The 288,358-nt window shown below is 49.1% G+C and overlaps 1 protein-coding gene and 1 long non-coding RNA gene across 6 annotated transcripts; one reads left to right on the top strand and one right to left on the bottom strand.

Moving 5' to 3' along the window:
- Nucleotides 1-66,267: 66,267 nt before the first annotated feature.
- Pax5 (paired box 5) lies at nucleotides 66,268-252,868 on the bottom strand. Of its 5 annotated transcripts, none has more exons than XM_052717643.1 (11): nucleotides 252,763-252,868; nucleotides 240,146-240,311; nucleotides 234,278-234,475; nucleotides 223,961-224,025; nucleotides 220,830-220,958; nucleotides 186,850-187,025; nucleotides 152,052-152,108; nucleotides 146,262-146,391; nucleotides 110,321-110,422; nucleotides 77,505-77,591; nucleotides 66,268-71,534 (listed from the first exon to the last, which is right to left on the bottom strand). In XM_052717643.1, the coding sequence occupies exons 1-11, from the start codon at nucleotides 252,806-252,808 to the stop codon at nucleotides 71,458-71,460; spliced, it is 1,233 nt and encodes a 410-aa protein (XP_052573603.1). In that variant the 5' UTR covers nucleotides 252,809-252,868; the 3' UTR covers nucleotides 66,268-71,457. The 5 variants fall into 5 exon arrangements, with proteins under 5 accessions (XP_052573603.1, XP_052573604.1, XP_052573605.1 ...); XM_052717644.1 differs by lacking the exon at nucleotides 252,763-252,868 and adding an exon at nucleotides 245,904-250,113; XM_052717645.1 differs by lacking the exon at nucleotides 152,052-152,108.
- Nucleotides 124,401-137,132, top strand: LOC128097266 (uncharacterized). Its single transcript, XR_008213825.1, has 3 exons — nucleotides 124,401-124,688; nucleotides 132,779-132,922; nucleotides 135,492-137,132. It is a non-coding gene; the product is annotated as an uncharacterized LOC128097266 (long non-coding RNA).
- Nucleotides 252,869-288,358: the final 35,490 nt, after the last annotated feature.

Here is a 288,358-nt window from a genome sequence, read left to right as displayed (position 1 = left end):
GTTCCTGTCTATAAAATGGGGCCACATGTGACTTGTTCACCTCACAGTTGGCAGGGAGTTAGATACTGTGCTAATTTCTTTCCTATTATTGTGATAAAACACTATGACCAAGGCAGTGTATAAAAGAGAGAGTTTAATTGGGCTTACAGTTCCAGAGTGCGTGATGGCAGACAGAGTAAGGCAAGGTGGCAGGCAGCTGGAGAAACAGCTGAGAACTCCCATGTTAATCCATGAGTGGGAGAGAGGGAGGGAAGGGAGGGAGGGAGAGAGAGAGAGAATGAGAAAGCACTGGGGTACTCGGAATGGCACAAGTCTTCGCAAACCTCCAAGCCAGCCCTCAGTGACGCACCTCCTCCAGCAAGGCCACACCTCCTAAGCCCTTTCAAACAGTTCTACCAACTGAGGATCGAGTATTCAGGTATATGGGGGCCATTCTCATCCAAACCACCATACGTATTAAGACCATGAAGAGGCAAGAGCTGGGATGCTGGCCGGTGTGATGGCTGACCTGCTCCTGCCGTGGCCTTGAGACTCTCAGCCAGGCCCAGAGACCATGTCCTCTTCCACCAGCCCTTCTTCTTGCCCACACTTCCTTGTTTTCCAAAGTCCCAAGACTGACGCTCTTGAGATGTTGCTCTGGTTGGTTCTTCCACCGGAAAGTTCTTTCCCAACAGGAACTGTGCCACCCCTCACACGGCGGGAGCACGTGGGGACAGTGACTGAGCACTGGAGGGACTCAGCTCAGCAGGTGCAGGCTGCTCCTCTGTCAGTCCTGCACATATGCGGGCACCGAGGCTTACATTAGGCAACTGCCCTCTGAGGGTGAGAGCAGAGGTCCCCGTCTCTGGCCCCGAGTTAGTGAGTTCAATGCCATCTCCCCGTCACTAATTTAATTTGGGTCCCACTCCTGAGGCCTGGTAGTTTGGGAAAAATGTATTTTTATGAATCAGGGTCCTTAACCACTGAGCCATGGCTCCATCCCCATGAATCAGGGTTCTTGAGTTGCAGATAACAAAAATAACATTAGCTGTTTGAAGAAATGAGGGACTTTTGATAGAAAGCCAGCTGTGCATGGAGTCTGAGAAGTGCTTGAGGAGCAGGGCTCAGCTGGATCTCCAGAAATCACTCCTGGAGCCATACTGCAGAACTGGCTACCAGGGGAGTACCCGCCTCTATCGTGAGACACATGCAGGACTCAGAAAGCAGCCAGCCAGATGCACAACAGCAAAGTAGAATGGCCTTGGGTCTGCTCTGCTTCCTGACTAACCAGGGCACCTGCAGGCGCTTCTGGACAAGCTGAAACACAAGGACAGTAGCTTGGACTCACCTGCCAAATAGTCTCCTGAAACCGAAATTATGTCTTGGCTGCCAGGGCATCTTGGAAATGTAGTTTGGTCTTAATTCTATATTACGGTGTCCCACTGCTGTGTCCCAGACAGTGTGTTTGTCCCTTTCCTCTTTGCTGTGGCCCTCACAAGGGGAGATGTAAGGATGGAGAGATCCATGTTGGCTCATGGCTAAGGGGATACAGACCCTTGGAGCGGGGAAGGCACTGTGGCAGTGGGACCCGTTCTCAGTCGTGGTGGCAGGAGCTGCTTGTTCACATCTTAGAGGATCAGGAAGCAGAGAAAGCAGAATGCTGGTGCTCAGTGACTGTTTCCTTCTTCCTTTTTCTTTCATCCATGACTCTAGCCCACAGGATGGTACTGTCCACATTTGGGTAGTTCATATCCACACAGTTAATCCTCTCTGGAAAAGCCTTCACAAAAAATCTAAAAGTGGTCCTCACCAAATGCCCTAGGTGTTTCTTCTCCAGTCAAGTTGACAATCAAAAATGACCCTAACAACCAGAGTGCGGTCTTTCTTTTACCTCTCCGTGGGAAACCCCTGGCAAGATCATGGGACTCAGTCAACCATTTAGTACATAGGAAAGGGATGGGTGTGAGGGCACATGGCCAGAACTTCTCATCCTAGCTGCATACGGAAAAGTCCGGGAGTCTCTTCTCAGCCTCCTGGCTAAGACCTAGTGAAAAGCACAGGTGCACGTCCACCAGCAGCCAGGAGGTGGAGCTGTCCAACCTGGGGTGGGCTTCAGGCTTCAGTCTTCCATTTATTTTTACAGTACTTCAGGGATGCTAACATGTAGCTCAGGCTGAGACACGCTGGACCAGATGTTCTGCCGTGATCTGATTGGTCAGGATGGAATAGTGACGCCCTTGTATTTTAACCAGGGGATGTATTTGGTTTCATCACATCCTTGCAGAATGAAGGCAAGAGTCCCCTCTTTGTGGTGAGGAAATGGAGGCTTGGGAAGCTGGGGAGACCAGGAAGGCAGCGAGGAGCTAGAAGAGCATTCTAGTTCCATTTCTCTTGCTGTGACAAATAGCAACTCAGGGAGAGAGAAAGGCTCATTGGGCTCATAAATCCAGGTTCTGGTTCATCATTTGGGGGAAAAGGAGGCAGGAACTTGAAACATCTAATCACGTCACATCCACAGTAAAGAAATGAGAGAAATAAATGTATTTATGGTAACTTGTATTCTGCCTTTTTTCTACACTTACACAGCCTGGGATCTGGATCGAAGGAATAGTGTTATTGCCCACCTTATCTAGCAGCCCCTCATGGAGGCGCTCTTCCCCAGTGATTCTAGATTGTTCCAAGGTGACAATGACAACGAACAACAGTCTAACAAAGAAGATGATTTTTGTGGCCTTGCCTTGTGAAACCTCATCGCCAACAGTGGGAAATCTTTGTGAGGCCCGTTTTGCTCTTGGAGGAAGCGAGAGTTTGGACTGTCCGTTGGGGGCCAGGCTTCAGGGACTGCCTCCCCCTGGTCCCAGCCAGTCTTTCTGTCCAGCTGCAAGAGCCCCCAGTGCTTTGCTTACTGAGACAGGGTCTTCACCATCTTCCTCCCTCTGCCTCCTTTGTGCTGAGATACAGCTGGAAACACCAGGTCTCTGCTGTTCTTCGAGGCAGGATTCCTCCTGCTCGGGCCCGGTCCAAGAGGCTGAGTGTGAAAAGGAGGGGTTCTGGCTTGGAGTACATTTCCTTCTGGGAGACCATTGGTGCAGAGGCTACTTACGCTCAAAGAACCCTGAACGGGCTGTACATAGGCCACCCTGTGATTGGCTGCCCGTGCCTTCCCAAGAGGATCTGACCTCTTGTCTGTGACCAAGATCCATTCATCACACTGAGCGTCTCCTACATTGAAAGAGATGGGGTTATGGATGGCCCTGGGAGAAAAATGGACCCCAGCTTCTGAGTAAATGGATTTATCTATTCCCAGGCCTCAGGTCGGACCATGCTGGCTGGCAGAAGTCATTTATCTCTTTGAGAGATGATTTTAGAAATACGGTCATGGATGTGTCATTTCTGTACTTCCCAACCGCAGGATGAGAGAGGAAGGATCAGTGTCTCCCTCCCGCCACTGGAAGACAGCAGGAGGCCCCACTGCAACCAAGGCTCTGCCTGACAGCGGGGTCCAGGCATGGATGCTAATTACTACATCCTTTCTGAACCGGAGTCTGGGTGGTTCCTCTTCACTTCCTTTTGATTATCTCAGGGCTATTCTGAGAGAGCCAGGACGAATTAAACAGAGCTGCTGTGCACATTATTACGGCCCCTCTCTGGGTTCAAATGAGTCTCTTGAACATAGGCCTTTTTATTCTGTTTGCCTCTCCTTAAATTGCAGCCCAGCCCTAAAGGCATGGATCGATTGTGCATATCTTTGCCTTGTAGTGAGCCAGCCTCTTTATCACTTCTGTGGTCCTGGAGTTGCGAGTGTAGATGGGCTTGCTGGGACCATGGCTCCTCCCACCAACCTCTCCTGTCCACTCAGGCCAGAGGAAGCTTTGCTCCCAACCCTTCAGTTCTTTTTTTTTTTTTTTTTTTTTTTTTTGGTTTTTCGAGACAGGGTTTCTCTGTGTAGCTTTGCGCCTTTCCTGGAACTCACTTGGTAGCCCAGGCTGGCCTCGAACTCACAGAGATCCGCCTGGCTCTGCCTCCCGAGTGCTGGGATTAAAGGCGTGCGCCACCACAGCCCGGCATCCTTCAGTTCTTAAAGAAGCCACGTACACCTCACATTTGGGACTAGTGGATGTGAGGTGAGTAAGAGGGCAATGGGAGTCTTTATTTCCTTTAAGTCCATGTGAGTGCATGGACCTTGATTTGGGGACAGGAACTGTTATAGTCTTCTTCAAAGAGGGAAGTTGTACCCACGGAGTCACAACAAATGACTTTCAAGCAGAAAAGAGGCGGCCATGCCCAGGGGTTTGTCATTGGCTAGGGGCCCAGAAATTCTGTCCTGATACGCTGATCTTACCCTGGTCTCTGATTCCGGAACTTCACCACAAAGCTGTGACCAACTTCTTTCCAGTCTTTCTGTGATCTTGACTTTGTCAACATTTTAACTCTTTGGTGACTCCTGCTGCATGCCTTGGATATAGGCCTCCTGCAGGCAAGCTCTCTCAAGGGGACGTCCAGCCAGAGGACTCATGGCGGCTAGCCAGGACTGTTGCTCTGTCCTAGGCCCTGGGTGAAGTACTCGCCTGTGTTGCCACTGCTTCTTCACAACAGCTTGGGACATGGTGTCATAAAAATGAAGATATTGAGGCACAGAGGTCATATAGCTTGCTTGTGATCACAAAATTGTAGGTGGTAAAGCCGGAGTGAATCTCAGGAATTCTGGCACCATGGGCTCTTAACCTCTGCCTCAGCGAGCTCACGGCAGGTCTTGGGAGATGGGCAGGGAGCAGTCCAATGACTCCATCCACTGATCTCTCACCTGGCCACATTCCAGCCTCTCTATTCGTGCCACGCCTATAGTGTGGTCCATCCAAGCGCTCTCTACACTTGCCTGCAGACACTGTCCTGAGAGAGCATCCCAATATGCCACTTCTCTAAGTCCCATCACATGACCTAACATCTCCCAAGTGTCTGATTTAGGAGTGTTTCCAACCCATCTGGTCTAGCCCTCCACTACATTTTTTGTGGCTCCCAATTGGCCAAGCAAAAGAACTTACCATGTTCTGCAGATGAAATATTTTCACATCTCCAAGCCTTTAAAAAAATCTTTCATTATGATTATTATCATTATTTTGGGACAGGGTTCTATGTAACAGCTGGTCTCAAACTAACTATGTAGCCAAGTATGGTGGTTTGAATGAAAGTGTCCCTCATAGGCTCTTATGTTTGAATACTAAGTCTCTAGTTAGTGGAACTGTTCAGGAAGGATGAGGAGGTGTGGCCTTGTTGGAGGATGTGTGTCACTGTGGGTAGGCTTTGAGGTTTCAAAAACCCACACCAGGTCCAATCTCTTTCTCTCTTTCTCTGCCTACTGCCTGTGGATCAGGATATAAATCTCTCAGCTCCTGCTCCAGTGCCATGCCTGTCTGCTTCCTGCCATCTTGACCATGGACTAACCCTCCAAAACTATAAGCAAGTTCTCAATTAAATGCTTTCTTTCATAAGACTTGTCTTGGTTTTGGTGCCTCTTCACAGCACTAGAACAGTAACTAAGACATCAAAAAATGACCTTGAACTCCTGATTCTCCTGCCTCTGCCTCCAAGGTACTGGGATTACAGGTGTGCACCACTGCACCCAGGCCCCAGTTCCCAGACCTTACACAAGTTATTCTCTTCCTCCTGTATCTCTTCCCGCCTCCACTGTGGCTTCACAGACCTCATGGATAGTAGGTCCTCACTGGCCAGATGTGTGTATCTGCAAACCAAGTTGAACTTTTTCTCTTTTTGATTCTACAAAAATACTCACCCAATTTAGGAAAATCTGAAAAATCTAGACAATCTCTTAGAAAGAAGAAGAAACCTTGACACCCTGCACAGACTTAATATTTTGGCATATGCATTTTCAAAACATACCCTTTTGTTTTTCTTATTTCAAATGTGGATAGAATTGAGAGGGCTATCTCTTTCCCTGTGACACACCCTCTCTTTAATCAACACAACAGTTTTCCTATGTATAATTGCAGGTTGAAACACTTCTGAATGATGATGTACAAGCTGTCTACACTGTTTGAAAGCTCTTTCTCTCCCTCTCGTCCCTCCCCACGTGATTATTCACAAATGCTTTCCATGGCTAAAGAGTATTGCTTGTGAAGACATACACTAATTTTTTTCTGTTAATTCATCCCCTATTTTGGAATATCTGTAATGACTGTAAGCACATGCATGGCTATTTACTGAGAGTCGGATCCATACACTAATTTTTTTCCGTTAATTCATCCCCTATTTTGGAATATCTGTAATGACTGTAAGCACACGCATGGCTATTTACTGAGAGTAGGCTCCGAGAAGTCGAATTTCAGGGTCAGAGAATAGGGACAGCTACGTTGACTGTCCAATTGATCGTGTTCATTTACATCTGCATAAGCAGCATGAGAGAATGTCCATTTGGTTCATCCTAGCAAGCATTAAGTATTATGCTTGTGAAGGATTACCAGTAACAAAAATAGTGAAGAAAAGAATGGAAAGAGCCTTTTGTGGGAGTAGGATTGTCTCCTTGGGAAGTTGCCATCGTACTGTCCCTGTCCTGTAAACTCAGATGTCACCGTGAGTGTGTGTGTGTGTGTGTGTGTGTGTGTGTGTGTGTGTGTGTGCGTGTCACCGTTCAGGGGTAGGGAGGTCAGCAGAGGGATGACTTCCAGACTTTCCCAGCATGACTTTTTGGCTTCAGTCAGTCCATGAAGTGACCGTGCAACCACGCATGTGACCAGGCTAATGTCTCCTCCCTGGCTGCTTGGATCAATACTATACTCACTGCAGATTAGCTAAATGAGCCAGCACAGCTGGGAATGAGCTTCCAGAGACAATGACTATGGAAAATGCAGTCATATTTTAGCGAACACCACATGCACAAGCCTCTTAAATATCAATATATATATATTTGCTTGCTTGACAAAAATAGATCAGTCAGGAGATTAATTCAAATGATTGGACTGTAAATGGCCCTTGTTGTGCAAACTGTGAGGAATCCTTGACCTTTTCCATGGTTGCTATTGTTCAGATTGCACTGGAAACATCCCAAAGCGGGCAGTGGTTAGCCAGGCTGATGCCTGCCAGTTTGCTGTGGGCAGAAATGTCAGCTGAGGAAAACCATTCATATTTGGGTAGTGTTAGTTCACTTGATCCTTGTCACGATTTGGAAGGCCCAATAAATGTTGACTTAGTAAATGAATTCATCTATCTAACAAACAGCTATCGAGGAGCCCTCATGTGCTTGCCCTAGGCTTTTCCAGTGCACCTTGGACCAGGGAGGGCAAATCTGACTTTCCACAAAGAAGGACACAGATTCACGAAGCATGTGCTGCAAAGAGAAAGATCCCTGGGTCTGGGGAGAGGAACGGTGAGGTGTGGGAAGTCCTTCGTTTCAATGAGTGTCTGGAGAAGGAGTCTCTGAGGAGGTTCTGTTTAAGTTGAGGTTTGGTGCCAGGGCCTGGGGGCGGGGAAAGAAAGTGGCTTGCATCAGCATGAGTAGGAGTGAGAAGACAGATGTGGGTGAGAAACAGACAAATCGTGTGTGGTTTGTGGGAGAAGTGGACATCCAGAGCCCCACAGAATGCGTAAGGAACTTGACTTTTATTCTAAGGGGCAGAGGAAGCCGTAAAAGGTCTTCATACAGGGCAAGGGGTGACCCAATTTGTATTTCAAAAAGATCACTCTAGGGAGAGAGGAAAAACGTCCATTCACCTTCGGGGCTGGTTCAGAAGAACAATGGACGTAAGTAGATGAGCTACAAGGTGGGGGCCTTGGGTAGAGCCCTGCACAGGGCTTTCTGGGATCCGAGGGCTTCAAGCTCTGTTTCTGTAGTTTGTCTGAGTCCATATCTAATCTCAGATATGAAGTGCTTGGTGCTGGCATGATTCTTGGTCCAGTAAAATGGAAAGGTGGAGCATGGAGAAGAAAAGAGACATCTGGGACTCTAGGGTGTTGATAGTGTTATCCCAACTCTGATATGTCAGTTTCATCCTGGAGGACAGCCTGGGCCTTTCCTTGCTGTGGGCAGTCACTGGGGCATGGTGGAGGAGTGTCCCCTCACTCAGTCTCTGGACTGATGGTATCCAGGGTGCAGGGGACAACTCCTCAAGTCAGTCTTTCCTGAAGACTGGAAAGCCGACTGTCAAGGTCTTTGCATACTCAGTGTGCCCACGGTCTTGAGACTGTGCATTGCTATGGCCAGAATATTAAACACCCTCAAAAGGCTTATATGCTAAAATGATCTCAGGGTAGCGCTATCGGGAAGTGCAAGAACCTAGTGAGAGGTCTTTAGGCCACGGAGGGTGTCTCTTCCTTTTCTTCTTTTTGCACTTCCAGCAACTGAGGTGAGTGGGTTTGTTTTACTGCCCACTTCTGCCGAGACATGCTGCCTGGCCACAGACCAATCCCTCATGGATTCAAACCTCCAAAACTGTAAGCCAGAATAAACCTTTCCCTTTATAAGTAGGTGGCCTCAGTTTGTTATAGTAAGGGAAATCCGACTGACATCCTTACCCAGCACTATCCCAACATCAGTCTCCTACTAAATGGTAATCTATGAACAGGTCTTGGTCCCCTGCTTACAACATCCATGTTAAGTGGATCACAACCATCTAGAACTCCAGCTCTGGGGGAGATGACACCCTCTTCTGGCCTACACAGGTGTTCAGACACACCTATGTACGTGATATACACGTACATAGACACAACACACATACATAACAAAAATAATGACAAAACCCCAGGCATAGTGTCTCAGGAACTTGGGTGTGGGGAGCCCAGACAGGTTACCCCAGGGCCTAGTGTCTCAGGAACTTGGGTGTAGGGAGCCCAGACAGGTTACCCCAGGGCCTAGTGTCTCAGGAACTTGGGTGTGGGGAGCCCAGACAGGTTACCCCAGGGCCTGGGTGTGCCGTTCACTGGTTTATGTTTACCTCCTCTCAACTTGCAGCTTCGTGGGGTCCAAGGAAGATCCATTTCGTCTCTACCTGTTCCCAGGCAGCAGGAGTCCCCCCCCCCCCCATGTATAATATGTTTCCTTTACTCATTAAAATGTGTTTATTTATTTGTGTGTGTCATGCCACAACACATGTGTAGAGGTCAGAGGACAACTGGAGGGAGCTGATTCTCCCGCCATGTGAGTTTCAGGGGTCAAGCAGGATGTCTGGCTTAGCAGCAAGTGCCTTTACCTGCAGAGCCATCTCGCTGGCCCCAAGGTCTGGTTCACGGAGAAAAGGAGGGATCGTGTTGGCATTGCTCGATATGAGTTTCTCCTCTCCTTTTGGCTGTTGCTGTTCTGTGAAAGGAGGGAGCTCGGATCCCGTGTGCCAGGTGAGAGGATGGGGCAAAGCTCAGGGCCATGGCAATTCGGGTCTTAGCGAGGAGAAAACCAGCACACAGGAAGCTCTTGGCACTGGGGAGAGGCTTTGCTTCCACTCTGGTTTCTCTTGCCATTTCTCTCCCCGCCCCTTCCTGTCTTCTTCCTCTCTCTGTTCCCACCTTCGCCTTCTCCTAATCTTTCTTTCGACTTTAGCTGGATGTTGGCTTGAAAACAGACTGCCTCCCTGGGGAGTAAGAGAAACTTGAGGGCTTCCGTCAATTGCCCCGAGAGCCGTCCCCTCCTTCAGATTTGTGGCCATAAGGGCTGGAGAGGTAGTGTAGTTGGTAAACTATTTGCTAAGTAAGCATTATGTCCCGAATTCAAGCCCCGGAGTCTGTGAAAAAGGGGGCTATGATGCTCCAAGGAGCAGGAGACAGGAGGCTCCCTGGGTGGACTGCCCAGCCAGCCTGGCCCGCGGGGTGAGCTCCAGGCTAATGAGAGACCCTGTCTCAAAAAAACAAGTGGGAGACTCGTGAGGAATGATACCCAGGGTTGACCTCTGGCTGACATGTGCATGTGAACACATGTACTCACACCGGAGCACAGAAACTCCTGAGAACAACATGGACAGTTGTGTATCATCCCCAGGGACAGGGTCTGCAGAGACGTGCGACGCCTGCCCTGGGCACCTGTGGCAGAACCCCAGGGAGACAGCAGGAAAGCACCCTTTCAGGATCTCGTCTCGCTGGGACGGTGGGTTTGTCCCTTCCCAACTGTTGCTAAGTATGTCAATGAGGATGTGAAAGATCTTCATGGCCACGTGAGCCATAATTCAGACCCAGCCTGAGGAGGCCACAGACAGCCAGGCTAATCCCCACCCTGCTTTTCTTCACAGCTCTAACCTTAGAATGAGGCAAATTTGTGCTTACTTGATGTTTAAAGGAGTTCCAATCCTAGCAAACCTGTTGGAAGATCATTATTTCCTTGGGAGCTCAGGAAACCAAATATTGATCCTTTTTATTAGAAATAATTGTTTTGGTTTAAAGTCTTTCAAATATTGAAAATTCAGATTAAGCCATTTGTGATATTCTGTTAATGAAGGCCATCAGCTAAGAGACGGTCCGTTAGTGTCATTGGTCAGTTATCTTACCGTCTCCCTCTACCATTCCTAGAAGGCCAGCTTCTTTCTATGAGCCCCAGTGTGCTGTGGGATAGGCCTTCTATGTGGGCCTCTCTGCCTTGTAAATGGTGGCAATATGTCACCACGTTCCCATCTTTTGTTGTTATTGTGGTGGTGGTGGGGATCGAACCTAGGACCTCATACATACCAAGCAAGCATCCTTCCCTATATTCCAGATTCTCTTTTCCCCTCAAACTTCTCACGTCCTGTTTGGTCTCTTGTGTGTCCCTTCTGCTGTGTTCCCCTTGGGCTTCCCATCTTCCTTCCGGCTTCCCATCTTCCTTCTGACTTCCTGCCATGTTCTTTGTTATCAACACTAAGACCAGGAAGGATTACAAAACCCTCTCCACCTGGGCTCCCAAGTCCTTCTCCCACAAGCTCCCAGGTGGCAGCATGGGATCCTGGGTTATTAAAGCCCATCACTCACTCTTTATTAGTACCATCTTTCCCCTGAAGCATCACAGCTCCTCCTCTTCTTCACCTCCTCTTCCTCACCTCCTCTTCTTCCTCTTTCTCCTCTTCCTCTTCCTCTTCTTTCTCCTCCCCCTCTTCATCCTGACTACACTTCCTGAAGTCCCTGTGTGCGTGTCCTTTCTTCCCAATATCCACTTTGAGTTTGGGAGGAAGACTTTCCTGTGGATTCTTTAGTCTCTGTTCAGTTCCTGCTACTATTTGAGGAAGTCCTTCTCAATGTCTTGCCTTATAACATCCTAGTTTCTTAACAATACATGGACTCTCTGGATGGTTCCCATGCTCCCTACTAAACCCTTTCTGTCTTTTGGTTCATGAGAACAATCCAGAGAATCCACATGGCATTAAAAACAAAAACAACAAAAACAAAAACAAAAGCCTTCCATATAAAACAAGGCATTTGAAAGGACATCCTTATGTAGGAACATATTCATGGAAGGGATAGAGATGGCAAGGGGATCATGGGCCCAATTAAATGGTTTCCTTTATAAGAGTTGCCGTGGTCATGGTGTCTCTTCACAGTGATAGAAATCCTAACTAAGACAGGACTCAAGTCCTAAATCAAGGTATCTTCAGGGCCATTCTCCCTCTGAACCCTATGAGACCCTTCCATGCCCCTCCTGCTTTCTGGATCTTCCTTGAGATACCTCATCTCTGGAAAAGGTTTTGCCTGTAGTCAGCAGGCCTGGTTTTGAATACTGTTCACTCCATGAGCTGTGTGGTCTTGGGCAAGTTGCTTGACACCTGTGTGCCTCAGTTTCCTCATTTGCTTTATAGGGCTTCTTCGAATATTTGGGGAGCTAATCTCTGTGATGTTCTTAGTGTGGACATAGGAAACATAGACTTTTGTGTTAGTTGTTGTGTGTGTATGTGTGTTGTGTGTGTGCTCATATGGAGGTCAGAGGACCACTTTGTGGAGTCAGTTCTCTCCTATCTCTGTATGAGTTTTGGAGATCGAGGTCAGATGGCCAGGCATGCGGCAAGTGCCTTTACTTGCTGAACCATCTTGCCACCCCAAACAACAGAAATTTATTAGCTCCTAACTTGTGGTAGTTTGAATATAATTAGGCCCCATAAGCTCAGGGAGTGGCACCATTGGGAGGTGTGGCCTTGTTGGAGTAGGTATGGCCTTGTTGGAGGAAGTATGTCACCGTGGGGGTGGGCTTTGAGGGCTTATATATGCTCAAGCCATGCCCAGTGTCTCGGTTCACTTCCTGTTGCCTGAGGATCAAAGATGTAGAACTCTCAGCTCCTTCTCCAGCACCATGTCTGCCTGCACATCACCATGTCCCACCATGATGATAATGGACTGAATCTTCTCTCTGTCTGTTTTCCTCTCATTCTCTCCTTTGTGTGGGCTCCATTCAACAGCAGATCTTTCCCCAGGCTCTGGCAAAGATGGACACTGTAGTAGTTTGGGACTTCCTGTCTATCATCTTAGTTTCTTAATGCCTTTTCTAAGAATTTTGGCCGAAGTCCCTGGTTGTTTTTGGTTGGATCAGCTTGAATCCGGTTCCCACTCTGGATCCAGTCCCTGGGATGTTCACACTGGCTATTTCTGGAGTCAGGGATGAGGCCAGTCTCACTAAATCACACAGGCTGTGAACTAGGCAGAGATGATGGCCCAGCATGAAGGCCAAGGCCTTGCTTTCATAAGTGGTACTGGGCAGTCAAGAGAAAGATGAGCTATAGAGCCCCCAAAGAGCATGGCCAAGAGGTCTGCAGCACTGCCCTCTGTCCCCTCAGGCTGGTGTGGGAAGTGGAGTTGGGTTTATTTAGAGGGGAGAGTCAGAGAGCAAGAGAAAACCAGTGGGGAGGGGACAAGAGGCACACATGAGCTCCATGGGAGGAACCACTTCCGGGGCACAGAGCAGTGGGCAGTGATAGGGGCCTTGGCCATGTGTGGGGTCTTTGGAGTCTCATGGGGGAGTGGGGGGTGAGCAAGAAATGCCTCATGATTTTTTGAAAGTGTCATAAAGGCAGCCCACACCAGTGGGATGTGGGCTAAATCAGTGGCTTTCAAACATTTGCTACTGTGACCCACAGAAACAGATTTGCAATTGAACTAACACACACACACACACACACACACACACACACACACACACACACACTCTTCTGAAACAAAAGTTTCACAAAGCAATTTCTTTCACTGAAAACAATATATTCTGACATTATCCCTTCTCTTCTATTTCATTTTAAAATCACTTTCACTTCAGTAAATTGATTTCCCAGCCCGGAATGTGGACACCTGGGCTGGATGACCTCTGAGGTCCCTGAAGCTCAGTGATTCTGGGACTCTGGCAGGGCATACTTGTGTGATGATATTGGGGGGTGGTGAGAAAACCTGTCTGTATTTGTCTTTCCCCGGGTTGTTCTAGGTTTGGACTGGGCTCTTTCAAGCAGGGGGGTGTCTCCGCAGAGTGTTTTAGGTCAAACTCTGAGGGAACATTGTAGGAGTCCCCCATGCCCAAGTGCTGTAGGGGTCTGAGCTTTGATGGAACCCCGTCCCTGAGATGGGAGGTGACAGGGGGTTGAAATTCCAGTCAGTTGACTTGCCTCTAAGGTCCTGTTGGGATTCTGGGGTCCTCTCTCTTCAGCCCCTCATGCTCACGCCTTACCCTGGACCTCATTTACTCCACTCTGAAGCCATATTCTTCTAGAGATGTGCCTTGTCTCTCCTTCATTTTACCCCCAGTTTCTTCAAACTTCTCAAAGAGCTCAGTAGCTACAACCTAAGGAATAGAGGGGTGTGACAAAATGAATTCTGACAAAGATAATTGCATGACTCCTTTGTAGCTTAGACCTAAACATGGCTGTACACTGTCAGCTTTTATTTCATTCAAAGCCTGAAGTCAGTGCTCTCCTGGAGGTGAGGGGGTGGTGGGGATGCTCATGGAGGGGTAGGGGTGCTGAGGGATGAATGGTGCAGGGGGTGGGGGTGCTGGGAGAGGGATGGTTCGGGGGTCAGAAACAAGGTACAAGCCCCACTGTGGGACCCCTCTGGGACCTGGGCTGCATTGCAGGGCCCTGAGCTTCCCTGGGTTTGGGGACCTAGACTGTCTCTGAGTTCGATAAACAGACACATGAAAGGCTTTGGGGACCATCACGTCGGCAGGGCTGCCAGGCTGGGAGTCACGGCTTTAATGAACACCGAGTTTCTTGATGAAGCAGGCACAGGCTTGCCCACCCCCACCCTCTGGATAAGTTGGGGGAGCCATTGGCAGGAGGGGTCACAGCGACCTTGCAGGATTGTACTGCAGCTGGCTCTCCTCAGAGTTCCCTGCCATCATAGTTGACAGGAGTCTTGGGGCAGCTGCTGCTCTCCAAGTGTGCTCTCACATCCAAATCCGCCGATTCCAAGTGTTTCAGCTGTTGCTCATTGGCCTCCGCACCAAACTCAGGCTCCTGGTCTTTGCTGGATCAGGTGCCAAGTGTCCCCAGGGTTCTGAGTAGGGATGTTCCCATGTGGCTTTTACCTGTGGCTACCTTCTTCAGTGTACCAATTTTCACTGTGCAAACTCTAAGTCATTCATCAACCCCTCACTCGGGTCCTCAGAATCCTTCTCAACACAGGCACCAAGCAGCTTCCACCGGCGAGTGGGGTGAAACATGCGGTAGTTAGCCTTTTACCAACACCTGAAGAAACAGGTTAGAAGAGGAAGGGTTTATTTTGGCTCCTGGTTTTAGAGGGATCAATTCCTCCTGGTAGAGACCTCCACTCTCCATCGGGGTGGTGGAGTATCCAGCGGAGGAAGGCTGCTCCCTTGATGCCACCCAGGAAGTGGCGTGGCAGGAAGCAGCCAGGGATAATATACTTCCAAAGCTCAGTTTCCAGTGATTCATTTCCTCTGGTTCCGCCCCACATCTGAAGTTTCCAGAACCTCTCTAAGCGGTGCCACCATCTAGGGACCAAGCATTTCAATCACGAACCTTTGGGAGGCATATTCAAACCATCACCCTATTTACCACCCTTGATCTCAAAGAGGTGCTTAATCCTATCAGAGTTGGGGCTGCAGAGATGGCTCAGTGGCTAAGAGCACTGGCTGCTTTCGCAAAGCTCGGAGTTCAAATCCCAGTACCCACGTGGCAGCTCACCACCATCTGTAACTCCAGTTCTAGGGGACCCCATTCCTTCTTCTGGTCTCTGTGGACACACATACACTCAGGCACACACATACACAAATAAAATAAACATTTAAAAATTAAAAAAACTGCCGGGCGGTGGTGGCGCACGCCTTTAATCCCAGCACTCGGGAGGCAGAGCCAGGCGGATCTCTGTGAGTTCGAGGCCAGCCTGGGCTACCAAGTGAGTTCCAGGAAAGGCGCAAAGCTACACAGAGAAACCCTGTCTCGAAAAACCAAAAAAAAAAAAAAACTATAGGGATTTAGTTTGCATGCCGGAAGTTAATCTGATGCTTGTCGCAACAGCTTTTCACAGTAATTGGTTGGTGAGGATTACTGTATGTAGTGTTGCACCAGGCTTTCGTTTTTGTTTTTGCTTTGTGTGTGTGTGTGGTGGGGGCACCAACCAGCTCCCAAATCATGACATGAGACTTATTATTAGTGATGAATGCTTGGCCTTAGCTTATGCTCATTCCTGGCTAGCTTTTTATTTTTCTTTAACTTAAATTAACCTGTTTCTCTTTGTCTACATTTTGCCTCGGGGCTTCTTACCTTGCCTTCTGTACTTTCTGCTCTGCTGGCTGGCCCTTGCCCGTCTGGCCCCAGGCATCTCCCTCTCTTTCTCCCTCGTTCTCTCCTCTCTTCTTCTCTTGTTCTCCAGATTCCTCCTCCTACTTATTCTCTCTGCCCACCAGCCCCGCCTATCCCTCTCCTGCCTAGCTATTGGCTGTTCATTTTTTTATTAGACCCATCAGGTGCCTTAGGCAGGAAAGGCGAAGCAAATGCAATGTATCCTTACATAATTGAACAAATGCAGCATAAATAAATGTAACACACCTTTATACAGTTAAAGTAATATTCCATAGCACAAACAAATGTAGCACATCTTTGACTAGTTAAAGTAATATTGCACAACATAGTGTTTTCATTAGAAGAGTATATACACAAGGGTCTGGAAGAGGCTCCCACATCTGGGACGTCATGTTGAACTGCCCCTTGGCTGCTCAACACTGTGAGAAAATACATATAGATGAATGTTTGAACTCCCCACATTACATCCCTAAACACGGAGGTGACAATGCCCATCCATCCCTTCGGTGGTATCAGTCAAATCAGAAAGATGGTCCCAAACCCTGGCTTAAGCACTCTCTGTAGAGACCAGCCACCGAGAGTTAGCTGGGGCTTCGCCTTGCTTCTCTGTCTTGTATACTCCCCAAACCCACACCTCTGTCCTTTACCCACAGGTACCCGGAAAAGCTGGCAAAACAAATGCCGGTTCCCTGTCTGTGTGCCTGGTTCCCTCCCTTGGGGTCATTAAGGCCTCATGCAGTATTTACAAGAATCATCCTCGAGAGTAGAGCGACAAAGACACCATCATTTTCTCACAGCTCTGCTCCAAGACAGAGAGCCTGGCCAGGAGTCATTGTGAGGCAAGATGTAGAGCCCCACCAGGAATTCAGGTTGAAAAGGAGGTGGTGGGTTGGGAGATAGCTCATTGATGGCGTCCTTGGCCTAGCCTGCGCAAGACCCTGAGGTTAATCCCCAACATCTTTAGGCACTAAAAAGGGGAGGGGTCACAAGAGACTCAGGACATTCTTTTTCAAAAGGCACAGGCAGGCCTCACAGGCTGGGAAAGGCCTCAGCCACCTCCATTATTTCTGAGGCTGTTTGCATTTGCTGCTCTGGAGGCTCCTTACGTCCTTTGCTGTAACTCACTGAGTTCCCTGCTTGCTCATCTGCTCAGGCATGGCCCACCAGGGCCTCCACTGTAGGGCACTCTCAAGCTTGTAAGGCCTCTTGCTCCAGTCTGTTCTCAGGGAGAAGCCTATGAGAGATGGGCCCAAGGCCCAGTCAGCTGGGAGCAGGGAAGGGTGACCCCTTTCTAACCTGTTTTTCTAAGAAAAAGTAGGAAGAATGTGATGGGCATCTCCAATAAGAATAGCATCCATCCTCTGAGCTGCCACATGGAGTGTGGTTCCCCCCGAGTCTGTTTTTCAGACTTCAGCTCCCTCAGGAAGCCTGTGTCTGTTCCTGAGATCGTCAGGATGCTGGGTAGTCACACCAGGACAGGAGCAGGAGACTGTCTACCAAGGCTCACACTGCACCTTCCCTCTAGAGCCAATCAGGCCACGTTAAAAGAGCATTTTATGTCTGTGTTGAAAGTGGGCATGATGGGTGACTTCATTCCCTCCTTCCTCCCCGCCAGGCCAAGCCTTTAACAGTGCTCACAGGTGTCCCCAGGTGCCTGTGGTTAAGGTATAGACTCTAAGGACTGACTGCCCCAGCTGAGACTTAGACAATGTTCAGACCTCAGAGCAGGTGGTCCTGTGGAAATCAATAGTAAGTGGTCCTTTACTTTTCAGGTCAGCCCGCAAAGCTACGTAGCAGTAAATCTTTTGTGGCTCCCGATGCCCATTTAATAAAAACCTCTGTTGGAAAGACAATTCTAGAAGGAAGACTTTTCTTAGAGTTAAAAGTGAACTCCCAGCAGCCCTATGTACCCATCCTTTCTCCTGGGGAGTATAAGGCCTGTATTCCAGATCATACCCAGTGGCAGTGTTACAAGGGAAGTAACAGTGTAGCTATGAGCTGGTTAAGGAAACAAAGTTTCACGTCCATAGAGCCCCTTAAGAAAGAGTTTAATTAAAGGTAACTGGGCTAAAGTTGAGAAAGAGCTGTTTATGTGTAAGAGGGTCTCTAAGGAAACAAACTGAGCTAGGAACAGAAATGGGTGGGGAGAAGAGAATAATGGTTTCATTATTCTCCTCTGGGATCAAAGACAATGAAGAAACAGAGGTCCAACAGTTCCAGTTCTTGCCACCAGGGGTCCCCATTGACATAGTGCAGCTTGGTTTCTGTGGTAGCAGAGGCAGTGTTTGTGGTTGCCCTGCAGCCTGTGCAGGTGCTGAAGAACATGAGGGTAACAGATGACTCATCGTTTGGTGCTAAGCACTAACATTAAGTATTTTGAAAACAATAGCTTGATCAAGAAATTATATCACCCCCATTTTTGCAGATGAGGTAGCTGTTAAGTTCAGAGCTGGGAAATGTCTTCAGCAGACAGGTTGTGCTATGCTGCTCCTGTGAAGATCCAGCCCCTGTCTGGGTCCTTCCTAGAATGTGGCCACTCAACTGGGCTATCTCCACTCACCTCTTAGTACAAAGCTTTCGGGAAGTTTTGTGTGAAACAGTATATGCTTTTACCATTTCTTTCCCCAAAGTTGCTCCTTTGCATTTATTTATTGGCTGAGGTGCTCAACCATAGATGATAAGCACACCACACACTGAGGCTGGGACAGCAAAGCCTCAGAGGGGTGACCCTTGGGAACTGATAAATTGGCGGGAGCTGGGAAGGGGGTGGACACACCCACTGCACACTGTGAGTGTCATATGCCTTAAGACAGGGTCATCAACAGAGGTGTGAGGGAAGGCTTGCACTGATAGGAAATTCTCAGTTTAAGTCACCCGGTGTGAGACACTGAGTGGCCACAGCCTGGCATGCCAAGGGGAGGAGAGGCAGCCTGTTAGGCTCTTCCTGCCTCCTCTACACCTTGACCTTCTTTGCATACACATGACCAGCTAGAGCAGCACTTGAGGCACAAATATCCTCCCAGGCCTTGCCCAATGCCAGGCATCTGGATTCCTCAGAAGCCTGCTCTTGAGACCTGTCCAGTAAGGCTTGGAAGCCCAGGTCCCTATAGACCTGCTAGTTAATGAGTTCTGCAAAAACTAGGTCTGTCTGTAATCGAAAAGGGAGTACAAGGCCCGCATAGTCCCTGAATTAATTCAGTCCTGCTTGAAAAGGAGCAAGGAGAGGGTTTCCGCCACTGCCTGCCGGATCCAGATCCGGAGAGAACTGTGAGCATTACTTCCATTTGGGGACCCATTGTTTTCCATCACTTCAGCACAATGTGGAAAGCCCTCTCTCTCCAAGCCTATTTCTCCTGTCTCCTGCTGCCACACCAAGGCAGTTTTAACAATGCCCTCTGCCCTCACAGGTCTCTCCTTTTTAATGCAGCCGGATGGGCAGAGAGTATTTTTTTTTTTTCTTTTTTTTTTTTTTTTGGTTTTTCGAGACAGGGTTTCTCTGTGTAGCTTTGCGCCTGTCCTGGAACTCACTTGGTAGCCCAGGCTGGCCTCGAACTCACAGAGATCCTCCTGGCTCTGCCTCCCAAGTGCTGGGATTAAAGGCATGCGCCACCACCGCCCGGCGGGCAGAGAGTATTTAATGACTGCTCTAGACTCAAAAGTCCCTATTATTTTATTCTCTCCTTACTCTCGTCCATTTTTTTTCCCAGGGTGGGGACAGGCAGGTAGAAAACAAATGAATCATGGACTCAGGAAGACGAGATGTTAACGCAGTGGGGGAAATTGGATGTGGCTGAAGAATTTGTTCAGGTCTCTGTGGGTGTGTCCTTGGGATCTCCCTGGCCACCCCATGCTCCCCACATGTGCCCCCATGCTCTGGGGAAGGGAATCAGGGTATCTGAAGTCTACTGTCTCTTGGGAGCTGTCTGGATATGGAATGAAGGAAAGCAGAGGAAAAGGCAGGGGACTCTCCAAGTGCCAGGCTTCAAGAGGCACGGGCAGTGTCAGCCTCGGGCTGCCTTGGCCCCAGTATTGTGCCCTGGTGTGACTGTACCAGCTCTCCTACCATTCCTTCAGGATTCTCTTCTCTCCTTTCTCCTCGAATGCTATCCCCTCCGAGGAAGTATTCCTTCAGCAGCCTGGAATTAGTCACTTCCAACTGCTCCCTCAGACTCTGTGTATGTCCCCATTAAACGTCATTGGTGTCCGTATGGTTGATTGTCAACTGGAGGAGACTTAGAGTCACATGGGAGACTCACCTCTGAGCATGTCGGCTAGGGTACCTACTAACTGAAGGGAAGGGAGGACCCAAGGCAAAGTGGGCAGCACTTTCTGAGGAGCAGCTGGTACTTAAAAGGGTCTGAGGAGAAGGCAGCATGCGTTCCTTCGATTCTTTCTCAATGAGAGCATCTATCGCTGCTGAGGTCAGACTCCATCTTCTTTGGCCCTCCAACATGGACTCCGACACAGTGACTCTCTGGGGGCACTTCCAGGTTTTCAGGGCTTGGTGGGGACTGCTGAGGTGTCCAGCCTAGCGGGCTAAGTGGCTGCCAGGCTCTTAGCCTCTGCAGCGTGCAGACTGCCATTGCTGGACTACCCAGCCCTCCTGTGTACAGAGTCTCCATTTCACAGATTTCATAAAAATACACACAGACACGTAAGTATACACGTCCATGTGTGTATATAGTCTTTTGGATCTGTTCCTCCAGAGAACCCTGTCTGATATGGCTCCCTTGTGCTTGGAAGGGAGAACAAGCCCATCTCCACTCTTCATGGCAGAGCGCTTCCTGGAAGGAAGAAGCTCGGATATCGCACCCTTGGGAATGAGTCCTGCTCCATCACCTGCTTGCCGTGTGACTGCAGGAATCCCTCGTAACTCTGGCCCCAGTAACTCAGCCTGAACAGGAAAGCAGCAAGACCCACAGGCTGTTGTCAGCAGTATCCGAGAGGCCAGCTCCTTCTCTGGCAACTCTTCAGGTTATGGGAATTCTGCAGTCAGACCCATCTGGCCCGAAATCCTGGATCTACCATTTTCTAACCATCGTTGGCTCTGTCATAACCTCTCTGCCTCAGCTTCTTCATTTTTGAAATGGTGACAGTGTCTCACCCATGCCTGTCCCCCCCTCTATTTCTGTCTCTGTGTCTCTGTGTCTGTGTCTTTGTCTCTCTGTCTCTCTCTGTCTCTCTCTGTCTCTCTGTCTCTCTCTCTCTCCCTTTCTCTCCCTGAGAGAGGGTTTCTCTGTGTAACCATCCTAGCTGTCCCAAAACTGGCTCTGTAGACCAGGCTGGCCTCAAACTCACAGAGATCCACCTGCCTCTGCCTCCTGATTGCTGGGATCAAAGGCGCGTACCACCACGCCAGGCCGTCTTAGTCTCTTATTGAAAGGTAATGTACAATGTAACACTCAAAATGTTAGCCATTGCAGCTGCTGCTGTTATTCTGTGATTTGCAAGTTGGCGGAGGCAGAAACCTAAGCCTGCAAGGTGCCTGGCGCCCGCCCACCGAGTACTGAACATGTTTTTAAAAAACAGAGGAGCCGGGCGGTGGTGGCGCACGCCTTTAATCCCAGCACTCGGGAGGCAGAGGCAGGCGAATCTCTGTGAGTTCGGGGCCAGCCTGGTCTACAGCGCGAGATCCAGGAAAGGCACAAAGCTACACAGAGAAACCCTGTCTCGAAAAAAAACAACAACAACAACAAAAAAAAAAAACAAAAAACAGAGGAGAACGCTGCATAGTAAATTTAGGTAGTGCATGCTGCAAATGTACTGGTGGGTCCTGTTGCCCTTTGTCAATCAAGAATCTTAAGACATTCTGGTGATCAGAGCTTGCAGGGGAGAGTATGATCCTGGGCTGGATCTCCAGGATACCCGTCTCTGTGGCTGTTGCAGCCCCCTCACGCCTTAGCCTTCTAGTTCTTCCAGAGGCGGGGAATTGCAGGTAATAGACACTCATCCACTGACGGCCAGAAATTTAACCCAGAAGGAAAGAAAATCCATGGCTGCCAGCTCACACACAGTCGGCAGCAATTGCTCACGAGTCAAGGTCGATGGCTAGACAGATGGGAAGAACCAAGGAAGGGCTGGCATTTGCTGAGGCTGCTAATTCTTGAGCTCTGGCTTCTGGTGAAGAAAAAAAAAAATTGCTCCCAGTAGAATCTGCGGGTGCCTGTGGAGATCTTGGCCTTCCTTCCCGGCTGAGGGCCTGGGACTTCTCTGAGACATGCCTTGGGAAAACTAGCTAGCCTAAAAAAGTTATTTCCTATCTACATCTGGATTTATGCATGTTCTGTGGCTAGATGGAGTGAAGATATACAGAGCTATATCCACATAGCTAATGTTTATAAAGAACTAATTACATTCTAGTTTACACTGACCAAACCAGGTAATATTCAGACGTGCCCATGCAATAGATACTAGTTCCTTGCTGTGAAATGGAGAAAGTAACAGGCCCATGGGTATTAGTCAGGGTCAGCTAGTCTGTGCTGTGGTAACGAGCACCTCCCAGGTCTCAATGGCCTACAGCACATTGCGTAGGAATCAGCCAAGGGCACTGGTCCATGCTGTTGTCATCGTCAGCCAGGCCCTGACTGACAGGACAACTATTATATGGAACACTGCTGCTCACTGTAACAGAGGGAGGGCGAAAGAGTGGCGGATCGTGTGTGGACTCTTAAAGCTTCCTCTTGGAAGTGACAAGCAGACAGCCTCTCACACTTCCACAGCAAGTCAGCCAGGCCTAGCTCTAAGTGGATAGGTAGATGCCGTCCTCTTAGGGGCCCGGAGGAGAACTGAACATGTTACGTGCACAGGAAAGCAACCACATCACCCGATGTTGGGTTTGGGCCATCCAATGAACTCCTGGACTCTGCCCTTGAGCAGAAGGTGTCCTTGGAGCTCTGTGTGGAGATGTGACAGATACACTATTGCTGCTTCTATTTGCTTTGGGCGAGACAAACAGGGGACACAGAGTGGTGTTGGGACTCATTAAAGGATCTGGATAGGTTCCAGCCCCTGAATAGTGGCCCTGCTGAGAGTCTAGGCTTCCAGGATAGCCATGGGGATCACTTTTTGCCCCTAGAGACAGTCAGTCTGTCGCTGAATGGCACATGCAGAATGTCATTGAGTGCTCACAAAATTGTGACAGTGAATGGCCTCTTGGCTGCTCTCCTCAGGAATGGGGCCTTGGCTATTTCAAAGGACAGATTCTAAAATGAACAAGTGCCACTTTCTATTCACAGAGGAGCCAGTGTGTGTGTGTGTGTGTGTGTGTGTGTGTGTGTGTGTGAGAGAGAGAGAGAGAGAGAGACAGAGACAGAGACAGAGACAGAGAGAGACAGAGACAGAGACAGAGAAAGACAGAGTCAGACAGAGACACAGAGAAACACATTGGGGGAGAGAGAGAGAGAGAGAGAGAGAGAGAGAGAGAGAGAGAGAGAGAGAGTAGCAAGCCCCTTGTGAGCAATGGTGGTACCGTCTTCGGAGGAAGGAATCTCAACTTCCACCTGGCGGACTCAGACAGGCTTCAAGGAGGAAGTGGCATTTGTCCCGGACTGGATTTTCTAGTTGATCTTTCATGGATATGGAGGACACTAAGGACTCTTGTTCAGGATGTTTGGAGGTGCTAAAGGGTGGGCTGTGTTGGGGCAGAAGGGAGACTGGCCTCAGCCCTGATGATGACAGCATCTCCTCCCCTGGAGGCAGAGACTAACGCTGACCCCACAGCCGCAGTGGGAACAGTGAGGACGGAACGCTGACCCCACAGCCACGGTGGGAACAGTGAGGACAGAACGCTGACCCCACAGCCACGGTGGGAACAGTGAGGACGGAATGCTGACCCCACAGCCACGGTGGGAACAGTGAGGACGGAATGCTGGTCTTGACACTCTGCAGGAAGCAGCGACTGTCAGGAGGAGGGGGTGCTGGGGCCTGTCCCTAGTCCTGATTCTACCCTTGTCCCCCACTTTCTACTCTGCAGGACTTAGGGCTCCCTGGCTTTCTGGAAGGCACCAGCAGGAGGCGGGAGGGTGGTGAGGGAGGGTGAGGTATCAGTGCCTCATTCCTTTCCTGGCTTGACAGTGGCTGTCTTTCTCTTAATGTCATTTTCTCCTGATGTCCTTTCAGGCCTCATGATGCTGTGGCTCCCTTCTGATCCTAGTGGACAGTTTGGCCAGCATTTTCTGGTATTCTGTTTCCTCTGTCTCGGTCTCTCCCTCTCTCTTTCTTCCTCTCTCTTGTGTATAAGAGTTCACATGTGTGAGCCATGTGGAAGCCAGAGGGCAGTCTAGGGTATCATTCTCAGAAATGAGGGTCTCCCATTGGCCTGGAGCGAACTGGGTAGTCTAGACTGGTTGTCCAGGTAGCCTCAAGGTTCCTATTGCGTCTGCCTCCCCAACACTAAAAGTACAAGTGTGCGCCACCAGTCCTGTCTTTTAAATATATATGTATAAATAAATAATACATATACTTATTTATTTTATATGTATGTATGTATGTATGTATGTATGTATGTGCCTGACTGTGTGTATATGCATAACATGGACACAGTGCCCTTGGAAGCCAAAAGAGGGCATCAGATTCCCTGGAACTGGAGTTATAAGCTATTGTGAGCTGCCTGGTGTGGGAACTGAACCTGGGTCCTCTGGAAGGTCAGCAAGTGTTCTTAACCACTGAGCCATCTCTCCAGCCCCAACACTCCTAGGTTTTTAAGAGGTTTCTGGGAGTGGATCTCAGGACCTCGTGCTTGTAAAACAAACACTTTACTGACTGAGGTATCTCCCAAGCCTTTGTGGGGTTTTGTTTGTTTTGGCACAAAGTCTGGCTATGTAGGTCAGGCTGGCTTTGAGCTCATAAACCTCCTGCCTCAGCCTTCCTGAGGGCTGGGGTTACAAGTGTACGTAATCATACCAGGCTATTTGCTGATTTTTCTTAATCATGCCACATCTTTGTGAACCTCTCCACCAGATTCCGCCTTCTCTTGATTTTGGGTTAGCCATCAACCTCCTGCCTGCCACTGATGGTCTAGGGACATGATTTTCACAAAGATACTGCTCAGGCAAACAGCAGTCTCAGCAGCCTCCTGGCCTTGTATAAGCATTCCGGGGTAACTGGGGTGGGGTGGGGTGCGGTAGGGCTCTGAGAACAGCCCAGACTCTGACCCTCATGGGGCAGCTGAAGTGAAGACACAGAGAACGCAGCAGTGAAGCATGGCCAGCGCTTGGAGGCTTGGTTTTGTTTTTCAAGACATTTGGTGTCTTCCAGAATCTCTGTGACCATCGTTCTGAGAGCAGCCGAATGTTGTGAGCCACAGTGGGAGAGTCAGGGCTTAGGATTCAAGGAACGGTGAGCACCAGGGGCTTGTTTCACTGCTCCCACCAGCAGGGTATGGGTGCTGCCTCGGTTTCTTGATTAAACTGTGAGTTCTCCAGCACCAGATCCAGTCTCTCCCGTCTCTGTGGGCATAGCCTGGAGAAAGGATGCAGCCAGCTGCTGGTGAGGTCACCTGAGCTGGGTTCACCCAGTTTGACTTGACCTGAGAAGGTCTTTTAGGGCGGGTCCTGATTCCCTGAAACCCCCCCCTCCACATCACAGGGATGTCTGACTTACAAGGATTCTAGAAAACACCATTTTATTCTTTTCCAGACGTACAGCAAGCAATCAAGAACATTCCTCTTGAGTCTGGTGTGATTTCCTCTCCAGTTCACTGCCCCTGAAGCCAAATCCCAAGTCTGCTCTAATGAATACAGAAAACTCACTTGTCATTAGTTGGACAAAAGCTAATGGACTGGAGTCCTGGAGGACAGTGGGTCTCTTGAGCAAATTAAACACTCCCCTTGCAATCTTGAAGTCAATGTTAAATTGTTTATCAAACCTTCCTTCCCAGGTAGCATTACACTGAAGTTTCCCACCTTCTGGCCATTCGGTCAGAAAATTTTATTGAGCTGGAGACAGGAAGGAGGAGGTAATTTCAAAACTGTTTTATTCCGAAGAGGAAAAAAAGGTATATTGCTTAGGGTTTGGAGAAGGGTCCATAAATATACTTCACCTCTGGTGTCACTCTGGCCTTCGCTCATGGGCAGACATTACTAATCAATCATACACCCCTTCCCATTAACTCAAAACAGAAGCCACTTGCAAACCAGGGCCTAAGGAAAGTAGGAATGCCTGACTTGGGCAGTTGAGGTTTGAGCACAGGGCTGAGCATCGGAAAGCCTGGTTCCAGGGCTGTGACCTCCGTGTCCTCATGGAGTCCAGCTGTCCTTTAGCTCAAATGAAGACCCTTCCTTCCTGTACCACCTGGAGGTGCTGTCAACAGCTTGGCTATGGCTACAGTTGTATGTGACCCCCTGAGGTCACATCAGCTTCACAGTCATAGTGCCCTGGTTCCTTTTTCCATCTTCTGTTGCTATAAAATTATACGGAAGGCTCGGTGATTTATAAAGGAAGGAAGTTATCTAGCTAGGTTCATGGCTCTGGAGTCTGGGAAGTCTAGGAGCATGGTGGGAAATTCAGTGGCCTGATAACATGGTGGACAGTGAGGGGTATGCAGAGCAGATAGAGGAAGTGAAAGACGAGGGATGGCCTCACTTGTTAACCACCTGGTCTCGTGGAAACTGATCTGATTTAGCTGTGCAGGGATCAAACAAAAATCATTTGCCCTAACACTGGAAGGAGCATGTGCAAATCTCTGAATGAGGCCTTTGGAAGTAGAGTAACTTCACTTGCAGACACCATATCAATTTCATCCAATTTTTCTGCATTGTCTCTCTACTCAGGAGGAAAAATGAACTCAGCTCCATCAGTCAGCCCAGTCCTGGTGGTTTGGGGGGAAGCACCCTTTCTCAGGGGCTCAGGCTCAGCACCTCCAGAAGCCGAGCCACAGGAAGCTTGCAGAGCGCTGGGCTAGCACATGCATCTCCAATTGTCTTCTTTCTCTGTCACCCCAAAGCTGAGACTCTCCAGAAGCAGCTTCAAGACAGTGCCTCAGCTTCCATTTGAGGAATGTCTAGAGGTGATTGGTGAGGGCATGCTGTGGCTACTTCTCTGGTCATGGATCTATGTCTTGGACTTTTCCACCTGGAAGTAGAGATGGGAGGGAATCCCAGGAGGCAGTCACTATCTCTCCCGACCTTTCTTTTGACCTCTGTTTTATGACACTTACCTGTGTTTGCTCCTGAGCATGAGTCTGGCCAGGGTCAAGTACCAAAATCATCTTTCTTCACACCCAGACATTATTGTGGAATAGTCTCCCATACCTTTCTTGATCTTCTTGGAAGAAGTGAGTGTTAGAACCAGAAAAGGGTAGGAAGTGATCCTGGGCATAGACACCACCCACAAGGCCTTCGCCTGTCTGTTTTCACCCCACCTCCTTCCTCATCCTGTCTTTATTCACAGCAGCCTGCCAGAGGCCCCCCTGGGATCCCACCACTAGCGGTCTGTCACGGTCCAGCCCTTCAGGCACAGCAGACGCTACTGAACACACGAGGGAGGGCAGGTGACCTTTACACGTGGGCCCTGGCCACCAATACCACGTGGTGGTGGGTGGTGAGAACATAACACAGGGTTGTGTCAGAGTGGTGAGCGGGCTAAGATCGGAAAGCCAGCACTTGAAGGGGACAGTGGTCTCTCTCTCTCTCTCTCTCTCTCTCTCTCTCTCTCTCTCTCTCTCTCTCTCTCTCTCCCCTGCATCTGTCCTGACTTATCTCTCCGATAAAAGGAAATTAGAAAGCAGGAAGGAAGATGAGGCCTCGGAGGGAAGCCTGTCTGGAGTTCCTGCTCCTTGGAGAAGACAAGCAGTTCTCAGCCTGCCAGCCTCCCTCATGATGGAACCAGCTCTGAGTGTGTTAAATGTTGACGATTCTCATGGCACAGCCCCTCAGGGACAGATTCTGGCAAAGATGATAGATAGACCTGGGAGTGGGAAAGCAGATGATGTTTGAGAACACAGCGGCGCCCAGGGAGAACCAGGCTGGAGCTCGGAGAACAGAACACGCTGGTTTGTTTTGTTTGTTCCAGAGGATCTTCAAGAGAATGGAGCCAAGGTGCAAAATGTAACACACACAGACACACATGCTGACACACACACAGACACACAGGCACATACACAAAGACACACAAACACAGGCACATACACAGAGACACACACAGACACGTACACTGACACACATATTGACACACACAAACACACACACTGATACACACACATGCACACACCCTGATACACACACACACACACAGGCACATACACAGAGACACACACTGACACACACACAGAGACACACACTGACACACACACAGGCACACATACACACAGAGACAGACACACACAGAGACACAGGCACACACACACACACACACACACACACACACACACACCCCATTTTGTCCTCGGTTGCAGCTCAAGTTGGGGGGGGGCTGGTATTTGTCAAAGTCAGAAGCCCCCCGTCTGGATCAGGCCTTGAAGGAACTCGGGGAACACAGAAAAGACTCTGGTGTGCCCTTGTCCTGGGTGCTTCGGAGTGGGGTGAGGAGGCAGCATGTTCAGACAAGGATGGTGCAGAATGACATGTGAGTGATGGAGAGGGACAGAGGTACGGGAAGTGAAGGGAGGGGACACATGATGCGTGTGTGTGTGTGTGTGTGTGTGTGTGTGTGTGTGTGTGTGTGTGTAAGAAGACTGGAAGAATTAGAGAGATACTTGTGCCTGTGAGGTTTGGGTAATTGAATTTTTGTTTCTTCTTTAAAAAAATCACGATTATTTATTTTGTGTGTGCAAATGTTCACGTGTGCACACAAATGTAGAGGTCAGAGGACAACTTGCAGGAGTTAGTTCTCACCTTCCACCATGTGGTTTCTAGGAATTGAACTCAGGCTGCCAGGCTTGGTGGCAAGCACCTTTACCCACTGAACCATATTGTCAGCTCTGAACGTTCTTATGTCATGGTCTATGCAGAACCAACTGGACAGGAAACAGAAACCTGTTCACAGTCGGTAAGAGAGAGCACCAGCCCTTTCTCCTAAGGCACCAGGGAGACAGGGAGTGTTTTGTTTTGTTTGAAGCACTGGGAATCGAACCCACGGCCTTGTATATACCAGGCAGGTGTGAGTTGAGCTACATTTAGTCTTGTTAAGTTGCCCAGGTTACAAGGTGCCCAGGGTTGGTCTTGAACTCACCGTATTCTCGAGTTCAGGCCTTGAACTTGTGTCATCTTATTTGAGTCTCCTAGGCAACTGGAATAATGCCTACACCCCAGGCCCAGCCACAGGAGAGTTTTAATAGAGTGGAGAACACAGTAAGATTGGAGTTTCAAGGGGAGAGCCCAGACAGGAGGGAGGGCAAAGGGCACAGGGCAACAGAGGGGGAGAGGTCATTCCATGCTCTTCCTCTCGTGGGCACAACTGCCTTTGTGGAACCCAGGAGCACTTCAAGCTGGGAAAAGTGGAGCCCTGGGAGTGTGGTTATCCAATCCGCAGGTTGGGACAGGGAGTGATAGGACAGAGCACCAGGGAGTAGGGAAGAAGGGAGACAACGTGATAAGCAGTACCTGAAGCATAAACTTTAAAATTAGGAAAGCCTGGCTTCAGATTCCATCCACACAACCTTGGCAGTACTTTGACCATTTTTGTACCAGTCAGGATAGTATAGGTTATACTGCAGTAACAAATAGCCCTGAAATCTAATGGGCTGAAATGACAGCTTGCTATGTGTTTTTTTTTGTTGTTTGTTTGTTTTTGTTTTTTCGAGACAGGGTTTCTCTGTGTAACCTTGGCTGTCCTGGAACTCGCTCTATAGACTAGGCTGGCCTGGAACTCACAGAGATCTGCCTGGCTCTGCCTCCTGAGTGCTGGGATTAAAGGCGTGCACCACCACCATCAGGCCGCTATGTGTTCTTTATTTAGGGTTTGCTGGTGCTGATTTTCATAGGTAACTTGGGGATCGGTTTGTGGAAGCTTCTGTTTCTTACTGCTTCTCTGGTGGCCAGGGCAATGCAGGAAGGACAGGGTGACACTTCCTGGTTCTTAAAGTGACCCACTTCATTTCTGCCCCAGTTTTATTGCTGAGACTAATTCAGTCACCCTTTCTCTCCAGGGCACGGAGAAGCGAGAGCTGAAGTAACTGAGCAATCCAACCGAGACCCAAGTCTCAACTGCTTTATCTGTACAGTGGGAATAAAGTTGCCAAGCTCAGATGGGCACCCTGAGTCTGATGAGATAATGTGTGCAGCAGCCTCCGTGGAATATAGTCACACTCAAACAACCACAGCCCCAAACCAAAAACGGCGTGGGCAACCAGAGGAGAAAAGAGAGGCACTCGTTGCTTTGGGGGTTTCCTAGATGCCATGGTTGACTGGCCAAGGAAAAGCTACTGTGTGTGCCTGGAACAGCTGTAGTGGGAGCTGCAGCTCTGCGTGCGACCCAGGAGCAGTCCCCGGTGCTCCTGAAACGCCTGCCATCCAAAAGCTTTGGGGTCCTCTGAGACTCTTCGGGATGAGCCGGGGGTGTTCTCGGAGGCGGCGGCGGGCCTCCTTGCCAGGAGTGTGCATTTCAAATAGCACAACAACGTTCCCACTGCCGCCACAGCCCCACGGAAATAGCATTTTTATTCCAAGAATCAGTTCCCATTCATCACCGTGAAGCGCAATACCTGGGGGGAAATGGGAACTGAGACTCGGCGCGTCTCCAAAGAAGGGAGGTGTCTGCGCGGGCCGAGTAATTAGAGCAATGCTCTGCACACATGCCTAATCTTTATTTAAGACATTTCACTTAGGTACACATCCAAGTTATTCAAAAGTCAGTTCGGTTTGAGACATGTCTGTCGTCAGTTTCTCGCCCCCATTCTAGAAGAGTTACAAAAGCACCCCGAACCATCGTGTGAAGTGTTTTACCGATACTCACCACAGGCTAAGCAACTTCACCCAGGCTTTTCTGTGAGATGGCTCTTTCACGTTTCAGAACAGTACTTTACTGTGCCTTGTATCTGAGGAACAGGAAGAAGGTTTGAGCAGTTTTTTTTTTTTTTTTTTTTTTTTTTTTTTCCGAGACAGGGTTTCTCTGTGTAGCTTTGCGCCTGTAGCCCAGGCTGGCCTCGAACTCACAGAGATCCGCCTGCCTCTGCCTCCCGAGTGCTGGGATTAAAGGCGTGCGCCACCACCGCCCGGCCTTGAGCAGTTTTTAAGGGGAGAGTGAAGAGACGGAATATCTAGTCAGGCAGGCCAATGAAAATAGCAGCAGCTCACAAGAGTGGAAGTGATCTCGTAGGCGCTTGGGTGTCCTGGCTCATCAATGCTCTCAAGGACCAGGAAGGGTGGTGCCCACTTTCTCATTCGTGGAACTGGTGTGAAGAGATTGTGTGACTCCCTCATAACCATAGCCAAGAGTGAGGTGGGACCAGAATTATAGCCCCAAATGTTATTCATTAGGTCCTTAGCTTTGAACCATTGTTCATCTCAGTGTCTTGTGGGGGACCTGCCCCCACTTTACCCTGGGTACTCTTGAAGAAAGAGGGGTAAGAAAATATCAGATAGAAAGAGAGACCTAGCTGACGAGAAGAAAGACAGAAACACAGGATAGCTTCGGGAGGGCCTGGATCAATATCCACCAGCCCAGAACTTTATTCAAAAGGGCTTTTCATAACAATGCCAAAAGACCTCCTCCTTGCTAGATACAGCCAAGTGCAGACCCTTCCAAACACCTGGTAACCACGCCCGTGGTCAAATCGTCCCCTTATGAGCCCTTGAGCAATTTGGGCCTCCACAGTGTCTTAAAATACTGGAGGGACTGTCATGGGAGAGCACCAACCGGACATCTTTTCTCCATTTTTTTTTAAGATCAACAAAAGTAGATGAAAGGTGTCAACCACAAAGACAGATTGAATCCACCTAAGAGAGAACCGCACAACCAATGCTGCCCTAAGGTCCGGGTTTCTTGTAGAGAGTGAGCTTACCATGCCCAGAAATCTTCAAGAATGGGCTGAGTGACCACAGCAACAGGAGATTCCTTTCTGGCTTGCCCTGACTCGGGTGGTCTCTGCTATTCCCTGTCCCGTCTCTCCTTCTCTCCTTCCCTTCCTCCTTCCCTCTCTTCCTCCCTCCCTCCCTCCTCCTTCCTTTTCTCTTTTCTGAGAGTGTCTCAATGTACCGTTATGGCTGACCTGGAACTTGCTCTGTAGACCAGGCTGGCTTTGAACTCACCGAGATCCACCCGCCTCTGCCTCCTGAGTGCTGGGATTAAAGGCGTGTGCCACCACCGCCCAGTTCTGCTATCCTTTAACAGGAGAATTTTCCAAGCACAACACAGGTCCAGATACCTGATAGCGGCAAATTTGTGTTGTTTACACTTCTTTCTTTCTTTCTTTCTTTTGCGTGTGCATCATCCACGCGTGTGTGGAAGTCCGAGGACAACATGTGAGAGTGGTTCTCTCCTTTCATCCTGTGGGTTCTGGGGATCAAACTCAGGTCATCAGGTTTGGTGAGAGACCCCTTTACCTGCTGAGGCATCTCAGTGGCCTTGGAAACACGTCTTTACACTAATATATCCTTCCCCTACTGATAACTGGGAGAGGATAGCAGCACTACACTGCAGCTCAGGCCTAAATGAGAGCTCAGTGGCATCACTGAATTAAACTCCTCGCCAAGCTGGTCCGACACATAATAATGATGCAAATAAAGGGTTTACCTGGACGATCGACTAACCTTAGCTCACTTCATTGATTCTAAGCAGTGTAATTTTCATTAGCCAAGCCTGCCGCTCTGTTATTTTCCCACCAGCTCCGTGAATTTCCCGAACTTTTACAGGGATGTTGAATGGGACATTCCCCGGTGTTAGGTTTCCCCCGGTGTTAGGCAGAGTTTTGTCCTCCTGGGGCAGCCTCAGGAGGAGGGAACCAGTCATCTCAGGTTGGACCCAGGTAGGATCCAGGAACCTTGGTGGTGAGCTGGAACCACAGGAGAGGGAGGCCCAGCAGGAACACACACCAGATGTGTCCCAGTTGTGGGAACAGACAGCAATGCAGGACAAAACCAGGGAATGGTAGCATGCTTCTCCAAAGCTCTCAGACCAAGAGGCAAGGAACTGGGGGCTACGGATACAGCGGTCCATTGGTAGAGTGTGCACCTAGGAAGCGCAAAGCCCTGCCTTTTATCCCCAGTACTGCATAAGCCAGGTGTGATGCTGCATGCCTGTAATCCTGGAATGCTGTAACCAGCACTCCAGAGGCAAGGACATCCTCTGCTAACAGTGAGTTCAAGGCCAGCCTGGAATATATAAGACCATGCCCACCCCATCCCCTGTCAAAAAACCAAAACAAAAAGATGTTACAAAAGCAGGGTAAGCAGGAAGGGTGCTTTAGAAGATTCTGGGCTTTTGTCTGCTCTTATGGGGGGCATTTCTAGGTAGGTGGTCCTGATTCTTGATGCAGGAATCTAAAACTGGTAGTAATAAACAACAGAAAACCAAACCAAACCACCAAAACCCAAAAAAGCCAGCACTGGAGACCCAGGGCCTTCTAGCAGGAGGTTCAAGGGTGGCTCACAAGGTTCCTCCCCTCCAGCCTGTCCACCTGAGAGGCCCCGGGGCTGAGGGCCTGATGATATGGAGCCTTCTCAACTCCTCACTTCGATGTGGTGCCGTGTTTCACCCTGGGTGGGAGACCTGGTGTAGAAAGCTCCCAAGGAGTACCTGGTTCTGCAGCACAGTGGGGGTACCTCTCAAACCTCATCGCCCCCCTAAAGGGCTGGCAGAGAGGTTAAACTGACCTACAGTCTCTCTTTCGCTTGAGAACTAAGGATTTCTATAAACTGAAAGTTTTGATTTACAATTCCAAGAGCAGTTTGGTGCAGGAGAGAACAATTCTTTAGAATTGTTTTAAGTTCTTTAGACCTGGAAGCTCCTAAAAGAAATGATGAATGCCCTCGAGGGAAGGGAGAGCCAGGAAGGTCTTCCCCGGCCTCAGCAGGAATCAATGGCCCTGTCCCTTGAACACTTGGTATATCTCCCACAGCCTTTCCGGCCTATGTCTGAGTAGCTGCTCCTTGTGTCTTATGTCCCACAACCAGGTCCCAGCCCCCTGAGGTCAGTGACTGTGCACTTAGCTCTTGGGAAGGACTTGCGGTGTGCCTGCTGGTTAGTTGGACAGAGGAAACAAACCTTGGTGCTAAAGATGGAAGTGTCCCCATCATCTTGGTGGGATGGACCACCAGGATCCACGCTGCTTCAAAACTGCAGAAAGGTCCAGGCATGGTGGCACACATGGCTCCCAGAAACTCCTGGGAGACTGAAGCGGGAGGGTCATGAGTTCAAATCCAGTGTGGGAAAATAACAATTCAAGGATGGTCTGAGTTGCATAGTGAGACCCTCTCTCAAAAATAAGATAAATTTAAAACTCATTTTAAAGGAATTTTTACATAAAAGCTCTGGGGCTTTGGGTTTCTTTGGATATAGAATACATTATAGAGTTAGAAGTGGTTCAGTCGGTCCATGGAATGACCCCTGGATGCTTCATTGCTATGGCCTGGTTGCTATGGGCACTAAATACAGGCCCAGGGTGCTGGCATGGGCTTCTCCAAAAGCTTTCTTGGCACTTCTTAGTGCAAGGGACTCTGGAACTGGGACCCAAGGGCATGATGCTCTAATGACCACAATCATTAAAAACAACCTTTGTTGGTGTATGTGTGCATGTGGCAGTCAGAGGCTGGTGTTGAGTGTCTTCCTCTATCGTTCTCCATCTCATTTTTTGAGACAGGGTCTCTCTTTAAACCCGGAGCTCACTAACTGGACTAGACCGTCTGTCCAGGGAGCTCTGGCAATCTTCCCCTCTCTGCCTGCCCCGAACTGGGGCTACAGGTAGCTCTACTGTCCTTGCTAGAATAGTTATTACCGGAGATCGCACACTTGGGCGGAGTCTGTGCTAAGGCCCTTCCCCAGGAAGTGTTGTCACAGGAGAACTACATCACTGCTGCTTCCCAGCTGAGGTAACTGAGGCCGGAGGACACACAGCTGAGGCTGCTTTCCTCAGGGATCCTCCTCATTCCTGCAGCCTCGCTGGCTGCATGCTGCTTCCTAGGCTAACCTCACACAAGCTGCTCAGCACCTGTGGTGTTGAATAAGAAAGGCCCGCATAGGCCGGGCGGTGGTGGCGCACGCCTTTAATCCCAGCACTCGGGAGGCAGAGCCAGGCGGATCTCTGTGAGTTCGAGGCCAGCCTGGACTACCAAGCGAGTTCCAGGAAAGGCGCAAAGCTACACAGAGAAACCCTGTCTCGAAAAACCAAAAAAAAAAAAAAAAAAAAAAAAAAAAAAAAGAAAGGCCCGCATAGGCTCACATAGTTGAACGTTCAGTCACCAGGGAGTGGCAAGGTTTAGAAGGATTAGGAGGTGTGACCTTGTTGGAGGAAGCATTTCGCTAGGGACGGGCTTGGAGTTTTCAAAAGCCCACTCCAGGCCCAGTGTTCTCTCTCTCTCTCTCTCTCTCTCTCTCTCTCTCTCTCTCTCTCTCTCTCTCTCTCCCCCTCCCCCGCTGTAGATCAGAATGTAGCTCTCAGCTCCTTCTCCAGCACCATGTCTGCCTGCATGCCACCATGCTCCCCATCATGATGATAATAGACTGACCCTCTGAAGCTGTAAGCCAGCCCCCCAATTAAACGTTTTCTTCTATAAGCTGCCTCGGTCATGGTGTCTTTCTTTAGCAATAGAACACCAAGACACCACCCAACATGCCATCACCAGGGCCTCAAACTCAACCATGTGCCTAGGCTACTCAACAGCTTGGTAAACTGCAAGTTACTGGGTCCCACTCTAGAATTTCTGATCCTGTAGAGTTGGGGCCGAGGAATTTGCACTTGGGACATGTTCCCAGGTACCACTGAAACACATGGCTCAGTGGCCAGACAGTGAAGACTCATTCCTAACATATCACTGTTTCCTTCAAGACACCAATCTGAGTCTGTAACTATGGGATTGATTTGTTTATTTCATTGGTTGTTACCACATCCACCAGACTGGAAGCTTGGGGGACAGGACATGGCAAGGACAACATCTGTTCACCTCTGGATCTCTGGTTCCAGCACAGTTCTTGGCATGTGACAGAGGCTCAGTTACATTTCTTGACTGAATGGGTAGTGAGGGGCTGAGACAAAGCCCCAGCCTGTCTGCTGAGTGGATGCCATAAGTGCCACTGGGTGCTGTGTCCTTCTGACTTTGCCCCTCCAGCTGCACTGGCCTGCTGTCACCAGACAACTGAACACCAAACTCCTGTGTCCTGGGTGACTGTTCTGACAGTTCAGCTCTGGATTCTGGTAGCTCCAGAAGCCCAGAGAGGCCAGTCAGGAGGAGGTATCTCAAGTGCCCGGTGTCCGGCTTCTGACAGAGCCAATGTGTGGGCAGTCAGGAGCGTAGAATAAGCCCATCTGGGCATCATTGGCCCATCTGGTCCTGCTGGGGCTCCATCCCATTTATGTATGTATGTATGTATGTATGTATATATGTATGTATGTATGTGTGTATATATGTATTTCTGTCTGTCTGTCTGTCTTTCTCTTTCTTTGTGTGGGGGGAGACAAGTTGTGTGAGTCAGCTTTTTCCTTCCACCATGTAGGTTCCGGGGATTGAACTCGGGTGGCCAGGCTTGGTAGCAAAGGCCTTTGCCAGCTGAACCTTCTCACCAAACCCTACTCGGCCTCGAAGGACCTAACCCAGGAAGCCACAGGTCCTCAGGTCTGACCATGGGGAACAGCTGACGGTCTGGAGATCATGGCTGCACGCCGAGGTACACATCCCGTAGATCTTTTCCTCTTGTAGAGGGAGAAGAATGTGGGAGGCAAGGGCTGAACTAAGCCAAGAAAAGTGGACAGCACACCCCTCCGTGTGGCCAAACAGAATGCTCACTGGTTAAGATAAGCCATACAGGCTTTGGGGTTGTTTGGGGTCTATCTTGAATAACTTACCTTGGGAGATTTCTATTAGAAATCACTCCACAGCCGGGTGGTGGCACACGCCTTTAATCCCAGCACTCCGGCAGCAGAGCTGTTGCTAGAGTTTTCCTGCCTGGCCCACAGTCAGGGCAAATCTCTCTCACCTGCCAGTCCCACAGCCGTCAGACCTGACCAAGTAAACACAGAGACTTATATCGGTTACAAACTGTATGGCCGTGGCAGGCTTCTTGCTAACTGTTCTTATAGCTTAAATTAATCCATTTCCATTAATCTATACCTTGCCACATGGCTCGTGGCTTACCGGTATCTTCACATGCTGTTTCTCATCTTGGTGGCTGGCAGTGTCTCTCTGACTCAGCCTTCCACTTCCCAGCTTTATTCTCCTCCTTGTCCCGCCTACACTTCCTGCCTAGCCAATGGCCAATCAGTGTTTTATTTATTGACTAATTAGCAACACATTTGCCATACAGAACATCCCACAGCACTTCCCCCATTTTTTTTTTTCCAAAAGGAAGGTTTTAACCTTAACAAAGTAAAATTACATACAATTTGGGAATTTGGGCGTAGCTTCTCTTACTACTTCCTGCTGGAGGGGGGCGCTGTATCTTATGGGGATACAAAGAAAATTTTAGGATCATGGAAAAGTCTATGAGGGTGTATCGTCTGAGCCAGTTGCCTTGAAACCATTCTGGATGTTGGATCATCTGGGCCATGGTGTCATCGGAGACCTTTCAGGGGGTCTTGGCTGGTCAAACCTGATGTATCTTACTCTGGAACAAATCCATAGCCTCTTGCTTTCTGTGGAAACAAAAGAGACTCTTTTCCAAAGCAACATATCCTTACATCCAAATTTTGAAGTCAAAGTATCTTTAAAATATACATTTTGGGGCCGGGCGGTGGTGGCGCACGCCTTTAATCCCAGCACTCGGGAGGCAGAGCCAGGCGGATCTCTGTGAGTTCGAGGCCAGCCTGGACTACCAAGTGAGTTCCAGGAAAGGCGCAAAGCTACACAGAGAAACCCTGTCTCGAAAAACCAAAAAAAAAAAAAAAAAAAAAAAATATACATTTTGGCATAACTCAACAGCTTTTACAATCAAATATTTTTCTGCAGTTAAAAGTCCCAAAGACAACACAATGCAGATTCTCTGTGTAATATCCATTTTTACGTGGCTTATTTTTTATACTACCTTTACTGTCTCTTTAAAGACTTTATTTTTTAAAACTATATATTTGTTTCTATAACTCTATATATCATCTTTTTTGTCTCTTTCAAGCCTACGTATCTTTTATACACATTGTAAACTATTACATCTGAATCTGTCTTATTGTGAATCTATTGCCTTAAACTGCAGCAGCTGTGGCTGCTGGATCCACCCACCTCAGCTTCCCAACATGGCCATGGTTTACCGCCAGCTCTGGGAGCTATCGGGGGTCTATGCTTTTAGCCAAGCAGTGTGTAGCCCAGAAACCTCCCCTTTTGCTCTGCACCAGCAAAGGCTAAATCCACCATGCAGCTCAAAGTGCCACTTGCAAAGGCCTCATTCCCGCCATACTGCAGGTTGAGCATGCACGCACGCTAGGAACCCACCAGTAGCTCAAACCAGCAGCTGCTGCTCATTTGAGAGAGACAATTAGGAACTGTTTTTAGCTCCGTTTTAGAATCTTTTCTCAGGTTTTAGGTGGAAACTCTTGCCACCACGTTGGACGCCATTTGTAGTTAGAGTTTTCCTGCCTGGCCCACAGTCAGGGCAAATCTCTCTCACCTGCCAGTCCCACAGCCGTCAGACCCGACCAAGTAAACACAGAGACTTATATCGGTTACAAACTGTATGGCCGTGGCAGGCTTCTTGCTAACTGTTCTTATAGCTTAAATTAATCCATTTCCATTAATCTATACCTTGCCACATGGCTCGTGGCTTACCGGTATCTTCACATGCTGTTTCTCATCTTGGTGGCTGGCAGTGTCTCTCTGACTCAGCCTTCCACTTCCCAGCTTTATTCTCCTCCTTGTCCCTCCTACACTTCCTGCCTAGCCAATGGCCAATCAGTGTTTTATTTATTGACTAATTAGCAACACATTTGCCATACAGAACATCCCACAGCACAGAGCCAGGCGGATCTTTGTGAGTTCAAGACCAGCTTGGTCTACAGAGTGAGCTCCAGGACAGGCACCAAAATTACACAGAGAAATCCTTGTCTTGAAAAACCAAAAAAAAAAAAAAAAAGAAAGAAAGAAAGAAATCACTCCATAACTAATAATGTGGTCTCTGTCACTTAACTGGAAGTCCCTCCTGGACCTGCACAGTGAAGCGTTAAGAAAATGAAATATCTCTCTCTCTCCTTCTTTTTTTTTTTTTTTTTTTTTTTCATACAGCAAACTTTGATTTCTTGAGAACGTTTCTCCAGCTGACGAGTTATAAGCCATGTCTGAGAGGCCCACTGGGAACTTTCAAAACTTGAGCGGCACTTTCTAATCACTGACGATCATTAGCATTTTAGTGGATAGATTTTTGATAAGAAAAATTTTTGCTCTGTGGGAAGAAAAAAAATATCTTGACAGCTGATAATGCAAACAGAGCAGCAATTTTAATTAGGGCCCCAGCTTTCCTTGGGGTGGCAAACATCATACACGATCCAGATGTTTTTAGTCTTGTAGGACGAGAGCTTAAGGTGGTGTCAAAGTCATTGGTCCTGGGTACTATGCCACCAAGTGGATCTCCACACCAAACAAGATGGAGCACCACTTCCTGAGCACTTACTATGAACCTGGGGTCCTGCTCCCTCTCCTGAACTGCTCAGTTCTGTCTTGAGAGATAGCTAGCTGCCATTATATTTTCATTCCCATTTTACCGAAGAGAAACCAAAGCCCAGGATGGTTCTCTAACCCAAGGTTTCCCACTGTTACTGGAGGCATGAGCCGAAGTCTGGGTGCTCTAGCTCTCCAGCCTTACCCACTGTGCCATACTGCCTCCCAGTTGCCATTTAAATGGGAATAGGCTGACTGGGCAGGAGAGAGCATTAAGATCTCCCGCTGCCTGGACTCTGTGACTGTGTAACAAGTCATGTGACCTCTCCTGGCTTCAGTCTCTTTGTCTGTGGGGTAGGGACACTAGCAGGCACATCTTCCTCACTGGGCTCTTGGAGGTCTCTGAGGAAGGAGTGGCTGCATTCGGGCAGACATTTTTCCCTCTCTTGGATCCAGACTCCGCTAATCCACACATGGGGCCACGTGGAGGGGCCTTGCCCTGGGAATGTCAGGAGTGTGTAATCAATTCTGGGGTTTTCTTGCTTTTAAGGGCTCAGCAGTTTCCATTTCTTCTGCATGCCATGGGGCTGAGTTCCCATACTCTCTGTCAGAGAGCCCTGTCGTGTGCAGAACACTCCCAGTCACTGTGAGGATGGTATGAGTGAGTGCCCAGTGCTGTGAGAGCACGCTCTGACACCCAAGGGTGTCGGACACCATCGCTTGACACCACTGTTCCCCTTTACATAGTGACAGGTCCATGGTTTGATTCAGAGCGTCTCGGGGTGTGGCTGCCCAGCTTCCCCGCAGCTGGGGGTTGACCCTGAGGCATAATCTGCGTATAGTAGAGGGCTCACACTGTGAGTATGCGTGTTTTCCATCAGTGCCATGGATGCAGGTTAAGGCTGAACTTTTTTACATAGAAATTCTCTGAGTTCTAATGCAAGTGAGCTCTCCCATTCCAGAACAAGTGGCATCGTAGATTGTGTAGCGGGTCTTTCTTGTTGGACTTTCTTGGACCGACCCCCAAATAATGACATGGAGACTTATTAATTATGAAAGCTTGGCCTTTAGCTTAGGTTTGTCCCACTAGCTCTTATAACTTAAATTAACCTGTCTCTATTAATCTACATTCTGCCGCGTGGCTTTTTACCTCTTCTCCATTCTGCATGTCTGACGCCCTCCATGTCTCACTGGCGGCTCTCACACACCTAGATTCTTCCCAAGTTCCTCTCTTTCCTTGGAAAGTTCCTGCCTAATCTCTCCTGCCTAGCTATTGGCCATTCAGCTTTTTATTAAACCAATCGGGTGCCTTAGGCAGGTGAGGTGATGTGGCGACACATCTTTAGACAGTTTGCTCAAATACCCCGCAACAAGATTGCACACGTTCTGTGTCTGACCTCCTTTTGTCGCGATGCTTTGAGATTCGTCCTCAGTGCGCGTCACTGTGGCCCGTTCCTCTATATTGCTCAGCGACATTCCATTGGATGACTAGCCTACAGCTTACTCCTTCTGCAGGGAGACATCTCAATTGTTTTCTGCTTTTAATTATTATGGGTAAAGTTCTATGACAATTGCTTTTACCAGCCTTCATGAACATATTTTAATTTTTCTTGGACACATACCTAGAAATGAAGTTGCTGGGAAGACATATGCTTAGCTTTTCAAGAAGCTGTGAAACAGTTTTCAAAAGTGGTTGCGCCATTGACATCACAAACGGCAAAGCACACAAACCCCAGGTGCCTTCCTCCTCCCCAGAATCTGCTGCGGTTGGTGTTTGTCGGTTCAGCCTTCCTCATGAGAAGGAATGATGGCTCACTGCGGTTTTGATTTGCATTTTTCTGACAAGTGACACTTTGGATGTGTCTTAGCCAGTTGTATAGATCTTCGTAAAGTATCTGCTCAATACCTTTACCTTTTTCTTTAGAAATTATGTTTGCTGTTATTTGGTGCTAGAGAATGAACCCAGGGTACTGCACATCCTAAGCAGGCCCTCTACCCTGCGCTACATTCCAAGCCTAATTCTGCATTGTTTAGGACTTCCATTGGATGATTATGCTATGACCATTTCCTCTCCTTTTATGGTTTACATACTTTTTCTTGATGGTGCTTTATTTTTTTATTTGCTTATTTTATTATTAGTGTGCCTGTGTGCAAGTGTATGCATGCTATAGCATGGACCTGGAGGTCAGAGGATAATGTTCTCTTTCCACTGTGGGCTCCAGGAATTGATCTCAGGTCATCAAGCTTATGCAGCAAGTGCTTTTACCCGCTGTGGTGGTTTGAATGAGATGGTCTGCATAGGCTCATATGTTTGAATGCTTGGTCCTCAGTTAGTGGAACTGTTTGGGAAGATTAGGAGGTGTGGCCTTATTGGAGGAGGTGTGGCCTTGTCAGAGGAGGTGTGTCACTGGGAGTGGACTTTGAGGTTTCAAAAGCTCAGGTCCAGTCTCCCTCCCTCTCTCTCTGCCTGCAGATCAGGATGGAAGCCATCAGCTACCTGTCCAGCACTGTGCCTGCTGCCCCACACTCTCTCCCATGATAATGGGCTCACCCTCTGAAATGGTAAGCAAGCCCTCAATTAATGCTTTCTTTTATAAGAATTGCCTTGGTCATGGTGTCCCTTCATAGCAAAAGAGTATTGACTAATTACACCTGCTGACCCATCTCTCTAGCCCTTGATGATACTTTTTGATAAGAGAAGCTTCTATTTTTATAATTCATTCTCTTTTTCCACTTTTATAATTTATTTTATATGTCCTAAGAAATGTTTGCTTACCTAGAGGTCATAAACAAATTCTACATTTTCTTTTAATAATTTTGTTTTTTACATCCACGTTCCATCTAGTGTTTGTATATGGGGTGAGATGGAGTCTAGAATCTTTGTTCCTCATAGAGATAACCATTGTTCCAGACCGCTGTCAAAGACATTTTCCTTTCTCTACTAACTGACTAGGCTTCCTTGACAAAAACCAAGTGACAATATACATATGGCCCTATGTCTGGACCCACTGTTCTGTTCCACTGATACAGCTGTCTCTCTTTTCATCAAAACCACACTGTTTAGGTTGTTGTAGCTTAACGTGAAGTTTGGTAGTGTAATTCTTCTCATTTCTAATTGATTTTCAAAATACTTTTGGCTATTAATGGTCCTTTGCTTGAGACAGGGCCTTATTATGTATCCCTGGCTAGCCTGGAACTCACTAGGTAGATCAGGCTGGCCTTAAACTCACAGAGCTCTGCCTTCCTCTGCCTTTCTCGTGCTGGGATTAAAGGTGAGTGCCATCACATCTGGCTTTCAAATCAAATTTAAGGATCTTTATGACTTGGATTACTTTGGATCTTTAGATCAGTTTTAGGACAGTTGATTGTAGGAGCCTAGCTCCCACCTTTTCAAGGGTTCTTATGAGGAGGAGAGAGGGATAAGAGAATATTAGATAGAAAGATAATGAAGAGGAGAAGACAGAAACACAGGATAGCTTTGGGAGGACCTGGGTCAATACCCAACGGCCTTTTCCGTTTATTCAAAAGGGCCTTTTATAACAATGTCAAGGGCGGGGCAAAAGACACCCCTCCCCCCGCTAGATCAAAGCACACCACAAGCCAAGTGCAGACCCTTTCCAACACCTGGTAAACCCCTGCTGGGTAAAGCAAGCTCAGGTTCTCTGGCCCTGTGTAAGTTCTCACTAGGAAACCTCTGTGGGTTTCCACAGTTGATATCATAAAGCTATTGAGTCTTCTGTCACATGGATTTTACATTTTAATTTATTCCATTTCATTTGGTCATTTAAAAAGCATATTTCTTCCAGACATTGTTTCATAATTTCAGTGTAGAAGATTCATGCCATTTTTATTACATCCACACACAAGTGTTTTGTGTTTCTGAATGCTGTTACAAATGGCATTTATTCTAACATCTTTTTTAAATGGTTCATATGTAGAATGCAATTGACTTTCTGTGACTCGATATATAGTGAGAGTCTAAATGCACGCTCTCCTTCCAGTGGTTTGTTTCATTGTGTTGTAGGTACATAGGTTCTCCTGTGCACATAGTCGTGGCAGCTACAAGGAGACACAACTCTTGCTGTTTTTCTTCAATCTGTACACCTTTATTGTTTTCCTTGTTCTATTTCATTATCTAGGCTTTCCTCTTTAATATGTCTTTATTTTGCTAAAAAAGCAATCGTTGCAAAGCTCTTAGTTTTTCTTGTCTTTTCTTTCTCCTTCCTTCCTTCCTTCCTTCCTTCCTTCCTTCCTTCCTTCCTTCCCTCCCTCCCTTCCTTGCCTTCCTAAAAATGTACAATCAGTTGTAAAACATCTTTCTATTCACAGAATTGGCATTTTTCTAGACTTAAGGGAAAAAACTTCAATTTTTTAGTGTGAGTTGCCAGGTATTTGTAATCCTCTACTCCCTTTGGCAGAGTTGTTACCCTTCTTGGGTGCTGTATGGCTATTCCAAAATCATCTCTGATATGACATATAGCACATCTGTACCAGAGCATTGAACATATGAGATGGAAGCTATTCCATCTGCCTGGGTCTCTGAGCACCTACAATTAGCAAAGCCCATGCAGCTGATCTACAGTGTACACATGACTTGAGATAGAAATAAAGTTTTGTTGTTTGAAGCACTTAAACCTGGTATTATTTGTTACAGCAGCATTACCTAGCCTAACCTCACTCATACAATTTGCATGACGTTTCCAAAGACAGGTGGCCAAGGAAAGTGATAAGTAGAAATGGTGTATGACAACACATTGTTTTCTTCTTTGAGTGGGACAAGGGAAACGTACCCCCAGAGAAACCAGCAGGGAACCAGGGCCCAGACTGTCTAATAAAAGCCTTGTATGTAAACAAGAACCTAGACATGGTAGACATGAGAAAAAGATGCTTCCATTCCAGCAAGCCAGAGTCTATCAGCATGTGCTCTGCATAATTGAGAGCATGGCGTCTCCTTTTCTCCACTACCTCCCTGCCTGCAAATGGAAAAGACAAAAAGAACCTGTCCTCAAAAATTGTCCGGAGAAATTGTGCTGATTACAAAATCCTCTGAAAATGTAAAGTCTGATCTAAGTGGTGATTTTCTCCATTGCTCTGCCAATTGTAATAAATAAATATTGTTTTTAAAGCCGGCTCCTGGCTTGCTTTCCCGTGGTCATTCCATCAAACACTCCACCATGCCTGGGGTTACTGTCCATTCTGGATTTGCATGTGTGTGTGGGGGGCCTGTGTAATGCTGTTTACTGAGGAGTTGAGGACGCCCATCTTGTAGTAATAAAATTTGAGAACGATGTCATAGCCCATTGGAGAGGTGATGGGTCAGAACATCTCAGGAAAAATGTACATGCACTCTCTAAGTGCAGAGGGGCTTGTTCAGCATTCCTGCAGTCCTAGTGTGCAAGAACTCAGTTCTTGGCCTACCTTGAGTTGGTGCTCAAGCTTCCTGGTGCCTGAGATAGTCATCAATAGAATCCAGGGATGCTTGAAGACTGTGCACTTGCTGTAGTAAAATCATGTTCTCTGGCTACTCACAGGGTCTGTGAGACAAGGAGAGGCATAAAGTCTCTGGTCCTAGCAGGTGTTCAGTTGGTAAAGGGCAGGAGAGGTAGTCAGTCATCCAGCCTTGTTCACTTACTGTATACCTGTCTGGTCACTGCTTCTACCGGTACCAAGTCTGCCAACACTGACTGGTATGTCAGACAGCATTCTAGCTACACTTTGTAGCCCCAGAAGGCGGCTCAGCCAGGAAGCCACACAAGTATGAGGACCTGAGTTCAATCCCCAGCATCCACATCAAATCCAGGCATGGTGGCATGTTGGTGTAAACCCAGCACTAGAGAGTCCGAGACAAGAGGCTATCTGGGCTTGCTTATTAGCCAGTTTAGCTAAATCATTGAGCTCCAGGTTCAGTGAGAGATCTTGTTAACAAAAACAAACAAACAAACAAACAAACCAAAACAAAATGTGAAGAACAATTGGGGAAGACATTCACCATCCTCCTCTGGCCCCCATACACATGCATATGTGGGGTGTGTGTGTGTGTATGTGTGTATGCGCACACATACACACACAAATCTCAGCCCTTAGGGAGCACATGTTCTGGTCAAATGATATAAACATCAATCAAATATTCATGATAATAAATATTTGATTATAAAATGCAATAACCCCACTGAAGAGTGATTTAAAATTCTGAGAGGACAAGGTAAGAAAATGAAGGGAACAGATTGTATTGGGGAAGCAGGTAAGGGGAACCTCTGGGGGCAACTGGCCACTGAGTGCCTAAAGGATGAACCCAGGGTTGCTGGTGTTTGCTCAGTTAGGGGGGAGAACAAAGCCAGGTAGAAGAAGCCACGCACTTAGCGTAAAGCAGCTGTGATGGGCCACCAGAGTCCGGCAGCTGCTTTCAGGGGTGGCCCCGCAGAGTTGTTTTGTTTCTAGGGGACTGAGGAAGGCTGACCACAAGAATAGTACTTGGACTGGGCCTACAAAGAACTTTCTGGGTGTTTGAGAAGGAGGATGGGGGATGGCACTAGTGGAATCCAGAGGCAGGAAGGAGGGGATGAAGTCTCTGTGACAGGTTGTGGCTCTTCTTGACTGCTAAGCTCAGGTGCTACGCTTCCTCTATGGTAGTGTGGAGTCACTGAAGGCTTTGAGACAGGAGTGTGGTGTAACTGGAGTCCTTGGCGGAGACATCTCCCTTCATCCTTTCTGGAGACAGCCTTTTACAAAATCCCAAGGAAGCTGGGGAGATAGCTGAGTCAGTAAAGTGTCACTGCACCATTGTGGGGTCCTGAGTTTGGGTTCCAGTACACACATGAAGAGCCTGGCCTGGTAGTGCACATCTGTAATCCCAACACTGAAGCAGAGCAAACAGGTTCCTGGGGCTTGTGTGCCAGCCAGCCTAGCCAAATCGCAAGCAGCAGGTTCAGGGAGAGACCTTGCACACAGGAACAGGTACACACAATTCCGGTCAAGTCCTCAAAGCCTTTAGCCACCTTTGAGCTCAGAGAAGGGATACCGTGGTCAACTTTCTTTTGTCCTGATGCCTTAAGGAGATGTCACAAGAGAGGCAGTTGGAGACACAGAGTCCTGCAGCTGAGCCTTCTTCCCTAGTGACAAGACAATGTGTATCTGAGCTTGATACCCAATGTGGCTCAGAGCAGGGCACAGAGTGCCAACTGTGGTACAAAACAGAATGACACAAGGAAGGGGCCTTGTGTTAGTTTCATGCCTCTTTTCAGATGCAAGGGAAAGGATTTTGACACATTCTGTAAGAATGGACAGCTATAGCTGGGCCAAAGGAATGGGAACCTCTAGGAGATGCCCCCTGAATTCAGGCCTGGCTGAATCAAGTCCTCAGGATTGTTCCTCCCCAGTTACTTGGGTTCCCTCATTTTGTATACTGGCCTCATTATCTCCCATCTCGGTGGCACTTCCTCAATGGAGGTTGTGGCATACACCTTTAATCCCAGCACTCACGAGGCAGAGGCAGAGGCAGAGGCAGAGGCAGGTGGATCTCTTGAGTTTGAGGTAAGCTGAGTCTACAGAGAAAATTCCAGGATAGCCTGGGCTATACAGAGAAACCCTGTCTCAAAAAGAAAGAAAGAAAGAAAGAAAGAAAGAAAGAAAGAAAGAAAGAAAGAAAGAAAGAAAGGAAGGAAGGAAGGAAGGAAGGAAGGAAGGAAGGAAGGAAGAAAGAAAAGGAAGGAAGGAAGGAAGGAAGGAAAAAGAAAGAAAAGCTGTTGACAGCCCTACCCTTCCATTCAGTAGAAAGAAGGGATGTCTGTAGCATTTGGTCAAGCCTGTGCCAAGACTGACTGTCAGCCCAGCAAATTAGCAAACTGAGAGCAGAGCTCCAGTGGAGGTAAACCAGAGCTGATAAAAACTACTCCCCCCTCCCCATGGGCTGTTTTGTTCTCCGTGGTCCAGAGTTTACCCATCTTCACTTTTGAGAGGCTTTTCCTCTGCTAGTGGCTCTCATGGGCCGTGGCTTGTTCCTGCAGTACGAGCTTCCTTTTGGTTAAGGTACTTTGCAGGGGAGACCCACTGTACCCACAAACACTGATGACCCCACTGAAGAATCTGAAGCATATGACTTCTGCATTGGTGGGGAATGAACTAATAGCCAGTGTTTCCAAAGCTCCTAGTCCTGGGCCTGCTACCAAGAGCCCACGAAGAGGACCCTTACTACTGTGGTTGAAAAAAAAGCAGATCCAGGGACCCTGGACCTGAGGGCTCTAAGAAGCCCTGGATGAAGTGTCTCCTCCCCAGCCTCCTTCCCATCCCTGAGAACACTGACTCCTCCAGAGGGCTGTGAGCTGCCATGTGGGTGATGGGAATGGATCCTGGGTCCTCTGGAAGAGCAACCAGTGTTCTTAACCACTGAGTCATCTCTCCAGCCCCCTCAATACATATTCTGATGAAGCATTTCTTCTAGGCTAGGGCCACAGAGAAGGACTAGCCTTCTAATTACTTGGCTCTGAATGAAAGACTTAAGGATTTCTGAAAGGAGGAGGGATGGACCAGAACACAGTAAACTTGAGTTGCAGGAAACGTGTAAGATTATGTTACAAGTGCTAGTTGACTATCCTTATGGCTTACAAAGTGTGATGTATTGCCAAGCGTTGTGGCACATGCTTGTATCCCCAGCACTTGAGAGGCCAGAGAGGAGAGGGGAGAGCTCTCAGTTAGCCTGGGCTTCATAGAAAGATCTTGTCTTAAAAACCAAGACTGAAAATAAACAAAAAAATGTAATGTGTATTTTAAAAAGGGAAGGGCCAGGAGCAAGGCTTCAGCCTTCCTTTAGCCTTGGCTTAGGAAGGGACTTGGTGCCCACTCTCTGTCCTGGAGGTGGTCCACTGCCCGCCAGAGACTGGCAGAAAGGAAGGCTTGGTCTGTCTGGCGTTTGCCTCTGTCTTCCTCCTCTGGAAAATGGGACCAAGTGCCTGGCAGTGGTGTCGTGGGGGTGGGGCGGCTCCAGTCAGGGGGCTAGGCTGATGATGAGTGTAAGGCAGCCGTGGAGGGAGCCGCTGGAAACTGGTAATTAATAAATGAAATGCCCTGGGACCGCCGCCCAGCCGCCTCACATGACATGTCTGTCGCAGGCTCGGCAAACCATTAAATGACCATTTTCTGACAGAACGACTTCCCCGCTGCCGTGAGCGGCAGTGACTTGCCAGGGGACTATTCTCTCTTCCCTGATCCGCTCCTCGGCCCGCCCGCCCCCCTCACCCCATCCCAGGCGCCAGCCGTCCTCTTTGCTGGGCTAAGGGTACCATGTGCCTCTCCTGTGCTGCTGTGTCTCTGGGTGTCTCTGCCTGTCTCTCTCCCACTCTGGGTGCCTGTGTATCTCAGTGGGTGCTGGTTCCTGCCCTCTTGGTGTCTCTGCTCTCTCTCTCTCTCTCTCTCTCTCTCTCTCTCTCTCTCTCTCTCTCTCTCCTTCTTCTTCTTCCCTCCCACTCTGCCATGTCGTCCTCAGCTCTCTGCCTTCCCGCTCCCAAGCTGTTGCCTCTCCCTGCTCCCTGGCCCAATGTACCTCTCTCTCCCTACTCCCCCTATCCGCTCTGACTCCCCCCCCCTTCCCCCAGCCTCCCTGTGTGTCTGCTTTGGCCTCCCCCATCCCACTTCCCCCCTCCCTGGCTGCCTGACGGCTCTAGTTCATTTCTGCCTGTTTAATTGGGCCCCGGATGAGTTTGGTCGACAGGGCCATTCATCATGTGGCCGCGGCTGGCGGCGGAGCCCGGGGGAGCTGGGCTGACAGCTCCGCCAGGCTGGGATGCGGCCTGCGTCGGGAAGTTCACATATTTGGGCATTAGTGCAGCTATTAGTTTAACAAGCTTCGTTTATCCTTGTCACTACCACTTCAGCTTCCCATGTAATCATTTGAAATGTAGATTACAGCCAGACAAATGGGACAGCACAAGACGCGTGGGGTGGAGGGAGTGACACGCGGCTCGTTAGGGCCGCCTTCCTGGCCCCATCCCTCCTCAAGCAAGGCTTTGATTAGCTTAATATTCACATGATTTCAGTGGGAAGCTCCAGTCACCTGTGCCGAGCCAGGGGCTGGGCAGAGGTACCCAGGGTGCATCCAGGTGAAGGGCCAGGCTCTCCTGGGTTACAAGACAATCCAGGCTGGCTATGACACATGAGGGGCTCAGAGCCTGCCCCTCTAGCCCCTCTCCATGAATTTTCCTTCCCAGATGAGGTGGTTTCCAGGCAGACCATGGCTTTTCCCTTCCACCCTGATCTTAGCAACCTTAACTGCTTTTTGCTTGCACGACCTGAGTAAGGCCTGAGTCTCTCCGGACCTCATGTCCCCATGTAGAAAATGTGGGGCTCGATGTACTGCCAGGATCCATCTCACTCTAGCGCCTGTGATGGAGCCACTTTGTTTCTTGCCCGTTTCTGTGCTTCACACTGTAGACCGGGGCTCTTATGCAGATGTAAACCAGGTTGTGTCCAAGAGCCCATGGGTTCTGAAAGTCCTGTAGGGCCTGGGGGCGGGGCAGAGGCCGGAGGAGGCACTATCCACCCTGTGGTGCTTTCTCAATGCCTTTCCTTTGTTTATACATTTTCTTGTCCTCCGACTCCTGCAGCTGTCAAACACCCCAGGTCTTCCTTGCCTTTGGAGTTTTGTGTATGTCACTTCCTCTGGCAAGAACACGCTGTCCCCTTGTCCTGTCCCCAACTCCCTTTCTCAGACATTTTTCATCCTTTGAGTTCCTCCAGGAAACCTTGCTCTCTGGCCTTCATGCACCTCTCCTCTTATGTGGTCTTCAGAGTCTGAGCCACCCCATAATAGTCTAACACACAGGACTAACCTGCTGCTGTAAACTCTCTGAGGGCAGGGCCTGCCTACTCTGATCCCTGGTTCCTGGAAGCTGCCTGGGCAGTATCCATTGAAGACTGGCACCAGCACATGCAGCGATGTGCCCATGTGCCTGAAAAGCCTTGAGAAGTTGCCGTGCACCCATGGTCCCCACTTAACAAATGTGCTATGTTGGGGCTCCCTCCTCCCGGCTCCCAGAAGAAATGGCTGCCCCTTAAACAGTTTAGCTGTGAGGCAGAGGTGGTAAGACGACTCAGGATGCAAGAGAGACAGGGCAGCAGAGGGGGAGCTGCAAACTGCAGAAAGCAGCCATTGGGGTGAGGCCAGGAAGGAGCAGGGGACAAACTCGGACTTGCCACTCCTCTCTCCCTCCAATGTCCCACTGATGCCTGCCCCTAATTGGCTACCTCCATCCATTGGAAGCCAGAGGCTTAGGGAGTCAGGGTGATTTAGTCCAGAGACCAACCTTAGATACAGGTCAGGACAGAGCAAGAAGATGGGGACCAGTGTGGATGAGAGCAATGGAATGTGTCCAGCACAGCATCTCTGTGAGATGCCTCAGGCAGGCCACTCTGGGCCACAGCCTACCCAGAAGGGCCCCAGAAAAAGATGTCTCAGAGCCTAGTGGAGGGTCCTCTGGACACTTCCATTTTCATCCCCTAGCTGCCATTGCCTCACCTAGCACAGCTGACCCAGAGCACTCCTAAGCTCCAGCCTCGTTCTCGGCTCTCCCTCTGTGAGGAGCTTGTCTTGCTTTCTTCCTGACACCTTCTGAATAATGACACCAGACCCTGAAAGCAACGAGTCGTGAATCAAAGTGGCTTCTTGCTATCATAAAAGAGATGTTCTAAACCCCAAACATAAAGATCGTTTTATCTTTATTAATAGTTTAATGCATCTGAGAAAGCTATTTGACATTTTTTACACCTCCAACTCTTTCCTTCATGCATTGCTGGTCAGATTACACCAGGGTTCAGCCACTTAAATCCACTTAATAACTGACTGAATTCTACACTGAATTTACATTGAGCTACAAGCTGATTCTAGGATACAGACGAATTTTCTAGAGGGAGAAAAAAGCTCAACACCCTGACTCCTAAGTTGTAAATCTGCTCTAATAATGAAAAAGGAATTAGTCAAAGGATTGGGACTGATGTCATGTTTAACGGCTCTTCCTGATGAAGGCTCTACAGCATGCAGTGAAGGAATGTTCCTCCATTAATAATGGGGAGTGAGACTTTTCCTCACCTATGTAATTAAAGCAGCACACTTGCAAACACAGATGTGAGATTAATTGAAAACACATGGAATCTGCATGGAGAACAATCTGACCCTTCCCAACTGCTGGCAAGCCCAACACACATCAGTGCATGACATTGTGAGGAGAAAGCGTTGTTATTAATGATATCTGAATTGGAACAGCATCTAATTGGCTAATTTTTTATTGTACGTACATTCTCACACCACTACCACATCACAAATACAGATGCAAATGCACAGTGCCATACCTAACATATACATGTACACACACTGTAGCCCAGCACACCGCACACAAACATAACCCCACACCCCCCACACACATTAAACACATCCGCACAGAGCTGCGTTGTACCAAGTACTCTCAAGACTTAGGGAAGGAAGCAGGGAAACATGTTCTCTGCCTCTTCCCAACTTCCCAGGAAGGAAAAAATATTGTAACTGTCAGAAATGTGATAGGACTGTCAAAGACATATGGAAAAAAACCCAAACACACTATGTAAGTTGTGGAAATAAATCCTAATTCCATTTGTCCTGTGACAGTGTATAAACCACACATTTTTCATCAAGATAGGAAATTAAAACCTCCACCAGGTTCCGAATCACTGGGGAAGTTGGACAGAAACCCTAGCGTCCCGGCAGAAGGAGGAACATCTGTCGGCTGGGCTAGGACCTAAGGATGCTTCAGTACCACGGACAGCGGACTTTCGCCTGCAGGGTTTCCAAATTTCTCTGTGATTCTGGCTGCTCATATAGGCAAGGGTCACGACTGTCTAAAAATAGCAAGGCACACTTCTCACCTTAAAAGTTCTTTAATTAGGGACTGGAGAAGTGACTCAGTGGCTAAGAGCTCTTGCTACTTTTCCAGAGAACCCAAGTTTAGTTCCCAGCACCCACAACTGCCTGTAACTCCAGCTCCAGGGGATCTGGTACCCTTTTCTGGCCTCCTCAGGCACCTGCACACATGTGGTATACACATGAACAGACACATATACATAAATAAAAATAAAGTAAAATTACTCAAAACTTCTTTAATTAAGCATAGGTTTGATTCAGGGGAAGTCTTTGAACAGTCTTAGTGTTCACATGTCTCCTGAACAGCATCTTCCAAACCCACAACTAACTCTTTCCCCCCACTGAAGCTCACCTGATTCATTTCAAACCTCCATGTAGCCTAGGAATTTTTCCAATACCCAACTTAACTCCTTTGTTACCAGAAAATTCCCAATAGCTGTTAATATTAACTAACATCAGCCAATCTCAGGCTCTAGAGAATTTGAGAATGCTACTCTAGTCCATTCAAATAAGTGTCTGTTTAACTATACATTTGTTTTTTCTTCTCCTAAGTCAGTTTTCTAGTCATGAGGGAGGGTCCCAGTATTTCTTGAGAACTTCAGTGTTGTTAGTGTTCTGTAGAATGTTCTTAAAGCTGCCCTCCAAAGACTAAACGATAATACCTTTGGTTCATTCTCATCTACACACCATTCTTCCTCAAGGATACCACAAGTTAGACAGGTGTCTCTGCAGAACAGACTTTCCTGTTGTGGTGGTTTGAAAGAAAATATCCCCCATAGACCCTGGCATTTGGAGACTAGGTCCCCACTTGGTGGCGCTGTTTGGGGAGGCTTAGCAAGTGTAGCCTTGCTAGAGAAAAAGGTTTCAAAACCTCACACTGTGTAGCCCTAGTTTGCTCTCTTTGCTTCCTGCTTGCTGTTCGGGATGCGCGCTCTTCGCTGTTCCTTCCGCCAGGTCTGCTGCCTGCGCCATGCTTCCCTGACGTAATGGACTCCTATTTTGCTGGACCCATAAGCCCCAACAAACCCTTTCTTCTATGAATTTTTTGGGTCACAGTGTTTTATCAAAGCAATAGAAAAGTAACTGATACACCTGCTCTCAAAGTTTGCCCCTCATGGACCCCTAAATCACTATTTTTAATAGCTCCCCTTGGAACTGAGTGGCAGTCCCTGGCAGCTTGGTACTTCTGTAGCTGGGGAGCTATTTCCAAAGATGCATGCCTCATTGTGGCCAGGCAACTGCAATTTCATTCTGGGGGTGTGTTAGTTATTGGCTCATTGCTGCAGTCAAAAGCCTGGCAGAACAACGTACGGGAGGAGGGGGTGTTCTGGCTCACAGTTTGAAAGTACAGTCTTCCATGGTGGGGGAGTCAAGGTGGCAGGGGTGTGAGGCAGCCGGCCACGTTGTCTCTGTGGTCAAGAAGGAGAAAGAAATGGACACTCATTCGTGCTCAGCTGGCTTTTCCTTCAGTTTAGACCCCAGTTCATAGAACAGTGCCACCCACGATCAGGTCTTTCCACCTCAGTGAACTCAGTCTAGAAACTCTTTTCTGCGTAGTCTTGGTGTCTGTTCTGGATCTTGCTCTGTAGACCAGGCTGGCCTTGAACTCACAGAGATCCACCTGCCTCTGCCTCCCGAGTGCTGGGATTAAAGGCATGCACCACCACCGCCCAGCTAGAAACTCTTTCACACAGGTTTGTCTCCGAGGTGACTCTAGATCTGGTCAAGATGACAACATTACCATCACATGTGGGGAGCAGTATTCACTGAGATCCAGCTCACTAGCTCAGCAGCACAACACTTGGGGCTGCAGAGGGCCTCTGAACTACCAAGATCACCACAGGGGAGTCCAGATACAAGTGACCCTCACATCTCTGACTCACCCTTGTGTCTGAGTGATTCTTGATCACTTGACTGTGGCCAATATGGAACCATAGCCCCTCCCCAGACCAAGGCTCAATCTAAGTCCCCATTGTGCAGAAGAGACATCGAATCCCAGAGGAGGACCTTCTAATCTGGATGGGAGAGGAATCGGGCAAGAAGATGACAGTTCCCTGGGGTCTGGTCTCCTCTGGATCTTTGTGGGTTTCTGAAGAGGCCCAAGTCCTCTGACATTTCTGCACAAGACTACCCTGTCCCCCATCACTTTCCAATTCAACTCCACTGGAGGAATATGTCTCTAAACTGAACCAATGGGGTAGGCAAAGGGATCGTGAGGGTACAATAGCTCTGTTCCATCAGCTCCTCTCAGTAATATGAATAGAATGCACAGATGAACAAATGTCTCAGGACAGAGGTCTCAGTCCTGGCATTCCTTGCAACGAGATGCCACCACCTGATTCAGCTCCAGCCAGTTGGGTGTAGGCAGATGTGCCAGGCAGTGGTTTTCTAGAACCTTGCTGAAGGGACAGCCCCTTCTTTGTCTCTTCTGTTCTGGAGGCTGGAATCCCGATGCTCTGTCTTGGGCCAAGTGGCTGAGGAGATGCAGCCTTGGGAGGGCCAAGGTTGACTGAGTCTGCTCCCTGTGGGGCTCCTTGGCCAAGCTGCCATATCAGCCATGGATCACTGACCTCCAGGCTCCATCTGTGAGAGCAGATGATCTGTCCTGTTTAAGCCACTGTTATTCTGAATTTGTCAGTCATTCATAGCGGAATAGCTAACTATTACCAGCAGTAGAATAAATATTTAACAAGGATTTGAAAAAAAAGTCTGCTCTTTTAGCTTTGCCAAGAAAAACATTGCACTTCTTCACAACGAAACACTCCTAAGAAACTAGACTGTGGCCAAAAGTAGTTTTAAATAAAGTGATTCCCTCTCTACACGTGCTCGTCAGGGAGACTAGACAGAGGCTGTGATCAGAGGCAAGAGACCTGAGAGCCTGTGGTTGGGAGGAAGTGAGAGCCACTTGCCTGCTTTTTAACTTCCTTTTGGAATTATTTTAGTTAAAACGGTTTTCTTACATTTATTTAATTATCTAATTGATTGATTGACGTGTGTGTGTGCGTGTGTGTGTGTGTGTGTGTGTGTGTGTGTTTGCACATATGCCGTGCCATACATGTGGAGGTCAAAGGACAGCTTGCAGGAGTTGGTTCTCTCCTTCCACTGTGTGAGTTCCAGAGATGGAAGTCAGGTCGTCGGGTTTGGCAGCAAGTCCACTTACCCACTGAGCTGTATTGCTGGCCCCTATATTAATTTGTGTTTATGTCTCTGTGCCTGTGTGTGGATGTGTACACGTGCTTGTGAGTGCCTATGGGGGGAAAACCCTCTAGAGCTGGAGTCATGGGCAGTTGTGAATCACCTGACGTGGGTTCTAAGAGCTGAATGCCAGTCTTCTGGAAGAGCAGCAAGCACTCTTAACCACTGAGCCATTGCTCCAGCCCCTTGAATTTGTTTTTCTATCTACCCATCCATCTATCCACTATCTATTCATCTATCCATTATCTATCTATCTATCTATCTATCTATCTATCTATCTATCTATCTATCTATCATCTATCTATCTATCTATCTATCCATATCTATCTTTTATCTATCTATCTATCTTTTATCTATCTATCTATCTATCTATCTATCTATCTATCTATCTATCTATCCATCCATCCATTCATCTGTCTTTCTATTACTGTGTGCATAGTGTATATGTGTGGACATTAATGCCATGGCACATGCATGGGGGTCAAAGGACAACTTTGTGGAGCTGATTCTTTCCTTCCACCCTTATATGGGCACCAGGGATGCAACTCAGGTTGCCAGGCTTCTGTGGCAATCACCTTTGCCAGCTGAAGAATACCATCGGTCAGTATTTTTTTTTCTAAATGTTATCATGTTTATGTACTTACTGTGTGTTTGTGTGTGCATAGTTCAGAGACAGTCTGAGGGAGGTTGTCCTCTCCTTCCACCAAGTGGTCCTGGGAACTGAACTTAAGCCATCAGACTTGGTGACAAGAGTCTTTACCCACAGCGCCATTTGCTGGCCTTTTAAAAAGCATGAAGAGAGGAACAAATGGAAGCTCACTTCATGCCTTCGAAGGCCCTGCCCAGGTGCACCGGATGGGTCGTTCAGTGTTGCCAAGTGGCCATCCAGCTCCCGCTCGGTGCTCGGTGACCAGGCATCCCCCTTCTTCCCAGATGAGAAAAGGACAGTAGGTTTCACCTGGGGAAACACAAAAAGCCCTTACAGGGCTGAGTGAGCATGCTTAGCAGGGCTGGCCATTCTTGCTGTGTGGTGACAGTACCGACTCCCAGAGGACACCCGTCCCACGCAGTCCTGCATTCCCCAGTGCCTTGTAGACACCGTTTCTGAACTCCTGAACCTCCATCTATGCCCCTCCCTGCCCCCCAGAAGGGGTGTTCTCCCGAGTCAGGGACCAGGCATACTTCACCTCTGTGCCCTTGTACCCTGCAGAGAGCCTGCCATGAAGTGGAGATCAAGGAATCCGTGCTGGCTGAGGAACAAGGAAAATTGGCAATGTATTTCAAGTACAGATCCAGTCAGGTGTGGTGGCACATGCCTGCCAACCTAGCACTTGGGAGACTCCATATGGTCTGAAATCAATCAATCAATCAATCAGTCAATCAATCAATAAACAATAACAACAAAATGGAAAAACCACAAAGAAACAGTGACAGCCGCAGTAACAAATGCAGAGCGTGGCAGCCTTCCGCCGCCCAGTGGATTCATGGTTTTACTGGCATTTTGGTTTGGCCTAGGTTGAACTGCGCCTGCCGGAGGCGTAAGAATATGAGAAGGGCCCAAGAACCCTGCCTCTGGGGAAGAGTGAGTGGAACACCCTTGGCACCCCCCCCCCCAGGCCTTTGCTGCCTCCTGCATAGCTGGCTGGGGTGCTAAGACCAACGGAGTGCTCAGTTGGGGTGCAGAGGCTCAGTAACTTCCTTTTTGGGGGCCACACCACTTGGCTTCAAGTCTTGGCCACACTGGCTACCACCTGCATAATGGTGAAATCTCTTTCCAAGCTCATCCGCGAGGCTGGTAATTACACTCACCATGTTATTGTGTGGGTTAAATGAGACGATACGTGTGTGGAATCAATTTGTTTAAGAGATGTCACTCTGAGCTGTAAACACGAAATGAGATAAAGTTCCACTCTTCACTGGGTAAAGCTGTTCTTTCCCATTTCTGGTAGAGTGGCGGGATTTTTATCATCCTGGGTCAGATTCTAGAACTTTCTGATTATTTCCAGTTACTAGAACAATTTCATTTTGACGTCAGCTCTGCTCTTTTGGAAACTTCTGTCTCAAACATGGTGTTCTTTCCCTCTCCAGGGCAGGCTGGGCCTTTCTGTGGCCTGAAGAGACTCCGCGTTCCTCTTCCATTGCTGCAAACCACGGATGGTGACTTCAGATAACCATCATTATCTCATGGTTACTGTGGGACAGGAGTTTGGTTGTTCCTTAGCTGGATCCTCTCCTTGGGGCTGCCAAGGCTGAGCTCAAGGTTCCTGAGAGGCTGCTACTGCTTTTACAGCTCAGGGCCTGCTCCATCCCTGAGCTGCTGATAGAGCCCGGTTCAACTCAGGACAGTGAATCAAGTTCCGACAGCTCTAGAACTGATGTTCCTGGCTCCTGGAGGCTGCTGCCCATTCCCTGGAGCATAACTCTGCCCGGAGCATGGCAGATATCTGCCTCCCTGGTCCTAAACCCTCTTGTAAAGAGATGGCCTGTTGAAGTCAGGCCCACCCAGGATACTCTCTTTCAATTAGGGTCAGTGCATTAGGGACCCGAATTACACCTGCATCATCTGCCTATTGTGGTCCTGTGGTGATAAATCCTATGTTCCTCCCCTCCCCACTCCTGTGCCCAGTTCGTGGATGTTGACTCTCAGACAGCTCAGCGGCAGCCCGATGGGCTGGCTCTGTTTCTCCCCAAGCCCCTTAATAAAGACTTCCCACCCAAAACAGCCTGCAGCGTCTAAATGCCCCTTTGCCAAGAGAGGCTCTTTGGGGTCCCAGCAGGGCAATATAACTGTAGCTATCACCAGTGGCATTCCATTGCCCACAAGGCACTGGCATGTAGTTGGTATATCCTTTCTCTCGCTCCAGTAAGCAGAAGGGCGGGGCCAGAATCGTGGCTGATGGAGAAGATGCTCAAACAGGAAGTGGAAATTCTAGTCTCCTCTTCTCGAAGTTACCTTGCAAGGGGTTCTCTCAGCTGTTGCTGCTCGGCTTGAGGAGGAATCAGCAATCCTCCTCAACGGGAGGGAGTGTCTGGCCTCTCTGATGAACCTGAGCGTTCCCCTTGCTGTCCGCTTCCTTCTGTCTCAAACCTCTTGCATTTGTGGTCAATGGTTGTGGTCACGGATGGTGAATGGAGGCTGTTACTGAGCATCAAGTCTAGCCTCTGCAGTATATCAGTACGGTAAAAAGTGACATGAATGTTTGGCTTCAATTATGGGCCTTGGTTATGTAATTCTGGAGCAACAGGAAAAAGTCCTCTAAGTATTAGTGCCCAGTAAACAGTTAGTACTCAGTAAATGCTAACAGGAGTTCTTGTTCACGGCTTAACCCAGAGCTCTGTTTAGAAGGTGGGCAGCTGAGCAGAGTGGGTCTGGAGCAGGTTTGCAGAGGATGTACCGTGAAACGCCTTCCATCCTCCCAGGACAGAAGCTTGGTGTCAGGTAGGGTTCAAGCTGAGGGCAGGGCAGAGGTGAGGCCTGGAGCTGGGGAGGGCGTGTTCAGGCCATTCTGAGTGAAGAAGCCACGGTAGCAATTCTCAGCACTCATGGGTGTTGCTGGTCCTGCCCCAAACCTGTCTCCTGTCTTCATCACACAGCTAGGCCGCACCCGTCCCCCTTGCAACGGTGTGTGGCCATAGGGCTAGGCCGCACCCGTCCCCCTTGCAACGGTGTGTGGCCGTAGGGCTAGGTGGTGGCTAGAAGTCTGTGAAGGTAGACCCTTTCAGCCCTGCTGATGGAGATGGCAGGCTCTTTCCTTCTTCAAAGGTCTAATGCTCTCAAATAAGGCAAACTTGAAAATGGCAAAGCCAAGAGAGAAAAGGAGCCTGGGTCCTTGGGTCACCTTGTGGAAGGCTGTCCACCTTCTGGGAACGCCAGTTATGTGGGCCCCAAACAGATTTCTAGCGGGTTACCATTGCAGTTGTGGGCTCTGCTTATTTTATTATATAGGCTGGCGTCGCCTTAACCAATCCACAAGCTTACCAGTGAGGGGGAAAATGAGCGGGCATCTATGGAGTCCATGGTTTAAGAATTTCTCCAAGTTTTCAACTTGGCTGCCATGCTCTGTAAAATACACACAATGTTTTGATTCCACTTCACAGAAGGGCTTTCTTTATAAATGCTCTTTGGGGGCCTTCCCTATTAAAAGAGGCCCGCTTGTAGAAACCGCTGCTTAGCATTTTTGGAACTTGTTATCCTATTCAGCAGAGTGCGAGTCAGGAGGGCTCTGCACTCGGACAATTACTGCTCTTGATTAACACCAAGAACTGATGAGTTGGCCTTTCCAGCATGCTAAGCAAACTCAGCCAAGCAGAAAATATCACTGAAGGGGAAACAACAGGAAGTGATTCTCTTGGTTACATTAGCGCCGTTGCGATATTTACACATGTTTGTGGATGAGGGGGGAAGCTCCGCTGCCGCCGCCTCCGCGTGCCCTTCCCCATGACACCACTGATCTGGAAAAGCCACACCTCCCTCCCAACCTGAGCTGTCCATGTCCTCTAAGACTACGGCAGCCTCTTGGAAGAGTCCCACACCCAGGGGTGTTCAGGCTAAGCCCGGGGTCTCTGCTTTGCCCCTTTCAACCCCCACTTTCAGGCAACTGAGGGACCAGCGTCAGGCCTAGACATGGAGGGACGGCTTTGGTCTCACACTCTCAGACAGCTCAGCGGCGGCCCGGTGGGGTCTGTTGCTCTGTCCCGTCTCCAGTATTGACGGAGGCCCTGTTCTTTTAAAAACCGTGTGAGTTGGCTCACCTGTAATGCCTGGGAGGCTGAGGCAGGAGGATCATCCTGAGTTTGAGTTCAAGGTCAGCCTGGGCTAGAGTGAAATCCCATTTGAAACCATAAAGCAAAGCAATAAATATTCCTGTAAATTTGAGTTATGCTTTTAATCACAGGCTGAGCTTGTACTGATAAGTAGTAGTACATGTATGTCCTTTTGTGAATGAGTCATGTGTGTCTTCGACCACTTTTTCTGTGGAGGAGGGGACTGTCTTCACATTTTACATGCAAAACTTTTGTATATTAAGAGCACTGTGTCTTTTCGCATTTCTTAGATTTATTTTACCGAGCTATTTGCCTTTGCATTTTGTTAAAAATTTTTTTTTAATCACACATAAAATTTTATCTCTATTATATAATATACATTATCCAAATACATCACTCTTTTCTTTGGAGACTTTGTATCTCTTTTTGAGCTACAAAGTCATGTTGCATGCAGTACCTATAACCCTGCTAGTTTCATGGAAAATTGTAAAGTAACTCCTTACTTAGTCCAGCAGAAACTAGATTAAATGTGGGGTGCTAGGAAAGATCTTTCTGGGGACCATACTGGAGAGCTAAGAAATGGAAGTGGGCGGTGAGGCAAAAGTCTCCAGCACAGACAGGACACAGCGTGCTGGCTAGAGACAGTAAGACATGCCAAGGGCGGCTGGTGTATGAAGAGCCAGCCTAGCTGGACTGGGACCTGCGAGTCTCTGTAATCTTGGGTGGAGTTGTGGACAGATCCCCAAATTCACACGCCAAAGTCCTACCCAACAGTACAGCAGAAGGTAGCGGTTCTGAGACAGGGTCTTCGAGAAGTGTCTAAGGGGAAGTGGTCATTAGGGTGGGCTCTAATCCGGGCAGGCTGGTGCCCTTCTGACAGGATGCGTGGAAGGAAGACAGAGGGGTGTCTCCGTCTCCACCAGCAGGATGGTGAGGGGCCTCAGAGGGCTCCAGTCCTGTGCACACTGGAGCCTCCAGAACGGAAAGGAAACAAGTCAGGAAGCCAGCCTGTGTGGGGTGCTGAGTTCCTCAGCCTTGAAAACAAACACCAGGAGGTGCTTTATTTACTAAATGCCCTCAGAGTTGGCCTGAAGCAGGGCTTGAATGCCTCCTATCATCAGATCCTGGGGAGACCAAGCCAAGAACAGCTTGTTAATTTAAAAAATTATTTAAAGATCGTGTATAAGGCGTACTCCCTGAAGAAAAAGAATCAGCACGTAACAATAAGCAAACCAAAACCAAACACGATCACTTGGGGTGTCAATATCTCTAGCAGTCTAAAACCACAATGGCTGTGTCTGCTGTGAGGAGGCTTCCGGGTGCCAACCACCCCACTTCCTGGACTTGGCAGGTGGAGTACCTCGCCTGAAGTCAGCTGGGGCAAGTAGGCCTGGAGGTCCCCCTCCCCCATAGCCATGTGCTGGGTATGCTCACTTCTCCCGCTCTCTGCAGCCGGCTGAGGGGGGGCTTCAGCCCCCGTCTACACTTGCTACCTTCTTTTACTCTTTGGGCAGTTCTAGCTGCTAGGAAATGACGTGGGCCCAGGTAACCGTCTCTTTTGGTCCCTATTCAGGTTAGCACTCAGTCTGACATACAGAGTCTCGGAGGGCAGGACCACAGGGTTCAGGGGTGAGCAGTCTGGGGTCTGCACCCAACACACCTTAGCCTGGGAGGCCTCTCCTTCCCGCCTCTCTTAAAATCCCTGTTGGAATCCTGTGCTTTGTTCCTGGCTCAACTCAAAAGGCACCTCTTCCGGGAAGCCTTTCCCTGGCGAACTCTCTCAAAACTGAACGGAAATTCCCTTCTGAGGATACACTTGCCTGTCTGCCCAAGTGTAGATGACTCTGGTCATGTGGTGACCAGAATTAAAGCATACACATCACCTGCGCCAGACGGGTTTCTTCTGTCACTTCCCACCTCATTCTTTGGAGACTCTCAGGGCTCTGGGGAACAGGAGCTCAGGCTACCCTGGCTGGCTAAGCAAGCCCCTGGTTCTGCTCCTTCTCTTCCCCTAGCACCAGAGTTACCGGCACACACCGTCATGCCTGGCTTTCACGTCAGTTCTGGAGGACCTGAACTCAGGTTCTCATGTTTGTGCAGAACGCGCTTTGGCCACGGACCCATCCCCCAGCCCACATTTTGACTTCTTTACACCAGAGAAGACATCTTGGTGAATGTCACATTCATCATCTAGAAAACCTTTTCACACACTGCACAACCCTTACCCCTCACAACACTGAGGTAAGTGTGACAAGGAGCACACACACCCATTGTACAGGAGAAGGAATGAGAACGACTGTAAGCTAAGAGAGTGCTTGTACCAACAAAATGGCCCCCTGCCAAACCCCTTAAGAGACTGTGCCTTGTCTCATGGAGGCTTCCTTCCCCACTCTGGCCATCCCTGTGTGCAGCACCTACCAGGGCCTGGCTTGGAGGGAGTCTGGGGAATGAACAGACCTGAGGCTTCACCTTGCGCTTCAGACCTCAGGCCTCCCTTCTCTCCCTCGTGGTTGTTCCAGGTAGAGAAAGATGCAGGCTGGCACTTCGGCTCTCAGATTTATTACTCTTCTTTTGCTGTGACAAACCCCCGAACGGAAAGAACTTACCCATGAAAAAGTTTTATTTTGGCTCACCATTTCAGAGGGGTCAGGACATATTTGTTTGGCCCCATGTGCTCGGGCCAGACATTATGGTGGTGGGAGCATGGGGCAGAACAGGCAAGTCCTCATGGTGGTCCAGGATGTGCAGAGAAAGTCGGGAGGGAAATGGCCAGTCATAATATCCTGCCAAAGACCCACCCGTTTCCTCCAGCTGGGCTCCGCCTCCCAAATTCGCATCACCGGGGACCAAACTTTCAAAACACCAACTTGTGGGAAACATTTCCAATTCAATTATAGTCACCCTCCTCTCCTGGGGGCTCTGTCCCTCACCTTCATTGAGCTCTCACGTGGGGCTGCACCTGCCCTGGCTATCACAGACACCACTGCCCTGCTTCTGAGACAGACAGCAGGAGCAAGGCTTCTGTCCCCACAGACACAGAAGCATGAGCCTTCGTGGCTCCCTCCCTGTGTTATCTACCCCAAACACAAGCGCTTCTCTCTCAAGTTGGTGCTCTAAGTCAGAGGCTTAGGAGGAAGAAGAGCTGGGCTCTTCCATGCTCACCCGCCTTCTCCCTCCCTGAGGAAACATCTTCGGCGTCACCATCCATTGCAAAAATGAATGGAGGCCATGCAGCCGGCTTTATTAAATATGAATGAGTCGCAGTCCACAGCCCCCACATGGTCACTCGCCCACTCCATCTCTGGCAATTACTGAGTTGCACGCACTGTGCCAAGGGGCACAGTGGTCCCCGCCTGCCCTTGCAGGCTGACACAGCCCGGCAGGGGCATGGCTCGGGTCTACAGCTGCCCTTCCCCCGATGGGGGGGAAAAAAAAACAGCCACCTCTGGTTCCCATGCAGCCCAGCTGCTCAGTTAGAAAGGCTCAGGGACAGGGTTTGCCTCTCAAGACTGTAGAGCCTGGGCACCAAGCTCAGGTCAGACAGAGCTGTGCCTTGGAGACTATGGGCAAGGTATTCTGGTGTGAGAGGCTTCTGAGCTGTCAGTACCCAGACACTTCAGGTTCAAGGAGACTCAGGCCGGGTTGAGGTTAAAGGCGAAGGTGCAGCCACACACCACTCACTCATTCAGCTGCGTTAACTCAGCGTTCCCAAGCTACTGGGTTATGAATGTGATGTGCGCCGGGTTCTTCACTGCTGTTTACTGATGTAATGGAGGCAGAATGGATGTCCAGTCAATTGCTGAATGAATGAACAAGTGGAACAAATGATGTGGGTAGTCCCGATGATGTCTGAGTTGAAGAAGTTGAGGTTAAAGAGCTTAGTGAAGGTTCCCAGGCCAATGGGCGGCACAGTGAGTGTGTGTGTGTGTGTGTGTGAGAGAGAGAGTGTGAGTGTGTGTGTGAGAGAGAGAGTGTGTGTGTGAGAGAGAGTGTGTGTGTGCGGGAGAGTGTGCGTGTGTATGAGAGTGTGTGTGAGAGAGTGTGAGTGTGTGTGTGGGAGAGAGAGAGTGTGTGTGAGTGTGTGTGTGGTGTATGTGGTGTGTGTGTATGTATATGTGTGTGTGAGAGAGTGTGTGTATGAGTGTGTGTGAGTGTGTGTATACGTGTGAGAGAGTGTGAGTATGTAAGTGTGTGTGAGAGTGTGTGCATGTGTGAATATGAGTGTGTGTATGTGTGTGTGAGAGAGAGTGTGTGTGAGTATGTGAGTGTGTATATGCATGTGAGAGTGTGAGCATGTGAGTATGTGTGAGAGTATGTGTGAGTGTGTGAGTATGAGTGTGTGTATGTGTGTGTGAGAGAGTGTGTGAGTATGTGTGTGTGTGTGAGAGTGTGTATGTGTGTGAGAGAGTATGAGTATGTGTGTGTGTGAGAGTTTGAGTATGCGTGTGTGTGAGACAGTGTGTGACTGTGAGTGTGTGTGTATGTGTGTGAGAGAGTGTGTGTGTGAGTATGTGTGAGTGTGTGAGAGACTGTGTGAGTGTGAGTATGTAAGAGTGTGAGTGGTGTGTGTAGTGGGGGTGGGTGGGTGTCACCCATTACTGACCTAGTGAACTGGCCTGGGGTCCCCAAGTGCAGAGTCTGCCCCGGCTGTCGTACATACTGGGTGTCTAAATTTGCTTCTGACCCCAATTTAACCAAGAGCCATCAAGCTGTTCACTACTCGAGGTGACTTAGTCAAAGCTGTCACAGACCATGTCCGGATTAGTAAGAACAAATACGATCAAATCCTTTTTCTGAACTTAAAAAATTACTTTTATTTTAGGAACCAATAAAATTATGGCAAATATTTACAAATAATTATCTCACATAAAGGTTACATAAAATCAATTCTTCACAAGGAACAGTCACTCATGAAAAGACACAGATATTGAAACTACGCCAACCTTATTGCATGTTTCTCCAGCTAATTTAAAATAAAGGTGTTGCAGTCAACCATTTAACTTAAAATAAGACCACAAATCCCAGGTTTGACGAGAAAAAAAGTTAAATTAAAAAATTAAACCATCCCAGTGTCCCCCCAAGTCCCACCCGAAGCCCCACCCTTCCCCCAACAAAAGAAAAATATGTCCAACATCTTTGGCAAATTGGCACTGCTGTAATTACATTCAAATATTATCACACACAAAAGCAACACACATCACTAAGAAAAAAAAACCACCAATATTTCAAGTCAGTTCTACTAGAAAAAAAGAATATAAAACATACACACTTTTAAGAAGCTTTTTGTTTCTCAATCTGTTGGAGACAGATCGTCTCCCACTTTCAAAGGCAATTCAATTGTGTGGTTTTATTTATTTTTTGTTGGGTTTTTTTGTATATTTTTTTTAACAAGCGTCTATGCAGGCATCACAAACTTTGGCGGATACAGTAGATATGCATTTCTTTGATGCTGGGCCAGTCCCTAGGACAGTGTTAACCATCTAAAAGAATGAGAAGCAAAACCCACGAGTTCCATCAGAATGTCATCTGCATTCCTACAAATACTCAATGTCCTCAGGCCACTAGAGGATGACAGACCAGGGCAGCATCGTCCAGCAGGAGCCAGGGCCACAAAATTCTACCCTCTTCCTACTGTGAGGGGGACCCTGTAGCCAGTCAGAGAAGAGGCGTGTTGGCAACAGCAGGCCCTCACTGCCCACTACCCACCCCGTGGCTCGGGCCTTGGGGTCAACTCTGTCCCTTTCTGAGCCTCAGGACAGGCTGCTGCTGGGTCTGCTCACCTGTGACCAAAGGCAAGGAGAGCCAGCAAGAACTGGCCCCGGGAGACACAACAGTTCTTCTGAGTTCCGTGTCCTAGTATTAGAGAGAGAGTGTGTATGTGTGTGGGTGTGTGATAGAGGTATGTGAGTGTGTGAGTGTGTGACTGTATATGTGGTGAGACTATGTACGTGTGTGTGCTCTCGCACGTGTGTGTGAACTCCCTTGTCCATGCACATGTGCACACGGCATGAAGAGGAAGGCCTGACTATGAGGCTCTGAGTTTTGCAGGATGTTTAGAATAGACGGGATTTATTTTCTTTTTAACTTTATAGCAACTAATTGGCTATTGATTGGTTGGAATTTTCAACTCTCCATTTCCTCAAATACAATAAAATCGTTTCATTAAAATGTACTCATGCTTGGAAACGAGGGGGTCATTAAGTGGTTTCCTTTCTGTTCCACTGTAAGTGAAATGTACCATTTGTAAATCAAAAGCCCATCGTCACATGTTCTCAGTGGTGCTTTTGGAGAAGACCAGGGATGCACCGTCTGAATGGTGGTTTGGGGGACTGTACCCCATGTGCAACTTAGCAGGTAAGTGAACCAGGTCAAGTGAGACTACAGGTTGGCCTCCTGAAGCCGGGTCTTGGAGTCAGTGGGAAGCACAGAACTGCCAGCCCCTTGTCTTCGATTTGTTTTCTTTCTGCCCTCTCTGCTCCGTGCTCCAAGCTGTCCAGGCTGAGCCTGATCCCACTGAGAGGTCACCAACATGCCATGCCATTCCCACAGTGAGGACAGAAACAGCAACTTGGTACTGCTCAGGAGACTAAGGTGTGGTCAGAAGAATCTAGAGGTCCTAAAGGGTGGCTGTGTTCAACCTCATCTCATCTGGAGACGAACTCAGAGGAACTTCTGGATTAAAACCCAGGAATGGCAGTGATCAGATATGAGTTCCCTGTTGGTCCTGGGAGTGTCCAGGAACTGGGCCTCAGTGATGAGGAATCACCAAAGACAGATAGATGGGTGCCTGCTGCTCCCAGCATGCCCCTCTCTCTACAGAAGCTGCATCTACATCCGAACAGCACCTGGGCAAGGGTCTCACTATGTGCTCTGCAGCTGGCCCTTGGGGACCTGGCTGCCACTGGAGGAACAGCCTTAGCTGACAGAAGGCAAGTGTGGATCAACTCTGTGGCTCCCTCATGAATATGCAAAAAGAATCTTGAGGCCCAGGACAACAGGGCCAAGGGGCTGAAGCAGCCACTGGGAGGGAGGGCAGACTCAAGGCGAGATGTCGTGGCCTGACTGTCCACGTCTCCAGACATGGATTTTGTTTCCTTTTAAGAAATGCACATGCCTTGGACCTCTGGGAGGTAAAGCACTAAAGGAATAAATTTACCCAGGTGCACCACTGTGTGCCTGGAAATCATCACAGGCAGACTCCAGATGGGCGACAAGGCCAGGGCCACTATGGAGCTGGTCTAACGCAGAGACTTACAGGGTCAACCTGCTCCAGCCTGGCCTGGCCTGTGCAGGGGTCTCCTGGGAGACTGCGTTTCTGTCTCCACTTGTTCCTAGTATTTGTTTGGGAGTGCTCGGTTTGTTTTTAAGATTTGCTCCCCATGGCTCGGAGTTAAATTCTAGCTGAAATGTCACCCACAAGGGGGTGGATGGAGCTAAGGCTGCCAAAGGCACAGCCGTCACTTCGGAGCCTGCCTCCTCATAAAGGGATTTCACCCCTCAATGCCCTGTGGCCACATCTGGGGCTCCATACGTAGAAAACCACCAGCTCCCCTCAGACCCACCACGTGCGTCTTTCACCCCACCACCACTTCCCAAGTTCAAACTGTTTGCACATCTCTCATCCCCTTCCCGTCTTCTCCAAGTGTTCGTGGAAGAGTAAGGAGAGAACAGAAGGGCTTTTGACAAGACTGGGGCTCACACGTCGGTGGCTGGTGGGCTCCATTCAGCCCATAGGCACCTTTTCCTTTGACTGAAAGGGCGTTTTTAAAGTTTTCACTATTGAGATGCCAATCCATGGGCCAATCATGCTCTAGACACCCGGAGATGCACCGTACCCTGCTGCTTTGTGCCCTGCCCAGAGGGTGGGTTTGAACCACCCGGCTGGCCTCAGATATTGCAATCTGGATGGCCCAGGCACCCCTGCACATTGTCACAGTTTGTTCCAAAGTAGAAAGGGCAGAGAAAAGAGAATGGAGATGGCTCATGGAACTGTTGCCTCATGCTCTGAGAGCCAGAACCTGTTCATGTCTAGACCCTGCCAGGGACCGTGGCATGGGCTTGGACACACTGTCCTGGGAGCCTCAGGGTACATCAGGGAAAGGCTCCATGTGAACACTCAGAAGTGTTCCGGTGAATTTAGGTAAAGACTGAAAGTGTCAGTGTTAATGGGACCAACAAGGCCACCAGTCCCCAACCCCTTTCTGTTACTGGACCAACTTTTGGGCTCTGTTCTTTCCTTCTTGTAGGTCTGGGGAATTCTGGAGTACTAAGGGGTGGGAGTCTTCAAGTCATATACTTCATGATGGGGGCTCAACTCTGTGTGCAAAGAATATTACTCGGAGATCTGAGGATTCTCTTCATCCTTATCTTCACAGGGAGCCTTGGATGCCAGGATTTTAGCCCCATGGGATAGTGGAGCATTACAAAGCAGTTTCGGTTATGAAGGCACAATCTCTAAGCAGGTGCCTTAGCAAAGGTGGGCTTGGTATATCATCACAAGTTCTCGGGCTGGAGCTGGACAAATGGTGTGAAAAGATCTCTTTTCACCAAGTTCAAACAGGACTGAAGGCCTGTGGAGGAATAGCCAGGTCTCCTGCCATGGTGCTGCGGAAGCCTCAGACTCCGTTTTGAATTCTCTGGCATGTGCGTCTGCAGTGTGCGAGTGCTAGCTGGAGAGAGCAGGTGTGCAAATGTGAGAACACTCACGTGCGTCTGCATCTCAAGAGCCGGCGAGAGCAGTGTGTGCATGAGCAGCCGTGTGCCTCTGCTCCCTTGTGCTTCTCCCTGGCACCCCAGGAACCCCGGGTTGTCTCATAAATACAGACTCCAATCTGAGGCCCAGCAGCACCTCAGGGGAGAGAGGAAAGACACACAGGTGGAGCTCCTTACATGGGCATGGTCAGGTGGCGGGGGAGGGGGAGCCACTGCAGGGCTGGGTGGGCTTTGCTGAGGAAGGAAGGAAGGAAGGTGTACACATGGAAGGCTGGTACAGGGAGGCTGCCCTCTTGCAGCTTGGAACTGCCAGGAGCACAGGGTGAACACCCCTCTAAGAGACCAGTGGCACGGGACAGAGGAGGCATGAGGATGGAGCCTTCTCCTACCTTAGCTGACAAGTGGAAGCTGAATGCAGGTCACTCAGCTCCTGGAGGTGGGCTGGGGCCCCGGCTACCTTTCTTTGGCAGCAAGTTCCCCAAGCACTAAGCCTGCTTCGAGCTCATGCACCTTGCCTCTGGCCCGGTGACAGGAATCCTTGGCAGTTGTACCTGTTCGGAAGCCTGATCTGGAGTACGGGGACAAATGGTACCTCTTACCATCTTCACAGTCACCTTCTCTCCCAGGTACAAGAGATGGCTAGATGGAAGTGACAGCTAAAGGGGTCCAGGTCCCAGCCCTACCTCTGCCAGTCAGTGGGGACTCCACTTAACTGAGCCTCAGTTTCTTCTTCTGTCCCACTGCCCTGTGGGAGGTATTGAGGCACAAAACACTTGTGTGTGTGTGTGTGTGGGGGGTCTGTTTGGTCTCCCCATCTGGTTCTGGTTCCCTAAGCTGGGCCTCAGTTTCCTCTCAGAACTAGCCCAGGTCTTTCTGAAGGCTTTTCGGTTCCCACCCTTGTTTTACACTTGACTGGAACGTTAGCAAGATCCCACGTGCTTGCTCAAAAGGGAGGGCCTGCCCCAGGTGACATTGCCCCTGCCTCAGCTCCCTGGGAGGAAGGGAGGAAGGGAGAGAAGGAAAACTAGTAAGCTAAGCCAGCTGTTAGCCCCCCAGAGGCTCAGAGAGGTCAAGGGTCTGAAGTCCCACAAGACGGCAGACCCTAGGGACGCTGCTGTCATGTGAAACCGTCGTTTGCTGACATGATCATGTTAAGCCTCAGTTTAGACAGGGGTTCTTCTCTGCCATTTTGAGTTGGCAGGATGGGCTGTGCAGAGAACAGAGGTTCCAGATGAATAAATTGTATCACCGGGCACCCCAGACTCAAACCCACCCTCAAGTTACCCACCAGTTCCTCAGTGTTTGGCCCGTCCCTCCCCTAGCCCCTCCTCTGTCTCCCACGGATTCCTCTGCCTTTCCCACAGTGAGTTCCATCTCGACACCTTGTATGAGCAAGCTGGCCTGCAGGTGTAGGTCGGGTACCTGCCACCATCCCCAGCACCTCCATGCCCAGCCACACTCTGTGCTCCCCAAGGGTGGCAGCGCTGCTTGAGAGGAAGCTCGGGTCCTGGCTGATGCCTGCAGGGTATGCTGGTCCTCAGTGCTGGCATCAGTCCTTTCTGCCAGCCACTGTCTCTGTGGCTGGGACAGACTCGCCCAGAATCCAGTCGTTGGGGGTCCCAAAGGATGGTTGCAAAGTGCCCATGGCTGATGTCCAAAGAGGTCTGAGCTTGGGCATGCCTCAGCAAACATATTCAGTTTGGTGGTTCCAGGGGCCAGGAGGACCATCGGACCCTGGCCTGGGTCCGATGATCTTTTGATCCAGATAGCTATTCAGAGTCACAATGCCATCAGCGCTTGGATGGATGACCTCTTTCTTTAGGACAGCAGCTGTCCTAGACAGTTCTCTTGGAGTCCCTTGATTCAGAAAAGGACCATTGACACTATGGTGGCTCCGTGGAAATGGAGGCAAGAGGCCAGGGAGTCTCCCCGAAGTGTATTCCTCTTGGGGGGAACCTCAGGGGAAGCTTGTGCCATGACCCCCAGTGAGCCTTGTAGATATTCGAGACGTGAACTAGAGGCCGGGCATCCTCAAGGTGGCCACTATCAGTATCAAAGACGGCTTTGAGATACCTGACAGGGCGCCAGGGCAGAGGGAAGGGTGTTCTGTGCAGAGGTGGAAGATAGCCTGTGGTGCATTGTGGGTAATCTGCTCTGTCAGACCTTCAGGGCCACGGAGAAGAAGAAGGTATTTACATGGGTGCTGGGAAGCAACAAAAGCCCGCTCTCCTTTGCAGGCCTGCCGTGGCTGAACCCCACAGATGGTCAGACGGTCAGGAGGACTGGTAGGCTGGGCTGGGCTGCAATGGTCTTCAGAACAGCAGAGCCCCTGTCACCACTGGGAGAAGCTTGTCAACTGACTCTTGAAATGGATAAGAATCCAGAAGTCCAACAGCCCTACCTGGATCCTAGGCAGGGAAAAATGGAGGGTTGGATGCTTCAGCTGTGTGTGGGATGGGGTGGGAGACGGCATTGTTGGGCCCCTCTGTCTGTCTGGGGGATTAGGAAGCTGTCTATCTCAATGATACGCGTTGAAGAATTGGTGCCCACATGGCTCTGAGGGTCAGTGGCGGTCATAGGCGGTGGCTGCGGCAGGTGGGGCCGCCCCTCGGGCTGCGGCGCTGTAATAGTATGGGGAGCCTGGAAGAGACAAGAGGGCACTGAGGTGAAACCGGGGGTCCCTTGTCCGCCAGTCTCCCCTCATCCAGTTAGGGCCACTGTCCACTCTCCCTAAGATCTTTGTCCTGATCTTTTTCCCGAGTCGGATCAGCGCCACCCAGAGCTGCATGCAGACTGAAGGCCCTGGTTTCTATCCTGGCTGCTGCTGCACGTGGTCTCCCTTCCTTTTGTGTGGCTTCTGGCTGCTTCCATGTCATTGAGAAGAACTGGGTAGTTGTCCTTATGGACCACAAAGCCTAAAATAGTTAGTGTCTGGTCGTGTGTAAAAATGTCTTTGAGGCCTTACCTACAACAAGGATAAAAGTGTTCAGGTTTTTGTCTGTTGACAAGCCTTGGCCAACCTCCCTGGGCTCGTTGGCCATTCTGCCCATTACTCCCGGCCATACTCCCCACCACACCCAAAGTTTGTGCCTGTCATCTACATGGGTCATCTCATTCAAATGTAGGGGGCAGGGCCAGTGGCCCCATTTTATCAGACTCGGGACTCCTGCTTGGAGTTCCGGGCCTGTGCCCTTATCCTCTTTCCTGCCTAGGCTTCCTCCAAGCCCTAGGACTCTGCCTTTCTCCTCTGGGAAGACTCTCCCATGAGCTCACTTTCCTTCACAGGTTGAGCCGCATGGTGTGACCACCTCTCTCCTTGTGCATGTCCCCTCTCCTAGGGCAGAGAATCCTTAATAGTGAAGGCCTGGGCTCTGGCCTTCTTGGCATTTGCCCCCAGCTTCCAGCTCTGCTCAGTGAGGATCCTGGTATGAAGGAACAACGGCCCTGAGTGAACAAGCGGTAGTGGGGATCCTGCTCAACCGTCCATTTCCTCACCTCATTGGCTGCAGGCATGAGCAACAGTGGGCAGCCACCGATTCAACATGGCTGGATGCTCAGAGTTCAGGGGAATCTGACCCGGGCATGTTAGCTCACACGTATAATCCAGGGCTTGGGAGCCTGAGGCAAGAACATTGCCCAGCGTTGAAGACCAGCCTACATACTGAGACCCTGTCTTGGGAAAAAAAAATTTAAAAAGGAGTTTGTGCCCTGGGAAGCAGGGCTTTCAGACAAGCTCCGGTGACCACCTGACAGGAAGTGGGATTGGTCTGGCCTCAGGCATGGACAAGGACATGGAGCAGTGGCGGCAGTGTGAGGGGGGTAAGGCCCCTTCCTGTGACCTCAGGACAGAGTGGTCCCCGGGTTCCTCTCACGCCTCTGGACTGTTTCCTGCTGTTTGGACATGTTCTCTAAGGAAGCTACCAGAAGTCCTATCTATACTAAAACTCTTCCCAGGTTCTTGGGGAGCTGGGGACCCAGGGGCCTGGCTGGATTCTCAGATCACAGAAGCCAGAGCTTTAAACCGTTCACAGTGAGGATGGTCAGCAAAAGAAAAACCCACTCATGTCACAAAGCCCCTCAGTACTGGATCCTGGCCGTGAACCCAGGATATGTGTCCTTGGCAAGGGGTTCATTCACCACAATACAGTTCAAGGTCGACACCAGAGGGACGGGCTTATTGCAGCAGACAGAAGTTGGGGCTCTATCAGCCAGTCTTGTGGGGTGGGCTTAATGAGCTGAATTCCCAGAGGAATGGGCTTGGATTTGTTCTGGAGACTCACTCAAATCCAAACCAACCCTGGCTGTTCTCCCAGATACCCTAACTGGGGGCGGAGCCTGGCTGTTCTCCCAGATACCCTAACTGGGGGCGGAGCCTGGCTGTTCTCCCAGACACCCTAACTGGGGGCGGAGCCTGGCTGTTTTCCCAGATACCCTAACTGGGGGCGGAGCTGTGGGGTTTTCTTCACAGGCCCAAACATGTCTCCGTAAAAGGCGTTGACCAGGCGGATTTGCTCCCCTGAGCCTCAGTTGTTTTCTTCTTTAAAAAGGGGTCACAGGGGGGCAAATGTGAGGGCACCCAGGAATGAGGGTGTGATGGGGCTGTGGGAACGGTCACTTTCTTCTAAGGACTTAACATCTGTTAACTCTCAGGTAGGAACTACAGTTGTCCCTGTTTTATGGATGAGGGACACTTGCCAAGGCCATTTGGCTAGCATGCAGTAGGGTAGGGGACACTTTGGCATCCGGACTCCCTTCTACACTCAGCCTCACAGGCTGGTCCACTCTTGCCTCTGACTCAGGAAGACGGTATAGCCTCAGGCATCGATAGTGTGGCACCTCCCCTTGCTGTTCCAGAAAGCCCAGGCAAGCATTCCACACCCAAGAATCCCCAAAGACACTCTCCTGCGGCCTCCAAGGTCACCTCCCCACTCCAACCCTGACTCTGTGGGATGGGACAGCAGCAGGGTGGGGGTGGGGTTCATTCCCTGCAGGTCTGGAAATTGCTCAAGAATATGAAAATCATAGGGGCTGCCCTCACAAAGGGTCCACAAGGGGCAGCGGGTAGAGGGAATGGCTCTCTCGAAGCCCTGTGGTGAGGTTTCCAACTTCCTCCCACAGCTCTGTTTACCCCGCAGGGCTTTGCCAGCCTGGGTGGCAGCCCTGGCTGAGGGTTTGGTTTACCACAGAAAATGAAAACATCACCTCACAAAGCACTCTGTCTTCTTGGTGCCCATTAGACCTCCACTAGAATAAACTTGTCCTTCCTCCTGTCATTTTTCCTCTCTAATTCACATTATCATCAATTTACCTCGTGACACAGTCATTCCAGGTTGGCTCAGGCCTGGTCCCCTCCCTAATCCCTTTACAGCGGCCACAGGCTGCCCTATTCTAATCCTAATTGACCATGGCCTGCTTCTCTGCTGCCAGACCTGCCAGCTCTGCTTGCCTCTGTTGCCCCCTCACCAGCTTGGGGGATCCCACAGGATGAGGTGTTGAGGGGGGCTCTCAGTCCTCACCCTGACTGCGTTGGTAAAGGAGGCTTCAGCCAGGTCAGCTGGGGTACCTGAGGGGCCGGTGCAAGGCTGTGTCTGAGTGGGAAGAGTGAGCTGTGATGTGTGTCTTCACCTGAGCCTGAGGAAACACAGGACAGGTCACCACATTCCTGGCCTCCTTCACCCCAAATCAGAGAAGTCATCAGACTGGGTCTTTCTAGGCTGACATGGGATTTGTTTGGCCAAACCACTGAAAAGTCTGTGGCAGGGCCTGTATGATGGGAGCAGACTGGAGCTATTTGCAGGGCTTGTGGTCAGGTGAGCCACGTGTCTTCATCTTCATGCAAGCAGGATCCCTATGGATCCAGAGCACCATGCCTCAAGAGCTTCACCTTCGGTGCCTGAGTGAGAGAGAGGCTACCATGGTAACCATCCTCATTTTATCCCTGAGCCAACTGAGGCCCAGGCTGGTGGGTGGCCTGACGGATCCAGGTTACGGACTCGAGCCATGTCTCATGTTTGTAGGCCCCGCATGATTTACACACCTCTTGTGTTGGCACCTTTCCTGTGGCACAGGCCGGCCTCTGACTCATCCTCCCAGCTTCCCTTGTGGCTGGGGCTCAGGCATTCTACCTGAGGGCTGCCCACTAGACTTTCTTGTGTTGGACATTGATGGAGAAGAAAGCCACTTAAGGAAGTGGGCTGGGGGGCTCCATTCACTAGGAACAGGTGTCAAAGGCCTCCATGTCTGAATGGAGGCAGGGAACAGCTTCCCATGCTGTCGAGCACCTAGGGGAAGCTGCGTCGTGGCGTAATTGGTGGGTGCCAGCTGGCAGCAGTGGGGGTACTTACAGCAGAGCAGCCCTGCCATGCAACTGGGTGTGTTCCTGGCCCTTGTACCATGCCCATCTATTGAGTCTGTCTGGAGATTCTGGGAATCTCTGATGTCCTTTACTAAATATGTTTCTGCTTAAATCAGCCAGAGTGGATTCTGTTGTTTGCAATTATAAGTCATTAACCTGGCTCTCAAAACCAGCCTGCTGTCCTCATCACACACAAGGCTTGAGTGTTTGAGGGCTCTCACCTGTTTCTGCAGGGGCCTGAGGCTTCCTTCCAGCTGCCGCTGTCCAGCCTGAATTAGCTAGGGAGCTTGAGAGACTCCCACCACACACTGCCTAAGGATGCTGACTCTGGAGCCAAGGTGATACCTTGTCTGTCACCTGCCCGTGGGTGCATGAGTCTGCCTTTCTGAGCCTCACTTCTCTGTATCTCAGAGATATTAGGATGGTTCCCACAGGGCTTTTGAAAGCATAAAATGAGACGACCATGTGAAGCATTTCCCATGTGCCTAGATAGATTGTAGATAATCAGAGTTCGGATTCTGCTTCTTCCCCATTTTTCTAGCCCTCCTGAAAACCCTCAGCACCTAGTACAGGTACACCTGTGCGAGGCTTCCTCACCCCGAGCCTGTGAGATCTCTGGACAAAGCCTGGCATTATGGGCTGTGGACTGGCTTTTACTTAGACTTGAGCAGAAAAGCCTCAGGTCCCCACAACCCCTTTGGACATGTCACTGCCCTGCCATCTGTTCCCAACTTCTCAGCCTGGTTCAAAGTCCCTCATTCTTGCATATTCCACAACCATCCCAACTCCAATACCACCCCTGGGCAGTTTCATCCCTGCTGCTCTGCCCCTTAAATCCCCAGAAGCGAGCATCACTGCTAATCTCTGGGATGTCTTGTGAAAAGCACAACATGGTGACTCCTCTTGGCAGGCAGGGCTTTGTGCCACCATGGGCTGCATTCCTGCCCTTCTTGTGTTCCCTAGGCCGTGAAATCAGGCCTGGGTCAGTGTGGCCTTAGAAAGCCATTCCCACAGGCCCCAGACCTCCTGTGAGACACACTCCCTGTGAGTCTCCCTGTAGAACTGGGACCAGGGAGTCTTTTGTAAGGCAGGCTGGAATTCTCGCTCACATGGAGCATCAATGGTCAGTGCCCCTCTTCTGTCCACAGCTGTGCATGACACACCAGAATGCTTGGAGTAGGCCAAGGTCCCAAGAGCATATCCCACATCCAGTTCTGGTGGTACTGAGGAACGTGGCATCCATACCATGCTCTGTCTTAATCAAACCAGACCAGGGGAAGGAATCAAGGCTGAGACTTTACAGGCCTAGGGGTTGGCAATAATTAAGGATCCGGGGAATTAATGGGCTCTCACTGGAGGAGGTCTTGCTAGTGCGGACAGATAGGCCAGAGCAGTCTCAAAAACCTCTCCTTCCACTGCTCCAAGTAGAACTCTTTAGCTGACTGTAGGGGTGAGAGCAGTATTGTAACCTGCAAGCTGATTGGCTGGTTCTATCTGCTAAGGGGTGACGTCTGCATCCAGGACCTCTGTTTCAAGTTACTTCCGCTTTGACGGACACTCATCTGCTGGTTTCGTGTAGGTTTAGGTTAACAAAACTAATGGCTCTTCTTGAACCTTGGAGGGCAAAGTCAGTCCTGCTTGGGGTGTAAGAGTGTGTGTGTGTGTGTGTGTGTGTGTGTGTGTGTGTGTGTGTGTCTGTATGTCTCTGTGTACAAATACACCATGATGTTCACAGACCAGAATGTTCCAGCCGTGGACATTCTGCCAGTTTGAGTCTTGGATAAAGGTTAGGCACCAGCTGAGCCCTACACAGCGTGCCTTGGCAGGCCACAGGGCAGCTGGTTCCTAATAGAGTTGGCACCCGTTGTGCCCATAGCAGACATCATTAATCAATCACTGGGCCTCAGAGCCCTTAGCAAGTCAGTTTTCCAGGCAGCCAGCACCAATCAATCCAAGTTTGTATTTCCAGTGCCTTTTGTTTAGGGAATTGCACTATATTTAATAGTTCTTAAGAAATACTAGTTACTTATGGGCAAGCACTTTCCCTGCTTTCTTTCCTTTCTCACATTCCTGCTCCCTTGAGCTGCAGTGGCATTAACTACCCTAAGACCACCATAACAGCCCCTGTATTCCACATTCATGGAGCAAAATACCCATCTCACCCCAGTTGACCAGACCTTGAAAGGGACCCTAGCCCAATGAGGAAGCCAAGTAAGGCATCCAAGGACCCAGGGACCCCATAGGACAGTACTCACCAAGCAGTCCTGGGTTGGGGAACCTCCATGAATCATTGTAGGAGGAATACTGAGGGTGGCTGTAGGGACTCCCAGAAAATTCACTCCCTGCAGGAGGCGGGAAGAGAGACAAACAGGAGACAAATGTCAAATCAGGCTCAGAAAAGGCTGTGGATTCAAGCCAGCTTAAATACTGACTATCGAAGGCGCTTGTCTCCTCCGCGAGCTTCAGGTACTTTTGGTTACCAACTATAGCACACCGGGGCTATATCCTCATGCAGTGAGCTGTTTATTCCACCCTGAAGCACTTTGTATCAATGGGAAGAGAAGGCACAGAGTCCTCATGTGCAGGGTGGGGGGGGGGGGGGGTCTCACTTGGTACACCTGCCTAAGTTCAATCCTAGCCCGCTGGGCTGTCAACACTGGCTGAGGCTCCTAAGGACCCCAGTGTGGGGTGGTCCCACTGCTCACGGCCTTAGCTCTAGTGTGGCCCCTCTGTGCTGTGAATTCAGAGTGACCGTGCCAAGGGCAGCCAACTGAACAGGGACATGAGACCCAGGGGCACCCCGTGTGTCTGGAGAATTCAGATAGCACCCTGCTGACATGAAGGGACAGGCTAGTGCTTATGAAATACAAAAGAGGGAGTGGGCTGGGGTCTTCTAGGCACTGGGGAGGACAGTCGTTCATGTTGTGGGCATGCTCAGGCAGGCACTGTGAGGTGCGCGTGGGTGAAGGGAGGGTGGCGTGGGCCCAGAGGACAATTCGCTCAGATCCAGCAACCCGAAGAGCTGAGCACCCACCCCTGGCTGTTCCCCGGGTTTGCAGTAGCCCCAGGGGAGTCTCTTTTCTGCCAGCTAGGCCAGGGCACAGCTTCAAATCCTGTCCCCACACTCTGGTAGCCGCAGACGCTGCCCATTTCCTCCTCCCTTCTCCCTACAGCTGGGGCCCCGGAGGGCAGACCGGGTTCTCCAGCCTCCACGCCGAGTGTCTGAGAGCCCGGTGTGTCTAGCAGAGGCTTTGGAGCAGGGCACAGAAAGCCAGTGGGGCATTGAACGATTTTCTTAAACCTCAGGTAAGGCCCTCCCCTGCTGGAGACGACAGGAGGTACATGGTCCTGAGAGACAACCTGAGGCCAAGCATGACTCCATGATCCCCCTAAAGGGAACGCACAGAGGTCAAAGGACAAGAGGCTTTGGAGGAGACCAGTCCTCCGCCCACCTCATAGGCAAGCACAGGCAGAGTGTACACACACACACACACACACACACACACACACACACACACACACTCCTGCTCAGGCCTCTCCTGGGGCCACTCCCAGCCTGACAGGCTGAGCCTTCCAATTCTCTGTTTTTTATGCCTCAGTGGTCAGGGTGTCAGGTTCCGGCATACAGAGGGAAAGAGTGGTGACAGTGTGTGTGTGCAGCCCAGCCTCGGCATATCCGTCAGCGCCACAGTGCCTCCTCCCACCCCCTTCCTCCTCCCCCTCCCCCTCCCCCTCCCCCTCCCCCTCCCCCTCCCCCTCCTCCTCCCCCTCCTCCTCCTCCTCCTCCTCCTTGTCCTCTTTGAGAAGCAGGTTGGGAGGAATGTGGTTGGAGGGAGGCCTGGATAGGGGGACACACTGTCCCCAAGGCTCTGACACCATAAACTGCCCGTCAGAGGTACACCCTGATAGTGCTGAGCCTGGCCTGTCTCTGAATAGCACCATTGCTCATACTGCCAGGCCACCTCTTCCAGGAAGCTTCTCTGAGCTCCATCCCCCAAGGGGCGGGGTGAGTCCCAGGGCCACTCAGGTAGAGGGAGCTGGCACGGACCCCTGGAGGTCTGCGAAGGTGCATAAGCAACTTCCAAATCCGGGAGAAGGTGAAGAACCTAAGCCAGCACCGCCACATTCTTCCACCTACGTGGCTTCCAGGAGGCACCCTTTCCTGCCCCTCCACTGGCACACAGTCTCCTGCATGATCCTCTAGCATCTCATTGGCCTTTCCTTGGGTGAAGTCCCCACAGCATGGGAGAGTCTGCTCCTACTGGTCTGTGCCCTGCCTGCTCACCACATATCACCCTGTTTCCAGCAGACAATAGTTCATTGGTATCCCCATGGCACAGAGTCCCTGAGGCTCCCTCCTACCCCCTTTCTGGGCCCCATGCAGGAGAGGCCCTCCCTGGATGCTTTCTGTGACCAGCCCATCCTTCTGTCCTGCCATGGTTTATTCCACAGAGCTTATCACATCCCAACCTGTCTTGTTCACCACTCTCATCTTGTTAATTATCTGTCTCTTCCATGAGGCTGATAACTCCTTGGGGACAGAGTTTTGTCTGTTTATGTCTCGATCCCAAGCTTCATCACCAGGCTTGGCATCCATCTAGCATGCATGGATGACTAATTGTTAAGTGAGTGAGTGACTGAGTGAGTGAGTGAGTGAGTGGGTGAGTGAATGAGTGAGTGAAACTCCTAGGTCAACCAGGGACACATTACCGAGTGGATCTCTAACTTGGACAGTGGCCACCACTACTTCCATTATTAGCTTCCACAGCCAGGGACATGCTGTGGCATCTGCTGTGGGCTACAATTTAAAGCAATTTCTGATTCGCTGTCCACCACAGCATCCTGTACCCAGAGGAAACAAGCCCACCAGGACCCCCAGCTGGTATGCTCAGAGCCATGGTGAGGTGGGCACCTGGGTCCTTGTCCTGTGACATGCCCTGTTAGACTAGTACATTCTTAGTAAGGGGAGCTTGGCCATCTTAGGGACATGAGACCAGCCTAGAGGCTCTCCAATCACCTGTTGGGGACTCTGCCATGGCCTGATTATGTAGTAATCTAGCAGAGTGTTCGGAGTGGAGATGCCAGAGCCTTATGACCAGGGACGCTATCCACAGATCTGGTCCACGCAGTCCCAAAGCTGGTTGTGGGACAGCAGACTGACCAGGTGGACACCACAGTCCTTGATCAATTTGGCACAAAGTCGAGGATGTGGGGCCAGGCTTCCTGGGTTCAAATCCTGAGCCTGCCTTTTCAAAGTTCTGGAACTCTCAATGGGTCACTCAGCTCCTCTGTCTCAGCTCCTTCTCTGACAAGTTAGGGCAATTTCCAAGTTCGTGTGGTACTGTGGAGTGTTCAGAGGAGGCTCATGTTCCTCCACCAGTCACCAAACCCTCCTCCACGTCCAGGATCCCACTGAACCTCCTAGGCACCTTGCGATGCTCACAATATTGTTAAAACTGCATTTCAGATGTGAAATGTTCTCACTCAGGCCAGAACACAACTCCAAGGCCAGGTTCCTGTCTCCTGGCCCTGAACTTGCTTATCTTTAAGACATTGTTTTCCCACCCTGGACCTCTGTTTCCTCATTTGACAAAGGACAGAGCAGACCAAATATTTTCAACCTTCCTAATGCTGTGACCCTTTAATACAGCTCCTCATGTGGTGACCCCCAACCATAAAATGATCTTGTTGCTAATTCGTAACTGTAATTTTACTGTTATGAACTGCAATGTAAATATCTGATATTTATATATTTGTATATACATTTATATCCGATATGAGACCCCAAAGGGGTCAGGACCCAGGGGTTGAGAACCACTGCTATAGACCCTTCCTGGATCCACTCAGCAGCTATGGGGCTCCAACCTCCTTACTACCATCCCAACACTGAGGAGCACCTCATTTGTTGCTGGAACTTCACAAAAGCAGCTTGTAAAAGCAAGGTGTACTTAGCTTAGAGTCCTGGGGCAGCTCCTTGGCCCACTGAAGGGTTACTGAGCCCGGCCTCAAGGATGGGTAGAACTCCAGCACCAAAGGGATGCAGGGACTCAGGGCGGAGCAGAAAGCTGGGGCTGAGGCTTGAGGCCAGTTAGTGTGTGACATGAGGTGGTGCAGCCTTCCAAGAAGCCCCAGCAGAGGCAGCTGCAGGGTGTGTCAGGGTCAGGATGGAAGGGTTTTCTTTAGCATGCCCCTGGTTACCAATGGAAGTAGTCGTGGCCACGGCAGAGGGAACTGGCCATCCACAGGCATGAAATCCTCCTCCAGAGCAGGCTTCCTGGGAGTAGGAAACCCAAGGCCCTCCTTCTGGCTTTTGCTGGGGCTTCCAGAGGTGAAGCCAGCAGGCCCGAGGTCAAAGGTCACACAACGAAACACCTTCCCTTGTGAATTTGCCCAGTGAAAAGGACTGCCCTGCCTTGGGGCTCCTTGCCTCGTTCTACTGATTCATACTCTGGGCACCTCTCAAAGCTGTGAACTCCTTAAGTCCTAGCTTTTATTTCTTTTTAACAAGTCAGGTTCTGTAAGGCCCAAGTTGGGGGTGAGTTTGTGTCCTGATAGCTGTCACTCGGTCGGCGGGACCTCCATCCAGGAGGCACCAGGCACACGTAAGACCCAAAATTAACCTGTAAGCCCCACCTGCCCAAGGACCAGGCAACTTCCTGGAATGCCGGGAGTTGTAGTTCTTAAAAAGTAACAACAAAGCCTCATGAGAAAGTACAGTGACCTAGGGGTTTTGTCCATATAAAGCCATACAGTGTGTGTCTCAGGGCCATTCAGCTGGGATATTTCCAGGAGTGGTCCTGACCAAATTCCATCTTGGTCAGTATTTAATATTTTAATAAAGCTTGCTTCAAATTTGGCCCCAAGTGGTAGAACTGGTTTTCTGTGGTGATCTCAGGATTAACACTCATTGGCTCTCCTTCAAGGCAAGTCCGGATGCTGCCTAGAGTTGGACGCATGGAATCACCTAAGAACTCTCCAAAAGAAACCAGTGCCATGGTCTTCTCCATCCTGGCCAGGGAAGTGGTCCCATGGAGGGAAACCATGTGGACTCAGGCCTGTAGTTAGCAGGCAAGCTGGCCCCACATGGTGAAAGTAGACAGAGCTGAGGGGTGCCTGAGAAAATGGAAGGGCCTGATTGGAAGGACTTGAACATGCACATGCTCCACATGGAATGTGTGAGCGTAGTGTGTGTGTGAGCATGTGTGTGTGTGTGTGTGTGTGTGTGTGTGTGTGTGTGTGTGTGTGTGAACATTTGAAGATTTTGAGTCCTCGATCCAGCTCTAAGGTGCCCTGGTAGGGGTGAAAGTCACCACCCCCTGTTCATCTCTCATGCATTCATAAAGCTGGCCATTCACTGCTGTGGTTTGCACATGGATGCCCTCTCCAAAATTCATGGAGAAACTTGTATGTCACATGACTATTTTGAGGGTGGCCTTTATGAGGCGATGAGGTCATTCAAAAGGACTTAGGTTCTTCTCAGGAGAGTGGGCTGTAGGAAGCAAACCCAAACTTCCCTGCGTGTCTCTTGTGTGTGCCCTCACCCTTCAGCTTTCCTCCACATCATCACGTCCTGGCTAGATGCCACTGCTATGCCCTTACACTTTCCAGAATCCACAGTGAGCTCAGATAATCTTCTCTTCCTTATAAATTACCCAGCCTCAGGTACTTTGTTATAGCAATAGAAAACATCCCGAGACAACATCCCAAGACTAGAGTTGGTGTTTTCCCCAGACATGGAAGTCAGAGGAGATGCCTGGGTGCCATCTTTGTGTAGCCAATGGAGTTACAATGTAGGTATGGTTATAAAGGACAGTGTAGATCATAGAGTCCCAGGGCAGTGTGGGAGAGAAGCCTGGGAACACTGCAAAACTCTGAAGGACATCGTAGTTTTCTACGAGGTGGCAAACAAGGGTCTGATTCCAACTTGCTTTTAGTTGAAGTGCTAAGGGAGAGCATCCAGAAAGGAGGCACCGTGTGAACCAAGGCTGGCAGGAGTTGGCCAGTGGTGACTCAGGATGGGATTCAAGCTGTATCAACAGGTCAGAGAGCAGCAGCCCCAGGCCATGCCCTGGGTATGCGGCAGCCTGCTGTTGCCTAGAGATGCTACCATGGAGAAGAAGGTAGAGAATGGCCTTTAGGGAGCTGGAAAGAGTGCTTGCCCTTCCAGAGGACCAGAGCTCAGTTCCCAGCACCTACATCTGGCAGTTCACAACTGCCTGTAACTGCAGCTCCCGTGGATTCTTCTAGCTTCTGAGGACACCCACACACACATATATAGACACACAGACATGCACACAAATGAAAACAAAATCTTTTTAGAAGAAAAGAAAATGGCCTGTGATGTCACACAGACCCAGGCTGCACCACCTGCAGGCTGTGTGGCTGTGGGCATATGGATTTACCCCTTAAGGTTCAGTGTCTTCCTCTCTAAGTAGCAGGAAAGGGAAGTCTCAGCTTCCTAAGCTTGTGGAGAAGGTCAAGTGGCATCATGGTTATAAAGGATCTTTGCAGACCCCAGTTTGAGGGGGTGGGGCTGGATTTCAGCAGTTTTTCATAACTGTTAGGGAAAACTCTAGGCAGGGGAGAAGGGAGCGCACCCCAGACCTCCTCCCCCAGCACAGCAGTCCCTAGACCTTCAGAGGACCTCCTCTCTACCCTCAGCTACCCCAGGCTGGTCTGTGCTGTATCTCCCCACCACTCTATCCTGCCAAGTATCATTTTTGCATTTTAATTAAGTTACCAACATCAGTATATTTTCTCTTAAGTATTCTAGCACGTACATCATGAACTAAAGCTCATAACTGATGTAATGAACACATTTTCCCTTCGGATATGAAGTTTACATGTAATGAAACCAATAAATATAAGCATACTAATGCTTTCATTTGACAAATGCGTGGACCATGTTACCCAAGCTCAGGTCTGGCAAGTTCTAGAATGTTAATATCACCCTACAGAGAATGAGGAGAACCCAGCTGTGTGGATATAACATCATATGCTCTCGGGTTAGCAGTGTTGATCTGGGCTCTGGTCACTGAAGGAGGCTCCTGATGGCCCCATTGATGTCCCTAAGCAGACTACGCTGGGGGAAGGGCTCTTCTCAGAAGTTTAAGGAATGTGACTACGAGCTGAGCCTGCTGGTACAGGTCTGTCATCCCAGCCACTGTGGAGGCTGAGAAACAAGAGGACGGTAAGGGCGGTAAGTTCAGGGTCTACACCACAGAGAGAGTTCAAGGCCAGTCTGTGCAACGTATTGAGAGTCTGTCTCAAAACAGAAAGTGACAAGAGGACTAAGGGTGGGAGGGCTAGAGTGCAATAAAAACGTGTCAAAACCAACCAACCAAACAAACACAAAAACCAAAGGGAAAACAAACACACACTTAGGATAGATGTGGGAGTCCCCCAAACATCACAGCCTTCCAAATACAGATGCATCAAACACAAAAGTGAACTCTCGGGACAATTAAGTCTGGAGGGGGCTGTGATAAAGTGTTCTGCTGCGGCTGCCTGGGAAGTCTGGGCTCCAGCATCATAGGTGTTTCCATTTTCCCCTTCGCTCCAAACCCAGAGATGGCAAGAAAGTCAAAGTTTCCTAAAATTCTCAGAAGTGACAGGCAAACAGGCCCCGCATAGCTCTTAATTAACCCAAAACGACACCTGCCAGATGACGGGATTTGCGAGCTGGCTGGGGGCCGACCTGTCTGCAGATGGTGGGCTCCCACCTCCGCTCCAGACCTTGGCCAGCTGCAATTAACATAGGGAAAGTCTTTCAAAGTGACTTCCCAGTCAACTTCTGTTTCTGAAGGAGTCAAACTGGGCTGGCAGAGAAAATCTTTGTGGAGGAGGAGGAAGAGGAGGAGAAGGAAGGAGAAGAGATCTGAAAGGAGCTAAGGCTACCTTAGCTCCTCCCAGTGGTCTTGTAGAGCCACGTGACAGGTGGTGGATCAGGGATCAGCAGGTACCTGGGCTGTTGCCATTTGGAACTGTTTGTGACCACAGTGATCAAAATGAGGACAGGACACAGACATAGCCAGCCTATGCATCATTGTTATTATATACATATACATATTACATATAGGCAGGATGTATACATATATGCACACACGTATGAATATACAGCAATATACACAACATATGCATAGATATGTGTGTCTATGTATATGTGTGTATTTGACAGAGCTCTGTCAGAGTCACTCTGAGGGACCAATAAACAACTAATTTCTTACCAAGCCTCAGTTTTCTTATCTGTGAAGGTGGCACATATGCAAATGACCTCCAAGAGGCTTCTCTGTCCCAACTTCCCTGAACCCAGCCTCCAGCCTGGCCCTTCCCAGGCTAAGGGATGCTTGCCCTTCCTCTCCACGGCAAGACCTTCCTGGGCTCCCAAAAGGGAGGCAAAAACCCAAGCTCAGGAAAGGTCAGCCTGTCAACGCGGACAGCCCTGTGTGGTGCGCATCGATCCACCACTGGGAAAAACCTCCTCTCCTACCAGCTCAGGCTTTCCTTCAGAAATGCCGAGGAAGAGAAAAACCAAGAGAGAGGGTGGCCATGAGGAGAGAATGCACAATGGATTCTTGTCTGTTGCTGGTGGCCCACGGCAGTGCTGGAGAGCTGCAGAGACCTGGGTGAGCACAGGCCTGAGCACTGATTCTGCTACTGGCCAGCCAAAGACTGTCATGTGACCTCCTGGCTCCGTTGTGTGTGGTGTGTGTGTGTGTGTGTGTGTGTGTGTGTGCGCGCGCGCGCGCGCGCGCGCGTGCTCTGCTTCCCATGTCTACACTTAAAAACCTGCAGATTCTCCAGGGACTCATGGCTGCATTATAGCACCCCAACCTTAGGCCATGGCACACCCAGACTCTACCCTGTGATGGTCTATCAGATGCAAGAGTTGGGCCTTGAGCTGCATAGTCCTATTGACATTGACATAGACTGATGAATAACTAAGTTTTAAAGGCGTAAATGTGCATTAGCCATAGACCAAGCAGGGTAGGTCTATTGTCTTGTCCCTGTGGTTTATTTCCCCTCTTCCTTTGACATGCTTGTCCCAGGAGGCATTTGGGACCATTGGTTATGCTGTCGCACATATTCAACATGGTTCAATGTAAATCTGCTTTCTTTTTTTTTTTTTTTTTTTTGGTTTTTCGAGACAGGGTTTCTCTGTGTAGCTTTGCGCCTTTCCTGGAACTCGCTTTGGAGACCAGGCTGGCCTCGAACTCACAGAGATCCGCCTGCCTCTGCCTCCCGAGTGCTGGGATTAAAGGCGTGCGCCACCACCGCCCGGCTTAAATCTGCTTTCTTACTGTAGTCTCATTCCAAAATTCTGATCCATTATGCTCCACTATAAGCATACAACGGGCAAGACAACACACATGACCTCCTTCTACTCCCTATGGTGCCAGATAATACCAGATTTTTATGGGTATGAATGCAGGGCAAGGGAGCCTGGAACCCCGCCATGCCTCAGCAGGATGCGCCCAAGTTGCCTCATGTAGGCTGGTCAAGGCCCTTTGGGATCTGCTTACAATGGACCATCCAGCCGCACTTCACTGTCCCTTGCCACACGGCGTGTTCCAAGTTCCCACCCTACTGACATTTCCCATGCACGGTCCGTCTCCATCTGAATGTGCCATTTTCTTCAACCCAAGCTTTGCCTTCCTTTCAGCTTCATGTCCTATCCCCAACTCATCAAGACCCAGCTCAAATGCCACCTCCTCCAGGAAGCTCTTCTGGATAACCTTCCCTAGTGAGAGAGTTCTGCCTCTGTCCCCTGAGTCCCCAGTCCTGGATCCATCACTGTACTTTCTGGCCAGACTCAGGGCCACTGTGAACTGCTTTGGTCTCCCCGCCACTGAGTCTGTGGCTCTTCCAGGCTGACTCTGGCCACCGACAGACCCTTCTAGCCCTAACACAGGGCCCTGCCCGTATCATCAATGCTGACTGTGGGCACTGAGTGTGGCCTACAGTGGTCACAAACTATTCCTAGGAGCCCCCATGCTCCCAGTTCCACAGCTCAGATGGAATGACACTGAGGTGTGATCTGTCACCTGAGATAACTAACTTGAAGAGGAAACAGGTTTATTTTGGCTCACGGTTTTGAGGTTTCAAACCTATTGGTTTGAAGTTTGTAACGGGGGTGGGTGTGGGAGGTTAGGGGGCAGCCTATCATGGCGGAAGACATAACAGAGCGAGGCTGCTCACCTCACAGCTGGGAAATGGAAAAGAGAAAGAAGGAAGATCTGTGCCTAGAATCCCCCTCAGTGTCCCAATGACTTAAAGAACTCCCATTGGCCCACCTCTTACAGGTTCTTTCACATGTCAATAGCGCTAGGCTGGGGCCTTCAACATAAGGGTCTTAGGGATCCCTCCCGATCTAGACTACAGTAGTTACCAAGAAAACCCACCCACATATCCATGAAGGTGTCTAATGATCTCACGAGGTCCACACTGGACTCATTGTGCTCACTGTGAGAACACATTCAGGGCAGCTTATGAGTTGAAAAAGAAAGAGTAAAATGGTTCTTCTGACCCTTGAGATCCTGAGACTCCTCCTGGATCTCAGACATGAACTTAGGGAAACTCACCTGCCATCTCCGACTCAGGGCTACATCTTTACTGTTAGGGCCACACACTAGTGACAGACTTTATTTCGGCAAACCCATCTCATTCAGCATTCACAGTGGCCTTTCTCCCAGAGATCAATACCCTCGGGAGGAGGAGCCCAGGTCCCAGACCTGTGAGAACTTCTGTAACAATGGCACATGGGTGTCAGCAGAAGTAAAAGTAGATTCAGGAGCAACGTGGCAGCTGAAAACCATTTTGACTAAGAGAGCCAGGAAGTGGCTGTTGTCAGAGGACATTGGAATCTCATCACATACTTGCTTCCAAAATTCATCCCTGTCCACCTGCCAGCCCAGGCAACATTCTGAAGCATTGAAAAGTATGGAGGAAGTCCCATCTCTTCCCTGCCAAGAGGCCAGTTCAGCAGGAGGTTGGATGCCTCCCTAAAGGCCCATTGTTAAAGACTTAGCACCCAGAGTGGTGCTCCTGAGCAGGGCTGTGGGTCTTTCGGGGGTGGACTAGTGGGAGGCCTTTAACTCTCTGAGGGTGGGTGTCCGGTCCCTTCCTCTCTCTGCTTCCTTATTCACCATGTCACTGTTTACCAAAATGCACATGCCACTCCTGCCACAGGCTCAGACCAGCGAGCCGGTCCGATCTTGAACTTGAATATTCATAACCACTGACCTCTTTTCTAGGTGAGTAGCCTGTCTCGGGCAGTTGTTTGTTTGTGTGTGTAGAGAATCCAGGGTGGTGTGTCCCCTGCTCTTCTCTCAATACTGCATCACAGCAGCTGCAGGAATCAGACCCTGGCTGGCAAACCCGGGAACAGGGGCAGCTCTGAGCTGCAGCATGAGTTTAGAATTAGTGACAGAAAGGTGTGTACAGTTTCCTGCACAGGCTAAGAGCGTAGTGGCTGCCTCTCTGTTAATAGTTGGGAGGCCGCCACCAGGCCTGGCCATTGCCCACTGGCACTCACTTGAATGGCATTGGAAAAGTCAGTGTAACTGAATCTGAGGGGCTGAGTAATCCCAGCACTCATGGGGCCAAATAATATTGACATACTTGAAAGTTCTTTGTGAATTAAAAAGTATGACACAAATGTAAGGGACTATTTGATATCAAACTCAATGCTCTGTATGACTGATGGAAAAAATGAACATGTTGGGGACTTTTATTCTCTGTGTTAAAAGATATATTTCAGACGGTTAACACAAAAACCCACAACTGGTCAAAGTACAGAAAATGAGTGTCTGTGGAGCATTCAACCATAAAGGAGACATCTACACCACATTCCCTCCCTCCAAGGCTCAGTGACCATCTCAGGAGAGGGGACAGAAAGCTTCTCAGAGCCAGAGGTCAGGGAGGATTGGAGCAAGACAGCGTCTTCAGGACAGGACAGGACACTGCACCTCGAACTCACGGCAGCTGTGGTGCCCACGCAAGACCCACACAAGACCAAGGCAAGTCAACATCTAGCATGGAGGAGGAGGGACCCACAAGCTCCATCCCCTAGCTGAGCAGCTGTAGACAGCTGACTGCTTCTGGGAGAAGAGTCCATTTTCTTAAGGGTGTGGCCCCTGGTGAGTCTGCACTGCTCTGGTTGACGGCCCCACACCTATAAGTATATGAATTGGACTTGGTGGGTTATTAAAAACAAAATGAAGACCAAGTTGGGAAGGGGTGAGGAGTGGAGGGTGGATCTGAGAGGAGTGAGGAGGGCAGAGGGGGTAAATAGAATCAAAATTCTTTGTAAGTATTAAATTATCAAAGAATTAACAAAATATAATATTAAAATACATTTCAGATGTTTCTCTCATGTTTCAACAAGTGTCTAAAATTCTTGATTGTAAGGAAAGCCTCAAACTAGGAACCAGGGCTCCTGATCATGTGTGTCTTCCAGCTTGCCCCTTCCGGGATTGTCTTAGCCTCAGTTTCCCACTGTGGGCAACAGTAAGGTAGATGCAAGATGAGATTGGTGTCTGGGCTTTCTGCCCCTGGGGAATACTCCTGGGACCCGGACCTTGGGCCAGTGACTCTTTGCTTGCTTAATGATACACCAGTTTCCATCCCTTTAACATGTTCTCTTTGTTAATTTGTTTGTGTTTCGAAAATAGACAATTTCCTCCAGGCTGACTGTAAAGACCTTGTCCCTGGTCCCTATCACCAAGATCCTGGTCCCTACCACCAGCTCTCAGTCTCAAAAAATTGTCCCAGCCGGGCGTTGGCGGCACACACCTTTAATCCCAGCACTCGGGAGGCAGAGGCAGGCGGATCTTTGTGGGTTCGAGGCCAAGCCTGGTCTACAGAGTGAGATCCGGGAAAGGAGCAAAGCTACACAGAGAAACCCTGTCTCGAAAACAACAACAACAACAACAAAAAAGTTGTCCCAGGCCACTCCAAGTCAGAGAGCCTCTAGTGTCCCAGCACATTCCCAGGGCCTATAGGGATTCCATTCAGTCAGGTGCCAGCCCAGTGCCAGCTCAAAGCAAATGTACCTTCCTGTGGCCTTGACCTGCCCTGTCCCTCAAAGCATCCGCGGGTCTGGGAGCCCGCAGTCCCCTCTGCTGGTGAGGCTGGGCTTCCCCTGAGCATCTTGGGCTGACTAATGAGATGGAGGTGAAGGTGTCATACCTTGCTGGGAAGTCACAGTGCTAGTCCCGACCTGCACTACCTGCCATCAAATTTTAATGCTGCTGCCGACATATTTATGGAATGCCTCCCCAAGTGTTTGCGAGGAGACCAGACAAGATTTACCTCTGCAATTACTACTGCGATGTGTGGCTTCACTGTGGGCTGGGAACTCCAAAGCCCAGAGCCCCACCGCACCCCGAGGAACACACTCAATTTTGCACACCTTGCCTGCCCCCAGCATACAGGGGTAGGACTGGGAAGTAGAGATGAATCAGATACGGTTCCTGCCCACGGAGAGCCCACAGTCTGCAGGAGGGGGCTGTACACACATAAATTACCTTCCTCTCAGGTGGCTGGGGACCAGTGTGCTGAGACAGGTACTAGAGACAAGATGGGGCTTGGGGTGTGTGTTGGGGGGGTGAGGGGAGGCTTATTTCTTTCCTCAGATTTAGGGTTAAAAAGGAAGCCAGAGATCAGAGCCTTTGGAGACTTCAGCTGCTGTGGCTCTCCTGGTTTATCCTTGCGAGAAGGGACTTCAAGGCTCCCATCCCTCCTGTGCTGGCCTCACGGAGTCACAACCCCCCTTTTCTACAGTGCTACATTCTTGCACAATCCTTTGGGTTTTGCTTTCTTAAAGGAGGTAGTGGGACGCACCCACTTCTTGCTGTTTACCCTTCCTCACTGTGTCAACAATTCCCTTCTTAGACTCTACTCCCCAGACCCCCCTGCAGAGCCGCCCCAGGGCGGGAGCAATGTTCAGTGATGGGGGTGGGGGGACTGTGGAGGGCTCAAGTCTGGATGCTCAGCATAGGCTGCGTAGTATCCCAGCACTCAGGAGGCACAAGCAGGTGGATCTTTGTGAGTTCCAGATCAGCCACATAGTAAAACACTGTCTCAAAGCAACAATAAACAAAGTAAAACAACAACAAACACCACCAGTCTAGCTTATTTGAATGAGTGGAGCCAGCTGTCAGAGTACATCTGGTGAGTTTGAAAACGAGGGAGCAAGGCCTGGTCCTCAGAGCGGCAGGACTGGCCTCCAGCAGAGTTATTGGAAATGTAGATTCCTGAATTAGCAATCTGCAGAGCTGGCCACCTTCTGCTCAGAAGATGTCCCCTTGGCTATGTGCAATGGAGTCGGAGGTACGCTGGTCAACACTGTAGTTTCCCAGCATCCTCTGAGGTCTGAGAGTCCAGGCCTCTGAAACCGGCTCCTCAGAGGTCAATCGCTAAGAAGGCTGTCCCAGCAGGCTAACCACCAAGAAGGACTCGCTGTATAGGAGGCCTCCAGCCATACTTTGGGGCTGCCATTCTTCAGGGTGTCTGGTAATGTACAGGCACTGTGAAGGCACCACCCCCTGGTTAGAACATACACAGGTACCTGGCATGGTCCTGTCTCCACTTCAAAAGTCATTACATCAAAGCCCTTTGCCAGCCTGGGCCTCAGTTTCCCCAAGAACATAGTGAGCAGGTCCACTTTGAAGTTGGCTACCCTGATGGAAAGCTTTCTTCTTTAAAACATTGATCTATGTATATATGTATGATGTGTGTGTATGTGTGTGTGTGTGTATGTGTGTGTGTGTGTGTTTGTGTACATGTTGAAGTTTGAGGACAACTGCTGGGGTTGGTTTTCTCCTTCTACCATGTGGGTTGGTTCCAGGGATGGAGCTCAGGTCATCAGCCTGGGCAGCAGGTGCCTTGACACTCTGATCCATCCTACCTGCGTGAGACCTAATCCTTAAATACCATGGACACTTCACTTCTGTGTCCTCTGGGACTACCCCGCAGACTTGCCTGAGGCAGCTCTGGGGGAAGGAAGCGCAGGGGATGGGGTGTGGTGGGTGTGGGTGTGGTGGATATCTTGGTGACCAAGGTGAGAAGAACGGAGATGTTTCCTAGGGGAAAAAATGCAGAGCAGGTGGAGAAGCCCCCCAGGTGTGCTGGGGAGACCTGACAGGTGTCCACCTTGAGGCCAGGTACTAAACAAGGTCACCATTTCACCCCTGCGTTCATAGTCCAGGCACAGAGAGGTGCCTGACTAGACATGGAGCCACGGGCCTGAGCAGAGCAGACACCAGTCCTGGGTGTTTCGGAGCTTACACTCTGGGGAAACAATCACACTGTGAGGCCAGAGCATAAAAACAGAGCACACAGGGTGCTAGGCGGTGCTGTGCAAGGAGGGGCCACAGCGTAGGAACAGAATAGACAGAGCAGGGGCAGGGGGGCGGGATTTTAGACAGTGACTAGGGATGCCTTCCCTGTGACTGAAAAGGAAGCAAGAGCTAGCCAACTGAACAGGGTGGGAAGAGCAGAGGAAGCAGAATGTGCAAAGGCCCTGTGGTGGGAATGTGGGCAGAGGAGCAAGGAGTTCTGTATGGCTGGTGAAGTAAGAGCGAGGGAGGGAGGGAGGGAGGGAAGAGATGAGGAGAGAAGTGGCCAAAGAGTCATGGGAGGACTCTGGCATCCACACTTCAAAGAAAAACATGACCTGGCTTAGGATTACTGGAGTGGCTATTAGAAGTGGCCTGGAAGCTGGGCATGGGAGTGCACACTTTAATCCCAGTGCTTAGGAGGCAGAGACAGGCAGGTCTCTGTGAGTTGGAGGCCAGCCTGGTCTACACAGCAAGTTTTGGCAGGCCAGTACCCAGTGTCTTAGTTAGAGTTTCCATTGCTATGAAGAGACACCATGACCACAGCAACTCTTATAGAGGAAAACATTTAACTGGGGCTGGCTTACAGTTCATAGGTTTAGTTCATTGTCATCATGGCAGGAAGCATGGTGGCATGCAGGCAGACATGGTGCTGGAGAGGAGCTGAGAGTTCTACATCAGGATTGGCAGGCAGCAGGAACAGTCAGAGAGACTGGGCCTGGCTTGAGCTTCTGAGACCTCAAAGCCCACCCCCAATGGCACACTTCCTCCAACAAGCTCATACCTACTCCAACAGGGCCACACCTCCTAATCGTTTCAAATAGTGCCGCTCCCTATGAACCTATGGGGGCCATTTCCATTCAAGCCACCACACCCTGTCTCAATGGAATAAAATAAAATAAAGGTCTGTAGGAACAATGGTGGCAGTGAGGAGACACGGGGAAGCCATCACAGACATTCATTGCAAGACTGATTTTTCCAAAGGGTAAAAATCTCTGGCCCTTGGGGCCTTATGCCATAAGATGGGGGAGGGCCAGGCCACATGCCATGCAAGCAGATGGTCACTGGCAAAATCTAAGACCAAGTATGGCGGTGGGCTGCTGGGTAGACGGCAAATACTGTGGTCTCGTCCTGGCTGTGCTTGGCCAGCCCCGTCCTCACGTTGAGCCTATGACAAGAGCAGTACAAGATGTGACTCCAGGGTTGTGGTGAGGAATCTGGCAGAGAATAGATGTGGAAGCTGAGTAAACCAAGGGTGTGTGTGTGTGTGTGTGTGTGTGTGTGTGTGTGTGTGTGTGTTATCCTACCACACACCCGAGTGTAGGGAGTGAGGCATCTCACTTGGCCACTAGGGGGAGCCCTGCAACCCTTCCTCCAGCAGAAATTAAACTGGCAAGCCTCTTTCCCAACGCACGCAGGGAATTTCACAAGTTCCCAGCAGCTCTTGGGTGGAAACAGATGTGCCCCTGAAATGTTGCCATAGTGCCAGGGGTTCTGTGGTTGGCACGACATGAGAGGTTGGTATACAGAACCCAAGTTTCCCCCAGTGTCTTCTCATGACCCCCCAAAGTCCAACCGGAATAAGTGGGAAAGGAAAGCCGTAGGAGGAGAACGCTGCCCCAGGCACTGACGGGAGCATCCTGGTGGCCAAGCACTGTCTGAACGCCTCCTGGGTGGATCTCCAGCTTATTTAAAGTGGGTTAACCAGTCCATGAGCAGGTGTCTTATGTCAGGCTCTGTGCTGAGCATGAAGCAGCCTTGTGAGGCAGCAGGGGTTCATGTCCCCCAGAGCCAGGAGAAGCAGGGCTTTGGAGTTCTTAGGGTTCTTGCTTCTTCATTTATCTGAAGGTTTAAAAAGGCCCAGTGAGGGCTGGAGAGATGTCTCAGTCACTAAGAGCACGGATTGCTTCTCCAGAGGACCAGGTTCGGTTCCCAGCACCCACTCAGCATGTCACAACTGTCTGTAACTCCGGTTCCAGGGCATCTGGTACCATCTCTGGCCTAGGAATGACTGTGTTGCTTACTGAACAAGGACAGCCAGATGACTGGCAGGGTGATTTAGGAACTAAGATCTAGCCTGCTTTCCGCTCACCAGACTCTGAGTCCTGGCAATAGTTCTGTCTGCTCAGGAGAAGGAATGGGGTCCTAAGAAACAGCCTGAGGACAGCTCTGGGTAAATGGAATAAGCCATGGGTCATGTGCCAGGTAGAGGGTGATCTGAGTTTTCTCTTCAAAGAGCTCTGAGGAAGGTTCCATGATTGAGTATTTGCCTTGGGTTCCACCCTGAGCACCACAAGAAAACTGAAATAGAAATGTTCAGGAGTTCCAGGCTAGCCTGGGCAACAGAATCAGCCTCCTCCACCACACACACACACACACACACACACACACACACACACACACACACACACACACACACAAAGGCTCTATGAGACTCCAGGCTTGTATCCTAGTACTTCGAGTCACAAGGGGGAAGCAGGCTCCATCCTCCATGAAATGGGGTAGCGCCCACCTGCCCTCCAGATGGACAGTGAAAGGCCAGGGGCTGAGGGGTGGGAAGAGTCAACAAAAGGACAGTGCGTGGAAGGTCTCAGTTAATTTCGCTGCCTCTACCATGCAAGGCCGTCACCCCCTCACAGGAGAACAAAAAGATGACGCCCCTGAGAAGGTGTCGACCGCAAGCCTGGATAGAAGCCGAGCTCCCTCTGGGGCCAGTAACCCTGGAATCAGCAGTTGACCCACCTTCCTTCACATGGACAGATAGAGAAGGTACTCCCAGAGTCCCATGGGGTCACTTGGAGCCTATCGGCTAGGATTGGACCCTGAGTCGGGGGACACCTCTCCATTCTCACATTGCCCCATATGCTCAAGCCAGCCAAGGCTGGTGGCTGGTGGGCCCGAGCATGGGCCAGCCTCCCCCGCAGCCCACCCGCTAGCCTGCCTCGGGCCAGCATGGTGGCAGGCCCTGCTTGCTCCCTAGGGAGTCTGCCGCCAGGCCTGATGGCACTAGCAGAGGGAGGGAGACGGCCAAGCTGTCAGTCTGGAGGTGCCCCTCAGAGCTCCTCCTGGCTGGAGCAAGGAGGGTGGGCCAGCTCTGGAGCTGGGCTGTCAGGGTCTTCACAGAGACGAGGCCGGAGAGGCCTGCCTGACAGCTCGCCCACCGAATTAGGACCATTTGCATGCTAATTTCTAGTGCTCCGACGGGCTGGCAGGCTGGCTGGGGTGTGTGGAGTGTGCAGAGAGGCGCACACCTCCCAGCCCGCCTGCGAAGGAACAATGCTTGACTGATCTAGCGGCGTTAACGAGCAAATTATGGTAATTTTGTTATTACAAATGCATAGAAATTTCCAAAGCAGGCAGCCATTCAGGGCACCTCCCTTGCTCCTCCCTGCTCCTAAATATGGAGCCTCCTGTTTGTACACACAGGTCAGCCCCTGCTTCGGGCCTGAGATTTCCAGGCAGCAGCCTTCCCTCAGAGCCCTCCCATCATGAATGGGACTGGAGCTGGTCACCAGTCAGGCATGTGTCCCTGTGGGCAGGCCAGCCTCCAGCTGTTGTGCCCCTCCAACCTCACCCTTTTGTATCTTCTTTGCCTCCTGGGCTGATCATTCCAGCAAAGCCACTCCCAAGCACCGTGTTCAAGTTGCCTTCCCTCCATTCTGAACATGAAACACGGCCGCTTCTCCTCCTAGAAGCTCTTAGGGCTTCAGAATCATTTGGTCGTGTCTGTGCCCACACTGTGAACCGGGCTCAGCATTGGGGAAGAGCCTTGAGTACCCGGGGAATGACTGAGTGGAGTGCACATGAAGGGAGACAGCCAGAACCTCGCTCACAAATGCGGACCCCACCCAGCTGGCTCAGTGGCAGCGTAAGGAAGCCAAGCTGAAATTTCCGGAATTCATTTGCCAGTTGGCAGCCTTGCCAGGTGTTTGTAATTGTCCGCTGTAGAAAGAGCAACGTGCCGGTGTTTCTCGTGATCATTTTGGTTGGCAGTGCACTTCCGGAAGGATGCTCTGGGATGCATCCAGAGAGGCACTGTTTCCTGGCATGATCCCAGTTCCCAGCTGGAATGGGGAGGGGTGTGGCCACTCCAGGAGCAGGGCTGGGCACCAAGGCAGTGAGGTCGCCTTCCAAGGGCGGGGTGGTCATACATCCAGCATTACAAGGAATGTTGGCAGCCCTCCCATTCTGTGATCGGGATCCCCAGCCAGCCTGATGTGGCTGAAATCCACCTGGGAAGCTGGTGAAGAGTAAACCCTCAATTACAGAAGCCTGCTGCGAGGAAGGTCTGCTTCTGGAGGCTGGGGACTGTCATGCTGGGGGGCAAAGGCCTAACCCAGAGGCCAGACTTAGTGATGGCAGGCACAGGTTGTGCTCTGAGTTTGCTGTTTGCCTGATTTTCTGGTTGGGCTGCCCCTTCCAGAGGGACTGAACCCAGAGAGAGAACACAATCACTGCATTTTGTCGAGCTACCTGACGAGGGTAAAAAGCAGAGCTGGAAGGAGCGGGACCTCCTCCCCCCCTCCTCCCCACAATGCCCCAGGTTCCAGGACCTACTCTGCTGGCCTGGGGAGGATACCATTTATATACCCTGGGCCAGAGCAGGAAGGGCTCTCAGAGCTGGCCAGGCCTACAGGCCCCAGCAGGAGCATGATGGAGGGCCAGTGGGACAAGGGTTTTTCAAACACTTATTAGAAACTCTGGTGCCTGGGAGTATTTGGGAAACTCCAAGTCTGTGGGTGGGTGGGAGGCAAGATGCTTCCCTTCCTTGCTTCCAGGAAGAACTGAGGCAATTGGAGACATGAAGGCAGGCTGGCTCTTCCTTTAGCCTCCCCTGTGACTCTGCCCACAGCCTCTCCTGTCCTCAGCTTGGGGCTCCAGGCCTCTCTCTCCACGATGGAGGGTGAAGATACTGTAGACTATGTGAAGGCCTCTCTGGACCCTGAGAGGTATGTGTTAGCATGGTCTCCATCCGCACTCCTCAACCCAGGCCTGCTTCAGCCACCTGTCATGTTTCTCCAACAGGGTGGACTTGCCCACCGTGGGCAGGGCCCCTAGCTGCAGCTCTCTTGAGACAGTGCCCGAATGGCTGCCGTTCCCACCATGACCTGCTCTATGCCCTCAGGAAAGAGCCTGGGAGGTGGAGGCTGCAGGGCCCGTTCCTGAGCTGTGAAAGTCAGACACAGAATTTTTTTGTGTCAATCAGGTGTTTTGTTTTTTGTCTCCCCTCATCCCCCAGCCTCATTCCTGGGTGTTCTCTCTGTATGAATCCTTACCTAACGTGTTCTTGGAAAAGCAGGGCATTCCCCAAGTCCCAGTGCATTTGGTTCAGTCCAGGCCCCTCAATATTAACATGGTACTTTCGCTTGTTGCGGATCAGCTCACACCACAACCCTCCTCTGGCGCCTCACAGAGGAAGCCCCTTCTAGACAAGAATGCGGAGTGTCAAGGAGTCGAACTTCAAGTGGGTAAAGTCCTTCCCCCGTCGGCCGGAGTCTCCGTTTGCGGTGTGACTCTAACAACCCCTTCTCCTGGGGCTCAGTTTTCATCTCTGTAAACTGGGGCCAGCAGTCATGCTGGGAGGTTTGGAAACCATAAAGCTCGGTGCGAATGAGAGGTCACGTTCTTAGTACTTGGGTGAAAAGTGTCTCAAGATGGTCCCAACTGTCCTGTCTCCTGGTCTGGAGGGACACTTCCCAAGCATTTCTGAGCTGGGATGCTCTTTAGACAAAAGAATATGAGGAGACAGTTCACACTTTTTTTTCTCCTTGTTTCTTCCTTCCTTCCTTCCCAGCCTGGCTTTAAGCCTCCCTTAAGTCCTTTATTTTGCCTCTGCACATAGACTCCTTATAAAGAACATTCATTTGTTCAGGGTCACCGCGTGGTTTTTCATTAAAAACAAATTACCCGCATTCAGGGAGGACATCTGGGCTTCCCGGCTCCCATTAATGACTATATTTCCAGCCTCCCTGGCCTGGTTGGGCTCCTCTTGCCTGTCACCCTGCCTTCCAGGCCCCAGGGGGACAATGAGAGTGACAGTCAAGAGAAAGGGGAAACATGAGGGCTGAGGGCGAGAGGCGAGTCCCCCGGGAGGGGAAGGAGGAAAAGTGAAAAAAAAATAAATAGCTCAAACAGAGGGTAACAAGGGCCATTGTCTCAGTATCTTCCAGAGAGCAGCCAGAGCAAATACTGGAAGGATTAGGGCAGCGTTTAAGTGGAGCACAAGCCCTGTTTAATTACACCCTGGACCCTGAGCCTGGACTCCACTCAGGCCAGTTAAGCGAGGAAGCAGTGGGTGCAGTATTTCAGTAAGTTCTACCTACATCTCCCAGACATCTACTGTGTGTCGGGACTGGGCATAGTCCCTCCTCTGAGAGGAGCTCCAGGCTGGGTCTAACCCCTAAAGCCATCAGGAGACAGGGGCACATAGTCCCAACAGCCTGGGGTTGAGCTGACCATGGACAAGGCCCTGGGGTGCTCACAGGGGAATTGAGGTCCTTAATGACAAATAGGTACCCTGAAAGAGTAAATGTTGTTTAGCCTAGGGCAGACTCAACATTGACAGATAGATAGGGCGGGAGAAAGGAATATCCCAGAATCTGAAGTGCAGTTCCCTAGCATCCCAGAAGGAAGGGCTTCTGCTGGGCCTGGAAGGAACTGTGGGTCTGGTGCCTCAGGGGAGCACCAGGGAAGCCATATTCTTCTCCTGGGCCCAGTGCCTATTAAATAGGCTGTGGTGATATTTTGTCTGTGCTCTAACAAATAAAGCTTGCCTGGAGATCAGAGTGCAGAGCCAGCCACTAGTTAACCATAGAGGCCAGGCAGTGGTGGCACACACCTTTAATCCCAGCTCTTGGGGTCTCATGCCTTTGATCCCAGCACTTGGGAGGCACACTCCTTTAATCCCAGCACTAGGGAGGAGGAAACAGGAAGTGATATGGCTGAGCAGAGAGAGGAATATAAGGCGGGAGGAGACAGGAGATCAGCCTGCCCTTTTGGTCTGAGGATTCTGTAGAGGTAAGAAGTCTCTCCAGCGGCTGACTCCTTTACATCTCTGATCTTTCAGCGTTTACCCTGATATCTGACTCTGGGTTTTTATTATTAAGACCAATTAGAACTCGCTCTAAAATAGGCTCCACGCCCTCTTAGTCTCCGGGGGCACCAAGGCTGGCTGAACTTGAGATAGGAGTTCTAGACCTCACTCAGCCTCGTTGCTCCCAGGTTGCCTATGGTGTGAGTCCAAACTAGGTACATCACCACCAGAGCTGTTAACTTGCTTCTGAGCTGGGGTGAACATTCCACTCTCATAAGGTGCTTTCAGCGGCAACTTGGGTAACAAGTGTGTGTCACCTCTCTGGACGGCCAACACCGTGAAGTTTAGGGGGTGGTTGGCAGAAGCATGGAGATTTGGTGTCATTTGAGAACGCTCTTCCCTTGGAGGTCTCCTACTGACTCCCACTGCTTCTGCAGGCTCTGGGCTCTGGAAAGAAGTGTCTTAGGTGCAGTGAGCTAGAGGCGGTGGCTGGCCCAGCTGAGGGCCGACAGCTGACAAAATCTTAGAAACAGGGGGTTATGGATTCCAGCAAACAAAGAGGCAAAACACAGGCCAGAGCTGGTATGGAAGGGCCAGTGCACAGGACAACACATGGCTCAGGCCCTTTCTGTGAAGGCCATCCCTCTCCCCGCACTGATTAACACCTGGTTTCTCCAGGTGAGGACTGTTTTGCCAGGTCCCTCCCATGTGTAGGGACAGCGACACAGACGCCTCTGAAGGCTTCAGCTGGCTTCTCACTTCCCCACCTTTGAATATGGGCCATGGTGTGTTCCCCATCTTTACACAGCCCTCTGTAGACGCACATGCCCCCCTCTTTTGAGCCTAGCACTCCCCTGGCTAGGCTAAATCCCTGGGCTTATGTGACACCACACTTGTTCCTCTCTAGGCCCTAAATGACTTGCTTGACAAGTTGTCCTTAGGTTCATGTGTAGATGAAGATGGTCAATGAACTGAAGGGAGGGACTGAGGGCTGCTGACACCTCATCGTCTGAAGGCCTTGCCTTTATTCATGTGGTCAACATGGTTTAACAGGAAATTTGGTCTATCTCAAGTCCCTCCTCCCCAGGCACTCAAGTACCATCCTGTGAAGGCCCCTTCTATTCTAACAGCACAATAACGATAGCCCACTGTTAATTTCTGCTCTAAAATCACCAAAAGCTTATAATTATATTCTTGCTTTTGAAACCAGTTGACCATGAGTAATGTGAGTAATGATTAGCTATGATTTCTTAGCAATCATGGTGTGGACTTGGGAACTTTTACAAAGTGAAACACTCTAACCTAAAATTGTTTTCAAGTCTGATGAAATTTTTATGAGCATTAAATGTAATAGTTAATAAAAGCTAATGTTGCAATATGCAGACATTTCACATAGCATTTATTAATGCTAGCCTGCCAGCTTCCTTTTTGAATTTCAGAGGCAAAGTACATATTCCCCCCTCAGGCATCAGACTGTTGTAAAGTCCTCAAAAAGGGAATAGATCTTTCACACAGGGCCTGTCTGGGACCCTGCACCCCTCTTTACAGTCTTGTGGGACATCCAGCGTGGGCCCTCTGCAGGTTCTCCAGTCTGGGAGGGGCTGATACTCATGATAATGGGAGAAAAACCAGAAGGAAGGCTGGGCAGGTGTGAGGGGGTTCCTCAGCCTTAAGCGGTCAGACCACTGATGTCCAGTGGACAAAGGCTGGTGTGAGCCCTGGCTCTCTAGCATGAGCAGCCCAGGTGGTAAGGACAGGAGAGTGGTGGTGGGGTGCCCTCTGGCCTGGCTCTTCCTATGATTGCAGCCTCTTCTGCTCCACCCCATCCCTGCTAAGCCAGGCCTGTATCTGCTCCTCCTCATTTGCCCCCAGGCAAGACTCAGGCAGGTAACCAGAGAGAACTGCCGTGGGCCCTCTTGGCTGGCCTTTTGGCAAGCAGTGGTACTGGAGGCATTCGCAGATGAGCAGCCTTGAGCCCTAGGCCTGGAGTCAAGCTGCTTTGTACTGACTGTGGGGCCAGCGTCTAGGGATGTCAGTCCTTCCTCGGTACTGGATTCACATCTGATCTCTCTCGTCAGAATCTACCTTGATCATCAGGACCTAGAAGCTGATGGCCCAACCCAAGGCCCAGTGAGACCATCGATCCTCCTTAAAACCTCATGTGTCTCCCATGCTCCCCTCTGTACCAACCAAGCACTCCAAACTCTCAGCAGGGGAGAGCATTGAGGGCATCGTTATATATCCACTGTGCAAGGCTCCCACAAACACTTTCATTCCTTCTAAAGCGAATCTTGACTGTAGCCCTTTTATCTGCAAGACCACTACAACCTAGTCACAGTATTGTTTTCAAGGAAACCACCAGTCTCAGAGGGTCTCTGCTGATTCGAACCAGAATGGCTCCCATAGCCCTTATGTTTGAACACTTGGCCCCCAGGGAGTGGGAAGGGTCCGGAGGTGTGGGCTGTTGGAGGAGGTGTGTCACTGGGGGTGGCTTTGAGGTTTCAAAAGCCAATACCAGGCTCAATCTCTCCCCCGCCCCCCCGTCTCTGAAATTTGTGGATCAGATGTGAGCTCTCAGCTACTTCTCTAGCACCAAGCCTACCTGCTGCCTGCCATGACGGTAACGGACCAATCCTCTCAAACTGTAAGCCAGCCCCCAATTAAATGCTTTTGTTTTATAAGCTGCCTTGGTCATGGTATCTCATCGTGGCAATAGAAAAGTAACTAAACAAGGGCCTTTGGTGGAAACTTGGTCAGAATCTCAACACAGCCTCACATACCATGACTGGAGCCTAGGGTCGACCACCACCATCAGAGGGGTCAGAGACCTGGGAGCCACTGACCGTGATGCAGACAAGCACCCAAGATAAGGTTTCCTCATCTACCAGCTCCAAGTTCCCCTAGTGTGGCCAAGTGTTCCCCTTCCTGGCAGGCCAAGGATACCTGGGCTGAGCCGTCTTTCTCAGCTAGGAACTTTTTTCTGATTGACCTGTGTGAACAGACTCCCAGTGTAGAGAGCCGTGCACAGCCGCGCCTCAAAGATGGCGCCGGCGTCCGGCTTCCGCCTTCCCGATGGCAGGTGTTCTCTGGGATAAACAACTCCTTATTTGGCTTGGGCGTGGAATCTGGCTTGCTTGCGTATGTCTGACCCTATCGGCATTGTCCACGTGGCACTACGGGGTTGGTTGCCCAGTGGCTATAAAGGGCGTGGGCTGGCTTTCCCCGGAGTGAGAAGATGGCTTTCCCCGGGGTCAGATGATTGTTCAAGGTTCCTGAATAAACTGCTTGGAGAAGAGCCTGGTGTTGCATCTTCCTTGCTGGTCGAGGCGGATGCGACATCCCAGCACCTGCTAGGGCCTGGGATACACTCCCTCTTCACCACCTTTATGCTTCTGAAAGGAACTTAGCTTATGCCGATGGAGCAAAAGAGTGCCCTAAGTTTCCAGATTTCCGAGCTTTTGGGCACCGATTCCAGGTGTGTTGGTCTTGAGAGCTAGTCCTGGCCTGCAAGGCAGTTTTGGGGACCTTTCTAGTTTAAGTGTGGAAGGCTTATGTAAGATCTGTAATCCTTGGCCTCTTTCCTTCAGCAATCCCTAGAGGTCCTTGCTGAGTCACCCTGTAGCCGGGAGTGGGGGGGCTCTATCACATTATAGCCCCAAATATGAAGAGAACCTGGAAGCATTTACTGCCCATTTAGAGTGAGCAGAGATAGTGGGACTCCAGAGCTCCCTAGGCTGGCCAGATGGCATTTGCGTGGACACTGGCCTGGAGTGGCAGGGCTAGGAAACGCCTTGGGGTGCATTCAGTCCTGTTTCCCCACCCACTGCCTCCTGTTTTAGGAACAGGAAGCCCCAGGGTCATGTACAAAGTCCCATTAGTGTCAGACTGGCCACTGGGATCAGAACCCAGGTCTCCTCAGCTTAAGCAGGGCCCTCAGGCCCAGGGGCTTTTCCAATTCTGAGTCTTTGCTTTTATGACACCTCTCCCCCACTGTAGCAAGACTTCAGAAAGCCTGTGTGGCTGCCAGTTTCTCCCTAAGTCCAGAGACACCTCAGTGGATTTACCCACACAGGATTGAGCTATGTGGGAGGACATAGAGGCCTCAAGTCCTAAGGCCATTCCAGACATCTGCAGCAGAACACTGTCTCATGCCCTGACGCTCAAGGGAGTGTCGATGGTGCCAGCAGAGGCCTTTCCATCAGGGCCAGCCTCCTCTCCTGCTCTTCTCTTCTAGCCTTCCAAAGCTTCAGACCCAGCCCCTCCCAGGTGCCCACGCTCTCTGGTCCCTCTTAGATGACAATACCAGTATTGGCATTTCTGACTGGCAAATCCAATCTTCAAGCTTCGGCTCAAATGATCTCTAAGACACCTTTCCTGATTGCCTCCACTCCATCCCATTACCCCAGGCAACTCAACAATCCCTTCCCTCTGACTTCTTGAGCACTGCATACATTCCTGGAGTTTATCTTCTGTCTGTCTGTCTGTCTGTCTATCATCTATTTATTATCTACCTATCTATCTATCTATCTATCTATCTATCTATCTATCTATCTATCCATCTCTTTCTATCTAACATCTATCTATCCATCTACATATCTATCTATCATCTATCATCTATCTATATTTATTTATCTATCTATTATCTATCTATGTATGTATCTATGTATGTATGTATCTATGTATCTATGTACCTATGTATCTATGTATCTAAGTGTGCACACTATCATCTATCTATCTATCTATCTATCTATCTATCTATCTATCTATCTATCTATCAAGTGTGCACATTCATGTGGATGCATGTGGCGGCCATAGCCAACCTCAGAGTCACTCCTCAGGAGGCACTGTCCACCTTGTCTTGACAGTCTCCCACTGGTCTAGAACTCACTCAAATAAGCAAGTTGGCCAGCAGGCCCCAGGGATCCTCTGTCTCTGCTTTCCCAGAGCCAGAATGACAAATGTGTGCCACCATGCCTAGATTTTTTTTTAAAATGTGGGTTCAGAGGACTGAACTCAGGTCCTCACACTTGCACAACAGGTATTTTATTGTTATTAATACCTGTTGTACAATAATATAATAATAATAATAATAATAATACGTTATTATTAAGTCATCTCCTCAATGCCATACCTTTTAGCACAGCACATGAAGTGATTTTATTTTTAATCTGTCTCCTAAATTAGACTGGAAGCTCCCTGAGGGCAGCAACTGGGTCTGAAACGCCACACTGGACCCAGAACCAGCACTTAGTGTTTCTTAGGAAATGTCTGAGGAGTGAATAGTAGACAAGAGAATGGACTGGCTGTGGCTTCATCCAGTTTGTGTCTGGGTTCCTTCGTCTAGTCCTAGCATGGCCGAACGACTGGAGGCCACGAGAGGGCAGCAAAGAGTCAGAGACAAGCAACAGGTGTGTGCTCTGCGGCCAGCCCAAGGAGAGCTCAAGGAGAAAGCGGGACACACGTGCACACGCACGCACGCGCACATATGCGCACACAAAGAGCAAAAGCCATTCATTCTCTAGAGAAGCACCCAGAGGGCAACGGTTCAACTTCCCATCAGTGCTGGAGTCTCCACCAAGTCTTTGCTGGCTAGCTTCTGTGGGCCTTTTCTAAACTTGTCCGGTTCACTGGGTTCTGTTCTAATTGTGGGAAGAGTCTCTACACAGGGTGGGAATGAAATGTCTGAAGTCTATCATCTCCCACCTATGCAAAGCGTATGTTACTCCCACGAGTAAAACTTGGCGGACCACACAGGACCCTGCGAAACTTGGCCATATCCTGCCAGGTTCTAGCCTCCACCCCTTAAGCCTGGCCAGCAGAACTCAGAATCAGGGATAGTCTCACCATAACAGAAAAATCCTTCCTCTCCTGACATCCTCATCCCCAGAGCAGAGAGAAATGAAGGTGATAGAATTAAGGTTGCTGCTGAACTGTCCTGAAGAAAAAGGAATTAGCCTGGGTTGAGCCATAAACCTGAGGTAAGCACAGGACCCCTTCTAACAGGAGACAGAGGAAGGCCGGGAGAGAAGGATGGCAGCATACGTGATGAGGCCCAACACTGCCAACCTTAACTAGGAAACAGTGGGGCCACAAGCCAGAGAACGGAAGAAAACAGCTCTCCCTTCGAGGGTCCAGAGGGAACGCAACACCTTGATGCTGGCTCCATTAGACTGTTTGGGGATCAGACTTCAAGAAGTGTAAGAAAATTTTCCATTGTTTTAGGTCCCTGGGTTTTGATAATTTGCTATGGGTGGAACAGGGAATTAATACACTTAGGTTACTGGAGCAGGCTTGTCTATGGAGAGGAACAGAAAGGCGTGAATGAGCCAGGCAGGCTGGCGGAGAGGAGCTGAGAAAGCCACAGGTGCCGCAGCTGAAGGATCAGGTCCCTCAGCGTCAGGGCAGAGCAGAGGAGGCTCCTGCCTTACCCCTGCAGCTTGCTCCAGACGTCCCTTCTGGTTCCAGACATCCCTTCTGTCCCTCGTCCTCAGCTACCACCTCCTCAAGAGACCAAAACTTCTCATTTCAGTGTATAACTCAATGGCAAGGCTTCTAGAAGTTATGTTTCCCAATCCTTGACTACTAGTGACTACTAGAGTGCCCAGGACCACGGGGACCGCGGGGACCGCGGGGACCGGCCATGCTCCTTTGTTCACACTGCTCTGACAGGCCTCCTGTCTATCAGCTTCAGTATCCGCTACAGCCTGGGGAAGACGAGGGCACTGTCAGGCCTGCTGGCACTTGGTCTACAGCTCCAAAGCGGGAGCCAAGTGAGGGGCTGGGGAGGGAGTCCCTGATCCCTTGACTGATTCTCAAAGATGCTTGCCCTGTTTTCAGACTCACTGAAGCCAAAGGGCAGCGAACTCCCTTCCCTGCAGCCTGGGGTATTTAAGAGTTCCAAATGCCATGTCAATATCTGTTAGGTTGCACAAATATCTTCAGGCAGGCGTCTGATACTTACTCACCGATCAAGACACTATGGAATCTTTGGTGCAAAACTTTTGGCATTTGCTGAGACTTGATGAAAATAGAAACTGAAAACTGTCTCCACCTTAAGCTGATACAATATGCGGGCTTTGCTCCCTTCAATGTAAGCAATCTGCAAAGGGCTGCAGGAAAGGAGTCTGCAAACACCTCAGAGGAGCTGGATGCCGTGTTCTGCCGGACATGAGAACGTCCTGGAGCAGGAGAGGCAGATAACACACAGTAACAGCATCAGGGCCAGGAAGCAGGGCTTGCCAACAAGCTGCCACTCAACACAGAACACGCTGGGCCCGTTTTTTTCACATCCCAAAGTTCAACTGCCTGAGTGTACCCTGGAGGCAGTCTCCCTTCTGTGTGTCCTGAAAGCAAATGTTATAAATGGAAGGCTCTACTCATATGTGGAAATCAGTGACAGCCAAGCGATTCCTAGAGCCCATGGAGGCAGAGAGCTATGGGGTTTCCAGTTTCCCTGCAGATTGCCCTGCAGGCCCATGGCAAGTACGGAAGACTGATTCACGTAGTGAAACCATCCATCCCAGTGTGGCCACCTCAGAGCTGGGAAACTAGATAACAGCTCCCCCAGAGTCATGTCAACTGTTTTCTCAGAACATGCCAACAGCCCCACCCCCCCACGGCTGTGATAACTGGATCCCATCAAGTAAATACCTCATGGACTTGGAAACCTGAGAGGTTAAGCGGCAGAAATCTGAACAAATGTAAGATCGAAGCCCTCAAACAGATCACAGAGTAGTCACGTCCTGGTCCCTGGAACCTGAAGTGTGGGGCTCCTTATGTGAAACCTGTGAGTGCCAAGACAAGGTGGCAGACGTGAAGAAGTTGGGACCTTGAGCTGTGAATGACCGGGATTGCCCACACGGGCCATGAGTGCCCTTATATGAAAGAAGGGTGATGTAGAGACTTGGCCTTGGGATGATGCAGCTCCAGCAAGGACCAAGCTGGACGAGTTGAGGGACAGCCACTCCAGGGCTTCCCAGGGAGGGGACTGTGACAGCACCAGCGTTTTGGCCCGGTGATCCTGACTTCAGACTCATTACAGAGCTGTGAGACAATGTTCCCACTATCCTGAGCACTGCGTTTCGGATTTTCTTCTACTTGTCACAGGAAATTAAAACTCAGGTTTATCTGCTTTGCCCTGACACCGTCCCCTAGCCAACACTCACAGAAAGTACCTAGAGCCTGCTTGGTGCTATGATGACACCCAAGGTTAAGAAGGTTCCAGTGAGAGCAGTGGGCACCACATAGCCCGTGGAACACAAAACACTGGCCCCAGGTGGGAGCATCCTGGAAGCTTGTGGGCAGTGACGCTTATGCTCAGACCTGAAGAGTGAGGCTGGATCGCAACAGGCCAAGGTGGGACGTGGTCCAGCCAAGGATACAGAATGAAGATGGGTGACTCAGGACAGGGAGGGCTGGAATAGGGGCCCACCAAGCTAGCTAGGGCCAGCCCTTGACAATGCATGGGGGGCTGGCCAGACCACTGTTCTGCTGAAAGGCGAGGGCCTCTGTGCTGGCGATGTAAGCCATCTAAGAAACAGATTTGGAGACAACATAGAAACAGGACATGACAGTGGCCAGGACACTGAGGAGCAAGAACTAAGCTGTCTTGATCTGGCATTAAGTGCTGTGAGTGTGGGACAAGAGAAAGCTCGGAGCCAGTCAGGAGGAGGAAGGGGAGGTGAAGGGGCTGGAAGCAGGGGGAGAGATACGGAGCAGGAAGAATTCAGGGTCCTTGAGCAGCACGCCCCCAACCATAGTTCTTACTTTCTCCTCTTCAGTTCTGTGCACTTGCCCTCTGTGGTGAAGGACTGAATCCTGGAGGCCCTGTATTCCCATTGCAACAGATGGGACACTGTGCCCTTGTATGGTCCTGTGACTCCTGCTCCCATCCCTACTAGATGAGAAGCTACCATCCCGGTGGGGCCTCTGCCATCCCATAGCCAGGTATGTGGGGCCTGGGAGTCGGGGCTGGAGGAATGACAGGATCCAAGGGTTGTTCTCTTTGGATAAACCAGACGAGGTTCGGCTGCTTCTCTCAACTAGCTCTCTGGGAGAAGGGGAGGCTCTCTGGCAGGGCCATCAATGTGGTCTCTCTTTCACCAGCTCTAACTGGGACCAGGACCCAGGGTTACTACAATCCCCTTCTGAAAAGCTAGAGTTGGGGACTTAGAGCACCCCTCTGCTAAGGGCCAAGCTCATTCGCAGCTCCATGCAGTCCGCTAACTTCTTTGGATCCCAGCCACTTAGAGAAATGGGGTGACACCCGCGAGCCAGCCCATCTGACAGAGCTGTTCCTTGTGAGCACAGAGAAAGAAGTCTGCCTGTTGGTATAGAAGTGCTACACAAAGGTGAAGAGCCGTTCTTGAATGTGGTCTGTGGTCTCAATGACTAGAGGCTGGCAGATGAGGAGCCCAAGGGTGTGGTGGTGGCAGTGTGTGCCCACCACCTCTGTTAGTCTGGGCACTGCATTTTTCCAGTGTCTGCCATAGGGCCATCCTTGCAGCAGGAAAGGCGAAGCTTTTGGGTACCACCTGGCAGGCCTCCCCGGTGTTGGCAAGGCCCAGGACAAGAGTGCTCACCGAGGCCATTTCCCATATGTCTCATATTTAAAAGGCATAAATCAAGCTAACAAACCGTTAAATGAAATATGCTCCAACCTCCTACCTTGTTAAATACACGGCGCACACAACTAGGCTAGGATGGGATTTCCAATTCCAGGGCTCCTTGATATTCTCTGCCGGGGTGTGCGGTGTGGGAAACCCCACTTACCTGTGCCCTAAACTGCTCCACTTGTTGGCATGTATGTGTACACACACACACACACACACACACACACACACACGCACACGCACACGCACACACACACGCACATGCACACGTGCACACACACACCTGTGAATCCTCCTATACCTTACACTCAAGCTCATTCACGTTCCCACCAAGAGCTCACCATTAGGGGTTCACAAACAGGCCATTAGGGCACCTTCAAGAGGACAGCCCTGAGGTAGAGCCAGAAGAAACTTAGCTCCACCCAGGTGGGCCTCCAGAGTGGAGAAAGGCGCCCCTTGGCTCTGTGGACTCATCCTGGTCCACGGGATGGACAGAGAGAGGGAAACAGAGGACATCCTTTAAGGAATGGAGATCTCTGTTCTTGGTGTCAATGACACTTCACTGGTACAGGGACAGAGTTTAAGGTTTTAATGGAGTTCAGTATGGTCCAAGTGGCAAACTCAGTCGTCAACAACCTACCGGTCGTGAAAACACACTGTGCTCACGCTCAAGGGATAAGGCCACCAAGTGCACGCACCTTGGGGGGCTTCTATATGGTTCCTGGTACACAGACTGAGGAATAAAGAAGTTGGAGGAGGGAAGGAAGGCTAGGGGCATACCCCAACTGGCTGGCCCCGCACTCTTGGCCCTGCACCCCCATGGGTTCTGGTGCCCAGTGTGGCTGACCAGGGACTTTTTAAGTGTCAGACAAGGACCCAGCCTCTGACATCCTCCCCAGTGAAGCCACTGCTAGCCTGGCCCCACTGCAGACCCTGCTGCGGAAGAGGCTGAGTCGACCTCTGCTGATTTATTCAGGTTGATTTCTCTGAAGCATGGAGGTCACCTGGTCTGCTTTGGGGCAGAGAGTGCCCTCCCACAGCAACCCCGTCTGCTGCCTGCTGTGGAGATGAGGACAGTGCAAACTCACCAGGCACCATCCCTGTCAGCGTTGGTGCGGAGTAGCTGCCCTGTCCAGCGGGGGGAACGTGCGGAGGGTACCCGGGGAGGGTCGTGCTTGCCAAGTCGCGGCCTGAAGAATCAAAGCAACAGATCACAGGGTGAGCATCTCTGCAGACTGCTGCCCGGCCCCAGCTCCCTGGACATCCTACACATTCGTCACTTCTGGATGCTGAACACCAGCATGCTCTACTCCCCATGACTCACACACACACACACACACACACACACACACACACACACACACACACACACACACACTCCACACCAGCTCTCCTGGCTCTACTTGGCGAGGAACAAGCTAGAACTGTGGTCTATCTCTGAGAAATCAGAACCTCTCAGGAAGGGGGACAATGACCGTGCCACATAGCGGGCTGTGTACTCCCCAAGTGTGACTTAGACTGCTCCATCTCCACCCTGTGGCTTCCCATTGGTTCTCAGCATACAGTGCCCCCCCCCCTCCAGCCACATCCAGTCGCCCACCGTGGCCAGGCTCACACATCTCCCTCCTCCATTCCCAACAGGCTGTGGGGGGGAGCAGCTCCTTCCTATCTTCCAGCTCCATATCTGGCCGTGTATTGCATTTTCCCTCCCAAGACCCAGAGCTGTTCCTTTATTCAGTGAACATGCAGGGCACTTCTCCCAACACCAATACTGCCCCACTGCTGGCACGTGGAGGTGAGGGCCCTGACTCTCAAGTGGGGACTCCCAGCTATTCGAGGACAGGGGTGGCTTCATGTCCATCACCATGGCCCGGCTGGAGAGGTGGGAATCCATTAAGAGTCTTTCACGCTGCTCAAGAATCAGCGCAAGAAGAGCACTGAGAACTCTCCTTGGCCAGCCCAAGCTGACATTCTGGGGATGACAAAACAGACCTTAAATGGAAAAAAGGAGAGAGAGTGGCTTGGGTCTCACAGGGACCCATGGCAGAGCAGGCATCTTGTGGCACATAGCGGCATTTTATGAGTAAGTCCACAGGGTAACCAAACATCCAAGAGGCTTGTGGAAAGGAATCTCAAGGTAGCAGAATGCTGTTAGCAAGGAAAGAACCAACCGTGTCCCTGTCTGTGTCCCCTCAGGAAGGAGCAGGGCCTGTGGCCCTTCCAACCCTCCTGTAGCTTATATACGACAGGGAGACCTTGAGAAAGCACTCCCCTTACTGGACCCTGAAGGACGACGCTGTCCTAGGGGAGAGAACGGACAGCTAACCCTGAAAAGCAAAGTGATGGGAAACGGGAAGTGGAAGAAAGGATGCAGATTTGGGACTAGGGTGTGGACACTGAGGACAGGGAGGGGGCGGGGAGTCAGAAGGGGCCCGTGGGCTGGACAGTGAGTGACTGCTGATCGTGCAGAGCCAAGATGAGTGGCAGAGCGCTTGTCAATCTTTCCTACAATCCAGCAGTACACAAGTAGGGGCTCTGAGCCCAGCCCCGCCAAGAGGTGGCCAGAGGAGGGCCATCACTGACCAATGTCCCCCCAAAGAACAGAATCCAGTATGTAGTGTGAGAACATGAACATGCCCTCCACAGCCCTTCTAGTGCCATCCGTCAGTGACCACCCTGGAAGCTGCCTCAACTCCCAGTCTGCCAACCTTCCAGAACTTCAAGAACTCCTGACAATCCCCAAAAGAAGTCCCCTTCCTGTCCCAGCTCATCACCTCCCTGACTTTGGGCTGGGCACCCTGACTCACGTGTCTTTACATGAGATGTTGGAGTTGAGCCAACACCCCAGGATTAATTCTGGGAGTCCCTCATCCTCGGCACAAATTGCACCCAGGCAAGCCTCTCAAGAAGGGCCAAGCCGAAACTGAAAGCTCCAGCTTGCAGGACCGGAGGCGATGGAGGAGGTTTGCCCTATTAGGCTTCCCGTGCCTCTCTGCAAAGTTGGAGCTCCAAGTCAAGTCTTTGTACCCCCAGGTCAGAAGGGCACAGGGCTAAATCATTTTAGTGAAAGAAGCCATTCTGCTGAAGAAGCAAGGGTCTTGGGGGTCCACGCAGCCCCCTCCACTCCTGTTCAAGGACAGACTCAAGAGGGGACCCTGGACCAGGCTCTTCTTGCCATTTTGCAGATGGAAAACTGAGGCCATAGAGGAAGGGGATTGACTGGCTTGGGGTCCACAAGGACTGTGGCAGAGCAGACACCTCAGCCCAGTGCCTACCCCAGCCTAAGGCCTTCTCATCCTCAGTCTCCTTCACAGAGTCAGTGACCAGGGATGGGGGTAGCGGAGAACTGTGACGGTGTCTCAGGAAGCGGAATGGGCACCAATTGGACTACTCGGCACAGGGCTGAGATGTCAGTAGCCAGTCTGTGAGACAACCAAAGTCAGTGGCTGCTTTGGTGAGGGGCACCTCTGGCCATCGTGGGAGCATCTCCACCAACTTGGGCAGCATCTCCCCACCTGTCCCTGACCCCAGGTTCCTACCTAATGATGTCAATTGCATGCAAAGAACACTTACAAAGAAATTATGAAACACGAGGCTCTTGCCAAGGTTTTGAAAAGGTTAACGCCTCCAGCCCTCAACACCCCGAGGAGCTGAGGTACTGATATGAGTCCTTTCTTACAGGAGAGGAGATGTCCCCAGTGAACCAGTGTCTATGTCTGTCTGGCTAGCCAATCCATCCACGCCCCTCCCTTGCTATGGGACTATCTGTACTTCTGGTCATGATTCCTGAAGTACCATCTCTCAGCTGGGACACCGTCACCATTACTTATGGGCTCCATCTTCCAGAAGGAAATTTGACTACATAGATTTTTTTAATAGTGAACATGTTTTTCTGAGGGTAAAGACAAAAGAGGGGTGCCAGACATGTCTTCTGGAATATGGAGGGTGTGTGGTGAGAACCACCTAGTACAGTTGCTCATGCACTCCCCAGCTGCCCGAGATGGAGACCAGGGCCCAGAAAAGGGCAGGGTGTGCCCATGGAAACTCAGAGAATCTGAGCAAGGCTTGGCCTGGACTCTGGGGCACCTGCCTCCTGGGATCCGGCTCATTCTTCAACCAGTGTCTGCCCTTTGGGTCATGCTTGGTCAACAGTTTTTGCTGCTGGTACATACACTTTAAAACCTTGATCCTTCAAGCAAAGGTTCAGGAAATCAGAACCTTGGCAAAGAGCTCGACTCAGAAGGGCCGGATGAAAAAGCAATAAAAGAATCTCAGGAAGGAGGAAAGAGTCAACACGTAAAAGGGGAAACAAAAAGACAGGCACAACCCTAAGTACAACTGGGAGTCAGTATTTGAAAATGAAGTGACATCTTTAGCCAGACCACCCTGAACGGAAAAAAGAGTAAGCTCCTCACACCACTCCTCACACCACTCCTCACACCACTCCTCACACCACTCCTCACAGTACTCAGAAGAACAAACTCCATGTGCTTCTGAGGCAAAACTCAGAGCTACACATAGCCGAGAGAGCGAGTGAGGTCCCCTCCAGGCTAGATGTGTGGAGAGGCAGGTAATGATGACTCAAACTCAGAGGTGCTCATGCTGCCTTAACATAACTCAGAATGGACCAAAGGCCTAAGTGTAGTCACTCAAACTAAGGAACCCTCAGAAGAAACAATTAACATCCACGGCCTTGGATTAGGCCAGGCTTTCTTAAAAAATCACACAAATGATTAAAAAAATGAGCAAATTAAAGTTTAAAATTTTTATGCTTTAAAAGACACCAATAAGAAAATAAGGATAAGCTGGGGGTTGTGGTGCACACCTTTAATCCCAGCACTCAGGAGGCAGAGATAGGTGAATCTCTGTGAGTTCAAGTCCAGCCTGGTCTACAGAGCGAGTTCCGGGACAGACAGGGCCACATAGTAAGACCTGTCTAAAAATTTTTTTTTTGTTAAAAAAGTTTTAAAAGGAGAAGAAAATGAAGATGACTCATAGCATGGGAGAAAATATTTGCAAATCAAGTTTCTCATAAAAGGCTTCATCTAGAATATATTAAAAAGTCGGAAATTAATAAAAAAGAGAGACAAACAAACCAGTTTCAAATGAGCAAAGGACGTTCATAGGCACGTGGACAAAAAGGAGCAAATGGAAGCCCAGATTAAGCCCAGACTTAGCTCAGCACCGTTGGCCATTAGGGAAATGCAAATCAAAGCCGTGGTGACACAGTGCTTCTCCCCGACCGCCACGGTGGCATTGAAAAGACAGAATATAATCTTCCGTAGGTGAAGAGAACTGGATTTCTCATCTCCCGCTGGAGGGAATGTGAAAGGGTGTGTGTACTTCAGGAAGTCTGGACACAGAGTTCCCACGTGACCCAGCAATTCCCCTCCAGTTGTGTCACCAAGAGAAATGGGACCAACTGTCCCTGGGAAAACCTGTGTGTGAGGGTTCAAAGTAGCATTATTTGTGATAATAGCCAGACAATGGAGACTGCTCATATACCCGCCAGCTGACGAGCGAAGAAAACCCAAGGTCAGATTCCAAAAGTCACAGAAAGTCTTGGAGGGACAAAGAAGGAGTGTGAATGTGGATGAACAATTGAAGGGGAGGTGTGAGCCGGTTTGGGGTGCACCTCGGGGAGAGGGCAGGGGTGGGCAAAGACGAGCCATAGCTGACCTGAGGGCCACGGCTGCCAGAGGGCAGCCTTACCTCCAGGGAGGAGATGCTGGGTCAGCTCTGTGAGGGTCAGACCTGAAGAGCCAGGAAGCAAACCCCCCACCCCCTACCCCCCACTCCACCACCCCCTTAACCACTCCCTTTCACACACCTTCCCCAGTTACCTCTAGAGCCAAATCTAGACCTTAGAATGTGGCAGGGAGGGGTCCAGTCTGGGAGACACACAGGCCTGAGTTCAAATCTTACCTCTACTACTTACTACTTGTGTGATTTTTAGGAAAGTAATAAAATTATCTGAGTCTCTTTCTATAATTGGAAAAAGTTCTTTTAGGGGATGAAACAATGGCACTCTTTATGACTGTTTTCTTTTTTTTTTTTTTTTTTTTTGGTTTTTCGAGACAGGGTTTCTCTGTGTAGCTTTGCGCCTTTTCCTGGAACTCACTTGGTAGCCCAGGCTGGCCTTGAACTCACAGAGATCCACCTGGCTCTGCCTCCCGAGTGCTGGGATTAAAGGCGTGCGCCACCACCGCCCGGCTATGACTGTTTTCAAATGGATCCGGGAATTCCTTGTAATCTTCTCATGCAGAAGTGGTATCTATTTTCCCTCACCTTAACTCTGGGCATCCCTGGACACTGGCCAATCAAAAGAGCCACAGGGGTTCCTATGAGGCATACTTTGGGCCAATACTTCTTGTGCCTAATCTCCAATGACAGCTATGTTTCTAGTGTGGGCTGTGTTCTACGTCACATTGTGTTCTGCAGATACTCATTCGTTTGCCCCTCAACGCCGTCCTGAGACAAGCTCCACCACCAGCCATTTAGACATGAGGATAAAGGTGCAGAGGTTTTGTTTAGACCATCACTCAAGTTCACACCCTTGGTAAGGAATGGAGCCACACCCAAACCCTGGGCCTTCTGACACCAGATCCCTCCACATTCCTTCCCTGCACCCTGACTCGTGTCCTCCTTCTGCCTCTGGACTGGAGCTTTCCAGAGATCAGGAGCTACTGTTGTCCCCTGCCTCCCCTCTCCTGGCCTGGTATGCAGTCGGTGCTCAGAAAGTGTCCGCTAAGATGAATTTAACCCAACGATTCAGTTCTGCTCAGCTGAAAGAGCTATGGCTCCCTCTTACTCACATCTCAGAGGCTCTCTCTTCCTTGCTACCTCCATAAAATGACCAGACCTGCCCCATTACCAGTTTCTGCTCAGATGCAACTTTTTTTTTTTTCCACACAGCCCCTTCCTAGGTAGTCTGTATGTATACTAATGGGGGGGGGGGGGGGAGTGAGTGAATCCAATTAACTTCAAATTTAGCTCATAATGAACTTATCTCATTTTGCTACCAGCTCGGTTCTCATCGTGTGGCAGTAATTAACCACTGGGGGTTGTCACTCTTAGACACATGACACAAAAATCCTCCAGCCCTTGCTTCCAGCCCTTGCAGAATTCATTACTCTGACAGTGTGCAAAGCCTTCACGTTGAATGCCATGGGGCACAGACTCAACTCCCCCTCCACCTACCTGACGGTGAGTGGGAGGGAAAGGACCGACATACCGCTCCATTCTCACTGGAGGGCAGGCCTTAACTGTGAATGGGCTTGGGGTGGGGTGGGGTGGGTGCACAGGAAGCCAGAGATGGCTCCTTGACCGAGGGGTGGGGGGGTGGGTGCTGTCCTTGGTCCTGACAGCCCCTGGTAGCCAGGAGGTCCTGCCCACAGGAGGGAGGTCTCTGTGGCAGTCTCTCCCTCTGCCCTAACTATAAAGGACAATGGTGGAACCAGTTGGAAGAGGTTCTTCCCATGCCAATACCCTACAAGTTGGTGGGCTCATTATCGGTTTAGGGACAGGCAGAGAGGCTGGTTACAGCTGCTTCCATGCTTCCAAGACAGACTCATCCGTGTCTGCCTGATACCTGCACACAGCTCCCCCCCCCCCCCCGCCCCCGCCCCTGCCCCAGAGCCTCTGAGCGGCACCCAGTAAAAAGAGGTTCCGAAGTCAGTCTTGTTGCCACATATCCAGGACAGAAACTTCTTGAAGGAGATGGGGCTGCTGACCTGCATACCATCGCCACGGTCGGTCTCCTCTCTAAGGATGGACATGGATGTGCAGTACCTGCCTGGATAACTGGGAGTAGTGGGAGCCCTGCTTTCCACAGAGTTCCATTTCATTGGGAGTATTTCGATTATGTCAATGCTCATAACTAATGTGATTTTACAATTTAAAAAATAATTTTTTTTGCAAGGGTTTATAATAAAATTTATTTAAAAAATTTAAAAACAAACTTAAAATAAATATATGTCCTGAAAACAAAGAAAATATGTCCAAGTGTTTAGCCCCTAGACTTCCAATTTTCCACCATTACCCGTCCTCAAGGCCCTGGAGTCCCATCTGACCCACCTCACACCAGCAGCAGCTCCATCCACTGCCAGGCCTGGCTAGAGTCAGGACTGCTGCCCAGGGTCAGCAGACCCTGCTGCCCAGGGCCCAGGTACCTGCCAGAGAGGAAAGCCCTGGTGGTGGAGGAGGGCCAAATAAAACACAGACAACATTCAGGAAGACGGGTGGGAGCCAGTCAGCTTCCTGGGGCTACCCTGCCTTTTCACTCCTGTGGGTGACTCCTCGCTGCCTGGTCACTCTGGCTTCAAAGTGAGAACATTTCTTATGAAGGTGAGACTTTCTCCACACCCAGTCAGTCTCTGAGCCCTCCTGACTTTCTGTCCCCTGCTCTATGACACCCACTTGCCCTGGACTACACTGTCCCCTTTCCTCCCACCATTCTAGCAGCTGCTCCCGGGCCTCCCCACCCCCACGCCATGCCAAGGTCCACTTTGGCCAAACTGAAGAGGGCAAAGGTAACACACCTGCTCCTGCCCCCTCATGTCCTTGTCACCATGACCGCAGACACTTCTTCCTCCCCCAGGGCTGCTCATGGTGTCTTCCCAGGAGTCCCCTGCTCACAGTCAAAGAGCCATAAGAGACCCTGCTCCTGTGAGTTGCGGAACATCCCTCACAACTTAAACAAGTCATAAAGGTGGGCAGTGTACAGGACCCCTCAGTGTGGCAGGGCATTCCTCAGTGGCAGACCAAAGGTTGTGTCTCTCAGGGAATGTACCTTGTTTGGAGAGTGGTGTGTAAGTTGAGCTGTGAGTCAGTGGGGGCCCAGACTAATATGCAGATTTCTGCTGGATGAGAGAGATAATCTTCCAGGTTTGGCAGAGAGGCCTCATAGAACATTAACCAGTTTTGTTTTCAATCTGGTTCTTATGCTGACTTTTTAAAAAGTTTTTCTTGAGGAACTGGAAGTACAGCTCAATGATAGAGTGCTTGCCTAGCACACACAAGACCTGGATTCAATCCCCAGAACTCCCCACCCACAAATATTACTTTGTTTATTTGTTTTTTGAGACAGCGTTTCTCTGCATAGCCCTAGCTGTCATGGAACTTGCTTTGTAGACCAGGCTGGCCTTGAACTCAGATATCTGCCTGCCTCTGTCTCCTAAGACCTGAGATTAAAGGCATGTGCTACCATTCCTGGCTTTTTTTTTTTTTAATTAAAAAAGATTTCAGGGGCTCAAGGGATGGCTCAGTAATTAAGCACTAGCTACTCTTCCAGAGGACCTGGGTTTGAGTCTCCGTGCCTGTGTAGCTATGGAGGCCCACGACCATCTGTAACTTCAGTTCCAGGGAATCCAACGCCCTTTTATGGCCTCTGTAGACACACATGCATTGCACAGACATACATGCAGGTAAAACACTTATTGTTCGTGCATGAGTGTTTGTGTGTACACGCATGTCATAGCATGCGTCTGGTAGTCAGAGGACAACTTGTGGAAGCCGATTTTTCCCCTCCCACCATGTGGGTTCTAGGTCATCAGACTTTGTGGCAAATGCCGTCACCCACTGAGCCGTCTCCCCAGCCCACAAAGACGTTTATAAAGGCTTTTCCTGATAGAGGGTATAAATCCCTGTTTCTCAAGTAGTCTGAGAATCAACAAATTTCCTAGTTAGTTAACAAATAGAATCAGATCTTCATTTTATGTATTGTCAGTTTTGTATTGGTAGAATATTCATGCTGTGGCTTGGGTCAGTGTCTGTCAAAGGTCCTGTGCTTTGTCCCCAGCGAGGCACCGTTGGAGAAAGGGTGCGGCTGTAAGAAAGTCGGACCTAGGGGGAGGTCCTTAGGCCATTTGGGGCGTGTCTTTGAAGGGGATTGTGGAACCCTGGCTTTTTTAGTTTTTTCTTCCTAGTCATGATGTAGAATGCCCTCCATATACACGCCACACCACCGTGACCCAACATCCCCACTAGAGGCTCAAAGCGGCGAGTCCACTGGATCCTGGGCTGGGAACTGCGGTACTGTGGGCTGAGTACACATCTCTCTGGAAGTTATTTATCCCTAGTATCTTGTTATAGCAATTATGACTAAAGCAATTATGTTTGTAACTGTTCAAGGGTGCATCTGACACCTGTTACAGGAACCATGCCTGAGATGGTGACGTGAGCTGAAGATTTTTAGTAAGACGGACGACTGCCACTTTGGGGGAAATGGAAGAACAATGCCAAGGACTCGGAGAGGAAACAAGGCCTGGTACTCAGCCTCTCTTGCCTGAACACAGTGCACACAGCACGAGCTCGCAGCCCCCACTGGCAGCTGAGATGGACAAACGGACTGCTGCTCAGGAGTCCCTCTTCTTCTGGACCTGTCACTGTCAAAGGATGTGCTGTTTCATGGGGGCCGTGCCGTAGCAGCCCACCTCAGCCTACAGACAGTGACCAGCTAATTGAGATGAGCAGCAGCTAGCCATCACAGGAGGTCTGGCAGGCTCCTAATGCCAGGCTTATTAGCCGTTCATTTAGGGAGTGTTGTTTATCTAGAAACAATAAGCCTATATTTCTTTTTCCCAAATTACTAATTCCCCACATGTAACTAATTCTGACTGGCCTGTCTCTTAGTAGCCAGACTAAAAGTGCAGCCTGGATCTGAAGAGCCAGAAAGACAAATATGAGCACTCAGTAAGTAATTGGGTGCCTTAACTTTTCTATCTCCAGTCGCCCAGTCCTCCATCTGGGCAGACCTCATGTACTTCTCTGAAGTCACTGGGAGCCATGCCATCTCCCCAGTCCTGGGTTCTGGGGATTTTTCTTTCTTTTGTTTATTGGTTTTGTTTTGGTTTTTGAGATAGTCCTCTGTAGCCCAAACTCTAAAGTCACTAGGTAGCTGAGGCTGGCCTTGAACTCCACATCCTCCTGCTTCTGCTTCCCAAGTGCTGGGATTATATGTGTGCGCTACTATACCTGACTAGCTAGCCTGTGTGCTTGGAGGGTCCTGGGGATTAAACCCAGAACTCGCCTGTGCTAGGTAAGATGTACCACTGAGTCCTTGTGTTTGGGGTTTGAGAGAGTGACTTTCATCTGCCTGGAGTTTTGGAGCAGATGCTGGGCTTACTCAATATTTTGGTGCACCTTGTGGCTTACTCCGGCTGCACCGGCAACTGTTGATCCAACACGATGAAAGGAAGAAGGCAGAGCTCCAGTGAGCAAAGCCAACAAGCAGCCCCACCACACCTTGCTCAGGGCCTTTCTGCCAAGACAGGTCCTGATTCAGAGATGGGAGGGGGCCATGTTTGCCACAGGAGGAGCCACAAGGCAACTGCGGGCTGGTCCATTCACTTGTTCATGCATTATCTGAAATCCACTATGTGGTGCCCCTGAGTCCAAAGGACTCGGACAGGAGAACAGTCCTCAAAACAACCACAACAACATCATACATGTAGCTCTTACTGAGTTCAGCCCAGGGGCTCTGTGTGTACATTCTATTTAAGCATCACAGCCACTCTGGGAGATGGAAATCTTTGCAACCCTTAATTTAAAATAAAGGTGCTCAGTTAGTAAGCATGTGTGGTAGTTTGAATGTAATTGGCCCCATAATCTCATAGGGAGTAGCACTATTAGGAGGTGTGGCTTTGTTGGGGTGGATATGGCCTTGTTGGAGGAAGTGTGTCATTGTTGGGGGGCGGAGGGGGCTTTGAGGTTGCCTATGCTCAGGATACCGTCCAGTGTCACAGTCAACTTCCTGTTGCTGGCAAGATGTAGGACTCTCAGCTACTACCCCAGCAACACATCTGCCTGCACGCTGCCATGCTCCCTACCGTGATGATAATGGACTGAACCTCTGAAACTATAAGCAAGCCAACCCAATTAAATGTTTTCCTTTATAAGAGTTACCGTTGTCATGGTGTCTCTTCACGGCAATAGAAACTCTAAGACAGGGTGAGTTGGATGTCGATTGAGGTTCTGGCTTCTGGGCCTAAACTCCCCTGCCCACATCGTGCATCCTATAAATTCTGTTTTAATAGGTGAACCACAAATACAAACTGCACCTTCCCTTTAACTAGCAATTCTGAGTCTAAGATTTTACCGTGGAGACACACAGCAAACACACGAGGATCTGCATTTAATTAGAAGGGAGGGAGGGGTGGGGGAAGGGAGAGGAGGGGAGGGAAGGATAAGGAGAAGAAGGAATTTGAATGTAGGGATTATGGAGAGATCTCCAACATATATGATTAAATGTATAAAACAAAATGCAAGAGGATTCTGTACTACATAGTTTTGTCTCTGCTAGTAAAAAAATTGGATCAGATCCATGTGCTGAGAGATAAATAAAATGTTAAGGTGACATGTTTACACAAAGCTGAATGAGAGAGCTGAGGTTGGCAAGGAGGAGGCGTAGTTTTCGTTATATTGTTTTTTTCTGTACAGTTTGAATATTTAATCACATGAATGTATTACCTTCTATTCAAAATTAACATTTTGATTTAAAATTAACTTTTTTTTCTTAAGAGCCAGACAGTGTCTATACCCCAAGGGGCCCACTCACAGTCTAGGAGAATGATATTTAAGATGCATGAAGTTGCTATCCCTTATTCTGGAACTGAGCTGTCATAGGAGACAGTCCTTGCTTTTCAGGACAGCCTCATGATGCCAGGAGCATCTTGGCCATGTCACTTACACATGTATCAAATACTTATCCAAAACTCACCAGGCCTCTCCTGGCCAGTACCCAATGCTCAGTGGTAGCCTGTCCTGCCTGTCTGAAATACCCCATTCACCAACATCAGCTCCTTTCCACATGGCTATGAACAGCCAGAAGGAAGGTATACGACCTTGTCTGAGTCCTTCCTGCCTCCAGCTCCAGAAAACTGAATCTTCAAGGGCACATTATTCCAACAGGCTTAGTGGCCTAACTTCCCAGGCTGCCACCAATGTATTGTAAACAGCAGAGTCAAAAGCGGGAAAGGAGACTTTGGATCTGCTCACACTGCCATTAGGAAGAGTGACAGGTGGGTGGCAAGGACCGTGGTGTGTTGATTATTTTCCTTATTGCTGTAACAAACTACCTGGCCAGAGCAGCCAGAAGGCTCATGGTTTGAGAGTACTGTCTCTCACAGCGGGGAGCCACGGCTGCAGGAGCACTGAAGCAGCTGGTCACATCGCTTCCACAGTCAGGAAGCAGAGAGAGATGAATGCTGATGCTCAGCTCACCTCTGCTTTTATTCAGTCCAGGGCCCCAGCCCGCTGAATGGTGCTCCCCACACCTAAGGTGGGTCATCGCACCCCGGTTAATCCCATCTAGAACACTGCTCACAGACATGCCCAGAGGTTTGTCTGCTACGTGATGCTAGGGCCAGTCGAGTGGCAATCAGTATTCACCGTCACAGGTGGGGACAGGAAAATGACAGGAACAGATACAGAGCCCAAACCTCAGGGGTCAGGGTGATTCGTGGTGACACCAGTGACTGCCTACAGTCTCCCAAGGCTTTGCTGCTGTACCAGGCGGCGGGGGCATGCCTAGTCACAGGACAAGCCTGGGTGAGGTCGTCAGAAGCAGGGGGTGCCTTGCCTTCCAGCCTGGCTGTGTATCTCTTACCAAGACTTGTTTAGACAAAGAAGTGTCTGGTAAGCCCCCCGCCCCTAGTTGTCATTAACAGATGGTGAAGGCTCTTTGTGCAGAGGGTGGGACCAGGACAAACCTCTGTGAGGTTTGCTGAAGGGTGCCAACCACACCCCTTCTCCTGTATGTTCCTGTCCAGACCAGGCCATCTCCGAGCTACTGGAGAACAAAACTATACCTTTGCCTCTTTTTTTGTTTGTTTTGTTTGAGACAGAAGCTGGCCTCACTCACTATGTTGTTGAGGGTAACCTTGAACTCCTGATTCTCCTGTGCTGGGATGACAGATGTGGGTCACCATGCTTGACCTCTTTTTGTCGTTTGATGTCTCAGAATCCCACAGTTGCTAGCCTAGACTGAAGTGTGAAGGTTGCTGAGTGTCCTCTACCCAGGCTGCCAACATGGCTGTCACCTATTTCTCCAATCACTCTGGCCACTCCTGGTAGCCACTGCTACTGCAGAGCACACTCCCCTGACCTAATGTGCAGGACAGCCTGCCCCCCTGGGAGAGGGCATCCATATCTGGTACCTCATTGTTAAGTGGGGGGGAAATGAAGGCACAGGAAGCACAGAGTTCTCCTGAAGATGTTGTCTAGATTTGAGACTATTTGAGACCATCCCATCTTTATAAGGTAGGTGGTATGGCATGGTGGTTAGGGACAAAGGCCTAGGACTGTGGTCTCCATTCAGCTCCTGGCTCCGAGTCTGCTAGGCGTGTGGTCCTGAACAAGCTGCCTTGCCACATCCCAGTCTCAAATTCATGAAGTGAAGAACCTCTGCCTCGCGGCATTGCTGCGTGGATTAAATGAACAATGTGCACACAGCACTGTGCCCAATTCAGCACGTCCACTCATAATACCTCTGTTGTCACCTGTGGCACCCTGGCTCTACAGCTACCCTCAGTCTGTCCAAGTTGGTCTCATAAGTACTGTTCTGTTTGCATCAGGTCACTGCTGGAAACCTTCCTTCGGTCCTCGCCACTTAAATGGCAAAGTGAACACTTCGTTGAAAGAACTTTCTAGAGATTCCACCTACTGGGGCCCAAACCCCAGCTCTGCCACTTACTAGACTTTGGAAAGGTAACTGCCTCTTGTCCTTACTGCCAGTGAGTTGGGGGAGAGGGCGGCTACAGCTCCTCTTTGCTGGGACAGTTAGGAGGCTTTTCTGAAACAGAGTTGTGGTCACATGTGGACAGCGTCTGGCCTGGAGCCTCTCTCTTGGCCCACTCTCCACAGGACCAGCCCTTCCTGACACAAATCTCCTTCATGCTGTTCTCCTACCAGGTTGGAACCTGTGTGCATTAGGTGATGGTAGGACTGGAGGCCAGTGAGTGGAGAGGGTTTGCCCTCTCCCAGTGGGCACAGCCTTGGGAGCCACTCAGCCCTGTCCTACAGCGGTCCAGCACTGTGGCTGCAGAGCCTGTGCTGAGCATGCTCTGTGGCTGGAGAGCCTGTGCTGAGCATGCTCTGTGGCTGGAGAGCCTGTGCTGAGCATGCTCTGTGGCTGGAGAGCCTGTGCTGTGCATGCTCTGTGGCTGGAGAGCCTGTGCTGAGCATATACTGGGCTGAAGAGCAGTGGGACATTGGTGACATTGGGGAGCTCCCACTGTCTATCAGACACTCCTACTTGAGTGCATTGTCCCATTCAGTCACCCCACAGCCCTATGGAAGAGTGTAACCGGTGCTGTTATTGGGGTGCTGAGCCTAGAAGTTATGAGGATGAGCTCCAGCCATTGACAACCTTGGGCATGCATCGGTTCCCTCATCTACAAACTCAGACTGGTAAAAAGGATCGAAGACTTCACACGCACCAAGCCTGTGCAAATGTCCGTAAGTATCAGTTGGGCTGTTCTTACACCTAGCCCGTGCATGAATGAAGGTGCCAAGTGACGCTGAGACAGGTTTAGTGATCTGCCTAAGTGGGATGGGGGAGGTGGGAGGGGGCCTGCTGATCCTTTTAAGCTAAGGAGTGAGGTCAGAGCTGGCAGGTCATGTGCAAAGCCCACTAAGGCAGAGCCAGTCTGGGCCTGAGAGTGAGAAAGCCCACCACTTCCCTACTGTACCTCAGGTATGTTCTCTCCCCTCTTGGAACACCCTGCCTTGGAACCTAGACCCTGGTCTGCTTACCTAAGAGATCAAACAGTGCTACAGAAATATCTAAGGACTCAAGAAAAAGCCAGTAGGTAAATGTCCACACCACTGATATACGTTGATCGCTTGCAAGGGACTCCGGTCCACCCTGAACCACCACCACAACCTTTCCTTGTCACATCCTGAGGTCTAGATGTCAATGTCACAGAGGCCTGTCTGGGGGGCACATCTGGGCAATGCTGATATCTGGCAAAACTCTCACCCTCAACTCTTTCCCCAATCCAATTAGTAAGGCCAATATTGCTAGCCTATGGCTAAGAGCAAGAGGAGGGCTGGGCAGGTGTGATGCTTGCCAAAGAAAACCAAGCCTGCCCTGCTGGGGCACCTCCTAGGGGGCATAGCAAATGAATGTGCTGCAGAGAACACCCATTCAGTCCCACTGCGGGCTGCAGGGTACTGGCCCTCCCCTCCCAGAGAAGCAGTATGAGGTTTAACTGTCACAGTGCTCCTGCCTGTTCTCAGAGCCCCGGTATTGCTCAGACTCCTGCTTGCAAGTCCCTGCCAGCTCGGATCTTGAGTTCTGCTGTGAAATGTAGCTAATCACCCCTGCCCCACCCTGCTTCCCTCACAGGTCACCAGGAGGCACAAGTGGGATCCCAGAAGGGGCGGCACTTGGGATGTAGAAGTAAGAAGATTAGGAGTTCAAATCCAACCTTAGCTTCATAGCCTGGGATATATAGACCCGGTCTCAGAGAGAGAGAGAGAGAGAGAGAGAGAGAGAGAGAGAGAGAGAGAGAGAGAGAGAGAGAGAGAAAAGAATCCTGGGTTTGATCCTACAGGACTTCCTACTTTAGGAGATCTTTTGAGCCCAGAAATTCAAGACCAGTCTAGACAACATGGTGATAAACCATTTAAAAAACAAAGCCCACTAAAAAGTCTCAAAAGGCCTTAGCAATGCCGGAGATGATGAAGTGCCTGTTCTGTGAGTAGTGAAGACGCAGCAAGGGTAAAGTCCTGTGCAGAGCGCCAGCACAGCCAGGCCTGGTCTCGGGAGCCACCCGCCCCTCACTGCTCCCTGTGACCTCCCTTCGCTTTCTCCAGCTCTCTCCCACTCCCACTTCTTCCCCCAATCACACAGCATCCATTCCTCCAGCTTCGGAAACTGACAGTTTTTCACTCGTCTGGGGCCTGGGGTCCCAGATGAAATGAGCCAGAAGCGTTTTATTTGTTTTGTTTTGTTTTCTTGGTAGGAACCCCAAGAATATTGGTATCTTCTTGGGCTCTGTAGGCACAGGCAAGTAAGAAGGGTCTCTGGAGCCTTCTGGGAGCTACTGGGCAGAGAGAGATGGGGTAACACACAGAGAAACCTGATAGAAGAGGATCTGCCTCTGTACTACCAACAAATGATAGCGCTCCGCTAAGGGTCACTTATTTATTTAGTGTTGGTGTGTTTCTGAGGGCATGTAGACATGATCCTGTGTGTGTGTACATGGGTGTGCTTGTTTGTGTGTAAGCCAGAGGCCAACCTCTGGTATTGTTCCTCAGAAGCACCTGCCCACCTTTTTTTCCTAATTGCTTAATTGTGAAAGGTTCATGCATGCTTTTATGCTCCACAGCGCATGTGTGGAGGTCAGAGGACAATTTGCCGGAGTTGGGTGTTTTTTTTTCCATCATGTAGGGATCAGGGATTGAACTCAGGTCGTCCGGCTCGGTGACAAGCACCTTTTCTGGCTGAGCCATCTCACTGTCTCACTGGCCTCACCTTTTATTTTATTTTATTTTTCCTTTTGAAACAAAAATCCCTCAGTGGGGCCTGAGACTTGCGTGGCAGTGAGCATCAGAGGTGGGTTTGTCTCTTCCTCCCTGACTCTGGGATTACAAGCACACGTCACCACTCCTGGCTTTTCATGTGTGTTGGGGATAGAGTCAGACCTTCATGCGTGCATGGCAAACACTTTCTGAGCAGGCCACCTCCTTAGCCCTCTAAGCCTCATTTTATATACCTGCAAAGGTAAGTCTGCAATTTGCCTTCTGGGATTTCCAGAGTTAGAACTAGAGGAAGGAGAAGTGGGGGTGGGGCAGAGCGTGGGAGGGAAGAGGGCTCCCCAGTGTGGTATCAGCGTGAGATTGGTTTTGCTTTGGTAGGGGTTAGGCATTTGAGACACAGCCTTGCTATGTAGTCCAGGCTGGCCTGGAACTCATTATGTAGTCCAGGACGACCTCAAACTCAAGATTCCACTTCCTCAGTCTCCCAAAGGCTGGGGTTATAGGTGTGTGCCACTGGGCACAGTATCACCTTGAGTTTGAAAGCTCGTCATTTCAGGGCTGGCGGTCCACTACCTGCACACTGTTTGCGTGGCCCCAGGCAAGGTAGCTTCCACTCCCAGCTTCCATAGCTCCAAAGTGGAGAAAACAGTGCCCACTTTGTTCATTTTTGCAAGTCAGAAGGAGCTGCATGGAGTCTCAATTCACGGGCACAAAAGGCATCTCTTTTCCCCTCTGGCCATCAGGCCCCCGGGAACCCAGAAGTTCCCTCCCATCCAAGTCCCTTTCTCTCCAGCCATCCCCACCAAAACGCAGAGAATTAAAACATGCAATCACACAGCTTCTTGACGGGAAATGCTTTGGAAATTTTCGGCTCCATTTACTTCTCAATCTAATTTTGTCCTCGGTTGCACATTATGCGCGAGATGGGATCTCATGTGGTTTGCCCAGCGCTCCACACGCCAGCAGGAGGCAGCCGGCAATGCTCATGTCTCTCCCCAGCACATGAGAGGCATAATGAGGGCACCCAGCAGGCTCTGGTGGCATCCCGGGGCGAGAGGGCCCAGCCTGGACACTTTGGCACAGGCCAACCCACCTCTCCTGCAGTACCCTCCAGCTGGGGACTAGGGGATATCCTCATAGCCAGTTCCAGTCACGACACAGGCTCCCACTGCTGCTCACCCTGAAGAGTACCCCTGCCTGGCTCCAGCCTTCTGAAGAAGGCTCTGCCTGTGGTTCTTCAGTGCCTGAGCTCACACTCAGGCTCCCACTTTTCCCAACCGCAGCCCTGCCCCTCACACTCCCCCTCTTGAGCACACTCAGAGCCCTGCACACATGTTTACATCCTAGCACTTGTGAGGTGGTTGGGACAGCTGTTCCCTAGAAGACGCAAGCCTGACTGCCTCCAACGGTCACGGGGGACCTTGTCACCTGTTCCCTGTGAGTGCCCGCACCACGCTTGGCACAGAGCTGAGAATGAGTGCCCACTAGCTCAGAGAACACCTTCCCAGCCTCACCACTGGACTCTGGGTGAGGTGCTGGGGGTGTTGAGCCCATGTGGATGGGAGGCTTTTATTTTGTGTTTCATTATCTGCCTAGTCTCCCAACTCCAACCGGGGAGCTATCCTGACTTCACTCTCCAATTTAACTGCCCCCAACCCCCGGGTTGGACTAGAGCTGGTTGCCAGCTCTAGCCTCATCACTTCCCTTTTATCCACATGGTTACAGTCTGGTCCAGGTCCTCATCCTTTCTCTCTTGAGGGTGTGCAAGCTATCAGAGCTTCTCGCTGAGCCTCGTCCTTATTGCATACATCTTTGCCAAGACCCCCCAAGAGATTCCTATAGGATGCCACTCGCTACTTAAAGGCCTTGGAGATGTCTTAACATCTGATCCAGTTCCTTGGGAGCCCCTGTGACCCGTCCCTCCCCCATCTCCACCTGCTTCTCTCTTTGCTGGGTACATTCCCTCACCATTATCACACTATTCCCTCTGCTTAGAAGCTTCCTCAGCTCTGTCCCAGCCTGGCTAGTTCCTCCCCTCCCAAGGCTCCTGCGTAGCTTTCTGTAGGAGGCCTCCCCGGCCGCTTTCCACACAACCTCAGGAAGGCAGAGGTGGCCTCCTTGGCTCCTGTGAGTACATACATGCCTCTCTCACTGCAGCTCCAACCTTTGAAGGCATTTACTTCTGCTGTCCCTGGAGCTTGTTGGGAACGGTATGGACATGACCCCACATGACCCCTCTAACAGTCTATGGGGACAATGCTCTTCTTGTTTCTAGGTGTGGAAACTGTGGGTCAGAAAATTTAAAATCCTCCCAGGATCTTAAGGTAGGGGTCAAGGATTCTTCCTAGGACTGGCAGTGAGGCAGGCACCCCAAATTCTTGATGGAGGTGCTCCGTGGTTCCACCCTGGGCGATTTCCCTTGGTATTCACTTGTGTGTGGACCACCATGCCCAACACTTCACTTTGCTTTGCCCCAGTTTCCCCTTCTGTAAATCGAAAGTTAACTCTTTCCTTGTTACCCTCCCTCGGGGGGGGGGGGGGGGGGGAGCTCCAGCAGGTAGCAGATGTTGAGTCACTCGGAAGTGGTGACAGGCAGCCTCCAGGTGACAGAAGGTGAGTAGGGCTTTAGGAACTGTCCCAGGGAGGAATTTCCTGCTCATCTTAGAACCCGAGGCTTTTAACTGAGACCACAGGTGAGGGAGGGGTTCCCATTTCCTCCCTAGACCAGAGCGTCTCTGGATATTTAAAATCACCTCACTGTGTCCATTCCCCCCCCCAACACTATTGTGACAGTCAAGCAAGGAAGGGGCGAGTGGGGGTAAAAATCCATAAAGGCCCTGCAAAGTGGAGGCCGGTGGAATTCGCCAGCTCCTGACCACCAGTTAGTGACGTCAGGATTTATAACTGTATTAAATGGTGTGACAGGCAGTCTTGATATATCAGTTCTCCTTCTCCCCAAATCACAGACAATAAAAGCTTTGGCAGTGAAAGTCATTCATCATCATAAAGACCCGAGACATCCTGGTCATCAATTTCACTCACATCCTTAATACCCTGGAGAGGGTGCCGAGTTGAGCACCTCAAAGCAGGGAGGGAAAAACACGAGGGGAGATTGAACAGGAATAATTACAAAGGTCAAGGAAGGGATGCACCTGAGAGGGTGCCCTGGCCGGCCGCAGTCACTTCCTGCTGCAGGTGAGCTCCAGTCACAGAGAGGCTGGCCACCCCAGGAATACAGGACGGGAGCAGCTGAAACGGGGCCCCGAGACCTGAACTGGGAGTTCTGGGGAATGGGGAAGCACGCAAGGAACCCAGAGCCTCAGGGCCGATTCCTCCATCCTGAGGAGATTTTGGACTAATGATCTGACCAGAATGTTTTCATTACCCGGCCCCACACTGGCTATCCACGTCAATGCTGCTCCTCTCAGCAACACCAGGGCTGGCATCCCCGATAGTGAAGGATACTAAAATATTCCTAGTCCATCTAGCTGGTGGCATCACCACACCCTTAGCTTCTTCCTCTCTTGGCCCCATGCTCCCACCTCACCCCCACATCCAACTGCTTTGATCGTGCACAGAGATGGGAAAAGGAGACACATTTGAAGGCTAGGGTTAGTGAGGCTGGCCGGCCATCCCAACCCACCGCCCATCCTCCCGTTATCCCTGTCAGGTGCCCGGCTGGGGTTTTCTACCCCTCAAGGTCTGCTCTTGCACTTGCCTCTCAGCCAGGCAGGGCAATACAGGATAAGGGAGCAGGAAGCCTTCTCAATGTGAAGGTGAAGAACTGAGACCAGACCAGACTGTCTGAAGAGAACCAGACCTGAAGTCATGAGCGCCCCCTCCCGGGCTTGGCCAGGAAGTTGACTGAGGAGCATAGTGATAATTATTTCTCTATTGCTTCCCCACCCCCTCAAAACAAAAGAACGAAGGAAAGTTTGGGTCTAGGTAGGAGCTGCTGGGTTGGCGTGGGCTCACCATACTGGATGACAGCCTATGGGGTGAGAAAGCCTTACAGGGGCTAAGTCAAGCATCCCGGGATTGCTGGACATCTCAGGCAGCCTGCTCCAGGTAAGAATACACTAGAACAGAGAGGGCCCCGATTTCTGTTATGGCTTGAGTCTGAAATGTCCTCCCACAGGCTCGTGGTTTGAATGCTTGGGTCCAGCTTGTGGCTGTAGGAGGCAGGACATGGCTGGTGGAAGTGGCTCCATAGGAGTTAATCTCGGGAGGGTCCACGCACTCCTGGTTCGTCTGCGTCCTCTGCTTCCTGTCTAAACCACAGTGTGAGGAACCTGCCATGCCTGCCTGCCACCAGCCGCCTATTCTGCAGCACCTTCCCCACGGTGACAGATTGAAATCCCCCTGAAACAGTGAGCCAGCGTAAGCCTGCCCTTCCTTTGGTTGTTCTGTTCAGGCATTTTGTCACAAAGACGAGGAAAATAGCAAATACAGTTTCCCAAGATAAAAGGACCATTGGCCGGCTGCCATCAGCTTTGCGCCTGCTCCGTCCCCGGTCTTCCCCACTGAGATCTCCTCTGCCATACTTCCTGTCTGTCACAAGCACAGCAGGCCTGGTGAGAGGCTCCATGGTCAAGCGTGTGGCCTCTGCAGCCTGCTGTCTGCATTTGGATCCTGACTCAACCGTTTTCAAGCCGGAGGCATTCAGCAAGTTTCTATGTACCTCCCCCCTGTGCCTGTTATCACACAGTAAAATGGAGACAGTGAGATTGACTCCCTCCAGAGTCAGTATGCAGACTGGACAAGCTAGTATAAACCCAAAGACCGAGAACACTGCCTGAAACGGAGCAGGTTGGAGGCAAGTGTGTGTTTTCCCTCCTATGGGTGACTTTAGCTTGACTGGCCCCCAACTTGGGTGTGCCTCTGGCTGTTCAAAATTGAGACCATCTCCCAGGGGAGAGGCCTTGCCACAGAGTTCACATAGATTGCCAGCTCCCTCCAGGTGGGCAAGTGACACCATCCTGGACATGGCACTTTAGAGGTATACAAAGAGATTAGTGAGAAAAGAAGACAGCCCATCCGATAAACAGAGGGCACCTCAAGTCTCAGGCTGGCTGCAGCCTCGCCAGGCATTCATAGACATTCCCAGAGTGTAGAAGTCCTACAGCCTCAGATAATGAAAATAAAAGCTAATAGAGATAAATTAGAGAGGCTTTTTTTCCCTGGGCTTGGAACATTGGCAGCAGGGTGGGCAGTGGAGGCAGCAGATAGTAGAAGGCAATGGATTGGGGAAGAAATAATAATTATGATAATATCTCAAAATCAAATGTGCCTTTTTGCTCACAGAAGATATGTATGTGAGTGTGTGAATCATATCAATAACCTTGACAATGACCTAGAAGGGTGGAGTGAGGGGCGATTAGCAACAACCAATCATAATAGCTCATCTATCCATTTGTCTCCCACTTCCTGAGTCCCTACTGTATCGCAAGCCCTGCATCAGACTGAACTGGAGGAGGCAGAGAGGACCGGGAATCTCACAGGAAGTTAAGCAGGGCTTGAAGAATTACGAATCGAGGATCAATGGGATATCAGCATAACGGTGGCCTGGTTCAGGGCCCAGATGAGAGAGCATCACTTCTGACTCGGACAGTTGCGGGGAGGAGAGTGCTTCTTGGAAAAAGTAACACACGGGGACTGCTCCCCGGACACCTTTGCTGAAGGCACATAGAGAGAGTCAGCTGGTTCCTAGGCCTGGGGTGGAAGTGTTTTATAGGCAAAGCCCTGGACCAGCTTCCATGTTTCTTCTAGGAGTCAAGCCTGGAACATCTGGTACAGGCAGGGTGGCAGGCTCTCTGGGTTCATAGGAAAGGGCACAGTGCTTACAGGTTATGGGACATTTGCCTTATCTCCAGGGACACCTCGCTACAGTCCTAGAGTCCTAGAGATGGGCTGGGATTGTGACCCCCCATTTCGAAGATGTGAAAAGTGTTACTCAGAGAAGGGAAAGGCATTCTAAGAGTCCGTAGGAGTTACGGGGTGCGGTAGGGGGACTTAGGGTGTGGATCTGATAGACTCCAAGGCATCCATTCTTCCTTTCACAGTTGGCTACCACCTCTGGGCAAACAACAGAAGCATTCTAGTCCAGAGTCCAGAAGAAGCAAGGACTCCAGTGTGGCCAAATGGAAGAAGGCGAAAACAGGCCTGAATCCAGGCCTCATGTTCTAACCACTGAGATAACCACTGAGGTAATCTGCTATAGCAACAACTAGAAACTAAGACACAGGAGTATCTGGAATAGAAAACCAGTGTCCCTGGTTCCACCGCAGCCATCCCTTGGTGTGAAGACCTCAAAGTCTGACTCTGCCTCCGGCTAACTTCCTGAACTCCAGATTTTTAAAACAAGGCTTAACTAGCCCAGGAGGAGGCACCAAGCCTTTCAATTTCAACTCATTTAACCACGTGATAGTTCATCTTAATTGTCCATTTGGTTGTATTGAGAAATCCCTAGGCGATCAGTAAGGCCTGCCTCAGAGCGCATTTATGACGGTGTTTCCTGAGGGCTCTGGCCTAAAGAATGGATGAACCCATTGACGGACTGATAGATGATGCATTCTTGGGAGGTGGAGGGAGGAGAGGATGGTGCCTAGTTGTAAAAAGGAAGTCCCATGAGGCACGTCCTCGGGTGTGTCTTGGCATCGCCTTCACCCCACATTGCTTTCCTCTGCTTCCTGGTTGCCATGGTGCGAACTGCTCTTCTCGGTCATCCTCCCCGCACAGGGTGGGGGACACCTCCGAAACCGTGGGCGGAAGTGCGTCTTTCCTCCCTTCAACTGTTCTTGCAGGTGTACGGGTCACACGGCAAGGTCCTACCCCCATGTCTAGAGGGAATGGAGGCTCACACACAGACAGCTGAGAAACAGAGGTCACCCCATCCTAAGTCACCGAGCTGCAGGCCAAAGGCAGGCAGACCGCTCTGGAGTCTATACGGGCACCAGGCCCCGTGCTCAGCCTTCACAGCCCCAGTGCCAGCCGGGCTGTGCTTGAGAACCCAGGAGGCTCTGCCCAGAGTCCTGTGATGAGACAGAGCTCAATGCTAGCAAAAGCAGGACAGGGCAGGGGTGGGGAGGCAGGAGAAAACCCCTTCTACTGCCAGCTGAGGGAACCCAGGCACTCTCTTGAACTGTTAGGAGGACAAAAATAGTGTCTACATTTCAACGAGTAAAGGGTGGAGAGACCCAACACACACACACAAGTGCTCGATTGGCTCCAAGGGTCCCCCATTCACTTCTCAGAGAACTTAGTGTTGAGCTCCTGGGGGCTGGAGAGATGGCTGAGTGGTTAAGACCACTGGCTGCTCTTCCGGAGGACACAAATTCAATGCCAGCATCCATATGTTGGCTCACAAAATATTATAATCCCAGTCCCAGAGGACCAGATGTCCTTTTCTGGCCTCTGTGGGCACCAGGGACACATGTGGTACACAGACCTACACATTCACCCATACACTTGAAATAACTGAATTGAAAACCTTTTAAGTTGTTCTCCTTAGGAGCCGATCTAAAGCCGGGCCCGCTGTGGCTTCGCCAAGGCTCCCCGCAACTTCACATCTTCACCCCACAGCACTGAACACAGGGAGGCGGCAGCCAGACCCCAAGCAGCTGTCTCTGCACACGGCCCTGAGCCAGCTGAAGACAAAAGGATTCCCCACCGTCCCCTGGCCTCAAATACTGAGAGCCATTTATGTAGTGCTCCTGAAGATATGGGCCATGACCAATGTCTTGCTGGAGAAAAATCCACAATGGTTTGTCCACATCATTAGAGGGGACAGTTCTTTACTTACTGATGGGTTAGGGTCTCTATAAAAATACGAAGTTAAAAAAATTAAAAGCTAACATTATATAGAGTATAAAGGCAATTATAGATAATCAGCCACGTGCATGTAATGTGGTACATATTGATTATGCACAGATAAGGTTCCAGAAAGACACATACCACACCATCAACTCTGCTAACATCTGCATTCTAGAATGGCTCAGGAATAATGTGCAGGAACATGGTCACAGGCTGCTGTATGTACTTCTGTGCCTCTGGAATTCCCTTTAGAATGAGCTTGGATTACTTTTGGTTAAAAAGGAAACTTTTGTTGATATGAGGTCTCTCTATGATGCTCTGATCATCCTGGAACTTGATATGTAGACCAGGCTGGCCTTAAACTCACGGAGATCTGCCTACATCTCCCTCCTAAGTGCTGGGATTTAAAGGCATTTACCACGATGCCTCGCTTAAAAAATGAACTTTCAGCCAGTGGTGGTGGCACACATCTTTAATCTCAGCACTCAGGAGGTGAGTCCCTGAGTTCAAGGCCAGCCTGATCTATAGAGCAAGTTCCAGGACAGCCAAGGCTACACAGAGAAACCCTGTCTTGGAAAACTAAACAACAATAAAAACAAACACCCTGCACTTTTAAGAGAGGAGCATGGTAAGTAGGGCATGGTGGCATGAAATTCCAGCACTCAGGAGGCAGAGGCAGAAGGATTGCCCACTAATTTAGGACCATCCCATTCTACATAGTAAGTTCCAGACTAGTCAGGGCTACATAACAAGATCCTATTGACAGACAGATAGACGAGGTGATGAAAAATTAACCCTTGAGAGCAGGGAAACATGGCTTCTCTTAGACACCACCTCCCCACAAAACCTTCCCTCAAATTCTTGGACGAAGAGAAGCCACACACAGTACGACCCCACCGCACTCCCCACCACAAGCTCTTATGCACATGTGTCTTTCTCTTTGCTTTGCTTTGCCTTGAACAGGTTTCCATGTTTGCCTCCTCCCTCAGACTGAGTGTGTTGACAGCAGGAACTCCAGGACCCTCTGGCCCAGCACAGGCCAGTACACAAGAAGACCCAAGTCTCGATGGAAGGAGGAATGAAGGAATGAGTGAATGAATGATACATGGAAACACCTCTACAAATTAGTCAGGAGCTTTTCTCCTCCAGACAATGAGAAGGTCTGGGAGCTCTCTGGCCAGAACTGGCTAATGAAATCACTATGTTAGGAGGATAGATCACAGCAGGGGGAACTGGGAAGCTGGAGGCCCCGAGACCCGCTGGAAGGCTATTTGGAAAGGTCGGCTTCCAAGCTGCCTGCAAGTGTAAAAAAATCTATGAGTGCATTACCAGGAGGGCCATCCAGCTTCGTTTATTTTTATCCCACCAAATACAAGGTCAGAGACAAGTAGAGCACTTTCAGCTGAAATTATTTTTTTTAATTGACATCACACTTTACGCAAATATTAATTCATTTATTCAGCAAACAGTTCTTGGGAACACTGGGCTAGCCTGAGAGCAAGGCATCGTTTCTTCAGTGTGCATGTTAATTATGGAGATGCCTGTGTTTCACTTTGGCTTTCAAATGATCAAACCTCTGGCTTCTCAGAGGCTCAGAGCGGTCTTACAAATACTAAGATTCCAAGGACCGACCACTATGGGTACCCTTCCTAACGTGGAAACAAATATTTTAAATCCAATTGAAATTGCCCAAAATCATTCTGGAAGGCAAACAGCCTGATGTCTCGGGGAGAGAGAGGGGACTTTCCAATCTTGAGTGTTGAATGTTTTTATGCAGCAATCTAGTCTCCGCACTGTCTTGTTGGTGATATACAGAAAGAGTTCCCTGCTACCGCAGAGGGCTCATGACAGCTGGAGGTTCCGCAGTTAGTGAAGGAGACTGGAGGGACCGGGCAGTGGAAGTAGGCAGGGCTGAACACCCGACTGCCCCAGAGTGCTAGCAAGTCAGGTAAGCTAGAGGGCTAGGTAGGTACTGCCTGGAGCATCTCAGGTGGGGCTTCTCTCACACCCCCCATGTTGACCCAAGAGAGGAGCAAATCCACCAAGCTTTCAAGAAAGGTGTTTGGGGTTTGTTTGCTTTTTTTTTTTCACCCTTTGGTTTTTGCCCTGGCTGTTGTAGGACTCATTTTGTAGACCAGGCTGGCCTCGAACTCACAGAGATCTGCCTGCCTCTTCCTCCCAAGTGCTGGGATTAAAGGGGTGCGCCACCACTGTCTGGCTAAGAGAGGTGTTTCAATCTTTAGGTCAAACCCTCTAATTTTTTTCAGGTCACTTTTAAATTGTTTTGGTAGTTGCTAAATAGACAACATTCAAAAGCTTTCAAATGTAAGTGGGGACCTGGAGATGGTTCAGTGGGTGAAGGCTCTTCCACGCAAGCTTAGTGACCTGAGTTCCATCCCTGGAACCTTAGTAAAGCTGGAAGGAGAGACCCACTCCAGGAGATTTTCCTCTGACCTTTACGTGAGTGCTGTGGCTCTTGTGTACACACACACACACACACACACACACACACACACACACACACACACACTCACTAACCACACTAACATTTTTCCAACTACAAACTGTGGTAGTGGGGGGGCTGGAGGGGGGAGAACAAGGGAATCCGTGGCTGATATGTAGAACTGAATTGTATTGCAAAATAAAAATAAAAAATTAAAAAAAAAAACTGTGGTCGTGGCTGACTGCAGAAGTGAAAAACAGTTCTCACACCCTGTGCTTAAACATGGTCATATGTCCCCGAGGCTACTTCCAGGGCGTCTGTAAGATGCACAAAACAAATATGCATTTATAGTGTCCAAGAGCATGGTTACACAAAAGGCAGCCTACTGTTCTCTGCCTCACAAGTAAGATAATGAATGATGCTAATAATCCCGAAGATCACTCCCCATCAGGCCACTGTGAAATTCCTCAGTCTTTCCCACAACTGCCTGCGGCTCCACTGTGGGAATGGCTCTCTATTGCATACCTCTCCGCCCAGTGGACATTGGGATCCTTCTCCAATCTTCAAAACGATAGGTGATACTTTTAATGTTAAAAACATGGTATGCAGATCAAAAGCTCTTTGGGATGGACACATGCCAAGGGCACATGCCAAGCTGAGGGGTATTTGGGACAATGCTTGGGTCTGTGAGCCCACAGCACAGGTGTCAGCCTCAGCTCCTGACCTGAAGTTACTTCAACTGAGAGCAGCTTCCAGCATGGACTACATTTGCTTTTGAGGAAGGAAGATCACTGGCAGCAGAGGCGACCAAGTTTTGGTAAGGAATTGTGCAGAGCCATGTGAAGAGTCACGCTACCCTGCTTGTGTACTTTCTACTAAGTCTGAAAATCCCCAAGGTCTGAGTTACAAGCTGGTCCCAACTCGTGGCAGACAGGGAACTGAGAAATGGCCCCACCCCGGAGGCCCCTCATTCTCTCATGTATACATTTATAGGGCACTTCCTGGGGCTGTGTCTTCTGCTGGAAATCTGTTTTCCCCAAAGAATCCCCAAACTTCTCATAATTTAAACCTCAGATCACATTCTGGGAAGACCGCCTCACCACCCTCCCCTCACTCCCCACTCGGTCTTTCCATATTCTCCCCTTGGTATTTTCTCCAGAGCCCCTGACATTATGAAAGCACACTGTGTGTTCACTCTGTGCTGACTTTCTCCCCTCACACACGCCCTAGCATGCAGGCATACCCAGTGAGGGCAGAGACTGTCCCCAGAGGCCCCACAGAGTGTGTAGGTACTAGTATCATCCCTTTCCAATGCACAGAGCAACATCCACAGCCCAGTGTCTTCCACTGGAAGCTGGTGGCCCAGCACTGGGTCCCAGCTCTCATACTGTATGACAGCTTCTATTGTCACTTTCCTGGCACATTTCAGCAGCCTGAACACAGACATTTCTCAGTGTCTTGCTTTCATTATTCATTATGACTCCACTCTGAGGGAAGAGGTATTTAGCTGCATCTGATGAGTCTCCAAAAGCCTCATAAAAAGTGGGTCAAAAGAGGTGTTCCCCACGGAAAGATGAACAATTGGCTGTTCAGAGCTGCCTGGCGGCCAGCCAGAGGGAGCTTGAGTGGGAAGCAGAGCACATCCGAGCAGGAAGCCTCCTTAGGAAAGCTCCCTGAGTCACTCAGCATGAGGAGGTGGCCCACCAGGGGCCTGGAACCGCCTCCCAACCCTGGAGACCACCCCAAGGGTCCGAGTCCCTCCGTTCACAGGCCCAAAGAAATGCAGGGTTTTTCAGTGTTTCTCAGATGGGGAGATGGCCCAGGTGGCAGTTGCTGGCTGCACAAGCATGCTGAGCTCATCTCCCCAATACCCATGTGTTTGAAAGGTAGGGCAGTATTCATCTGTAACCCCCATCCTGGAGAAGCAGAGACAGGCAGATTCCGAAGCTCACTGGCCAGCTAGGGCAGCTGAGCTGGTGAACTCCAGGTACAGTGAACAGTTCTGGTTCAAAAATAAGGTCAAGAAGGATCAAGAATGACAGCCAACATCGACCTCCGGCCTCCATGCTTATGCACACACACGTGTCAGAACACACAGGTGTGCACACCCACATGAGCACACACACACAGAGAATTACAAGGCACGCATATGAGAACACATCCATGCATGCACTCAGGCAGGCATTTTTTCTCCCAGCCCCTCAGCCAGATGTCCTGACAGCAAATGTCCTGAACCTCGTTCTGTGTGGACTTGTACAGGCAGAATAAGGACCCTTGGAGAGTCCCCAAGGGACTCCTACCCGCCTCCATAGGAAACTGGCACTGGGAGGGTCTTTGTGTTATACACCGAGGATGGAGGTAAAGGATTCATTTACATAAGAACCAAGACATACGTTCAGCACCACGCTTCTTAGCCCTATGCAAGGTCCACTCAAATGATCCTCACAAATGCCAGATGCCAATACAGACATCACCACCACCACCCAGTGGACTTGCCTAACATGCAGTCTTGCTGGGATCACCAGTATCACAAACCAGAAAATTAAAAATAAGACAAAACCCCAAACATCGAAGGCAGGCAACAGAAACGGCCATTCCCCCATTTCATAACTGAGGCTTAGAGAGGACGCCGAATCTGCCCCCAACATAAGAGCACTTAAGTGGCAAGTCCAACTTAACCCCACCCCTCTGACTCCCGGTCTGGTGCTCCTTCCTCTAGCCTCAGTTTCTGCTCAGATCAAGAGGGCAGGAGTGTGCTTTCTTAAGCGGCCATGTTTGGGGTCCTGATGCTCCAAACATTGGATGTAGCAGGCAGAGCTGGAGACTTGGGACCTGACAGCTGCTCTCTCTGCCTTTGTGAGTCTCATCCACTGTGTTATAGAATGGCCTCTGTGGATTGATGGGAGCAGTGGCCAGGATGTCTCAGATCCCCGGGCCCAGGCCACTACCAGAAAGAGCCTCCCACACTTGTGAGGCCAAAGGAGGCCTTTCTCAGTGTCATTCCAATCTGCTGATGCAAAGAAATGGTCCCCAGGAAAGAGACCACAGGGTCATATGTTGGCCCAACTCCTTTGTTCTCAAAGGCAAAAGGTCAGGTGGGCCCAGGTGGGGGCAAGACTGTCAGCTCTTTGACCAGTGGGGAGGCAGGCAGAAGCTAGGAGCCTGGCACCCTACCCGCCACCCCCTTTTGTAGGTAGGTAAACCCAGTAGCTGCCCCATCAGCAGGCCTGTGGCCCAAGGACACACCTGCAGATAATTAGTCCCAACCAGGTCGGGCCTAAACTGCTGACAGTGCCGGAACTGGCTGGTCATGTCACCAAATTTGCAGATGGTGAGTGGTTTCTGAAGCGTGGCCCCGGCTGGCAGAGCAGGGTTTAGCTTAATATTTAATGCAGCATATAAACGGTACAGAGAAACTGACTCCGTCTCTAATGAGACCTTCCTTGGGCTGCCTGACTTGTGGAAGCAAGGATGGGGTAGCTCAGGGACCCCCTCCCCCATTCTCTTTGTGGCCAGGAAAGAGGGACAGAGGTGGGCTGGAGGATCGAAGAGTTCTGGACTTCTGCAGCCCGCCACTACCACAGGCTGAGGTAACGGAGATTCGGGGCCCAAGAGCCCCGCAGTCTCTCCTTCAAGGCCTGGAATGTTTGTGGGGTTTTCTATGCTGAGGGGCATTTGCTGGCTGACGGACAGACAGACCTCATTTCTCTTTTGCCTTTACTATTGCCTCATCCCACCAAACATTCAAGTAGGTGAAAACCTGTTTACAGACACTTGAATTTGTTTCTATTAAGTGTGAGCCTGCTGTTTCCACAGTCTTCACACACCTCACATTCCCTAGGACCCCAGCTACTGTGTCTCACTTGGAGCTGTGCCAGGAGTTCCTCAGCCTGCTGGTAAACCATAATGCCAGGATGAGCCCATGTAAGTCCTCCATCCACACTCCTTCGTACATGTGTTCTGTGTACCAGGAGGCCCTAGCTCACCTCATTATGTCCTGCAGTACGGACTTTCAGAATGTGTACCTAGAAAATACATATCACTTAGTTCCTCTTTGACTTCATAGTTCAGGAACTGTTTTGATTTTATTTAAAAGTGGATATGAAAACAGATGTGGTGGTTTGGATGAGAACGGCCCCCACAGGCTCATATATTTGAATGCTTGGTCCACAGTTGGTGGAACTGTTTGGGAAGGATTAGGAGGTGTGACCTTGTTGGAAGAGGTGTGTCACTGGGGGTGGACTTGAGGTTTCAAAAGCTAGCATTATTCCCAGTGCCTCTTTCTCAGCCTCCTATTTGTGGATCAGAATGTAAGCTCTCAGCTACTGCCTCAGTGTCAAGCCTGCCTGCTGCTAGACTCCGCATGGTCATGAGCTTGAACCTTTTGGAACCATTAGCCCCATTGAATGCTTTCTTTTATAAGTTGCCTCAGTCATGGTGTCTTATCCCAGCACTAGAAAGGTAAACAAGACAATAGGCTATATTCTTTGTAAACTCAGATATCAAGAACATAAGGGCGGGGGGGGGGGGGGAGATTCTGCAAACATTTGCTAATCCAAAGAGAGTCTGGTGGGGATAAATGAAAACCTCACTCACTATGATAGGACAGGGATTCAATGCCCTGTAAGACAGAGAAAGGGGTGCAGAGGCCTCCTACTGAAACTTCATGCACAAGCATCTGCTACATACGATGTGTATACAAGTATGTGACTGTCCACTGTGTGAATTCAGTGGTTCCACTAATGGCAGTCAATTTCATGTTATGTTTTGCATTTTCATTTTTATACATGGGATCATACTTCATTCTTCTACAATTTGTTTTTGTAATCTAATGTATGTCCTAGACATTCAGGTTGGTATAGATAGCTCTCCTTTAAAAAAAAAAAAAAACATGTATTATCACTTGTATATGTGTGTGAGCCCACTTGTCTCTATGTGCACCACATTCATGCAGGTGCCTACAGAGGCCAGAAGAGAGCACTGGAGTTACAGGCAGGTGTGAGCCACATGATGGGTGCTGCGGATCAAACCTGAGTCCTCTGTAAGGGCAGCAAGTGCTCTTAACCACTGAGCCACCTCTCCAGCCTCTAGCTCAACATGTGTTGGGGGTGGGGGGAGGAGCGGGGTGTGGGCAAAACAGATCCCCTGAGCTGTAGTTTCAGTTTCAGGAGGTTGTGAGCTACCTGATATGGGTGCTGAGAACAGAACCTGGGTCTTCTGAAAGGAAGCCAAGCACTCTTAACCACTGAGCCCTCTCTCTCTCTCCAGCCCCTTGCCTTTCTTTTCATGGTAGCGTAATGTTGCATTGTGCGGAAGCACCATAATCTACTGAGCCCATTTCTATTGCAGGGCCTGCTTTGGTTCCACTTGTTTGCCTTTATAAATGACGGGCAAAACCATCATTGCAGGCCTGGAGGAAAGTTCCTTAAAGGGTATAAAAACTTCTGAGTCAGAGGGTACTTAAATGTATCTAAAACCTTGATGGACACTGTCAAGTTTTCCTCCAACAGGAATTACAATAGCAATATAGGAAAATATCTTTCCTGTGCCCTTTCCAACACCAAGCCTTAACACAGAGCTAATGGTATCAGTTCAAGCATCTCAGAGCTGTTTTAATTTGCAGCTTTGAGACAATGAGGCAGGCGCACATCTCCCCATACACTCTTGAGGCACCGCATTTTTGCCAACAAACTGCCCATTCACTGTCTAGTTTTTCTACAGATTATTTTTATTAATTTTGAAAATATTTCTCTTTACTATTTTTAAATATGCATATGCGTGAGTGTCTGTGTAGAGTATGTGGACACTGGTGAATTGCCTGCAGAGGTCAGAGGTGTCAGATCTGGAGATGGGGGTGAGCCACCTGTCACCGGTGCTGGGATTGGAACTCAGGCCCTCTGCAAGAGCAGAGTGTGCTCTCAACTGCCGAGGCATCTCTCCTGCCCCCTTCTTATTTTTTTTTTAAGCCCTTTATATAGAGGCTGGAGAGGGGGCTCAACAGTTCAGGGGACTTGTTGCTCTTGCAGAGGACCCAGATTTGGTTCTCAGAACCCACACCAGACAGCTCGTAATAACCTGTGACTTCAGTTCCAGGAGACCTGACACCCTCTTCTGGCCTCTTTGGGTATCTGCACACATATGGTGCACATACAGAGAAGGAGACACACACACACCCATATTAAAAACAGTGCCTAGCAATATTTTGTGTGTACACAAAAGCTCTTTACATATTAAATAGATTAATGTTTACCATCTGTATTGCATTCCCTACCCTAGCTTTCCTTTTTGTCTTTGGATGTTTTTTACATTAAAAAACTTACTTTTTAACATTTTTCAATCATTGATATTTGAAACATTTTTAAAGGCCTTTTCTACCCTAAAATTATAATTTTCCCTAGGTGTTTTTTTTGTCCGTTTATTATGGCTTTATTTTTTTAAAGATTTGGCTATCTGGGAATTTGTTATAAATGATACATAAATATACATGTTTATGGGGTACAGAGTGGTGTCTTGATATACATTACAATGTGTCATGACTAAACCTGGCTAATTAGCATATCTGTTACCTCACAACCCACTGGTTTCAGTGGAGACAGTGAAGCAGGGATCTGACTACAGTGTATTTGGACCTGTTTGTATCCTGCCCATTCTGGTCCATGTGTTTGAAAGCTCGGTTTCGACAATAGTTTTAGTTACTATAGAATTATTATACATTTTTGTTTTTACTTAAAATTTTATTACATTTATTGTTTTTGCTTGTTTGTTTGGTTGTGTGTGTGCGTGTGTGTGTATGTGCGTGTGGCTCCTTGTCATATGTTTTGGAATGTCCTAGAAGCTCTACTTCAGAACATCTCTAGCTATCCTGTAGTATTTATTTAGCCAACACTTAGCAGCATTTTGATGATTTTTCTCAAAGTCTGTTGCGTTTTCCTTGGGATTGCTCTAAGGTAAGAGGAGACTTGGGGAAAGAACGTCTTCCTGACAGTCTAGGAGCAAACATCTCTCCATTATTCTCCTGTATCATTGTGGCTCTAAAGCTAAATTTATTCTCTGGTATTGTGTGTATCGTCATTGAAGGGTTTGCTCTATTATGCTAATTATTATTTATGTATAAGAAAGTTAATGATTATACTGACAATTAGAATATGCCCTCCGTTTTGTATGTTCATTTTTGTGTTTTGAAACTGGGTCTTCCTATGCAGCCCAGGCTGGCCTCCAACTCCTGATCTTCCAGCTCAGCCTCCTGAGCGCTGGTCCCACAGGTGTGCACTCCCACGCCCTGCTCTAGAATGTCGCTGACATTTCAGAACTAAGCATACCCCTAACTCTGGTCAGGGATGTTTATACGGGGAGCTCCTGGAGCACCCAGCTGACTTTCTGCAGCTCTGTGGATCCAAGTATAATACACACTCCTTCTCATGCACGGCTTCTCACGTGAATGAGGTGGCCTTTGGCTAGAGACCATGGAGGCCTGTCTGAGGAGCTGCTGACACTGAGCCCCACCTGCCATGACCCACGGGACTACAGCCCAATGGGGCCAGCTCTTCTAATTTTTTGAGAAGACAGGAGGCTAGATTTTTTTTTTTTAAGTCTTGGCTCAAATTCTCTAAAAGTCCCATGAGGCCCAATTAGATTTATCTGAAGGCTAGATTAGCCTTAGCTAGCAAACATGCATCTCATTCCCACAGACAAGGATCTTAGACTCAGTGTTCACTGGACTATTAGCCACCTAGATAAGCATGTGCCCAAACTCATTTCCTAAATCCTGTCCAAAACTTTTCCTCTGCTGTGTGGTCTTCTAGGAGGCTAGGGTGACTATAACTCTGCTTTTTACTCCATACAGCAGGCATGTCTGAGCTTGGCTTCTGTCCCTGTATAATGGGAATACTGTCACTGAGGTCCCTGGTGAGGTCTGGCAGGGGTCTGCCGGAAACTGACTGGAGCTCACTGGCTGGCATCCCTTCCGTGTATCCCCTCTCTGAGGCTCACCTGGCTTCGGGCTGTTCCCCATCTTAGCCAAACTGAGGACAGGTCACTCTTGCTCTGTCAGACCCTCAGGTAGTACCCAGACCTGCACACGGTTACCTTTCCCCTGAGCCCCAGGGCTGACTTAACTGTTAGGTCCCAGAGACAGTCCTCTAGTCTTGTCACTGAGGGACCCCTGTGCCTCAGCTCTTGCCTCGTTCACCACTTCTCTTCAAATTCTAATACATGAGAATTTCTTGGCTCTGTTACTACTTTGAGGTTATGTCCATCAGCCAATGGAGACGTCTTGCCATCATCTCTGGCTGGATCCCTAATTCCAAACCCCAGTATAGCCCACCAGCCCCCACTGTCTGTCTGTTCCATGTTCTGGAGACCCTCCTGCCTCCTGGGTGAGACACCCTCCCAGAGCTGGTATAGTGGCTGTTCCAGGGCTCCACAGTGCTGGGCTGGAGAAGGGAACTCCCCACAGCAGCAAGCTACAGAGACCACATAAGGAGGTCTGAGGAATCACAGCAGACCACTTGCTGGGTGATTACTTTGTGCTAGCCAAGAGTCCAAGCTCCTCCTGTGGGGGAACCTAGTCATCCTCACAAGAGCCCCGCGCTATAGCCATTGTCCCTGTCCCCAGCATACAGATCAGAAAAGCACAGCTGGAATTCTGATACCACTCACCCAGGATGACATGGCTGACACACACAGCTGGAACCCTGCAGGGAGTGGAGGCCTGTGCGAGGACAGAACTCAGGCCCAGCACATGCCGGGCAGCACTCTATTGCTGAGCTGCACCACCAGCCTGAGGGCCCAGCTCTCAGTCTTCACACTGACGGTGATAGTGGAGGCTGCTGGGAAAGCCAGCTGCTTGGCGTATACCCAGTCCCTCCCAGCCCTTCTGTACCCAGCCTCTGCTTGGAAATCTGAAATGCCAGTGATAACTTACAAAGAGTCTCTCTACTCCTGGAGGTTGATGCCGACCAACAGATTTCCCCAGCTCATGAAAAGGAGAAATCCCAGTCCTTTGAGTGCCTGGCCTCACCACAGGGTCCCCTCTGACAGGGCAAGCCCTGCCTCTCCCAGCCTTTATTATGCTGTAGATATATCGGAGCAGCATGCAGTCATGTCACATCTCAGCCACAACCTGTGTTCCACAGCAGTCTGCCACCTGACCTGAGCTGGGACCTTATAACCTCGTTAAAGCCGGGGCCAGTCATATCCAAAAGCATCAAGAACAACTTCCCCCCTCACATTCATTCTCTCTCTCTCTCTCTCTCTCTCTCCCCACCAAATCCCCATTCAAGTATGCTCACCTGTGACAATGGGGTAGGACTGTGGGCCCGGCACACTGCTTCCGATGTCCGCAGGGGTGGGGCTTGTCAAGTTGGCTTTCATGTCATCCAGGCCTCCGGCCAGCGAGGCCATGGCTGAATACTCTGTGGTCTGAAAGAGGAAGCAGACATCTCAGCATGTAGCCCAGAGGCACCCTGATCAGATGCAAGGCCATGATCTGTCCATAGAGGTTCTGGGAAACCCAGGCTGAAAGGGCAGATGCAGCTCAACGGAGCAGCACATGTATCCAGAACCAACCACTGTTCCCGGGAGAAAAGATGGGCAGGAGTCCACACGGCATCCCCAGAAGTCAGATCTAACCAGCAGATTTCCCGGCTCAGCCCCACAGGCCAGGGAGGGGGCCAAAGTAAGCAAGGCAGAAAGAAGAGTCAACCTCCAAGGACAGGGGCCACATGGCTTCTGGTTTGGGGGCTCTCAGGCAACAGGGTGGGACCCCCGAAACAAGTGTTAAAAAGGAGTTGAAGGAATCACCTAATCCAGACCCATTTCACAGATAGACAAATTGGGGTTCAAGAGGAGGAGGGTTGTGTCCACATATGATCAGACAGAATCCCAATCCAGGGGCTAGCTGACCGAGGGTTCCCAGCCCTAATTCAGTACATAGAGCCAACTGAGTCACAGTTTGATGAGTGACTTTCGGATTCTGGAAGTAGATGAACACTTGTGTGCTGAGTATTCCAGGGACGGACGTCAGATTTATCAAACCCACGACAACCGAATGTGCTGGGCAGTGAGTCATGTCCGTTTCTTTAAGTCACTCATAAAATCCAAGCCTGTGGTGCGTCATGAAACCTTTGCAGAATGACCTCCAGGGGAAGGCAGAAAAGAAACCAACCTGGACTTTTCCATTCAAGGAAAGACTACATTATAGCCACAAACGGCATGTCTCTGCCTCCTTCCCAAACCCCTGCAAACACTTCAGCCAAAGAATTTGGTTGTGTGTACCAAGTTTTGGCTGGGGGCTTCTCTGGAGCCTGGCTTTGCCAACGGAGGTCACGGCCCCGTCTGTTCAAGATGATATACTTGGCAGGCAGGGACCATAGTAGGTGGGTGAGTAGGCTGAGAGCCTGTGATTGGGAGCTCCTCGTGCACTTGGGGAAATGATGGTTGCTATTTCTGAGGCGTCACTTGGCAGGACCAGTAGATGGAGCGGGACACATGTCACCTGCAGAATGGTCACCAGGAGAAGACTTTCCAGAGCAGGTGAGACGGGAAGATGACCAAGCCTGTTCCTGTCTTCACTGTCACAGGCCACCTTGTGTGAGCAGCCCTGTGCCCCTCCCCAAGGCCTCATTCTCTCTCCCATGAGGCCATGTTTGTACCTGTGGAGTTTGGGCAGGACCTGGAGCTGACCATATTAGGTGGCTGTGCCTTTTGCATTTAGGCCTCTAATCCACCTGGGATTGATTTTTGTGTCTGGTATAAAAATCTAATTTCTTCCTTCTCCCTACTTCTGAATGGATAACCAGTTGCCCCTTGCGGGTTATTAAGAGCCCATCTCTTCCTGCTGATTTGTACGTCTCCTTACCCATATATCAAGGTTCCATATGTGCACAGATGGCGTCCCAGCCTGGATCCTGTTTCGTTGGTCCATTTATCTACCCCTGTGCCAATAGCACACCATGTTATTACTGCACTTCTCTAATGGTCCCTGGGGCAGGTAGACCTGGCCCCCAGCCTGGCTTCTCCCTTGGAGTACCTGGGCCTGCTCTGGGCCTAGGGATTCTTCGTTACATGTTTTTGGAATCGGCCTCTTCTGGAAGATGATGGATAAGCCCCAGGGGTTCTGGCCGAGCTGTCCTCAATGGGCACCACCTCGGGACACCAGGGCCTGCAGTCCCTCGCAGCTCCACTGCTCAGGAAGTACTTTCCGACTTTCAGAGACCGCTGTGTCAAGGACTTCACCTGTGACTTCCATCTCAACCTCTGCCCACGAAGGGGCCTGTGTTATTCCACTTCTCAATGCAAGAGCTTGAGATGTCAATTCTAGAAGAAATTTGATGTGCTTAAAGCTACACAGCACCTAGGCACCAGGATTCAAACATGGGTCCATCTCACCCCAGCATCTTGACAGTTACCCTAATGATTATCCAACTGTGAGGCCCAAACCCGTAACAGTGATGAAATCAAACAGTTGGTTCCAACTATTTGAAGTTGAGTTTTTGTTTTGTTTTCTTTTAGTGGGTTCTTGTTGCTGCTATTTTGGGGTTGTTTTGAGACATGGTTTCACGTAGCCTAGGCTAGCCTAAACATACTGTGTAGCTGAAAATGACCTTGAACTTCTGATGCTTCTACATTCACTGCCCCAGGGCCAGGATAGCGAGCATGGATCAGAACACTCAATTTCCTGCCATGCTGGGGATTGAACTCAAGGCGTCATGCATGCCAGCCAGGCAGTCTACCGGCTGAGCTATTTCCCCAGCTCATTGGTAATGGAATTAGAAGGAATAGAACAGAGACCGAGGCTTCCACACCTAGAGAAGTTAAGCCCTATTTTGTAAATCATGGTTCACATATCAGTGGGTAGAGAGGAAAATACATTTCTTGCTGTGAGGTGGAAACAGTAGCATTTGAAGAGCATGTCTGCATCCCATGCAGCAGGGAGCTGTTGGGGGAAGGTCACTGTCTAGATTCCCTCCCTGTAGGACAGAATTGAGCATGCCCTAGCCTCTAGTCTGCTGAGAATGCATCTGAGATAAAAGCTCGCCAGAGGCAGCTACCCCCTTCAGCGCACTGCTATGCCTCTGGGAGGGTCTCTTTTGAGATCCATTTCCTGGATGCCTGGACATGGGTCCTAGTTCCTCTTCCTGTGTCTCCCTGGATGCCTGAGCACAGTGAGTGGACATTTATTTCACCCATGCTAGGCCCTGCTGTGTGCATGCGGGTCTGTGAGACAGAAGAAACCCTCCACGAGCTCCCAGAGAAAGATGCAGAGCCCTAGAAAGTCCATCCAAGGTGGAGGAAGGCACAGAGCCATTCATTCTCATGGGGTGTGGTGTGGTCAGGAAAGGTTTCTGGGGGGTGGGCTGAGCAAGCTCCATCCCTTGGGTTGGAGCAGCTGAGCAGAGCTGAGAGGTGAAGGGAAGGAGGGAGGCAGGCCAGGATGGGGTACAACTGAGGAAGTGGACGTGAAGGTAGACCGGCTGGAAGTGGACCACGTTGGACCTCTTCCATGGATACAAAGATCAACAATGAGGGCTCCTCCAGGCCCCTAGCATTCCAGCCAAGAGTCAGCACACCCCTCACACCCATCCCTGGCCGCAACAGCCTTCAGGACTTCATTTGCAGACCTGGCTGGCAGCTGGGCCTGTCGGGGAAAGCTTAGGTTTCTCCCTAGGAGACAGACAGAGCCGGGTGCAGAAAGTGTGGCTGATAGAGATTTCCTGCCTCCTCATGTATCTAAATTTCCAGGTGGAAACCAGTATTTGATTCTGTTCAGAGTCAGACAAAGTGCATGGAGTCACTCTAAACAGTTGGGTTTGCAAGACTAGGTATTTCCACCACGTGGGGAAGGCCCACTCTGCCAGTCCCTAAAGACCACTGGCTTCCAGGAGGCCAAGAGGAAGAACCTGACTAAGGAGCCCAGGCTTGTGGGCTATGGTTCTCACAAACAAACGAGGCTTCAGCAACTTGGTCGCCACCCAGCAGGGTTCCAGCCTCTGTTGTTGGGATCTGAGGATCCTTCCTCTGCTCCTCTAGGAGCAGGATGCTATCTTTTATGTGGGTGTTTGGTTTTCCCTCCAGTCTATCCTCGGAGCTGCCTGTGATGTTTTAAGGGCTACTGTGTTCTCTCTGATCTCCTGGGCTTCCACAAACATGGCTGAACGGGCTGTGCCTCTGACATTCCAGGCGGCCTGTCTCTACCATCTCACTATGTCCAGAGCTCCTGCATTGTCCATAAGACCCAGCTCAAACGTGGCCTCCTTAGCGAAGCTATCCCCGGCCCTGTAGCCACCAACAAAATCGTCACTCCTCCTGCACTTCCTCACTATGTGGCTTTTTGTATCTGACTCTGTCGTAGCACCTCCATATATAACAGCTATTTGTTTCTCTTTTTTCAGAACATAGGGCCTCCCTACAGCCTCCCCCCACCCCGAGTGTGTCTTGAAGGAATGAATAAATTAACGAATGAGTGGATTTTCCATCCACATGATATAAACTACAGATCTCAAGAATTTACTGGAGGCCAGGAATGGCAGCACATGCCTATCATCTTAGCAGCCATGAGGCAGAGGGACCCAGGCCAGCCTGGGCTACACAGTGAGATGTTATCTCAAAAAGCAGAAATTAACAAAGGAATTAACTAAAAAGTCTTTAAACAGTAGCTCCAAGTGATACAGTCACATGCCCTGCCTCCTCCCACCAGAACTCCTCATCAAGTCAGGTGACAAGAAAGTTAGGTCCCTGTCCAGTATTGGTTAAAGCCCCTGGAGAAGTCCATCTATTTAAGACAATAAAAAGAAAAGGGTCATACAAAGGTATTTTTTAACCTCTGGAGACACTGTCCATTAGAATATTCAAATTCCTTGCCCTTCCTTCTCATAATTCACTGGGGAAAAAAGGTTATTTCCCATGCTGAGTTGTTAATTTGCCTCTGATCAAACAACTAGAACATTAGAAACCATTGTCTATCCCCTCTTGCTTTGGCTGGCAGGAAGCGCAGTCAAATTCAGTGTTCAACTAGCACCCAGACATCACTGCTGGGCCTGGAAGAACAGCATCCCCTTTTCTCTAGGCTACACATGGACTCCTTAGCCTGACTTAGATAAGTTCAATCACTTCTCAGACCACTGCAAACAAGTCCTTTGTAAAAAATGGGACCTGGGAGAGAGAGACACATGGAAAAAGGAAGACAGACAGATGGAAAGATGAGCCGGAGGAGAGTGCTCCCGGTGCCCCTGTTCCTGGTAGCAATGCCTGTCCTCTTGCATTTCTCACTGTTGGGAAGCCAAGGGCTAGCCAATGGGGTGTGGAGGGCACATACAGTGTGTGTTGATGTACCCACACTCCTGGGCACATCACCCCATCCCAGCCAACCCTGCTCACAGACCCCAGCTGTGTTCCCCATTTCCCCTTCTCTGAGCCCTTCAGTGTTTGTCTGAAGCTGTCATGTCAGCTCCTGCTCCCTCTCCTGGGAGCCCCTGCTGCTGTCCTTGCCCATGACCCAGAAAGAGACAGTAACCGAGGCCAGCAGTTCACAGACTGCTCAGTCCCCCACACACAGCGGCCTCAACCCCCTACGCCTGCAGCCACAGACTCCCCTGAGTTCCCGGAGGCCGTGACCACCAGCTCAGACTGTGCCCCCTCCTTGACAGATAGTAGGCTCCAGTGTACGGTTGGCCTCGCCCGCTCGCTCGCTCGCTCACTCGCTTGTTCTTGAACAACAGAGTGACAAAGATGCCCAGAGCCACCTCATCTGAGGCGACAACTCTGAGGAGCAGAGAGGTGGGGGCACTTCACTGTTCTCTGTCATTTGAAGTCCCGGCCCGATGGTAGCCAGACATGGAGCTTGGAGTGACCACATGGGACTCTTGTCCCAGCTCAGTCTCTCCTAGGCCCGTTCCAGAGGGAAAGGCCATGCAAGTGAGACAGGGGGAAATGGTGTGTTCATTCTAAAGCCCTGCTGCCTGCCTGCAGGAAGCTCATGGGAACCTGATGGATGGGAGAAGGGAAGCAAGCTGGGGACAAGTACTGAGAGGCCGAGGAACCCTAGCCGCAGACTCGAGTCATTTGGGTCCCTAGGAAATTACCTGGAAAAGGACTGCCTGGGGCTGCACCAAGTATTGTCTCATCAGCACCGGGCACCACTGCCATAGCATGGAGGAGAGAAGAAACAGACACGTGAGAAGGGGGGCGGGGAGAAGGGGGGCGCAGCACAGGGAGGAGACTTGGGGAGTGTGACTCAGCCAGCCCCGCACAGGGGACTTCCATGCTGGGGAACTGTGGGCCTCAGATGGCCCTTGGGAGCCCAGTCAGAGCCAGGACACCCACTCCCAGCCTGCAGGACCAGACACTTGCTCATCTCCACCCCTACCCAGAGGAGGCTAGAGGCTAGAGTGGCAAAGGAGAGTCCTGGGGCCTGTCCGGAAGACTCAGACTGGGGAATTAAGGGTTCTTCCCCCAACAACACCTCGTGGTTTCTAGAGACTTCCATCTGGGGCCGTTCACGCTATGATCTCTAATTCTTTTCTAGTGCTGATAACTCTTTGCTGTTATCTCTGGGCCACAAGACAAAATGCCATCTCCATCTCCATGAAGTGAATTCCAAGGTGAGGAAAGAGAGGCAAGGGGGCCACCAAGCTAAAGGACTCTTGGAGATGTGTCCGTCAATTCAGTATGTACCCTGATCCAGGCAAACTGTAAAACACGTAACTGAAAAAACCGTGCATGGCTTGGCCCTGCCTCAACTTGATATACCAGGCTCTGCTGATTCCCCATGAGGCCTTACCCTCTGAGGAGTGGATGGGGGATGGGGTGGGGGGAGGTGGGTGGGGGAGCGGGAGGAAGGGAGGGAGGGGGAACTGTGGTTGATAGATAAAATGGAAAAAAAAATTAAAATAAAAAAAATCAAGCCATAAAATGGGAAACTTGTGCTTGATGACATCAAGGAATTTGCTCACTTTTCAGGTGTGATGAATGGGCTGGTTACACTCTGCTCAATGTCTTTAAAACAAATCTTTGAAAGATTTGCTTCAAACCTTGGTAGTGAAGTGAGACAGCGTCTGGCAGGAACCGAGCACCGCATTCCTGTCTCTGCATCCTGACTAGAGATGCTGGGTAGCCAGCCTCCTCATCCTTCTGCAACCATGCCTTAGCTGCCGGACAGACTGCATCCCTCGGAGCCCAGACAAAACAAACCCACCCCCTTAACTGGCTGTTCTCAACTCCCCCCCCCCATTAACTGGCTGTTTTCAGTCCCCCCATTAACTGGCTGTTTTCAGTCCTCCACACCACTAACTGGCTGTTTTCAGTCCTCCCCCCATTAACTGGCTGTTTTCAGTCCCCCCACTAGCTGGCTGTTTTCAGTCCTCCACACCATTAACTGGCTGTTTTCAGGCCCCCCCCATTAACTGGCTGTTTTCAGTCCTCCCCCCCATTAACTGGCTGTTTTCAGTCCCCCCACTAGCTGGCTGTTTTCAGGCCCCCCCCATTAACTGGCTGTTTTCAGGCGACCCCCCCCCCCCCCATTAACAGGTGTTTTCGGGTATCCAGCCCCAGCAAGGAGGAAATAAGTGATCCTGGAGCTCTCCCCAGCAGTCCCCAGCACCTGTGACATAATGAGAGCATCCAAGAGGCCAAGGACAGCCAGAAGTTTGTTCTCTGCCCCCCCCCCCCCCCCCCCGCTCCCCTGTGCCTGCCCTGCTCTTCCAGGCTGCCACACCTCTACCCCAGCCTCTGCCTTCGGGGACTGTTCTGGAGAAAGGAGACCTCACACCTTCCTCCGGCCTGGCATCTTCCCTGTCACATCCCCGCAGGTCCCTTATGTCCTTGGGACCCTGGGATGTGAGCAGATGAGAAACTCAGGAGGGAGCCCAGGTGTTCTCATGTCTGCAGGGTGCCTGTCCTTCACCCCAGGGGCCGAGGTGGAGTGGGAGAAGACTTCTCTCAGACAGTGCCATTGCCGAAGCCGCGGGCCAGCGCTAGGTCTCACCTAAGGCCATGCCACGCGAAAATGGCCACACACTTCCTGTTCTCGGCTCCTTTTCTTACCTGGAATTTGGAGATTTGTGACCAATTTCAGAAGGCCACAGAAGTATAGAAGGGAAGTAATATGAACTCAATACTGGAGGCCAGATCTTTTTCCATTCTCTGGTTGTTTTTTGTTTGTTTGTTTTGTTTTGTTTTGTTTTACTCCCCAGGACCAGGCATGTTTAAAAACAAACAGACAAGCGAGCAACAAGAAACTTGAAAAACACCTGCTAAACAGGACAGTAGCAAAAATGTTAGGGTGGAAAATACTTCAATAAAACGGGTTAGAAGTGGAGGTGCAGACACGGGATTGTTGACTCCATAAGGGCGGAGCTGCCGGCTACCATGCCCAGCTGTGAGGTCACTGTGGGAAACGGGGTGAGAGAGGCATGAGATCCCTCTACGTTACTCTATGTGTGTCTACGGCGATCTCAAAATAATAACCGCAATCCAACAAGCTTTAGCATTCTGTCTCTACTAACCAAATTTAAAAAAAAAAATCAAAATTGAAAAATAAACTTTTTGTTGAATGTAGACTATGAATGACGATAGTCATAGTATCCATCATCTGCAAAGTACGACTGTCACTGTCAACCAGAGGCAAGGGTTGTCAAGGATTCTGAAAGGCCTCCCTCTTCCTGGAAGTCCTCCCTGATTTCCCTCCTTTATGTTCCTAAAACAGCTCAGTGTGCAGATCTCTAGCGAGCCCACATCACCACTGCAGTCTTAACTACTCAGGGTCCCCATCCTCCAGCTAGAGGGCCAGCTTCAAAAGGAGGGACCGAGTCTCCCTTAGCTCTGTGGCAGCAGCTCCTGACCCAGCTCAAAACAGAGGTGACACAAACATCTGGAACCAAATGAACTGGGACAGGTGCATGGCCGAGCTCTGACAGCGATGTCAGGGGGGCTTCACAGTGTCAAGGGAAGGATAAGTGATGTCAGAGTTCTTTCAACTCGCCAGCAGAAGTACATGGTTGGGACAGGGCTGGCAAATCTTCTGTTTGTGGCCATATGTGGGTCAAAACGATTCCCGGCAGAGCAAAGGGTTTCCAAGGAGACACATGAAAAGTTGGATGATGTATCTTGCTTCTGTCTGTGTCTGCTCTCTGCAGCCCCAGAGCACCCCAAAAACCTTCCAGGTGGGATGGGAAAAGCAGGGACATTCCAGGGGGGGCAGTGGGGTCAGATGGCATGCCTTCTGTCCCAGGGAAAACTTTCAGCAAAGAGTACCAGAGAAACCCTTCTCTCTGGCCTTTGGTAGGCTTTAGGTGAGCCTCAAGGCTCGGGGCCCAAAGGTAAGATGCCAAAGGCTCAGAGCTCACAAATGTGTGTCTTGGTGACGAGGAACTCACTACTTCCTGAGGGGCAATTCTACTGCCCCATAGCCAGCCTTGGGAACAGTGCTCAGTCTGTCCCCAGAGGCCTTGGGTGAGCTTTCTCTACTCCAGTTCCATCAAATGTCCCCTGAGCATCCCAGGCTGGTGTCTTCCTGTCTGATTCCATACAGGGCTCCAGCGCCTCCACCGCCCCTCCTGCACCCCTTCTCTGGTTGGGGTGTAGAATGCTTGCTTCTGATTTCCAGGGCCTCCATTTCCTGGCTCCTCATGGTGCTCTCACAGGCAATGGGCATTCACTCCAACTTTATTAGAAGTGGGAAGTAATTGTGTATGTGACAAAAGAGTAAATAAGCATTCGCTTCCCTCTACCCCAACCAGTGTGGTATCGGCAAGTTCATATGTGTCCCCAGACACAAACAGGAAGGTTCTCCTGACAAGGACACCCTCGTTGTCCTGACAAAGCTCTGAGTCCTGGAGCATGTTGAGAACTGACACCCACATCTGGGGCCACCTGAAAGGTGAGGGTCTGCAGGGCTGAGGCCTGAGGATAGGAGAGGAAGCCTCGCTGGAGGCTTGGGCCTGCCCCAGCTCTGTTTGGCTGATCAATCAGTTCAGGTCCTCATGTGCAGAAGGAAGGAAAATTCCAGAAACAAAGCTCCATCTCCAGGCAGCCAAATTCTACGCTTTCCCCATCCTGCTCTAAAGCTAGAAATAGACAGGGAGGGTCATTCCTCTCAAGGAAATGGGGGGCTGTTATCTACCAAGAGGTCTGAGTGGGAGATGAAAAAGGGGGGCCCTTTTCATCATGTCAGGTACCTGACATGGGAGGAGAGGAGCCATCCCAAGATGCCCACAGTTCACTCTCTTTCAAACCTTCTAGCTGTGAGGAGGAGAGGGAGGTTTTCCTGGGACCGTGAAGAAATGATACCATTATAACACTTCCCTCAGACAGAGTAGCGGCAGGCTAAGGGCGGGGCGGGGCAGGGGCAGACCCTTCTTTGACCCCCTCCACTAGCAGAGCAGAGTAGAACCATGCCTATTCTCCCCACCCCCCCTCCGACCCCCTCCCTTAGGCCAAAGGGTCACTTCTCTGCCCCTTCTGTTCCCTGTCAGAAAGGACTTTCTAACAGGCAGTTCTCTGCAAAGGCCAGCACAGGGAGCCTTGAAGAGAATGCCCTCTTTGTCACCGAAGATTCCCTCGGCCAAACAGAAACTGCGATGGAACGTCCAGAAAAAGAAGACTAAGAAAGCCATAAACACAGATCCACGGCCTACAGTTTAGAGGACTCTGCTGGATCTCAAAGAAACCCTCATACACCTTAAAAACTGGAAAGAGCGTGCGTGTTCTGCATGCTTCCTACACACAGGGGACTGTTGCAGGTTAAAAGGTATTGATTCGCTTAATCCCCCGAACAACCCCGAAGGGTATTGCAAACCCCCTTACAGATGGTGAACGTAAGGTCCTGGTGCCAAGTCCCGTGAGTGTGTGAGAACCACCCCCTTCAGCAGTACGTCTCCAAAGTGCAAGAGGTGAACACCTCTTCGAACAATCCTCACTCACTGTCCTTAGCCCTGTCCCCTCGCAGGTGAGGACACTGAGGCTGAGGAACACACAGAGCAGGGGTAAAACGCATGTGCTGATTCTCTTGTGATGAAGCGCTGCAGCCCGGGGCAGGAGTACCATCGGCAAGGCCAGATTCGGCCACTTTTCACAGTCTACAGCATCTTCAACCTACTGCTAACGGAACCTCCCCCTCTGTGGCCACTCCCTTCTCTGCCCAAGTCCTGTCTCTCTGCCCCTCAATCCTGGCCCAATAACAACCTCTTCTGGAAGACACTACCAGGCTAGGGTGGAGAGGTTGCCTGATGCTTAAGAGTACATGCTGCTCTTGCAGAGGACCAGAGTTCTATTTTCAGGACCCAATTCCCAGCACCTGTGGTGGATTACTCACAAAGATCTATAACCCAAGCTCCAGGGACTCCAATGCCCTCTTCTGGCCTCAATGGACAATGCACTCACACGAACCCACCCCTACCTCCATCTCTTACCCCCCCACCACACATACATACGTGTGTGCATGCATAACAAATAATACAATTTTTAAAAATATTTTTAAAAATAAAATACTTTCAGATTGGCCCAACCACAGATGTCACTAACTTTACCATTTATTATTTTTCGTAATTTCTGTGTTTGCCTCTGCAAATTTATATGTACCAGGTACATGCAGTGACTTCAGAGGCCAGAAGAGACATTAGACTCCCTGAAACTGAAGTTACAGGAGGTTATGGGCCACCATGTGGGTGCTGAAACCAAACTCAGGTCCTCTGCAAGAGCAACAAGCTCTCTTGACCATTGAACTGTCTCCTCCTCCCCATCCCATTCCTGCTATTAACACGGTAAGCTTTTACAGGATTTGGGTGTTTGTAATGCTTAGGGTTGAACCCAAGGCCACATGTGTGCTAGGCAAGCCTTCTACCACTGGGGTAGAGCTCCAGACCCCAGAAAGCTCCTAGATGATAAATTCAAAGGATGGCCATGCTCAGATCGAATGTCAACATTAACAATTAATCCTAACGCTCATGGGAAACAATAGAGAAAGAAAGGGCGTGGTATTCTTAGCATTGTTAAGGAGAAGCTGGGCACCTGCCTGCTAGTTGGCTCACGGCCTCTGTGTTCTTTACTGAAGATGACACACTCACATTACTAGAAGCTGATGGAAGAATATGCTGGCTGGCGTTAGGTTTAAGCAATTCTGGAGAAGCCCAAATTTTACCTGAGTTAATAGTAGAGAAAAAGCAGGCTCAGTGGCAATGGTGTTTCCTGCTTATGTGCCTTTTTGTCAAGGTTAAGTTTACTTAAGAGCCTCTGATTTTCATTACACACTGTTTGCACTTTGCAGTTATGTGTTAATTTCGTGAAGCTTGCACCTCGGAACAGGAAACAAAGCATAATAATTATTTTCAAGGCTAATGCCTATAATTTATTTAAACAAGCAAGCCATTTGCCCTGAGACTGTCCATGTAAACAAACAGACTTCTCCTAAAGGCTCAGTTGGAGTTGGTTTAAAGCATGCCTTGCTCCCCTTTCAGAGATGCTTACACCCATTTAGCTCTTTCCTACAAATCAAGGCTCAGATAACACAAACATGCAGGCTAGAAACAAGCTTTGCACAAACAAACAAAAGCTCTCAAGCCAAAGGCAACGGAGACCCGCCTCCAATCCCTGCATTCATCCAACAAAACCGCCTCTGAGCCCAACTGCCCGGCAAAGCCCCCAAATATCTCATTTTCATTTCCAGACTAGGAGGAGATTTGATTCTTAAGGGGAAGACAAGTTTGGTGTGATGGGAGGCTGAGAAACCTAGGCAGGCTTCTCCTTGCCACCCTGTGTCAAGCTCACAAAGAGAAAAATCGTACCATCCGACATGGTTGGGAGAGTTTAATCCAAAGCGGTGCTAATTAATATCCCTGGCTTTCCAGAAGCCAATGCCACATACAGCTGCGAGGGCAACCAGGCTGTTCTCCCTTCAATTCTATGGGAGGAACATTTTCATCACTAAACCGCCTCCCATGCCCTCCTCTCTGCCAGACTAGCCTCAAGAAGGGAGCAGGGATGATCTCTCTCGGCACTCCATCGCTCCCCATTAATTTTATTATTTATACCCCGTTTGAAAAGTTATTGGCAACTCCTTGCGCACCTGGCCAGAGCCCTTCTGACAACGGGCAGTGGTACCTTCCCGAGTCTCCTTGTCAAGGGGAGTTTATGCATTTGTCATCAGAATGAATCAACTTTTTTGATCTCTGCCTTGGAGAAAAAGTCAACACCAGTGGCAGACACTCTCCCTCTCCCTCCCCCCACCCCCGTAAATGTGGATGGTTCTAAGCTTGTCCTTTTGTGAAATCTGTGTAACAGCCATGGGGAGGACCCTATTGTACCCTTTACTCCCAGACAAATGTCCTCAGTTTTTACCCCATTTTCAGCCCAAACTGCCAGAACCCAGGCAGACCACGTGTCTCACCATTTTGACCATTTTGTTCTCAAACCCCACGTGCTTCCGGCTGTCTCTTTCCAGCCTCCTAGAGGGACCCCCAAATCCAATCTAAATGTTTCGAATTTACCTGTTTGTCTTTTATACATATAAATAGCTGCATTTCCATTCTCTCTTTGTTTCTCATTTTCATTTGGTTCTAATATCTGCATGTAAATGTCGGAAAATAGCATCTGTAATTGGAGATTATGAAGTATGGCCAGCTCCTGACAGGCTGCTAAGGAAGATGGATTATCCTCATTTTTCTGTAAATTTTGTCAATTTTGGAATTCATAAGCTATCAACACTGATCAAAATGGGACTTCACAGCTGTGTCAAAAAAGGGGGAGGTGGGAGTGGGAGCGCACCCAGGCAGGAGAGCGCAGAAGCAACGTGGGCGAAGCAGATTGGATGCCCAGCATCATGGAGGCCACCCTTGGTCCCCTCCCCTCCACCCTGGCGTCTCCCTCAGCCCCAGCTCTGGTCCCCTGGCTAAATCAAACAGCTAAATCACAAGACTGAGGGGCCGCAAACCCTCCAAGGCGTCCAGTCCAACCCGGACCTAATTTATCGCCTGTGCTGCCTGCCTTATTTATCCCGAGGAGTCCATGGCTCTCTCTGCTCAGGCCTCAGAGGTGTTAGCTCCTTCCAGACCATCACAGCCCACTTGAGGCAATTGTGTTGGTCTCTCTCTCTCAATTTTCCCATTACTGGGAGTAAGTACTGTTGGGACTCTGTAATAGCCCGACTGCAGCCCATATCAATAACAGATGAGGTTTAATCGTCCAACACAAAAATTATTTAGGCGCAGTAAGGACATTCAATGTCATTTGCATAATGGCATTTCTATCGCACGCACCTAACCCGTCTTGCATAAACAAGGCCTTGGGACCATAAATAATAATAAATCATGACGTCTGCACGCCTCTTGTGGTAATAGGAGCCACTCTTTGTGGAAATTATTTCAGCAGGAAATGGGCACTGTAATTTCAAAGACATGTGGCACGGCGAGGTGCGGTAAATCACGTGCGTGCGCACATGAGCCCCAAGAACAGCCTGGGGACCTGCCCTCAGCCCGTGGTGACATATTGGGGCACTGCAGAATGCCAGGCCTCCAGGGGAGAATCATCCTGAGCCTCTACTACAGCCACTAGAATGTGCCACTGTCCCAGGAAACAGCAGGTGAAAAGAGGCAGGATGCCCAGCGTGGGGAGAATCCATTTGGACCCACAGAAGTTTCTAGGCCTCTAGGTCAGATTGCTATCTTTGTTCCGGGAGAATGGAAGCTCCCCCAGGGCAGCTACTTTTATCCGCCATGTTCCTTCTCATCTCCTATGTACCCAGTACAGTTTCTAGAGCCCATTCTCTGGAAACATCCTGAAGACATGTAATGAGAGAAAGGGATCGGCCTGGGTAGTAAGACAATGAGAACAGCCCAGAAACCAAGCTCAGAAAAGGACAGGTAGAGGCATGTCACTCAAGAGGAGTCAGCACTGGACTGGTACGGAAGAGGCGGTATACCCAATGTTGTGGGGGCAGCTCAGAAATGCCCACTGCAGGCAGCTGTGCCTGAGGCCAAGCACGCAGACTGTGGCCCGCAAGCAAGCTAAGCCCATGGCTGGCTGGGAACTCCCGCCCTTCCTGTCAGACCTATGGCCTCACCTCGCCGAGCTTCAACTTCCTCATCTGTGGAATACTCCTAATCCAGTGTTTGCTCAGAGCAACCCTGGACAGTAAAACCACAGGCTGCGTGCAGAGGGACCACACAGCTCTTTCAGAGGCCAAAGCCAGATCAAGGACTGACTCAGCTTCTTACGATGTGTGTTTTGGAACAAATACACCTCAGATTCCTCTGCCTGAGAAGGGCACAATGATTAGGTCCCCACCTGCCTCCCAGAGCTACCGGGAGACACCTGCAGTTGTGCGGTGAAGTGCTTTGTTTTTTTTACACAAAGGGTTGACAGCCCTGATGTGTTTGCAGAAGGCAGTTTCTCTACTCCTACCTCAGCGTCTTCTTCTGCCACTCTCATCCCCTGACAGCACCCTGAGAGGTCCATGCTTCCCTGAGAAAGCTCTAGCAGGATGGCAAAACAAACCAAACTTAGGGCTACCTCTGGACAGGCGAAGAAAGGGCTGAGTTTCAGCCCAGTCATCCTGCCCTGAGCTCAGTGAACAAGTAGAGAAGAGCCATTGTGTGGTCCCACTAGTTTCACTGAGACTTTGACAGATGGAGTACCCTGTTTCCACGCCTTGGCCTCCTGCTGCTGGAACGGTGAAGAGGAGACAACAGACATTTAACAGCAGAAGCCGCACTTGTTTCCCCAAATGAGGAAAAGAAACAGTGATCTTTGCCCCATGGAGTCCAGCCTTTCTGGCCTTGAGAGGCTTGGGTGATGAGCGCGAAGTGCTGGGTATGGAGTGAAGGTTTGAGGTGTGGTAGCCTCGAGCTCAGGAAAGACGGGGGGCTCTAGTACCCGCAACCCCGTCTTCAGCTTTATATTCGATTCCTGCTTTCACCAAACCATGGGCAGTTTTGCTCAAAAGTGAAAGCGTGGAGTTGAGTTTTTAGTACTGTACCAACATCGGTTTCTCAGTTTTGACAAGCGAGCTGTGGTTAGGTCAGACATCAATGTCAGGGGAAACTGGGTGAGAGGTATGTGGGAACCGGCTGATGCACCTTGACAACTTTTCTGAAAACTTTCTGTAATTTTTCCAAAATTAAAGTGTATGAGGTAGGGCAGACCCCACTCACAGTGAAGAAAGAACAAAGACCACAACGTCTCATTTCTCATCTTTCAGACTCAGAAGGCTGAAACCATAATGCATAGAGCCAGGTCTTTCTCACGCAGGGGCATGAACCTCTTAGGGGAGCAGTTTAAATCTATGTTAAAAAATTCGTAATGTTCTGATGGGGGAAATGGAGGCAGAGAGGTTCTTTATGGAAGGGAGAGGGAGGTAAATACAAGAGAAGGAGAGAGATGGGTAAAATAACAATATGGATGTCTGAAAAAGCCATAAAGAATTATTCTATTAACTGTTTACCTAAAAAACAACTATAATGCCTGTGATTCAGTGTATAATATACATATATAGTTTTGTACTCTTTTTTTTTTTTTTTTTTTTTTTTTTTGAGACAGGGTTTCTCTGTGTAACAGTCCTGGCTGTCTTGGAACTTGCTTTGTAGACCAGGCTGGCCTTGAACTCACAGAGATCTGCCTGCCTTTGCCTCCCAAGTGCTGGGATTAAAGGTGTGTGCCACCACAACCCAACCTACACATACAGTTTTAATGACCTTTTCTCATCTAGGTTTATAATCTTCCCCCCAAGAGCCAAACACTGCCTAACAAAACCCCCATCCCAGACATGAGAGGCCCAATTCTGTTTGTTGGTCTGGACTGTCTAAGAGAGTCCTAGAACACGCAGTCTATTGATGTAACCCTTGGTTGGCCCTCAAAGGTGGAAGGTAAGTTCTGTTGCTGAAGACACCATGCACTTCAGACACAGGGCCAGAGACCTCTGAACTGGAGCTGGCCTGAAAGCCTCCTCCCAGAGGACCAGCTTTCATGACACCAGAAGGCACCACGCAAGCTTCCGAAGGAGGGAGGCAAGCAGTGGTCCGACTGAGCGATGGCCCCTAGGAATCGCATCAACAACCAGCATGGCGGGATAACCTATGGATGCAGCAGTGGCGTGCACACCTCGAAGGTAGCTGACTGCTCTCTAATTGGACTTGAGACTTGCTCAACAAGAGGGAGACCATGCCTGGTGTTGCGGACCTCGATAACTACTCAGTGCTAAGGAGATCATGGTTATTGGCGGAGAATCTACAACCTTCAGTTTACTAAACCAGCATAATCCCTAACCACAATCTATAAACATTTGTCCTTATACCCAACGTTCAGAGCAGTTCTCTCCTCTCATCAAGGAAACGCCTTCTTTGCGACAGATGGAGACCACTACAGAAAACCACAACCAATCAAAATGCAGAGCTGTGGAGCTCAACCCCAATGGACACATCTACAAAACACTCTTGCACCTAGAGCTCAGGGAAACATTGTGGGAGAGGGGGCACAAAGAGTTGGAGGACCAGGAAGTCTGCTGTGAGATTGCGTCTCCTAGTAACACCAGAAGCTACGCCAATGAAGTCTCACCACCATGACTGCCCAGACATGAGCTGAACAAGGAGGACACCAACATACACAAACATGGATGGGGAAAAGCCCACAAGGCCTCAGCCCCACACAAAGAGCTACAGGCAAATCTGGGAGTGGGGAGGTGGTCCTTCCCAGAGAAGAGCACAATTGGTTGACCAGTGCCAAATGGTCAGCCCTGAAAACACACGTACAAGTTACATGATATGGACTCAGCAGGTTCTGTTTAGGAATATATATGTATAAACATATACATATATGCTTATCGTAACAATTAGTGGAAGAAGAGGTCATGTATTTGAAAGAGAGCAGGGAGGGTATACAGGAGGGTTTAGGGGGAGGGAAGGGAAGGGATAGTTATTGTAATTAAATTACAACATCAAAAATAAACAAAAAACATTTAAAAAAATAAAGGAAAGAAAGATTCACAACGCTCACATACCGAGTCAGCCATTCTACCCCTGAGGACATTTGCCAGGATAGCCTCTCACAGACATAACTAAATACAAGGGGAAATGCTCACTACAGACTTTTTAAAAGGAAACCTTTTAGAAGCAACCAAAAGCACGCTTCCTAAACAAGCTTTGTAGAATGCTGCTACAATTGTTAAAAAGAATAAAGCAAAGCTGGGTGTAGCGGTGTACCCTGGGAGGTGGAGGCTGGAGGATCAGGAGTTCAAGGTCAGGCTCATCTACATTAATAAGTTCGAGGCCAGCATGGGTTAGATGAGACCTTGTTTCAAAATTTAAAATAAAGGAAAAGCAGCAGCACATTTTTAAAAAACGTCTATATAGTGTGTGTGCAGGTGTGCACATTAGGGCCACAAGATGCATATGGAGGTCACAGGACAACTTGCAGGAGTCAGTTATTTTTTTCTATCATGTGGACTATGGGGACTATGGGGACCAGACCCAGATAGTCAGGCTTGAGGCCAAGTGACTTTACCCCTGGGCCATCTTGCCAGCTCCAAAAAGCAGTATTTTATTTATGTGGAACAATCCCAAGAAATACTCATTAATAGAAAACAGTAAAAATAGAACACTGTACATAGTGTGTGACCATCTGTGCCCCAAAGGGGGAGGTCACAACGGTTATGCTTACCTGCAAAAGGCCTGGACAAGACTGGACCCTGTCAACCCACCATCACGGATAGGGGAAGGGCTCTTGAGGACTTACAGGCACTCCCCTGTAATTATCCCTTCACCCATGCTCCTGTAAGCCTGAAAGCAGCCCTAAGGAAACTGAGTCATCACAAACTAAAGTTAAATTAAGCTAAAGCAAGAGAGGGTGCTTGTTGAGAAAAGGAAGGCATCAATAGAAATGGAGGAGGAACAGAGATGGGGAGTAAATCTGACCAAAGCAGATGAGATGATGCAGGCCGGATGTGGTGGTGCACACCTTTAATCTGACCAAAGCAGATGAGATGATGCAGGCCGGATGTGGTGGTGCACACCTTTAATCACCACACGGAGGAGGCAGAGACAAGCCGGTCTCTGGGAGTTTGAGGCCAGCCTGATGTGTATAGCAAGCTCCAGGCCAGCCAGAGACCCCCATCTCAAATGAACAAACTACACACCCCTGCACACACACACACACACACACACACACACACACACACACACACACACACACGGAGTGGGTGGGTAGGGGTGGGGGTGTGAGAACCAGAAAGAATTTTGCAACTATACTTTTTTTTTTTTTTTTTTTTTGGTTTTTCGAGACAGGGTTTCTCTGTGTAGCTTTGTGCCTTTCCTGGAACTCACTTGGTAGCCCAGGCTGGCCTCGAACTCACAGAGATCCACCTGGCTCTGCCTCCCGAGTGCTGGGATTAAAGGCGTGCGCCACCACCGCCCGGCGCAACTATACTTTAATGAGGGCAAAGGATATATGCAAATATGTATTTAAGTCTCTGCTAACAACCCCCTTTTCATTTAAAGTTTTTATTAGCACATATTAATCATATATAAATGAAAAAGGGGGCTGTTGACAGAGACTTAAATACATATTTGCATATATCCTTTGCCCTCATCAAAGTATGGGATTTACACACTCCTCAGCTTATAATGGAGTGTGTCCCAGTAAACTGAAAATAACGGAAGTCAATGGGCATTCAGTACCCTACCCTACTGAATACCACAGCTCAGGCTCGCTTGCCCTGGCTGTGCACAGAGCACTTGCTGGTGCCTGCACTCAGGTAAAGGTGTCTGTCACAGGGCCCACTTACACTTGGGGATTAAAGTTGTCAAGCACTAGAAGTGAGAAGCAGGCTAGTTGTGCCGACACACTGTCATACATTCCTGCATTGACTTGAAAAGTTCTAAGTCAAACTGAGGTAGGCCGGGCCGTCTGTTCCCGCAGATACTTGTGTGTCCATTATAAAGCATTCTTCCTGTGTGTTTGCAGGCTACAGGTCCACCTTGGCTGTTCCTCAGGCGCCTTTCACCTTGTTTTTGAGGGTCTCCCACTGGCCTGGAGCTGGCCAAGTAGGCTACTCCGGTCAGCCAGTGAGCCCCATGGATCTTCCTTCCTGTATGTCTGGCTTTTTTCATGTGTTCTAGGGATTGAACTCAGGTCCTTGTCCTTGCAATAAACACAGAGATGTCTCCCTCACCCTCTCACCCCCATAGTCTTTAGGAGATATAGAAGCAACTGATAATAGGGCTATCTTTCAGAGGCTTAATTAATTAATTAATTGAAGAAAGTGGGGGAGAAGAAGAAAGGGGAGACTTAATTTTTGTTGCATACATTCTGTAGTATTTCAAACTTTTGCCATTCCGCAATACCCCTTATTATGTTCTTATAATTTTTTATTTAGTTTTTGAGACAGAGTCTTGCTATAATATAGTTCAGGCAAGTCTTGAACTTGCAATCTTCCTGCCTCCCCAGAATTACAGAAAGGCCTTGCCACACCAGATTAAAAAAAAATTTTTTTTTTTGGTTTGTTTTTTCAAGACAGGGTTTCTCTGTGTAGTTTTGGTGCCTGTCCTGGATCTTGCTCTATAGACCAGGCTGGCCTCAAACTCACAGAGATCCACCTGCCTCTGCCTCCCGAGTGCTGGGATTAAAGGCGTGTGCCACCACTGCCTAGCTCCAGCTAAAATTTTTAAAGAGAAAAATAACAGTGTTCTACAGGTAAGTGGTAATGAGTAAGTATCATCTGGACTGGAACTGAGCCACGGCTGTGGTCAGAGGTCCTTCAGGACCCCTCTGTCTTGATATCCCTTACTTCACCCAACCTGGCTGGCATGAGTCTGCAGGAGAGTGAGCTCAGCAATGGACACTTGGTATGTAAATCTGTGTGCCCAGGAGCCCAAGGGAAGAGCTCAGACTCTCTCATGGATCTGACCTGCAGTCCCACATAGTGTCTGACGTGGAAGGGATTTGGCAGTATCATTCCCAGCCTCCCTGAGTTTCAGGTGAAAACTGAAGAGGAACATTTGTTCTGGGGACACTGTATGATGACAGGTGACCTCAAATCAGAACTCAGGTTTCAGGAAAAGTAATACATGTCAATGAGAGGCACCAAGAAATGTTTCTGTGTCGCTCTGGTTCTCACTTGCTCACAGCTTTTGTCCCGGGCTTTGTCCCATCTCCTCACTTCCAGATGCAGAAGCTGAGCATAGAGTATTGGGAACACACAGCACAATTTCATCCTAGATTGTGATGCTACACATGTCTGTGCTGGAGGCGGAGCACTCAGCAGGACAGCGGCTTGGAGTGGTGGGACCTGGCTTTCCCCCAGAGTGAGTGAGCATAGAAGGACCAGTTGTGAAAGGTCGTAACAGACTGGGCAGTCTGGTCTGGTGAGGCTGCCAGGGCCTCTGCGATATACCAGAGTGAGAAATTCCCACCAGCCTTGTCTCGTAGCTTTCCTTCTCTGCACCAAGCTTCCAGTTGTCACATCTGGGGCTTCCTGCGTCCTTGGGAAGAACCTGTTCCAGTTCAGATGACCCAGCCCCGTTAGGTCCATTTATTCTTCTCCATCTCAGGTCTCCCTGCCCCAACTCCATGGATTCATACTCCTTTCTCTGCATTCCGTCATATGACCAGGATCCCACAGCCTTGTAGGATTTGGGTTTGTCTCCAGGACAACTAAAGCATACATTCCCAGAGACATGGCCTTGAGGTGGGTGCAGGTCAAGGGTGTGCCCAGACACTCCCCAGTGCCTGGCACCTGACTGACCTGACTGATTCACAGTAGTCCACAGGCAGTGGCTCCAGTCCCATCTCCCGTTCCTCATTTCAAATGGCCATCCCTGGTCTCCAGGGCATGAGCCTGGAGTTTCACACACCTAGAGGTGCTTTTCAAAGCCAGAACTTGGTGTTGCAATGGAGCTAATTGCCATTTGCTGCCTTCAGTGCTCTTGGAGACGTAGCTGAGAGCTTGTGAGTTAGTTAGTTCAACCTTCACCTGCTTGCACACCCACAAGCCACATCTTCGCATATGGCTTAGTATGAGGGAAAGAATTAGACCATTGTCCAAGGAATGAGGGTAAAAATTATCTCAAGAGAATTTTTATAATTAAAGTCCCTGTACCCAAAAATCAAGAGAAACTTAGGGAGGGAGAGACAAGTCCTCCAACAACCCTTAGGGTCTGTTGGAGGCTGTCAAGTTTGTTAACTTCGTTTGCTCCGTCACTCACTTCCCACTTTCCAGGAAAGGCTGAAGGGTGCTCATCTGATGCAAAAAATACAGAGAGGTATAGAGGGAAGAAGGAAAGCCCAAAGCAGAGCCTAAAATAGGACCAAGGAGCCAATGAGATGACTCTACAGGAAAAAGCCTGGTGACCTGAGTCTGATCATCAGAATTCACAGGGTAGAGAGAACAGACTCCTGAAGGTCATCCTCCAGTCTCCACATGTGTACACATATAGATGAATAAAGTGTAGAGACAAATAACAACTGTAACCAGTAATGAACACACACACACACACACACACAACGTGGTGGGCATCATCTCTCTCCTCCATAGGGATCCTCAGCTAAATCTCCCACAGCTCAGGAAAGCTGGCTCTTGTTGTGTCCATTTTGTAGACAAAGAACCTGAGACTTAGCAAGGCTACCTAGCCTTCCAAGATCCTGAGGTTGGTGGTTGTTGAAGCAAGGATAGAACCCACACTCTCAACGGTCCCACTCTCTACACCCCCAAAACCATGATCAAGACGGGAGGCTGAGGAAGAGGCTGCAGGAGGAGCCACAGCTGGTCCTCCTCACCACCCCCTGGAGAAGAGAGACTGATGGGCAGCTTCACAGAGCCCATGAGAGGAGACCCGCACATTACTTAGCGTTCTCTGACCGAGTCTCATCCAGGCATTATTTCTCCCAGGCCCCCTAAGAATCGACTAAGATGTTGCTGGATGCATTCTACATGGCGATTCCCATAGGCGACCTTATACAGATGGGGTCACAGATGACCTCAAAGTGCAACTTAGTGGAAGCAACATTAAGGACACCATCCAGGTGGCCCAGTCATCCAACTGAAAAATTTTAGAATAAGGGGAAGATGTAGAGGTTGTACACTGCCCAGCAATTTTCTCCAAATATCACATGTATGAGCTAAACTAACAACAGTAGGAAGCGTTCTGAGTCCTAACAAATGGCAGCAAAGACCCTGCTGTCTTCAGGTAGATGCAGACCTGACTGGGGAGGTGCTCTTGGGAAAGTCAAGTGGCCTGAAAGAGACCCAGGCTGGAGTGACCCGCAGACAATGACGGAAGAGTGTCTGTAGAAGTGTCTTGGATCCTCTCCAACACAGAGAGCTCCAGTCAAGACCTTAGAATCCTTATCCATTTAGCACTGTCAGAAGGCTCTGATCTGGAAGACACTTGGGACAGATGTAACCACACTCCTGTCTCTGCCATAAAAAACAAAGGAAAAAAAAACTCCCTTTGGATAGCTGGCTTTGACCAACGCTGCTTCCAGAATCTTCCAACACGGAATTGATGTCAAGATAAGCAAATCAAGTAGAGGTCAACGAGGATTGTTATTTATAGAACAGTTCAAACAGAAAATAGTAACTTTTATTTTAGGATACTAAAGTCACAGCTATTCTTTCTAGCAAATTCCATCCACTGGTCCAAGTCTTTCAGTTACCCCTCGAATAAAAGTACATCCAGTTTCCAAACCTCAGCAACACAGCCTCCTAGCTTCTCGATCATTACAAAGTCACTCAGCTATTCTGTCCCTCAGCTTCCTATTTTGTAAAATTAAGGTAACAAATGTCACCCCACGAGCCCCACCTCCGCCAGAGGGCTGTTGAAGGTATCACATGAGTTAGTGTATACGAAGTGTTTTGACCAATGTTTGGCACACAGTGACTACTCATTTATTCTAAAGCAATGTGGTCAAGTACTTGAGAGTATTCCACACCAGAACACACATTTACACCTCACCCTACAGGAGAAGTATGTTCACACACACAGTACCCTGAAGTGTGAGTTGTACACTCACTCACACTCACAGCACCATAGAAGAAAGCATGCCACATACACCACACCATAAAACAAGATCCTGCACGCCACTGCTCCACCAGGAAGTGACTCCCCAGCCCGGAGGGTCCTGGGTGCCATGGTGTGGTTGCAAAGAGCTTCAAGAATTCTACCACAAGGCAGGCATCGCTGGGCATACATTCCTGAGTGTGTTTCCCAGGGCACAAGTGGACTACCTGAATGTTTAAGCCAAGGACTAGCTCCTGGAGCCAGTCAGGAACCTAGAAAAATCAAGCATTCTATTGTAGTTCTAGAAAAACAAGCTTCCCTACAGCAATCCAGAACCTGTCCCAGACTCAGAGACAATCACCCCAAATCTGTGGGGTCATCTGTCAAGGTCCTATCTGCCCCCTGGAGTATAAACACAATGTTCTGACTATTAGAGAATGGAAAAGAAAGCCGAGCATTGTTCATAAGGACCTCTGTGGATTAAAATCATATTGGGTCATCTGGAATATTCTGGTAGCTGGGACACAACCCTTGGAGACACTTGAAACAAATTCTTTATCACTAGGCAGGTTACAACAGATTGTGAGAATCCCTGGCCACTTTCTGCACCGAGCTCCTAACCTCGAGAACAATACACAGTGATGAGTCAGCCACAGGCAAACGGGGCAAAGAGTCACTTTCACCAAATCCCAAATACCGATGTTGACCTTTTCTTCCTTTCTTTTCTGTTTACGTTATTTTATTCTGGTGCTTTATATATACTGAGCACACACCTCACCACTGAGTTTCTCCCTCAGTTCTTAAAGAGAATGAAAAGAGTCCCCCACCCCTAACAAGAGATTCTTCCATGCTGCCTGGGCACAGGTAACAAGGGAGGTTTTCTCCAGACATCCCATAGCCTGTAATTTGGTGCCCAGATTCCATCATAAACGCATTCATATAAATTAATATGCCTGTTCCTAAGAGAATGTCCCACAGCGAAGCCACAGCAGATCCAGATGCAGCCTCGGGAGGCCACCAATCTACAGTCACCATCCAGAGGCAAAGAGTACTGATGCTTGAAAGATGGAAATACTTTCCTGAAAGGTTTGTAAGGATGAAATCAGGTGATGCAAAGTAATTAACTGTGTGCATTGTCCAGATTATGTACATACATATATAACATTTAATTATGTGTATGCACGTGTGCATACATCTGGATAAAATAAACACAGTATGTTGAACTTGTGTATGCGAGTAAAGTAAACTTTCCAGAGTCATCGTCTACACCCCTGCTGCACCTATTACTCTAGCCCCCAGAACCCCCCTTTTCCAGACAGAGCACATGCATTCCCACATGTCCTCTCTCCCTTTCCTTTCCATGTGACAATCCCTTCCTCACTGTCCTCCCCAACACTTTATGTTTAGTCCCCCAGATGGTAGGCTGGGGCAGGCAGGAGCCCTGTCTGTATCGTTCAGACACTCTCCGGGGGCGTCAGAAGACGGATCAGTAACACCCACGTGTCTCCTGAGTGTGGGGTTAGATTCCAATACCAGGCTCATCCTGAGCTTCTCCTCAGGGCCCTGCATGTGGGCAATGCAGTGCGATCTGAGCGTGAGTTACAGTGACTAGCATCTCCTGGAACATGCTCCCTCCCTTCCTCCAGAAGGGATATTCCAAGCCTTGCTGGCTGGTCCCTTGTCTGAGTTTGTAACAACCTTTCCCTCCCTTTGAGGAATAGCCATCTCCTGTCGTGTCCCCTGTTTCTCCAAAAAGGAATCAGGAATGCACTGATTTGTAGAACTACTCATGTCCAACCAGAATTAATAATTTACTACAAGGGTTTCTTAGCTCCTTCCGCAGAAGTCCTAAAAGTGATACAAATTGTTATTTTGATTGCTTTAACGGGATTTCCCAGGGAAGCCTGAGTTCATTTACCTGGATAATCTATAGCCAGCTGTGGTGATATTTTGCTTGTGCTCCAACAAATAAAGCTTGCCAGGAGATCAGAGTGCGGAGCTAGCCACTAGTTAACCACAGAGGTCAGGCAGTGATGGCACACACCCTTAATCCCAGCACTTGGGATCTCAAGCTTTTAATCCCAGCACTAGGGAGGTGGAGAGAGGAAGTGATATGACTAGGCAGAGAGAGGAATATGAGGCGGGAGGAGACAGGAGATTACCCCTTTTCAGCTGAGGAGTCAGAAAGGTAAGAGGTGGCTGTGGCTTGCTCCTTTGTCTCTCTGATCTTTCAGCATTGATCCCAATATCTGGCTCCGGGTTTTTATTATTAAGACCAATTAGGATTCTTGCCACAGCCAGTAAAAGCAGAGAAACCTGGGGAGGAGAAGGCTCCAGCCACACAATGGCACAAAGGCTCTTCTACCACAATGGCACAAAGGCTCTTCTACCACCACAGCGATCTGCCTCTGGATCGCTCCTCTCCACCCCAGTTCTAGGCACTCTGATGCAAACCGGATCCTGCCCCACACTGCCCTACCTGTTGCGGGATATTTGATCACACTGTGAACCCAGAGATTGTGTTATTTACTTGATAACCTGTTTCTAGTTGTGGTGTGGCTCGGCTCTAGCACACACCTTTAATCCAAGAGCTTTCTGCTTGAATATTTTACAGGATTAAGTAAAGTCAGCCATGGTCAAGAGGCAGAGAAGCAATCAGTTGATAGGAAGAAAATGGGATTATTTTTGAAATAATTTATGAAATTATTTATGGAAAACCATAGAGAGTAAGAGGGAGTCAGGAGGACGGATAGAGAGACACACAGGAAGTAGATGGGAGGGACACTGAATTTGTTTGAGATGGCAAAGGAGGAAGCAGGAGGCTTCTGGGAGTTGGCTGAGGAGGAAGGTCGGCTGGGTGCTTTCTCTGGCTCTCTGGACTAGCAGGTTTTCACCCCAGCATCTGGCTCTGGAGTCTTTATTGGTAAAAAATCAAACAACTAAGATTTAGTCAAAAGCAACACCTACCTGCTGGGATTTCCAGGGCTCTTTTCTAGAACGGCCCTGTAAGCCCTGTTTATACTCCTCTCCTTTAATCCATGCAGCACGTGGGACAAAGGTACTATTATTGTCCCTGCGGTAGGTATGAGGTGATGGAGGTGAAAGCATTGATAATCTGAGGATGTCTAAATGTGTTTATCCAAAAGGGTAGAAAAGTGAATCTTTGACAGGAAATGATGGTGAGGAGGCTCCCACAGAAGCTGCAAGGAAGCCTTGATTCCTTCAGGAAGCTCACAACCAATGGAAGAGGTGGTGACATTGTGAGGTCCCTGATGCCCTCCTCTGTGGGAGGCATTGCCTCCCTCCTGTCTCTGGGGCTCTCTGAACAAGGCTGGGATCTGAAGGCTCCCTGTTCCTCGGTGCCTTATCCAAGCCACAGCTACTACACACCGCTGTCTGCTGTAACGCCTTCTTAGGTCTCCACTCACCTGCCCCCGTCAATCTTCCACACCACTCACACACCTGACCGCTCCAGCTTCCTCCAGACCTCCCACTTCATGTTCACCTGCCCTTAACTTCCGTGAGTCACTGCTGTGGAGCCATATGCTGCCCGTCTCCTCACAGACCCCAGGACTGTCAGGTTCATCTCAAATGCTTGAACACCAGGCTGCAGCAGGTGATAGGCGTGACTAACAAAGCCATCATTTCCCCAAGATGGAAGACATAAGTCGCTTCTCCTTGATTTCTCCTGAGACTGGTTCTGTCCCTTGGGCCACAAAGATACCAGTTTCTTCTGCGTTCCCACAGGAGCTCTCCTGAGTCAGACAATGCCCTCGGTAGTCACTGGGTTTTATTTTCTCCAGGCTAGACAGCTCCAGTTCCTTGAAAGACAAGTTTAGAGGTGGGAAAGTTGGGTGGTGTGAGCCGCTGTTGGCACTGGCATCCTGAGGAGGCAGATTAGGTGAGTGTATTACTGACTTACTGTTTGGATATTTTGTTTTTTGGGTTTTTTTTTTCAATGCATTATGTTCCTTCTGCTTTACCTTGTTGGAATAGACTCTGCTGGCCTTTTTCTAATTTTCTGATACTTTCTAATTTTCATTAGACTTTTACTTTTTAAGAAAAATGCAGTCAGGGGCTGTATTAAAAATGGCTCAGGGGCTGGAGAGATGGCTCAGAGGTTAAGAGCACTGACTGCTCTTCCAGAGGTTCTGAGTTCAATTCCCAGCACCCACATTGTGGCTCACAACCATCTGTAATGAGCTCTGGTGCCCTCTTCTGGCACACAGGTATACTGTATACATAATAAATACATAAATCTTAAAAAAAAAAAAATGGCTCGGCAATGAAGAGCGCCAGCCGCTCTTGCAGAGGACCAAGGCTTGTTCCCAGCACCCACATGCTGGCTCACAGCCATATGCAACTCCAGTTCCAGGGGATATGACGCCCTCTTCTGGCCTCTGAGGGCACTGCACACACAGTGTGAAGACATACATTCAGGTAAGCAAACACATGGATTTTATAAATGCTTTCAAGGTCATGATCTGTACCATGTGCTGTTTGGCTTCATTGCTCAGTTGTGGGTGTAGGTGCATGACTAGATGCTCTCATCTTTTATGGTTTTTCACCAGGATTTAAATTTTTTGGTACATGGATTTTTTTTTTCCGAAAGTTTATCTTGGGTGTTCCTGGGTTTATATTTGTTGTTGTTTTTCGCAAATCAAATGTAGATTTATTAAGAAAAACTAAGATAGGACAAGTCCCTCTCACGAGTAGGAGGGACTTCAAAGAAGGAATGCCCTGTTTTGTTTGTAACTACCTGTGTGTGTGTGTGTGTGTGTGTGTGTGTGTGTGTGTGTGTGTGTGTGTGTATACTCGTACATGTGTGAGTACTGAGTTGTCATGACACACAGGTGGAAATCACAGAAAAACTTGTAGAATTTCTGTTCTTCCCCCATGTGGGTACCCAGGATCAAATTCAGGTCACCAGGCCTTAAGCATCTTTACCTACTGAGCCATGGCACTGGACCTTGTTTTGAGTCTCCGAATAGATCTTCTTTGGACTATGCACTTTGGTTTTATTTATTTTTATTTTTATGTGCACATTTGTGTGAGAGAGAGTGTTAGATCCCCTGGAACTGGAGTTTCAGACAGCTGTGAGCTGCCATGTGGGTGCTAAAAATTGAACCAGGGTCCTCTGGAAGAGCAGTCAGTGCTCTTAACCACGGAGTCATTTCTCCAGCCCCTGGACTGCACATTTTTTAATATTACTGCATTGTGATCAGAGAACACAGTGTCTAGGGTGGGCTTGTGGAATTGCTCGGGCTTGCTGTCCCAACTGGGGAACTGTCAGTCCCGGAGTTCCGTCACCATACGTAAGAGCCTGTGGTTCTGCTATGTGGCCCTGGTGCAAGCTGTTCTATGCAGCTTGTTCACTGCATTGCTTCAGTCTGACAAATATCCCTGCCACCATCTTGTCAGCATGAGCTCTTCTTTGGGTTGTTAAAGTCTTCAAAAGTTATCACGGGATTATTCGTTGGTAATTTTGCTTTCGATATTTGAGACTCTGTGAGAGTGTAGAAATTCGGGATTGCTCTACTATCTTCCTAGGAATTTTGTTGTTGTTGTTGTTATCATTAAACAATGACCCTGTTGTCTTTGAGGACCTTAGAATTTATTTCCTCTGGTGGTGATACTACCAGGCAGATTTTCCAGTTAGCACTGACTGGACCATATTATCATCTATCTCGTCACTCAGATTCTTTCTACCCATCTTGTTTCAAGCTGTTTTCTACAAATAGCACGCTTGCATGCTTTGGTTATTGCACACGGCTTGCGATCTGGAAGTTTCCGTCTTGAAGACGTCCACGTAGTTCTCTTCTTTACGCTCTCTAACTTGTCGTTTACCTTGTGTTTCTGTTACGTCCTTCCTTCCTCCCCCTCTTGTCTTCTTTGGACTTACACAGAACTCTCTGCGTCTCTCTTTGTCTCTCCTGACTTGGGAGCCATGCATTCTGTCACATCTAACAACATGTGTTAGTGGGGACCCTGAATCCACTCCCCACCTCCTCCAGTGCCTCACATGTCTGCCCTCTCCCTGGGCAGTGTGCGATCTTGGAATGCTGTAGCTTAAACCATGCCCTTGTCAGTATTGGCTGCCATTATTATCTCTTTTTCTACTTGTTTCTAAATCCCCCTAACTAGCCATGCTTTTGACAGGCAATGCGGCTTATTGAGTAATCCTGTTTAATAGATTATCCTTAATTTGCCAACGTATCGGTTACCATGACTCCATAAAGCCTACTCTCTCCTGGGTTTTGTGTCCTTCTTGTAGGCAATGTACAGTTGAGTCCCCTGGCTTTTCTCACACACTGCCCTTTGCCGCCCTCTGACCGGTGCGTGCAGACCACTGATGGGTGCGTGCAGGCCACTTGCATTCGGAGTGATCCTTAGCAGAACTGGAATGATAGCTACTGTCATAGCTGTCTGGTTTGCAGGCTCATTCTTTGCTCCAACCTCCCCTTGCTTTATTCCTTTCCCCAGGATTCCACTTTGTTTCTTCTGTTAGCGTTTCACTTATTCCTTTTACAAAGTTTTATAAATTACCGTACTTTCCTTGGAATTTGTAATAGACATTTACAGTCTACCTCCAAAATGCCATTATTTCTGCTCGTCGGTAGTACGGGTACTTCCCACTTCCTCGCTCCTGCCCCCAGGACATTGCTGCAGTTCGTTTCCTGTGTCTATCTGTGTTAATCCCCCTTTATATTGTTACTATTGTTAATTTACACTAGTGGTGTAGACCAGTTAAGAATAATAAACACCCTAGGTTTGATTTCGTCTCCATCCGTCCCTTCTCTGGCCGCCTTCTTCGTGTAGCTTCGTTTCTGACCCTATAATTTCCCTCTCCCTTAAATACTCAAATGTTCCCTCTCTAGTGTTTTTAGATTAATTGACTTATTTCATGTGTATGAGTGTTTTGTCTGCATATATGTGCATCAAATGTGTGCAGTTCCTATGGAGGTCATAGGAGGATGCCAGAACTCCCTGGAACTGGAGTTACAGATGGCTGTGAGCCATTGTGTGGGTACAAGAGTAGCAAGTGCTCTTAACCTCTCAGCCATCTCTCTAGCTCCTTAAATATGAGTTCTTTGAGAATTCCATATAATGTACTTTAGTCATCTTGAGCCCCACTCCTCCCCCTAACTCCTCCTCCCAGATCCACTCCCTCCTCCCTACCCCCTACCCCCTCCTCCCAGATCCACTCCCTCCTCCCTACCCCCTCAACTTCCTATCATTTTTTTTCAATCTCCTAATAACTCCAGCTTCTGCTGCCTGTGTACTTCGGCTCCTGGGATGGGCCATCTGCTGGAGTGTGGCTGACTTACCAGGAGGCACACCCTTAAGCTTTTAGCACATTAAATATTAAACCTCATTCTCTGTTTACATAGTTTCTGACCAGAAATCACTGTAATTCTTTGCTCTTTTCCTCTGATAACATAGTGGATTTTTATTTGTATTTTACGTTTTGTTTGTTTGTTTGAGACAGGGTTTCACTATATAGCTCAGACTGGCTTCGAACTCATAGAGATCTGAGTGCTATGATTAAATGCATGCATCTTTATGCCAGGAGATACATATGGTGTTTTTCTATTTTCTCTTTTTTTTTGTGACACTTGACTGTGACATGGCTCCATGTAGATATTTTGGTGCATGTGTGGGTTAGGGTTCTCTGAGACTCTTGCATCTGTGGGTTAAAATCTCTTGTCACTCATTTGGAAAATTCTCGGCCATTACTATTTCAAATATTTATTTGTTTTCTCTTCTCACAGTACATATATGTGGCTCCTCCTTACATTTCCCCACAGTTCAGAGTTTTGGTTTTGGTCTTTTTTTCCGTCTCTCTGCATTTCAGTTTGGGAACTTCCTGTTGCTGTATCTTCAACAAGCTTGATTACCTTTACTAGGCTGTATCCACTCTATTGATGAGCCCACCAGAGGTATTCTCGATTTCTGTTCCTCTTTCTATTTCTAGCATTTCCTTTTGAGTCTTCCCATCATTTGCTATTACCCACCTGTTTTTGTATGCTGCCTACTTTTTCCGCTAATGCCATTAACATACCAATTATACTTATTTTAAGTTCTCGAATGTTTCCAGACTCTGTGTTGTGTGTCATTCTCATGGGACGCTTTCTCTCTTCTTGTTTAGGTTTCTCTTGCCTGATTTTTTGGTTGAAATACGCACATGGGAGACTGGGGTTATGGCTCAGTAGTACAGTGTTTGTATCCCCGATCCTAGCATCCAGTCTCCAGCACCACACTCACAAGAAGGTCCGGAAATGTCCATGTGATACATCAAGTAGTAGGAATGGTGGCGGACAGGACTTTAGTGCGAGGGTCAGTGTTTACATAGGAGATCTCTAACTGTTTTTTCATGCTTCTTCAGGTTTTGCAGCAACTGTTAACCCTGTGACCTCAGTTCTCTGATATGCCAATAAAGTCTGCTTATTTTCCATGTATTCAGCTATCTTTTTGCCATGAAGGTGGGAATGACAACTTCTAAACTCCACCTCTCAGAGCTGAAACAGGAAGTCCCTAATATCTCACTGAAGTCACAATTTAGCCATTCAGTGAGTCTTTGGTGGTAGACACCACCTTAAATGGTAAGTGATTTATTTAATTATAAGTCAATTGTGACTCTCTCTTGGGGGTTCAGGGTATATGCGGGTGTGTGCTCATGGCCATGTGTGTGCAAGTACATACACGTGTGCAGGTGCACGTGCAGGCCAGAAGTCAGCCTCAAATGCCGTTCCTCCACCCACCTTGTGGAGACAGGGTCTTTCATTGGGTCTTGGGGGTCCCCAGGTTGGTGTGACCTGGATGGCCGGTGAGCCACAGAGATCTGCCTGTCTCCATCTCCCCAGCCCTGGGATTGATTCTATGCACATGTGACAGTACATTTCAGGGCTTTTTGTGTGTGCTGTGCTGGTGACCGACCCTAAGACCTCAGGCAAGCACTGCACCACTGAGCTACACCCTCAGTCCCGCCTGTGCACAGGTGGTGCTTAGTGTGAATTTAGGCATTTTATGACATTATCTCCCCCACTCTTTACCTTTCTCTGTGGTTCCAGTTCCTCAACTCTTGTCTCCTAAACCATTAATTTTCTATTCAGCAGTTTCTTAGTGGGCATTTACCCTGTCATTGAACTTTTAATTCTAATGGGTCCCAACCACTTTTATTTCTAGATGCGATTTTCTAATCTGTCTCTCTCCTTTTTGAAAAAGATGTTTTGGTCTTTGGTTTCCAATTCTATCACTGCTTCAGTCATTTTATAGTTTCTTTCAATTCGTCTGTTACCTGAGGTTCTTGGAGTTGGATTCTCTGGCTCTCTCCTGACTCACTCTCGTTTTCTTGCAAGGTTTACATCTCTTAAGTTGTGAGATCATTTTTACTAGCTGTGGCTTACTCTGTAGGCACGATACACACCTGGGTTGTAGAAGGGTCAAGAGGAGCATGTTCCATGCGCTTCTCTGAGGCACTGCTGGGATTACACTGACATAATTCAGTTAGTATGAACTGCTACTCCTGGGTTTCTTATGCCCACTATGACATGAGAAACCACACCTGGATGTAGCACAGGTCTGAGGTTTCAACTTCTTTTTTTTTTTTTTTTTTTTTGGTTTTTTCGAGACAGGGTTTCTCTGTGTAGCTTTGCGCCTTTCCTGGAACTCACTTGGTAGCCCAGGCTGGCCTCGAACTCACAGAGATCCACCCGGCTCTGCCTCCCAAGTGCTGGGATTAAAGGCGTGCGCCACCACCGCCCGGCGGTTTCAACTTCTTATTGGAAATTTTTATTCTACTCTGAGTCCTGTGCAGCCGCCTTCTCTCAAGACAAGGATGAACCTGGCCTATGGCTTTTTTCACAGACAGTGTGGGCCTTCCAGCTGTTGGGCAGTTGGCCAGTATATTGGTTTCAGCTCTCACATCACATAGGCCAGGCCTCTGCCAAAATCAGCAGCATGCTCCAACCCCCGGCCCCCATTCACTAGAAACAACCCAGAGCGGGCACCCTGGGCCATCAGGCCTTGAGCACCAGCTCTGAGAGTTCTGGCTGCTCTGCGTTCCCGCTTAGCTTCAGCCCCTGAGCACATACCTCTCTCCCAACCTCAGACACAGCAAAAGTGTTTCACTGTTGCTCCTGGTGCAGCGCTCTTATCCTTTGACATGTGAAGGGAACCTGAAGTGGACCTGACCATGTTAGTGGTCTGTGTGCATTTAAAATATAATTTGCAAACCAGGAAAGGTTTGTTCCTAGAATTAATTAAATGAAGAGCTCTATAATACTAAATTCCTTAAGTCAAACTTCCAACGTGGCTTCAAAACTAAAGAAGCCATTGGACAAGAATGGCTGGTTCTTTCGTCCTTTTTAATTTGTTTTTTATTCCTTGAGCTGAGGTCTCATCAGGTCCAGGATGGCTCAAACTCACCACGTAGCCAAAGATACCTGAACCTCTGCTCCCCCTACCTCTACCTCTGAAGTGCTGGAACTCTAGGCACTACCACACCGGGTTCCTGTGGTGCGGGGACTGAATCAAGGGCTTTGTGCATGCTAGGCAAGTCCTGTAGCAGCTGAGCTACATCCCCAGACCTTTCCTCCTTTTTAAATTGCAAATATTGGCCAGCATAGTGTGAGGGGAAACATCTCTACCCGAGTCAGTTCTCGCATAGTAGCTTAGGCTGTGGCAGCCATTATTTCTTTATGCCGCACACCATAGCACAGGTGGCCAATGTCTCTGACATGGCATGTCTGTAAGATTTCCTGGATGAATGAATGAATAAATGAATGAGAGAACAACCCAGCAAAGCTGCAGGCAGCTCTGTGACAATTCCCTTGTAATCTTAAACCCCACAGACATGGAATTTGCCTGTCATCAAAAAGAGTAGAAAAGACAGGAAGGGAAAATGTAAACATGTCAAAATAAAAATAAGAGATGGATTCCGATTAATTTTAGACCTTACAGGACGCTGGAGCTTAAATGAATCTCAAGGATAACCCAGTCTAATCCAACCCCACAAATGCAGAGGTCCTGGGAAAAGCATTACTGAAGACTAGGGGCCCCATGCTTTCATACTGTAAAACCCCAATTGGTCATCCCCCAAGAATTCCCTTGCCTCACGAAACAGACATATGATTTGGGGGAATCCACCCTTATGCTTGATCCACAGGAAGACAAAGAATGCCCAGTGGCTTAGAAAATGTTTTCAAAGCTGCCAGGGAACAAATGGGTATTTCCAAGACAGTCTCTAGACAGCAAAGTCAAGAAGGTTGAGCCCCCCAGACCCAGGTCCTTTTCACACTCGGGTCTCTTAGACACGATGATGATGGAAAGGGAAGAGAGGGTAGTCTAGGCACACTGGGTGCCTCTCGGGCTCTAGAAAGCAAGAGTTACTGAACACTCCATGTCAACATCCCATTCCAAAGACAAGAAGACATTCAAGTGAAATAGTGTGTGTGTGTGGGGGGGAGGTCTGTACTCCTCTTCCCTCATGTTGGAGGGTGAGGCCTCCTTACTTACTTACTCTTGTCCTGCAGTAGACATCCCCTCTACCCTCTTGCAGTCCCCTGCCAAGGGATGAGTGCTCGCTTCTCATCTTGACTCTGAGCTTGCTTGCTGTGTCCCTTAGCTAAGTCACTGTATAGCAGTCTCACTGGACCTTTGCTGTCCTGTCTGCACAGAGGCGTGACAGGGGTTCTTGTGGCCCGGGAGGAAGATGCATCAAGGGGCTCTTTGCTGAACCTTCCAGGGCAGATGGTCAGCAGTGAGTACACACTGGCTGCGACACTGCAGCAAGCGTTAGCACTCTGTGAGTCTGAGTTCAAACAGAGATAGTAGTGTGGCCTTATGGGGCCATGGGTGACTCACAGGAGTGGGCGGGACTCTTGCTCGGCCTGGACCAGGGGAAAGGAGATATATGTGCAGTTATAGGGTGATGCTCCCTGCAGGGAGCCAGTGATCAGCAGTTGAGAGTGTAAACAACATAAGAAAGTAGTTGTGATTAGGGTATCTGCCGTCAAGCACTTGCCAAGCTGCTCCTGGTGTCCACACACATACTCATACATGTGCACATGCCAGCCTGAGAGACATGGTTAGCAACCCTCTTGACACAGAAGCAGCCCAGCTCTTGTAGGGCAGTAGGGTGAGGCCTAGCCAGGGCAAGAGCTTCCTATGGGCAAGCAAAGGGACACGGGACAGTGAAAGGTCCTGTGAAAGACAGAACAGGGAGAAAGCCACAAGCAGTTCTTGTGGAGGGATGGGCTGCGGGAAGGAAGTTCCAATGACCACAGCAGGGGCAGAGCGAGAAGAAAGAAGTCCCACAGCATGGTCCAGGCCACGGCACCCAGATTCTTTGAGACTTTCTGATGCCAAAGCAACCTCAAATGTCCTCACTTCCATATTCCATCCTTTTGGGATTTGAGTCCCCGACTTTCTGTCACTCAGATAGCATTCCAGCTCCATGCCGGCATTCCTCCAGACCTTGACTCATGCTGTTCCAGATGTCCAGAACATCCTTCCAGCCAACACTACCATCTCCATGGGCCCAGATCTGCCCAGCTCTCCAGACATCCCCAAGGGCACCTCCTCCAGGCACCTTTCTGCACTTCTGGCCTGGCATGCCTGTCTCCCTCTCCCCCCTCCCCCTCCTCCACTTCCTCAAGACAGAACACACATCCACCAGGGGGAAAATGAGCCCCCTGAAGCCAGGGCCTCGGGTCCCCCAGAGAGCCCAGACCTTTATCTGGCTCCTGGTAGCTTCTGAGTCTGTCCCTGAAGACCCAGATCAATCTTGTCGGGTGATGCCAACAGACCAGCCCCTGCCCAGGGGGAGGATGCTCATGGGATAAGGCAAACTTAGAAGCCAGTCCACCTGCTGGCCGACAGAAGAGCCACCATGCAGTGGACAAAGCTGCCCGGGGGAACAGGGGGCACTTCTGGTGGCTTTCTGTTAGCCAAGGGACAGGCCATCTCCTGATTTAACCCCCCATGACCTTTGAACTTCCCAGGAGGTCAGCAGCACATCCCCTTCCCCAGCTGTCTCTCTGTCTCTGGCCCAATGGGAGGGAGGGCCCTGGGCCCGTTCCATTTTGTGCCCGTATTGATCTGTTGGCAGCAATGGGCTGGATAATTAGCCAGGAATTAGGGTTTCTATTACAGCCAGGAGGCTGCTCCAGCTGATTTATCACCTGAATAATTTACTGTGATTGAAAGGAAATTAAAATGAACTCCATTTGACAACTGTGAGCTTTTATGGGCTTTAGTGAAGGCTCAAAAGCCAGATTAATAGCCTAGTGTTGGTTAATAGTCTGCCGAGGGTAAATACAGCAGGCTGCAATCGGCTGCGTCCTCTCGGTGGCCGGAGGAGGGACCCATTCTGCCAGACACGGAGCCCACCACAGTGACAGCCAGCATCAACTTGAGTTTTACTGAAACAGATTCCACTGCTGAACACACATGTGCGTTCACGCACACACACACACACACACATACACACACATCAGCAGTTTCTTTTTGCCTCCCCACCCCCCTTCTGTTCCTCTGGGGTGATTTTTACTCACTCCCCATGTAGGGAAAACAAAATTGCTTTTTCAATAACCATTTTGAGAAGGAAGTGTTTCATCGCCCCAGAGTGGGTCTCGTTAACCTCTTCCACCAAGGCAAAGGGGACTCTGAGTTTCCCTATGAAAAGGGCAAAGAGTCAGAGCTGGCCACCCACTCAGAGTAGAACTTAGCAGAAAACATTCCCAGCAGTGACCTCAGCACCACCCTGACATTCAGTTGGCAATATTTTTCCCAGGAATGGAGTGGGTGACCTGTCCAGGTCCATGTACATCCTGGAATGACCTACAGACTGTCTGAGGAAGGCCCGGCAGAACACTATCCAGTCCAAGGACTGATCCCAGAAGCCTCCAGGAACACAAAGACCCATGACACCATCTTGTACAATATGAGGACAGAGAAGAGCCTGAGGTCAGACTCCAGCTCTGTGCCTCAACAATCCTGGCCCTGAAAATGGGTATACACAGTCTGTTTTAAAGCTCAAATCCATAAACAGGGCCTCACAGGTGTGACCCAGCTGCTTAGAGGACATTTACAGGGAAGGTCCAGCGTGGACTACATTAAGTCCTTGGAAAGCTGAATGCTATCACGCATAGGTGAGTAACCTCTGCTCTTACTGTGAGCTGACTGCAGCCACGGCCATTGTCCATCATGATTACACAAATAAAGAAACTGAGGTCCAGAAAAAAGTGAGGAGTTCAACAGAGCAGAGGCAGGGTTTAGAGCCAGGGTCCCCAACTCATCAGGCAGGAGATGCTCTTTATTTCCCCCATTAGATCATTCAATGAAAGTAACAGCAAGCCCTGGGCCAGGCCGTTCAGCCACAGGGACTCAGGCCACTTGATTCGCTGGCAAATGGATGAGATGGCCAGTCTGCATGGCCAGCAGCTCAGGGCTCACTTCTTAGTGTCACCACCACTCCACGCTGGGGGATCACAAGGGTCACAGGCAGGGCCCATGGCCAGTCAGTCAGAAGACAGTCAGCAGGAGGGCACTCAAGGAACTCATACCCTTGATGCACATGCCTTTCCCAGCAGCAGCGCCTTGCTCAGGCCATCATTTGTCCATGGTGATTGGGAACAGGGCACGGGGGGGTATGTCATTCATAGTCCAGTGCCTGCATGCACGCAGGGCAGCCTTACAGCCTCACCTTCCATCTCTCCTCATTACAGCATGCCACAGAGAGGTGAACCAGATTAACCAGAAAACACTGAGTCAGTCATTAGCCTGCCCGCGTTTAGCCTTGCTAGACCGGCCTCAGAAGTCACAGCCAGGCCTGCACCAGACCACAGCGTTCTGAAGGACACCACAGAAACATAGCTTCCCAGAGCCTGCAGCCCAGGCCTCCTCCCTACTGGGCCTCATCTCCACCTGAGCCCATATGGCCTTGGCCTTGGGATCCAGTGCGACATTCCCTCCTCAATATTGTTGCCCTTGGTGCAAACATCAGAGTGAATGCCCGCCCACCCCCCCCCCAGCACTCCACATCATCTGTGAAGCTTTCTCATGTGTCTGTGGCTCCTGAGTTCACATCACACCATTCTATGTAAGAATGAACAGAGATGATATCTGGTCTGTGCCTCTGTCCCCTCCAAGCCTGGCACTGTCCTGGGCCTGCTGCCCATGCGCAGGAAACGTGTTGGACCAGTGAGCTCCTGAGTGGGTGAGGAGGTGCCTGGGCTGCCTCCCAGTGAACACCTGGTCTTGAGCCAATCTTCCCAGACATTTAAATGGATAAAGTGGAACACAGCTTCAGGGCTTCTCCAAGACTCTTGTGAAACACAGAGGGACTCACAACATTCAGTTTCTATGTTACATTCATCCTGCCTTAATGGAGATGCTGGCAACCTTGTATGGGAATACCAGGCCAGGCAGAGAGCCCTGGACCCTCACCCTTGGTCACTTATTTACATCTCACACAGCTCAGATGAAATGTGGCTTTTACCATCTCTCAGAAAGACTCAGCAGTGGAAGGCAGCTGTCTGTGATAGAAGTAACTCTTTTTTTTTTTTTTTAAAGATTTATTTATTATGTATACAGTGTTCTGTCTGCACGTATCCCTGCAGGGTGCCAGAAGAGGGCACCAGATCTCATTACAGATTGTTGTGAGCCACCATGTGGTGGCTGGGAATTGAACTCAGGACCTTTGGAAGAACAAGCAGTGCTCTTAACCTCTGAGCCATCTCTCCAGCCCGATAGAAGTAACTCTTATCCCTAAAACTCAGGCTCTAGAATGGGATCAGCTTTGCCCAGTGCCCATGGCCATGTCACTTGCAGGGGAGATACCATTTAACTTGTAAGAGAATGAGCAACATCCTCCCAGAGTCCGTAAGACCAGACTCATGTCTCCAGCATCACCTCCCACCCTGACCCTGAATCCCGGGCACACTGGATCTTTCCACTCCCGCTATCTCCCTCTCGCCTCAGGGCCTTTGCACTCGCCAGTCACTCTGCCAGACACATTCCTCCTCACCTACATCCTTTATTGTTGTTTACCATGGCAGCCTCCAAGCTGGCTCAGTCTCTGCCTTAGACAGCTTTCCAGCACCGAGCTGTAATTCTCCTACAAATCTGTAGGTTTGGGGACAAGTCCAAGCTTGTCTGCTCACTGATGGGCACATAGTGTCTGGTTCCATGCCTTACCCATACCAGACAATTGCTAATGTTTGCTAAGTGAATACTCGCTGGGCAGCCTTAGGCAAGTTGCTTTGTCTCTGTGGGCCTCAGTTTCCCTGTCCGAAATCAAACTGGCTAAATGGTCTGTAAAAGTTTCCACAGGATCAGCTCTGAGAGAGCCATGAAAGAAAGGCTGGTGTCTGACTTACCTGTCAGAGCAGGGCCTTCTGATGGCTGACCCCATGCCTGGGCTATCCATACCTGCAAGCAGTCCCATAATGCCAAGCATAGGCCAATTGTCATGAGATATCATCCCATACTCCATGGCTGTAAGCCTGACGCCACAAAGTGAATTTTATCTATTTAGATCACGTTCTCAATTGACAGGACGGCAAAACTACCTGAAGTGACCCAGAAGATCACCACATACACCCCTATCCAAAAAGCCCTTGGAAAGCATACCACTCACTAGCAGCAGAGCAACCAGAGGAGTCACATGCCTCTGTGGCTGGCCAGAGACAGAGCCACCAGGCCAAGAAGCCTCGGAGCCCCCCTGAGCAAATCCTCCTGGCCTGGTGGGATGTTGTGACCAGCCAAGCTTGGCCCAAAACAACAAAATTCCCACTCTGCACGGATCCTCACCCTTACTGTGCAGATGCCCCCCACTTCCAGGAACGGCTCAGGCCTGCACAGTGGCTGCAGGCGTGGTGGGCGGGAGTCACAGGCATACCTGTTCTGGCTTGATGGGCTCCGTAGTGGTGAAGATGTCTGAGTAGTGCTGCCTCTCAAACACACGGTCCAGCACCTCCAGCTGCTGCTGTGTGAACAGATCTCCCCGCATCTGCTTCCGGAGGAAGTCTCTGCCTGGAAGTGAGTGGCCGTTTGGCACTGGAGACTCCTGGATACCTTTGGTGAGCATGAGAGAGAAAGGGTAAGTGGAGGCTATTCTGCCACTGAAGGAGGAAAGGCTAGACCCTGAGACTGGGAAGGGGGCCTGACCAACCCTCCAGCCCTGCTCCCTGCCCATGACAGGGATTCAGGTAAGGAGCTACAGGACAAGACCACCTGCTGCCAACTGCAGAGCCAGCCCCTCCCAATCACATGCCAGACACTGCGCAAAGGTCATTTGCTAGATGTTATGTCCTTTACTTTCCGCACTGACCCCAACATGAGCGCTGTGGTTTGTATTTGTGCCCCTGGTGCTGTGTGTTGGGAGTCTAATAGTCAGTGGTTGTTTAAAAGGCATGGGGCCTTTAAGAGTTGGAGGAGGTCACCAGATCAGCCCCTCCCTTCTCTCTGGTGTCCTGTCTGGTGGTGCCTATTCTTCCTGCTCACTCCTCCTCCTCCTCCTCCTCCTCCTCCAAGTTCTCTTCTCTCTTACACAAGCGTGTGCACACTCACACAAGTTCTTCACCAAGGCTGAGCCAGCACCACAGGTTTGAACTTCCAGAGTCATGAGCTCCTTTATAAACTTTCCTGCCCTGAGGAATTTCATTACAGAAGCAAAGAAAGGAACTAACTCGGGATATTACTATTTTCCCCTATCACAAATGAAAATTCCAGGCCTAGAGAAGTGAAACAATTTCTTTGCCTGAGGATTTCAGCTCAGAGTGATTCAAGGACTTAGTCATGGGTGTTATCGGCCCTCTGTACCTCTCCCTGATGTCCTCACCCTGCCCATTTGTCATACCATCGTGGCCAGTCTGTGACACACTGTTCTGGGGAGACAGGCAGGTGCGCGTACAATTTGAGTCACACACCTGTGCTAGTTGGCTTGACAAAAACCTATCAACATCACGTGGGCAACGTCCCTGAGAGACTGCATTTCTGGGAGTGTGCTTTATAGCCGGCTTGTGTATATGGAAAGTCATAGATGCACAAGGTTCTTGGAGCAAGAGGCTGGAAACCACCCAAGTTCATTCATAGAGAACTGGCTAAAGAGACCACGGTATTTCTTGGACAATGGAAAGCCATGCAGCAGTGCAAAGGAAGTGAGATCTTTGCCAAGATGCCAAGATCTTCCGGACCCAGGGTTAGGTGAAGGATGAGCGAAGTGCAGGATGGTCATGATGTTTGGTGACAAAAGGGAAGAAAAGGTGGCTTGACGCGTTCTTACAAATTTTCGGATACATGTAGACGGTGTAAAGTCTTACTTTCTAGCACAAAGTATAATAGAAATGCTGCATATAACATGCACGGGATGAGCAGTGCGTGTGAGACAACTGCCTTCTGTTTCAGGACTTGAGAGCATTGCCTGTCCTGAAGTACACGTTAAGAAAGTATTCTGCTGTGTTAACTACCCACTGTGTCTGTCTCTGGGGGTGGTGCTTATATTCCAAAAATATAATGAATTATTAATTTGAAAAATGGGGTTGAACTGTCTTTTGTGGGTCTTGGATTTGACCTGTTCAAGAGGAAAGCAAGCGTGAGAACAGAGGGTCCCTGCAAGCACATGGCCTCTAAGGCTCATGATTGCCCAGGGTTCTCAAGGACCAGTTGTCCCTGCGGGCTGATGAGAGGCTGTAGAGATCAGGCCCTGGTGGGGCTTCCGCTTGTATTGTTGAATCTGTGAGAGCACCACCAAAGGTCAGCTCTCCTATTGAGAGGCACCACATACCCCACCACATACCCCAGGCCTCATCCAGCCTCTGCCCCAAGAAGCACATACTGCCCATTGTCATGACAACCTCCCACCCATGTAAGGAACGAGACCAAACCAAGGAACCTGAAGTGGTGAGATATTGTATCCCTGGGCCTCAGGCAGAAGAGAGTTACAGCCGCTCTGTCTGCGGAGCCTGAAATTTGAATAGAAACCAACTTGGGGGTTCACCTGAGTACTGGCCGTTCAGGATCCCCAAGAGGGCTGACAGGCCCAGAGCACCCCACATGTTCTACAGGAAGGGCTTTTAGGGATGGCTTACAAGCTGCCTGAGAAAACAGATCCCTCATCAGTTTCAAAGCAAGGCTGGGCCACAGCCTGCACGACCCGATAGGTGTGGCCTAAAGTGGAAACTGGTTCCTCTGAACAACGTTCCCAGCATAAAACCTGTGTCACTCTTTTGGCAGTGACACTGGCCTTCCACAAGCCAGATGCCCGCTCTGGCCTACAGGATGTCATCCCTAGTGCTCCCTCTTCCATCATGGCCCCTCCCCTTGGAGACCATTCCTATAAGGTCACCAAGAATAGCAGATATGGGAGCTTACTGCCCAGTAATGCTCTTGTGCTGGCCAGCACCCAACAGAGAACCTTATTATCAATGGTCCAATGTACCTAGGTGCACATATGTGCATGCACACGTATGTGCACACACACACACACACACACACACACACACACACACACACACACACACACACTGCTCAGCTTGCTCCTACTCAGCAACTGCTCTGTGCAGTCACCCTGTCCCAGACACTCTTGCCACAGTGACCTTGCACTCCAGAGCACCCAGCAAGTTTCTTGCTGCCATGTAGATCACATCAATTTTTAAGAGATTGCTTTCTGCCTCCCTACTTCAGCTAAAGTCTCCGGCCTGCAGGCTGCCTCCCAGGCAGCCAGCAAACTCCAAAGGAAACCAGCTTTCCAACTCCCACTGAGGTCTCACTCTTTCTCTCCTGGTTGTTTCCTGAGAAGATCCAACTCTGCCTTGCCTGGAGGATTCCCAGCCAACCAGACCCTCTCAGCTGAGAGCCCTGCAAGGGCTTCATCTCCTGAGGAAGCCCAGAGAGGGTGGCTTGACTCTGGATCCCTGTGGACAAGGTCATTGGTCACCAAGTAGGGCCCAGCACAGAGTGAGGGCTCAGGGCACAGAGCCAACTAAAATTACAATGAGTCCTTGGACTCCAATACAACACTGTGTATACTGTAAGTCCAACAGCCTAGCTGGGACATGCATTCACTTCTGCAGAGTCTTTTGGGAAAAGGACCAGCCTCGTCCAGCTGTGACTTTCTCTAGGTCAGGATTGGTCCCCATGGGCTGCACTCAAGGGAACTCAGGCTGTCTCGATGACCCAGATGCTACCAGCTTGTCCCCAGCAAGCACCTCCATCGACATGCTTACTTGAGTGGGGAAAGAATTAAGTGACAATTCCTTAAGAAGTCACGGGATTGCTGGGTGTGGTGGCACATGCCTATAACCCTAAAATTCAGAAGGCAGAGGCAGGAGGATCGAGAGTTCCGTGCCAGCCTGTCAAAAGATCCTCTGTGAAGAAAAAAACAAAAACATAACGAACAATAGGAAAAAGACTTAGGAAACTCCTAAACACATAATTATACATTCAATTTAATAAATATTTAAAAGTTACTCTGTATCAGGTAATATTAAAAACTTAAGATGATTTTATTTTTAACTATGTGTACGTATATATGTTGTGTGTGGGGGGGAGGGGGATTATGTATTCACAAATGTGGGTGCCCACAGAGGCCAGAGACCTTGGATCCCCCGGAGCTGCAGTTACAGGTAGTTGTGAGCCACTGGATATGGGAGCTGGGAACCTGGGTCCTCTACAAGAGCAGTATGTACTCCTAGCCACTGAGCCATCACTCCAGCTGCCAAAACTGAATTTTTAAAAAGCAAACAAGAAGAGAGGGTGCAGTGGTGAGGGGTGTGATCCAGATAGGACAGCCCACTGCAGGGAAGTAATCAAATCAACACGCGATTGCAAACTGACTGGCGGTAACTATAAAACAATGCACAGAAACATGCACGTGTAACCACGGAAAGCTAGAGGGAACGCCCCAGCCCTGTCGGGGGACTTGGGGAGAGTTTCCGAGGGGAAGCTGTGTTTGAACCACAAGTACAGGATGGGCAGGAGAGGAATAGAGAGGGGAGGGATGAAACCCCCGGAGACTACAGAGAGGCTCAGAGACCACATAAGACTTGAGTCTTGCTGAAGGATCCCTAAGCAGATTCGAGCAGCTGGGGAAACCGTTACCCACTTCATTTCTCAATCCTAGACCTTGTTTCCTAAACTCTGCTTCCAACTGCATCTTTGGAGACCAGGAGCCAATCAAGATAGCATTTGCTATCAGCCTATTAGCCACAGGTTCTCCACTCAAGCCAGCAGGAACACAAGCTACACTTCTCATTGCCCCATGCCCATTCTCCAGGACAGACACAGCCTGCAAGTGCACACGCCTCCTCCCCCTCCTCCTCCTCCAGGATGCTCTCCGTCCTGCCCCAGGACTTTCCCAGCTCCCCTTCTTAGGGCTCTAAACACCCCTTATCTTTGCAGCAAGCCCCGGCCTGACATACTCACACTGGCCTATTCACTAGTTCACTCTGTTGCTGCCAGACGAAGTACCTGTACAATAAATTTACGACCAACACCTTCCTTCAGCAAATTTGGTCTGTATGAATCAAGATCCCTCCGTGTGTCCTCACTCAAACATCCACTCTTCGCTCCACCAAGTTCTGCAAGTGTTGATGCAAAGGATGTAGCCATAGACAAGAGCTAACATAGCCCTTCCTTCCTGGAGTTCCATTAATGGAAGAGGCAAACAACAACTGAAAACTAATCAGGCCAGACCAGGCGAGAGTATCACCCAAGATGAGCACTCTAGCAAAAAGGCACCTGGTTCCAAGAAGGCAAGGACATACCAGCCTGCCTCTGGACGCTGCACACAGTAGATGCACTGTGGGTATCAGCTACACAAAGAGATTACATGCTCAGAGGCAGCTACAGAAATGAATACAAAAATCATGCCCAGCACGAGGGCAAGTCTGAACTTCCAGGCAGGCAGTGTGGCTGTGGCACTCAAGAGATGTTGACTTAATGGGAGGCTGTGGTCTCAGAGGCAGGCTACAGAAAAATTCAGACCCATTTTATTCCAGGGAGAAACTCTAAACTCACACTGTGAACAGTATGCTTAAATATATAGACAGATACAGGCAAAAGTGCAAAGGTATACAGGGCCACGGTATCTTTAAATCTTTTTTTTTTCTGCTCCAAATCAAATAATATGTAATAGACCCAGTGCTGGGCTTAGTCAACCATGGCTGGTAGAATTAACATTCTGGAAGCTAGCTTCAGGGGAGCAAGGGGCAGGAAGCCCCTTCTCGGGAAGCAAAGAAACTCTGGCTTCAAATTTCAGGTTAAGCCAATGTTATTCAGAACCCGGCTTTGAAGCTAAAAGCTTTATACAACTGGGTCTGGTCACGAAAAGCAGGAGGAAGCAAGATGGCCTGAGATTCCCATCTGTCGGGGGAAAGCTGTCTCTTGTGTGTCTTAAAAGATCATAAAGCCATTGCGTCTTCTTCAAAGCAGAGCGGATTCTGGGAGTTTGCATTTTTCTTGCAGGGTTCTGGTTTGTTTCTTTGAAAATCATCGCACATTTTATGTCTGACGATGCTTGCTGGGAGGAAAAAGATAAGGACAAACAGGAGTCTGCAAAACCCCTTCTGGTATCATGGCCTCTGGGACTCGGCCTCAGCTGGGCGCTGAGAAGCCCTGAGAAACCAGGCTAGCTTCTCGGGATCAACCTCTAGCTTTTCTCAAAGTTCTATTTCTCCACAGAGCTGGGACCAGCTCCAGACCCATGCAAGCCTCTTTCATCCTCACAGCTTGTCCCCAGCCGAGCAGCCAGGCCCAGTGGGAAAGCATTAAGAGCTAGCAAACCTGGTTTCTAGCTATGTGTACTTGGATAAGTGTCTCTCTGTCTCCAGGCTCCAGAGTCCCCATCAGTAAACTAGGGAGGCTGAGTGAGTCCTTTCTAATAGGTTATGGTGGAACACACCTGTAATCCTAGCTCCCGGGAGGCTGAGGCAGGAGGATCAGGAGTTTGAGTCCAGCTTGGGCTTCATAGTGAGTCTGAGGCTAGCCCGGACCACAAAGTGAGACCCTGTCTTAAAAATAGAGAGAGAGACTATAAAGCCATTTCTAACTCTTTTCTCCTTCAAAACTGACTTAGATTTTATCTGCTAAGTAATATCAAATGATCACTGTCCTCTCTATACTGCTTTGTAGGCAATCCCCCCTCCCCCTGCCACACACACACCACTACCAATGCCCTAAGTGATTGCTACGGCCAACCAGTATCTAATTGTCGATGCTTTGTTTAGAAATGGACAAGCATAGCCGGGCGGTGGTGGCGCACGCCTTTAATCCCAGCACTCGGGAGGCAGAGGCAGGCGGATCTCTGTGAGTTCGAGGCCAGCCTGGTCTACAGCGCGAGATCCAGGAAAGGCGCAAAGCTACACAGAGAAACCCTGTCTCGAAAAACCAAAAAAAAAAAGAAATGGACAAGCAGTATGGAAGAGATCTCTTTAGGGAGAGAGGCTCCTGTCAGAGAAAGGAAGAAATCTCTGTGTGTGTGTGTGTGTGTGTGTATGTGTGTGTGTGTGTGTGTGTGTGTGTGTGTGTGTGTGTGTGTGTGTGTGTGTGTGTTCCTGGAATGGAACCCAGGCCTAAGGTCTCTCTTTCCTCCCCTGGAACATTCCCTGGAGCCTTTTACAATTCTGAGTACCTGCTCAGACCCCACTACTGTGCTTAGAGACTCCCCATCCTTACTCTGGCCCCAGGTTTTCCCAGGTCAGCTGGTTTGTCCTTTCCTCCTACAACTGTGGTACCACTGTACTCCCAGAATGCCCCCTCAACACACAGTGAGAACGCTAGAGAAAGTCCAGACCCATCATTTGCCCCTGGAGTCTTGAGGCAGCCTAATGGGCCTTCGATGTCATCTAGGACATTCCAACTTGGGTCAGATGAGCTTAAGAAACGTGGAGTTGATCTTTGCAAGTATAATGATCAGTTCTGCAAGGAATCTAGACAGCTATGGTGGCCCAGACCTGAATTCTCAGCACTTGGGAAGTAGAGGCAGGAAAATCAGGAGTTCAAGACCAGACTCTGCTACACAGCAAGGTTAAAGCTAGCCTGGGATACATGAGACCCTCTCTCAAAAATAAACAAAAAATGAATAAATAAAAGCAACATCTACAAAACAGGCCAGTCATGTCAATCCACATCTTAAATGTTTTGGGTGGGATTCACAAGAACCTTGCTATGGGCAAAATCAACTGTGGAATTTCTCCACGGGAGGAGCTCAAGGTCACACAGGCTTCACCAAGGGTAAGCAGCCAGAAGGGGCTAAGGCTGGCTACATTAGCTGGGGCTACCTTAGCAAAAACATTTCTGCACCTGTCCCTAGCAAAGAAAGAAAGGGGCTTGGCAGTGACACGGAAGCGCTGTCTGAAAGTCCGAAGGCTGAGTTAGACACCCTTCCTTCTGGCTCTGTTAGAGGGCTTTTCACAGGTCACAACTATGGTCTGCATTGACCCACCCCTCTTGGGAGCTTGGTCTCAGGGAGGGGGATCTCCATTTATAGTCAAGGGAACCTGAGAGATCTTGCTTGCTCAAGATCACACAGTAAATGCCCAGCAGAGCACCGCCAGGCCCCTTAACTATACATGAGGATGAAGTGATGTGTTTCAGAATCCTGGGGAAGCCTGGGGACTCCACATTTACAAACCCATGGTACCTAAGCAACTTCTCCCGTCTCCTGGTGTGTGTGTGTGTGTGTGTGTGTGTGTGTGTGTGTGTGTTTTACTCAGATTGCAGATTGAAGCCAGAGCCTTGTGCATACTTTCTAAGCACTCTACCACTGAACTTTTTCACCTATTTTTTCTTTATTACGAAATTTTTTATTCATTTTACATACCAACCACAGATCCCCCTCTCATCCCTCCTTCCTCTCCCCCACCAGTTCACCTATTTTTTTTTTATTTTGCAAAACAATTCAGTTCTACATATCAGCCACAGATTCCCTTGTTCATCCCCCTCCCGCCCCCTCCCCTTCCCCCCAGCCCACCCCCCATTCCCACCTCCTCCAGGGCAAAGCCTCCCCCGAGGACTGAGATCAACCTGGTAGACTCAATCCAGGCAGGTCCAGTCCCCTCCTCCCAGGCCGAGCCAAGCAATCCTGCATAGGTCCCAGGTTTCAAACAGCCAACTCATGCAATGAGCACAGGACCCAGTCCCATTGCCTGGATGCCTCCCAAACAGATCAAGCCAATCAACTGTCTCACCCATTCAGAAGGCCTGCTCCAGTTTCACCTATTATTTTAAGACAGGGTCTCACTAGGTCACCCAGTCTGGCTGTGAGCTCACTCTGCAAGCAGGCTTTGAAGTTTCCATCCTTCTGCCTCAGCCTCCAGAGTAGCTGAGATTCTAGGCTTATGCCATGAGGTCCTGCCTGGAGACTTCTTTAGCATCCCTATTTCTTAATTTTCTCATCTGCAAAATGGGATGCTCATAATACCTGGGGTTGCTGAAAGAGTCCTTGTAAACCACCGTAAAACACCTGGTGCGTAGCAGGTGCTGTTTCTAAGATCACGCGATAGTCTGTTTCCCTCGCTGAAGTATGAGCTGTCTGAGGGCAGAGGCTCTGAGTGAGCATCTCACACAGGAGATGCTGCTCTTCTGCTCAGTGCTTGCTGACTAGGTGAGTAACCTAAGGAGATGCAAGGGGCCACAGGGCTGCACACTCCAGGGGAACTCCACAATGGCCAGCCTCCACTATGAGTTCAGAAAATCATCCACTGTCTCAGGGATTCCGGAGGAGAGAGGGAGCAACAAGCACAGGTTTGTTTCTACCTAGGATCTGAAGCCATTCACAAAATGTTCACATAGAGACAAAGACAAAGGACCCAGACTGAGCTGAGCCTCCGACTTCCTAGAGTTCACACCGAGAGGCAAAGGCAGCCGGTTGTCTGTAGCCTGTTTAACAGTACATGTGGTTTTTCTACTCCAGCTAATTCAGAGCATCTGTCCTCTGTCTGGGGTAATTTGGGGTGTACCAGGGACAGCCTAACAACCTAAGGGGTCCTGAGGAGGGGCTACCTGAGGTCAGGAGGAGTGAACAGTCACAAAGCACCAAGCCAGGCAAGGCCATGGGAATCCAGGCAGGGACAGTCAGAGCCAGCTGGCTGCCATTTTACGGGATCTACGGGGGACCAGACATCTTTCTAGGCACCAGAGTGGCAGGGCAGGAAATATCCCATGGCAGCCCAGAACCCAACTAACGTTCCAGATGATTTTATACATCCCTCCCGAAACTAGGGCCACAGACTGAGAAAATCTGAAGTGGCATGGAGGAAAATTCCATTGGAACCACCACGATTCAGCCATTAGTTTCACTCAATCTTTCTTCTCACGGGAGGAAAAGACGAAATTGTAAAATTGGCAAACGCGTTCAGGTTTGACTTGAGCGAATCTGATTGTGCTGCGCATTACGCATTGAGTCAGAGGCATGGGTGATGGAAAGGACTCAAGGGACTAAATATCACTCCCTCAGGGATGGTAACAGTGAGGCCAGATGGCAAAGCACTTTGTCTGGAGCCGGGTAGCAGGCCCAAGCTGCCAGCCCAGGCCATGAGGCCCCTGATGCCAGCACCAGATCTCTCAGTTCATCACTCAGGAGTACCAGGTGGGTGTCTGGTGTGGTCCTCACTCCAGAGCATAGAGGGTTCAAGTCTTAACTCCCACCCTGGGGAGGAGGATGCAGACAGTGGGCACTCATGCTATTGTACCGAGAGAAGTGCCAGGAGCCTGCAAAGCAGACAGCCCTGGAGTCAAGCAGCTAACTCAACAAACCCCTAAGGACAGCAAGTGCACTGCCGCCCTTATTTCAAAACTGAGGGAAGCGAGGAACAGGGTGGTTAAATTCCTTGCTCAAGCACCACAGCTGAAAAGTAGAAGACGTAGGATCCAAACGCAAGCAGGTATTCTAGCGCGTGTTCCGAACCCAGTCTAACCCACGCCACATAATCCACCCGAGGACAGAATAGTCCAAAAGGACTCCTTGGAAACAATTCAACTTGAGCCCTAAGGTGAGCTGGAAAGAGTTAGCCAAAGGAAGAGCAGACCGAGAGGAACTGTGAAAGTCCCCATACCCATGCAGGGCTTCCCTCCCTAACTATCTGCTCAGCTCCAAGACGCCTCATCCAGAACGTAACCCCCACCCCCAGCATACAGCAGTCTGTCTCCCAAGCCCCTGCTGTGCATAAATAAATAAATAATAGTTGAAAATCATATACAGCCTGCAATCTTCACATTACCCCTATTTGAGTTTTTAAATCACTGCCTTTATTTCCCCCCCTCCAAGGACAATATAACTAGAAAGACGGTTCAGATGTTGAAGTGTTTCTGTCTGATCATTGCACAAATCTTTCAAGAGAAATCACTATATTCCTCCAAGATGGGTATGGGTTTAGTCATAGATCAAAGTGAGAGGAAAAAAAGATAAATCATCAGAGATCCAAAAATACTTTTCATTTGGAGAAGATACCAGGCCATTTTGCTGGGACTGATGGAATCCTTGCTCTGCCTCCATTACCTGCCTCGGGCAGCCCCAGCCAGGAGCCAACGGCAGAGATGATATTCTCCATAAGATAGTCCCCGATATATAGATATATATATGATCTTCAACCTCTATTGATTGACCAATTTCACAAGCAAAGACTGGTGAAATGAAGCTGAAATGAACATCATGCTTTAACTCATTGAACCTATCAGGCCTGAGTTAATCTCACTGTCCACTGTCTCTGATAGAATTCAATTGATCAATCATGTTTCGGTGATAGTACCATTTCACTGGCTTATTGCTTCTTCATTTCAGAGCTTGACCTGTTAGATATACTCGGACTGGCTCGACTTCTCTTGGATACACAGAGATCAGCCTCTGCCTGACAACGTGTGTCATCTCCCGTCCCAGCTGAAAAGAACTCAAGAGGCTTTTGTGTGTATCTGGTATATTTTCCCACCAAGCACTTGAATGAGAGGGGTGGGTTTATGGAGGACAGCCATCACGAGTGCCAAGAAGGCTCTTCCCTCTGCATGGAAGCCCTGCTCCCTCTTCCCTGTGAGAGCAAGTTGCCTAGTTTGGGCTCTGAACTCAACAGGAGCACATTTCTATATTAGACAGTCAAGTGGTATGCCTAGGGAAAAGGTACATTAGAAAATGATAAAAAATAACAACCTCTACACCTCAGACATGTTCATGCTAAGTGTGACATTCACCTGCTTATCTGATTCTAATGATGACCTCAGACACCAGCAACAGATTACGGCCCCCAATGTGCAGATGAGCAGGAAGTGGGCTCTTTGAGGCAGAGATAGCTTGCCTAGCATCACAATGTTACCAGGACAGATGAGACGAAAGTCCCAGTATATCAGTTCCTCAGCGCCTCTGACCCTCAGAGGCCACCCTATAGGCAATTTCAGAATGTCCAAGGCATTTCGGGCAAGCCATTTTGGTCCTGACTTCTTGGATCTTTGCTCTTTCCTTCTGAAAACTTCTGAACTCAGGATGGATTCTAAGATTATCTGCAACCTATAAACTTGGGGGACAAGTCGATCTCAGAGTCACCCAAAGCCACCCAGACACTCAGCAGCCTCATAGGAACTGATGATACCTTTGCCCTGAGCCCTCCACTCAGGACTTCCTTTCTTTCCCTAGAAGTTTCCCTAATTTATGCAAAAGTGCCCACCTGTATCCACAGCAAGAACTTCACTCTCCATTTCCCACATGGTCCAATGTGCTGTTATGGTTTCTCCATGGCATTTAATTTCATTTTCCCAATGCAAGCCAAGACAATGCTTCGGGAAGTCAAGAGTTTGTAGCCAGTGGGGCTAGCTGGAGGAAGAGACTCTTGCCACAGCATGGGGTCTCCGAAGTGACCAAGGCAATAGCAGTTTGTATCTGGTCAGAACTACTGTCTGCACTTAGAAGGCTTGAGGAAGAAGCACAAATAAAGCTAGCCTCTCTGAGGGAAGGCATCGAGGTAGCTGGCACAGGGCCGAGGCTTGGAGGTGGGACAGAGCGTTTCAGGACACCCTCTACACCACACCTCCGCCATGCACAACAATGTCGGCCCATCTTCCAACAGTCTTAATCCTCACATCCGGGCTCCCCAGTCTCTGTCCCGGGAAGCCAGCCCCTTATCCGACCTTACCAATACATTCCATTTGTCTCAGACACTTGGGGAGGGGCCCTGCCTGGTCTGAGGTGACAGCAGTGTGGGGAGCCTGCTGGGGAGAGACAGACATCGCCCAGGCAAGCAGGTAACTTCTTATTCAGAGGGAGGTCGTGACGGGGGAATGGCTACCCACAGAAATGGCAGGTGCAAGAGTGTCAGCAAGGACTGACTCTAGAAGTGGTGGCTGTCGAGGGGTAGGTGGTGGGAGGACCTCGGAGGTTCTGGCTGCTCTCTCGGCAAGATCCACAACTGCTCACAGCTGATGTGGCCTTACTGGGCCTGGAAGCTTCCACTACAGCCCCACATTTCCTTACTTTTTTTTTCTCTTCCTTCTTATTTTCGTGTGTGTGTGTGTGTGTGTGTGTGTGTGTATGTGTGTGTGTGTGTGTGTGTGTGTGTGTGTGTATGCATGTTTAAATGGACGTGGTAGAAGCACATGAATGTGTGCACATGTGCGTATGTAAGCCTAAGGTTGATAAAGGGTATTTTCCTTGATTGTTCGTACACCTTATAATCTTTGAGGCAGGGTCCCTCAACCACCCTGAGAACAAGAGTTAGCTTGCCTGTCCGGCTAACTAGCTTGCTCTGTCTCTGTCTTCTGTGGCTGGAGTGACCAGTGAACTGCCACACCCATCCGGCAGTTACAAGAGTTCTGGCATCCAAACTCCTGGTCTTCTGCTCACACCACAAGTGCTTTAACCAGGGCACCATCTCCCTGCCCCACCTCTCTGATGCCGCTCCCCTCACTGCTCCCAGCTCTGCAAAGTACACCCTGCCTTTGTACTACAGCCTTTGCTGTTCTAGAACTTTCCCAGATATCTGTTTGGCTTATTCTTGTTTTTCTTGGAGTTTCTACTCAAATGTCATCTCTGCGTTCAGATCAGCTTCCATAAGACAGGGCCCCTCACCCACAGGGTCGCTGCATCCCTTAACTCTTTCCTAATTTTGTTTCCTGCTTGACAACCACCAAGCATGTGTGTACAGACCCTGGGTTCCGTGCCTAGCTCTGTAAAAAAAAAAAAAAAAAAAAAAAAAGCGTTTAACAAGACAACGTCGGTCATTCTTATTTTCTCCCTGTCTGCAGTAGAATGCCACTCCTGTGTACAAGGACTTTCATCTGCCTCATCCTTTGCTGCATCCCTGCCACCTGGACCTAGAACAAAGGGCAGCACAGAGCAGGCATACACTTATAGGATGGATAAAAGTGGAACCAAACAGTCCAGCTGCTCCTCGGTGTCCTCCTGGCTTCCATACCCAGCTCAAGGTACCACTGAACTTCCTAAGGGAAGGGAGTTGCCAGGCCTTGTCCACTACTGAGACCACGAGGCACCAGTACCACATGAGGAGCTGGTCAACTGGTGACTCTCTGCTCAGGAGGTCTGGCCTTGGAAATGTTAAAGTGGCAAAGGTCTAGCTTTTAGGTGCAAGCTCTGGCGGTGGGACCTTTCTGTCCCTTACCTCATCTGTGCGCTGGGGTGAGTAAAGCACAGCAGATCAGAACAGGCAGACCCCGACCAAGGGAGCACAGCAAGGCCCCCCGGGGTCACTCAGTGAAACCAGGACAAAGAAAACTAGCATTTCCCTGAGCACAGAGGGAAAGAGGAGCCTGGAGGCCTGCCCCTGCAATCCTCCGCTCTGAAGGATGGAGAAGGAATGAATGCTAGGGTGAGCCTGGGCTACCAAGAGAGACCCTGCCTCCAAAAGTAATTAATTACTTTAATTAATTAAAATGCCAAAGCTGGGTGTAGTAGCTCATGCCTGTAATGTTAGCCCTTAGAAGGTAGAGGCAGGGGGATCAAGAGTTCAAGGTCATCCTCCTAAGCTACATAGTAAGTTCAAGACTAGCTTGGGCTACATGAGACCCTGTCTCTAAATAAGTGAACAAATAAAATAACAAGATACACAGAGAGAGGAAGGCTAGACTTAATCCTCTGGTTAAAGCATTTATTGGGTCCTGGAATCAAGGAAGACTTCTTGGAGGAAGGCGATATTCCAGCCAGTGTTGGATTTGGGGACATGAACAAAGAGACTAAGGGGACCCTGGATAACAGAGGTGAGGGACTGCACTTTCTGACTGAGATCCCCTGGGAGTCCAACAGCTTTCACAGCTCACATATAAATCAAGTGACAAGCTTTTTTGTTTGTTTGTTTGTTTGTTTCCACAGTTCAGTTCTTGCACGCAGTAGATACACAACATATGAAGGGGTGTGTGTGTGTGTGTGTGTGTGTGTGTGTGTGTGTGTGTGTATGTGTTTGGTTTGGGGAGACACGACCTTATGCAGCTGCGCCCAACCTTGAACTTCTGCTCTACAAATGCTGAGGTGTAACCATATCCAGGTTATGTGGTTCCAGGGAATGGACTAAACCCTACTGCACGCTAGGCAAGCTCCCGCTCTACCAACTAAGCTACATCCCCAACTGCAGGGTTTCGCTTTTAAGAAGACTTGCAGAACTTCCTATAGGAAGATGACACAGAGGAGACCTTTTGTAGCAACAGCCCTCTGCGTGCATTTGTGTGTGTGGGGGGGGGGGGGGTCTGGTATTTGTGTGTATAAGGTCACATGTGGAGGTCAGAGGAAATGTTGGAGATGTCTTCTATTGTCCACCACCTTTCTGTTTGAGACAATCACTCACTGAACCTGGACCTCGAGAATTCAGCTAGACCTATTAGCCAGCAAGCCCCCCCGGTATCCTCCCGTCTCCCCCTCTCCAGCACTGGGATGACAGGTTTCACGTAGCTTCTCGTGTGGGTGCTGAGGGTGTGAGTTCAAGTCGTGGTGCTTACATGGCAAGTACTTATGGACAGACATCTCTCCGGCCCTGTTCAAGCGGCTCTTAGTAAGAGTGAGGGGGTGGAAGGTTTGGGAGGCCTGTGAATCACTGTCATTTTGGCAGGGAGGTGGGGGCAGTTAGGACAGTGAATGAGAGGGACCAGAGGTGCCACGAAGCACGGTGTGGTTGGAGGACGATTGCCTTGTGCTGCCAGGCTTGGTGGTACATTCTCGAAGCCCCAGCACTAGGATGAGGGAGGTAGAAAGATCAAGTTTATCCTCAGCTGTGCATCAAGCTAGAGGCTGGGCAAGCCTACCTGTCTCAAAAAAACATTGTCATGAACCCCACATATCTTTAGAACGACACATTCAGCAGTCAGGTTGTTAGAGACCGTGTATAAACATCTGAGCCAAGAACCTAACTCTCTTTTACTCATATCCACAAACACTTGGTGTTCTAATATCTACTGACTCCAAAAAAAACGACCACCGTATAAATAAGAGGAAGATGGTGCTTTGCCCTGGCTGGAATTTTATCAGGACGTGTTCCCAGTTTCAGAGAATCTGTTTACTGGCGGCAGGACGGCCACAGGCACTGATACTGCATAAAACCACAGCTGTCTGTGTTTGCAGCTGCTGATTCATGACGATTCCACACGCAAACAAGCGCTAACCACCTCCCCGCGTCTCCCCCTCCCACTGTCACACCTGAGCCTTTGCATAATGAAATACACATGTCATTATCACTCTATTGTACGTCCCCTTTTTTGTTACAGTTGGGCATTATATTACTTTCTAAAATGATGTCTGTTGGTAGGTTATCTTTTACCTGAATTTCATTTTAGGGCGGCAAAGGAGGCACTACATCACATCCATTGCCAAGAGGAGATGCTGGGTTGACGGGGTGCAAAGTTGGCTGGGATGAACCATTTCCCAGCCCTTTCCAGTCTTGCCATTTAGAACTATCCCCGACTGGGGACCATTTTCCTAGTCTATCCATCTGAGAAAGGGCTATCTCAGGGATGCAAAGAGTTCTCCAGAAGCTGTTGTAGGGACAAAAGACAAAAACTGTTCTGGAAGCCTGCTCCTAAAAGGCAAGACCTGGATCCTCCACTCTGCTTTTCAGGAAACCTCAAAGTTAAGTGTGTTGGCACACACCTGCAATCCCAGCTCTCAGAAGGTGGAGGCAGGAGGATTAGCAGTTCAAGGTCATCCTCAACTACATGAGATCTGGTCTAAAGAAAAAAAGAAGAGCCGGGCGGTGGTGGCGCATGCCTTTAATCCCAGCACTCGGGAGGCAGAGCCAGGCGGATCTTTGTGAGTTCGAGGCCAGCCTGGTCTACGGAGCAAGATCCAGGAAAGGCGCAAAGCTACACAGAGAAACCCTGTCTCAAAAAACAAAAATAAAAGAAAAAAGAAAAAAAAAGAAAGAAAATAAAAAAGAAGAAAGGTAGAAAAAAATAATTTCTGAAATTCAAAAATCCTGCTAGACTAAGTTGAGGAGGGCCCTGGATTCTGCCTTAGCTGTCCCTCACTATCAGAGCCTGCTCTCAGCAATCCACAGCCAGGTACAGAGGGCAAAGCCTGAGGAAGAAATGGCACTGGGTAACGGAGCATGGTGACACATGCCTGTAAGCCCAGCTGAGAGTGCTGAGGCAGGAGGATCAGAAGGTCAAAGCCAGACTTGGCTGCACAGTGAGTTCAGGGCAATATAGGTTTCCATGAGACCCAACCTCTAAAACAGAAACGGTTACTGGAAATGTCACTCACCTGCTGTCCTGCAGACGTGGACAATGAGTTTGGGGGCCACGAGAACAAAAGGAGTGGAACTCGGGTGAGCAGGGAAGGGCAGGGAAGGGGTCAAGGGACTATGTGCTGTCTATGCCAACTGCTTGGGTTTGCAGCTAGCCCTCAACTTACCGCCTCTGTGACTTTAGGCTGTTTATTTAACTGCTCTTAGTTCCCCTCTACAAAAACAAAGACAGTAATAGTCCCTGTGCTCCTGAGAGCTGCTGGGAACTATGCCTGTCACATAGAAAGCATGCCAATCTCACTGTCTGCCTCAGAAAGCTGAGGAGGGGGAACGATTTATTTCCAGTGTTCACAATGTGCACGCAACACATGAGGTAGAAGCAGAGACCTGATCCCAGCCCCAATTTCCCTGCTGATGTCTCCCACTCAACTGGCTCTGAGAGCCAGTTTCAAGTCCCTCCTTTTTATAGGTAGGGAAACTGAGGCCTGGAACAGAATAGGGAAAAGGTTCACACTGCAAACCTGTGTTGCATTCTCAGTGCATCACCCTGCTTTCTCAGATGCCCTGCACATCAGTTTAGACACCTGTAAATGGCGCTGAGGAAGAGAGAGAGAAGCTTCATGGCAAGTCCTGAAAGTCTTCTGGGATGCACCTCCAACCCCTTGCCCTCAGAAGTCACGGTCTGATAGAGGAGGCAGCAGAAGGCTGAAAGAGCTGGAAGGCACCCTTCTCTGTGTGGGCAAGGAAGGCTTCCCGTGGCAGGCGTCACGCCAGAAAGCATGGAGATGCAGACAGGAGACAGAGAATACTGGTTCTGAAATGCTGTCCCTCAACTCCTCAAGCCACAGTATTCGAGGAAGGGATGGCTTTTGTTCCTTTTGCAAAAATAACAAAAAAAAAAATGACGGGAATCTGCTTCCAAGCTCAAGGCCAAAGGGGACGGTCACAGATACAACCAGGAAGACTGGCGGGTCCAACAAACCAGGGGAACTGGATGAATTCCCATCCAGCTCTGCACTGTGTGTCTCTTATCCAGCACTGTCCAAGGCGGCCCGGAGCTGCTCTCCTGATCAGCCAGGCTCGGATGTAACACTTGCTCTGTCCCCAGCCCCCCGCTCCGGCGGCGCCCCTCTGCTCAGCGCGCGCATCATCTGCTCCGCTGCCCAGCTCCTGCCGCCACTGAGCCCGCGCCCGCGCCCCCCGGGGCGGCGGAAAGCTGGCATCCGTTGTTACCATAACAAACTCAATTGTTCTCAGCAGGGCCTCAGCAAATAAAGTCATTCATTACGGGCCTCTCCCGGCCACCGTGGGCTGCGCGGCAATCAGCGGGCCGCGGGCTGCCCCCTCGCGGGCCGAGACACGCGCCAGCGCCGTTACCTGCCGGGGCCAGCCCGCGGCGCAGCGGCCGCCACGCTGCGCCCAGAGGCCCAGCCGCAGCGGCGCCGGCGGGAGCAGCTCCCGGTCGCCGATTAGTTTTATCTCGGAACGTCAATTGACTTATACTGATTGGCTTCCAGCCGCCAAATGTCAATTAAATTGCAAATGTTCAGCGGAGGCCCAGCGCGGGGCGCGATGGCAGGCGGCCCCTTCCTGAGGGCGCCCGGTGCTGCCGCGGTGGGTTTGATTTCTCCTTCCACACCGCGCGCGACAAGGCCGAGCCCTCCCGGGCCAAGAGCCCGCAGGTTCAGCCTGGGAATTGGAGGAAGGCCCGCGGGGCCGCCAAACAAGCCCTGATTCTGGAATAGCTCCGGCTTCGAGAGGAGGAACCTTCGCTAGGTGGCAAAGCAGGGTCTTGGGATGCAACTTTTGGCGTGGCCTTTAATAAACCCCTTCTCGCTTCTCCCGCCTGGTTTTCCTCAACTGCCAAGGTTAAGAAAGACTTGAAGGCTTGGAATCTTCTAGCCTAAGCCCCGGGTTTGAGTGTGCTGGAGGCAAGGGTTGGAAGCATCAGCCAGTAGCCTGGTGCACACGCAGAGCCAAGTCCTAAGGCATGGCCTGAGCCCCCAACAACCCTCTGAAGCAGATTCTGTTTGCTTGCTTGCTTGCTGGCTGGCTGGCTGGATGGATGGATGGATGGATGGATGGCTGGCTGGCTGGATGGATGGATGGATGGCTGGCTGGCTGGATGGATGGATGGATGGATGGATGGATGGATGGATAGCTCATTTGCTTGCTTTGAAACAAGGTCTCATGTATCCCAGGCTGGCCTGGAACACACCATGAAACTGACCTTGAACTTGGAATTTTCCTGCCTCCACTCTCTGAGAGCTGGGATTATAGGTGTGCACCACCACCTTTTTGTGTACATCTGGGGATGAAACTCAGGGCTTCATAGGCCCTATGCAAAGGCTCTACCCATCCGGGAGGTACTATGTTGTTGTTGTTGTTGTTAAGTTCTGTTTTTATTTGTGGCAGGATCTCTCTGTGTAGGCCCGGAAATAGTGATCCTCCTGCCTCCACCCTCTCCCACTGGAATGGTAGGTGAGCACCACCATGACTGACTCCTGAAAAAGACTGTATTGCCATCACCACTACCACCTCCAAGAGACTGCCTGGAGGACAAGGCAGGAAAACTGTCCCAGAGTTCCCAGAGGACAAGTGACCAGTCGGGCCTGCATTCTTCAGAAAGCGGTGGCTTCATTGTTGTTTGTCCCCACTTGAGAGCTGGCAAAACTCATGCCTGGGCAGGATCCCCAAGCGGATCCATAAGGTGGACTGCACCGACACTCCAGTAGGTGCTCAGAGCACTACCGGCTGCAGAGCCCTTTCCTGGGCACTGGGGCTCACTAAATTTGCCAGGACTTTGAGGGAATCGTGCACTCTCTCTTTGCTGGTAAGCCAACAGGGCTGGGTGTGGTAGCATATTCCTGAAATCTCAGCACTCGAGAGGTCCAGGCAGGAGGATTGGGAGTTCAAGGCCAGCTTAGGCTACACGTCAAGACCTTGTCTCAAAAAGCAGAGGGAGGAGAGAAACGGCTGTGGAGATGTCTCAGTGGGTAAGGTTGCTTGTTCTTCAAGTATAGAGTTCTGAATCTGAATCCCCAACACCCGCATAAAAAGCAGAGCATGGCTGTGCATGTCTGTAACCTTAGCATTAGGTAGTGGATCCTGTGAACTCAGTGGCCTGCAAGCTTGGGAAATCAGTTTGGTAAAAGACCTGTCTCCAGGCAAAAACATGGAGAGCAATAGAGGAAGACTCCTAATGACCTTCTACAGCCTTCCCATGAGTGTGCATGGGTGTGTGCACCTACACATTCACATACATGTACCACACACACACATATACCATATACATGCCACACTCACACACCCAAAAGAAGAAAGGGGGAGAGGGAATGGGAGGGGAGATTGAGGCCCAGAAAGGGTTGCTCAAGATCAGCAGCAAGGGAGAGCAGAGGCAAGATTTGAGGGCTCAGGACTCCCAGTCCAGTGCTCCCAGCCCTATCTCAAAGAGGCCTTGAACGAGGACAGCTCAGACATGGGCTTTGCTCTCACCCCTCTCTCCTTCTGCAAGGAGCCAAGAGAAGACACGTGACATTGATTTGGAAGATTCTCTGAACCATGAGGAAGAATAGGAAGGAGGGCCAGGAAGGAGCCTGGAGGGATGAAGCCTTGGGCCCCAGAGAGGTTTGGCTGTTGGCCTGTCAACTGTCTCCAGCGTACCTCTCCCTCTGCCTCTTCTATCTGCTTCCCGGAGGCTGTCTCTTGAGAGAGAGCTACAAGAGTTCTTAACTGATAAAATGTTCCAGCATTTAAAAGCTACAAACCTGGCCAGTCGTCCTTTGCAGAGAAGAAATGTTCACTGAACAAAAGTGCCATTCAGAGGTACTGGATGGAGTCTGTGTCTCAGAGAGAAAGGAAATGAAGGGAGGATGGAGAAGGGGGGCAGCGTAGGAGGACAGAGGAGAGGCGACCAGGAGCTAGAGGACTTGTCAGGTTTCCTGCATCCAAATGGGGCCCAGATGGGGCAGGAGCACAGCTAAGATCACACAGCAAGGCAGTGCTGAAACCGGACAAGGGGACTCAGGCTCCTCCACCTGAGTATGCGCTCACAGCCTACAACAGCACACACACACACACACACACACACACACACACACACACACACACACACACACACACCCTAGGCACAGCTGGAATCAGTTGAGATCCCGAAGCATGGGGCTAAAATGCTGCCTGTCTAGAGTGTTTGCCCAGCACGAACAAGCACTGGGAAGATCCTGATGCATTATGTAAACTGGGTGAGTGGCACACCTCTAATCCAGGTAATCCCGGTGGGAAAATCAGAAGCTTAAGACCATCCTGGACTACAAAGCAAGTTCAAGACTAGCATGAGCGACACCAGCCCCTATCTCAATAAATGAATAAATTCTGATCGTTCCTTCTTTTCCTTCTGAACCTAGCCAGAATAACCTTATTAAGCTGATATGCCATGTTCAAACAAGAGGGAAAGCCAGACATGGTGCTTGCAATCCTAGCACTCAGAAGACTGAGGCTGGAGGTTCACTGTGAGTTGGAGGCCAGCATGCTATACAATGAGATCTTGAGAGAAAATGATGGAAGGGGGTGGGCAAAAGAACAGAGAATAGAGAAATGTCTCTTCAAGGCTTTCATGTGGAATCTTAGATTCAGGGTAAAACCACTCTGCTCTGATATTAGAAAAATAGTAATCATTCCCTTGGGCCAGTGCAAATCAGATATTATAGGTAACATTTTTAGTTACCAAGAAAGATGGGAAAGCCCCCTTTCTAACAGATAAAGAAACCAGGGGTCAAGGGAGACCTTCAGCTGTGAAAGCACACACAGCCAGTGGCTGGGAGGGACCCCATGCATCCATGGTGTCACCCATGTGAGTGGCCGGGCAATACTGGAGCTAACTAGCTCAAATGTGGCAGGGAAGAGTGCAGAGCCGAGTGTTGCTGGAGATGTTTCAGAAATGGAGACCTGAGGGGCAATACAAACCCGAGCTGTGTCTTTCCAAGTCCAGCCTCAGGTCAGAACTGGAGACAACTGAGGACACGCCCCGGGGACACTCAGCCCTACACCAGCACAACACCAGCACTATCCTGCTGTGACACTGGGAGGCAAACCAGGTCCCCGCCCATTCTGCCAAACTCTGGGCTGAGCTGGATGACCTTGGACAACTTCCTTGAGCTCTCTGAATCTCTGTAAAAGGGAGGGTGATGAGAGTACCCAGTTGGTAAACTGGTCGTACTAACTGCATCAATCATTTAAATGCATGCCATCAAAACTTTTCAGTGCTAGTGAGTGTATTGTTCCTTATTGTAGTTCCTGGTCAGGGCCACAGTCCACTCACACTAGGTGGACACGCTCACGCTCAGGCATCAAGAGAATCCTAGGCACACAGATGTATGCATGTGTGCCTTAGGCCAGAGGGTGCTCCGTGCCCTGTAGGATGGTCTTCCCATCTCCCTTCTATGGGGCTTAGCCGCCTTGCTGGAAGGAGGAGTCGTTATAACGGGTAAGGCTCCGAGTTCCACGCCACAGGCTGCCCTTACTAAGCAGCCAAACCCATGCCTCAGACATCCAGTCTCCGTACAGGACACATACGCCCTGGGCTGGGCACTAAGGTGACATGGTGACATGCCGCAGATGTGCACCCTGCCCCCATGGAACTCAGGTTTTTGGGAATCGAGGGGGATGGATCAGTGACAGATGTTTCATTTTTATTAACAGTGCTGCAGGACAGGTGGGCAGGGGAACTCCTCTTTGTGGAAGTGACAATCAAGCCAGATCCTGTGTCATAAAATGTCACCTGGGCTGTGGTAGGGCAGGGAAGGGACACTGCACCACAGTGGAAGGCCTTGGGAGTCTCCTCAGCTCCCCACATGCTCAGTCCATCCCTGTGGCTCAGCTGCAGGTACAACCAGTACCTTTGTTTACATATGGGGAAACTGAGGCTCACAGGTCGTTCTCGAAGGAATAGCAATGGGTGAAGTAGAAGACCCCAGGTTGCCTGACTCTAGCCCATCTGCGTGATGTCAGCAGCAAAGGGCAGGAGGTGGTGAGGAACTGCTGAAGGAGCTGCCGTCTGGCAGACTGAGCATGGAGAGGGAGGGACTCAGTCTCAGGAGGCAGCTAGCTTTGTTAAGAAGTTCAAAGGGCTTCTGAGGACAGTGTGTGCATGAGAACTGTTAAAACTCTCCTGTGGGCCATGCGTCAGAACAGAATTGCAGAGGAGACATTAAGTGTGCTATGTGAAAGCCAGACTCTTTGGAGAAATCAGGAGGCAGAGACCAGCACAGAGACTGTAGCAATAGTCCAAAAGGAACAAAGAGAATGTTTGACCAGTGCCAAGGCAGTGGATATAGAGAGCAGCAAGCAGGTTGAAGAAATATTTAAGACAGAGACACAGTGTCTTCAAGCAGACATCGGCCAAAAGGCCTTTTTCTGTGTTCACAGGCAGAGATTCAAACCTAAGGAGAGAGGACATTAAGAACCCTATCTAACAGTCCCCAGGGACACAGACAGACAGACACACACACACACACACACACACACACACACACACACACACACACTCCAAAGCATTTTCCAATCAGATATTGTATTTAAAACCAGGAAAAGGTTTACTGAAAGATACTTCCTGTGAGAAGTGACCTGCCCAAGGTCACACAGCTAACAGGAAGAGCCAGAATGGAGCTCCAACACCACTGTCACTCCTGACACACCACCCAATGTGGGACCCTTAAGATCCAACTGTTTTTTCTAGCATGACAAAAACAAGCCTCAGAAAGCGGTGACTTGCCCAAGATCACACACCAAGTAGAAGCTCAGGGTAGAAGAATTCCTGGAAAGGTTTGTGTCAAGGGCCACGAGGTGAGAAAGGATGGAATTTATCCCAACAACCATGGTCACCCTCCCCTCTGGCAGAGAAGTGAGAGTCAGTTAAATGGGCTACCCAGACATGCCACTCCTGCCCAGGAACAAACATAGCAATTCACAAATGGCCAGTACCCACTGCCCTGGTACCCTAGACAGCAACTAAGCTGTCCTGGGTCAATGGTGCCACCTGGTGGTTGGTGCTGGGAAGTTCTAACCCCGCCTCCCTTAATCCTTTCCCAAGGGGCCACACCTTTCTCTGCTCATAGCTCACTTGATCTCACTATAAGCGATCTCTCACACCATCACCTTCTTTACAACTTCTGTTAGTGAATCTTCTTTCCCTGGAACATCTCAGCTTGCCTCAGAGCAGGCTCTTTCTCCAGCTAAGCAGAGATGAAGCCAAATGATGCTCAAGCCAGTGAAAGTGAACTGGGGTGTCAAAGTGAAATTAGACACATGCACAGTGCACACACACGCATGTGAGTCACTCTCCCCTAGTGTCCTAGAAATGCCCAGAAGCCCCTATGTAATCAGTTCAAAAATCTCCTTTCAGATTCGTTTTTCGTCTAGTACTGGGCATCAAGATAAATACTAAAGGCACTTTCTTATTTTATTTTATTATATTTCATTCCCAATCAATATCATAGCTGGATTTTTCTCCCACCAAAAATATGCCCAGGGTGGGGCCTGCAAGCTAGTGCAGAACTGAACTGGGTGAAGAGATGGGTGGGTCCCCCGCTCTGAGGGAGCACAAAAGCACGGAAACTGGAGGGAAGGAAGTCAGACCTCAGACCCTACAGACATTCTGCTGGAATACGACATGCTCAGTGGTCACGCCTCCCTGTGAAAGTAAAGGCTGAGAGGAGAGTCAGAAACCACACCTCCGCTGTGTGAGAGGATGGCCAAAGCCCGGTGTGTCCTGCCGCTCCCTCCCAGGTAAGAATGAGAGACCCCAGCGCCATCTCTCCTGTAACTAAAACCACGTATCTGCTTTCCATCTGTATGAGATGAGCAGGCGCGTTCAGAGTCAGGAGCAGCCTGTGCAGAAACCCCCAAGGTGTAATCCAGAGACTCAGGGGGTTCCCAAGACCCTTCAGTGGGTCTGTGAGGTTGGAACTATCTTCACCATCATGTCACAGTGTCATTGGCCTTCACTCAAGCACACAGTGGAATTTTCCAGAGCCTAGGAAGTGTGGCATTGTGACATTCAGTGCAGAGGCACCTCTGAGACTCCAGCTGTCCTGTCAAACCAGACACGAAAAATGCTTGCACAGGTGCAGAACAGTATCACTCCTACTAAATTTTCAGTTTGGAAAACAGGTCTTATACATGTTTTATTTATTGTTGTTACATGTATTACTTCTTTATTGTTGTTATTTTAATAAATTAATAATTTAATTTTACCCACTTTAATTAGCCCAATACTTTAATTAGTCCTCAATAAGTTTTAAGTTTAAAGGGGCCCCAATACCCAAACTCTAAGAACTGCTTGTCATGTTCCCAGGGCTTCTCTGAACACAGAAGCAGTGAATGGGCACTAGAGTCTGGGGGACTGTGGGAGGCTTGGGCTAAGCAGGCATGTAAACAGAGAGGGGTGAGGGAATTCAGTGGCTCCGGCTCCCACACAGGCTTTCCCTCACTGAATCAAAGTGAAACTGAGGGACCAGAGCTAGGAGGAACTGAAACCTGGCCCCCCACCCAAGGGACAGGCCCCAAACCCGAGGGAAAGGCCCATGAAGCCCCGCAAGAGACCACCTGGACTCTTCGCCCAGGAACCCTGGCTGCCTGGGTCTCCGCTGGGGTGCTCACGGTTTCAAAGGAAGGACAAGGAAAAGCCAGACTGGGAACTAGACATTCAGAACATCATGTCTGTGGACCCCAACACATCACTGGGTGACTCCAGAGCTTCATGCCCCAGGGGAATATAACACAAATGACCCCATCCCCACTGTTCTGGACATCTGCAGCACGGCTCCTTGGCCCCACCCCAAGACTCTGACTTCCCAAACCACCTGCTTCTGGCCTGGGCTGGACCACCCACACCCCTGACCACAAGGGTGCACACACTTGCACACAAGCTTATACACCCTTTGCCACTTCTGGGACCTGCCTCCTACGGCCTTTGGCTGTGCGGAACTCTTTTCTCTAGGGTCTGGGCTCAGATTCTAAAAGCATTAGGTTCTTGGGGCTTAGAAACTAGCACAACTGAGGTGCTAGAACAGGCTGAGAGCAGCCACCCAGAAACCCAAAGCGGGCAGACCTGTGAGTTATCACCCAGAGTTCCAGATTTGACTTCAACCCGCAGATGAAATCATGACCTGCAGCCAGTGTGCAGCCACCTAGCTCTGAACAGTGACTGCAGGCGAGGACCGTCGTCATGGTTCTTGCCTGGACAACAAGAGAATTCAGGGAAGAGGCCATCTAGATGAGTGTACAGGACACCCCTCCCAGGGCCAGGGAAGCCACAACAGGGGCCATAACAAAATGGCAGCAACCACCTACCTGCCCCCTAAAAGCTACTACGAGAACGGATGCCTCCTTTCAGGCAAAGTTCACCCTGGGAGCATCCATGGCCATAGCCAGTTGTGAAGCAGGCGTGGCCAGCCCTGAGCATCCACACAGGGGAGTGAGCTGGCTATGGACAACCCAGACAGGCTGGCTAAACCACTTCTTGGGCGGCCCCTGCCAGATGGAGGGTGCTGCTGCATGGTGGCTGAGACACGGGGCTCACAGAACCCTAGTGAAGAGTGGGAGGAGGCATAGGAAGGTCGGAGCTCAGGGTGAAGTGCCTCTGAGGATCAGTGGGTGAGCTCCTCATGCGGCAATACACTTAAGGTAAGGTCACAATGGCTCTTAACAGTGAGGACCACAGAGGACATCAAGGATGTTCTGAGGAGCCGGGTTTTCTAGGGTTTACCCTCTGACCCACTCGGACTCCGCTTCCATCCCAGCCTCATTTCTCATCTGCATAATGACCGTGGAGGAGGGGCCCTAACCTCCTGGCTGCCTTCTCTGACACAAGCTGGTGACTCTAAGAAGCCCTGAGACACCAGCCCTCCAGCCCCTGCCTTTGTCCTCTACCCTGGAGGACACTACCTGGTGAGCACCCTGCACCTCTTTCCACGGAAAACTGAGGATTGCTCGGTTCTTTCTTTTCCCCCCTCCTGTGAAGGAGCGTGGTAAACTCCTAAAGGCAAAGAAAAAGGACGCCAAGTGGCCCCCGGTTTTGTGGCCGACACCTGGGGGCGCTGTTGTTCAGCCTGGATGTCCATGGGCTCCCCAGTTTGTCCTTTCCTCCTATTCCTTCAGTGCCCCCCACCCCAACCCCTGACTGTTATAAACAGGAAGTCAACAGCGGGCAGACCTGTGAGCTTCAGTTGCCAAGCAGCTTGAACTGTGGCTGGAGCCCGCCATCCTACTCCTGAGATGGGCCTCACATCCTCAAGCCCACAGGGCCGTTTATTACCGCACGTACTTAAACCCTCTGGGGGAGCCACTTCCCTTTAACCTCAGGATATCTACAAGGCTCTTGCCACCTCTCCTTTCCAAATGGCAAAACGCAGATTCAGAGACCATACTCCTTGCTCAAGATCTCACTACAGGAAGTCCTCAGACCATTCTACTCCTGCTCTAGAATGCCCCAGAACCTGTGTCCCAGACTCAGCATCTCTAGGAGGCAGGGCTCCCCAGAGATCACAGGTCTGTGAAATCTTGAGATCTATGGGCAAGGGCTGCCACTAACTCCTGACAAAAGAGCCCCAGCTTTGCCCATCCCCATTTCTTCTAGGAAATCTGACAGGAAGTTCCCCCACTCTGTTCCATCCTCTGCCCAGAACACAGGAAATGTGTCCAGGGAAAGACAGACAGACCAGGGCCCACCAACCTATGGAGTGAGTGCTGAGCCTTGTCGGCCCATCACTGCACCACACAGTCCTATAGGGATTTGCTGGGTAGGGTTCTGACCGAATGACAGAAGTTTCTTATCGGCATTGATGGGAGTGAGATGGAAAAATAAACAAAAAGGAAAGCAAGTGTGGGGTGGGTGACTAATAGAAAACACACAGAACTAGGAGAACTAGTGTGAGAGGCACTCCCAAACAAAAGGCACCAAGCGCCAGAGATACAAAAACACCCTAGCACCAAGAACAGGCAGTCCTGAGAGGAGCCCACAGCCAACTGCCCCAACCTCACTATGGGGTCACACTGAACTTGCCATTATTTTGACACACTGACACCTCAAGGTCTTGGCTGTCCTTCCTGTCCTCCCTAAAAAGCCAGCAGCCTGTTTGCAGCGACCCTGGCTGCCTCACCAGAAGCTGGAGCATTTGATTTTCTGAGCTGGTGAAAGGATTCTCACTCCACTGACCTCCTGTATTCAAGGCTTTTCAAACTCAGGGCAGGCAGGAAGGGAAGGTCCAGGGGATCTGAATGGGGCCCTTGAGACCAGCAGGAGAGTGCAGAAGAAGGCCTCACAGGAGATCAAAGTCCCAGGAAGCAGCAGAGGGACTACCTTTTCACTCATGGCTGCTATTCACAGCCCTGCCTGATGCTCCCAAGTCCAGCCGGCCAGCAGTTCCCTTGGGTCTTCCGGAGACAGATGTCCCGCCTCTGGCACTGAACCCCAAACCCAGCAGGGTCCTAGGTCCACTGCCACAGCTTTCTCCCTGAAAGGTCACAGGTGAGACCGAGGGACCAGGCTGCCTCTCCACAAGGTCCGACTCAACCTGAGGGTCCGGGCCTTCCCCAAGACTCCCAGGCATCTCTGAGCAAGGGTCCCTTACCCACTTCCACCCATGAAAAGCAGATTCAGAGCCAGGCAGGATAGCAAAGGGAGAAATGAATAGGAAGACCACTTCAAACTCTGCATGTCACAGATGCACCCCTCAGCTGTCACAGCCTCCAAAAGTCACAGTAACCAAAACAGATGCCTTCTTTGATTCTGCTGCCTTTCTTTTGTCCAGCCCCTGCTCATACCTCCAGTGACAGGGAACTCACTACGTTGATAATAGTGAGTTCTTCTGTCCTTGGTCCAGGCTAGCTGGTGTGAGGGAAATGCACACTACTCTAGCTGCCTCTTGCTCCCCATAGCCCCCTTTAACCACCGGTGCTCTGCCCTCAGAGGACACAGGGACCTGATGCTGCCTCAGTCACAGAGCAGTTCATCTGAGCTTTGGGCACAAGGGTCATATCCCCAGGTATGGACACATCCTGGAGAGAAACTTGGAATTTCTAGTCTGAAAGGACCCTTGCTAATATGCTGCTCTGGTCTGCCAACGTCCTAAGGTGTTTGTTGTGGCTCCAGGACTCTCCTCAAGTAGGGCTTTCTGTGGAGGCCTTAACCTGCTAGACAGAAGCCCCATGACTGAGGAGACCAGAGACCTCATTTGCTCTCCTCATTAATTATGAACTCTCTGAAGGCACATGAGTGACCCATTCTACCAGTAAGCGTTTATTGAACATCTATTACATGCTTGACGTTGTTCAATACAGTAGCCATTAGCCTACTGTGATGGGTAAACATTGGAAATACGGCTAGTACAACTGAGAACTAAAGTTTTTCTTCTTGTTTTAAAACAGTTTGGCTATGTATCCTAGGCTGGCCTTGAACTCACGATACAATCCAGGTTGCCGTCAGACCCGCAGCAACCCATGCTCCTGCATCATTTCCCCAAGTGCTGAGATTATAGGCATGGTCTACCAACCACATTTGTCTAATTTTTTTTTCATTTCATTTCATTTCAATGTACTTAAATTTTAAAAACAGAAACTAGGCTGGTGAGGTGACTCAGAGGGTCAAAGTGTTTGTGGCACACGCTTGCTGACAGGACTTCAACCATAGAAAGGTAGAAGGAGAGAACCGAGTCCACGAAGTTGACCTTTACACTCCACTCTATGACATGTGAATGCCCTAGCCTATACACATCACACGTATACAACAGTAATACTAATTAACAAATTTAAAACCAATAGCAATTAAAAAAAAAAAACAAAAGCTGGGCTGGAGAGATGGCTCAGAGGTTAAGAGCACTGGCTGTTCTTCCAGAGGTCCTGAGTTCAATTCCCAGCAACCGCATGGTGGCTCACAACCATCTGTAATGAGATCTGGTGCCCTCTTCTAGCCTGCAGGCATGCATGCAGGCAGAACACTGTATACATAATAAATAAATGAATCTTTAAAAAAAAAAAAGCCACAGAAAAAACAGGATTGACAACATCTGATTGGAGGTTGCAGATGTTTGGGGTCCAAACTGAGATGTGTTATGCGTGTAAAATGTACACCATATTTCAACAACTTAGTTCAAACAAAAAGAGGCAGTGTGGCATTATCTGAAGATTTGATTATATATCAAAGTGATGTTCAGACTAGGAAAATATGTTATTAAGACTAATTCCACTTGTTTCTGTGTGAGTGTGTGTATGAGCATACACAAGTGTGGGTTGGTGTAAAAGCATATGGAGGCCAGAGAGTCACGTGATGTGTCTTCCTCCATCGCCCTCCAGGTTATTTTTTAGACAGGGTTTTCTTTCTTTCTTTCTTTCTTTTTTCTTTTGGTTTTTCGAGACAGGGTTTCTCTGTGTAGTTTTGGTGCCTGTCCTGGATCTCGCTCTGTAGACCAGGCTGGCCTTGAACTCACAGAGATCCGCCTGGCTCTGCCTCCGGAGTGCTGGGATTAAAGGCGTGTGCCACCGCCACTGCTGCCCAGCGAGACAGGATTTTCAATGAACCTGGAGCTTAGCGGTTCAGCTGGGCTGGTCAGCCAGTGAGCACAAGGATCATCCGCCTCTGTCTCCCCAGAGCAGGATTATAGGCTCACACCACTGCTTGAAGCTTTTTAGGGTGCAGGGGGTCCAAACCCAGGCTTTCATGCTTGTGTGGCAAGTACTTTACCCGCCAAGCCATCTTCTCAACCTCTAATTCCATTACTTTCTTTTTCTTTTTACTCATTATCGGGTTGGGGTGGGGAATTGGTTGGTTGATCTTTTGTTTGTTTTTGTTTATCTCTTGAAACCAGGCTCCCATTGCCCAAGCTAGCCTCAAACTTACTAAGTGGTCAGAAGCTGACCTTGAACTCTTGATCCTCGTGTGTGTTAACACACCCAGATTTGATTTTAGTCTTTTTGAGACAGTCTTAGGTGTGGCTAGGCTGGCCTTGAACTCAATCCCACCTCCAAGTGCTAGGAGGACACGGTCACTCTTGCCCTTCTTGTTACTGTTTGGTCTCCAGAGAGTGGTTAATGACACCTATGGCTTTTGTTCTGTTTCTACAGAACGGGGCTGGTGGGCCAATCACTTCCAAAACCACACCAACACCCCCAAACATTCAGCACAGTATTTCTTGAGTCTCTATTTTCAAACTAAAATTTTGGGGGTTACAGCCATTATCGAGCCACCTGACATGTTTGCCACCTCTCTCCCTGTCCAAGTCCTGGAGCTGGTCCTTTCTCTGTACCTGCTCACTGGCGTCCCAGACGGGCACGCTCTCCATCACCTTGGACCGGCATGTTCTCCTGATGATGCATCTCCTGAGAAGGGTCTTCCGAGACCCTTCGGCTCTCCTCTCGGCCTTGCTCACCCCACCCCCGGGGAGTGTCACCTCATACTTAGCCCTTTGGAGAGACTTGGAGCCTTCAGTCTTGACCCCCCTAGCCTGCCCTCAGCATGAGACTGTGTCCCATCATCGGCTCCCCAAACCTGGGGTCTGGGCAGGAAATACCCACAGGGCAAAACCCGAGGCCAAGCTGGAGATGATAGTGCACCAGCGAACTGAGTGGGGGAATCCACTGGGAAGCCTTAGTTGCCTCATGAAGACATGGAACGAGATGCCCGGCTGTCTTCCTCCTGACTCTTGAATACCCCTTTCCTGAAGATACTCTTCCTGCAGCCTGCTTACCATCCTGGAGATCAGCACCCTCCCATATCCACGGTGTGAAGTCTCATCCCAGCTGGCCCCCGCCGGGCCCAGCTATTCTTTGTGTTGCCCTGGTTACTGAATCATACTCTCTCTGCTCCCAAACCCCTGACCTCAAGGTCTCACTTCACCACACCCTCAACATCATCCAACCTACTGACCATGCTCTGCTGCCTGCCACTCTTCCATACCCACCAAAGGGTCTACCCAGCCCCAGGCTGCTTCACCTCCGCAGCTCCTCTCTGGAAGATCAGGCAGTGGCAAGCGTCCAGATAACACCAGGGGGTGAAACCTCGGGGTTCTTCAGTTCCTTTACTTCCCAGTCTACACAAGCTATGCATGTGACTGTCGATGGCACAGAGCACCCTGGATCCTTGGTTACCGTCCCTGATAAAGTGGGGGTGCTGGCTCTGCCCCTTCACCTTTCTTTGAGGCTAATTCAGGGATCCACAAGACAGAGGGAGGATGAGAAAGGACGAGGAGACCTGTCAGTGCCCCCGCCCCTGAGACATCTCCCCAACAGGAGCCCCTTCTCAGCTCGAGCTGCTCTGCTCTTGCTGAAGCAGGGCAGCTGAGAGGGGCCTCACTCAGGTCCTCATTCTTCTCAAACCTGAAGACCTCCCAAGACTATCAAGTCTTCCTGTCTTAGCCTCTGAACCACAGACAGAAATTTCACCTGACCTCTTCCCAGGGTTCAAGACTCTACTAGAGTTCCAGAACTGGTAGGAGCAGAACATCCAGTCCTACATGTCATCGTGAACCCTCGTTCTTGGTTTTCTGTTGTCTTTGAGACAGGCCCTCAGCGTGTAGCTCACATTGACTCTGGGCTCATAGTGTGGTCTCAGCCTGCCAAGTGCTAGGATTACAGCATGCACACCCCAACTCCTGAGAGTTGTTCTCTGATCCCCACGTGCACACGATGGCACTGTGCACCCCCACCCATAAATAAATAAATGTTTTAAAATTAGTATCTCCAGAGCAGCCACCATCCTCAGTAAACAAGCTGACCAACAGAACTTTCAAGGACATCAACCACCTACTATGTGCCACCTATGACCTACTGTGTGCCTGGCTGGAAGGTCAAAAGCTTCTTTGATCAAGTTAACCCACAGACTTCTCTAGCACCATGCCCCATCAGAATCTGTCCATAAACATTAAACTAGATTATTATTATTATTACTATTATTATTATTATTATTATTTTGCTTTCTCCAAAACTCTCTGCCTGAGTTTTTTAGCTGCAAAGGAGCATCCTATAAGCCATCCCTTCACTGGGATCAAACATAGCCAGGCACCAGCTTGGTACATCTGCTTAGAGTCCAGGTGACATGGAGGAAAAAGATAACACCATCAACCCCATAAACCAACAGAGATGGCAGGCCCACTGCCTCCCGCAGCAAGCTGGCACAGCAACCCACTGAGCTAAAGACTTCTGACATCTGTTCCGAAGTATGGGAGCAGGGGAAGGGGGTGAAGCACGCTCTGAGAGCCATGAATCATGCCAGCTTGGACTACCATTGCACACTGAGGCCAGCTCCAATGCCTGGGGCCCTGAAGACCCCAGGCCAATCCACCACTGGGCTGACTAAACTTTCTAGTTACAAATCTTAAGTAGTTAGGCATGTATTCATGACAACACACATCCCTTACATGATGCTAAGGAAGAATTGTGCCAGCAGATAGTTGAATCAAAGTTTCTGTCACTCTGCTCTCCAGCCCCAGACCACAGCTTACACACACACACACACACACACACACACACACACACACACACACACACACACACACACACATTTTCTGACTAAGGTTTTACAGACTCCCAGGGGGTCATTTAGTGGAAGAAGACCAGGTCACTGTAGTCTGTGTCCTACACAGAGGCGGCCAGTTCCAACAGCCCAGACAGCACAGGAGAAGGTCATCTTTGTAATCCCCAGGAGACCCAGCACTCCTTCATCTCAGGTCCAAGGGCAACAATGCGATGGTTATTGACTTCCCCCCGCCCTTCATCATCATCATCTCTCCGCTTTCCCACAGAGCAGTGTTTCCAGTTCCTGCCCTTTCTCCCCACATGTGGCCCTCACTGCAGAGCAAAGCGGTGGTTGCCCTTCCCAACCCATCTCTTGCCTCCAAAACCCACAAAGGAGACATTGTCGCTTAGCTAAGACCGTCTACACAGCAGCCCTGGGGCACCATCTGTCCTCAGGACTCTCTCAAAAGCAGCAAAGCGCGGGCCACAGTGGCTCTTCTCACCCAAGGAGTGAAATGGGTAAACCAGCAGGGAAAGAGTCCCGACGGGTGCCTGTCTGTCTTCCTTGTCTCAGAGGAAAGGACAGAGCCCTGGGAACTCCAGTCCTCTGCAGGTGAGGGTGTTGAGCTGGCACTTTTGCTCGCCCTGTATGAGCGCCCCCCGTAGACCTTATTTGGTCCATCCCTGACCGGGATGCGCGGCCATCTCTTACCTTCATCCCTCTTGCGCTTGTTGGTGTCGGCGCTGGGAGACGTGATGCCCAGGATGCCACTGATGGAGTATGAGGAGCCTGCAGAGTCGGTGCTCACCGACGACACCTGCGTCACGGAGCCTGTAGACACTGTGGAAGGAGAGGGGTGCGGGCCTGTCACCAGGGCGATCACTAGAAACATGGGGCTGGGTACAACTCCCGCCGACCGAGCAGAAAGGAACACAAGCGCAGAATAAAAAAAAAAGGGGGGGATTACTAAGATCTCAGCCAGCCCAAGGGTGCAGGAGACAGGAGGATGTGGGAGGAGGGCAGCTGGTGCCCCTCCAATGCAGGGGAAAGACCTAGATGCATACTTGAGTCACGTCCACCTCTGCTTACATTCCAGCCATGCGTGCATACAGACTCACACACACACACACACACACACACACACACACACACACACACACAGTAAATAAAGTGTAATAAGAAGTATGCTTCCACTGATGAACACTGGAGAAAGACATGTCTCCCACTGATCCCCTGCTTTTCCCTCGGTTGCTGCAACAGCCCAGGGCGCTACTGATTATTTTTCTATTTGCCACATGAGGAAAGTCAGTTTCATAAGGTGAAGAGATTCAAAGTGATCTAGCTAAGCAGCACTCATAGTTAGCCTCAGGCCTAAAATTTCCCTTCCTGCAAGTGGAAACAGAGGTGGTGACTTACTGTGGCCAGGGCCAGGTCTCTAAGTCCCAAAGGGTAAGGAGGGGAGGGGCCTGCAGCAAGTTTCACAGTGATTCCTAGTCTAGAGTCCAGGGGCCCTATGAAGATCCTCTCTAGCTATGTGGCTGGATTTCCACTTGTGAGATGTGGGGCTTCTTCCTCCCTTCATTAAGACCAGTAGACCGCTCTCACACACCTCTCCATGAGCAGCCAGCCAGAGGCGGTGAGCCTTTACTTTGCAGAGCAGGGTGTGGCTGGAGCAATAAGCCACTTTCCTTGGAGCAGAGGCAGCCCCTAGCTCTGCAGCCTGCCTCGAGGGTGCAGGGCCTTTCTGCTCACATTTGAGCTTGAGTTTAGATCTCCCTTAAGAGACACCAGTGCAGAAATGGCTAACTTCTCTTTCCCTTCACCAGAAAAGCTCCTCAAAATAGATTTATGCAAATCCCATGACCTCTTCTGTATTGAGGTGCAAAGAACAAAGGAACAGAGAGCTCACTTGGCACTTCGAACAGCCACATGGAAAACAGGCTTGGCTGTGTCACGGGCAGAACCAACAACAACTGCTTAGGTGTTTTGCAATCACACTGAGCACAGAGGACCCAGGGCCCTGTTCTGGCTTCACATATGACTTTAGAGCAGTCACTCAATCTGTGAGCTCTAGTTGTCCTCAACGCTCAATAAGTATGTGAACTCTATGAGGTTGTAGACCTGTGAGATAAAGTTTTAATAGAAATTTCTGGGGCAAAACATATCATTCTGCTGAATTACTGTAGAATTATTCCTCTAAGGCTAGTGAAGGATAGTTTTATTTCTTCATGCTACATACCCTGGGACAGTTAGAGCCACAAGTGAAATCTCAGCCACAAACACCCCCTCACCCCACCCAGGAAACCCTCCTCAACCCTGTCATTCCACCCAGCAAAGAAATGGCCCTTCCTGCTACTCATGCAGACCCGCTTCCTGGGCTTTGGTTTGTTACTTTGTTTTGTAGGGTGTTGTTTGTTTGCTTGTTTTTCAAACTCCCTTCCCACATTCTCCTATGGGACTGGAAGCCCTTGAGAACAGGGATTTTTGTCTGGCATCGATTTCCAACCCCAGGGTCCACATAGCAAGGGCACAGTAAAGTCTTCCCAACGGCAGCACAGAATAAAGAATGGTCTTGGGCAGGCAGGACTCTGTCTTACCTTCCTTCAAAGAGTCACCCTTAGAGGATCAGAGAACTCAGGGAACACCTGGTTTGTGCTCCTCCCCCATATAACAAGGGGGAGACTGATGCTCAGAGGTGAGATACTTGTCTAGTTGACTGGGTGAGCTGATGCCAGAATTGAAACTATAAGCCAGGCCTCTGCCAGTCTTCTTTCTCATCACCGTGAGAAGTTCAGGTTTTTATTTAAAGAAAGAATGGCGGTGGAGGCTGGAGAGATGGCTTGTTGGCTAAAAGCACTTGCTGTTCTTCCAGAGGACCTGAGTTCAGTTCCCAGAACCCATATCAAATATCTTATGACTACCAGTAACTCCAGCTCCAAGGGATCCATCGCCCTCTTCTGGCCCCCTCAAGTAAGTGCATGCACACTGCGCATACACACAGATGTAACTGGCAATGATAAATGGACTGGAATACTGTACAATCTGAGATGCAGTGCTGCAGAATTCTTGGGGTCTGTAGCACCCAAACTGGCAGAGGCTTGCTGAATAACCACCTGCTTCCTTACAGTAGAGTAACTTTTCCTCAGCAACCCAGAAATATTCCTTTGTCCTAAATGGAGAAATGATATCAAGAATATGCCTTGATTATAGATGTCATTTTCAACTCCTCTTTGAAGAGGAAGCAAGGAAAAAGTTTAGACCTTAGAGTGTGACTCCACCCTTATGAGTCATGGTCACTCTTAGACTTCCCCTGTGGACCTCAGAAACCCCACAGGCAGCCCTCAACGGTTGGCAGTGTACAAGAGAGCGAATCGAGAGCAAGAGAGAAAAAAAGTTTGGGAAGTTTTGCTACATCTTCACTCAAGACTGCAAGTGCACAAAGAATTGCAGAAGGCTGGTTATAGAAGAAAAAAAACACATTCAAAACTACTTACTGACTAATGATGCAGAAAATGTTATGAATAAGTATCCCTTTCTTGATTTATTACTTTAATTATCTGACATTCTATAGACCCCCATTAGTGGATTTTTTTTGGCTTAGATTTCAATTTTCTGTCTCATGGTGAAAGCTATTTATCATAATAATCAGTAAAATTCAAAACCTTTTAGCAGTATTTATAAAATTCATTTGCCAGGTTCAGCCCTTGGAGAATGACAAAGAAGGAGCATTAGGACGCGTGTGAAGTGTTTTATGCAGAATTATCTGTCCATAAGAATGATTAAAAGTTCTTTAGAATATTTGGAGCCCATTAGATTTTCAAATTTTTTTGAAAAGTTCTTACCTATGCTGTGACTGGAAGCTGGGACTGGCTGGTTGGGGGGCTGCTGTACTTTTGTCCGGATGATCCTGTAGGCAGTTGGGAAAAAAGAGAAAAACAAATGACTATTTACTATTGAGAAGGAAAGAGACCCTGAGGCTGGGACGTTGTCCCCTTGGTAGAGTGCTTGCCCAGCATGAGCAAAGCTCTGGGTTCCATCCCCAGCAAGGATGAAACTGCCTGAGTTGGTGCACACCCATAGTCCCAGCACTAGGGAGGAGGAGGAGGTAAGGAAATCAGAAGTTCAAAGTTATCCTCAGCTACATAGCAAGTCCAAGCCTAGTGTGGCATCCATGAGCCCCATCTTTAAAAAAATGGAAAAGAACAAGGAGGAAGAAGAAAGAGACCTTAGCTAGTTATGCAGAGACACAAGAATGGGGCAGGGCTGGGGTGCGAGATTATGGAACCAGACTGGGAATTAGTTCTGAGGAGTTTCCTCACTGGGTGTCTTTGGGTGGCTTGAATCACCCTCTCTGTTCAGTTTTTCATTTTTTGTGTTTTGGTTTGTTAGGTTTTCTGAGGCACAATCTCATGTAACTCATGCTAGCCTTAAGCTCCCTATCTACCCAAGACTAGCCTTGAACTCCTGATCTTCCTGCCTCTCCTACTAGGTGCTGGGATGACAGGGCTGCATGAGCACAGCTGCCTGAGCGCCTCCTTTTCTGAAGAACGGAGCTGATGTGATACTGGTCCAGGTCGGCCTAGCTGACGCTCAGGTGTGCCTGCAGCCCCATCAGAGATCCTTCCCCTCGCTAGAGCTTGGCTTCCACCTGGGGAACCAAAGCACTGAACCAGGCAAACTGTCTGCCCTCTGGCAGCACTCTCGTGCTGGTTTCTGTGCCCTAAAGACTCCACAAATAATAATACACCCACCAGGGAAATTTGCTAGGAAGAGGATGGGTGTTACTGAAGGTATGAAGGGTTGAAGTGCTGCCCAGGGAAAGCGCTTGGCTTGGCTTCCTAAGAAGCCAGCTCATACACACCCCACGGGGAGGAAGGGTCTCAACGAGCTGCAGCCCTTGCCACTGCTCCCTGGGTTTCGCTGTGTTGCCCAAGAATGACAACAAAAAGAAAAAGGCCAGAAAGTTAGCCAAAGAGATAAAGACCCAGTAAACAACTGTCCGATGAGGCCAAAACAGGTGACCCAAGAGCCAAGTGAAGGACAAACTCAACCACTGGGTCCTGTTTGGCAAATCTATGTTTGCCAAACTCTTGCAGATCCCACAGGGACTTTTGGCTGTCTCCGTTCTGTGTTCAAAGACGTGCTGCGCTCATGGTCTCCTGGAGGCCCCATGAAGAGTTTCCAACTATGAACATACCACTCCAGCTGTGGTCTCTGAGAGACTGAAGATTCTCATTCCCTGGCCAGAGCAGCCTTCAGGACCGCTTTAGGAAAGGAGGCATCAAACTGACTTCAAAGTGCAGGGCCCAAGTAATTTACACCAGAAGCACAAAGGATGGAGATGCCAAAGAAGCAGGAGCAGGTTCAACAGACTGCACATTTGTAAAAACAGAACTTTATTAAATTCAAACCAACAAATTTTCTAGAAAGGACACATGCACCTGGGAGCCAGGAGTGTCCCAATTTACCTTTCAGAACGCTGTTGCTGTTCTAACATGAACCTGACAATAACCTTGAGTAAGTCCATTCCACTGAGAGGCTCAGCACCACCAGGGAGTTCCCACAGATCGTTCTCTGCTTATTTGAAGTAATCAAATACTTTTCACAAAAGTAAAAACCTTGCAGGAAGGCTTGCTGTATTTAAGTGACAGAGCAGCACTGACTTCTCTGTACCCAAAACCTGACCACGCTGACGCTCTGCAGGAGCCTGGGGAGCCTTGGTGGCAGACTTCCAGCAGGACCCACACATGGGGCCTCCAGGAGACCATGAGCGCAGCGCATCTTTGAACACAGCACAGAGACAACCGAAAGTCCCTGTGGGGTCTGCAAGAGAGCTCCCTCCCTGGCATTTTGGAGATGGGTGAGTCATAATATAATAAAACGTTGACTTTCTCAAGAAAAGCACTGTTCCAAACTATTACTTTTTAACAAGACACTTGGTAGAATTTTACTTCATTATTAAAATACCGTGTGTCCATTATAGACGACTATTTACATTTCTGGGTATGTGTGCCCATGCACAGTGTGTGAGTATGTGTAGGGGCCAAAAGACAACCCCGGATGCTGTTGCTCAGGCTAGGCTGGTGGCCCCAGAGACCTGCCTGTGTCTGGTACAACGGAGCTGGCATTGGAAGTGTGTGCCACCACAGTTGGTGCGTGCATGCATACATGCGTGTGTCCTCTCCTTCACCATATGTGCTCCAAGGACCGAACAATCCTCAGGTTGGCAGCAATCACCATCACTGGCTGAGCCATTTCACAGAACTCTACCCAGCTTTAGTAGACGTGGATTCTGAGGAATCCAACTCAGGTCCCTGTTTTCACAGAGCAAACCCTTTGTCTCCCGAGCCATCTCCCCAGCTCCACTGTGGACTCTGTGGGTGACACAGGGAAGTATAAAGAAGACATCTGTCAAGCAAGGCACTGCACTGCAATCCCAGCACTTGGGAAGCTCAGACACAAGATTGAAGGTTTGAGGCCAGCCTGAACTATATATATTGACCCCTATCTCAAAAAACAGGAAAAAAAAAATCACTCACATTGGATACATTATTATACCCACATTCCTGCTGCTGTTTCGAAACACCATTTCCCACCAACAAATCAGAATCAAGCTGTGCACACAGTGTCGTACCCTGCACTTTTCACATTATATTTACCAGGAACTCTTCACATGCCAAACTATTGTATCTAAATGTCCGTTTCAAGGCTGCACTGGGTTTCCAGCCTCTGCACGGGAGGGACAGAAGCGGCAGGTCCTCCGGTTGACCTCACTGGGTGGACGGCTCTGCCCTGCCTGACCTTACAGCTTGGTGCTAGGCGCCCAGGGCACTTGACATCATTAGCTGTTATCTTGGAATAGACTTGTTCATGCGATGCTACAGGCCTAACCATGGAGCACTGGCATCCTGGCCACCAGAGTGAAGCCTTCTGCCCTTTTCTGATGAGTCAGCTTAAGCACCTCCTCAAACATAGTCAACATGTGCATACATCTGTTTGTTTGTTTGTCACGATATTTAAAGTGGTTGTTTCCACTGAGCAAACACAGAATATATAGAATAAAGACCTGGGAATGAGGTTATTTTCTTGACCTCTTGAATCATGTTGCTAACCAACCTAGTTTTTTTTTTTAAGATTTTTTTAAGATCTCTCTCTCTCTCTCTCTCTCTCTCTCTCTCTCTCACACACACACACACACACACACACACACACACACACACACTCACACACGTTGTCTCCTTCCACCATGTGGATCAAAGGGACCAGACTCCGGCTGTCGGACTAGGTGGCCAGTAACTTTACCCGCTGAGCCATCTTGCCAGCCGTGATCTAATGTGTGTGTGTGTGTGTGTGTGTGTGTGTGTGTGTGTGTGTGTGTGTGTGTCTAAAAAAATGTAGCAGTCAAGTGAGTATTCAGATGTGCTAGAGATATGTCCTATTCCTTACTGAAGTCCAGGATAAAATCCTGACTTTTCGCTGAATTTGTCTAGAGGTAAAACAAAGTACATTTTTTTTCACATTTCTTTTCAAAGACCTAAAAATCACTGGCAAAGCATCACGAAAGGCCATAAACCATTAAGAGGCCCCTGCAGCACAGGGAGTAACTATACAGACCCCAGAACCAAAGCCCTGGCATTCAAATCCAGCCTTCAGTTTGCCATCTCCATGACCTGGAGTACATTTCTTACCTCAGTTCCTCATCTGAAAAATGGGAGAAAGAATCATTCCTACCCCATGGAGTTACTATTAGGGCTGAATTAATAGACTATTTAGATGCAGCCAAGCCATATCAAGCACCCAATAAATGTCACATCTCGCCCTTCTCATTGCTGTCTTCATAATGATAGATGAGCAGCTTCAACTTTAAAACCTTCAAATGCTTCACATGTGCCGAAGGCACATGGAACAATTGTGATACCAGCACCCAGGAGACTGAGGCAGGAGGATCCTGAGTTCAAGGCCAGCCTGGGTTTCATAAAGTAAATGAATAAGACTCCTCCTATATTGCTGAGCATAAGCATGGCCCAGGCTAACATGCTAACATGCTCTGGTTTAAAGTCCAGCATGCTCCAGTGGTGAGCCAGGGTCACGCAGCACAGGGTCAGTCCAGACTCCTAGCCCCCAGGTGTGAGCACTTTTCCATGAGCTACATTTGGAGAAAGTAATCCTCTGCTAATCACGTCCTGTATGAGACATAGAAGCTATTCAGACTCAGAATCCATTTCTCAAAATCTAAGGGACTTTACGTTATAAGCATTTAAGGATTCCATTTCAGCATCATTCCCAAGCCCTTTGAAAAACTAGATCCTCTTACCACCATCTCCCATCACCTCTCACACAATTTTACTGAGAGAAATCACTGCGATGCGTTGGAAAAGGTGAGATGGGGTCTGGGTGCAGCTGACTGATATGGTGCTTGCCTAGCACATACATATACAGGCCCTGCATTCAGGCCCCAGAACCACCTGAGGTGGGTATGATCCCAGTACCCTAAGGTAAAGGGAGGAGGGTCAGAAACTCAAGATCATCTTTGGCTACACAGCAAGTTCAAGGCCAGCCTGAGCTACGTGGAACTCTGTCTCAAAAGAGGGATCCGAAGCTGAGGGGCTAGCTCAGCAATTGAATTGTTTGCCATACGAACATGAGGGCCAGCGTTCAGATGCCAGAAACTCATGTAAGTGCTGGGTATCGTGTCTGTAATCTCAGAATCGGAAGGCGGAGAACAGGAGATGACCATTGCAAGATGGCTAGCTAGACTAAGCATCAGCAAACTTTGCGTCTGACTGAGAGACCCTGCCTCAGTAAATAAAGTAGAAGACTGCGGATGATTCCTGACACGAAGCTCCAGTTTCTATATGCGCATACATACACCACCAACCCCCGCCCCCCGCCCCCCGCAACACACACACACACACACACACACACACACACACAATGCTAAAAAGAGAAAAATACCACTGAAAGGACTCTTGCCAGCCTGAGCATGGCCAACATGGCTCTGGCAGGCTGGGACTGGTTGGCAGTGGGGTGTCTTGTGCCGAATACCAGTCTCTTCAACCACATTGCTAAAGCTACCATCAACACAGATCCACGGGCCATCAGCTTTACCAAGAATCCAAAAGTCTGAGACTAAGCTGGGTAGATCCGCAGCCTGCCACCGGCATGGAGAAGAAAGTGGGAGTGAAGAGTCATCTCAGAAGACTTGCTGCCAAAGTTAAGATTAAAAAGCAGAAGTAAGGCTGGCATGGTGGCACAGGCCTGCTATCCCAGCACTCGGGAGGCTGAAGCAGGTGTATCAGCAGTTGGAAACCTGTCTGGACCACAGGGTGAGCCCCTGCCTCCAACAAAACAAAAACAAAAATAAGTAGTTAACAAACTACCATTCACCAGGCTACCTCCAGCTCCTGGGAAGATTATTTTGTTGTTTATTGAATAAACAGCAAGTGATGTGTAAGCTTTGGGTTTCTCCATAAAAACTTAACCTGAACCAGTAATGCTGGTCCCAATTCTCACATGCACACCAGCCAGTTGGTGCTGAACAGAGCCTGCCCCACCCCACCCCTCAGCTGGGAATGCCACTTGTCCCAGCACTTGGCCACTAGTTTAGAGACACAGAACTGGAACAGAAGAGGGATGACCTCACTCCACCCACCATTTCAGTCAGCTCTGAGACAGCCACCTTCAGCTGACACTCTGCCTGGACTTCAGGACTCTCTGGTGCAGTCTGTACAGCACCCCAAATGAGCAAGGTGACGTGAGGACCCCCAGGAAGGCCCCACCAGCCTGGTACAAGTGCTTCAGTGATATTTAGCTCCACATCAGCATTGTTTCCAGAGTTGGTTCCTGCAGACAGCAAGATGGTACCTGCTCCCGGGGAGAGCAGTAGAGAGGACCCCGTGGCCACTAGAATAACTGCAAATGCAGGCATCACCTTCCTTCTGGCTGTTTAAAATAGAGGAAGAGTGAGAATTTGCCTTGGTGGGAGCATAGCTAGGAAAGAGCGATGGACTCTCTTTCTTTTGACACTTGCACACTGGTTATTTGAAGGCACATCATTCTCAACGCAATGGGTTCTGCCTTACTATAAAAAAAATAATAAAAGAAATTCTGTAGTGGATGGCATAGACTTTCCAGGGAGATTGGGGTTGGGGAGGGTGCATTGGAAAGAGACTGCATCACATTTGGGGCACTCTCACGGAAGATGCAGTGAGGAGTCCCCAAGAGGAGCCCCGGAAAAATGCACCGGAAAGAGCTAAGGATGCCAGGGATCAGCAGACAGCAAAGCATACCATGATGCTCTGAAACAGGGAAAGGATGGTGGCATCTCCTCCTGGCCTCCTTCTCATGGGAGATGACTTGCAGAGACCTATAGGACACTGATGGAAGAACACCAGACCCCATCTTACCATTGACTCTACTCTAGTTTCCACCCCCGTTACCGTTCCCCTGGCCTTCCCATCTGGGCGTCAGCTCTACACCTGCCAGGGACAGCACCAGGCCTGAGGGCTGTGGGAGGCCACAGATAGAGAGCCCATGTGGGAACTCAATCAGCCAACCACGTCTAAGATACCCTGAGGTCCCAGAAGTTAGCCATGGCCCCAGGCCCCAGCTTCAGAACCTCCTGTCACACAGCACTAAATGCACAGAATCAGACATGCCAGCCGTTCCTGGGCCACTGATTCCAGTCCACCCTCCACGGCCCGTGCCACAGTAGTTCCTGGGCCACTGATTCCAGTCCACCCTCCACGGCCCATGCCACAGTCGTTCCTGGGCCACCGATTCCAGTCCACCCTCCACGGCCCGTGCCACGGCCATAACCACTTCCATCTTTGCTTCACATGTTACTTTGAAATAACTTACTCTGGACTTAAATGTAGTTTTAAATGACCCTTGTTTATTTATTTTGAGTAGGTGACAGTGCATATGGAGATCACAGAACAACTCTCAGGGGTCAGTTCTCTCCTCCCACCACGTGGGTCCTCAGGGATGGAACTTGGCTCCTCAGGCTTGGCAGCAAATGCCTTCACCTACTGAGCCATCTTGCTGTCCCTTAGATGAAGCACATAAGGCAGCTAGACCTCCCTACTGCAAGTAGGTAGGAGAAAGCTCCCAGTGTTCACAAACGCACTGGTGTGGTACGGCACTTAGATCTTTCTAAATCGTGTGAACATGATTCATTGCATTTCAGAAGATTAAAACTGGAGCCCTGCCTGTGTTATACTCTAGATGAATTGCCACCATTTGAAAGTCTAGATGTTTCTCATGCGTGTGCATCTGCATCCACACCCACACAGAGATCCTGGTTTCTAGATTCTCTTGAGGAGAAAAAGGCTCCGGCTCACACTCCCAGCAGCACTCAGCTGAGACTCAGGAGTGGCTGCCACCCACAGGGCCGTGCTGTCTCACCTGCCTCAGCCCCTGGAGTCTCTGGATTCCCACCTGACCCGCTTCCTTCATTAGCCATCTGCCTGTCCCATCCACATAGGCAATACAGTCTGTGACTGCCGTGGGGCACCCGAGGTTATGCTGTGGACCATGTCACCGTGTGTGTACCCTACATTGGGAAATGTGTGGGCCTCCCAAATCCTGACGAGGTGTTTGTGCAAGGTCACCCTACAGAGCGGACCAACTTCTCCAATACTGCCTCTGTTCCTCCTGCCTCATAGGGACCTAAGCAGTATGGTGCTTAACCATGGGGACACTGCCATGTGCCCAGTATGAGTCCAGTTGTGCTGTAAATCACATTTTTAAAGCTTAGTATCAAACAAAGAGGATGCTAAATAGATCATTAATAATTTTCATACTGATTTTGCATTGAAATACTTTTTTATGTTGAGTTAAATAAATATAACCACAATTAATTATACATATTTCTTTTTACTTTTCTTAATATCTACTAGAAAATTTCAAGTTGTATCTAATAGTAATAGAATGATATATATTAGCAAAATTCACATCTTCCACTAAAATTTCACTGGAAAAGTGGTTTGGATCTCTGATTTGCCAACTCTCTTCTCTCCTAGCAGAATTTCCATCATTCTGCAATGCAATTTACTTTTAAAAAGAAAAACAATAACCTGGATACCCAGAAAAAAATCATGTTTGTTTTGTGTACTGAAAATCCTGCAATGAGCCCAGTGTGGAGAACTCACAACTGTAACCTTTCATAACTCAGGGAAAAAGTAGATACCACACCCCTCACCCCTGGCCTGCTGGCATCGTCACCCTCTCCTCAGCTCTACCCTCTAGGACAAATCTGAAAAGATTGCACCCACTTTCCCTCTTCTTCAGCATCTCACAAGATGGCAGGGCAAAAGAGAAGCAAATGGGCCACGGGTTGATAAATTAGTGGGACTTAGAAAGTCAACACATCCATCACATGGGGATGCTGAGCACTGGGCCACCGTGCTGCCATCAGGACCAGAGGAGACTTCAGGGACACTCCAGTCTGACCACCTCTTTCTTTTGAGAGTGAGTCATTCTCTGTGCTCAGTCTCAGCACTAGCCACAGTAGGCTGTGACTCTGAAGAAATTGGAATGGTTCAATTCCAAGACTTCTGGCTTCTTTTTCTTATGTGGGTTTTAGAGAAACAATTGTTTATATTCACCTCATCATTTCATCCACGACTGTGGGTTTGTTTGTTTAATTATTTATTTCTTTGGGTTTTGGAGGCAGAATCTCAAGTCTCTCACTTAGAAACCTCCATGTTGCCTAAAGGATGATCTTTAACTCTACTGTAACTCCAGATACTGGGATGACAGACATATACCACTACACCAGGGTTAGGTCATGCTAGGGATGTAACCCAGGGCTTCCTGTACGCAAGGCAAGTGCTCCACCAGCTGAGCTATACCCGAAGCTCCTGCTTGTAGCCTTAAATGGATCAGAGACTGCACTATCTATAATAGAAAATCACCTTCTTCAGGCGGTGGTACATTTGTAACCCCAGCATCCAGGAACCTGAGACAGGAGGATCTTTTCAAACACATAGCAAGTTCCAGGCCAGCTATAGATACATAGTGAGACTCTGTCTCATTAAAAAAGAGAGAGAGAGGAGAAAGAAAGGAAGGAAGGAAGGAAGGAAGGAAGGAAGGAAGGAAGGAAAGAAAGAAAGAAAGAAAGAAAGAAAGAAAGAAAGAAAGAAAGGAGGAAAGAAAGAAAGAAAGAAAGAAAGAAAGAAAGAAAGAAAGAAAGAAAGAAAGAAAGAAGGAAAGAAGGAAAGAAAGAAAGAAAGAGGAAAGAAAAGAAAATTTTCTTCTAGAATGTAATTTTCATTTTATGTAGTATTTAATTTTTGAGTTGGGGTCTTGCTATATATCTCAGACTGGCCTCAAAATCACTGCCCTCCCCGCCTCCAGAGTGATGGAATTACACATATGTATTTCCACACCTATTCCAGGTCAGAAATTTATTTTTAAAGCTCTGACAGTATCAGTCAATATGCTTTGGATCAGCCTAAGGGAGAGAAAAGAAAGAATAGCATGTGAACTCCAGGAAAAGGTTACACCTGGTGTCATGGTCTATTTCCGGTTTTATCTATCCATGGGTGACATCTGAGGGTGTGTGGGAGCAGGCATCTCTTTGGCTCTGAAGCACCTGATACCCCTAAAGATCCCCATTAGAATCATTAGAAAATCCCTGAACTCTCAGAAAACAAACAAGTGTCTGTAGAGTTCTCACTTCAGGTTGGCAGCAGGGCTAGAACAAAAAGTTCCATGTCCCCAGCCCAAAGGGAACTTTGTTTCCCACACCTAGTGGTTCAACCTCTGTCCAAACTGGAGGCTGGACTGTCTGCCTGGGAACCTCTGGGATGAGCTAGCACTCAGACCTGGAGCCCCTGGCAGGGGAAGGGGTGTTTGTGAAGGCCTAATCAGGACAGTTTATACAAAGTGCCCCACATAGGTAGATAGTGAACCGGGTGATGCCAATCACTCCCTGGCTCCGAGAATTCAAGTGGCCTGGTTATTGGCATGGTGTCCTCCCCCCGGACTGAGAACTCCTGTCCCTTTTAGAGAAGAGAAAGGTGACAGAGTCCAGCAAGCATCACTGGAGTTATGCTTTGCTCCTATCCCCAAGGAGTGAACCTTCAGAGAAGGCAAGCGCGGACCCTCAGTCCGGCGGCCCCACTCCAGCGGCCCGACCACATCCCAGGCCTCACCTGTTGATCGAGCTGACGCTGGGTACCGTGTCGTTATCACACACTCGCTCTGCCAACAGCCGGTCCCTGATCTCCCAGGCAAACATGGTCGGATTTTGGCGTTTATACTCAGCGATTTTTTCCACCACTTTGGGAGTGGCAACCTTTGGTTTGGATCCTCCAATCACCCCCGGCTTGATGCTTCCTGTCTCATAATACCTAGACCGGAGAAGAAAGGGCCATAGTTAGCCACAGAAACCCGCAAAGTGGAAAGTGCAAGTCAAGATGTGCTGAAAATGTAAACAGTGAATCAGATTTTTAAACGTAGTACAAAAAGCTATTAAATAGCTCGATAATTTTTTAAATTTTATTTCTTAAAATATCATATTTTGTGTACATGCGTGTCTCCATGTATGCATGTGCGTGCCAAGCTCAGAAAACAATTTTCAGGAGTCAGTTCTCTCCTTCCATCATGGAAGCCCAGGGATTGAACCCCAGCCATCAGGCTTGGCAGCAAGCGCCTTTATCCAGAGCTATCTGGCCAGCCCACTAATAATTTTTATGTCGGTTATATGTTGAAACGACAATCTGTATCCATTGGGTTAAATAAAATTCATAGTTAAAATAAATTATACTACTTTCTTTTCACTTTTTTGAAATGAGAAAATTTCAAATTGCTCACATGGCTCGTATTATACTTTATAATATAATTATAAAATACATATATTATATTGGACAATGCTAGCAGCAAGCTACATATTAGCAAAATGCCTTCACATTCATTCACCATGTTACAGATTATAAAAACGTTGCGAGTTGGATTTTCCTCTTGGTTCTCTAACTGCTCTAAAGTACATAAACTGTCTTAGGTGAATGAGTAAGTGACTGGACAGTTAGGTGAAGTGGCCTTCTGTGATATTAAACACAGCTTTATAGAGATTAAATGTTTTCCTCGGGGTCACAAAGGATTGAGGTACCTAGCCAGGACCAAGCCTCTTGAACTAAAATTTCCCTGGAAAGTCGGTATAGACCTTTCACTGGCTTTCCCATCCCCAGTACAATCTGCAGCATTCTCTGAAGCTGTCCCTATACTACAGCTTTTTCTCCAACAGAGAAAAACAATAACCCTGATATAAAATTAAAGGGAGTGTTGGATTCCAGCGTTAATGGGAAATACGTATTAGAGATCAAATCCTGAGTAATCAGAAAAACCAACCACGATTCTCGACAGTTCTTCCAGAGGCCTCCCCTGAGGTAAATGCTGTTTCTAAGGACATTTCCATGCTATCAGCTTTTCCTCGTTAACGCAAATAGGATGTCAGAGTTTCACAGCAAAACCAAGACCAGGGAGGAGAGTGACATGAAGGATTGTTTCAGGGGAGGAGAAAGGGACTTGGTTCTTTCTCTGAATCCTAGCCGTCACTGGATGTCTTTCTCAGTGTTTACAGAGAATTTCTGATCCCCTCTTCCAAAGAAGATTATCTTGAGGTTGAAAAAATTTTAAATCAAAAGACATTTTAGAAATGATAAGTTTTAAACCTAGAATATTTATAAGAAGTAAGGGAATGTACTGGGAATGTCGGCACACATTTGTATTCCTAGAACTTGGGAAGCGGAGGCAGGAGCATAAGGAATTTCAAGGAGACTTGGCTAGATACATGCAGAGAGAGAGAGAGAGAGAGAGAGAGAGAGAGAGAGAGAGAGAGAGAGAGAGAGAAGAAGAAGAAGAAGAAGAAGGAGGAGGAGGAGGAGGAGGAGGAGGAGGAGGAGGAATAGGGAGAGGAAAAGAGGAGGAAGGAAATGAGGTGATTCTACTGGATGGATGGAGCTATGACCCAGAAGCAATGATGGAACCTTTGTAGGGTTGCTAAAACTCTAGCTTGGATGAGTCTGTTTAGGGCCAAGTAAGTAAATATTCTGGAAGTGAAGAAATAGTTCTGTTTTTCATTGAGAAGAGTGACACATTTACCAATTTTAACCATAAACAAAATCCAACCTATCTTCTCTTTTTATAAAATCACTGGAAGCAATTTTCTAAAAAAAAGTTTTTAATCACAAAAGGGTTCGATGGATACCCATGAAAATTTATTTTTTGATAGAAAGTAGAAAGGCACCTAAATTCTAGCACACAGCAACTCCTGAAGACTCTACAGTCCCGTCAACTTCTCAAGAGAAAGCCAATTATTTTTTAAACTTATTTATTTTTATTTACGAGCATTGGTATTTTGTCTGAATATAAGTCTGTGTGAGGGTGTTGGATCCTCTGGAACTGGGGTTACAGACAGGTGTGAGCTGCCATGTGGGTGCTGGTTATTGAAACCCAGTCCTCGGGAAGAGCAGCCAGTGTCCCTAACCATTGATCCATCTCTCCAGCCCCGAGAAAGTCGATTATTTACTATCACATAACAACTCTTTATTTGGGCACAGCACTCTAGAGTTTACCAAGTTCTTCAAATTACCACGATCCTTATACATCTTTTGATGTCAGCAGGATTTTATAGAAGAGAAAATAAATGATTGGAGGACTAAGGCACTTGCCCAACTCCTCTGGTTACAGGAACAGCCCAGATTTCAAAGAAGACTTTGAATCCAGTGCTTTTCTCATCACTACAAGTTTCTGCTTTGATTATAACATTTTAAGTGTTAGTAGTTGCAGTTCTTACAATTGTAGAGAGCTTTACTGTTTGCAAGGCCTTTTCTCAAGCATCTGTCACTCATTCCATGAACCAACAGCTGCTGGGTCCTCTTAGGGCAAGGATAGTCTCGAGATAGGGCTTACAGATATGCAGATCGCAATGTGTTCTTAAAATACATGACTCTAACGGAATGACAGTGACCACACAGACAGTCACCAGGCAGCAGAATAAAGCCCCCTGCTTACATGGCTGGTATGTGGCAGCCCAGGGCTCCCTGCCCACCCTACTTGAGCAGTGCCAACTGTGGGATTCCGAAGTCTGGACATTCCAGGTCTCTGTCTTGCATTTGACTGACTCGTGGGCCAGGCTCTTAGAAGGCAACACAGACACTCCCGAAACCCCAACTCAAGACTGTGTCAAGTGAGGATTCAGACTTAATAACCACCCTTTCATCTCAGCAAAACAGCCGTGCAGCCCTTTGGCTCACAGACAAAAGATGAACGGCAGCCACCAGCCCGGTGCCCCTCAGTGCAAAGAAAGCAAAGAGCGTTAGGCTGGGAGTCAAGAGGTGCCATGCCTGCCGCGGCTCTGACACCAAGTGGCTGTGTGATCTTGACCACACAGCCTTCCTCGCCCTCAGTTACCCCATTTCTGTAATAGGGGAGGATATTTGCCATGCTTCCTTTGCAGAGATGTTATAACAACAGGAATACAGAATGACCGTGAAAAGATTTTACAAAAAAATTAAAGAGAATTTGCATAAAGTAGAGTGCGCAGTTGGGGATTAAAATCCCCACCGTTTTATTTTTATCTTGTGATATGCCACCAAAATTTCAAATGACCTGGCATTCCCAATGAGAGGAGACGCCAGCCCTGCTCTGTGATCTGACTTGGCCTTCCTGTGATGCTCAGTTCCTCTACAGCCTTGAATTCTAGACCGGATGTCCACACTGCTGTCAGCCCACATAGCTTCTTGGAGGGACAGGGATCCTTGCCTGTTCCCAAGGACTTTGCCTGCCTTGCTACACAGCCTTTGAAAACTGTAGCCACCACACACCAAGCACTCTACAAGCTGTCACCCAGTGAGCACCCATCAAATTCTTCTAGGGGGTGGGGGGCAGTCTGTGGGTCAAATAGGCTGAGTTCAGAAATTCCCAGTCACACCGTTTTAGGGCTGAACTTGTTTCTTAAAAAGCAGTTCTAATTAGAGTGACATTTTGTCCACTGTGGTTCTTAGTTATGAAAATAATGAGCTATGAAATTCCAATTTATTGTTGACAACTTAAACGGCCAGGCACCGGAGCGGCGCATAACTTCCGAGTGCCACTCTGCCCAGTGACAAATCTATTCTGGTCCACGGGAGTCTGCTGGCCTGACTTTAGAAGGATCCCTGTCCACCTCAATCTTCATGGGAGAGGTAAAGGGCTCTGGGGCTCTAGAACACGAGAGTCAGTCATTTGGATGTCTGAGAAAGGCTCTCAGCATCTTGAAATTTTCAAACAGCGAACAAAACGTCAGCTCAGCGAAGATGTCTCAGTAAAAACAAAGGAAGGGCCTCCCCTTCCCTCTCCCCCGCTTACAAAGAAGCATCACAGGAAGACGGTGACGACCATTCAGCCCCCAAAGTGAGACCGGCTCCTCTGAAGCGGCTTCCTCTCACCCTCTTTTCTTGTACACTTTCTATTCTGTCTTTGAAAAACAACCATTCTGCTCCCCCTTTGTCTTCTCTCTTCGTCCTGTCTCTCCCCGAAGGCCACTTCCTTTTGTTGTCCTCACTCTCAGTTTTCCTGACCCACCGTCTAACATGGCCACCAGGCTGATTTCCTGTGCTCCTTCTGAACTCCGGCTGGAACCCATTTGCTGGCTGAGTGTTAAACAGAAGTGGATTGAGCCCTCGTCCTCCACAGCTGATGTGACCCACGCTAGGCAGGAAGATGAAGAGTAAACACAGGCATAGGTGGCCCTAATGGAACTGCCAGATTCCCATCCCTGAGATGCCTTCCTTTGGTCTTAATCAAGATCCCCTACATGGTTATTACACACTGTTGGGAGAATTTTTAAATTCCAGCAGATGGAACAAGGAGAGCAGAAAGTCACGATGTCACTGAGAAAACTTCAAAAATACTTCAAAATGTTCACGACTGTCAGTCAGGTATCAGTTGTTAAACCATAAGGCAATCTACAGGACAAAGACGAGGACCGCTGACCTCAGGAAAAGAAATAGTAAGAAAGCCCTGAAGAGCTAAGCCTGAGAATGTTCCTGTCTGCCAGGGAAGACCTAGAACAATGTCACATGCCCAGGACATTAAAAAATATATATCAATATGTTTTGGGGTTATGGAGAGAGACAGGGTCCCAGAGTCATTTAGGACCCAGTCCAGGCCAAGTGATGACTTGGCCAGACCTGCCTATGCCAGTCAGTTAGCTCTAGAAAGGCTTATTTCCTCATCTTAAAACCTTCCCTGGATCGTGCTGAGGCTGGTGAAAAAAATAAACGTGAGGCTACCAGTCTGCACAGCCCTTGGCGAGGACTGTCATTGTGGGTATTTTGCTTGCAGCAAATTGCTGGGTCAAGTGGCAACTTTGAAACGTCAGGTTTGAGAGTTAGTGTTCGCCGCTGCTTTGTTTTCCTCCCTCTAATTTAACGTGTGCTTACGATGCCTGTCACTACAAAAGAAACAAAACACCCAGAAGGAAACACTACAGCCAGCATGGGCAGGCTGATGGTACCACCGAAGATGACGACTGCCTTTTAAATACCAAGTGCTATTTGAAAACACCTCAAAGAAAACACTGAGGGCTGGTAACATAGCTCAGTGGTGGACAATCACTTAACACGTACACAGCCCTGCACCAAAAGAGAAAAAGAAAAATAAGAAGAAATATAATAATCTCTGGGTCCCCCACCACCACCACCAGCCATTCTCTTGACCCCAAGCTCACCTAAGAGGTTTGGGGACAATTCCCAAGAGCCTTTGACTTTCGAGTTCTTTAAAATAATTCACCAGACTTTCGAGAAACACACTGTTCCTCCTGACAAAGTCGCCCTGCTCCACGTGTCACTGGAAACGGGGGTCCACAGCCACTTTGAATAGGACAGTCTCAAAACACTTGGCAATCTCTCAAGTGCGGAGTGTGTGGAGCAAAAGGCTGCCGTAGGTTTCCCTGTGACACTGGCACCTTGGACAGCTGTGGGCTGTCTTTTAGATCTTCCTTTAAAACATTGAGGGAAGCCTGGAGCCCATGCCTTTACCTGCCAAGAATTTTGCTGACACAACCATGGCTGACCCGAAGCTGCCTGGAGATGTCGCAGGGCCTGACACCTTGATGGGCAAGTTCCACTATCCTTTGGCGGACTACATCTGGGAGTGGCCGTCCATTCACAAAAACCCCCCCAAGCTGATTCACTCCTCCATGTCCTGAAACAGATCAGAAACAAAAGGCAAGGGGAAGGGTGGTTAGAACCAGTTACATAGTACAAGTGCCCTTGTGAGCACCCAGAGCCCCTCTGGTTACAAATGGCTGGCAGGCTAGATGTCTTGCACCTGGAGTCCAATCATGCAGATGACATGAGGACCCTGGGTTGCTTTCTAACACCAGTCTTAGCTTTTGTCCATCTGCAGGCCATCCACTGAGCCACTGATAGCTCCCCACACTGTTTTTCTTTTAGTTGCTAGCCTTTTCCTCTTCATTTGGGGGAATCGGTAAGGGAATGTGTAAAAGAAATCTATATGAAAGGAGCACAATTTACTACACAATGCTGAGTTTGAGGAAGATCCTGGGGAGAAAATTATGTCATAAAATAATCAAATTTAAGGAGGGAGAAAATTAGTGGAATTCGTTTTCTTTTAACAAATGTCTTCAAAAGTGAAACGGGTTCTTCTAATATCTACATCTCAAGGGGGAAAGTGTTTTTTAAATCAGCAATCTAATTCAAAGAATTAAAGACTTTCTTTTTAATGACCAGCATTTTCAGATCACTGAGACAAAACCTAACCGCTGCCGTAATTTAAAAATAGAAAAAAAAAATTAAAGCCTTCCTTTAAGACGATGAGGTTGATGTGCAGGCTTGACCATTGTACCCTCTCAGAGCACACAAAAGAAATGGGTCACAGGGTCTTCTGCACACAGCACACTCCACTGAATCAGGATTTGTTAGGTGTGTCCCTGAAATTTTGGGCATGTTTTACAATCCGCAAACAGGTTTAAGTTGGTTAGGAGGAAATAAGAAAACTCCCGAGTCCCAGATTTTTACGAGTGCCATGACATGTATTTTAAGTAAAAGGAGTCAGAGAAAGTGCCCCTTCCGCTCTGATAGTCGGTAATGGTAATCACCGCCCAGCTGAAGGGAAATAGGACCTGAGTAAACTAAAGAGCCAGGCCAGTAAACAGACTGATACAATGTAGCAACACCATTGGCCCTATAGCTGCCAAGCAGTCGCTAACTGGCCTTGCTGAGGATTGGAGCTAAAGTCAAGTAAGAGAATGTAATGACGGGGCTGACAGCTCAGAGGCCCAGGAGGGGAAACCTCCTATCCTAGGACAGACTGGGCTCCAGAAGGGAAGTCAAGGCACCTCCAAGGTCACACCCCCCAACTTTAAAACAGAAACATAGCCACCACAGCTCGGCCACCACCACCCCATCCTAGTCCAAGACTTATCTACAACCAGGCCCATGGACAACATCTGAAATTGAGGGATAAAACACTCCTAAAAACAGCTTTTATCCTTAAAAGTATCTAACAAATTCACAAATTACTTCCCAAAATCTCCAGGTTCAGGTTATGTCCAAGAAAACCGTAATTTTTTAGGTAATTACATTACTTAGTCCCAAACTATGCTGAAATTTCCTCTGATTTTCAAAATGTGCCTCTAAGGAATTTTGATTGTTCTGAAACATTGCACACAGGAGCAGAAAAAAACAGAGAGAAAATTTTCCTGAACAGAGTTTTACAGCTAGGGACATAATTGCATAGTTTCCCTAAAACAGAAAGATTACAGTAACCCTGATCAAGAGCTTTGTTCTAGGACAGAGATCATCCAAGGGGGGAAAAAAAAAAAAGAGTTGAACCAATTTTCCCAGAACAGGCTGGATTTAAGTAAAACAAAGTATATCCAAAATTGGTGTGTGCTGATTGGGAGGACAAATGTCCAGAAAGGGCAGGGAAAAGACCCAGCACACTTTTGATATGATCTAATGTAGCCAACCTGCAATTATTGTTTGCTATACCACTAACAATGGAGACTTCCGGCCCAAAACACAGTGGCAACCTTCAGAGGATGCCAAGAGCAATTCTGTAAGGGAATTCATAGGTTTGTACCATCGGAAAAAAAAATGCCAAGAGTCTCCTAGAGTCGGGTCTCCCTAAATCACAGCAGATCCCCCCAGACTACCTCCCTTTGACCACAAGGCTAAGATACTAAGGAATTTGCAGAATCTAAGGCAAGTGTCCACAGCTGACACAAACTTCACGCAGGTGACTCTTACTTTTCTTAACTTTCTGGACAGGCCCCCAGATCCCTTGGTCCTCTTGTCTCATTTATGAATCTACCCAACAGAGCACTTATCACAGGCCTCAGGAAAGGAACTAATCTGGGACTGATAAGAAGGGAAGTCCAAAGTCTGAAGGAGAGGGGAAGTGAGACAGGGAAGGAGAGCTATGTGCAAAGGATATCGACGTTGTTGACTCTCTATACTCTCTATACCATAGAGAGGAAGGGCGGAATGTGACAGATAGCAAAGGGAGGGCTAGATAGGACACAGAGTCTTAGGCAGGCAGAGGAGGAGGAAGGCGTGGAAAAGTCTAAATAGACTGACAAATGGAAGGGACCTCTAGAAGACAGATGTCTGTGGGTGGGGATCTGTTTCGTCTCCCTCCCTCCCTCTCAGGTCCTGCTCCAGCTTTGCATCTCCTACAAGACTCAAGTCCCAACTTCTACTGTGGATTCCAGCTAGGTGAGGGCTCCTCTGCCAGAAGGGCACTGGGCTGAGACATGAACTCCCTATCATTCCTAAGGGGTGCAGAATTTAGAAAATGGCACAGAGACGGAAGCAAACAAATTAGATAAAAACTGGAGAACAAACACAGATACAGCAAAAGTAGAATGGCTCCATCTGGAAGAGCAGGGCTGGAAGTCTGATGGAATTGTGGGTGACCCTAGGACCTTTGTGTCTCCACTCTGGAAGGAACTGACTTCTGCAGACACTCCTCAGACCTTGTTAGGGACATATTGCCCACAAAGGGCACTGCCCACACCCCAAAACTATGGCTAGACACAGATAATTAAGGAGATGTCTGCTGCTAGCTGAAGGTTGAACTACAAGAGCCTGGATCATTGAAATTCTTCCTAAATGCACCAGAGCAAAAGGAAGGGGCACACATAGACATGCAAACAGGATCACAGAGAGTGGACAGCCAGGTGCTGACACACCTAACAGTCATGCTGCGAATACAGACGTAGTTGGACTACACAGAGGTAGAGCCTTGCGTGTGTATACACTCCGACAGTCCACTGGCCTCTCTGGAATAAACCCTTCTCTTACCCCTCTCCATTAATTCTCCAAAGCCTAACAGTATGCCTCTATTCCCAAGACCAGTGACAGCTGATTTCTGTCAGTCCTTCTATCTCTCTAGCCTCAGTATCATATTCTGTAAAATGGAGGTAACTGAGGTTTGGGTCACACTCAGGTGTGACACTGGCCACAGAAGTACTTTGTAACTAACTGGTAAAATGCTCGGGGGAAGGAAGCATCTAGCAGAGAGTCATTGTACCAGTGTGCTTGGTGGAAGTAGAGTAGGGTGTGGGGTACCTCTGGACTCAGAAAGACCACGATACAGCAGTGCCTGTCCCTGCCAACTGAAGCTGTCCGGTGCAGAATTGGTTGGGGGTGGGGTGGGGGAAGAAGAGAGGCCACAAGGAAAAACTGACCCAAGCCGGAAATAAAGATGAAGGGAAAGACCCAGTCACCTTGCCAGCCTGTTTTCTCTGCCCCCATCACCAGCAAATTGGGACCCAGAGACAGACTACATTGTGCAAGCCAGCAGCTTTGGGCGGGAGAGCGAAGGGTCTTTCTGGAGAAGCCAAGGGCTTCCACTAGCTCTGGAAGCTAGGCTGGCCCAGCCCCCACTGTGCTGCCAGGGAGATTGAGAATGGGAGGAGGGAGCACTTCCCGAGGAGGGGGCAGATTGAAGGCCCGGCAGCAAGGCTTAGACATTAGCAGTTGGTTAACCAGCACCTGGAAGGAGCTGCTTCTCCACACGGATGCGCACCGGAAGACCACCAAGTCTGATGCTGTCTCCCCAAGGGCTTGGGCATGACCTCTGGGCAGCAGAACTCTGGACAGAGAGAGGCAGTGCGGGCCTTTGGATTTCCGCCAGTAAGGAAGGAAGCACGGGAGCCAGCCCTACCCAGCTTGTCTCCCAGTTGCTTGTTGGCTGAGCCAACGCTTGCCCACCTCTCAGAGTGTTGCCCCCAACTCGTTTGTTTTCAGGTTCTCTCTGAGTAAGAGCAGAGAGGCTCCAGAGCCAGTTTGTGCAGGAAAATGCTGTGGAAAACGCTGGAGCCGAGGTGGACTGGAAGCCGCTTAAACCCAGTCCCCAAATGGGGAGGAATCGTTGGGGCTGGGACCAGAGCAAGCCGCTTCACTGTGCGAATCTTTTTGCCGCCTGGGAGGATTACCTCCGACTGGGATGTTGACACAAAGAGAAGCTGACCTGCTCGCAGCCCGCTTCCGCTGCCTAAACAAATCTTCCCCTGCCGCCAGGCCACTGGGCCCTTCGTGGAAGACACGAAGATTCTTGCCCCAGCTTGCCTTCTCTCTAGCGGGGTGTCTGCTTGCTGCCTTTGTTAAATAGGGGACCCACGGCTAGAGTAGCGGGATCCCGGCTGGTTGAGGTTAAGCGAGCTTGGAGCGGACTGCCAGCCACGGAGTTATTCGGCGATATGCAGTCCACAGAGACCCGAGCTGGGCACCCGAGTGCAGTCTGCCAAAGCCTGGCGCCTTCCCCTGGCCGATTCTACAGCCAACAGAAGGGAAACGCGATTCGTTCCACTTGGAATTTCCTTGAAATCTCCGAATCTAATCCAGCGTTAACTCACCGTGAGAAGAGCGCTCATCTCACAGGAGGCTGTGTTAATGGGTGAACTGGCAGAATCCCTGCGGGTCAGGCAGCAGGGCCCTGCCGGTGCCCGAAATGACCCTGCCGGTCTCCTACGCCGCACAGGCTTTCAGAAGGCAGGCGCGCCTGCATGTGACTAATTAGCTTTCTTTCTTTCTTTCTTTCTTTCTTTCTTTCTTTCTTTCTTTCTTTCTCTCTCTCTCTCTCTTTTTCTTTCTAGGAGAGAAGCCACCTCAAGGCAGGCACCCTACAGAGAATGACCCAATGGTGTCTTTAAAGGTCTCTCTCTGTACTGGCCGATGCCTGAACTCAAGTGTAGCTTAGGGACCCGGACTTCGTTGATTTTTTTAAATCCCCTCTCCTCGACCCAGGACGCATTTGGAACCCTGGACCAGGTGTACTTTCTTAACTCTCACGTCTTTTCTTCACACATACAGGGACTGGTCGGGGTCCCACTTTTCATTCTAAGCATCAATCTTGGTCAGTCCCATGGCTGAAAGGGGCACCAACAGAGTTGGGGTTTGGGGCGCTGTCTGAGACTCTCACCGACCTCTGTTAAAACTTCCTGCCTTCCAACTGGCCCATTTTCGAGCCGTCTATGAGTATGAACCAGGGTTCTGAGAATTAGCTGTTGGAGACCCGGAAAGGCTGCAGCTCGCTGCCTACACTACTACCTCGTTGCTGGAGGCGGGATTTACCGACCAGGCGCTTCGGCCTTAGCGGCTAAATGCACTCCGCGTCTGCTGCCTGGAAAGCCCTGCACTTTGCAAAGTTGTCTACGCAGCTACAGAGGTCCCGAGCTCTCCAGAACTTAGTACCTGCCCCGTAGTCCGGCACCCCCAACCCGACCCCGGCCGGAGAGTGAGAGAAGCGAGCTCGCCGCCTACTTACTATGCATGGATGCAAACGGGTCGTGCTTACAGTGTATTTCCATCGGGGCGCTCCAGACTGCAGGTCGGCCCGCGCCGCTGCCTCTCGGCGCCAAAGGGCTGCTCACAGAGCCTAGGGAGCCGCGCCACCAGGCCAGGCACCGTGTGAGCTGGGCTCAGAAAACACCTCTGCGGCCGTGGGGTCCCTCTCCAAGCCTCCTGCGGAAGATCACGGAGAGCTGAGCCGAGAGGCGGGAAACAGTGTTCAGCCAGTCGGTCTGGGAGCGGGCGCCCAACTCCAGCTGCCTTTGCTCCTCGGCGGGCTCAAGCGGCGGCTCCCGGCCCACACCCGAGAAGCTGAGGCCCAGGCGCCCGCAGCGTCGAGGGCATAGCGCAGGGGCCCACCTCCGGGATAACTAGGGGCGCTCGGCGCCGGAGCAGAAGCTTGCAAGAGGCTGCGAGCACACGGCCCTTCGTCTCACTCTGGGGGCAGCGAGGCCCGCGGGCTGCCAGGCTGTTTCGGTCTTGCTGCTACGAGGGTCTGTCCACCCCTCGGCCTCCGCCAGATCCTTCCTGTCTCCCGCTGCTCGGTGTCTCTGGCGCTGGACGTGCCCCTCCACCTTTCTCCCGCCGGCTCTCCGACGTCTCCAACGAAGTTGCCGAGAACTCCTTCTCCCGCCGCGCAGGGACCGCGGTGGATTCTGAGACGCTACAGCTGCTGAGGCTGGGAGCCCGGAGCGCCCCGGAACTGCAGCCCTCGAAGACCGGGACCCGCCGCCCTTAAACTTCCCGCGGGCCTCGAGGCTCCGGGCCCCTTCGCTCCTGGCTGTGCCTCACGCTACCAACTCTTGGAGATCCGCTGCCCGCTCTCGGGGGGTCCGGGTGGGACTGTCCCCGGCTTGCCTCTTCCGGGACAGCCGCCGCGTCTGCCCAGCGGTGAGCGAGGGGCGCAGGAGAGGATGCAGGTCCCTGCCGCCGGGGCTGCTGGGGCCGCCAGGGCTGTCGGTGCTGAGATGAAGCCCCTGCCGGCTCTAATGCCCGCGCTGCTGCCGCCGCCGCCGGCGCTAGCCCTCCGCCTGCTCGGCGCGCACAGTGCGCCACCGCGCCGCCCCGGAGCCGCTTTCAGGACCCGCTGCGTGTGGACAGCGCCGCCCGGGGCTCAGCCTCCCTCCGGGCGGGGGCGGGGCGGGAGCTCACCTGCCAATCACGCCTCATCAAGCCAATCAGAACGGGCACATCCGGCCCTAGCCCGAAATACTGTCCTATTGGCTAAGCAACCCACGGGCTCCGCCTGATTAGCCGGTACCTGGGCAATGGGAGAGAATGGGGGGCGGGGCCCAAGCGGCGGCGCCACGTTCATTGACAAACGCGTGGGGAGAAGGCCTAGTGGATCGCGGAAGGAAAAGGGGGAGAGAGAGAACAGGGCCCACGCAGTGTCTGGAGAGCCCGGCTCTTGGTCCCACAGAGCCAAACTTTCTGCCGGCCGTTGGGATTCTGGGATGCGCTTAGAGACTGAGGGCAACCAAGACAGGGTGAGGACTGGGAGCGAAGTCTCCAGAAGGAAAAAAGAAAGAAAAACACCCACAGATGTTGGAGGAAGAAGTGCAGTGTCGTGGAGATTCGGCTTTCAGTCTAGGTGGCTCATTTACGAGTGTATGCCTGTCGCTTCAGACTCACTTTGCACCTCTGTAGAATGGGCAGAGTTTAGGGAAGGGATCTTTGATGCTGGTTCCTTCCAATGGAAACAGTCCCTAATTTTAGCAAGAATCTACTAAGCGATGGCCGTCTCCTCTGTATCCTCCCTTCTCATTCTATCCACAGAGGCCCCAGTGCTGCATTAACCAAAGGCAGAGTTGGGGGAATATTACTTTAAGGTTATCAGAAATTGAGGAGTCTCTAAAGCTTGGACCAGATTGTCTCAAGCAACAGAGCCATAGATCCGTTTTGCAATTCTCAGCCTAGGAGCTGATAGGTCCCTTGGGAGCTGGTGATACTCTTAGCTCAAAGCTTCTGTCAACAAGAGGATTTCCGCATCTGGTGCAAGGCCTCCTTTAAAACGGAAGGCGTCCGCTGGCATCCAGAGCTAATGAGAGCACCTGAAGCCAGCGGCTGTGCGGTTGCCTCTATTTAAAAGAGCCTGTGGCGTGGCACCAAGATGGCTACAAACGCTGCAGTTCCCAGCTGTCAGGAAAAGCTGACCTTCCCTCACCACAGTACCTGTAGATTTTAGGACAAAATGGACAGACTTCTAGTGGAATTCTCCTGATCCAGCAAAGTTCTTTAACCAGACTGTCTCAGTTTCCCGGGAGTGTAAAGCTCTCAGACCGCAGTCAGCAGCTGGACTTTTTAAAAAAATGAAGTGTCTTCACCCAAGCAGCTATAGTTCTGTGACCCCTCTAGTGTGCTAAGATCCAACCCGACCACTGCCCACACACTGAGCATCCCACTGCCCCAGTAGTTGTGGTAGTAAACTAAACACTCAACCCTTTGAATCATAAGTGATGATCCTCTGATATAAAACATAAATCCATCAGAACAAGGACACTGAGATGTCTGCTTCTGTGATAGTTCAGAGGGGACAGAACTCAGGCAGATTTCTAGGGGACCCTCAGTCCATTTTCTCTATTCACTTTCTGCCTGAATTTTTCCTCAGTTTCCACTTTTTCCCCCTTGTCCCACTTCTAACATTTCTATACTAGGTCAATCCTTGGGTCCACCCTCTATAGCTGTCTTGATCGCAGCTGCCCGGGACAAGTAGGCAAGTTTCCCCTGGCTGACACCATCCCCACCCCCACTAGGGCACAGCTGCAGGAAAACGGTCAAGAAAGATCAGTCTCTGGGGACTCAGAAGGTTGTGGTATACAAGGTGGTGGGGTGGTAGCTTTCTCTCTCCATTGTCTGGAACCTCTCCCAGTCCTGATCTCTTCCCCCCCACACACATCACCTCTGTCTTAGGGCAGGAAGTTTACAAGAAGAAAATGGCTGTGATGGCATAGGGTTCCATTGGCTTTATCCTATAATTCCACAAGAATTCGGTTTCAAGACAGTTATGGGACTCTTAATTCCCACTAGCAAGTTCAAGATTTGGGGCTGCTATAGAGAAGCAGTCAAGGGTACCTCATGGTTCTCATCATGCTCCTTGAGCTTCCAAACCCAGATCTAGGATCTTAAAACTAAAAGGGTTCTGGGGCAATGTTTTCCCCATTTTACAGATGTGGAGCCTGAGGGTAGGAGGCAGGATATAATTTGTCTGAGGTTATAGTGGAGCAAGTCTGGAATAGAAGGATGACTGGAGGCTGGAAGGGAAGGTGACGTCAAACCAAATAATTCATCTGGATGACGTCTGAAGGAGCCACTTGTCCTGTATTGTTTGGACAGAATCCCTAGGGCAAGGTAAAACTGCAGATGCCATTCCAAGAGGAACAGCCCGGATTCCCCCTTTCACACAGTTGGTGTTGTGCAGCTTTGGATATGTTCTCCTCTGTGGGACTCAGCCTAATCAATGGAGGAAGGTAGCCCCTCCCTAGACTTAGTGATCCTGGGCCAGAGGAAATTTCCTTCTGAGTGATTTTTCTTGTCACTCCTGGAGTGCCTGAGCTCTGAGAACTTCAAATCCCCAAAGAAGTGAAGAGTCCTGATATGACCACCCAGTCCATCCTTACAAGCTGCCAAGCAGTGGCACAGAGAGGTTAAATGACCACTCTGAGATCACACAGCTATTCCTTAACAGAGCTGTGCTTCCATGCCTCACTCTTGCCTTCATCTGCAGCCTGGGTCCAGGAAGGACTAGCAGAGAGATAGACAGAGGGCGCAGACCTGTGAAACAAAACCACCATGGGGGGGTGGGTGGCACAAACCAAAACAAACAAAAATGCACAACTTATTTCAATTGAATTGCTGTGGAAAGGTTTGCCTGTTGGAAGAGTGGCCATTTTGAGAATGTTTCAGAAGCCAGAACACCTTTGGAGAGGGGACATCCATCTATCTCTCTCTGCACTTGGGAGACTTTACTTGATGGGGCACACACCACCGCCACCCCATTCCCACTTCCTCTTCCCCAGCTCCCCAACATTCCCTCCAGCTTACAGAAGAGCTAGGCTCTCAGCATGCTGGTGCTGCCCTGGAGTTCTGGCCTGAGATACACTCTTGCAGTCCAATTCCAGCCCATTTGCCTGCTCTGTCTTTCAATAAAGCAAGGTCTTTCAAGATTCAGACTGGTTGCTCAGTTGGGAAGGATCGGAGATGCCTGGGCACTGCCGTTCTAACCTGATGGGTTCTTTTTAACCTTTAATTTGAAAAAGTATCAAAGAGGAAAAGCAACTGGTCTGTTGCTTTTCAGCAGCAAACGGGGCATAGAGATGCCTGCCTGGTTCCTGAAAGTGGATCAAGAATCTGCCCTACTTGGCTTGGGTTATGTTGCAGGAATCCCTGGGAAGGAGAGCATTAAACCAAGTCTTTCAAGAAGTGCAGATCTCCTGTGCTGGGGCTTGGTACCCCAACCAGCCTGCCCTTGCAGATCTGGAGCACCAGGACAAAGTCTCTCCCCCAAGACTTAAGACTTATCTGTCCTTTCTCCCAAGACCTCAGCTTCTTGTGCCTGGAACACAGAGACGAACCTCTGGAATGTCTCCTGGAGCCTTTGGAGATGCTGTCCCATTCACTGGAAGTGCTATTCTCCCTACTTCTACATCTAGTCCTGTTTGATGTGCATCCTCAGTTCCTGTCCTCTGTATCTCCGCTTTTCCCAGGAAGGGAGAAACTGCCTAAGTGGTACTCTGCTGTGTGCTGGCCTTGCTTAATATTGGGCCTTGAGCTATAAAGACACTACAGATGAAGAAGCTGGGTTTGGAGAAAGAATACTGTATAATTCTGGAGGAAGGAAAGAACAGTTTGGTGGTCCATGAAAGGCTTAGAAGTTGAGGGCAGAAAGTAGACCAAGGTAGCGTTTGAGTACCTGGACAGCCCCCTCAGTCCTCTCCCTCCTCTTCCCTAGGCTGGGCCTCAGGACTTGGAAGACCGGCAGAAGGCTGCTCTCACCTGAGCTGCTAACCCTTCCCAAGCAGGTGGCCTTCACCCTAACCCATCAGTAAGGGGTGTGGCTCTTAGGATTTGAAGCTCCAAACCCCCCTAGAATTCCCCCTACACAAACCCCACCCAGTCTAACCGCACAGAAGAGTGAAATGCTTTATTGATTAAATGATTATTCAGGCGATTGAACTAATCAAAGAGCCCATCGACCGCCATGAATTACATTCTTCGTGGTAGACAGCTTGTCGGGAGAGGCAGCCACTCAGTCCCCTCTAGACTCACATGCATCCAACCCATTTCCAACAATAAACAACCCAGGCAGAGGTACCTTTGGGTATCCCACCACTTGGAGAAGGGAAGCTTGTCTTGGAATTAAGAATGGAAAGGGGATGGCGTTCCAGGTTTCTGCATCTGTACTCATCACAACAATGTTCTGGCTCCTGTCCCCACTCTCATCTATTGTGGTTTTCCTGAACCCACAATTGTGCCAGAAAGTCATCCTAGGTTGGTGTCCAAGTTTTCTCCTCCCTACTCTTTGACTTTTTATCAAAAGCTGGAGTAGAATTGGAGGTCTCACAGATGACCCAGCAAGGAGAGGAGTGGGTTTCTTGCCATAGTTCAGAGCATTTGTGTACACATTGGCACAAGGGCCTAATGAGAAAAGGGGGATGTCATACCAGGTTATGCCTTAGGGTAGATAGAGGCCTACTGCTCTGCCATATCTACTCAGACATAGGCACACCCTGCTACCCAGTGCCTGGGCCTCTGGGAGACACCGGGGCATTGTGCCAAGAAGACCTATGAACATACAGTCACCCCAGCTAAATAACCAGGTTAGGCACATATATACACCCCCTTGAACTCTCCTCCATTGGAGCAGTACCCACAGGACATAGTCCTGAGCATACAGTGTGACACATAGACACATACAATGCCAGGCTAGTCTAGGTGAAAGCTTAAAGGCAAGTGATTTGGGGTGAGTGTGGGGAGTGAATGTCAAAAGTCATCAGTAGCCCACAAACTGTTCTCACCCACCAAAGTTGGGCCTGCCATAGGAGAGACCCTTGTATATAAATGCTACATTCAATATAGTAGCCCAAGAATGAAACAGTGCACAGTGCACAGTGAGGGCCTAATTGCCATGAATTCACATCACCCTTTTGATTCTATCTCTCAATAAAATAAGACCTAGGTCTGGCAGCACATGGTTTGTGCACTGTACCCCTAGTAGGCCCCAGAGCCATGTGTGCCTGGAGACAAGCACTTCGGTGTGTATTGGCATGTACACATTGGACAGCTGTTGACATCAAAAATAACGGGATCAGAGTCACCACTTCTTACTTCCAAAGTCACTTCGGTTATGAGAGGTGAACAGACCCTCAAAATAGTAGATGCACCGTGAGTGAGATGTTTATCAAAATTATATATGAAATACTTACACAGACACTGGTTTTGGAGGCTTCAAAAAAACACGCACGCACACACTAATACACCCAAGGCATGATACAAGCTTGTGAAGATACAAACAGGCACACAAACTCAAACAAAACACTTAATTAGGGGCACACAAACTCATTCGCACTCCTGCACTCACTGGGCAAACACCCACACCCAAACTTGCACGCCTCCAGATTAACACCAACACAAGCATCAGAAACAGAAACAAATAAACCCCAAAGAAAACAGTTTTCCTTGAAGACACCTGGACAGACGAGTGAAAACACTGCAAATGGATGTCCACGGACAGGCCTTTCTTCCCTGAGGAAACTCCCTGTCCTTTACGTGGGCACTAGCGCGCCGGAGAATGTGCCCCAGAGTTAGCACAGCTGATGCCCGTTTCACGGTGGTCCTACCTGTCCTGATGGTCCGAGGAGTCGGGTAATTTTTCTCTAAATCCATTTTGATATTTCAGGACTTGATGAAATGGACAGGGGGGAAAGTTTCCACTTTTTTGTGCCCCTTTCCCCCCTTCCTTTCTTTTTTCCTTTTATTTTTCTTTCTTTCTTTCTTTTTCCTTCTTTCTTTTTCTTTTTCTTTTTTCTTTTCTTTTCTTTTTTTTTTTTTTTTTGGTGCCGGGCCGCTCACAAGTCGGAATAATTCAAGCCTTCCGCTCCCCCGCCGAGCTGGGGTAGCTGATCACTGAGCTGAAACTAAACGTTTTAGGTGGAAAAAAAGCGTCCGAAGGCACCGTGAAATGATTAAGGAACTAAAGAGCTTCTCGCCATGTGAGATCATGTCCTGTTCTCGCCAACATCACAAGATGTCCCCAGACACACCGCGCCCCCAGCGCACCGCCCCGCACCGCGGGCCAGGAGCCGGGAAAGGGTGTTGACTTTGCGGCCTGCCCAGCGTGCCAGACGGGGCGGACCGGGCCGAAGGCGTGCGAGAGGCCCGGAGAACAGCAGTGCCGCCTCGGTGCCGCCTTGGACTTTTATAGGGGGTTGGGGGGGAGGGAAGGAAGGATTCAGACTGCGCCCCGCGTTAGTCGCGCGCCTAGGGGAAGGAGCAGACTGAGGCTGAACCCGGGCCACCCGGTCGCACCTGCTTCCAGACCTGCGTCTGGGGGTCGCGGCCCTGTGCGCTTTCGCCCTACACGCAAACCTTGTTTAGTGGGTGCCAGTAGGCCCGATTTTTTATTTTAAAGAAAGAACAATTCTGCCAAGCAGGTGATTTTGAACCCTGTGCTAGCACAATAGTCAGCCACAGGGGACGTTCTAGCATCCTCAGATTCACCCCTAGGGCGGCGCCCGCCCTCAGGTTCCCAACTACCCCACCCCCAACCCATTTGCAACCTCCGTAGGTCTGTTGGGCTCTACTTCCAGGGCAACTTCAGATCCCTACAATCCCCAGGTTCCACTCAGCTTCTAGATCCCAGATCTCTACAGAGCACCGTCCCTTTCTGCCCAGAGCCCAAGAGGTTCAACAGAAAGGCTGCTGATAAAACCCGGACCTCTGCTTTGGAACACCCCGGCCAAGCAGAACCATCTCAGTAGGTTCAGAAACAAGCGAAAATTCTGAACACCTTACCCAGGCCCCTAAATGAAATCCCACTGCCCTCAGGCCAGGAGACCTTGTGGTATCCCGAGTCCCAGACTTGATTCCAGAGGTGAAATCAGAAGCGAAGAGTCTAGGCAAAGGTGTGGCGCATACAACCCTGCTCCCAGCGGCCCAAGCTCAAGCCTCCCCTACTGTCCCCTCCCCAGTCTGGAATCTAAGCTGCTCTCTTGGCCACTGGAAGCCTATGGAGCCCCGCCGCGGGGTGGTCGCAGGGGAAGGTTCTCAGGGCGGGGGAGCACTCCTGGCCCGCTGGACAATGGCAGTTTCGGAAAGTGAATCGCGTCCTCAGAGAGTGTTTGTTTGATTTTTTTTTTTTTTTTTTTTTTTGGAGGGGGTGGTCACGAGGCTAGGCTGCAACCTAGGGGGAAGAGCCTAGAGTTCGAGGATGGGGGGAGGGGGTTAGTGGGAACCGGACATCACGAATCCACCGAGCAGATTTCGCCACAATCGGAAACGTGGCTGAGGATTCCCGGGCGGCCCCCACACCAAGTGGTCTGCGCGCTCCCCCGTGCCACCTCCTCCCTGCAGCCTGTGGGTCCCGGTCCCTACTCGGCGGTTTGATTTTTGGCGGTCCTGGAGCTTTAGACTCTCGTCCGCCTCAGGGCCTCTGCTCCCGCTTCCCGCCCTTCCGCCGCCGGTGCCGGGAGGCAGCGCTGGGGAGGAGCGGCCTGCCCGCGCCTGGAGATCAAAAGCCCTTTCGGAATTGACAGTTCACCCTGGGCTGGGGCGGGAGTTGTAGGCTTTTCTTTTCTTCCCATTTAGGGTTTTTGTTTTGTTGTTTATTTCCTGTGAGTTTCCATTATCTGTGAATCTTTTGTTTCTTGCATTTTGCTTGTTGTTGTTGTGTTTTGTTTGTTTTGTTTTTTTTTTTCCTTTGTGGAACTGATTTTTGCAGGTTTAGCTCTGGGGTGGGTATTGTTGTCTGTCTTGCCTGCTTTGATTTCGTATGGGTTTTGTACTTTGCCCTTGTAGACTGCCTCCTTGCCAGGCTTTTCGTCTGAGCAGTGCTGTGATATGCTGTGTATCTGTAAGTGCCTTGTGTGTGCTGCATTGGTAAACGTGTTTATTTTGTTTTCTTCGATTTTGATTCTTTTTAATGAGCTATGCTCTTGGATGAGGGTTTGGGGTTTATTTTGCTGTGTTGGCTTTAGTTGTGTATTCGTGAGACGATTTGATGAGTTTCGGGTGTATATTTTGATTTTGTGGGGGCTTTGGGATTAAGGGAGGGCACACCGACCACTATTTCGTTCCTGCCTACATCTAGCTAGGTACCAGGATTAGGCCAAACACTAGAAATGGCGGGTTTGCCAGACTCCAAAAATAGCAGACCCGGGGGCTGACGCGGCGTTGCGCTCTGCGCCTCGGACCAGTGTGGAACAAACGTGCGTTCCCGAGGGGGCGCCCGTCGTCGCAAGCCACAACCTAGCGGGTCCTGCGGTCCTGGTGCTGGCATCGCAATTCAAAATCCCCTTCCGCGGTACCCAGGCCTAGCCACGGTTCCTTTGCTCTCTGGGCCAGCTGTGGCTTGATGCCTTCTTGCGACCGGTTAGCGTACTTTCAACTCCCCTAAACCCCCTGCCAGCAGCGTTGAACGTAGAGGCAGCTCCCCGCTGCGGAGCAGGTGACAAACTAAACCACTTCGGAGGACACGGAATTGATGCTGCGGCCCTAGAGATACAGAAAGCAAGGAGTCTAGGCTTAGAAAGGTGTCGGGATCCCTGAATGCACCCTAATTCCTCGCCTAAAACTCTAGAAACCTGTGTTCAGCTTTCGGCTCGGAGTGCCCGCCCTGTTTGCAACCGTAGGTCGGTGTATCCACAATTGAACACATGCGTACACACAGCCAGCGGGCTCCGCAGCAGCGGCCTGCAAGGTGGAACCAGCGCTGGCATCGCCTGGAGGGGAAACCAAATTCTAGTGACCGGAAATGTTCTAAGAACAGAATAAGGCATTTTTTTTTAGCCGTATTGCCGAAACAACACACTAACCTCAACATATGTTGTGTTTTAATGCTACACCAAGCAGTGAGACGGGGGCGGGGGGGTGGGGGGCACTTAGAGGCAGAGAGTCATGCTAGCTAAGCCGGCTAGAAAATGCGAGGAGAATCTATAGAGAAAGACAGAATGGCAGAGGCAGATTGGAGGCCCAGGAAAGGGGCTGGTGCCGAGGCTTCCAGGACCCCGCATGCTCCGGCAGTGTGTAGGAGGGAGAAAACAGAAACCGAGAGCAGAGAGTGACAGGAAGAGAAAAGAGCCGCAGAAGGGGTTGGCCAAGGCGCGCCGGAGCTTCCCCCCAGCCAGGAGGCTAGAGTCAAGGGAGACAGAGACCCACAAGGCGAGGGGCTAAGTTCGAGCTCTTCCACTCGGCCTGGGAACACTACCCGGGAGCAGAGACAGATTCGGTTCTGGCCCGGCGATCTCCCTTCCCAGATCCTGGGGGTGCTAGCGAGGGTTTGGGTCATCATTGGCTGCCGCTGGGCCTCCTGGGCAAGTCCTGGGGAGCAGTCACCCGAACCGACTCTAGCCCTAGGGCTTCCCTCTGGAGCTGGTGAAGATGGTGGGTGGGAGCAGCTGTCCAGGCAGGAGGCGAGGAAGAGGCCCCGCCCTAAAGTGGGGACCCTAGGTCAGTGAGATCCCGTGGCCTGAGCTGGACTTGCAGGAGTCCGAGTCCGCGCAGCGCGCACGTGCTACGGCACCTTCAGCAGGCGGTGCCGGGAAAGCCCAGCCCCGCCCTGCGCCGTGTGCCAGGCACAGACTCTGGCTACAGGGAAAGTGGACACGGAGTCAGGACCAGTAGGGCCACTGCGTTAAGCTTGGAGCTTGCTTAGGGACTATGCCTAGATGGATGGGGTCGCCCTCCACCTTCACTTCTTGGGGCGCAAGGTGCAAAAAGGACACGACATTGGTCACTTGCCTCGGCGGGGGGGTTTTAGAGCTGGCTTGTGTCAAAACACCCATTTCTGCTGCTAAGTTCTGCTTCTAGGGGGCTTCGAGCTCTGGAGCTCTGGCTGCTGGTTCGCTGGGGCACCACGTACCAGCCACTGGAAATACTCCGGTAGTGCGGAATACTGTGCTCCGGGGAACTGATGCTTGATGGTGGGTTATCCCGATTGTTTTTCTTTACTGCTTTTCTTGTTTTAATGAACAAGGTTATTGAGAGAAGCCTCAAAGAGTGCAGACCAGGGTCGTTTGGATGGGTTCATTTAAACTCAAATCTAATAGTTCAATTCAGTTTCACGACTGGTTTCCAGTGCCCAGGAACACATGGCAGGCGGCAAGTCTATATGCACAGAGACCCGATTTGACGACAACTCTTGGAGAATTCTAAGATTAAATCTACTCTCCTAGAGTTCCACTTGGCAATATATGAATATGGAAAACCATCAGCTGTATTTAAAATTTGCCAGCACATCCCAGCAATTCAGTATAACCTAAGAATCCAAAGCGAGGCGTTGAAAGATTTGCAGGGATTCTGATTGAAAACAACTGTGAATCAGTTGGTTTCTTTGTAAAAAAGAAAAGTAGCAATACCAGAACTGTCAGTAATAAATCTTATTTTTCTAAAGAAGGTTGATTTTTTATTTCTGTCAGTGTTTGTAAATGAGCCTTTTGCTCTCTCAGCTCGTTTTTTCTTCTTTCTTCATGTTGCATGTGAGCTTTAAATATTCATACACCAGCCCAGACTTACATTTATTCAATGTGTTTTAAACTAATAAAAAATTAATGTGATGTAATTTGAATCCATGAAGCATTGGAATATAAAGGTACCCACTTCCCAGGCGGTTTGGGGTGAAGCGAAAACACCAGACTAAACCATTCTTTTGCTTTTTAATGCCGATAATAATGCTAAATGGAAGTGAAGCTCACTCCAAGTAGGCCCTTTAACGTTCTCACTTACTTTATTCTGTTTCCCTGGAATAACTTAGGAACTATGGCAGGGGATGACAGCAGGAAGCAGCGCATTCCTGAAGCCTGAAGTGGGAATCTGCAATGTTTCAGGGCGAGCTGTGGGCTGATTTTTATTTTTCCTTTATGGGGGTGGTCGGAACATTGCGGGGGCAGGGGGAGGTAATAAGGTCTGGTCTTGAAGATGTGCCTGAAATAAAACAGTGTTCTAAAAGTCTTTCCGGTTTTCAGTAGATACCCGCTTTTGGCAACTTAACCAGCAATTTGCTGGTAGCGGACTTCCAGAACTCAGCCTAGAGTAAGATGGAAAACAGAAGTAAAGCTGGGGTCCAAAAGGTCTGTGAGATGAGCCCTGGACCCAACCTCACGGTCACAGAGACACTTCCAAAATGTTCAACTTCGCTTTGTAGTGGAGGCGGGAGCTAGACCTCCCTACATTATTTAAACCTAAAACAATTATCTAAAAGGAAGAAAACTAAAGATCTCTCCAAATAAATTTTCAGCCAGCTGGAAGCCATTTGGAATATGCAGTTAGTTTGAGGAGCTTGTAAACATAGAAGAAATCGAAAAAAAATATATCCATTTGAAAAATTATGATGTGCTATTCTCTTTATGAACACCCAGGGGTCTACCCATCACACAAGGAAACCCTAGCAGCCCGCTAGACCAAAGAAACCAAGATGGGACATTGAAAAGAATTGAGATGCAAGGAAGAAAATTCCTTCTAACATAATCACGCCAAGTTATTTGTGCTAAAATCCTGCCATAATTTCCATTCGAACGAATTTTAGAACAGGTGCTGGCAATTTTCTGGAGAAATCTTTATAAATTCCCCCAGGGGGGGGGAAAAAAAAACCCAAGCAACACACACTCAGCTTTTATATTGACAATACACATTCCTACCTACTATATAAACTTATTTCCATATACATACCATGTTTATATTTAGCTCTCTACACATATGGGCTTAGGACTCAGATGGGTTTTTATTTTTACGTACAAATTCTTATACAAAAAGGGTGGGGGAGGGAAACATTTTGGTGAACTTAAAGGGGAACCGTTTTTTCCTAGTCTGGCATCTCATTTCATATGCCATTGGAACACAGACTCATGTACCCCATGAAGTGACAAAAGAGCTAGGCAAGGATGAAAACCTGCCAGCGCCTTCAAGGCAGGACCTCAGAGCACTCCTCTGGACACACGTTCCTGGTGGTGGGGAGTTTGCCTCCTCTAAACCAAGCCCAACCTTTTGTCTTTTGACCTCTGATGCATGAAATTAGGTAGTAAAAGAAAATTCGAAGAAAGGATACAAAAACATGGAAAAACAGCCTCCTCTGACAATAGTCATTGTATCAGATCATAGCTGAGCTGCCCCGCACAGGGCACAGCCAAAGCGCTTGTTTATAAGGCAGTGGGTCTTCCTGGCCACTGGGGTTCCTGTTCTCCTTTGTGGGTGATTTGCATTTGGTGGGGGAGGGATTAAGCACTCTTTTTAATTAAGCTTGGAGCTGGGTTTTGTCCTGGCCGCTTTCACCAAAGCCTGTTTAGGGAGCTAGCCTTTGGTCTCTCCTACCTCCTAGGCCCTCTGTGCTGGCTGGTACATGCTCTGCACCAGCCAGGGCAGCTTCCAAGATCCAGGGAAAACTCTGCCCCGAAAGCTTTTCTGGCTACCCAGAACTATGCAGGATTCCTGGCTGACCTGGGGAAGGAGGGCAGTGTTCACATGCTTGCGAGATTTAAAGGACCACATATTCCAAACGTCCTCTTTTCCCCTGAACCAGACAGGCAGCCTGAGGTACTAGAGATCCTTGCTCTCTCAGCCTAGTGGGTTTCACTATCAGGAGAGCCAGGGTGGAAAGCAAAACCTTTGCTGAGAGGGCCTCAGGTACTCTTGGCATAGCATCCTCGGCTCCTCTTAGGCTGTGTGGAAGGGTTGCACACACAAGTCCGAACCTAAGGAACAGCATCATTGGAGACTCAGGCTGTGTCCAGGGAGATAGGCCATAACTCAGACCAGAAGAGTAGAAGATTAGGTGTAAACAAGACAGCAAGGTGGGCAAGCCAGACTCTGGAAAGGCGTGATGGAGATGATCTCAGATGAGTGAACTACAAGAGTTAGTTAGTAGGACTTCACTAGGTGCACTGGCTAGTTTTGTGTCAACTTGACATAAGCTAGAGTTATTAGAGAAGAAGGAACCTCAGTTTAGGAAATGCATCCATGAGATCTGGCTGTGAGGTATTTTCTCAATTAGTGATCAATGGGGGGAGGGCCCTGCCCATTGTGGGTGGTGCCATCCCTGGGCTGGTGGTCCTGGGTCCTGTAAGAAGGTAGGCTGAGCAAGCCAGGGGAAGCAAGCCAGTAAGTAGCTCTCATCCATGGCCTCTGCATCAGCTCCTGCCTCCAGGTTCCTGCCCTATTTGAGTTCCTGTCCTGACTTCCTTTGATGACGAATAGCAATATGGAAGTGTAAGTCAAATAAACCCTTTTCTCGCCAACCTCCTTTTTGGTCATGGTGTTTTCTCACAGCAATAGAAACCCTAACTAAGACACTAGGTAAATAAGGACATAATCAACATCTCATTTTGCAGATAAGGCTACTGGGTATTAGTGTGCAAGCAAAATGCTTTGGGCGGGGGGGGGGGGGGGGGGAAGCTGGCTAAGAACTAGAGGTGTGAGGGTGGATGGTAAGTGCTTTGGAGGGAAGGCATTCTCATGCTCAGGGGAGCAGAGCAAAGGAAGCGGGGTGCATGGGGGCAGGCCCCTGGCATCCATCAAAGCTTCCTGCTCCTTTTACCAGATGGACTAAATGAAAATGATGGAATGGCCTCAGGACCAAAAGGAAGTCAGACAAAAAGCTTCATTTCTATTCCTTTTTACCTTCACCTGGGTGGGAGAGACATTCTCCAAAGACTTCAGCCTGGGAAACAAGCAAGCAAAGCAGACTGAAATATCCTTCACACACATTACTAAATCCTAGAAGGTGCTGAGAGTCATAGCCTGTGACTGCTAGTCCTTGCTGGGCCTGGCAGAAGGAACTCTCGCTTCCCGTCATCTTGGGGTTTGGAGATGAAATACTTGTTCATCCTCAGCCCTCCTCCTACATTGTAAGCTCCTGAGCAGGCCCCTCCTTCTGGTGCCAGCTCTTTAGCTGGTAAATTCCTTTCTAATAGGAGCTTCTAAACTTCAGTGTGAGGAGAATCACTTGAAGATCCCAGAGAGCTTTGATTAGCACTAGGGGGACGAAGCTCAGAGCCTGAGTATTTTATGACTTCCCCAAGCAAGCAGACAGGTGCCAGAAGTGCCTGGCCATCCACGGAGAGACAGTGACTTAGAAATGTTTCCAGGGCGATGCCACATGTGGTAATGCAGGCCTGCAACCCAAGCACTGACTGTGAGGGTTGAAGCAGGAAGATCATGGGTTTGAGACTAGCCAGGGATACATAGTGGAAGTCTGCCTCAAAAACAAACAAACAAACAAACAAACAAAAAACAAAACAAAACAGAAAGAAAGAGAGGGAGGGAGGGAGGGAAGGAGGGAGGGGACTAAAGAGGAGATGAAGGAATTCTTTTCAAGGGAAGACTGTATCTATTGATTGCCCCAATTAGCAGGTCTGCAACTATCCAAACATCAAGAACTTGGAACTTACCGGAATGGCGGCATGCAGACCCCTCTAAGTACCAGTAGCCAGACTTATTACACTTATTTCCACCCTGCCTCAAGAGGACCAAAGAAACACCCGACTTTGGAGATGGATGTGTTCCCTCTTTTTGTTCTTAATTTGATTCCTTTCAGCAAACAGAGCAACATGCTCTGTGCTTCGTGGAGACCAGAGCCTCACTCCCTCCTAGTCAGAATGCAGAAATAAGCCTGTGATTTGGGCCAACGCAAGAGGCCTTTAATTAAGTACAGTAAAAGAAATGAAGGAGAGGTTCTTCCTTTCTCCTGCTAGGGGTATTCATAAAGATTTGAAGATTTGTGGACCACAGTGGGTTAAGACACAGTCTCATGTAGCTCAGGTTAGCTTTAAACTCACTGTATAGCTGAGGCTAGCCTTGAACTCCAAGTGCTTCTGCTTTCTTCCCCCAAGTGCTAAGAATATAGGTATGCATCACCACACCTAGCTTACAAAATTTCCAAAAGGAGATAGCATCTGACTCAGGGGTGGTGGTGGCGCATGCCTTTGATCCTAGCACTTGGGAGGCAGAGGCAGGTGAATCTCTGTGAGTTTGAGGTCACCCTGGTCTACAGAGCAAGTTCCAGGACAGCCAGAGCTGCACAGAGAAACCCTGTCTCGAAAAAAAAGAAAAAAAAAAACAAAGGAAAGGAAGGAAGAGAAGATGAGAGCAGGATGCTACAGCCTGAAGCTTCAGTGAGAGCAGCGGGGCAGAAGAAGAACAAATATATTAGCCTGCGTTGGAACTGTCAAGGCAGGGGGATGGAGAAATTCCGTGGTGAAGCAACTGGAACCAGCTGAAGAAACAGTCTCCAAAAGATAGAATTGTATTCATCTTAAGGTTTGGTCCACTTACCCGCCAGTCCTAAGGAGCATCCATAGGTCTTCCGCCAGAGCTTTACAAGACAGCCTTCCTGGCTGATCACGAGCTGCCCACTTGCCTGGCTATCACAGATTTCAAGTATCTGGCTCTCTCATGGGGCCCACATTTCTGCTAGTGAGTTTGCCCCTCTGTCGTGGCTCACTGTCCACCTCTTGTCTTCACAGCGCGTGCTCCACTTCTGCAGCCCCTGCGAGCAGCACTTGCTTTGGTGAGTCTCATGAATGAATAAAGCTCCTCTGCCCTGGCCTCGTTAACCTTCTTCAGGCTTCCTTAGATGCTAACGATCCCTTCTCCTGGAAACACAACCTCACCTCTCCTGCTCCCCGTTCGCTAACCTTCCTAATGGGGGAAATAACCGCTCTCCACTCACCTCGCCCTTCAGTGCTGTCTTAAGAACTAAATGATAGAATGCCTGGCTAATCGGTCCACAAAATAAGGATGGGTTTAGATGCCTTGGTGCTGTTAAATAAAACGTATTTTGGTTGACTAGATATAGTTCTCTGTTAGTACAGGAACCTATGGCCCAGCATCTGACAGGCACTAAGAGTAATGTTTGTACAGGAAGAGGCCGACAGACTCATGTGTTGAAAAATTGTATGTTTCCTTTGAAAGGATCCTTTTCTTACACCGGAAGGAGGAAAGCACAGAAATTCAACTCAAGCACATCTGAGGGCTGTGAGGTTAACAGCTGTCATGATACTGCTGCTGGAATTCTGAAAAGACAATGTCGGATGCAGACTTGCTGGGTTAACACACAGCTGGGCAGAGCTGAAGGCAGAAGAAAGCCTGGGATCGTGAAGGGAAATGAAGATATGATAGCAGTCAACAGCACATTAATGAGGGGATCTCCACTGTGTATATGTATATACACACACCACCACCACCACCACCCCTAGAAATTGAGGGGGAAAGTTGACACTATGGAAAGCCGGGCTGAAGTAGGTGAGTCATGAGTGTTCTGTCTCATCCTCCGCCTTCCAATGGGCATTCTCTTCAGGGAGAAGTTAGAAAAGGGCAGAGCCTCTGTAAACGGTTTGAAATGTTCCCCCACAGGTTCATGTGTTTGAACTCCTGATCTCCAGATGGTGATGCTGTTTGGGAGGCTCTGGAACCTTCAGGAGATGGGGCCTATCTGGAGGGAATGAGGCACTAGCCTGGGCACACATAGCCTATGTTCTTTGCTTCCTACTCCTCAAAGATATGAGGCATGAGGAGACCCAGTTCTACATTGCCACAGCCATGAACTCCATATGTCTTCTCTGCCATTATGAACTATATCCTTTTAAACCATTTACCCCTCCAAATCTTTCCTCCCTTGTTTATGTCAGATATCTGGCCACAACAACATAAAAAAAAAAAAATGAAGACATCCTCCAAGAAGCTGTAACCAGCAGTTTATCAATTAGTGGCCTGATGATTAAGCAATAATTGATAAATCATTCATTAACAGCAGCAGAATGGGGCTAGCGAGCCACATTAAATTGAACCCTTTGCCTCTAGGCTAGGGTCTCTATCCCAGTAAACAGAAGTTCAGCCTACAGTTGAATACTCCCAGGGACAGTAAGCATTGTGGGATACCTGACAGAACATCTTTTCCTCAAGAGTAAGTTGGCTTCCATATACCTTCTGTCCACTGTTCCTAGATCTGCCCTTCAGGGATTCACTGAGGGTTCTTTTGGTAGCATCTCTTCAACTAGTGTGAGGGAAGTTCCAAAATCTCCCCCATGTCATTCATTGGATGAATAACCTCCAAACAATTATGGGGGCTTGAAATATCAGCTGGAAAGAGCACACTCAGGAGGCAAGCAGTGGCCAGGATTCGGGGCCAGGAGCCGGATCTGTAGAAAATCCCTAGAATTTGTTCCTTCCTGTGCTTATGTCTTCCTGAACACACACTCCTACACAAATGTACCTTACCAGGGACGTTGCAGGACTGGGCATGGCTCAGTAGCAAAGCGTGGACAAGGCCTCAGGAAGGGCGTGGCTACAGCAGTGGAAAGCTGTGGGTTTGCCCTATGATGAGACAGCCCTTTCCATTTGAGCACCAATTCCAGCCCTTCTCACTCAACAGATGTTGACATAAGAAACCCAAAGAAGACAAAATTGTCACTTCCCACAGTAACTGACATTTGTTTTTGCTTTACTTTTGTTCTTTTTGGTTCATATTTAGAGTTTTGGTTGTTTTTTTTTTTAACTCTTCCTTCCTTCCTTCCTTCCTTCCTTCCTTCCTTCCTTCCTCCCTTCCTTCCTTTCCTCCTTCCTCTTTTTCTTTCTTTCTAAGCTGTCACTGTGTAGCCCAGCCTTCTCTTGAAGTCATGATCCCCCTGCCTTGGGCTTCCAGCAGTGAGACTATAAACACACAACCCTGCCTGTACTTTGGTCTTGCTTTCTCATCGGACAGGTATTTCTTGAACATTCAGTGGATGCCTCACCCTTATTATCACCAACCGTCACCATATACTCAGCAGCTTTTACTAAAAATGGGTTCACAGATGAGACCTCAACTGAGGCTCAGACACAGCCTGATTCTATCCCTACCCATTACATCACACTGACTTTTGATTTGTTCTTTGAGACCAGACCTCATTTGGCCCAGGCTGGTCATGAACTCCTGACCCTGTTGGAGAAAGAACCCAGGGTCTCACTAAACAAGCACTCAGCCCGGAGCTGCAACCCTACTCACATCACACTGGTTTTTTCAAAGAACAAAGATCCAACCAGTTTCTCTGTACCTTCCTGCAAAGTCCTTAAGGAATCCTGAGAGCAGACAGGGGCTCAGCTGGCTCAAATTAGATGCTCATGTCACAGCGCAGGCACTGTTGGGTCCCTTCATTCTGACTGGACCATTATCACCACAACCTCTAACAGGTCAAGAAACATGTAACATAGAAATGATGACCCAGTCCCTGCCAATAGGGGAAGGGCAGATGGTGAGACTTGGCTGTGGAAACTCTTAACCCAAAGAAGAGAAAGGATGCATTCCTTCTCTTTATGTGTCTGAAGTAGAATAATGAACTAATCCTGGATTTTAAAATCTGCTGTTTATATTTTAATTTATTCTTGGGAGGGTAGGGGGGTCTAGAGGAAATGCAATCTGTGGGTCTTATTTTACGACTCAGGATGGTAAGCCATGTCTAATCCCTTTCTCCAGTGGAGGGATTTATGAAGGCTACAACAGAATATACCTATCTGTTGTGTACGGTGCATTTTCTCTGATTTTTATTTAATTTATAACATTTGAACAATGAAGGAAATTAAAGGAATGAAAATTATCCATAATCCTGCCATCCTAATAAATGAACTGTCCTGTGTAGCTCCTCCAGCCTTTCTTAGTGGCAGGTGGGATTTACAGAGGTGATTTATCAGTGTACGTCACTGTATTCAGCTCTCTCACACAACATTTTATTACTATAATGTTGCTCTTCATAATTATCATTTAAAAATAAATATTTTAATAATAATTTTAATAGCTGCTTAATAATACCCTCGTAAGGGGCTCTGTCATTCTCTTGAACTGCATATTTAGAAGGACTCCAGTTCTTCACTTTCACAGATAATCCCAAGCGTGTGTCTTCATACAGATCACTTTCTTCTATTTTTGTCATTTCCTTAATATCCCCAGATCAAGATTTTCTGGGTCAAAGGGCCTGCTTGATTCTTAATGTGTATGTATATGGGAAAATTATTCTGTGAAAGTCTTTTTGTGAATGTATTTTTGCCTCTGGTAATGGACAGTTACCATAGCTCATACTGTGACCTTGCAACAGCATAGAAAAATCTATTAACAAATGAAATAAAACTTGATAAACAACCGTTTTAATTCATTTAAAACAGCTTGACAAAACTGCTGTGGGCTGTTTTCTCTTAGCTCTGTTTCTGTAATGAATGTCTACACTAAGAATAAATAGGGGAAGTGTGGGAGTAATTGTTATATCCATTTTATAGCTGAGGAAACTGAGTCTTAACTCAGGGTTTTGCTCAAGGCTGTCAGTGAACAAGTGGAAGTACTGAGACTCTGATAGGGACCAAGAATGTTTCCATTGGTTTCTTACAACTTCCTGGAAGATTCTCTGCAGTTTTGGTGCTAGGGATTAAACCCAGGGCCTTGTACCTGCTAAGCATGTGCCCTACCAGTGATTATATCCCTAGGTCCTCTCGTCCCTATCACCTCGGGATTGCTAGAGAAGCAGGAAAAATACATCTACACCCTGTGCACCATAGATCTCTTGGCTCCTCTCACTACCATGTGCATCCTTTGGAAGAGACCCTTGATACATTATTGCAAAACCTGACTTTCAGGCCCAGCAGGGATGAAAGGGATCACTTCATGCCACTGTTTTATTTTGCATATGGAACCCCTGAGGCCCAGGAGAAGGGGCTTGACTAGGTTCATCACAGAGCTGACAGCAGAATTGAGATCCATCTTCAGGTCAGAAATGCTGCTTAGTGCCTAAAGAGTCATCTTATGTTAGTAAATGAACGTTGTTTTGGTTCTTTTGTTTTTGTTTTTAAAGAATACCGTAGTAAAAAACATTTGAGAAACACTAGAAGGCCAGAGAGATGGCTCAGCAGGTAAGGGCACTTGCCACCAAGCAGGATGAATACTCGAGTGCGATCCCTGGCTCCACACGGTAGGTGTGGGTTGGCGCATGTCTGTAATCCCAGCACTACAAGTGTGATGGCATCAGAAGACGATCAAGGCCATCCTTGAGCTATGTGAGACCTTGTCTTAAAAACAAAAACCAGCAAACAAGTGAACAAGAGTTTTATTTACTAATGGAATTTCCAAAGTTCCATATCCCAAATGACTTTTTTCTTTTTATTTGTTGTATTTGTTTCTGGTTGTTTTAATTTGAGAAATAATTTTCACTTTTAGGTTTTGTTTTTTAATTTTGCATTTGTTCTATTTCTTCCTTTTAAAAGAAATTACTGAGTAAATGCATATAGCTCAAATTCAAAAGGTCAGCAGGAATCTGAAAGACAACCTATTCATATATATATTTGAGACAAGGTTTCTCTGTGTATGTTTCCCCAGCTGTCCTGGAACTCCATCTGTAAACCAGACTGGCCTTGAACTCGGAGATCTGCCTGCCTCTGCCTCCTGAGTGCTGGGATTAAAGGTGTGCACCACCACCACCACCACCACCACCACCACCACCACCACCACCACCACCAAGACAACCTATTCTTACCAATATCTGCTTCTTAATCACCCAGTATTCCTCGCTGGTTACCTTGGTTGCCTGCTTGCTATGTGTGTGCAAAGATATGTGTGTGTGTGTGTGTGTGTGTGTGTGTGTGTGTGTGTATTTATATATGCCTGACAATATATCTTAGCGAATGCTCAACACTGTCGAAAAAGGAGTGTTTTTTGTTTGTTTGTTTTTTGCTTGCTTGCATGTTTTTTGAGATAGGTTCTTGCTGTACACCTTAGATTGACCTGAAACTCAAAATCATCTGGCCTCAGCTTCCAAGTGCCAGGATTACAGGTGTGTGATGCCACACTCAACATTCCAGTATGGCAATCTAATCAATATGCCTTGACTCTCCAAATAGAAATAGTCTCCATGTTACAGAACACATGGGCCCTTGGAAGAATTAGTTATTCATTATAACTAAAAGAAGACAGAGGTGGTTCAGCAGTGGAAAGCTATTGCTGCTCTTGCCGAGGGCCTGTACTTGGCTCCCAGCATCCACATCAGGCAGTTCACAACCACCTGTAACTCCAGCACCAGGAGATCTGACACCTCTAGCCTCTGAAGGCACTGGCACTCGAATGCACACACATACATATAATTAAAAACAATAAAAAGAAATGTAAAAAAAGAAAAGTATCAGCTGCTGGGTAGGGTGGGCACATGACATGTGGTGGCCAAGCAGAAGAAAGAGACCATTCTCAGTCAGATTTGGGTAGAAACTGGGATCTGAGGAGGTCTCTGCTGTAGGTGAATCTCTGGTTGATGTGTGGCAACAAGCAGTTATTCGGCACACTGACCTTTGTTTTAAAACAAAAGAAGCTAGCATGTAGCAGCATGGGGTAGCTCTGGCCAACACCAACATTTAGATGCTGAGCACAAAAGCCTGGGTTTTATTAGCTATATCTGTTGCCCATATATTGGCACTGATCTTAAAGCGAGAGTCAGACGTGTGTATCAGATATCATTTGGAATAATGAGTGTATTTTCCTAATCTTTCTAACACCAAGCTAACAGCTCATCTCCAGTTGCATGCATACTAATTAATTTGTTTTCCATATAGTAATAAGATTAACAACCTTGCATTTACACGGGGGTACTGAGTCATATTCAAATAAAACAAGTTCTAATGAGAAAAATTGGATTCGGCAGCAAATCATGTCCCACCCGGCAATGCAGCTTTATGTGTGTTTGTCTGTCTTTGCTACGCGTATTTCTGTCAGGAGCTCACTGTAAACATGGTGATTTCTTTCGTGTTGGGTTATTCTGGGTAAATTTGTTTAATGAACAACAAAAGCATTGTAAACACTGCACCAATCTGAGTGCCTCACAGCACGGCTGGGAATCTTTTAAGCTGCTTCAGAAAATGAAGCACGCTCACCACAAAAACAATATTGGGGGAAAACACTATTAATATGTCAGAAAAGCCCTTTGCAGTCATGCAGCCTGGCTTAGCTCTACCTTGGATAACTGAAGAGTTTAGAGTTTGCATAGCCATCCTCCAGCCCCGCATCTGGGCCTCAGTTTCTTCCTCTATCGGCTGAACAGAGTTGTGCAGGACTGTGAGCATCCCTCCTGCTGTATGAGCATCAGCTGGAGGGTGGGCAGCCAGTGGTGTAAGAATTCACACCCACAAGGCAGCTCTCCTCAATCCCAGTCATTTTAGACCCACAAACACTCATCTCTGGGTCTCAGATTCTTTAGTATGTTTAAAAAATTTATCCTTATCATCATTGTTATTATTGTTGTTAATTTTGAGACAGAGTTTTGCTACAAAGCCCAGGCTGGCCTTAAACTTTCTGTCCTTTGCCTCAGCTTTCTATAGTGCTGAGATCACAGACATGAGCCACTACACTAAACTTGTTTTTCTTTTTTCTGTTTTTGAGATAGAGTCCCATTGGATAGCCCAGGCTGGCCTTAAACTAAAGATCTTCCTGCCTCTGCCTTGAAAGTATTAGCACTACAAACAGGCACTATCATGGCAAGCCCTGTAATCTGTTTGCTTACTTGCTTGTGTGTCTGTCTATTTTTATTTATTTATTTATTCATTCATTTATTTATTTTCTTTTTGAGACAGGGTCTCCTGTATCCCAAGCTGGCCTGAACTCCTGATCTTCTTGCCTCTACTTCTGGAGTGCTGGGATTGATTAGTTAGGGTTCTATTGCTTAGTTAGGGTTTTATTGCTGTGAAGAGACCCAGTGACTACAGCAACTATTATAACGGGAAGCATTTAACTGAGGCTGGCTTACAGTTCAGAGGTTTAGTCCATTATCGTCATGAAGGGAAGCATGGTGGCACACAGGCAGACATGGTGCTGGAGAAGGAGCGGAGAGTTCTACATCTTGATCAGTAGGCAGCAGGAGACTGTGTGTCACACTGGGTGTAGCTTGAGCATATATGAGACCTCAAAGCTCACCGCCACCAATGACAGGCTTCCTCCAACAAGGCCACACCTCCTAATAGTGCCAGGCCCTATGAGCCTATGGGCCATTTTCATTCAAACTATCACAAGGAATATGCCACTGGGCCTGGCTTTGGAATCTGTTCTTTAAAAAACAACTTCATCAAGTGACGTGTAACCAACTAGGTTTGGACTACAGTGGAACAGATGGATGGATCACCATTAAGATCTCATATTTGTTTGTTTGTTTGTTTGTTTGTTTGTTTGTTTTTCAAAACAGGGCTTCTGTGTGTAGCTCTGACTGTCCTGGATCTCACTCTGTAGACCAGGCTGGCCTTGAACTCAGAGATCCACCTGCCTCTGCCTCCCGAGTGCTGGGATTAAAGGTGTGTGTCCACCATACTTGGCTCCATTAAGTTCTTGTGCAGCTCTTCTTTCCTTCTGATTTTGTGACTATTAAAACACGTGATTTGGGGCTGAAGACATGTTTCAGTGCTTAAAAGCACTTGCTGCTCTTGTAGACAACCAGAGTTCAGTTCCCAGCACATAAGTCAAGAGGCTCACAGCTGCCTGCACCTCTAGTTCCAAGAGATCTGATGCCCCTCTGGCCAATAGGGCATGAGCATATGTACACATGCACACAGAGACACAACAAAAATAAATCTTTTTTAAAAATGTGATTGTAAACATTTATCTTGGAAAATACCATTCCAAACATTTAGACAAGGAAGAGAATTGTTTATGCAGGCAGGAGCCTAGAATCTGTCCTCTCAAGCTACCTGGAGACATTGGAAAAGTCACTTTACTCAGTCTTCACGTAAAAAAAAAAAAAAAATAATAATAATAATAATAATAATAATAATAATGGCTTTAGAACAAGGAATGTCACAAGACCACCCTAATTTCATACTCTAGAGTCTAAATTCAGACATTTTTTAAATCTATCCAGATGCATAGAAAAGTAGCCTTTAGCTGACTTTGGAGAACAGAGGCCAGTCACAAAGGCAGGCTGTGTTCATCATCAGTAACCTCCCCTTCTTCCTGAGGCCCAGGGAATCTCTTCTGCTTCCATCCTCACGGTGGGCCCACCCATTCCAGATCCTTCAGAATTACCACCTTCAGAACTCCAGAAGCGGGATCACGGAAGTGTTCTGTGCCTGACTTCCTTCACACACTCCATCCTACTTTTAGAGAAGGCGTGGCCAGTGTTAGCTTTTAGTTATTTAACAATACACACACCTAGTATTTGTTTTTCAGAATGTGTCATCTATCACAACGAAAGAAGAAAAAACAGAGGCAGTCCCAAACTGTGTTTGTCTTCAAGATGACTGGGGAAAACCATTGCCTTGGTGACCCCATCACTCCCCACCCCATCCCACCCCCGGTCCCGTGAGCTTTAGGTCAACAGTAGCTCTGCTTACACTCCACACAGCACAGAGGCTATGTATGCCTCTGCTAGCAAATAACCTCAGCTGCTTCCGTTCCTTCATGGGTAAAATGATGGCATACTTTGCAGCATGGTTCAGGGCAGAGCAGGGTACAGTCATAAATAAAGTATGGGAGCCCAGCTTGCCAGACCTCTGCGTGGGTCTGAATCTGTACCTATGACCAGGTAACAGCGTGGAAAATGACCATTACAGGCTTTGTGTTGATAAACCAGAGGAAAAGTGAGGGGAAATCCTTTTCCATTAGGAGACCAGTTCAGCAACACTTTGGTATTACCTGCCTTGTGCACGGCTCTGTGGGGAGTCAGGGTTTAATGAAGTAGGATAAACCACACGAACACATTAGTTAGCCTCAGCACAGGCAGGATTAACTTTACACTCCATTTGCAAGAGCAAAGCTGCTCTCCTTGAGTTTGTTATAAGGGGATTTAGAATCAGAGCGATAGAGCTGGAAGAGAGCCCCTAAGACATCATCATAATCCTCCCTCGTCATTTTTACAGAGGGTCAAACTCAAGTCCAGAGAGCATCAGGGGCATGCCCAAGGTCACCTACTAAGCCAGTGGCAGAGCTCAGGTTGGCATCATCTTGTGTCCTATCCATGGGTGACATGACAGTTGCCTGGCAATAAGGGTGGAGTACCATTTTCCTCTATGTCCCTTTATACTCACACCAACCCCATTTGGACTTTGTAGGCATGTAGACACAAGCTTTGCATTTAACCAACTGAGTCATGCTCCCTTGAATCAATGTAGCTTTGCAACTGCTGTTCCTTTTGTCCAAAGGGCTCTTCCTCAAGGGCTCTGCTTGACATTGTTTCTCCCAGATAGTCATCTCTAAATCATGCCCATCCAATCCCAACAGACTGCGAGCTCCTCTAGCATAGGGACCACTACTTCCTTGACTATCACCACTGACTAGCATAGGCTCTGCCACATGAAAGAGACAGAGTGCTTAAGGGAAGCCCCTCGGGGACCACCACAGGGCACTCTTTTTTTCCCCCAACATAATATTTTTATGTATGATTTGGAAATTTCATAGAATGCACCCCAATCACACTAGTTTCCCATTCCTCCCAAGTCTACCCACTCACCCTCATGCCCCTCCCCCTGCAAAAAAAAGAAAAAGAAAAAAGTTGCCCATATAGTCATTGGAGCATGGTCAAACTCCCGGTGGCCAGCCTCTTAAAGAACGTGAAGTCCTTCCCCATTTCATCCCCACTAGAAGCCATCAACTGTGAAGAGCTACACCTCAGCATCTTTATCAAATCTTTAAGGACACTCTAGGCTTTCTGCCTAAACTGTTTCATTTCTTTTTCTTTCTTTCTTTTCTTTCTTTCCTTCCTTCTTCCTTCCTTCCTCCTTCCTTTCTTCTTTCCTTCTTTCCTTCCTTTCTTTTTGGAGGGGGCTTTGTCACAGAAGCCTTCAATGATTCTCATTATCAGTTCTGAGTCTACAGTCATCAATACCACTGCTTCCCTGACCACAGCAGCCAGTGGCAGCACGGGATCATGAACTTCCACATGGTTTCTGGTGGCAGCATGGACCACAAATACATATGATCTATTTAGGTACACAGTGTTAAATAAGTGTTAAGATTCATTGTCTCAGAACTTCAGTTCATGCTACTCCTCTATTTGGAGCGTTCTTTCTTCTGGCTGTTTATTTATTTTGAGGCAGGGGCTCTCTTTGTGGCCCAGACTCACCTTATACTCATGATCTTACTGCTTTAGCCTCAAGTGCTGGGAATAGGGGTATGCACACTGTACAGAGCTGTCCCTGGCTTTTAAAAATATGCACACCCAGCTCTCTTTCACCCTCATCTCCAGGGAAACATCACCTTGGACAGACCTTCCTTGACCTTTCCTGGAATAGGTTTTCCCTACCCCAGCTACTTTGACCTACCAGCTCACATTTTCACAGCACTCACTGTACTTCTGTACTGGTTAGTTAACTTGGATTTTTTGTGTGTGTGGTTTTTTTGTTGTTGTTGGTTTTTTTTGTTTGTTTTGTTTTTGTTTTTTGCCTCTCCCCTTTATCTAGGCTGAAAGCTCACTGAATACATAGTGTTTAGCCCAGAAAAAAAAATTGTAGGTGCTTGAAAGCCCCATCCTCTCTCTGGTCTCACTGTCTCCATCAGTATGTTGAGGGGTCTGAAGTGGGCCATCTGAAGATCTGCACAGAGAGAAGAGACAAGGGTGGTTGGATCCGTGTAAGAGGTGAGGTGTTACACCAGTGTCTGAAACTGATATTGGCTGAACTGGTTGACTCTGCCCAGGACTCAGCCCCTTCCCTTTCTACTCAAACAGCAGAGCTCCCAGTCAGCAGTCAAAGGCCCTGGGTATGCTCTTGGCTCAGCCTCTACTTTATGAAGCCCGATCAAACCCTTTCCTCCTCTGGACTTTACTCATTTGCTGAGATTCCTAAAAATGCCCAGAGGTGAGTGCACTCTGTAGATCAAATCCAAAGTCACATGGGCCAAGGATTTGGGATTTACACTTTACAAATGAGTCCACTCCTTCCCCTTTAAAAGTCATTTTCTGCAGAAATCTGATGATACACCCCCTTGAACACCCCATTCACTCTGTATGGAATCTCTTGTATTTTGACAAGAAGAAATATACACCCAGGCTTTTGTAGCAGGAAGGAAGTGCACACTCTGTGTGGTTTCTAAATACCCAGACAGTCATGGAGAAGAGAACAGGGAACAGCCACTCCAGATTTCTGAAAGACTCAGCTTCACCTCTTCCTGGCTGCATGACTTGGAGTAAGTTGTTTAACTTCTCCACATGTCTCAGTTTCTCTATCTGATAAATGAGAATAACAATACCCACTAAGGATGTAGACTACTGATTGCCAACTTGACAAGATCTAGAATCACGCAGGAGACAAGTTTCTGGCCATGCCTGTGAGGAAGTGCTGAGTACATTAGCTGAGTTAGGGTCTTGAGGCCTCTAAAAGGAAGCTACAAAGGTCCTCTGTGTCAGAGAGGGTTAAAATGCTTCCAGCCAGTTCCTGGCTGGTCAGCATCTCTCCTCAAAGGGGAGAATTAGGGATGGAGAAAGCAAAGCCTTCTGGAAGGAGCTGGAGAAAACAACAGGAGGGTCCCAGCTGCAGGTGGGAAGGGTTGCAAGTGTGGGAGGAGCTAGTGTGGTCCAGAGGCGAGGACCAGGCTGACCCCAGAGAAGTCACCAGGAAGAGGAAGGCTGTTTCAGGGAATGCTTTTCTAACCATCTCTGTGGGCAAGGAGGCTGAGAGCTCTTGTTGTCCTGCTGTGGATAAAGCAGCAGCTGTTCCACTGGGGGAGGTGGTGCTGTTATTGGAAGAAAGAAAGGAAGGAAGGAAGGAAGGAAGGAAGGAAGGAAGGAAGGAAGGAAGGAAGGAAGGAAGGAAGGAAGAAAGGAAGGAAGGACCCAGAGCAGTATTTCCAACAGCACAAGGATGAAATGCACTGTTTTGTGGAGTAGTAAGACATCCATCATTGGTCATGTCCAAACAGAGGCTAGACGTCTACCGACAAAAGGACCCTATAGGGACATGGCTGCATAATAGAGCATTGGTCAGTGTCCCACAACCTTCCCCTTCTCACCTTGCTATTTTCTATGATGTTATTGTTTCTAGATATGCTATTCCTCTTCCAACCTAGACTAATGACGTATGTCATTAAACAAGAACAACAAACATGGTTTGGAACACACTGGCTCCATTGCCAGCTTGCATCTGGTCCTTAGTGTTACACCTTTGCACCTGCACCAGAAGCATCATTGCTAAATGTGGTGGGAGACGTAAAAGTTTACTTTTAGCTTTTGGCAGAATCCCAAACTAGATCATTAAAGTTTTGTCTTCCCTCTTTGGAACTCCCCAAAGAAAAGAAATCACAAGAACAGATCTTGGCATAGACAGAAAATGAGACAAAAGAATGCAATCATAATACTAGTGAATGGTTTTCAGACTGACATCTGTACATTAAGAATATGTAAAAATACCAATTTCATGCTCTGACAGCTTATTCTGCATCAGGGGTAGGGTGATGCCTTGGGATTGCCAAATGTCAAAGCATTACATAATGTCAGCTATTCATGTGCTCCTGCGATGAGAGATCGCTGGGTATGTGAATTCCTTAAGGGAGGGATGTCTTGAAAGAGGGAGAGGAGAGGGAAGGAACAAGGAAAGAAAAGGAGAGAAGGGAGACAGTGTCAAACCAGAATAAAAGAACGTCTGTGTAAAGAAAACTCACTGCATAAAACAGTACTTAGAATCCCAAATCCAAGCCACTGTGTGCGCGTGTGTGCATGTGTGTGTGTGTGCGTGTGTGTGTGTGTGTGTGTGTGTGTGTGTGTGTGTGCTATTTACTTCTGTTTAGCTTCCTAAAGATGAAGCTTTCATGTCTAATTTTTCTTTCATATGTGCAACAATGCTTTTATATCGGGGACTAAGGGGGTCCAGCCCCTGATAGTCCCCTCCCAGGGTCCGGGAAGAATCTACAACCAGCTGATAATTAATCTTTGATAAAAAGAAATGAATCTATGTACATGAAACTCCTTAGTTCATACACTTTATTATTCTGTGATAGTTCTCTCTCTGCACAGCTTCTATTCTGCTCTCATGTCTAGCTCCTCTCTTGCCTGATTTCTCTATATTTATCTACTGTCCCCTCTAGGTTCTATCTTAATTCCTTCATCTAGTTCTGTCCCTTCTAGGTTCTCATCTATCTAGTTCTTTCCCCTATCAGCTCCTCTCCCATCTCCTTCTCTCTCATCTGGCTCTTCCTCATCTTGTTCTTCCCCATCTGGCTCTTCCTCAGCTTCCATCTCATTCCTCTAGTCCTCTCTTTTAGCCCTTCAATCTAGTTCTTCCCAATCTCAGTTTGTTCCTCTCAAGTTCTTACCCATCTAGTTCTTCCACTCTCTTTTCTCTTCTCCGTCTCTCTGTGCCCTGGAAGTCCCGGTTATATACACTTACAAGCAGTATTCCCTAGCAGTGCAAAACCAGGCTTCCAGGGTCAAACGGAAGGGTGATAAGAATCATATAGGGAGGCAATAACCATTAATTATCACTTGCAACCCCAAAGGAAGTGACCAATGGGGAAATGAATTAACTAAAGGCTAAATTCAGGTAATATCTAGGAAGAGGGTTCTTATGTGATCAACTATTAAACTCTTAAACGTGATTAGTAGAAAATGTTAAGAATCTATAAGTTGCTAGGTCAATGGGAGAAAATAAAACTGTCTTCTTTTTCCTGTGGCTCCTATCTGTCCAAGTTATCTGCCGTTTTTCTGCAGGGTGGGGAAAAGTGCGCTCGGTTGCTAGGCAACCTGTGTAGAGCTAGATGCCTCTGGTGATAGTTAAAGGGAGATCTGGAACTACAGGTAAGGTTTGGGAAAAGAGGAAGTAAGGCTTAATTGGCACATCTGCCAGGCCTTCTCAAACAGGTAGTCTGGATGCTTAAGTCTATTCTTAGAGAGTACGGAGGTATCTCTGATAAGGTGCTTTCCTCCAACTGGGGATGGACCTGGCTGGATGCTGCCAATGATGATAATTACAGGGAGGCTTGAACTGGGGTTCTGTCTGAGCATAGCTGTCAGTGCAGAAGGTTATCTAAATATTCCTAGAAGTGGTTAGGTAAGGAGTTAGTGGTCTATAAAGTTTGTAAGGCTGTAAGAAAGGAGGGTCCGAGCTGAACTGTGTAAAGCTATTATTTAACGTCCACCTGACCTGGGTGGTGTCTCCTTGTGGAATTTACCTTAAATCAGGAGACTTGCATGTGGACTGTTATTACTGCTAGTCCTTGAAAGTGGCCAAGGGAGATATCTGATTCCAGAGAAAGCCTTTCCTGAGACTGTTCTCCAAATACCTGGAATGTGTATGTCCAGAGAGTGATCAGTCCACACTGTTAGCCCTTCTTAGGGAAAAGTCAATTGGGAAAACTATGAAGGCACACATGATTTTCATAACAGAAGACAGCTGATATATAACAAGCCAAGTAACACCAAAAACTCCTTGGGATTTGGCTTCCTCTGGAGGAATTCCCTGATTCTTCCAGGTAGTGACTTTGCCATAACCAGCTGAGTTCTTATGATATATTCCTGCGGCCTGCAGCACTTTTGTTGTTTGAATTTTACTTATTTATTTTTTATGAGTATATTGCACAACATATACTTAGCTTAGTGTGCTTAGCTTAGTGTTTTGCCTGGATGTATGTCTGTGCATCACATACATGCCTGGTGCTTGAGGAGGTCAGAAACATCACATCCCCTATAACTGCTGCAGACGGCTGTGAGCCACCATGTAGGTACTAGAAATTGAACCCCAGGCCTCTAGAAGAGCAGCAGTGCTCTTAACCACTGAATCATCTTTCCAGCTAACTTCTGTTTGAATTTTTATAGCATCCACAGAAATCTTAGTGTAAATGTCACACGTGAGTCTTTGCTGAACAAATCAATGTAGCTCCGTTTTCCTGCTCTGTGCCAGTACTTACTCAAAGGCATAACTTCAGAGAGTGGCCAGAACGAGTAAAAAGTCACACAGTTTCCAAAATTCTATTTCTAGTTCTAAAATATCAGTTTCCCCATATTATCACAGGGGCCTCATAATGACATCTACTTTAAAGACTTAGGAATATTTCTGGATATATTTGTACTACAATTCACTTAGCTTAGTGTACTGAGTGGTTAGATTTTGTCAGCTAAATCTATGACACAAGCCTAGCCATATATGGGAGGAGGAAATCTCAGCGGAGGAATGCCTCTGTGAGATTGTCCTACGGGCAAGTCTGTAGGGGGCTTCTTTTTTTAAAAAAAAAATTATTTATTTTTATTTTATGTGCATGGTGGTTTGCCATGAGTGTCAGGTCCCCTGGAATTGGCATTATAGACAGTTGTGAGCTGCCATGTGGGTGCTGGGAATTGAACTGGGTCCTCTGGAAGAGCAGTCAGTGCTCTTAACCATTGAGCCATCTCTTCAGCCCCTGTGGGGAGTTTCTGGATTAGTGATAGATGTAGGAGGGCCAGTCCAATGTGGGTGGTGCAGCCCCTGGCTGGACAGGTGGTCCTGGGTTGTAGAAGAAAGCAGGTGAGGGAGCCCAGGTAGCCAGCCAGTAAGCAGCACTCCTTTGTGGCCCCTGCTCTAGGCCCTGCCTCCAGGTTCCTGCCTTACTTGAATTTCTGCCTTGGCTTTCCTCGTTGATAGACTTTGACCTGGGACATGTAAGCCAAATAAATAATTTTCTCCCCAACTTAGTTTTGGTCAGTGTTTTATTACAGTTATAAAAAAGCAAACAAAAACACTTAGCTTTCTCTCCCCTGCACCCTGCCCCTTGCCCCACTCATTTAGACCTACTAAATCATCACCTGAATGTTAGCAGGATCCCTGAGGGATTCATGCATACAGTAAAAGTTTGGGAGAATCTGTATCTGGAAGTTTCCCTTTGTCCAGCAGCCGCTTGGTCCCAAATAAACATACAGAGGCTTGTATTAATTGCAAACTGTTTGGTCTATGGCTCAGGCTTCTTGATAGCTATTACATCTTAAATTAACTCATTTCTATTAACCTATGTATTGACACTTGGCTGTGACATTACCGGTCTGCTGGCATTTTGTTGCTCCCTGGGAGGCTGGATGATGTCTCCACTGACCCTGCCTTTCTCCTCTCTGTATCTCTGCTTGGATTTCTCACCTGCCTCTAAGCTGCTTTGCCATAGGCCAAAGCAGCATATTTATTAACCAATGGTTGCAACATCTATTCACAGCATACAGAAAGACCACCCCACAGCAAGATCCTGTCAATTCCACCCACCCCTGTCTACTTCAGCAAGTCAGTTGACTGATAGTTCCTCACCTTTCCTATCTTTCCCACAACCACAAACATACACACAGACCAAGAAGTCCCCAAGGATGGGTCCCTCACTCCAGTGGTCCTCATAAGAAGACTCCCACCAGCATCCACCTCCAGCCGCCTCCTTTTACCAGAGCCCTCTGGCATCAGCTCATAGCTGGTTACTCAGATGGCTCTAAAGATGACTCTGGGAGTCTCTTGACTGCCACGAATCTGGGGGACTCTCCAGGTTTTTGCTTTATCTCTTTGATGTTATTGGACACCACAATCAATCCTGTGTCCCAGATTCTGTTCCCAAAGTCACTGTCCCTTCTGGTCTTCTGCTGTGTCCCTGTGTGCTACAGCAGGAGCCATTCCTACCCTGATCCTTTGTTGCCAGCTCCTTGATATGCCTCTGAAACCCTTGATAGCTGATCCCCAGAGTTCTGGCTTTGCTTTTCTTCTCTCTTTACAATTGTCCCACAATACACTTGTTTGGGTCCAATGGCCGCCTCTCAACCAGAGACCCCTTAGCTATATAACCGGAACACAGAGCTCTTGCTTTTGAGTACCTTTCTGTCGTGTGCCCACGCTTTCCAACCCGAATACCAGTGAGTCCAAATGCAGCCCCTTAAAAATATGGTTTTTCTTTCCAGGCATGGCGGCATACACCTTTAATAGCACTCAGGAGGCAGAGGTAGGTGGCTCTCTATGAGTTTAAGACCAATCTGGTCTACATATAGAGTTCTAGGCCAGCCAGAATTCTGTATTAAAAAAAATGTAACACAAATCTTAAAAGGTCTTATTAATAAAAAAAAAACCCAGAGCCAGATATTGGGGTGAATTCTGAAAGATTAGAGAAGAACAAACTACAGTCAACCTCACCTCGACAACTCCTCATCGGATCCTGTTTCCACGAATCCTCAGACTGAAAGCTTCTGAGTCCTTACCCGAATGGATCTCAACTGAACTGATGCTAAAAGCCTAAAAGTTTAAAAGCCTCTAGTTCCTGACCCTCATGCCTTGTATACCTTTCTGCTTCCTGCCATCACTTCCTGGGATTAAAGGTGTGTGTGCTTCCCAGTACTGGGATTAAAGGTGTGTGTCTTTCCCAAGCAAGACATAAGAGATCTTAAGTGCTGGGATTAAAGGTGTGTGTGCTTCCCAGTACTGGGATTAAAGGTGTGTGTCACCATGCCTGGCTGTTTCCAGTGTGGCCTTGAACTCACAGAGATCAGGATGGATCTCTGCCTCCATAATGCTAGGATTAAGGGTGTGTGCCACGACTGTCTGGCCTCTATGTCTAATCTAGTGGCTGTTTTGTTCTCTGACCCCATAAAAGTTTTATTAGAGTACACAATATATTGGGGGATACAATATATTACCACAAAAATTATTTTCTTTCTCTGGTTTCTATCTTAATTAATGTTCCCACCAATCACCCAGTGACTATCATTCCCCCTTCAAACAGTCAACCTGTATTATTGGTTCTTCCTGTCTCATCTTTGGGGTCCATACCCTTTTGGTTCAGTTATTATCACCTCTCCCCAGGATGACAGCCACAGTGCTTAGTTGTTTTCCTGCCCCTGCTTCAATTCTTCTTACCATATCCTCCAAAGTCAAGTGCTGGTGTTATTTATAATGTGCAAATATCCCTTTTACCCATGTGGTCACTATTAATATACCTGTCCAAGAATTTCCACACCCGTCAATCAAAATCTTGGGGAGGGAAGGTGAAGACAGGGAATTTTGGTGATTCCACTCTTTTTAGTTGTAAATTACCAAAATAAATAACATCCAGCAATGTTCTTGGGAATTGAAAGACTACCTGCTCCTACTGCTGGTCCTTGCTGGACTTAGCACAGCACTCCCATGGAGGAGGGCTCCTGAAAGCAGGCTTTCTGTTATTTTGTTGTCTTTTAAACTAGCACACTCTCTGTCCAGATCATACTACATTCAGGTTGTGGTGAACCTATGCACTGATGGTCTATAAACATCTGATAGTGGACTCTCAGTGCTCGTGTGTGTGTGTGTGTGTGTGTGTGTGTGTGTGTGTGTGTGTATGTGTGTGTAATGCTGTGACTTTAAGCAGCTCTTGGAGCTAGTGAGATGATTCAGCAGGTAGAGTACTTACTACGTAAGTGTGAGGATTTGAGTTTGGCTCCTCAACACCCACCTGTAATCCCAGCCCCGAAGGTTGGCACGGGTGGATCCAGTCAACCCATCTAGCCAGCAAGGTGAGCTCCAGGCTCAGTGAGTGATCCCAGCCTCCCAAGACAGTGCCACCAGCCGGGGAACAAGTATTTGAAATATGAACCTGTGGGGAACATTTAAAAATCAGGTCACATCAGATCCTCAGTAACACAACATAGAGAAAAATAATAGTATAATATTAGGAAAGGATGAGTTTTGAATATTTACTACCACTTGAAAAATGCTATTTATTAGGTGGTAAGTTTATATGATTTGATTGTGAACAATGCCTGTGTTTAGAAATCAGCTTTCAAAGTTCCTAAAAATACGAAAAGCAGGTTTCATAAACTAGGAATAGCTGGCTCAGTCACATGACTGCTCTCACTCATCCCTTGCTGTGTTACCTCTAATGAAGACTAAGGCAAGAGTCTCCTAACTGGCTTCTTACTCCACTCCTCACACGAGCCAGCAGAGAGATGCACAATACAGAGATTGACCGTGTACCCTTCTTAAAACCTTCCATGGACCTGGATTGTCCTGAGGAGAAAACCAGCTTCCTTACCCAGCACAACAGCCTTTGCCTCTGGCGTCTCCTGTCGCTGTTCTTTCAGGCGCTTTCCCTCTCCTGCAGGCAGACTGGGCTCCAGTCAGAACAGCTCACTCCCATAATTTCCCAACACACACGGCTGATCGTGCCTCTGTGCCACTGCCCTGGCAGCACCTAGGATGCTTCACAACTGATCTGGCTCCACCAGAGAGCACCCACTTGCCCATCAAGATGCAGATAGTCACTTCTGGTGCTTTCCAGACTCGCCGTTCTTGTGACCCCACGAACGCCACAGTACTTCTGTTTCAGCACCCTTCTCACGGGTACGTGTAGATCTGTTTCATTCTTTCAGATTATCAAAACTCAGTTAAAGACCATAACAGAATAGAAACTCAAGTAGGCGCCTATTAAGTGAAAAACCGTGGGAGAGGGTCAAGGAAACGCTAAAGGTCACATCACAAGGGACTGAGGACAAAGACAGAAGCTGGAAAATCCTGCTCTCGCTCTTCTTTCCTCAACATAGTATTTTTATTGATTATTTGGAAATTTCACATAATGCACCCGACCACACTCACTTCCCAGTCCTAAGAGAACTATTCTCACTCTTAATAAACCAAAGAAGACATGTCTTCCTCCAAAGGTAAAGGATTTCAGTACTGGAAGGGAATTTAAAGGTTCTGCTGTCTCAAGAAGAGTCCTTTTCTAATTCTAATACACGCTATATCATAGATGAACCTTGATGACACGCTGAATGAAGTAAGCCACACACAAACGGCCACATGTTGAATAATTACATAGGTATGAGATACTAAGATAGGTAGATTAAAGTAGAAGGGGGGCTATTACAAGGGGCAGGTGACCAGACAGATGGGGCTTCATGGTTTAATGGGTACAGAATTTTAGTCTGGATGAAAAAGTTCTGGAGATGGAGTGTAGTGATGATTACACAACAATGTAAATGTACTTTAAAAATCTGGTTAAAAAAATTCATGTTGTGTATCTTTTACCACGACTTAAAAATGTCAGTTACTAGACCTGAGATCAGAGGTCAGAGGAGGGTGGCAGGTGGGAACACAGTGGTGCTGAAACTGGCGTTATGACTGATCTCTTTACCATCCAACACCAGCTCTGCGCCGGGGCCAGTTACCGGAGAAACTGCGTGTGTACATTCAGAGACTCAGAGGACAGAATGCCAGCCCTCGAGGGGTCACTGCTATGGACTCCTCCTATGGATCAGAGGGGTGGAACGTAGCCAAGTTCACGGGTGGGGTGATGGAGGTGGTCCACAGCAGGACTCTAAGCCTCAAGTCCTTCTTTCTCCCTCTGACCATGGTAACTTGTTTCTCTCTGAGAGGAAACGCTGCGATATTCTTTGAATCAAGGATAGATAAGAAAATTGGATGGCATTAAGAGAAACATCTGGATCCAATTATGGAGTTTTATATGAAGCCTTTACATTTGACACTTGGAATTAAGTCCAGGAGATCCTCCAGGAGATCCTCCTGGTGCCTTCAAATAAGCAAAGCAGCTTACAAAGAGCAGAACAACCGAGAAGGAGCCCGGATGGATCTCAAGCATAAGTAGTCGGAGGAAGCAGGTTAACTAAGCAACCGAGAGATGTATTAGCACTGGATGCATGTGTTGAAGAACCTTAGAATTTGGGAGCTCTGGACCAGCAAGATGGCTGAGCAGGTAGAGGCACTTGCCACCAAGTCTAATAACCTGTGTTCTGTCCCTGGGACTCACATGGTAGAGGGAAGGAACCAGCTTCCAAGGGTTGTCCTCTGATCTCCACACCTATGCAATGTCACATGTGCAACCACAGGTACACACCACACACACACACACACACACACACACACACACACACACACACACATGCACACACACACACATTAAATAAATGTAATTTTTAAAAGAATTTGAAAGCTCATTGGGAACTGCCTCAACAACTATTAAATCTAGATCCTCATTTTATAGATGAGGAAATTGATGTTCATAGAGATGAAGTGGCCTGGATGTTTACACACACACAAAATCCAGTCACACTGAGCTCCATCGTCCTGTCCTTGGAGTTCTGGCTCAAGTCTTAGGCCTCTACTTAACCTCTTATCTATTGCTTTCTTGGGGAAAAGGATGAACTATGATCTTAAAACATTTTTAAAGTGTGTTGTGTGTGTGCATGTGGCGGTCAGAGGACAACTTTTGGGAGTCCCTTCTCTCCTGTCATGAGTCTCCAGTTGTCAGGCTTGTGCAGCAAGTGACCTTACTGCTAAGTCACCTCACTGGCTCCTAAAAAGTCTTCTTATAGGTAGAAGTATTTCTTCCCAGATTTGCAATCAATCAGGAAAGTAGAGATGTTCTAGAAAATGATGGAGGAGGTTCAGCAGGTAAGGGCATCTGCTGCCAAGCCTGCCGGCCTGAGGTTAACTGCAGGACCCACATGGCAGATTGAGAGAACTGACTCCTGCAAGTTGTCCTCTGACTTCTACACGCATGCTGCGAGGAAGGACTCTTCCCTGGAGCCCATTAAAGAGAGTGTGGACCTGCCAGCATCTTGATGTGGACTTCCAGACTCCAGAACGACAAGAAAGCACATCGTTTGAAAGTCACCTAGTTGTGGGTAATTTGCTTCAGCAACCCTAGGGAACAAATATGGAAATGTTGCTCATGCCTGTGTGTTTCCCCAGGTCAAGAGAAGCTGAGTCCATGAAGGCTTTAGGGTAGAGGTATTACAGGACAAGAGGTGGGGTGGGATCAAATTCTCAGTAGCCTCAAGTCCCAGAGGGTAGATGTCATTGCCAGGAGCGAACTCTGGTACCAGAGTCTGAGTCTGTCCTGCAGAATTTGGGGGCAGGAAACTGAATCCTACAAGTCTTTGCGTTAATAGTATAAAGAAGGTAGAATACTTAATCTGACTGTGGTAATTAGATTCTGACAGAATCTTCCCAATTCTGCCTCCCGAGGCAGGGTCTCATGAATTCTAGGCTAGTTCTGAGCTCATTATGTGGATAAGGACAGCCTTGAGCTGATCCTCCTGCATCCTCTTCCTAAGTGCTGAGATTATAGGCATGTGCCCCAATACAGGGTTTTATGTGCAAGAGAAATCTAACTCATTGCTTTCTGCATGTTAAGTGGGCATTCTACCCAGATAATATGTCTATCCCTTAGATTAGGGTGTGTGTGTGTGTGTGTGTGTGTGTGTGTGTGTGTGTGTATGTGTCAGGGTGCCACACATGCTAAGCAAGTGTTCTTTCACTGAATTATAACTCCTGGTGGTCTTATGAGAAGAAGGAGAAGATCATACAGATATATAAAGGTCCCTCTCTATTGCCATGTGATACCATTTAATGCCTTGAGACTCTGCCAGTGAGACAGTCATCACCATTTTCAAGCCTCAAAACCTCCAGGACCCTGAGCTAATATAAACCTCTTGTGTTGTTTTTGTTTGTTTGTTTGTTTTGTTTTTTCTTTTTTTAGTAGCCTGTCCCAGGTACTTCATTTATTAACAAGAAGATGACCAAGAACCAGAACATTGGCAATGAATAAGAAACAAAGATGTGGAGAGGTTTTTTTTCTTTTTTAATTTTCCATTTGAAATTCAATTCCAAATCTTTAATTCAGTGATTCTGATTTGGATTAAAAAAAAAAAGACTGATGGTTTGGGCAGGTCCAATCTCTCACCAAACTCCTCCTGCCGTGTGGTGGTTTAAATAAGAATGGCCCCTATTGGCTCATATATTTAAATGCTTAGGGAGTGGCATTATTTTTGGAGTAGGTGTGGCCTTGTTGGAGGAAATATGTCACGAGGAGTGGGCTTTGAGGTTTCAAAAGCCCAAGCCAGGCCCAGGGGCTCTCTCTCTTTCTGCTGGCTGCAGATCCTGATGTAGAACTCTCAGCTACTACTCCTGCAGCATATCTGCCTGAGCCATGCTTCCACCATGCTTCCCACCAAGCCTCTGAAACTGTAAGCAAGTCCCAATTAAATGCTTTCCTTTATAAGAAAAAAAATGATCATGATTTCTCTTCACAGCAATAGAACACTAAGACATTTCCCTACAACCAACAAAGGACTTCTGGATGTTTAAAAGCCAAGGGAAAAAAAAAACTTGCAAAGTGACTGATAAAATTCTTGACTTTGGAGGCTAACTGGACTGCTGCTGACTAGCTTCAGTCCAGAGAGATATACTCACCCTAAGTAGTAGACCTTTTCATTGGAGTACCAGCAGGAAAGAGATGACATACTCTAAATGACTGACTGAAGAGAGTTTAATAAAGGTATGAAGCAGTGTGTAGGGTTCAGGAGGAGACAACATGATGGTGTAATTCAAGGCTAGTGGTTGCAGGGAAACTTTACCAACTTTAAATCTAAAGGAACAAGGAAGAAAAAGAGTGGTCATATGCAAAAGTTATCTCACAGGAGCAGTGATCATAAACGAATACAATCAACTCATGAAAACTCAGCAGAGAGGGAGTCAATGGACTAAGAACCCAACCTCACTCCCTTCCTAATCACCTAAATCCAGCCCATGCCTCCTGTTGGCCAACAACAACCAAAAACTGGAAGACAATAAAGCTCTTGATGCAATCTATAGAAATAAGCCCTCATAGATAAAAGAGAGTGGATCTGGAGAGGTAGTGAAAACACAAAGTCCAGGATTGAAAACCAAGTTTTCTAATATTTTAACAAACATTGTGGGCCCCACAGTACAGCAATACTGTAGCTAGAGTTTTCCTGCCTGGCCCACAGTCAGGACAAATCTCTCTCACCCGCCAGTCCCAAGCCACTCAAACCCGACCAAGTAAACACAGAGACTTATATTGGTTACAAACTGTATGGCCGTGACAGGCTTCTTGCTAGCTGTTCTTACAGCTTAAATTAATCCATTTCTATTAATCTATACCTTGCCACGTGGCTTGTGGCTTACCGGTACTTTACATCTTCCTTGTCCTGATGGCGGCTGGCAGTGTCTCCCTCACCCAGCTTCCTGTTCTCTCAATTCTCCTCCCTGTTAGTCCCGCCTATACTTCCTGCCTGGCCACTGCCAATCAGTGATTTATTCATTGACCAATCAGCAACACATTTGACATACAGACCATCCCACAGCACAATACCAATGACAGTTCATTTGGATAGATTTTTTTTTTTGGTTTTCCTCTGATATATATATCCAACATTTAAGTATCAATCAGTATTTTATTACATTGATTGGGGTGTGTGTGTATGTGTCTGTGTGTACTGTGGGGCACATGTGGAGGAAGTCTGAGGTCAAATTGAGGGAGTCAATTCTCTCCTCCTACCACATGGGTCCAGAGGATGAAACTCAGGTCATCAGTCCTGGTGACAAGTACCTTTATCTACTGAGTCATCTTACTGGACTCTGATTAGACTTTTTTGTTTTTCAGTTAAAGCATGAATACATATTTGTAGCAAGGTACTAGATGCGGTGGCCTACAATTTCATTACATTAGTGATGGAGACAATCAGGTCAGCTGGAGATGGAGAGAAGTGGAACAGAAGTACAGGGCCAGCCTGACTTACATAGAGATATCAAGGGTAGCTCAGTTTTCCCAACATTGTCACTGTCAGGTCTAACTGTCAGCAGGCCTGGTTTCTCTTAGGAGCTTTAAGAGAGAATCTGTGTCTTTTTACCACATTGCTAGCAATCCATGGCATAGATTCATCATCCAATGTTTGCCTTCATCTTCACAAGGTGTCCCCCTGTGTGTACCTCTGCGTCCAAGTTCCCCTTTTTACAAGAACTCTACTCATCTTGGATTGATTATGGCCTGTCCTAAGGAATTCATCTCAACTAGTTACATTCCTCAAATCTTATGTCCTAATAAAGTCACATGCTGAGGCCTTGGAGACTGGGGGCGGGGCATATAACTCAACATACAACACTAGGCCAAGACTTGAGCTGAACTGTCTTAAATGTGCTCAAAGAACCTATTGGAAAATCACATCATGCTAAGGGTAGCCAGGGAAACAATGTAGGAACTAGAAAGGGGGTCAATAAAAGGGCAGGAACTGCATAGAGAGAACAAAATAGAAAATCTGGAGCTGAAAAGTATAGCTCTAGAGGGAGTCCAATGGCTGATGTTAGAAGGCAGGAGACATAATTAGGGAAGTTGAAGGTAGGTTACTGAAATCACCCAATCTGAGGAGCAGAAAGAAAAGAGGTAAAGAAAATGAACAAAACCATAGGGGACAGCATCTACTACATTTTTTTTTTTAAGATTTATTTATTTATTATGTATACAACATGTATGACTACAGGCCAGAAGAGGGCACCAGATCCCATTACGGATGGTTGTGAGCCACCATGTGGTTGCTG

The sequence above is a fragment of the Peromyscus californicus genome, unplaced genomic scaffold, assembly GCF_007827085.1.
Source record: "Peromyscus californicus insignis strain IS unplaced genomic scaffold, ASM782708v3 Scaffold_5__1_contigs__length_169319896, whole genome shotgun sequence".
NCBI lineage: Eukaryota > Metazoa > Chordata > Mammalia > Rodentia > Cricetidae > Peromyscus > Peromyscus californicus.
Note: the sequence above shows the minus strand (reverse complement) of the source record. Positions and strands in the feature narration are given on the sequence as shown.

Bases quoted from the DNA above. Each gene is read 5' to 3' on its own strand.
- Pax5 (XM_052717643.1), bottom strand. From the start codon at position 252,808: ATGGATTTAGAGAAAAATTACCCGACTCCTCGGACCATCAGGACAG. The intron at 240,312-252,762 runs GTAGGACCACCG...GATCTGTTTCAG, and splicing joins TCCTCGGACCATCAGGACAG to GACATGGAGGAGTGAATCAG. The intron at 234,476-240,145 runs GTAAAGGCATGG...TCTCCGGTCTAG, and splicing joins GTCAGCAAAATTCTTGGCAG to GTATTATGAGACAGGAAGCA.